Source organism: Capricornis sumatraensis, chromosome 6 (assembly GCF_032405125.1).
Source record: "Capricornis sumatraensis isolate serow.1 chromosome 6, serow.2, whole genome shotgun sequence".
In the NCBI taxonomy this organism is placed as follows: Eukaryota; Metazoa; Chordata; class Mammalia; order Artiodactyla; family Bovidae; genus Capricornis; species Capricornis sumatraensis.
The window spans coordinates 47,057,750-47,346,107 of NC_091074.1; the positions used below are offsets into that span (position 1 = coordinate 47,057,750).

A 288,358-nucleotide genomic window follows, 5' to 3' on the forward strand; every position below is an offset into this window, starting at 1 on the left:
CAATGTCTCTGCTTTTTAATCCACCATCTAGGTTTGTTATAGCTTTTCTTCTAAGGAACAAACGTCTTTTAATTTCATGGCTACAGTCACTGTCTGCAGTGATTCTGGAGCCCAAGAAAATGAAATCTGACACTGTTTCCACTTTTTCCCCGCCTATTTTCATGAAGTGATAGGACTAAATGCCATGATCTTCATTTTTTGAATGCTGAGTTTTAAGCCAGCTTTTCACTCTCCTCTTTCATCAAAAGGCTCTTTAGTTTCTCTTCACTTTCTGCCATTAAAGTGGTATCATGTGCATATCTGAGGTTATTGATATTTCTCCCGGCAATCTTGAGTCCAGCTTGTGAGTCATCCAGCCCAGCATTTTGTATGATGCACTCCGCATATAAGTTAAATAAGCACGGTGACATACTTCTTTCCCAATTTTGAACCAGTCCACTGTTTCACGTCTAGTTCTTACTGTTGCTTCTTGTCCTGCATGCAGATTTCTCAGGAGGCAGGTAATGTGGTCTGGTATTCCCGTCTCCTTAAGAATATTCTGAAGTTTGCTGTGATCTGGTCAAACGCTTTAGCATAGTCAATAAAGCAGATGTTATTTTTTTAATTCCCTTGCTTTTTCTATGATCCAGTGTGTATGTATATGTAATGCTACTGTCATCCATTAAGTGCACAGTAATGTAAATCTAACTTCTTTATACATTGGTAAATGAAAAATCCATGTGACTCACTTCATTGCAATATGAATTTTATTGTGGTGGTTTGGAACCAAATCTGCAGTATCTCCAAGAAACATCTGTATGTGTTAGATTCCTATTGCTGCTGTAAGAAATTACTGCAAATGCCGTGGCTTAAAAGAACCCAAATATATTACCTTACGGTTCTGGTCACCTGTAGCTGATTCATGTTCATGTATGGCAAAAACCGCCACAATATTATAAAGTAATTAGCCTCCAATTAAAATAAATAATTTCTTTTTTGAAAAAGAAAAAAAAAAACTGTCAAAATGGCTCAGCTGAGCTGTTCTTCTGGAGGCCATAGGGGAGACTCCATATCCTTGCCTTTTCTAGCTCCAAGAGGCTGTCTGCATTCCTTGGCTTGTAGCTCTGTGTCTCTCCAACCTGTCTTTCTGTCATCACCTCTTTAATTCTCCCACCTCTCACTTTCCCTTATAAGAACCCTCATGTTTACATTAGGCCCATCCAGATAATCCTGGATAATCTCCCATCTTAAAATCCTTAATTTAAGCAATCTGCAAACTCCTTTTTGCCAAGTAAGGTAATATATTCGCAGGTTCTGACATTAGGGTGTGGACATTGTTGGGGGCTATTATTTTGTGTAACATCTACATTTACTTTCAAATCCCACCTTGCCCATTATGTGACCTTTGGTAAATTATATCCTTTCTCTGGGCTTCAGTTTCCTCATCAGTTAAAGTGGGTTAATAACCAATCACTGTATGGTTTTTTTGTTTTGTTTTAATTGGTTGATTTTTGAGGATTAAATAAGAAAATGCTTAAGCCCATGGCATACTGTCTACCTGCTATGTGTTATACTTAAGAGGAGAAAATTTGGGGCTTTAGTTTAAAAACCAGTCTGGAGCCTGTCTGCAGTCATCTGTACCTTAGCATCATGTGTACTCAGTGATAATATTCAGGATGATGACTCAGCTGCTGCAAAATCCTAATCTTCAAAAGCTTTAATTGTTTGAGATATTCTCCTTATTAAGTTAGTAAATTGGAGAGTACTGTCTCAGAGAAATTTTTAATTATAAGAATTGGGGAAAGGACCTCCATATTTTCTAGATATAATGGTGAGTTAAACAGAAAATTCTATTTGCCAGAGTCTCTTCCCTTCTCCCCTTGGTATTTGTAGTCCTTGAGGCCTGCCTTGATGGGTGCCTGTGCACTGGTGCTGAGGTTGTGCAGCAGGAAAGGTACTGAATCTGATGGGAGGGGCCCCGTCACACTGGGAGGAAAATGAGCCCTGTTTTCAGGAGAAAAACACACCTTTGTGGGCTACTCATTTGGAGTTTCCTATGTGTTTGTGTTTCACATCAAACAGGAAAATCAACTATTCTGCCCAAGAGTGTAGGTAAAATGTGAGACAGCCCAAAGTAGAAAAGAGAAGTCTCCATCAACACAAACACTTCCTTCATCTTTTCAGAGAGGACTAATCATCCAACAAAAACAGATGAAGTGATTAATATTGAACCAGAAGGATAGCAAAGGCCTGGGCATCGACCAGTGAACATCACAAAGGCTTTGAAGGATGATGAAACAGATACAAGTTCCTCTTTTCCAGTCTCATGGGAATAAGTGTTGCCCAGTGCTCTGAGAAAGGTAGTTAGAGTTAATGTTAATCATATGTGGGTGAAACTTTGCAGTGGTATCAGCATAATCATAGGTTACATTTGCAAAGTACTTTGGTGTCTATAAAGAGTTTCCTTATGTTTGTTTCATGTAATCCTTAGGGTAACCCTGGAAATTAGCCAAAGTAGATTTTACTATTTCCGCTTTTACAGATGCAGAAACAGAGGCACCAAGAGATGAAATGATTTCCTTAAGGTCAGACAGCAGAGTAGTGGCAGAGCCAGAATGTCAACCTACATTGATCTCCACTGGGTGTCTTGTTCTGCTCTTGGCTGCCTCACTGCAGGGCTGTCCATCCGTTGCCTTCATAGTGAAGTGGTAACAGACTTCTTTTCATTCTCCCTTGCCTCTGCCCCTCACTGCATCTCACCTTTATGCTAGTCCCTAGTTCCCAAAATACTTTATCATTTTGCTTCTAAAAGGGTAGCAAAGTAGCAACGCTGGCATTGTCAGGAAGCCTGTTAGAAATGCAGAATCTCCCCCACCCTAGACCTCCAGACTCAGATCCTAGGTGTTTCCTACACACAATCAAATTCAGGAAGCCCTACCCTACCACATCTGTGTACCTGGTAATCCAAAATGACTGCTTCTCTTCCCATTTTTTTCCTGTCCCAAACACCACAAAGGTTGTAACAGTGGAATTTCACTGATTTCCTCTTTCCTTCTGGAACTTCCGCCTGTACCAGTTGATGGCTTTATGGCCTCAAAAGAACTTTGTAGGCTCGATCATTCCCCACATTTTGTTCTGTTGAGCCCTTCCACCTTGGAGTCCTGGCTCAGTCTAGCAAGAAGTTCATTCAAGGAAGTTTTCTCACAGAATGCTCAAAGGGCTCTCAGTAAGATGTACTCCCTAAGAGGTGAGAGTGGACTCCATTATTTGCTTGAAGAGAGATCAAGATAAGGCCTGGGCCCCACAAACCTCACTTGGGTAATCAAAGAGAACAAATTCTAGTTTTTTCTTTCCTCTCCCTTAGCAGAAACAACAAAGATACTTGGCAGCGAAGGAAAGGGTGAGGTATTGGTGGCAGGAGGCGGGGAGGGCATGTGTGATTAACCTGCAAGCCAGGAAGAGATAATCAGTCAATTAGGAGTTGGTTTTGCCAGACGGAAAAGAGAGAAGATAAATAACTTAAACAAATTAGTCTCTTTCACACTTTCTCCTCCCCACTCCTCCAAAGTTTAAGAAACTTCTTTTCTTTTTTTTAAGAGCACAAATAATTGTCAGATCCTCTCAGGGTCACAGGTCAGGGGCATTACAGGTTTAAAAATAAACAAACAACAAAAAAATTTTTTAAGCCAATACAGAAAGGGCACTGAAGGTCACCTGATGAAACAGAAACAAGCGGAATACCAAGATATAGGTTTTAGGCTCAGCAAGTTGAGTTATAAAAGATTCAAAGGCCAGATGCTGTTCCTAGGGAGGGTCCTGGCCAGTGGAAGGGGGCGTTTCCCTCTGTTCATGTCAGCAGGAAACCCGGCTAAGTCACCAGTGGGCCCAGGGCACTGCTTGTACTCTGGAGAAAACCAGAAGGCTGACATGCTCGAACCAGCCATAACTTATGGCTAGACCAGTTGGAAAAAATGTGATATTTGTTGAATTTTATCTCTATAGTCAGGATGGTGTCTCTGGAAGGAAGAACTGGGGTTGACATAACCAGAATGCATGAGTGTCAGCTGGAAGTCTATTTATGGTTTCCTGCAAGGCTGATAAAGCTGAAAAACCCACCCAGTATACACAAAATCGGAAGGACGGATGCAGGTAGCTTGCCTAGGTTTCTGCAAGAGGAGCAAGGGCCGTTCAGTCTGACCCAAGTGGCTTTTTGTTAGGTCTCAGCAAGACAGACTGCAGAGGTTTCTCTTTAGCTCTTACAAAAGTTGAATTTAATCTCTCCTGTTGGGTCCACTTATGTCTGAATCTGGACAAAAAGAGCTTGAAGGTGCAGGAAGGAAGGTGCTGGGATGTAGGATGGCAGTGTTTCCTAGGAGAGGGATCTAACTTTAAGAAGAAAGTGTTTTTCTATACATCAGAACCGATTTGTAGGTTTGACTGAGTCTCAGCTCCTGGAAATTCCCTCCTACTTTACAGAGGATTCCACTTCAAATTAAGAGTCAGGGACTTTCCTGGCAGTCCAGTGATTAACACTCTGCCTTCCAACATAGGGGGTGTGGGTTCAATCCCTGGCCAAGGAACTAAGATCCCACAGCCATGTGGCATGGCCAAAAGATTAAAAAAAAAAAAAAAAAAGTGTTGCTACTGATATTGGCCATTCTGTGGAGGAATGCTCTGTTTCCCACAGCTATGGGCTTTGTCCTAGGCCCACTCACTCTCTGCTCTTCCCTCCCTTCCTTCCCATGGGACACATGGAGAGTAAATACAGTGGCATAGCCCCAGCTTGGTCCACATCTAAGAGGGTGGAACAGGGCTATAACTGCAGATCAGTTTCATGCTCCAGTGTATTCAAAGCAAAATAAAGTTGGGTGTGGTGAGGAGTAGAATGGGGAAGCGCTAGACAGGACTCACCTGTCACCTGCAAAGAAAAGAAAGAGGCCTGGCTACACTGGCTACATCTGATCTACTCTAGCACTATAAACTTTACCCTCAACTGAGAGCTAAGAATTCAGTGTATAATCCAATTCTTACTCAGGGAAATATTTATCTTTGGCAAGTGAGTCCTTGAAGGCTTAAAGATAAGGGTTCAGAGGTTCCAAACTGGCAGCTGGCAGGCAGGATCGTTTACAGACCTGTTTTGTTTGGCGTGCATGATGATCTTCTCTTATTAAAATTAGTTCTTGACATTAGCAGAGCAGAAGCTTTCACATAAATATCTGAATTTCTGCCATTTCTTGAAAGATTAGAAGACCTGGCTATGCTGGGCTTCCCAATTCCACAGAGCAGTAGTCACAGATTTAGGTGGGGCTTGGGGGGCCACAGTTCGCCCCAGTTCCTACCACTTCCTGCAACCGTAATCTGAACTGTTTTAGCCTTACCTTATCTGCCCATATCAGAAAATAGTTTATAAATGCTCTGTTCTGTCACCCCAAATTAGTCAAAACCACCCTGTGAGCACAACAGCACAAAACCTTGTGGATTTCTGAATCTCTCCACTTGGCCTCTCGATCTTACAGGAGTCCCTTAAAATTTAGCTTTACCTCTGACCAGGGTATTTGGGTAACTTTATGTTAAGTGAAATTAGAACCATGGAAGAATCTTGGAGGAAATGGTTTTAAAAATGAGGCTATGAATTAAGGTCCTTTCTTTGCTTTCTCTGAAGAATGAACATCTCTGCCACAGGTCTGTCTGATTATCTTAGAAATAAATTAATAAATAATCCTCGGGTAAGAAATCCTAGTTTGAGTTGTTTGGAAATAAGAGGCTATCTTATTTTATTATTATCATCACAATTTATAACAATAGTGTTGATGTAGAAAACCATTGTACTATAACTTTGAACTTGGACAGGCATCTGTTTCTGGAGCTAAGAATTCTTTTTAAATTCCACTTACTATCTGGTCAGCTGTGTATAATTTATAGTGAATATAACTTTGTTATTACTGAAGTAAAATTCACATAGTATAAAATTAACCATTTTAAAGTGTACAATTTAAAGGCATGTAGTACATTCGCAATATTGTACAAGCTGCCACCTCTGTCTAGTTTTAACACGTTTTCATCATCCCCAAAGGAAACTTTGAACCCATAAAGCAGTTGATTCCATCCCCCTCCTCCCTATCCCTGGAAGTGATCAATCTGCATTCTGTCTGTATGAGTTTACCTATTCTAGATATTGTATGTGAACAGAATCAGACAATAGGAAACCTTCTATATCTGGCTGCTTTCTTGTAGCATAATGCTTTCTCGGTCCATCCACATCATAGCATGTATCAGCACTTCATTTCTTTTTATGATTGAATAATATTAATAATAATTTAATGACTGAATACTCTTTATTATTAAAAAAAGAGTACTTATTCTTCGTACTTGTGGTTTTTTTGCTCATTGACTGCTTTGTACCACGGAAGACCAAGACTTGAAATAAGAAAGGAAAATAGTTTTTTCCACAAACCCTCTCGCCAAGATGTGGGGATAAAGAAAAATGCACGATACTTGCAAGGATATGAAAGCCTGTATTTCAAGGTTAGGCAAGTTTCCCTCAGGCTAAGATTGCAAATTGCCTTTCACAATTTTGTTGTCGTTGTTCAGTGGCTTAAGTTGGGTCTGAGTCTGCAACCCCATTGGTTCAGATGCCAGTTAGCCCCTTTTAAGGACCTCATCTCTGAGGTTTACACCAAGCTTCCCTGTCCTTCACTGTCTCCCGGAGATTGCTCAAACTGAGTTTGTCCACTGAGTTGATGATGCCATCCAGCCATCTCATCCTGTATCATCCCTTTTTCCTCTTGCCCTCAATGTTTTCCAGCATCAGGGTCTTTTCCAATGAGTTGGCTCTTCGCATAAGGTGGCCAAATTACTGGAGCTTCAAGTTCAGCATCAGTCCTTCCAATGAATAGTCAGGGCTGATTTCCTTTAGGACTCACTGGTTTGATCTCCTTGCTATCCAAGTGACTCTCAAGAGTCTTCTCCAAAACCACAGTTTAAAAGCATCAGCTTTTCCTTGGTTGCTCAGCTCAGTCTTCTTTATGGACCCACTCTCATATCCATACATGACTGCTGGAAAAAACATAGCTTGGACTATAGAGATCTTTGTCTGCAAAGTGACGTCTCTGCTTTTTAATACACTAAGTTTGCCATAACTTTTCTTCCAAAGAGCAAACATCTTTTAATTTCATGGCTGCAGTCACTGTCCGCAGTGATCTTAACAACTTTAAGTTTCTGTAAAGGGTCTGTCGAGTTCTCTCATTTCCTCTCACTCACATCAGTTCAGTTCAGTCGCTCAGTCGTGTCCGACTCTTTGCGACCCCATGAATCGCAGCACGCCAGGCCTCCCGGTCCATCACCATCTCCCAGAGTTCACTCAAACTCATGTCCATCGAGTCGGTAATGCTATCTAGCCATCTCATCCTCGGTCGTCCCCTTTTCCTCCTGCCCCCAATCCCTCCCAGCATCAGAGTCTTTTCCAATGAGTCAACTCTTCACATGAGGTGGCCAAAGTACTGGAGTTTCAGCTTTAGCATCATTCCTTCCAAAGAACACCCAGGGCTAATCTCCTTTAGAATGGACTGATTGGATCTCCTTGCAGTCCAAGGGACTCTCAAGAGTCTTCTCCAACACCACAGTTCAAAAGCATCAATCCTTCGGCACCCAGCTTTCTTCACAGTCCAACTCTCACATCCATAATGACCACTGGAAAAACCATAGCCTTGACTAGACGGACCTTTGTTGGCAAAGTAATGTCTCTGCTCTTCAATATGCTATCTAGGTTGGTCTTCACTCACATAGCCACCAGCAAAAGAGTGACCTGGAGGTTTTGGAAACCAGGTCAGAGACCCAGAGATGTTATCTCTTCATCTTGTGAATGCCCTACAGAATAGGTTCAAACCACCAAAAAGGAGCAACAGCTTTCACACCTTGAGCTCTTGCCAGGTCTCCCATTCAAGGGCCTCAAAATAGCCCTATTAACCTTACTTCTCAGTTGGAGAAACTGAGGCACTGCAAGGGTAAATAATCCACTGGAGGTCACACAGCAGGCTGGTAGTAAAGAGCACGGATGGAAGCAGTTTGAGTGCAGAACCCATGCTCTTAACCAGAATACCTTCTGAGTCTGACATTCCTAACTGCTAACAAGATGTGGCAAGGTGCTACACAGTCCTTCTGGCCATTGGGGGTGCAGGAGGGCATGGCAGGTTGGGAGACGGTGGCAGCAGTGATGCTGACCCAATCTTCCTAAAGGTGGGGGGGGGGGGGGCATCTGGCCCAGGCTCTGCTCACAGTCAGCCTGTGTGCCATCTTGGGCTTGTGGACCAGAGATGGAAGGCCCTTGACTGCACCGTGGTTTACCATTTCAGTGTATGCAGGAATCACAATTCCAGGGCCCTACCTGCAGGGAGTCAGATGCAATAGGTGGGTAGGACACAGGAAGATGTTTTTTTAGCAGGTGCCCAAGTGATTCTCATGCCACATGTTCCTTAGACTACACTGTGGGAGAGATTTGTTATTCTCATCCCAGATCCGTTGTTGTCCCTTTTCTCCTTCGGGCGTCTCGGAGAAGCACAGTTGTAGAGGTCCCAGCGGAGGTCACAGGCCACATGAAAAGGGCCTGGGTCAGAGCCTGCAAGAGGGGTTCTGGGGGCTGCAAGTGGAGTGGTTGCTTAGAGTTGGTGGTCTCTGGGCGTGCATTCTTAGATGCGCTGGACCCTGGCAACATACATGAACATTAATTTTGTTACACATCCAAAACAGCTGAACTTTGGCCTGGAGTCAGCTTCTTCCACCCCCTAAACTGCTGAGTCACCCACCTCTGTTCTGGCTCTCCTGCCCCTACAGCCCAGGGAGGAAGGGAAACCAAGCCCTGGGCATGTGGCCCTCAAATAAAGTCCTAGAGACTTCCAGCTCTCTGGGTTCTTTTCCTCTAATACAAGGAATGTACTATGGATGAGGGAAGAGAAAATGCAAAATCCAAAGCCATTTAAAAGTCTAAGCATGAATTCTTCTCTATTGAAAATTCTCCCCTAATTTTTTTTAATTGGTTCAGCTATTCATTAATTGTTGAATCTTTACCCTAAAACCTTTTAGTCTAGAGATGTACTTGTGCTTAGGCCAGAGATGAGGTTTTGACATTGCATTCCCCTGTTGGACCACATCCATGCTGGAATCAATTTAAAAACTGCCTTCCTAACAATTAAAATGCAGCAGATTTTAAAGTGTCTTCCTAGGTACAGGGTTGAGGAGCCTGAGGCTCTGAAAGGGAACACTGAGATCATGGTAGGAAAGGTGGAAGAGAGAGAAATGAATGAAGAAGAAAAAAATCACCCACAGAAAACCACTGTCATTGTATCCATGTATTTCCTTCCATGTTTTTATTTTTATTTTTTTCTTATTTCAATTGCATTTTCTTTGTATATATAACTTAGACACATAATTTTATAGGTTATTTGCAAAAAGTGAGCTTATGTTCATACCCTTTCTTGGAGATTAAAAAAAAAGCACGTAAGGAATTAACATGGGATGAGGAGCTGCCTCCAGTGATTACACAACAATTTAGCTATGTGGCAGCCACTCTAATACTCTAATATCTGGGAAAGCAGAGGTCAGAAAGATGAGAGAATGACCCTCAAAGAAGAAACTGAATGTCCTTCCATCAATTTCTATGGCTTGAGACCAGTCCTAAAGAGACATGTTCGAATACACCCAACCCCACTTGACTGAACAGGGCTAAGCTGCCACCAATGATTATGGGAACTGATTCAGAAAAGTGTAAATTTCTGACACAAGACTTGAATGTATGCACCATTTCTCACCAGTGTTAGCAGGCCCTAGAAAACTTGTGACTTATTTTTCAGGGAATACAGGAAATCCACTTATTTTGAATAACACTACTATAGATTCTCCAAGTCCTGAATCGAAGTCATAGAATTGTTGCCATCTCTCCGTCTCCTCTTGGTTCTCTGGATACATTCAATAATGGTGCCAACTACTCCAGGAAGCTGGATGTCTATGAAGTCTATCCATTTAGACAAGGAGCAGAAACATTGTCTTGTAGCCCACTGACCCACCACCTTTAAATTTCTCATGTCTTCCCTCTTAACTTTCTCTTAGGTTTTTAAATCGTGACCCACCTTTTGTTTTCATTGTCCACTGGCAAAATTTCTTCTTCTCTGAAGTTTTAATTCCAAAGAAATGGCTTTTGTGGTCCTTACTTACACCTAGATCAGAGTTGTATCCCCTCCATACAAAATAGAGAGCCACCTCTGTTAAAACTAGGATTTTACTCATCCAGTGAAAATAGATAATGAACAATCAGCAAAATGAGTCTGTTCTTGTTACTCCACCCTCAAGCTGCCTATGAGTCTACTTCCCATCAGAGGAACTGCTGTTTTCAGGTTCAAATTCTGCTTGGGCACGTTTAGCTGCTTTTGCTCAAAGAACTGAGTCAGTGAAATACAGAAATTATGTCTCTGATCGCATCTCCCTGTTTCTTCAACTTGTACTTAAATTTCTAAAATATTCCACACAGGATGAATTCATGCAGAAGAATTGGACTTTGGCTAACACCCTTCCCACGTTGCTCTATTTGGTTTAGATTTTCGATTTCTAGTAAAAGGTAAGTGATTTCTAAATGCCTCCCTGCCTCTTCTACAGTTAGGGATTCTTTTTATCATGAGTTTGCAGATGTCCTTGTTTGCATGTCCTTCCATGTTTTTAATATTCTTAAGTATATCCTTTATTCAACTTTGGCTATTTTTCCCCTTTCTGTTAGTATTTACAACAAGAGCATTTTCCCCACATGATCGACTTTGGCAATGTTGTATTTAATACTACATGCTGTCCCACACTCTGGATGTACTACAATTTATTTGACTGGAATTTTATATGCGGAAGTCATTTCCACATATTTGACTTTAATAGAGGAGCAATCCTTTTGCATTTAAGAAAATTATTTGTTATTTGTTTCTGGCTGTGCTGGGTCTTCATTGCTGTGCAGGCTGTTCTCTAGTTGTGGTGCATGGGTGCACGGGTTCATTGCGGTGGCGTCTTTTGCTGTGGAACACAGCATCTAGGACGTGCAGCTTCATTAGTGTGGCACCTGGGCTCAGCATTTGTGACGCCAGGCTCAATAGTTGTGGTGCACAGGCTTAGTTGCTCTGTGGCATGTGGGACCTTCCCGGATCAGGGATCAAACCTTTGCTTCCTGCATTGGCAGGTGGATTCTTTACCAGTGAGTCACCAGGGAACCTGCATATTTCTTTTTTTTTTTTTTAAGTTTATCACATCAACACCTTCCTTCATATGAAAATACTACATTAAAAACTGTGAATTCTTTAAAGGCTCTTGGTACATCTTACCAAATTGCTTTCCAAAAAGGCATTTTGATAGTTATTCCACCTACATCATGTAAGTGCTTATCAATCAAATTTTTGCCATCGTGCATATTATAATTAAAAATAGAATGCAAGAAGCTTTTTCCATGTGATAAGTTTAAAATGTTGTACATTTTCACATGTGTTCCTTTAATACAAAGGGTGACTGGTTTACACTGACTCGATGGACGTGAGTCTGAGTGAACTCCGGGAGTTGGTGATGGACAGGGAGGCCTGGTGTGCTGCGATTCATGGGGTTGCAAAGAGTCGGACACGACTGAGTGACTGAACTGAATTGAATGAGGCACTGATATTTTTCTTGCTGACTTTATATATATTAAGTTAAATATAGCTATTTATTTATAATAAATTATATATAATAATATATAACTAAATTAGATATGTGCATTGAATCTCTCAAGACAGAGGGGATGAGAGACAGTATACAACATATTAGTCTCTTGTTTTAAAAACTTGTTTAAAATAATGTTTCACGTTTGTCATTAGACTTTTCATTTTTTTGGTGATTGTTTTTGATACACAGAAATTTTAAATTTTATTTGCTCAACATGTGATTTTTTTTTTTTGCTTTATGATTTCCTCTAAGTCTTTTTTGATTGAGTCCTTGACCATTTTAAATCTTAATTATAATTTTAAAATTATGTTTACCTTATTTTCTATCAGTTAAAAAGTTGTTCATATTCTGATTTCTACTTGATTTTGGGGGAGTGTAATGTGGCACAAGTTTCCAATTTCATATTTTCCTCCAAAAGAGGCCATTTTCTTACCCTGTTGGTTTTCAGAAGGTCTTTTTTAAAAAATTATTTTTTATTGAAGCATAGTTGAATTACAATGTTGTTAATTTCTGCTGTACAGCCAAGTGACTCAGTTATACATAATACGCGGTTTTTCATATTCTCTTCCATTATGGCTTATCACAGAATATCGAATATACTAATAGTTCCCTGTGCTATACAGTAGGACCTTCTTGTTTATCCATTCTCTATGCATATCAGTTTGCATGTGCTAATCCCCAGCTCCCACTCTTACACTCTTCTATTTCCCTCCCCATTGGCAGGCACCAGTCTATTCTCTATGTCCCTTATTCTGTTTATGTCTCATGCTGCTGCTGCTGCTGCTGCTGTTGCTGCTATGTCGCTTCAGTCATGTCCTACTCTGTGCGACCATGGAGACGGCAGCCCACCAGGCTCCCCTGTCCCTGGGATTCTCCAGGCAAGAACACTAGACTGGGTTGCCATTTCCTTCTCCAATGCATGAAAATGAAAAGTGAAAATGAAGTCGCTCAGTCATGTGTGACTGTTAGCGACCCCCTGGACTGCAGCCCACCGAGCTCCTCCATCCATGGGATTTTCTGGGCAAGAGTACTGGAGTGGGGTGCCATCGCCTTCTCCTTCTGTCTCATAGACAGGTTCATTTGCATCACATTTTAGATTCCATATATAAGTGATATCATACGGTATTTATCTTTTTCTTTCTGACTTATTCACTTAGTATGCAATCTCTAGTTGCATCCATGTTGTCGTAAATGGCATTATTTTGTTCTTTTTTTATGCCTGAGTAGTATTCCATCGTATGCATATACCACAGCTTCTTCATCCATCCCTCTTTTTGATGAATGTTCAGGTTGTTTCCATGGCTTGGCTATCGTGAATTGTGCTGTTATGAACATAGCAGTGCATATCTCTTTTTGAGTCATAGTTTTGGGGGCGTCCCTGGTGGCTCAGAGGTTAAAGCATCTGCCTGCAATGCAGGAGACCTGGGTTCGATCCCTGGGTTGGGAAGATTTCCTGGAGAAGAAAATGCAACCCACTCCAGTATTCTTGCCTGGAGAATCCCATGGATGGAGGAGCATGGTGGACTATAGTCCATGGGGTTGCAAAGCGTCAGACACGACTGAGCGACTTCACTTTCACTTTTTTTGTCTGGATATATGCCCAGGAGTGGGATTGCTGGATCATATGATAATTCTATTTTTAGTTTTCTGAGGAGCCTGCATACTGTTTTCCACAATGGCTGCACCAACTTAGATTCCCATCAGTAGTGTAGGAGGGTTCCCTTTTCTCCTTCTTACCACCATTTATTATTTGTAGACTTTTTAAAATGGCCATTCTGATTGGTGTGAGGTGATACCTTATCGTAGTTTTGATTTCTATTTCTCTCATAATTAGTGATGTGGAGCATCCTTTCATATGTCTATTGGCCATCTGTATTTCTTCTTTGGAGAAATGTCTCCTTAGGTCTTCTGCCCATAAAGCATCTCCTTTCCAATTGGCCATGAAAAAGGGTAATTGGACATGGTGGCTTCAGCTATAATGCAACTGGACTGGTTTTCTACCTCCTGTGTGGCCACCAGTGACAGGACACTAAGGAACAGGAGGGACCAGCCTGGAGTTTGAAGGGGAGGTAAGAGTGGTGTACTATCACCCTCTTCCTAGGCTCCAGGGACAGCTCAGCTCATGGGGGTAGAAAAACTCTGAACAAAAGGGGGATTTGCAGATTTGGCTTCTGTGCCCTTGAGAAAGCTCTTTTCTACCAGCACTGTTAGCTCCCAGGCTGCCTGGCTTAATGCAGGTTCTTCCTGTAGCTGACCATTGTCACCAGCTCGCAAATGTTCCCTTGCAGAGTGGCATAATTGGGAAGACCAATTGTCCATTAGCACCTGAGGCCCTCACTTAAGCCTGATGGGATCTAAACCTGCCCTCTGACCCCCAAATAAACAAACCAGAAAACAAACTAATGGTGTCTCCTGAACCTGGGCATACGCCCTATTCCTGCACGTTTAAACATAGTTGACCCATCCTCACACCACCTCAAGTGAGTACATATAATCCCGTTGCTGTAGCAACAGGACCTGTCCACAGTATTTATCAAAGATCTCTTTTGCCTTTGGAATCACTGTTCTTGATTTCTCAGTCTTTGATCCTCTGTTAGCCTCTGACATCTGCTCTGTCTTTTGCAAATGGTTTGGATTCTCTTTTCACCTCTTGGCTTGGCACCTCCCTTGATGTTAAAGTCAGTCCTAGAGAACTTCCACCATATGCCCCTACTAGCCCCTCTTCCAAGGAAGAATGCACACAGGCCGTGAGATGACCTCTGTGGAAGACCGAGACTGGTAATTCACCTGAAACCTGACAGCTGGCATGCCCTTCCACTCGCCTTGGCCAGGTTAATAGGAAATAATGGAGAGATGGCAAAACAGGGACTCGGGACTCTCAATACCCATCAAGTTGGTTTAACTTACTTGGTCATAAAGGGACACATTAAAAAAATAACATGCCTGTCAGGCCAGATGAATTGAGTCAGCCCCACTGCTGACAACCAGGCTTTTTTTCTACTAGGGCACATTGCCTCCCATGGAATATTGTCGGAAATGCTTAGCAAACATTATGTGTTCAGAAAAAGAAGGTTCAAATGACTTAAATTGTAACACAGCTCCTGAGAGGTAGAACTTATCCCTAGGTTTTCTGACATCCACCCAGCTCAGCAAGTCACAGTGTAAAGTTTAAAAGACCATGAGATGTTTGAGCCTTACCCTTAGGAACTAGAGACCTTTACATCTTGTCATTTTGTGTTGGATAGAGGCACTGCTGAGGTTTTACCTTCTAAAGATAATGGAAGTGCTGACTTTTTAGAAGGAAACAAGACAGCAAGAGAACGGGTTCTTACAAAGGACAATATATATTCATTTCCTCATTCAGTAAATATGTATTGAGCAATGACCATGGGCTGGGCACAGGACTAAGCACTGGGGACACAGTAACAAAGAAATAAGATAGACATTGTCTTTGGTCTCATGGGTCTTAAAGACTAAAAAGGATGTTATTGATCTAAAATTATGCTTCTGCCATAAAACTGTTATGATTTCATTAATTCACATAAGATATATTTATTGACAACATAGTACATATCATGTTTTGTGTTAAGAGAAGGAAATGAAATGGTGAGCAAAGCCAGATATGATTCCTGCCTTCATGGAGCTTACAATCTAATGAGGAAGATACTAAATAATTACATGCATACAGGAAGCTATTCAGTTCAGTTCAGTTGCTCAGTTGTGTCCGACTCTTTGTGACCCCATGAACTGCAGCACACCAGGCTTCCCTGTCCATCACCAACTCCCGGAGTCATGACCCAAACTCATGTCCATTGAGTCAGTGATGCCATCCAACCATCTCATCCTCTGTTATTCCCTTCTCCTCCTGCCCTCAATCTTTACCAGCATCAGGGTCTTTTCAAATGAGTCACCTCTTCGCATCAGGTGGCCAATGTATTGGAGTTTCAGCTTCAACATCAGTCCTTCCAATGAACACCCAGGACTGATCTCCTTTAGGATGGACTGGTTGGATCTCCTTGCAGTCCAAGAGACTCTCAAGAGTCTTCCCCAACACCACAGTTCAAAAGCATCAATTCTTCTGTGCTCAGCTTTCATTATAGTCCAACCTTCACATCCATACATGACCACTGGAAAAACCATAGCTTTGACTAGACGGGCCTTTGTTGACAAAGTAATGTCTCTGCTTTTTAATATCCTATCTAGGTTGGTCATAACTTTTCTTCCAAGGAGTAAGCGTCTTTTAATTTCATGGCTGCAATCACCATCTGCAGTGATTTTGGAGCCCCGCCCCCCACAAAAAGTCTGACACTGTTTCCACTGTTTCCCCATCTATTTCCCATGAAGTGATGGGACCAGATGCCATTATCTTTGTTTTCTGAATGTTGAGCTTTAAGCCAACTTTTTCACTCTCCTCTTTCACTTCCATCAAGAGGCTCTTTAGTTCCTCTTCACATTCTGCCATAAGGGTGGTGTCATCTGCATATCTGAGGTTATTGATATTTCTCCCAGCAATCTTGATTCCAGCTTGTGCTTCATCCAGCCCAGCGTTTCTCATGATGTACTCTGGATAGAAATTAAATAAGCAGAGTGACAATATATACAGCCTTGACGTACTTCTTTTCCTATTTGAAACCAGTCTGTTGTTCTGTGTCCAGTTCTAACTGTTGCTTCCTGACCTGCATATAAGTTTCTCAAAAGGCAGGTCAGGTAGTCTGGTATTCCCATCTCTTTCAGAATTTTCCATAGTTTATTGTGATCCACACAGTCAAAGGCTTTGGAATAGTTAATAAAACAGAAGTAGATGTTTTTCTGGAGCTCTCTTGTATTTTTGATAATCCAGCAGATGTTGGCAATTTGATCTCTGGTTCCTCTGCCTTTTCTAAAACCAGCTTGAACATCTGAAAGCTCATGGTTCACGTATTGCTAAAGCCTGGCTGGAGAATTTTGAGCATTACCTTACTAGTGTGTGAGATGAGTGCAATTGTGCAGTAGTTTGAGCATTCTTTGGCATTGCCTTTCTTTGGGATTGGATTGAAAACGGACCTTTTCCAGTCCTGTGGCCACGGCTGAGTTTTCCAAATTTGTTGGCATATTGAGTGCAGCACTTTCACAGCATCATCATTTAGGATTTGAAACAGCTCAACTGGAATTCCATCACCTCCACTAGCTTTGTTTGTAGTGATGCTTCCTAAGGCCCACTTGACTTCAGATTCTAGGATATCTGGCCCTAGGTGAGTGATCACACCATCGTGATTATCTGGGTCATGAAGATCTTTTTTGTACAGTTCTTCCATGTATTCTTGCCACCTCTTCTTAATATCTTCTGCTTCTGTTAGGTCGCTACCATTTCTGTCCTTTATTGAGCCCACAGTTGGCTTAAAAGTCAACATTCAGAAAACAAAGATCATAGCATCTGGTCCCGTCACTTCATGGGAAATAGATGGGGAAACAGTGGAAACAGTGTCAGACTTTATTTTTTGGGCTCCAAAATCACTGCAGATGGTGACTGCAGCCATGAAATTAAAAGACGCTTACTCCTTGGAAGAAAAGTTATGACCACCCTAGATAGCATATTGAAAAGCAGAGACGTTACTTTGCCAACAAAGGTCTGTCTAGTCAAGGCTATGGTTTTTCCAGTGGTCATGTATGGATGTGAGAGTTAGACTGTGAAGAAAGCTGAGTGCCAAAGAATTGATGCTTTTGAACTGTGGTGTTGGAGAAGACTCTTGAGAGTCTCTTGGACTTCAAGGAGATCCAACCAGGCCATTCTGAAGGAGATCAGCCCTGGGATTTCTTTGGAGGGAATGATGCTGAAGCTGAAACTCCAGTACTCTGGCCACCTCATGCGAAGAGTTGACTCATTGGAAAAGACTCTGATGCTGGGAGGGATTGGGGGCAGGAGGAGAAGTGGATGACAGAGGATGAGATGGCTGGATGGCCAGATCACTGACTTGATGGACATGAGTCTGAGTGAACTCCGGGAGTTGGTGATGGACAGGGAGGCCTGGCATGCTGCGATTCATGGGGTCGCAAAGAGTCGGACACGACTGAGTGACTGAACTGAACTGACTTGCATGACATGTTCCCTTGGTATCTCTAATTTTCTTGAAGAGATTTCTAGTCTTTCCCATTCTATTGTTTTCCTCTATTTCTTTGCATTGATCGCTGAGGAAGGCTTTCTTATCTCTTCTTGCCATTCTTTGGACCTCTACTTTCAGATGCTTATATCTTTCCTTTTCTCTTTTGCTCCTCGTTTCTCCTCTTTTCACAGCTATTTGTAAGGCCTCCTCAGAGAGCCATTTTGCCTTTTTGCATTTCTTTTTCTTGGGGATGGTCTTGATCCCTGTCTCCTGTACAATGTCACGAACCTCTGTCCATAGTTATCATGTACTCTATCAGATCTAGTCCCTTAAAGCTGTTTCTCACTTCCACCGTATAATCATAAGGGATTTTATTTAGGTCATACATGAATGGTCTATTGGTTTTCCCCATTTTCTTCGATTTAAGTCTGAATTTGGCAATAAGGAGTTCATGATCTGAGCCGTGAGATCTTACAATTAGGGGAAACTGGATTCATTAGATTAGGAGGTTCTTGCTTAAGGAAGTTCCACTTAATGTAAGACTTGAAGGATAAAGAGGAGTTAAAACTAGGCAATGAGAGGAGGGAAGAACATTCTAGACAACTCACCACGTGAGAAGATCCTCTTGTGGAAGGAAAGATGGTGAGCAGGAAGGACTTTGAAAGGCCAGTGTGGCTGGAGAATTGGGAATAAGGAGTGCCCTGGTCTCAAGTGGGCCTAAGCAATAGGCAGGAGCAGACCAGTCGGGTAGTGCACCTTCCCAGTCGGTCTCTAGGTTAACAGATAGGGTACCACAGCAACTCCATGTTGGAGATGCGGAGCTTTAAAGCAGACAGGCTCCTTGCAGCAGCATGCAGGAAGAAGACTAGATGCTCACTAGGATCTACTCTAAAACCAGGGCTCATCCCCCCACAGGGCAACATGCAGGGAAGAAACCTTCCTTTCCAGAGTGCCATAAGCAAGAGGCTGTTTTGCTACTGCTGATAAGTCACTTCAGTAGTGTCCGACCCTGTGCAACCCCATAGACGGCAGCCCACCAGGCTCCCCTGTCCCTGGGATTCTCCAGGCAAGAACACTGGAGTGGGTTGCCGTTTCCTTCTCCAATGCATGAAAGTGAAAAGTGAAAGTGAAGTCGCTCAGTCGTGTCCGACTCTTCGTGACGCCATGGACTGCAGCCCACCAGGCTCCTCCGCCCATGGGATTTTCCAGGCAAGAGTACTGGAGTGGGGTGCCATTGCCTTCTCCGAGGCTGTTTTGGGAGCCCACTAAATTAGATTTAAGTCCTTCATCTGTTACCTGTAAGTTCTTCAGCTATTAAGTGGGAATAAAAAATCCTTTCTTTTCAGGATTCTTGTGAGAACCAAATGAGATAGTGTATTAAAGCACTTAACACAGTGCTTGGCTCATGGCAGGTATTCAAGAAATAATAGCTATTATTTTTCTTTGTCTGTTAAATGGAGACAGTGGCTACCTCACATGGTTTTGATGATCTGTGATTAGATTACACTACGTGGAAGCACGAGGCTAGGGCTCCTCTGTGCAGTCCTATTTCTAGTCTGAAGAGCTGCTGCTGCTGCTGCTAAGCCGCTTCAGTCGTGTCCTACCCTGTGCGACACCGTAGACGGCAGCCCACCAGGCTCCCCCGTCCTTACTAGGAGCCTACTATTTTTCAGAGCCTGTTCTAATGCTCCCTGCGCAAGCTGGGCCATTGCCTTCATGATGCATAAATGATGACCCTCGTGCAGTCTTTTAAAAGCAGTCTCTTTTCTCACGTTTCCAAGTTTATGGCTATCTGTCCATTTATTAATCTGCGTCCCAATACCAGGCAGGGAAGCCCTGCATAAGAAGGCACACCCATCACACCCAGTCGGCTGTGGGCGCTGCCGCTGAGCCGCAGGCTATCTGCCCAAAGAACCTGGGGCGCGGCGCCGCGGGACCGGCCAATCAGAAGAAGTTTGGCCCTCTGCAGTTTCCGTCCGCTCACTAGGAGGCGCTGCGGCCGCCGCGGCGGCTCCTGGAGCTGTCGCGGGCCGGGGCGGTTGGACGGGCTGCTGATTCTCGTGGCCATGGAGTGGGCTTCAGAGTCGGGGGCCGTAAGGCGGCACCGCATCGGAGGGGAGCGCCGGGACGGCCCGGCGGCCACGCAGCAACCGGAGAGGGAGGCCCTGGCGCAGGAGCCCCTGGCGGACGCGTGCGGCGGCGGCGCAAGGACGCGGAAGCGGAGCGGGGAGGGGGGCGGTGGTGGCGCGAGCCGGGGCGCGGGGACGGGACTGTCTGAGGCGCGCGCCGCGCTCTGGCTAGCGCTCTACCTGCTCGCGCTGCGGGCGCTTGTGCAGCTCTCGCTGCGGCAACTCGTGCTCCGCGGGGCCGCTGTTGGCCAGCAGGGAGAGTTCGACGCGCACCAAGCCAGGTACTGCCCCTTCCACCAGGCCGGTGCTTTCCTTTTCAGCCCGGGGCACCTCACCTGAGTGTACCCGCCCCGCGGGACCGCCCGGGCTCGCCGGCCCTGTCCGGCTGCACGTGGGGTGGAGTGAGGGTGGCCTCGCGTGTCCCCCTTCTAGAGGTACAATTTAAGGGACGCGGGGCTCGCACTGTCCCTTGTTTGAGCTTGTGTTGCTGGTGCTCAGGGCAATTAGGTCGGCTTTTTCACCCACTTTCTGGTTGTTAGTCGTCCCCATCTCTCAGAGCAACTTACACTTTTTACTCGCCCTCCTGCTTGCTATACAAACGCAAAGCTGTGAAATTTGTGAACCCAGTTAGGTTTTCGGGGAGGGTTCGGAAGGGAATAATGCAGTGATCTAAGTTTTTGAGGGTACAGGTCTCAAATCTGAGCACTACGGAGGCTTTCTCTGGAACACGGCACATTCACAGTTTTACAGTTTAAGAAGTTCTGAGATTCGTGGAGCTTGTCCTTGGTGTGTCAGGTTTTTTTGTTTTAATTAAAACTTTGCTCATTGGTTTCTTCTAAGTATGCCAGAAAATGTGAATTAAGTCACAGGTTTTGTAATAAACCAAAGCTCAGAAAATCATATGCTTGCAGAGTTTTCAACAGCTACTGTGTTTCAAAAAACTTTTAAGTACAAAGCACTGGAATCTTGTTTTTTTTTTTAAAGGCTTCCTGAAACACACCTCCGCCCCCTTTTTTCCCGATTTGGAATGCAGTGAAAAGACAAAAAATTTTTTTGTTTGTTTTAGGGGTAGAGTTGGTTTAGCCTGAATTGAAGTTACTAGGCCCTATGTGCACACTGGGAGGGCTGAGGCCATTCTTCAAAATAAAAAGGTTTTCTTTGCTTATTTAACCTCTTGACTAAATTGTCTTTGCTCATTGGTTTCTGCTGCTTAGAATCAGTAACCCAGAGTCAGTAACCGTCCAGAGTATGACAAAATAGTTTGCTGTCCCATCTAGCTATCAGCAGTTACGCATTTTGAATAAACTCCCTGGTTCTTGTATTAATTCTGTGTGGGTGTTGGGAGAAGTTGGGAGTGGTGTGGGTGGAGAAAACTGAAGGGATGAATTCATGGAAGGCAAAAAAAATGATGAAACTTGGCAAGTGATTTTCACATGTTACCTGAAATAATAAAGGCAGCCTTTTTTGTGAGAAGAACTTGTTTTATGTCAAAGAACTTGTCTTTTGGGGAGGGAGAGTGTGGAGGGAAAGTTGCTCAAAGTGTTAGTTTTAAGCCAGCACGCCCTGTCATCATGCTTCTTTTCATTGCTTCCAGGGATTATCTTGAACATATAACATCCATTGGCCCCAGGATTACAGGAAGTCCAGAAAATGAAATTCTGACGGTACATTACCTTTTGGAACAGATTAAACTGATTGAAGCTCAAAGCAACGGCCTTCACAAGATTTCAGTAGATGTACAACGGCCCACAGGCTCCTTTAGCATTGACTTCTTGGGAGGGTTTACAAGCTACTATGACAACATTACCAATGTTGTGGTAAAGCTGGAACCTAGAGCTGGAGCCCAGCATGCTGTCCTGGCTAACTGTCATTTTGACTCGGTGGCGAACTCACCAGGTATGTGCCTGTTTTTGGTCATTTTGAGGTCCTCATAGCCCCCAAAGTTTGTTAACTCCAAACTGCTTGAGCAATTGTGGGACACCATTTTTTAAGACAAACCCTTTTTTTCCATTGTGGTGGAAGACAGGATAATTAGAATAGTATAATTTTATGATTCTACCTTTTAGTATTCCCTCAAGTGCTTTATTTACTTAATTTTCAGACATTAGTGCCAGCAGCCCAGCTACAGGGCATCGAGTGTTTCTACCAGACTGAAATAGCCTTATCATTGTTACCAGTGTGTGTTCTTGAGTCCTGGAGTTAGGTTCTGCCCCTTCAAGTGTTTACTCAGCTAGGTGTTGTGCTAGGCTCTGGGAATATGGGATAAAAGAACCGTCTTGGCCTTCGTGGGACGTGTAATTGGAGACTCATTCTCCTAGCAGTTTCTTTCGACCTGTTAAGTGAGAATTTTGATCCATTGGGGATGCCATACTGTTAGAGCACATTAATTTTTAATCCATAAATCTTGCCTGAAAATAGTTTACCAAAATAGAGTACTTGATGTTTATTACAGGGCCTGAAACAATAAATATTTGTTGAATGAATATCTCCTAAATTCAACTTCAGTTTTTTAAAGCAAGATTCCTCAGGGAAAAGTTTTCAGTAGCTAGGGAATGTACATAGGGAAGAATAGAAAATAGCATTTTACAGTGAGATGGCATCTGGTTCAGTCCCCTCATTTGACAGGAATACACTTAGCTGACCACCACTGATCTGAGACAGGGCCTGGACCTGGGTTTCCTGGCTAGTCGGTTCTTTTAGCTGTTTTTGAAAGAAAGGAGAGTATTAGGATGTAGTTAATGTTCCCTTTGGCAAACTACTTAACCTCTTCTTTCTTCAGTTTCTGATTAGAAAAATAGAGATATAATAGTACTTTCTTAATGGCATTGCTTAGAGGATTAAGTGAGGGTTAAATTTGAGTGAAATAGTAGACTAGCAACTGGCATGAAAAATCCTTTTTTTTTTGGTTATTAGTATTTATTTAATATTAAGTTCAATGTAGACATGCAGAGTTATACATAGTCTAAAATAAAATTTATGTGCTTGATAAAATTTTTTATACTAGGATATCTTTAGTTGGAAATCTTGCCAGTTGCATTTAGAATGTAATGTGCTTTTTCAAAAATCAGCATGCACTCATGGTTTTTTACAAAGTCAGAAATACCTTTTTGTGTTGGGGAAATTTGTGGTCTTTTATGTCCAATTCAAAGCAGTAATAAGCATCACCCTTTGCCTACTGTTTTGATGCTTAAAATCTAGGAAAGAACAAATTAACACCATGGTTATTTAAGAGCATTATGTAAGAAAGATGTATATACAAGTGTCAGAAACAGTGCTAAATGTTAGAAATCATATATGGAGTCCAGGCATAAGGATGGGATTATTTGGTTACTGGAACCCATTTTTAACTAAAATTTTATAAGGATACCCATGCCAACAATCTCAGGGAAATTTCTGTCATTAATAAATTGTTAAAGATAGTGTTAAAGACATTTAAAAAATAGACTATCACCTAAATTTTTTTTGTGGATGAACAAATTGAAGCATGAGTTTTTTAAGAGTGCTTCTGAGTAAGAGATCTGAAACTTAGGAATTGATATCAGTTAGGAGTAATGTTACCCACAGAAAGGCCATAAATACCTTCTTGGGTTTGCACGGTTCCAGGCTGTTATTCTGGAGGTGGCTTCAGTTTCAATGATAATTCTAAATGGAAAGGGATGTTGGTTAAGCATACAGCCCTTTTGATACGTCCTCTAACTTTCCTTCTCTTTCTTAAAGATGTCTGACCCTTCTCTAGGTTTGTTCTCAGACACCAGAGCTATTAAAATAGATGATAAAGGTACAGTTTAGCATTTAATCCACCCTATAGAGATATATATCTTTCAACTTCCATTTGTCTTCTTTTGAATAAAGAAAAATTTTACTGCTTTTTATTTTAAAGTAACTCACAGTCTCAAAGTTAAAGACCATTTATTTCATTTGGTTCTTGAAAGATGGCACTTTTTATTGATAGCTACATGTACTTCCTGCTCGATAGTAATGAGGTAATTATTACTTTGCTTCACTTTGATTAAATTACAGTCCAATAATCACTACTAAGACAAGTACTTTGGGCTTCCCTGGAGGTTCAGAGGGTAAAGCGTCTGCCTACAATGTGGGAGACCCGGGTTCGATCTCTGGGTCAGGAAGATCCCGTGGAGAAGGAAATGGCAACCCACTCCAGTACTCTTGCCTGGAAAATCCCATGGACTGAGAAGCCTGGTAGGTTACAGTCTATGGGGTCGCAAAGAGTCAGACACGACTGAGCAACTTCACTTTCATTTTCTTTCAAGACAAGTATAGCTAACAGGTAGTTTCTTCTCAAGCAGGAATGAGGTCTTGAATTTAACAGCACCAAAACAAACACTTTAGCTGGCTGCAAAGCAGTCCATAAATGTGTAGAGAAAAGAAGGGGAAACTGACACTGAATGCCTACCACACGCATACTAGACACTCTACATTACTTTGTCGTCCTCATAGCACACCTGTGAGTAGGTATCATTAGTTTGCCCTCCAGTCCAGGAAGGAGAAAAGGGGCAGAGCTAGAATTTACATCCAAGTCTTTCTTACTCCAAAACCTACACTAATCTCTGTAGTACCCTGCCTCCCAGCATGTAAACCCAGAAATGCTGTGCCTATTTACTTTGATTATTCTTTAAACTTTTCATTATGGAAAATTTCAAGTGTATACAAAAGAATAGTTTAATGAACCTGAGGGTACCTCTCTCAACAGTTCAGTCTTGTTTTTTCTGTACTTCCCCCACCCCCTCCCCTTGACTATTTTGAAGCAGATCTCAGGTATATCAGTTCTTCTGTGGCTATTTTGGGCTGGTTCATTGAAAGATAAGAACTCTTTTTTTGACATGCTCATAATACCATGAATACCTCACTGGAAAACTTAGTAGTAATTCCTTAATACCAGCAAATTGGAGTAGGTAATGGCAACCGACTCCCATATTCTTGCCTGGAAAATCCCATGGATAGAGGAGCCTGGCGGGCTTATAGTCCATGGGGTCACACAGAGTCAGACATGACTGAGCGTGCTAACAATATCAGCTAATATCCAGTTAGTTCCTTTAATTACCTCTTACAGTCCTTTTAAAAGTGTTTAAGTACAAAAGTCACCTTTATAGTCACCTTTAATTAATAGCTAAAGTTTCTGAATCAAGAGGTTAAGTGATTTGATAAGGTCCTCTGTTTTATCAATTCTTAGACCAGGGATATTATTAATACTTTGGTCATTAACCCCCTTTCTTGTTTCCATCAGGTGTCTTCTTTATATTTTTCCATCACACGATCCCCTTGGAGAAACTTTTAAAATAATGCCACACTATCCAAACTGACCCTTCTAAATGTGGCGTGATCTGCAGCTTTTATGATTTTGGCAGAAAAACTAGCAGGAAGGGAGTGGGTGGCAGTTGGAGATGACATAGGAAACCAGAAGTGAAGATACTACAGAGGATGTGAATAAGGATAAATTAAATTGCTTTTGGTGATGAGAATGCCAGTTTTCAGTATTGCTTTAGGTCCCCTCTAGTTGATTAGTTAACAAATACTAACTGAGCAACTGCTGTGGGACGAGGCACAGTTGGAGTTACTGAGAGTAAGTCAGAGAGCAAACCAAAGATCCCTGTCCTCCTGGAGGTCAGTGCTGGTGGGTGCAGTTATTACCTGATGATGGCGGAGCTGTGCTACTGCAGCTGTTGTGATGCTGCCTTGGTAGGAAAACTCCTGTTCTTGCCATGATGGTTTGTGCTATAAAGGTTTTAAAATCTGAGAAGCAAATCTGTTTTTCTGATTTAAAGGTGCCAGCGATGACGCAGTTAGCTGTTCAGTGATGCTGGAAGTCCTTCGTGTCTTGTCGACATCTTCAGAAGCCTTATCTCATGCGGTCATATTTCTCTTTAATGGTGCTGAGGAGAACGTCTTGCAAGTGAGCTTTCACTATTTTAAAGAATAGGCTTGAGTAATAGTGACAATGAGAATAGTAATAATAGCTAACACATGGGTTTTGATGGAGTACTTAAAAAAAATCGATAGCCACTTATGTATGCATGGTTAATTTTGAAAACTCAGGACAGATCATCTTGTCAGTGTTTAATTCATTATAGGGCTCTCCGATGGCATAATTATTTGGCTCAGGTTTTCTAGTTTCAGTGATGCTTTGAGGCAGGCACACGTCATGAATGCCCAACCATAGGAATAGTGCCTTCTTTTTTGTGTTTTCTTTTGCACAGGTTCACACTTAACTAAAGATGCAGTTTGGCTTCACTCATGGGAATGAGGCTGCCTTCTGTGATGAGTGACTTTCCACTGAGCAAACTGCACACGGCCATTAGTCAGAGGGAGAGAAACAGAGGATGTCTTTAGATCCTGCCTCTGAAAAAAATGATTGTTCTGTTTTTTTCTTTGCCTCATCAGCATAGACGCTCCATCTGTTAAAAAAGAAAAATAAAGACTTCAGTAATATTAGATTGTTTACCCAGTATTTGTTTTCTCTCATTCAGGCCAGTCATGGTTTTATTACCCAGCACCCCTGGGCCAGCTTGGTCCGTGCATTTATTAACTTGGAGGCAGCAGGTGTAGGAGGGAAAGAACTTGTATTCCAAACAGGTATGTGAGGCTATGCATTGTATATTGTAATGCAATTTTTGTTTTATAAAAGTGGAAAATTTCTGAATGTAAATAATCTAATGAAATGAACATTCTTTTTAAAGCATGAGATAGCTTTAGCTTGTCTTTTGAAAGTTTTTAACAAAATAATATTTAATGTCATAAAAATCCGGTAAATCATATTAAGAGTTCAGAGCTCAGATTTGTTAAGTTAGGAGATACTGAAATCTGCTATTGGTAGTTTCATGCTATTATTTTTCTGCTCTGTTAGAAATGTGTGTAAGGCATTTTAGCCAGAGATGTTGCATTTGTTAGAAACTTAATATTTAGGCATGAGGTGGGCTAGGGGAAGTGAATAAGGTGATATGGAAACTTTTAAAATATTTTTAGCACCTTTCACAGACATGGTATTAAGTTATAAAGATATGCTAAGTATGTCTTCATATCCTAAACAATACACATTTTAATATTCTCCATCCAACTTATTTTAGATTTTTTCCACTCAAATGTATATTTTAACTTCAGTCAAACCTTTGAGGATCTCAAAGTTATGTGGTCAGAAGCAAGGTTCTCCCTTCTTTTCAACTTATAGCTTTCTGCTTACTCTTCATCTGAATAGTGAGAAGAAGCTGGTATGTAATGTCTGTGGGGATAAGTGGATGACTCACTATTATCCATTTCCCTCTAATTCTTGGATATTGGTCAGGATAGGAGAAACACTTGATATAATAACCACCAGATCAAAAAGCAGCAGGAGATCATTCTGTAAGCAGAGAGGACACTGTGTCTTTCTTTTCTCTGAAAGTATCTGGACCACACATGAGCAGGAGTGTGTCTTTTTATATTTTCTCTCCTGGAAATATACTGTAAGTACCTTCACATCCATGCTTTGTTTGTTTATTTTTGGCTGTGGTGGGCCTTCATTGATGCATGCAGGCGAGCAGTGGCTACTCTTCATTGCTGTGCACGGGCTTCTCATTGTTTTGGCTTCTCATTGCAGAGCACAGGCCTTAGGCGAATGGGCTTCAGTAGTCGCAGCGTGCAGGCTCTGTAGTTGAGGCTCATGGGCTTAGCTGCTCCACGGCATGTGAAATCTTCCCACACCAAGGATCAGACCCGTGTCCCCTGTATTGGCAGGTGGATTCTTATCTACTATGGCACCAGGGGAAGTGCCACACACATTCTTTTTAATTTGTTATCACAGGACTCTGCCCCTGAACTTCTGTAACCCAGAGAAGAACCAGTTTTAAGGTTTAGTCTGTGCCTTTCCCTGAATTTTTTCTGTGCATATGTATTAATGGATGCATACATATTCTGTGTATATATATTAATATATCTTTCATACATATAATCCAGAGAAATTAAAACACATTTACCTAACTCCTGGGTGTATATCCAAAAAAACCCCCCTAAAACCCCATTAATTCAAACATACATGCGGTGCAGTGTTTCTAGCAGCATTATTTACAATTGCCAAGATATGGAAGCAACCTGTGTCATCAACAGATGAATGGATAAGTGTGTGTGTGTGTGTGTGTATGTGTATGTACAGTGAAATACTATTCGGTCATACAAAAGAATGAAATTTTGTCATTTTCAGCAATGTGGATGGACTTGGAGGATATTGTGCAAAGTGAAATAAGACAAAGACAGATACTGTATGATATCACTTATATGTGAAATCTAAAAAATACAACAGAGTAGTGACTATAACAGAAAAGGAGCAGACTTAAACAGAACAAAACTAGCAGTTACCTGTGGTGGGGGAGGGGCTCTACAGAGGTGAGGGAGGAAGACGTACAAACTGTTGAGTGTAGGACAGGCTCAGGGATGCATCGTACAACATGGGGAGTATTGCCTGTACTTTGCAGTAACTCAGATGCAATAACCTTTAAAAATTGTGTTCAAAAATTAAAAAAAAAAGAAACACATTAACCTAGGGTTAGCGAGGGCAAGACACAAGTCATTTCATTTATTTCTTTATATTTATTGAGTACTCACTTTACTGGTTTAATTTATAGTCCATGCTCTTTTTACTAAATGCAGACCGGTAAGCTCAAGAATCCTACAGTTTACATTTTAGATATATTGGCATTATTTTGTTAATAACAGTCACCACTGGATGGTGGGCATTGCTGATGGAGCTGTGGTGTGAGTGACTAGAGGGGAGGATGGGGCAGACTGTGAAAAGCCAATTTGAATTCTCCATTGCTTCATAAACTTAAAACCAGAATTGCCATTGCAGCTTTACTTATACTCTTTATAGTTTTCTGTACTGTTTACATTTTTGCATTTCATATGGGCTTCCCTGATAGCTCAGCTGGTAAGCAATCCACTTGCTATGCAGGAAACCCTGGTTTGATTCCTGGGTCAGGAAGTTCTCCTGGAGAAGGGATAGGCTACCTACTCCAGTATTCTTGCCTGGGAAATCCCATGGAGGGAAAGGCCTAGTAGGCTACAGTCCATGGGGTCACAAAGAGTCAGACACAACTGAGCTACTTCACTCACTCACTCACCCACTCCAGTATTCTTGGGCTTCCCTGGTGATTCAGATGGTAAAGAATTCACCTGCAGCGTGAGACACCTGGGTTCGTTCCCTGGATTGGGAAGATCCCCTGGAGAAGGACATGGCAACCCACTCCAGTATTCTTGCCTGGAGAATCCCCATGGACAGAGGAGCCTAGTGGGATATAGCCCATGGGGTCGGAAAGAGTTGGATACAACTGAGTGACTAAGCACAGGACATGATTAATAATAAAACAAAAACAGACTTGTTACTAGTTAGCAATATATATAGCTTAGTGGGTAAAGAATCTACCTACAGTGCAGGAGACACAGGAGTCGTGGGCTCAATCCCTGGGTCAGGAAGATTCCTGGGGTAGGAAATGGTACCCAGTCCAGTATTCTTGCCTGAAAATCCAATGGACAGAGGAGCAGTATACATACAGCTTAAGTGTTTTACTTACTCTAGAATAAAATTCCCATATTTCAAAATTAATTTTCTTTGTGAAGGGGCATTCTACAAAAGATCTGTAAAGAATGTTTTTCCCTGTTCTTTGAGTCTTTGTATGCTGTTTTCCCTCTAGATTTTGGTAGTTTATTCTTGTGGCTAAATGCTATACCCCAAAGCTTTCTGGGCATTTTTCCGATGGTCTAATACCTTTCTATCTCTCACTTCCCAATGTTCTTGCTACGAAACACTAGCTTTCTCATGGGCATTGCTTTCAGAAAGCTAGTTAGTGTTGCTTCCGTGTCTGAAGAGGCAGGAGGAGGCCTCCTGTGTCTGGAGTCCTGGGGAACACTGCCAGAGCACTCCGTCCTCAGCTTCTGCAGCAGGCGCTTTTATCCTGAACAGTAGTGTTTGTCCTGCCTGGGAATGTTTCAGTTAAAACAGTTCGTACTCTGTAGTGTCCTGTTGTCACTTCAGAGAGACATTCATTTGGGGAGGTTTTAGTGACTAGAATAATCACTACTACTTAATTTTTTTTTAAAGGGCCAGAATGCATGAAAGAATGGCAAAATTTATCAGACTGATGATATATATCATTGAATCAAGGCTTAATTTAATAGTTTTGAAGGTGTTATAAAATTCATTGTTTAAAATTTTAAAGTGATTAAACCAGTAATACATGTTCCTTGTAAAAAAATTATATGCTACCAACCTTGAGTAGAAGAAAGCTCATAAACAACGGGGTCAATGAAATCTTTTTTTTCCCTCTTGTGAAAAGTATCTATGACCCTGTAATCTTAGAACCCAGAGCAAACTATTGCTATAGTTTAGTCTCTATCCTTCTGGGATTTTTTTTCTATTCATCTCTATATAAATATATAAAATATATACTATATGTAATCTTGAATTTGACTTGAACAAGTCTTTATTGAATTTGTTACAATATGGCTTCTGTTTTCTGTTTGATTTTTTTGTCTGTGAGGTATGTGGGATCTTAGCACCCTGACCAGGGATCAAACCTGCACCCTCTGCATTGGAAGGTGAAGTCTTCACCACTGGGCCACCAGGGAAGTCCCCAGTAGTTTTTAGGTATAGTCACAGAATTGTACAGTCATCACTACAGTTTCAGAATCTTTTCATCTCCCACCCTTTGGGGTGATAACCCCAAAGAGAAACCCCATACTCATGAGAGGTCTGGCTTCTTTCACTTCTTACAGTATTCTTTGATGTTCATGCATGTTGTAGTGTGTATCAGTACTTCATCCACTTTTAAAAATTATTACTACTGTTATTTTTTGGCCACACCACATGCCTTGCAGGGATCTTAGTTCACCAACCAGGGATTGAACCTGCACATTTGGCAATGAAAACGTGGAGTCCTGACCTCTGGACCACAAGGGCATTCCTGAGTGCTTCATTCTTTTTTATGGCTAGATTATATTCCATGTAGGAATATCCTGCATTTCATTGATCCTTTCATCAGTTGATGGACATTTGGATTGTTTCCACTTTTATGCCATTGTGAATAATGCTTCTGTGAGCATTTGTGTGTAGTTCTCTGTGTGGACATGTATTTTTATTTCTTTTGAGTGGATTCCTAAGAATGGAATTACAGGGTTATATGACAAGTTTATGTTATAACTTTTTGAGAAACTATTAAACTAAGTTTTATTTTAGAAGAAATGTAAATTCAAACAACAATAAGAACTTTTTAATAATTAGTTTTGCAAAAGGTAAGTAGAATGATAATGCCCAATTCTGATGAATAGAGAGGAACAGGCATTTTTATACACTATTGCTAGAAGTATAGATTGGTGCAGTTTTGGGGGCAGTTTGGCTATATATATATCACTTTAAAAAATGTACAGATCCTTCTTCCAGCAGGTCCCCTTGTATGAATTTATTCTGTAGAAATAGTTGTACATAGATGCATAGATCTAAGTCCTGCATAGTCTTTTTGATTTTTTTTCTTTTTTTGTAAGAATGACAAATTGAAAACACCTTTCAGGTTCATGCATAAGAGACTGTTTATATTAATGGTGAGTTTGTTGACACTGAGATCTGCCTTCCCTCAGTATCACACATGTGCATAACTTTTGCTTTAAGATGGGGCTCATTCTTTAAGAAGAAACTAATGCACAAGAAACTGGGAGCATCATGGGATTTAGATGATGGTAGGAGAAAGACTATAAGGTGAAAATATTTCTCTATGAGATAATTAAGAGCTTTCTGTGGGAGGCAGGGTAGGTTGTGATAAAGAGCACAGGCTCTATATTCTGCTGATCCAAGTTCAGATCTCAGCGCTGTAGCATTGCAACCTTGGACAAGTCATACAGCCACGCCATACTTCAGTTCCTTATCTGTAAAATTGGACTAGTATTGGTGTGTACCTTTTAGGATGAAAAACCACTTAGTAAAAACCTCAAGTCTGTAATTTCTTGTGTAAGAGCTCACTTTGCGTTTTTTTATGTCACAGAGACTCTCTTAGCCTGGAGCTCATCTGCCTTCCCCATCCCAGTCTCTCCAGTTTTCTCTTTTGCACCATCACTGGACCTGTCTGTGACCTGTACTGTAGGCCTCCATGGACAATCAGTGAGAGCCTGGGGTAGGGCTGGAGCACTGCTGTACAGCCACGGCATCTGTAAAGGGTCAAAGGCCAGGGAGCAGCTACTCAAAACCTTTTCCTGTTGATGGATCTTACGGTTTTCTCAAAAGTTTTTGTGGTACAGTGCATAAAATGAACTTAAACTTTTATCTTTAGGTGTCTATTTCATCACTGATTGGTTGATTGGCTGTGTTGGGTCTTAGTTGTGGCAGATGGGATCTTCTGTTACTGTCCGCAGGCTTAGATGGTCCGTGGCATGTGGGATCTTAATTCCCTGACCAGGGATTGAACCTGAGTCCCCTGAATTGGAAGGTGGGTTCTTAACCACTGGACCATTAGGAAAGCCCCTATCTCATCTTTTATTATAAGCTAAGAAAAATACACAGCTCTGAATGCTCAGCTTAATGGATTTTTATAGACTGAGTAAGTAATGTAACTAGAACCCAGATCAAGATTGAGAATATTTTGGTTGCTTCCAGAAGCCTCTGCTGTGGTCCCTTCTCAGTCATTCCTTCCCCAGAATCACTCTATTTTAACTTGTGTCTTGGTAGATTTAATCTTGCTTGTGTTTGAACTTTAAATTGACTCATACATAGTGTTTCTTTTGTGTGTGGCCTTTTTTTCTCCTCAGTGTTATGTTCGTAAGATTCATCTGTGTTACATTTAGTTCATTATTTTTCATTGCCAAATAATACTCCATTGACAAGGGTATCCATTCTGCTGGTGATGTCAGATTGTTTCTAGGCTTTGGCTCCTATGAGTGGTCTTATGAACATCGCTAATGAGTGTCTTTAGTAAACATGTTTGTGTATGCACATTTCTTAGTGAAACTACAGAGTCATAGGTGTGTGTAGTCTCAGCTTTGGTAGATAGTGTTGGTAAACAAATGCCATGCTGGGATGAAAAAATCCTAAAGAAACAATTAGCAAACTGAATCCAGCCATGTATCAATATGTGTATTTATATGTGTATGTGTACATACAAAAAAGATAATGTTTCCAGCCAGGTTGAGCTTATTTCAGGAATATAAGATTTGTCAACTTTCAGGTGTACAGCATAGTGACCCAGTATTTGTATGTGTTGCAAAATGATCATCAATAAGTCTAGTTAACATCCATTACCATACAGATGCAGATTTTTTCCTTACGTTGAGAAGGTTTAAGATCTGTTTTCTTAGCAACTTTGTTAAAATTAAAAAAAAATTAATCAGAAGATAATTGCCTGACAGTGTTGTGTTAATTTCTGCTATACAACATGAATCAACTGTAAGTATACATATACCCATGTTGAGCCTACCTCCCATACCCCATCCCGCCCCTCGGTCATGGCAGAGCGCTGAGCTGAGCTCCTGTGTAACACGGCAGCTGCCCACCAGCTGTTCTGCGTACGGCAGTGTATGTGTGTCAGCGCTGCTCTCCCTTGATTCTACTCTCTCCTTCCCCTGCTGTGTCCACAAGTCTCTTAGCAACTTCCAGGTATGCAATACAGTGTTATTAAATTTAGTCCCCATGCTGTACACACATTATGTCCCCGCAACTTACTTATGACTGGAAGTTTGTGCCTTTTGGCCACCTTCACCCATTTCCCCCATTCCCCTCCCCCCATATTTGGCAACCACAGTCTGTTCTCTGTGTCTATGAAGTCCTTTTCTCAGGGGACGGGTCAGGATTCCATGTGAGATCAAATGGTGTTTATCTTTCTCTTTCTGGCTTACTTCATTTAGGATGGGCTGAATGATATTCCACTGTGTGTGTGGAAGAAAAAAATTTGCAACTATATGATAATGGGGGTGTGTGTGGGTATACACACACACACACACACATTTTCCTTATCCATGCGTCTGTTGATGGATGCAGGTTCTTTCCATGTCTTGGCTATTGTAAATAACGCTCCAGTGCATATGGGGGTGCAGATATCTTTTTGAGCTCGTTTTTGTTTTTTTTTGATAAGCGCCCAGAAGTAGAATCATATAGTTTTTAATTTTTTGAGAAACTTCTATACTGTTTTCCCTAGTGGAAGCACCAATTTACTTTCCCACCAGCAGTGCACAGGATTCCCATTTCTCCACATCCTTACAAACACTTATTTCTTATCTTTTTGATAACAGCCGTGCTGACAGGTATGAAGTGATCCGTGACTGTGATTTGGATCTGCATATACCTGATGATTAGTGATGTTGAGCACCATTTAAGTACATCTTGGGCATCTGTTAGACCATCATTAGACAAGTGTCTATTCAAGTCCTGTGACCATTTTTTAATCAGAGTGTTTGGAATTTTTTATTTCGCTCTTAATTTGTATGAATTCTTTATAGTTTAGATATTAACCCTTTATCATATATATGGTTTACAAATATTTTCTCTCATTCAGTACACTGCCTTTTCATTTTGTTGATGATTTTCTTTGCTGTGCTGAGTCTTTTTAGTTTGATGTAGCCCTGCTTGTTTATTTTTCGCTTTGGTGAAATCCAAAACATCATCACCAAGACCAATGTCAAGGAGCTCACTACCTATGTTTTCTTCTTGGAATTGTATGATTTCAGTTTTATGTATTCAATCGTTAACCCATTTTGAGTTAATTTTGTGTATAGTATAATATAGTTGTTCACTTCTGTTATTTTGTGTGTGGCAGTCCAGTTTTCCCAATACCCAATACCAACTGTTCCTTACCCACTGTATATTCTTGGCTCCTTGTTGTAAATTAATTGACCATACATGTATGGAGTTACTTCTGAATTCTCTGTTCTGTTTCATTGATCTGTGTTTCTGTTTTTATGCCAATATCATACTGTTTTCATAACAAGAGCTTTGTCATACAGTTTGCAATCAAGAAGTGTGATGTCTCCAGCTTTACTCTTCTTGCTTAAAGTTGCTTTGGCTATTTGGGGTTTTTTATGGTTTCATACAAATTTTAGGATTGTTCTATTTCTGTGAGAAATGCCATTGGCATTTTGATAGGGATTACATTGAATCTATAGATTACCTAGTGTAGCATGGATATTTACCAATATTAGTTTTTCTAATCTATGTTGTTGTTCAGTTGCCAAGTTGTGTGTGACTCTTCGGGACCCCATGGACTGCAGCACGCCAGTCTTCCTGTCCCTCATTGTCTCCCAGAATTTTCCTAAGTTCATGTCCAGTGAATCAGTGATGGCACCTAACCCATCTCATCCTCTGTTGCCATCTTCTCTTTCTGCCTTCAATCTTTCCCAGTATCAGGGACTTTTCCAATGAGTTGGCTGTTTGCATCAGGTGGCCAAAGTATTGCAGCTTCAGCTTTAGCATCAGTCCTTCCAAAGAGTATTCAGGGTTGATTTCCTGTAAGAGTGACTGGTTTGATCTCCTTGCTTTCCAAGGAACTCTCAAGAGTCTTCTCCAGCACCACAGTTCGAAAGCATCTATTTTTCGGTGCTCTGCCTTCTTTATTGTCCAGTTCTCACAGTGTTAGTGACTACTGGAAAGACTGTAAACTTGCCTATACGGACCCTTGTTGGTGAAGTGATGTCTTTGCTTTTTAACACATTGTATATGTTTGTCATAGCTTTCCAGCCAAGAAGCAATTTTCTTATAATTTCATTGCTGCAGTCACCATCCGCAGTGATTTTAGATTCCAAGGAGAGGAAATCTGTCATTGCTTCCACCTTTTCCCCTTCTATTTGCCATGAAGTGATGGACCTTACAGAAGCAGAAGATATTAAGGAGAGGTGGCAAGAATACACGGAAGAACTGTACAAAAAAGATCTTCACGACCCAGATAATCATGATGATGTGATCACTCATCTAGAGCCAGACATCTTGGAATGTGAAGTCAAGTGGGCCTTAGAAAGCATCATTATGAACAAAGCTAGTAGAGGTGATGGAATTCCAGTTGAGCTGCTTCAAATCCTGAAAGATGATGCTGTGAAAGTGCTGCACTCAATATGCCAGCAAATTTGGAAAACTCAGCAGCGGCCGCAGGACTGGAAAAGGTCAGTTTTCATTCCAATCCCAAAGAAAGGCAATGCCAAAGAATGCTCAAACTACTGCACAATTGCACTCATCTCACATGCTAGTAAAGTAATGCTCAAAATTCTCCAAGCCAGGCTTCAGCACTGTTCAGTGAACCACGAACTCCCTGATGTTCAAGCTGGTTTTAGAAAAGGCAGAGGAACCAGAGATCAAATTGCCAACATCTGCTGGATCATGGAAAAAGCAAGAGAGTTCCAGAAAAACATCTATTTCTGCTTTATTGACTATGCCAAAGCCTTTGACTGTGTGGATCACAACAAACTGTGGAAAATTCTGAAAGAGATGGGAATACCAGACCACCTGACCTGCCTCTTGAGAAATCTGTATGCAGGTCAGGAAGCAACAGTTAGAACTGGACATGGAACAACAGACTGGTTCCAAATAGGAAAAGGAGTGCGTCAAGGCTGTATATTGTCACCCTGCTTATTTAATTTCTATGCAGAGTACATCATGAGAAATGCTGGACTGGAAGAAACACAAGCTGGAATCAAGATTGCCAGGAGAAATATCAATAACCTCAGATATGCAGATGACACCACCCTTATGGCAGAAAGTGAAGAGGAGCTAAAAAGCCTCTTGATGAAAGTGAAAGAGGAGAGTGAAAAAGTTGGCTTAAAGCTCAACATTCAGAAAACGAAGATCATGGCATCTGGTCCCATCATTTCATGGGAAATAGATGGGGAAACAGTGGAAGCAGTGTCAGACTTTATTTTTTTGGGCTCCAAAATCACTGCAGATGGTGACTGCAGCCATGAAATTAAAAGATGCTTACTCCTTGGAAGAAAAGTTATGACCAACCTAGATAGTATATTCAAAAGCAGAGACATTACTTTGCTGACTAAGGTCCGTCTAGTCAAGGCTATGGTTTTCCCAGTGGTCATGTATGGATGTGAGAGTTGGACTGTGAAGAAGGCTGAGCGCTGAAGAATTGATGCTTTTGAAGTGTGGTGTAGGAGAAGACTCTTGAGAGTGCCTTGGACTGCAAGGAGATCCAACCAGTCCATTCTGAAGGAGATCAACCCTGGGATTTCTTTGGAAGGAATGATGCTAAAGCTGAAACTCTAGTACTTTGGCCACCTCATGCGAAGAGTTGACTCATTGGAAAAGACTCTGATGCTGGGAGGGATTGGGGCAGGAGGAGAAGAGGACGACTGAGGATGAGATGGCTGGATGGCATCACGGATTCGATGGATGTGAGTCTGAGTGAACTCCGGGAGATGGTGATGGACAGGGAGGCTTTGCGTGCTGCGATTCATGGGGTTGCAGAGTCGGACATGACTGAGCGACTGAACTGAACTGAACTGGTGGGACCAGATGCCATGATCTTAGTTTTTTAAATAGAGTTTTAAGTCAGCTTTTTCACTCTCCTCGTTCATCCTCGTTAAGAGACTCTTTAGTTTCTCTTTGCTTTGTGCCATTAGAGTGGTATCATCTACATATCTGAGGTTGTTGATATTTCTCCTGCCCATCTTGATTCCAGCTTGTAACTCATCCAGCCTGGCATTTTGCATGATGTGCTCTGCATATAACTTAAATAGGGTGACAATAAACAGCCTTGACATACTCTTTCTCAATCCTGAACCAGTCCATTGTTCCATATAAGGTTCTAACTATTGCTTCTTGACCTGCATACAGGTTTCTCAGGAAACAGGTAAGATGGTCTGGTATTCTTGTCTCTTTAAAAATTTTCCAGTTTGTTATGATCCACACAGTCAAAGGCTTTAGCATAGTCAGTAAAGCAGAAGTAGATGTTTTTATGGAATTCCCTTGCTTTCTCTATGATCCATCGAATATTGGCAAATCTATCTCTGGTTCCTCTGCCTTTTCTAAACCCAGCTTGAACATCTGGAAGTTCTCGGTTCATGTAATGCTGAACCCTATCTTGGAGGAATTTGAGCATAACCTTACTTGCTTGGGAGATGAGTGCAGTTGTCCAGTGGTTTGAACATTCTTTAGTGCTGCTCTTCTTGGGAATTGGGATGAGGATTGACCTTTTCTAGTCCTGTGGACACTGCTGGGTTTTCCAAATTTGATGACATTTTGAGTGCAGCACTTTAATAGCATCATCTTTTAGGATTTTAAATAGCTCTGCTGGAATTCCATCTCCTCCAAGCTTTATTGACAGTAGTGTTTCCTACGTCCCACTTGACTTTACACTCCAGAATGTCTGGCTCTGAATGACAGACTACACCAATGAGGTGATCTGGGTCATTAAGATCTTTTTGTACAGTTCTGTGTATTCTTTCCAGATATTTTCAATCTCTTCTGCTTCTATTAGGTCTTTACAGTTTCTATCCTTTATTGTGTCCATCTTTGGAAGAAATGTTACTTTGATATTTCCAGTTTTCTTGATGAGGTCTCTAGTCTTACCCTTACTGTTGTTTTCCTCTATTTCTTTGTATTCATTGAAGAAGGCCTTCTTGTCTCTTTTTGCTGTTCTCTGGAACTCTGCACTTAGCTAATTTATGAGCACACAATTTCTTCCATTTATTTGTGTTATCTTCAGTTTCTCTTATCAGTGTCTTAAAGTTTTCAGTGTATGTGTCTTTCACCTCCTTGGTTAATTTGTTCCTTGGTATTTTATTCTTTTTAATACAGTTGGAAATGGGATTGTTCTCTAAATTTCTTTTTCTGGTAGCTCACTGGTGTATAGAAATACATCTGGTTTTGTGGAATGATCATATATCCTGATTTTTTACTAATAGTATATGAAGACGGTTTAATATTTGAAAGTCACTCTGTGTAGTTCATCACATTACCATCTCAGTTGAAAATCTCAATGTAATCATCTCAGGATATAAAGAACATGGTTTATGTTCCTTCAATAATAGTACATTTATTATATTCAGAAATATGATATGAATATAAAACTGTCAGTGAATAAACTGCATATTCAGATTTCTATTGTTCTGATAACATTTTAGCTGTTTTTAATCTGAGTTCCAATTCAGGATCAAACAGCAGAGATATTTTGATATATCACAATCATTACATAACACACAAGTAAAAAATTATGTGTGAACATAATTATTATAAAGTCAATACACATCTAACTTCAATATGTCAAAGAGGATAGACTCTGGCCACACGCTCCCAGAAGTTTTCCACCTGCCCTTTCTCAAATACTGGATTGGTGCAGAGGTAACGGTGGTTTCAGACCCTGAATTTTAAATCAGTATAATTAGGCTGAAACACATCTTTATTAATAAAACAGGAACCATCACAGTCAATACATTTTTGCCAACAGGAAATAAGTTTATTCCCGTAGCATAAAAATCTGCTCTTTTGAATTCAGCAAACTCTTGGAAAGCATTTTCTGTGTACTCCTGGTTGTGGAAGCATTTTCGATGCAAAAAGTTGTTGAGATGCTTGAAGAAGTGGTTCAGTTCAGTTCAGTTGCTCAGTCATGTCCGACTCTTTGCGACCCCATGAATCGCAGCACGCCAGGCTTCCCTGTCCATCACCAACTCCTGGAGTTTGCTCAGACTCATGTCCATCGAGTCCGTGATGCCATCCAGCCATCTCATCCTCGGTCATCCCCTTCTCCTCCTGCCCCCAATCCCTCCCAGCATCAGAGTCTTTTCCAATGAGTCAACTCTTCACATGAGGTGGCCAAAGTACTAGAGTTTCAGCTTTAGCATCATTCCTTCCAAAGAAATCCCAGGGCTGATCTCCTTCAGAATGGACTGGTTGGATCTCCTTGCAGTCCAAGGGACTCTCAAGAGTCTTCCCCAACACCACAGTTCAAACGCATCAATTCTTCAGCGCTCAGCCTTCTTCACAGTCCAACTCTCACATCCATACATGACCACTGGGAAAACCATAGCCTTGACTAGACGGACCTTAGTCAGCAAAGTAATGTCTCTGCTTTTGAATATGCTATCTAGGTTGGTCATAACTTTTCTTCCAAGGAGTAAGCATCTTTTAATTTCATGGTTGCAGTCACCATCTGCAGTGATTTTTGGAGCCCCCCCCCCCAAAAAAAAAAGTCTGACACTGTTTCCACTGTTTCCCCATCTATTTCCCATGAAGTGATGGGACCAGATGCCATGATCTTCGTTTTCTGAATGTTGAGCTTTAAGCCAACTTTTTCACTCTCCTCTTTCACTTTCATCAAGAGGCTTTTTAGCTCCTCTTCACTTTCTGCCATAAGGGTGGTGTCATCTGCATATCTGAGGTTATTGATATTTCTCCTGGCAATCTTGATTCCAGCTTGTGTTTCTTCCAGTCCAGCGTTTCTCATGATGTACTCTGCATAGAAGTTAAAGAAGCAGGGTGACAATATACAGCCTTGACGTACTTCTTTTCCTATTTGGAACCAGTCTGTTGTTCCATGTCCAGTTCTAACTGTTGCTTCCTGACCTGCATACAGATTTCTCAAGAGGCAGGTCAGGTGGTCTGGTATTCCCATCTCTTTCAGAATTTTCCACAGTTTGTTGTGATCCACACAGTCAAAGGCTTTGGCATAGTCAATAAAGCAGAAATAGATGTTTTTCTGGAACTCTCTTGCTTTTTCCATGATCCAGCAGATGTTGGCAATTTGATCTCTGGTTCCTCTGCCTTTTCTAAAACCAGCTTGAACATCAGGGAGTTCATGGTTCACTGAACAGTGCTGAAGCCTGGCTTGGAGAATTTTGAGCATTACTTTACTAGCATGTGAGATGAGTGCAATTGTGCAGTAGTTTGAGCATTCTTTGGCATTGCCTTTCTTTGGGATTGGAATGAAAACTGACCTTTTCCAGTCCTGCGGCCACTGCTGAGTTTTCCAAATTTGCTGGCATATTGAGTGCAGCACTTTCACAGCATCATCTTTCAGGATTTGAAGCAGCTCAACTGGAATTCCATCACCTCCACTAGCTTTGTTCATAGTGATGCTTTCTAAGGCCCACTTGACTTCACATTCCAGGATGTCTGGCTCTAGATGAGTGATCACACCATCGTGATTATCCAGGTTGTGAAGATCTTTTTTGTACAGTTCTTCTGTGTATTCTTGCCACCTCTTCTTAATATCTTCTGCTTCTGTTAGGTCCACAACATTTCTGTCCTGTATCGAGCCCATCTTTGCATGAAATGTTCCCTTGGTACCTCTAATTTTCTTGAAGAGATCTCTGTTTTCTCATTCTATTGTTTTCCTCTATTTCTTTGCAATGATCCCTGAGGAAGGCTTTCTTATCTCTCCTTGCTATTCTTTGGAACTCTGCATTCAGATGCTTATATCTTTGCTTTTCTCCTTTGCTTTTTGCTTCTCTTCTTTTCACAGGCATTTGTAAGGCCTCCCCAGACAGCCATTTTGCTTTTTTGCATTTCTTTTCCATGGGGATGGTCTTGATCCCTGTCTCCTGTACAAAACCACGAACCTCATTCCATAGTTCTTAGGCACTCTATCTATCAGATCTAGGCCCTTAAATCTATTTCTGACTTCCACTGTATAATCATAAGGGATTTGATTTAGGTCTTACCTGAATGGTCTAGCGGTTTTCCCTACTTTCTTCAATTTAAGTCTGAATTTGGCAATAAGGAGTTCATGATCTGAGCCACAGTCAGCTCCTGGTCTTGTTTTTATTGACTGTATAGAGCTTCTCCATCTTTGGCTGCAAAGAATATAATCAGTCTGATTTCGGTGTTGACCATTTGGTGATGTCCATGTGTAGAGTCTTCTCTTGTGTTGTTGGAAGAGGGTGTTGGCTATGACCAGTGCATTTTCTTGGCAAAACTCTATTAGTCTTTGCCCTGCTTCATTCTGCATTCCAAGGCCAAATTTGCCTGTTACTCCAGGTGTTTCTTGACTTCCTACTTTTGCATTCCAGTCCCCTATAATGAAAAGGACATCTTTTTGGGGTGTTAGTTCTAAAAGGTCTTGTAGGTCTCCATAGAACCATTCAACTTCAGCTTCTTCAGCGTTACTGGTTGGGGCATAGACTTGGATTACTGTGATATTGAATGGTTTGCCTTGGAAACGAAGAGAGATCATTCTGTTGTTTTTGAGATTGCATCCAAGTACTGCATTTTGGACTCTTCTGTTGACCATGATGGCCACTCCATTTCTTCTGAGGGATTCCTGCCCGCAGTAGTAGATATAATGGTCATCTGAGTTAAATTCACCCATTCCAGTCCATTTTAGTTCGCTGATTCCTAGAATGTCGACGTTCACTCTTGCCATCTCTTGTTTGACCACTTCCAATTTGCCTTGATTCATGGACGTGACATTCTAGCTTCCTATGCAATATAGCTCTTTATAGCATTGGATCTTGCTTCTATCACCAGTCACATCCACAGCTGGGTATTTTTTTTTGCTTTGGCTCCATCCCTTCATTCTTTCTGGAGTTATCTCTCCACTGATCTCCAGTAGCATATTGGGCACCTACTGACCTGGGGAGTTCCTCTTTCAGTATCCTATCATTTTGCCTTTCCATACTGTCCATGCCGTTCTCAAAAGGTCAGGTGAATATGGCAAATGAGGCAAAAGTTCGTAACCCAATTTGTTCAACTTTAGAAGTGTTGGTTGTGCAATGAGTGGATAGCTGATGTGGTGGAGAAGAATTGGGCCTGTTCTGTTGAACAGTGCCAGCTGCAGACATTGCAGTTTTTGGTGTTATCTCATCAGTTTGCTGAGCATACTTCTCGGATGTAATGGTTTTGCTAGGATTCAGAACTGTAGTGGATCAGAGAGGCAGCAGACCACCAAACAGTGACCATGACCTATTTTTGGTGCAACTTTGGCTTTGGGATGTGCTTCAGAGCTTCGTTTTGGTCCAGCCACTGAGCTGGTTGTCTCTGTTAGTATAAAATCCACTTTTTGCTGCATGTCACAATCTGATTGTGAAATTGTTCTTTGCTGTTGTACAGAATAAGAGAAGACAACATTTCAAAATGACGTTTCTGATTTGCAGTCAACTCAGTTCGCTCAGTCTCTGTCATGTCCAACTATTTGCAACCCCTAGGACTGCAGCATGCCAGGCCTCCCTGTCCAGAGCCAACTTCCAGAGTTTACTCAGACTCATGTCAACTGAGTCCGTGATACCATCCAACCATCTCATCCTCTTTCATCCCCTTCTTTTCCTGCCTTCAGTCTTTCCCAACATCAGGGTCTTTTCCAATGAGTCAGTTATTTGCATCAGGTAGCCCAAAGTATTGGAGTGTCAGCCTACCATCAGTCCTTCCAATGAATATTCAGGATTGATTTCCTTTTGGATGGACTGGTTGGATCTCCTTGCAGTCCAAGGGACTCTCAAGAGTCTTCACCAACACCACAGTTCAAAAGCATCAATTCTTCAGTGCTCAGCTGTCTTTATAGTCCAACTCTCACATCCATACATGACTACTGGAAAAACCATAGCTTTGACTAGATGGACCTTTGTTGGCAAAGTAATGTCTCTGCTTTTTAATATGCCTTCTAGGCTGGTCATAACTTTTCTTCCAAGGAGCAAGCATCTTTTAATTTCATGGCTGCAGTCACCATCTGCAGTGATTTTGGAGCCCCTCAAAATAAACTCTCTCACTGTTTCCATCATTTTCCCATCTATTTGCCATGAAGTGATGGGAGCAGATGCCATGATCTTAGTTTTCTGAGTTTTGAGCTTTAAGCCAACACTTTAAGCTTTTTCACTGTCCTCTTCACTTTCATCAAGAGGCTCTTTATTTCTTCTTCACTTTCTCCCATAAGGGTGGTGTCATCTGCATATCTGAGGATATTGATATTTCTCCTGGCAATCTTGATTCCAGATTGTGCTTCATCCAGCCCAGCGTTTCTCATGATGTACTCTGTATATAAGTTAAATAAGCAGGGTGACAATATACAACCTTGACATACTCCTTTCCCTGTTTGGAACCAGTCTGTTGTTCCATGTCCAGTTCTAACTGTTGCTTCCTGACCTGCATACAGATTTCTCAGGAGGCAGGTCAGGTGATCTGGTATTCCCATCTCTTTAAGAATTTTCCACAGTTTGTTGTGATCCACACAGTCAAAGGCTTTGGCATAGTCAATAAAGCAGAAATAGATGCAGTCAACTCATGAGGCACCCAATTACTGACCTTTTTCACCTTTCCAATTTGCTTCAAATGCCAAATGACTGTAGAATGGTTGACATTGAGTTCTTGGGCAACTTCTTGTGTAGTTATAAGAGGATTTTCAATGATCTTCTCAGATGGTTGTTGTCAACTTCTGATGGCCAGCCACCATGCTTCTTACTTTCAAGGCTCTCATCTCCTTTGCAAAACTTCTTGAACCACCACTGTACTGTACGCTCGTTAGCAGTTCCCGAGCCAGATGCATTGTTGATGTTGTAAGTTGTCTGTGCTGCTTTATGACCCATTTGAAGTCGAATAAGAAAACTGCTTAAATTTGCTTTTTGTCTAACATCATCTCCATAGTCTAAAATACATGGAAAATAAACAGCAAATAATAATTTATTAGCAATTGACTGGCTACAGTCCAGTCCAGTTCAGTCGCTCAGTCGTGTCCAACTGTTTGCGACCTCATGGACTGCAGCACGCCAGGCTTCCCTGTCTGTCACCAACTCCCAGAACTTGCTCAAACTCATGTCCGTCGAGATGTCCATCGAGTCAGTGATGCCATCTAACCATCTCATCCTGTCTTCCCCTTCTCCTCCTGCCTTCAATCTTTCCCAACATTAGAGTCTTTTTCAGTGAGTCAGCTCTTTGCATCAGGTGGCCAGAGTATTGGAGCTTCAGCCTCAGCATCAGTCCTTCTAGTGAATATTCAGGGTTGATTTCCTTTAGGATTGATTGATCTCCATGCTGTCCAAGGGACTCTGAATTCAGAGTCTTCTCCAGCTCCACAATTGAATGTATCAATTCTTCGGTGCTCAGCCTTCTTTATGGTCCAACTTTCACATCATATATTACTACTGGGAAAAGCATAGCTTTGACTTTACGGACTTTTGTTGGCAAAGTGATGTCCCTTTTTAATACACTGTCTGTGTTTGTCATGGCTCTTCTTCCAAGGAGCAAGCGTCTTTTTAATTTCCTGGCTGCAGTCACTGTCCACACTGATTTTGGATCCCAAGAAAATAAAATCTGCCACTGTTTTCACTTTGTCCCCCGTCTGTTTGCCATGAAAGTGATAGGACCAGATGCCATGATCTTTGCTGTTTGAATGTTTAGTTTGAAGCCAGCTTTTTCACTCTCCTTTTTCATCCTCATTAAGAGGCTCTTTAGTTTCTCTTTGTTTTCTGCCATTAGAGTGGTATCTTCTGCATATCTGAGGTGGTTAATATTTCTCCCAGAAGTCTTCATTCCAGCTTGTGATTCCAGCCCACCATTTCTCATATTCTCTACATATAAGTTAAATAAACAGGGTGACAACATATAGCTTTGACATACTCTGTTCTCAAGTTTGAACCAGTCCATTGTTCCATGTCCAGTTCTAACTGTTGCTTCTTGTCCTTCATACAGGTTTCACAGGTGACAGGTAATGTGTTCTGGTATTCCCATCTCTTGAAGAATTTTTCCACAGTTTGTTGTGATCCACACAGTCAAAGGCTTTGGCGTAGTGAATGAAGTAGAAGGAGATGTCTTTTCGTATTCCCTTGCTTTTTCTATGATCCAACGGATGTTGCAACTTGATCTCTGGCTCCTCAAGCTTTTCTAAATCCAGCTTGTACATCTCGAAGTTCTCAGTTCATGTACTGTTGAAACCCAGCTTGAAGGATTTTGAGCATTACTTTGCTAGCATATGAAATGAGTGCAGTTGTGTGGTAGTTTGAACATTCTTTGGCTTTGCTCTTCTTGGAATTGGAATGAAAACTGACCTTTTCCAGTCCTGTGGCCACTGCTGAGTTTTCCAAATTTACTAACTTGTTGAGTGCAGTACTTTAAGAGCATCATCTTTTAGGATTTTAATTAGCTCAGTTGGAATTCCACCACCTCCAGTAGCTTTATTTGTAGTAATGCTTTCTAAGGCCCGCTTGACTTTGTAGTCCAGGATGTCTGGCTCTAGGTGAGTAACCATACCACTGTGTTTATCTGTGTCATTAAGACTTTTTTTGCATAGTTCTTCTGTTTACTCTTGCCACATCCTCTGCTTCTGTTAGGTCCTTGCCATTTCTGTCCTTTATCATGCCCATCTTTGCATGAAACGTTCCCTTGGCATCTCCAGTTTTCTTGATGGGATCTGTAGTCTTCCCCATTCTGTTGTTTTCCTCTTATTTCTTTGCACTGTTCACTTAAGAAGGCTTTCTCAGTTCTCCTTGCTATTCTCTGGAACTCTGCATTCAGTTGGGTATATCTTTCCTTTCCTTGTTTGCCTTTCACTTCTCTTCTTCTCTCAGCTCCTTGTAAGGCTTCTCCCTTATGTGTGTGTGTTTATTTCAGTATTTTTCATGTGTTTTATTTTAGGGATTTTATATTCTAACCATTGTAATGCAAGACTTGATCCCGTTCAGGCCAGTGGCAGCCCCTTCAGCTGGTGCCTGTCCTTTTGACACATCTCTGACGTGTTTGAGCACTTCCTTTCTGGCACAAGATGCTTCCACTTTTGAGTATTTTCCTAGCCTCAGATTTGGAATTGGGCATATTTCTAGGGAGAACTGGTTCTTTTAGTGGATAATGGTATTCAAAAGCAAAGAGCCTGATGCTGAGTATGTTTTTCTTTATCTTGTTTGGACTTTCTAGGGCCTTTTGATTTCACAGCTTGGTGGTGTTTCCTGTAAGTTTTCAGAAATTATTTGCCTTAACTTCTTTTAAACATTGCTTTGATTCCCATCCTCCCTTTCCTCTGGGATTCCAGTTACTCATGTTAGACCTTTTCACTCTATCCCATATGTCTTATAAGCATTTTTGAGTTTTCTATCCCTGTTTCCTTTTGTGCTTTAATTCTCCAGATCTGTGATTTTTCTTCTGCTGTTTTTACCTTTGTATTAAGCTGTGTATGTATGAAAATTCTTAAGGCATTATTATTTTCAGTTCTAGGGTTTCTATTTGACACACTCTGTCTTTGTTAATAGTGTGTACTTGTCTAGTGATACCCTTGCTGTCATCTGTGTTTTTGAATAATTAACATTTATTTTAAAATTCATGCCTGGTAACTCCAGTATCTGGGTCACCTAGGTATCTGATTCTGTAGTGTTCCTTCACCCCTTCTATCCTCCACCATTTATGGTTTTTTTTTTTTCCAGTAGGAAAGCAAATGATTATCTGGTTATAAAGTTATAAAAATGTTAATATTCTTGGATTCTCTGAAACGGAGTTACTTGATCTGTCAACATCAGATAACTTTTTGCTAAATTTAGTTGTAATATGCAACCCCTGAATCTCAGTGGATTACAACAGCAAAGGTTTATTTGTTGCTCATGTTACATTCTGGTTCCTGGGTAATTGTAGCTACGTCCCATGGTTATGATGTTCCATGTGTCTTATTCATCCTGGGATCCAGGCTGAAGAAGCCCCATCAGGGACATAGCGATCTCAGGGCCAAAGTTAACGGGAGAGGTGGACCATGTGATGGCTCTTCAGGGTCCGTGTCTCTCCCATTCACAGTCAGTTGGCTGAAGCAATTCATGTATGTGCTGCTTCCACAGGAGGCACTGCAAGTTATGTGAGAGGGAAGAGTGAATAATCGGGGACAGTAATATAATTTATCTTGCTATCCGAAAGAAAAAACTCCTATATTTGAAAACTGTATATGCATGGAGATGTTAATGTGGAATTAATGATAAAAGTTATGTGTAATAATAAGGAACTTTATGGTATATTCAGTAATTATGCAGTTATTAAAATGATCACTTAAAAATTATTTGGCTGCTTTGGGTCTTAGTTGTGGCAGGCAGCATCTTTTCACTGCAACGTGCAGGCTCTCTAGTTGTCGTGTATGGGCTTAGTTGCCCTGCAGCATGTGGGAGCTCAGTTCCTGATCATGGAACCTGCATCTCCTGTATTGAAAGGTGGATTCTTAACCACTGGACCATGATCATTGTGATATCTTAAATAATCATTGTAATAACTAGCAACATAGGAATATGTTTAGTACAGTGTTAGTTCAGTTCGGTTTAGTCGCTCAGTCGTGTCCGACTCTTTGCAACCCCATTAATCGCAGCACGCCAGGCCTCCCTGTCCATAACCAGCTCCCGGAGTTCACTCAGACTCACGTCCACGAGTCCGTGATGCCATCCAGCCATCTCATCCTCTGACGTTCTCTTCTCCTCCTGCCCCCAATCCCTCCCAGCATCAGAGTCTTTTCCAATGAGTCAACTCTTCACATGAGGTGGCCAAAGTACTGGAGTTTCAGCTTTAGCATCATTCCTTCCAAAGAAATCCCAAGGCTGATCTCCTTTAGAATGGACTGATTGGATCTCCTTGCAGTCCAAGGGACTCTCAAGAGTCTTCTCCAACACCACAGTTCAAAAGCATCAATTCTTCGGCACTCAGCCTTCTTCACAGTCCAACTCTCACATCCATACATGACCACTGGGAAAACCATAGCCTTGACTAGACGGCAAAGTAATGTCTCTGCTTTTGAATATGCTATCTAGGTTGGTCATAACTTTTCTTCCAAGGAGTAAGCGTCTTTTAATTTCATGGCTGCAGTCACCATCTGCAGTGATTTTGGAGCCCCCCAAAATAAAGTCTGACACTGTTTCTACTGTTTCCCCATCTATTTCCCATGAAGTGATGGGGCCAGATGCCATGATCTTCGTTTTCTGAATGTTGAGCTTTAAGCCAACTTTTTCGCTCTCCTCTTTCACTTTCATCAAGAGGCTTTTTAGCTCCTCTTCACTTTCTGCCATAAGGGTGGTGTCATCCGCATATCTGAGTGAAAGAGAAATGTAAAGATTATACATACCCTATCAGTACATCTGTGTACACACATACATTTATAAGTCATACATAAGTTGAAGACATAAAAATGATAATAGTTATCTTCGGATGATGGTCTTGTGAGTGGTTTTTCATTTTTAAACTTAAACTTTTTATATTGCTGTTATCTTATTATTAAAAGCAATTTTGTTTTCCACAAGATTATTTTTCATTTAAAATAATCATATACGTTTATCAAAGAAATGTTGGAAAATATAGAAGATTAAAAAAATGAAACTCTTGACCTATCTCCCCAGATCACCATAGTAACTATTTTATGTATGTTAAAAAATTCCAGATTAACCTCATATTGTTGTCATGTTTCATTTCAGGTCCTGAAAATCCTTGGTTGGTCCAAGCTTATGTCTCAGCAGCTAAACACCCATTTGCTTCGGTGGTGGCTCAGGAGGTTTTCCAGAGTGGAATCATTCCTTCAGATACTGACTTCCGGATCTACAGGGATTTTGGGAACATTCCAGGTATTGTCAATTATTATGGACTTTTCTGTGACAATGATTAATTAAAAACAAGTCTTACTTTGTGGAAGTTTGTGAGTAAGCAGCATTTTCTGAGAGCAGATTTTTATGCGAGAACTATATGTACTGACTCACTGAAAGAGAGTTCCTGATAGTCTCCTTTTCTTTTAAACTCCAATTTACTTCAAATGCTTCCTTTTTTTAGAACATGTCATCTTGGCCCACAATGTGACAAAAGAACAGGGGAGAACTGTTTAGCACTTCATTCCCCAAAGATGGTAATAGATCCTTCAGGGATCTTTTTCATTGTTACCTTGCTTTGCCAACTGCCCTGGGGACTTGTACAGCTTATTTAAAGTTAAAATTTGGCTCTGGCCTGGCAAGGATGTAGATGGTAAAGTTTTGATGACCTCCCATGCCAGTATTCCTACTCCTTGCTGTGTGACTTGTAATGCCCCAGTCATTATATATTGAATTATGTACCATAGCTATAGGTTCTGTGAGAATTTCATCATTCCTTCTTGAATGTGACAAAGCAGTCATGCTACTGCTTGGATGTCTTTTAGGAATTTAATACATTAAACAAAGAGGCCTTAAATTGATGTCAATCTTTAAAGTAAAATGACTTCTTTTTTTTTTTTCCTGTATGTCTTAGGAATAGACTTAGCTTTTATTGAGAATGGATACATTTATCACACCAAGTATGACACAGCGGACAGAATTCTAACAGATTCCATTCAGAGAGCAGGTTGGTATTCTCATTTAGACTTTTGATATTAAGATGGAATATTATGGATGACCTGTGAGCCTATAGATACTCTGTCCTGTGCATTAGGGAGGCAGTGTATGGTGTGAATGAAGTGGGGCTTTGGAGTTAGATGAGGCTTTGAACTTTAGCCTCAAAGTCTAGTTTAGCAGTTAAGAACCTAAAACTATTTATTATGAGGAATTTGAAAGGGAGTTGACCTAGAGTTATGAAAACATTGCTGAGTATTCAGAGTGTAGCCAAAATGGAAGCTGTACATTGGAGGTGGCACAAACACATATTCGGCAACTTGCCCAGGTATGGAAAAGTTACACTGATCCAAGGTTGTGTGGTGAGGACAGGTGAGCCAGTTATATAGGACAGGTGTCAGGACAGGGGAGTTAAAATGTTTTCCAGTGACATCAGTAGTAGTCAGGGGAAGTGAGTCTGAGGCTGAGCCTTGCAAAGAGTTGGGATCTGGCACAGTGGGAAAGAGCCTGTTCGAGTAAGAGCTCTGCGTGAGTAGGGATTGTTTGGGCCGAGGACTGTTAGACTACAGTGTGAATGGAGGTTGCATTTTTCAGACATAGAGGGAAATGAGGCAGAGATGTATGGGGGTAGAGAAAGCTGTAGATGGCTTTAAAAGTCAGCAAGCGGATGCTGTAGGAATAAGAGATCATTAAAGGCCTGCATATGTGAATGAATGATGGTTTAAAAAGCTGTCAGTCTGGTGATGCAGTATGGAGTGTATGGGAGAGAAGGGGAGAGAGCCAAGAGTCAGGACTGTTCCAACAGTAATTTTAGTGTGGCATACGAAGACCTAGACTGTAGTGCTGGCAAAAGACAGACATGAAAGCAAGGGTGGAAAACTACATTTTGAATGAAAACTCAACAAGACTTGATAGGTTACATAGCAGGGATGCATCGGATGGATGGCAGCAAGGAAGACCTCAGAGGGTCAAGCCTCTGAGAACAGTAGTGAGGAGGGCACAAGGCTGTGAACTCTGTCAGACACGAGACAGAGGGCGTCTGTGAACTGACCAGATGAAAACGCAGATGCACCATTAGAGACCATGGCAGAACTGGGTATCTGGGTTTGGAAATGAAAGGCACAGTCAAAACCACAGACGTCTGGAGAATGGAAATGGTTTTTGGGAGAGTGAAACAAACCTGAGCTTAGGGGGAGATGCATTTGAAGGCGGCAGGAAAGCCAATGAGAGAAATCCCACAGTGAGACAGTGTGGTGTCCTCAGTGAAAAGAAGAGGAAGTCCAGGATGGAATGAGCATCAGAAGATATGCCAGCCATTCAAAGCTTCTTATAATTCTTCATTATAGTTTAAACTCAGTCACTGATTGATGTAACAGATACTTATGACGGCCTCTGAGGTGCCAGCTTCTGCCTGACAATGACTCAGCCTACTCTCCAGCTTCATTGCAAAATACTCTCGCTCCCCATTCTGGACATTTTCCCCCTCCTTGGGGCCTTTATCTACACAGGTCTCTAAACAAAATCTCTTCCCTGTCGTAGCTCCTATCCATCCTTTAGCTAGAAATTCACTTCTCAGGTGCTTCCCTGATTTCTCCAACTCCACTAGTCTCCCTGATATGTTCTTAGGGCACTTTCTCCATACTGTCTTTTTTTAATTGAGGTATTACTGACGTTCCTTATTATTTTTAATATGTACTTATCTGGCTGCATCGGGTTTTAATTGTGGCACACAGGATCTTTCATTGGGGCATGCAGGCTTGTGGGTGCAGGCTCCAGAGCATGGGCTCAGTAGAGTGGGCATGAGGACTTAGTTGCCCCATGGCATGTGTGACCTTAGTTCCCTGAACAGGGGTTGAACCTGTATGCCTTGAATTGCAAGGTGGATTCTTAACCACTCGACCAGCAGAGAAGTCCTTGTTAATTCTTAATACATGTGTAATAACTTGTTTGGTGTCTGTGGGCTTCTTGAGGTTCTCGGTTCCCCACTGAATTTCTATGTCAGAGCAGTGTCTGCTATGTGAAGTATATATTAAATGAATAGAGACTGAGAAATAGCTGTTGGGTTTGTCACCAGCAAGGGTACAGTTGATCAGGGAGTAGCTATAATAAGTAGAAGAGAAAGGATGAAGACCAGGTCACTGAGCTTCAAAGCAGAGAAGAAACAGCACATAGGGCATGGACCTTATAAAAGATAGTTAGCAAGAAAAACTGGGGCGAGCAGTAGGATGGTTAGAAAGCTGTTTCTGTCCATAGTCTTTCTAGGTACTCCTTGACTCCAGCAGTGGATGGTTTATTCAATGTTGTTACCTTTCATTTCTTTTTACTAATAGGTGACAACATTTTAGCAGTTCTTAAATATCTAGCTACATCTGATATGTTGGCTTCTTCTTCTAAGTATCAACATGGAAACATGGTCTTCTTTGATGTGCTTGGCCTGTTTGTCATCGCTTACCCATCTCGTGTTGGCTCAATAATTAACTATATGGTGGTAATGGCTGTTGTTTTATACCTGGGAAGGAAATTACTGCATCCCAAATATAAGAGTAAGTATTTTCCTCTAAAACTACAATACTGGATGGGTGTAGAGTTTACCTAAAGTTTTTTGGTACTTTTCTTGTATCTTTCCAAGAAGTTACAAATCTTAAGAAAAATAACATTTGATTTACACTGTTGTAAGAAATTTCTTGCATAAAGGACAGAAATGGTATGGACCTAACAAGAGGTGGCAAGAATACACAGAAGAATTACACAAAAAATATATTAATGACCTAGATAACCATGATGGTGTGATCACTCACCTAGAGCCAGATATCCTGCAACTGAAGTCAAGTCGGCTTTAGGAAGCATCAGTATGAACAAAGCTAATGGAGGTGATGGAATTCCAGTTGAGCTATTTCAGATCCTAAAAGATGATGCTGTGAAAGTGCTGCACTCAGTATGCCAGGAAATTTGGAAACTCAGCAATGGCCACAGGACTGGAAAAGGTCAGTTTTCATTCCAATCCCAAAGAAAGGCAATGCCAAAGAATGCTCAAACTACCACACAATTGCACTCATCTCACACGCTAGCAGAGTAATGCTCAGAATTCTCCAAGCCAGGCTTCAACAGTACATGAACTGAGAACTTCCAGATGTTCAGGCTGGATTTAGAAAAGGTAGAGGAACCAGAGATCAAATTGCCGGTAAGTATCCATTGGATAGAAAAAGCAAGAGAGTTCCAGAAAAACATCTGCTTCTGCTTTATTGACTACACCAAAGCCTTTGACTCTGTGGATCACAACAAATTGTGGAAAAATTCTTCAAGAGATGGAAATACCTCTGCCAACCATACCTACCTCCTAAGAAATCTGTATGCACATCAAGAAGCAACAGTTAGAACCAGACATGGACCAACAGACTGGTTCCAAATTGGGAAAGGAGTATGTCAAGGCTGTATATTGTCACCTTGCTTATTTAACTTATATGAAGAGTATATCATGCAAAATGCTGGGCTGGATAAAGCACAAGCTGGAATCAAGATTGCTGGGAGAAATGTCAATAAACTCACATATGCAGATGACACCACGATGGATCAGTGACAGACTTTATTTTCTTGGGCTCCAAAATCACTGCAGCCATGAAATTAAAAGACGCTTACTCCTTGGAAGAAAAGCTATGACAAAGCTAGACATCATATTAAAAAGAAGAGACACTCCTTTGCTGACACAGGTCCATCTAGTCAAAGCTATGGTTTTTCCAGTAGTCATGTATGGATGTGAGAGTTGGACCATAAAGAAAGCTGAGCAACGAACTGATGCTTTGGAGAAGATTCTTCTTTTGAGTCCCTTGGACTGCAAGGAGACCAAACTAGTCAATCCTAAAGGAAATCAGTCCTGAATATTCATTGGAAGGACTGATGCTGAAGCTGGAACTTTAATACTTTAACCACCTGATGTGAAGAACTGACTCACTGGAAAAGGCCCTGATGCTGGGGAAGACTGAAGGCAGGAGAAGGGAACGACATCCAATAGACGGTTGGATGGCATTACTGACTCAGTGGACATGAGTTTGAGCAAGCTCTGGGAGTTGGTGATGGACAGGGAAGTCTGGCAAGCTGCAGTCCATGGGGTTGCAAAGAGTTGGATATGACTGAGCAACTGAACTGAAGAAATTTCTAAATGATTATCAGAGTGATATGCTCATTATACTTTTAGTCTTGGTGAAGCATGTAATTTTTATGTACTTATGCACTTCATGGAAGTATTTCAAAAGCTTGTAGAAAATGGTTTGTAAAGATTGACTTTTAGTGAAGAGTCCCCTTAAAAAGTGTCCACATTGTGGACCAGTAGCACCCTGTTCTGGTTAAACTGGTCTGCTTCTGCTTGAACTATTTAATAGTCTTAAGTTAGTGTGTGCTGTTAGCAGGTCAGATATTTAGCAGCGGTTTAAATATCCCTTAATCACTGGTTATTTTCTCATGTTGCTTCTCTTCTCGTGTTGTTGCTTTTGCTAAGATTTGATATGTAACTCTGCCTTCCATTTTTGCTGTTATTTCAATACACAGAGCATTCCAGAGGTGATAAAAATCAAGATGACTCTCTTTCCCAGTCAGGAATATAGCTGAACTTTTCCTGAAGACTTACCTCTTTGGGTCTTTTGTACCCACTGACTCTCAGCAAATGTTCATACCTGAATTTTATTCACTGTTGTTTTCCTTGTTGTAATGTTAAACAAACCTTACCCCTAGGAAATTTTAATATTTTCAATTATAGTGGTAAATTTTGTTTTAATGTTTGCTCCTTTAATTCTACTAACTGGTTGTGAAATTGATTTGATAAAGACAGTGATCACTACTCTTTTTTTCTCTCCGTCAGCTGCTACCTACACAAAGGACTTCTTCTGTGGACTTGGCATCACTCTGATAAGCTGGTTTACCAGCTTGGTTACAGTTCTCATTATAGCAGTGTTCATCTCCCTTATTGGACAGTCCCTCTCATGGTATAACCACTTCTATGTCTCCGTTTGTCTGTATGGAACTGCAGCTGTAGCCAAAATAATATTCATACATACCCTTGCGAAAAGATTTTATTATGTGGTAAGTGTTGGGCTTTTTCATTGATTTCTTTCTGCCACCTTCAAGGATTGAAGACAAACTCAGGTGGGGTTCCTTATGTTTGGCCTTTTGTGACACCAAAAACTGTTTGGCATGGTTATGGAAAATTGACTCCCAGAACCATGTTGACTTTCTGGAAAACTTCTTATTCGGAGGGTTGCAGACTTTAAATAAATGAGTTTACATGGCTGGCAAAACAGTGTTTGGGGTGTTGGTGACACCAAGGTGTGTTAGCATGCCTTCTGCCTCTGCTGACAGTGGCAGTTTTTATAACCATGCTCCTTAATCTACCAGCCTTCCCTGGGACCACCGGTTATTTTTATTTGAAAAGCTCTGTTCCCCGACGGACTGTCAGCTCCTTGAGGGCAAGGGTGGTTTTGTTCACGGTCCCCCGTGCTTAGGCAGTCTCCGTCACAGAACTGACACTCTTTTCTGCCTGGCTGAGCACTGTATCTGAAGCTGCACTGAACATGTTCAGTCTTCTTTACTTTTTTTTTAACCTGTGTTGTTGATACCGATTCTGTCAGCATGTTAGGTGGTCTGGGGGTTAGTGACACATTGCTGAGGAGAGAAAACGAAGGGAGAGAGAGTTCCAAAATGACATATGCTGTCTTTGAGAAATAGCCGTAGTCATGGTTTCAACTGTGTACATTTGTTTGATAAAAACAAAGTTAAGTATTAGGTTTATGAGAGAGCAGGGCTAAAAACTGAATAATTAGTGAGAGAGCAAGCCACACACGTTCTGATTTCCTGAGATAATAAAAGGGAAAGTCTGTCTGTCTTCCATCATTTTCAGTATGGCATGTGCACACCTGTTCATCTCGGTTTGTCCTGCTGGGGATTAGACTGGAGACACGGAAGACTATAAACAGCATATTTTCACTTGCATGTCTTCAGTACCTGAAGCTGGGTCTCAGTTCAGTTCATGTTGGGATATGGTTTAAGGAGCCCTTCTGTGTGGCAGGCCCTACTGAAGAAAGATTCATTGAGGTTAGCCATCTGTGTATGTTTGAGCCAATACTTTTATCTTCATGACTTCAGTTTCCAAAAGAACTACATGATGCAGCTCAATTTCAAGTATTTATTCTTGCTGCAGTGGGATGTGACCAGAGTGTGGCTGACACCCTGCTTGATATGGCACTGGGGTACAGTAGAGGGTAAGACAGGAATGCTTAGTAAAATTCTAATTTCAGTTGTCCAGTTATGAAACTTTGGGCTGAAGGCACAGTAGAAAGAGTAATATGTGCATTTTTGTCTCACGTTGTCTTTGAGTGCCCAGTGGGTTCCCATCCTCAGGCCTGGTACAGAGACTGGGGACATAGTCTTTCCTTTGAGAAGGTCACAGTCTTACTGGGGGATGAAATGATGGGGAAACCACAGTGACTTCAGTGCACTGGGATAAAGTGAAATAGAGTGATAGGTTCACTGTGCTGTAGGGTTGTAGGGCCAGGAGAGATGAATTTTGTTTGTGGAAGTCAGGAAGGCTTCATGAAGAGGGTGGTGACATTTGAACTGCGTTTTTTGTGGTCTGAGTAGAAATGTACCAGGGAAGTGGTTGATGGGTAAAGGTCAGAATGTATAAGATGCGTTTGGGTCACAGGCAATAAAAAGTTCCGTGTGGTGAAGATAAGGTTGATGGTTAAGAGCATAACCCTAAAAATCACTGGGGCCACATTTTAAACTTTCTAGGCAGGGTACTGAATGAGATTTGTGATTCAGCAGGAACACACTGGTAACAGCATACATTACCAACGGACTGGAAGGGGGAAAGGGTGATAGAGGTGGGGAGAGGGGAACTAGATTTGAGGGATGTTTGAACTTGGTACAAAGTGGGAACAGTGTAAAACATCTTCAGTTATTACCGTCTTCATTGTTGCTATCTTTGTTTTTAAATAACTATCTGAGTGGAATGTGGCTTCATATTGAATCCCGAGAACTATTTTATTCTTTTCAGAGACCATGACTCTTGACTAAGAGTGTTGAACATCTAATATTTTACCAACAATAGCCTATCTTTCATTGTCCAAGGAAGTTTGTTAAGTGACCTTAAGTTTGTTTTGAAACATGTGTGACTGAAACTCTTTTGCACTTTTGAAGTAGGGGCCCTTTTAACAAAGATGCCCTGGACTGTATAGAAATGAGAAGGCAGAGGAGAGAGAAAAGCTTAAACTTACCTCTTTCTGCTTTGATGTTTCTGCACCGAAATTATAACTTTCATATTTACACTAATAGAATCACTGGTGCAGAAGTTAAAATGTATAAAGTCCATAAGGCAACTTTCTTCTGCAGAACTCAAGGTGCTGTACAGGAATCCTCAGATTTTCAGACTTCAAAGCTCAACAAGTGTTGATCAAAGCCCCCAAGGCCCTGTGCTCTGAAGGTCCTGCGGTTCTTGAGGCGTGCTGTTGGAGGCGCTGCGGCAGCTTGTACTGTTCTGCATACGGGTTGTTTCTCTGGTTTGCTTGACATTCTTTGAAAATTTCATGAATAAAAGAGCTTATAGAAGTGAATGTTTAAAGGGAAGTCCTTTGTTCTACTTTAGAACATTTCCAAAGGTCTCTCAGCCCAGTGGAAGGAAAGCATATATATGAGTAATGATGTTTTTACCCTAACTTGTTAAATTCTCCTTTCCTGTGCAGCAGTTTGAACTTATTGCTTCGTGAGAGGAGGCAGCTTTGTCAGTGTTTACTTCATAGTTTAAAGGATAGACCCTGCTCGAGACAAAATGTAGCTTTTCTGAGCAGTGGAAATTATACTGCAATAGAAGATCTTGATGAGTTGTCTGTATTTTCTTTCTTTCAGAATGCCAGTGGCCAGTATCTGGGAGAAGTATTTTTTGATGTCTCGTTGTTTGTACACTGTGGGTTCCTTACAGCTCTCACGTACCGAGGGCTGTGCTCTGCATTTATTAGTGCTGTCTGGGTGGCATTCCCGTTGCTCACAAAGCTTTGCGTGCAAAAGGACTTGAAGCAGCATGGTAGGGTATTTTTGGTTGCAATACAAACAGGAAATGCTTTAAAATACATTAAGGCTTCCAGAAACTTGTCTCCTTATTTGATTTTATTGGGTAGGCTTTCAAAATTGTTGCTGTTTTAAGATCACACAGATGTTTATCTTATACCCATCATTCTCACATAAATGAACATGTGGTAATATATTACATTTTTTGTTTTCTTATTTGTATTTTACCCTCTCAAAGTGTTTTATCCCTCTTTATAACATGTACCAAAAGGCCAAGTCATCAGCTAATCTAATTTTTGTTAGGTGTAAAGATACACTGTTGCTATAAAAAGCTATTATCTCACTGGAGAATTTCAGAGATGTATGTTTTCTTTCTCTTTTTTTTTTAGGTGCTGGAGGAAAATTTATTGCCTTTTACCTTTTGGGGATGTTTATTCCATATCTGTACGCACTGTACCTCATCTGGGCCGTATTTGAGATGTTTACCCCTATCCTTGGCAGGAGTGGTTCGGAAATTCCACCTGACGTTGTGCTGGCGTCTATTTTGGCTGGTTGTACCATGATTCTCTCATCCTATTTTGTAAGGAAAAAGTTTTTTTTTTTTTTTTTAAATTTCCTTCTTCATTTTATATATAAATATGTGATGAGTTTAACCATGCTAGATCTTATGAAATAGTGTTGAAGAGCTTTCCTGGTTTCTCAGACTGTAAAGAATCCACCTGAAATGCAAGAGATCTGAGTTCAACCCGAGCTGGGAAGATCCTCTGGAGAAGGAAATGGCAACCCACTCCAGTATTCTTGCCTGGAGGATCCCATGGACAGAGGAGCCTGGCGGGCTACAGCCCACGGGGTTGCAGAGTCAGACACGGCTGAGTGGCCAACACTGTTTCTACTCTTAAGCCAAAGAGATGGTGCCTATTGTAGGTTCGGTGTGGTCAGAAAACGTAGAAGGGGGGTTTTGTTATTTTTGCCTCCTCATGCTCCCAAATCCTCTGCTGAGACTTCTTTTTAGATAGCTTTCAAACCACCTGAATGTGAATGTGTGGAATGAATACCAGGTGAGAACTGCTAGAGATTGCTTGGTGGTGAATTTTGAGAACGTGTTTTGAACTTACTGACTAGAGGCAAGCATTAATAAATAGGTGGTAGTTTCACCGCTGCTGGTAGAGCTGGTGAAGGGAGACTAATTCTGATGAGGACTTTGACACTGTCATTCACCTGCCTCACTGCTGGGACCGCCAAGGTCATTAGTTGAGTCTGTGTCCTTGAGTGACACATTTACAACACCCGAGCAGGCCTCATTTACCAAGTAATGAGAACGTGTTACAGCCCTTGTCATTTTGCTCTGTCAGTGTTCCGCCCGCGGAGGGAGAGTCCTGCCTTTGCCATGCCTGCTTCTCTTCCCTGGGACTCTCCAAGGGGAGTGGGGGAAGAAATGGTGCAGAGTGGATAACATCCACCCTGCTGGGGCAAGCTCCAGGCGGAGCTCTGCCCTTAGCGTGGTGTCAGCACTCCCCAGTTCTGTGGTTTTTTTCATTGCAGTTCCTAAGAGTAAGACATAGTCATTGAATACCAGGAGTTATACTCTGAGACTTGAGACTAGGGGACAAAACAGAAAAAGTAGTGATGACTCCTAGAATTCTTTCCTTCATGGAGATGACAGTGAGCTTTTCACACTGACACAGTAAAAGGCATCTCATGTGAAGACTAAGATCTAGGAACCACATGCATGGTCAGCACCATCCGTGGAAGTCCCTCCAATAGACAATTTGTCCTTGTTGAGTCACTAAGTCGTGTCCGACTCTTGTGACCACATGGCCTGTAGCTGGCCAGGTTCCTCTACCCATGGGATTTTCCAGGGAAGAATACTGGAGTGGGTTGCCATTTCCTTCTCCAAAATCACCAATAAATAGCTGTGTATGTGACTGTGTCTATAGCCCTGTAGAGTAATTCTTATACACAGAACTGTTTTTTTTTTTTTTTTTTTACCATTAATACTGTGGTTAAGTCTTTACTGGTATTTGCAGGGATGGATGGAAGATTCTAAAGTGCTCTTTGTTCCCTTCAAGGTTTACTTCTCTTGGTTTTAATGTTAAGCCTTTAAATCCTGTGTGTTTCTTGATAGGTTGGCTGTTGTGAGAATTAAAGGAGTTTGTAGTGTCATCATATGTAGATGAGGTTTAATCTAGAGTAAGCGAAGTTATGAACTGGATCCTTCACCCCTCAAATGTATGTAAATCATCTTCCATGAATGAAGGCTCTTGATGCTCATAAAAGATGATCAAAGTGTGGGGCATTTCAGATCAGTTCCATATGAACCAGGGACAAAATGAACGCTGAAAACTGGGCGTGACCCCAAAGCATGGAAATCTTTGAAACAATAAGCAACTAAAGTTATTATCTTCTAAATTATATTTTATTAGGAAAGCTTTTGGAGGTGCCTCTTGGAATATTTTAAGCTCTAATTTGATTGTCATTATAATGTGAGATAGCTCTGCTGCTCTTTGATGCTGTGGGTTACCATTCTCTTCACTCTTGTTTGTGTGTGCCTGTGTTATAGATAGTGGCTTTTTAATAGAGTGAGCCTTTTCTCCTTGGGTAGTGGAGAATTAACCATAATGCATACTTCTGAGGGCTTTTCTCTAAGTCTATGGGGATTTATTAAATATATTTGCTAGGAAGCAATTAAATTGCTGTCAAATGACTGGTTAACAGGCTTCTGGGAGTTATCCCGTGCTGGGGCCGTCATGGTTATACTGATTACCTGAGACTACTGATAGGAAGGGGATCAGGAGGAAGCTGTCAGAGAGAAACAGAAAAAGCCAGTACTCACTGGACATTCCATAGGCCCTTCTCATGCTTCTCTTCATTTTCATTCACACCCATTTCGGAACTGTATCCGATATAATGATAGTGACAGTTAAGACAGTGGGGTCCAGACGTGTTGTTACTTAGGCCATTCTCGTCTTCCTTCTCTCCCTGTGATCACCTTTTCATTTATCACCATTACCAAACCTCTTCCAGAAGGTGGACAGAAGAGGCAGAAGATGAGCCTCATAACCTGGAGAAGACAGAATGTGGATGTGGGAACTGTAGCCAAACCGGAAGCTGTAGGACAGCTCTAGGTAGCAGCAGGTGGAGAATGACAGGAACCACAGGGAGATTTTATCTGGACCCACATGACTCTGTACCGAAACAAACCAGCCTTCCACTGGAGGTGAAACTCATTACGTGGCAGGGTATTTGATACTGTGCTAAGGAGCCACATTTTAAATATTGTGACTCCTAGGAGGAAGAGGGACAGACAGGGTAACAAATTGTGTTTTGCTAACTCACTACCCTAAATCCTTGGGTACTTTTTCTCCTTTCTGGCTCCAGTGTGAAAACATAAGGCCAGTACTCCTTTGCTGGAGATTACTCTGGATGGCACATGTTACACTGTAGATATAAAATCTCTTTATTAGTTTCATATAGTTGAGTACTTAGTATGAATAATTTTTCATTTTCATCTCAAAAAAACATTTTCACCTTTATGTTCTTCACTTTTCTTTTTCTTGACCCTGGGAGGGTAGCCAATAAGGGGAGCTGGGATTAGGTCATTGTTTCCTGGAGTGGCTCCTTCAGAACCCCTAAGAGATCTGGGGACATATTCTATGAGTTGTGTGTCCCCCAAAACTTTAATTCAGTGATTTCATTACAGTTAAGAAACTGATGTATTTAGGACCCCATCTTGAGACTGAGCCACTTGCTTTTCCTGCCCAGGTTCAGACTTGCTGTTTGTGTTGGCTTCAGTTAGCTCGGCAGTGAAAAGAGCAGAATGGCTTTTATTTTCCCATCTTGTTTCAGTTTTCAGAGTTTGTTTGTTTTAACTGAACTAAAAGTTGATTTCTGTTACTGCGTAAGTTTCCAGTGCAGAGCTACTTTTCCAGCAGTTCTTCCTTACAACGCAGGCTCACAGGCAGTCTTGGAGGTGAATCTAAACGCTCGTTTAGGTGGATCCAGCAGCAGCAGCAGCCGCACCTGGGCATGTTATGAAAGCATCACGAACAGAACTTGAGTTTTGTTTTGAAATAGGCCTGCTTAGTTGCATAAAAGGTTACTTCTTTAATAAAAACATGTCCTGATGTCTGGTACAATTAAACAGTTGTCCGCTGTACAGTCTTGGCTGCAGAGTATTGATAGAATCAGAAATAAAATGAGGCCATGGTTTGACTGACAGATGTACCTGCTCTGATCTCTTGACTGAGCAGAGGCCCTGTCTCAGTTTCCCTGATCCCCCGTACTGTCTGGCTGCCTGACAAGAAGCCACCATCATGCAGATGGGGGCACCTCATTTATTTAGACTCTTGACTTGTGATGGAAATCCCTTATAATTAGTGCGTTTTGTACTGGAAGCTGGAGTATGTTAGCACATGCTGATACATGTCCTTCATTATCTGCTACAATCGGCCTGTTAGAAAGTCACCAAAACCACTTTGCTGCCAATGGTAATTTTTCTGTTTTTGTGTTTTTAGATTAACTTCATCTACCTTGCCAAAAGCACAAAAAGAACAATGCTAAGTTTAACTTTGGTATGTACAGTTACATTCCTCCTTGTTTGCAGTGGAACTTTTTTCCCGTACAGCTCCAACCCTGTCAGTCCAAAGCCAAAGAGAGTGTTTCTTCAGGTAAGAGTGATTTTGTGTGAGCTATTTGAGATTCTGGACAGGGAAAGGCTTATGGTGTTTTGAGCTTCACTAGTCAACAGTAAAGCTCAAAACACATAAGTGACTTTTCTACTGTTGACCTGTTAATTGTACCTTGACTATTTTGTGTAAGGCAATGAGGAAAAGATTGATCATCAAGAGGCATTCTGATCAGCTAGAAACCCTTCTCCCAAGGGACTGAATGGAAACCTCTGTTTGTTTTTACTACTGTTCAAATTACAAAAATGTACTTAGAAAAACGAGCGCATGTATGTATCATGGAGTAATGAGCTGTCAGAAGTACAGATTGTAAAGTTGTCTGCAGACTGAGTAAAAATGTGAACTCCTATCAACTGGAAAAGGGAACACATTCTTTAAAATGCTAGTAAGGCTGATCTTAGGTAACATTCAAGGTAATACGGGATAGCGAAAGTATAACAACTTAGATATTAATAGAATGAGATTTACAACTTTCTTAGATTCAGGTTTTTCTGCAAACTTTTTAGAGCTGGTGAAAAACAGGAAAAAGAACTTGAACTTAAGTCCTCTTATTTTCAGTCTTCCTGTTAGAGGGAATGGAGTGGCCCAAACAGAAAAGCCAAGAGTCATAACCTAGATTACTATTCAGAAACTTGAGTAAGTTAATAATAATATGTTTGAACTTAAATATCAGAGAGGAGATTTTGAGGAAGAGCCAACTATTCCTTGTTTACAAACCTGTAGGACACAGCGATACATTTTACATGACTGATGTTGCATCAGTAGTCATTAGGAGAAGCTGCTGCTGCTGCTGCTAAGTCACTTCAGCCATGTCCAACTCTATGCGACCCCATAGACAGCAGCCCGCCAGGCTCCCCGTCCCTGGGATTCTCCAGGCAAGAACACTGGAGTGGGTTGCCATCTCCAATGCTTGAAAGTGAAAAGTGAAAGTGAAGTTGCTCAGTTGTGTCCGACTCTTAGCGACCCCATGGACTGCAGCCTACCAGGCTCCTCCATCCATGGGATTTTCCAGGCAAGACTAGACTCTTATTTTTAAAAAACTCCTGTCTTGATTTCTTTTGGGGTTCTCTTCTTCCCCAGTTTCAGAACTTGGCAGACTTTTCCTATAAAGGGCCAGGTAATGAATATTTTAGGCTCTGCCAGCCATGTGGTCTCTGTTTTAGCCGCTCTGTTGTTTACAGAGTGAAGCTGCCATGGACAGTACCAGCCGATGCATGTGGCCGTGTCCCAGTAAAGCTTTATTTATAAAAACAGTAGCAGGCCATTTGGCCTGTGGGCTTTGGTTCACCCCTGCCCTTTGTACTGTTTCTTTTCGAATTTGATATTCAGGCTGGTTTCTGCTGTCAGTAGAGCTATTCAGGACGGAGCAAGGTGCCTTTTCATTCTGTTAGGCACAAGTCTGTCATCTAGTGGTGAGCTGTGATTTCTGTTTTTCTTTGCACATGAATTAGCTTCATGTAATAGACTGAAAGGGAAAGGGGTGTGTGTGTGTTTGTGTGTATTTCTTTTAGAATGTATTTAAGATCTTTTAGGAGTTTTAGTGTTCATGTGTTTTAAATCTGAAATAGTTGGTTTTCAAAAAAATTTGTATGAATACAAATATAGCAGTATATTTGTAAGACATACTAAAGCAATCATCTTGAATTAAAGGATCATTAGTTGCACCTTAGAAAACCCTCGTGTTCCCTCCTTAATCCCAGCTCTTCTGCTCCTCTCCCTCTTCCCACCCTCCAAAGTTCTGTCTTAAAGGTTGCAGTTAACCATCACTGTACCACATATGTATGAATCTCTAAACAGCATATAAGTTTTGCCTGTCTTTGAGCTTCTTATAGATAAAGCCAAACCGTAAATACTCTGGTGACTTTGCTTCTTATTGCCCAGCAGCATATCGGAGTGTTCCAGGTTGAATTGTTATCACTGTAGTTCATTATTTTTCACTGCTGAATAGACTTCTGTTCTAGGATGATACCCTAATTTTTGTCCATTCTACTGTTAATGGACATTTGGGTTGTATCCAGTTTTTGCTAATACAGACAGTGCGGAACCAACACTCTTGTACCCTGTTCAGGTTTCTCTAAGGTCCACACTCAGGAGTGGAGTTGCTGGCGTGAAGGGTATGTGCATGCTAACTTTACGAGGTAATGCTAAGCAGTCTCCTGAAGTGTTGGTGCCAGTGGTGCGTGAGGGTTCCTGTTGCTCGGGAGCCTCTTCATTTCTTGGTATTGTCACTTAGTCATTTTGTTCATGTGGGACAGGGATGTGGGTGAAGGAGTTCAAACAGTAGTTTCCTCATTAGGCTTGTTCTTCTCAGCATATAACTAGGACATTTCATGATCTGGATGGAAACATAGTTAAACGGGACTCTGGAGTATGGATCAATGGATTTGATTACACCGGCATGTCTCACGTAACACCTCACATTTCCGAGATCAACGATTCCATCCGAGCTGACTGTGAGGAGAACGCCCCCCTCTGTGGTTTCCCTTGGTATCTTCCTGTGCACTTCCTCATCAGGTTGGTTCATTACTTCTCTGCTTTAAGTTGGGGGTTAGTGTGTTCTCAATTCCTATCACTATGTCGGTACTCTGTTATTTAAACTGGTTAACAGAGAAGTTGAGTGTTGTATTATTTTTATCACTACAAAAGCTCTGATATCACTACAGACGAAACACTCAGGAGTTTTTTTTTTTCAAAATTTTGCTTTTTCAAATTTAGGACGTCTTTCCTCTAGAAACCTGAATGAAGGGTAGCCCTCTTAACTGCTCTAACAGATAGCAAGCAGCTAAGCATCAGTTTCTAATTGTTTTATTTCTGGGAAGTTAAATGGTTTGGCAGTGAAGGAATGGAGGAGAAGAAACAGTATGGGTAGTGGAACTCAGATCACCTGGGATCCTTGTTCTTAACTTCAGGAAGGTTTTACTACATAATAACCTGGGCTTCAGAGAAACTCATATTGTTTATCATTATTTCCATCAGATTTTATGTTTTTTTATATTCTGAGCGTGTCCATGAGTTATAGCTAGAAGTTAATCAATAAAGCAACCTAAATATTGAAGTTACCTTTCCAAATAGGAAAAACTGGTATCTTCCTGCCCCAGAAGTTTCTCCAAGAGAACCTGCTCATTTCAGACTTGTATCCAAAGAACAAACACCCTGGGATTCCATAAAGCTGACCTTTGAAGCAACAGGTAAGTCAAATTGTTTTTTTCTTCTTTCCCTTCTTAAAAATTTCAATACGCACATATATTTTTTCCTCAAATTTATAATAGTGACCAGCAACTTAGGAAGAACTTAGCATTTTTAAAAGCAATTAAAGCTGATTATGATTTCTAAAATAAAATACTTTATTTTTTAGAGCAGTTTAGAAAAAGTTTACAGGAAAATTTGAGCAGAAAGTACAAACATTTCCCATGTCTGCCCTCCCCCACCCTCCAGCTTCCCTTATTATTCTCCTTTTGCATTAAGTGTGGAACATATCACTGATAAGCCAACATTGATATGTTATTAATAACAAAAGTCCTTAGTTTATTCTTTGTGCTGCTCAGTTCTGTGGGTTGTGACAAATGCATATTGTCATGTGTTATTACAATATCATACAGCATAGATTCACCGCCCTCAAGTCCCCTCGGTGATCTCTCTGCTCACGCCCTCTGGCAACCACTGACCTTTTACTGTATCCATTGTTTTGCCTTTTCCAGAATATCATATAGCGTGGAATTTTACTTGGTACCCTTTCCAGATTGGCTTATTTAGTAATTTGCATTTAAGGTGCTTTTATGTCTTTTCATGGCTTGATAGCTTATTTCTTTTTATTGCTGTGAATGTACCACAGTTTATCTGCTGATCTGTTGAAGAATATCTTGGTTGTTTACAGTTTTTGGCAATTCTGAATAAAGCTGCTATAAACACTTGTGTGCAAATTTTTGTGTAGAATAAGTTTTCAACTCATTTGGATAAAGATCTAGGAGTGCAATTGCTGGACTGTACAATACGCATCTATTTACCTTTGTAAGAAGCTGCCGAAGTGTTTTCCAAAGTATGAACTCCTGCCAGCAAGGAATTTGAGTTCCTGTTGCTCTGCATTCTCACCAGCATTGGTGCTGTTAGTGTTTTGGAGTTTAGCGATTCTTATAGATGTGTAGTGGTATCTCGTTACCGTTTTGTCATTCCCTAATGACATATGTTGTTAGCATCTTTTCATACTTATTTGCCATGTGTACAACTTCTTTGGTGAGGTGTCTATTCTGATCTTTTGTCCATTTATTAATTTATTGTTGATATTTAAGAGTTCTTTATATACGGGTACAAGTCCTTTATCATGCATTTTGCAAATATTTTCTCCCAGTTTGTATTTTCATATCTTAACAAGGGTTTTTCATAGAGCATAAGTGTTTTAAATTATTGAAGTCCAACTTACTTTTTTTTTAATGGCATGCACTTTTGGTGTTGTACCTAAAAATCATTGCCAAACACAAGGTCTTTAAATTCTCTCTGATGTTACCTTCCAGAAGTTTTAAAATTCTGCTTTTTACACGTCTGTCTGTGATATGTTTGGAACTAATTTTTGTGAAAGGTGTACGGTCTGTGTCTAGATTGATTTTTTTGCATCTGTTCCAGTACCATTTGTTGAAGACTGTCCTGTCTCCACTGAGTTGCCTTTGCCAAAGATCAGTTGACTGTATTTGTGTGGGACTATTTTGGGCTCTATTTTGTTCTACTCATCTGTTTCTCTATTCTTTCTCCATTAACTGCACTGTCTTGATTTCTGTAGCTTTATAGTACTTCTTGAAGTTGAGTAATGTCAGTGTCTTGACTTTACTTTTCCTCAGTATACTGCTTATTGCCTGTCTTTTGTCTTTTCATGTATCAATTTGGCAATACCCACAAAATAGCTTTTTTTAAAAAAATTTTACTTTACAATACTGTATTGGTTTTGCACAAAATAGCTTTTTGTGATTTTGATCGGAATGGCATTGAACCTATGGATCAAGTTCAGGAAAATGACATCATTATTGACTCTTCCGATCCATGACATGGAATCTCTCCATTCATTTATATCTTATTTTTGTAGTTTCACACTTTTGCTCATATAGATTTTGTACATATCTTGTGAGACTTATACCTCAGTATGTAATTTTTGAGATGCTAATGTAAATAGTATTGCTCACTGATGGTATATAGGAAAGCAACTGACTTGTGTGTATTAACCTTGTATCCTATAACCTTGCTATAATTGTTAGTTCTAGGATTTCTTTGGTTGATTCTTTCTGATTTTCTACATAGATGATCATGTCATTTACAAAGGCAGTTTTGTTTCTTTCTTCCCAGTCTTTATACTTTATATTTCCTTATCTTGTGGCATTAGCTAGGACTTCCTAGTTTGATTTTGAAACTGAGTGGTGAGAGGAGGTCATCCTTGCCTTGTTCCTGACCTTAATGAGAAAGCTTTCTTACCTAGCTTTCTTACCTGCTGAGGATGATATTAGTTGAATATATTTTCTGTGGATGTTCTTCATCAGGTTGAGGAAGTTCCTATCTGTTTTTAGTTTGCTGCTAGTTTCTATTGTAAATGAATGTTGGATTTTATCAAATATTTTTCTGTCTTTTGATACAACCTTGTGGTTTTTCTTTTACCCTGTTTATGTGATGGATTATATTACTTGATTTTTAAATGTTGAACCAATCTTGTATACCTGGAATAAATTCCACTTGGTTGTAGTGTATAATTCTTATACATTGTTGGATTTGATTTTCTAATATTATGTTGAGGATTTTTATATCTGTGTTTATGAAGGAATACTGATCTTTAGGTTTTCCTGTAATATTTTTGTGTGGTTTTGGTATGAGGGTGATGCTGGCCTCAAAATTAATTAGAAATTATTCCTTTTGTTCCTATCTTCTGGAAGAAATGGAAGAGAATTTGTATAATTTCTTCCTTAAATATTTGGTAGAATTCACTAGTGAACTCATCTGGCCCTGGTTCTTTCTGTTTTGGAAGGTTGTTAATCATTCAATTTCATTTAAGAAAAGACTTTCAGATCCTCTGTTTTCTCTTGTGTGTGTATTGGCAGATTGTGTCTTTGAAGGAATTGGTCTATTTCATTTGGGTTATCAAATTTTGGTGCCTACAGTGTTCCTAATATTCTTTCATTATTCTTTTACTGTCCACGGGCTCATCCTGTAGTGTTGTCACCTATTTGACTTCTGAGATTAGTAATCTGTGTCTTCTCTTTTTTTCTTAGCTTAGCTAGAGCCTTATTGGTTTTACTGATCTTTTCAAAGAACTGGTCTTGACTTCCTATTACAATTTGATGAATTTCTGCTGTTTTTAATTACTTATTTTTTCTAGAAAAAGAAGAGTAGATTAAATCCAGTTTATTAAAGTGGAAGCTTCAGAGTATTGATTTTAGATCATCTTTTCTAATGTATGCTTTCAGTGCTGTATTCTTCCCACTAAACACTATTTTGGTGCATCTCATAAATTAAAATGCTGGTTCACTTCACTTTGTTAACATTTGTTTTCCAGTATCGACTTCTAGCATAATTGCATTGGGGTCTAAGAGCATACTTTGTATTTCTGTTCTAAATTTATTGAAGTGTGTTTTATGGTGCAAGATATGGTCTCTTGGTGAATGTTTCATGTGAGCTTGAAGGTGTATTCTGGTGTTGAAGTACTATGAATGTTTTTGATGGTGGTGTTTTTCAGCTAGTTCCCAGAGTCTGCTTAAATTCATGTTCATTGAACTGGTGATGCTATCTAACCATCTCATCCTTTGCCCCCTTCTCTTTTGCCTTCAGTCTTTCCCAGCATCAGGGTCTCTTCCTATGAGTTGGCTCTTCACAACAAGTGGCCAAAGTATTGGAGCTTCAGCATCAGTCCTTCCAATCAACAGTCAGGGTTGATTTCCTTTAGGATTGACTGGTTTGATCTCCTTACTGTCCAAGGGACTCTCAAAGAGTCTTCTCCAGCTCAATTCAAAAGAAGCAATTCTTCAGCACTCAGCCTTCTCTATGGTCCAATTTTCACATCCATACATGCTACTAGAAAAACCTTAGCTTTGACTATATGAACTTTGGTCAGCAAAGCGATGTCTTTGTTTTTCAATACACTGTCTAGGTTTGTCATAGCTTTCCTTCCAGTGAGCACGCATCATTTAGCTTCATCGCTGCAGTCACCGTCCACAGTGATTTTGGAGCCCAAGAAAATAAAATGTTACTGCTTCAACCTTTTCCCCTTCTCTTTGCCATGAAGTGATAGGACTAGATGTCATCATCTTAGTTTTTTGAATTGAGTTTCAAGCCAGCTTTTTCACTCAGCTTTTACCTTCCTCAAGAGGCTCTTTAGTTCCTCTTCACTTTCTGCCATTAGACTGTTAACTATGTACCTGAGGTTGTTAATATAACTCCCAGCAATCTTGACTCCACCTTGTGATTCATCCACCCTGGCATTTCACATGATATACTCTGCATATATGTTAAATAAGCAGGATGACAATATACAGCTATGTTGTACTCTCTTCACTATTTTGAACCAGTCAGTTGTTCCATGTCTGGTTCTAACCGTTGGTTCTAAGGTGGTCTGGTACTCCCATCATCTCTTTAAGAATATTCCACAGTTTGTTGTGATCCACCCAGTCAAAGGCTTTAGTGTAGTCAATGAAGCAGAAATTTTTCTGGAAATCCCTTGCTTTCTCCATGATCCAATGAATGTTGGCAATTTGATCTCTGGTTCCTCTGCCTTTTCTAAACCCAGCTTGTACATCTGGAAATTTCTGGTTCACATACTGCTGAAGATTAGCTTGAAGGATTTTGAGCATAACCTAGCTACCATAAGAAATGTACACAACTGTGTGATAGTTTAAGCATTCTTTGGCATTTTTTTCTTTAGGACTGGAATGAAAACTGACCTTTCCCAGTCCTGTGGCCGCTGCTGAAAGTGAAAGTGTCACTCAGTCGTGTCCAACTCTTTGCATCCCCATGGACTGTAGTCTGCCAGGCTCCTCTGTCCGTGGATTTCTCCAGGCAAGAATACTGGAGTGGGTAGCCATTCCCTTCTCCAGGGGATCTTCCTGACCCAGGAATTGAACCCAGGTTTCCTGCATTGCAGGCAGATTCTTTACTGTCCGAGCCACCAGGGAGTTTTCCAAATTTGCTGACATATTGAGTGCAGCATTTTAACAGTATCATCTTTTAGGGTTTTAAATAGCCCAGCTGCAATTCTATCACCTGCAGTAACTTTGTAGTAATGCTTCCTAAGGCCCACTGACTTTATACTCTAGGATGTTTGGCTCTAGGTGAGTGACCACGATGGGTCACGAAGACCTTTTTTGTACAGTTCACCATTGTATTCTTGCCATGTCTTCTTAATCTCTTCTGCTTCTGTTACGTCCTTAGCATTTCTGTCCTTTATTGTGCCCATCTTTGTCTGAAGTGTTCCCATGATGTCTCTAATTTTCTTGAAGAGAGCTCTGGTCTTTCCCATTCTCTTGTTTTCCTCTACTTCTTTGCATTGTTCATTTTAGGCCTTCTTATCTCTCCTTGCTGTTCTCTGAACTCTACGTTCAGTTGGATGAATCTTTCCCTTTCTGCCTTGCCTTTCATTTCTCTCCTTTCCTAAGCTATTTGTAAAGCCTTCTCAGACAACCATTTTGCCTTCTTGCATTTTTCTTAGGGATGGTTTTGGTCACTGCCCCCTGTACAGTGTTACTAATTTCCACTCATAGTTCTTCAGGCACTCTCTCTACCAGATATAATCCCATTGATCTATTCGTCACTTCCACTGTTAGGTCATACCTGAATTACCTAGTGGTTTTCCCTACTTTCTTTAAGCCTAAATTTTGTATTGATATATTAGCATTTTAATTATACTTGTTAAACATTACTTTCAGTGGTCTCAAGCTTTCAATAAGTTAACTTTCAAGTAACACTATACTGCTTCATGGGTAGTAGGGACATTTTATAACATAGTATCTCAAGTTGACCTCTGAAGCAGTGAATAAGTCAGATACTTTTCTCTCTCTTTCACTTCTTAAGCTTTTTAATGTTACATGTGGGATTTTTTCCTCCTCAGACTTATTTTTGATCAGCAACTTGAGTGCTTACAGTGTTTCTAAAAGTAATTGAAGCAATAATTTTTAAGGAGCCTTATTTAAAAACTTTCATTGTCAGATATTTGTTGTCAGGTAGATCGCAAGAGCATTTGGCCTGGCATTAGCAGACAGTTTGTTTACCTTTCTTGGTATATTTACCATGTTTAGAACTAGTAGTCAGGTCCTTGAGTTTCTCAAACGGTGGTCTGAAGTCTTCTAATATTATTTTGCAAAAGTATACTTAATCATGTCACTTCCCTAAGTAAAAGAGCTTTTCTGTGATTTCCTGTTGCTGCAGAACGCACTCCAATTTTTTGGGAGAGAGCATGTTTGGTCTTCGGTAATCTGGCTTGTGTACCTATTTCAGCTTTTTCAGAACTTCCCTTATGCACTCCTTAGCTGCATCCAAGTGCTCATTTCCATCGTCATGCACTCCCTCTTGGTGAGAGTGATGTTTTCTTGTTTCTCTCTCTCTCTCTGGAACTCTGTTTCTTCTCTTGGCAAAATGTCAGTATTATTCAGACCTTTCTTTCATTGTCTCTAACAGACTGAGCAACTGCTATCTATTTTGTGCCTTTTGTATGTATCTTGATTGTAGCACTGACCTCCTTGTATCATGGTTATTTAGTTCATATCTGATTTTCCACTAGCATTCAAGGGAGGCAGATATGGATGTGTTTTTATTTTTCTTTCTAGTCTCTGTGCCCAGTAAATATTACTAGCGCCTAATGGGCACTCAATTTGTTGAGTTACATTTGGCAATTTTTTTTAAAGATGGTATTCAGATACAAGGGAAAACCATGTTTGTTATTTCTAGTGAAGGTATTTTTTGGATAGGATTGACATTTAATTTAAATCAGTAAATTTTGAGTAAAGCAGGCTGTTCTCCATAACCATGGTGGGCTTTGTTCAATCAGCTGACAGCCTTAAAAAAAAAAAGACTTGCCTCCTTCAAGGAGAGGGAGTTTTGCCAGCAAGTCCTGGGGATTCTAATTCTTCCCTGAGTCTCCAGCCTGCCTGCGCCTCCTGCAGGTTTGGATTTGCCAGCCTGTACAGTCACATGAGCCAGTTCTGTAAAGTAATTAACTTTTTCTACATATCCTGTTTGTCTGCTGCTACTCCTAAGTCGCTTCAGTCGTGTCCGACTACCTGCGACCCCATAGACGGCAGCCCACCAGGCTCCGCCGTCCCTGGGATTCTCCAGGCAAGAACACTGGAGTGGGTTGCCATTTCCTTCTCCAATGCATGAAAGTGAAAAGTGAAAGTGAAGTCGCTCAGTCGTGTCCAAATCTTTGAGTGAAAAGTATTTTCAAACATAACTTTCCCTCTTGCTTATTTTTATTCATTCATATATAAATATAAAATATATTTCTATTATAAGGCCTAATTTACATACATTGACATGTCCAGATCTTACAGTTCCATTAGTTTTGATAAAATCATACATAACCCCCTATCAAAACACAAGTATTTCCATCACCCCATAAAGTTCCATTACATTCTAGTCCCCCTGAGCCTGAGCAGCACCTTCCTGATTTCTGCATTAAGAGATTTGATTTGCCTGTTCTTGAATTTCATATTTACACATGGAATCATCCAGTATGAAATAGTGTCTGGTCAGTTAAGCATAATGTATTTCAGATTGAGCTGTGGTGTTTTCAAGTTGTCAATATTTTGTTCCTTTTCATTGCTGACTAGTAGTCAGTGTATCAGTCAGTAGTCAGACTGTCTCGTGGCTTATCACTCTCCTATTGATGGATACCTGGGCTCTTTCCAGTTTGGGGCTAAGGTGGATAAAGCTGTTATAAACATTCTTATGAAAAGCTTTTTGGGAATATGTTTTCCACCTCTTGTAGATAAATATCTAGTAGTGGAATTGTTTAGTTCATAGGATAGACTTATGTTTAACTCTCTAAAAATGTTGTTTCCATTTTTCTCTACCAGTATACAAGAATTCCAGTTGCTTTTCATTCTTCCTGAATTTGCTGGTTCTTCGTTTCTTCATTTTATCATTCCTTATAGGTGTTCCTTATACTATCATTCCTTATAGTATCTCTTGAATTCCTCTTATAATTAAGATGTGGAACACTTTTTGAAGTGCTTATTGGCCATTCATATGCTTTGTTTCCTCATGTCTTTTTCCCTTTTAAAAACTGGGCTTATTGTCTTAGAGGAGTTTATATATTCTAGACACAATCTTTTATTAGATACAGTGTTACCAGATTTTCTTGCCCATTCATTTTCTTACTGATGTCTTCTGATGAGACTTCTATCTTATCATGCTTTTCTTTTAGGATTAATGCTTTATGTGTCTTCCAAAAAAGCTTGTCTACCCAGACATTATGAAGATAGACTTTGTTTTCTTCTAGAAACTTTACAGCTTAAAATTTTTATGTTTAGGCTTAGGATCCACGTTGAATTAATTTTTGTGTATGGCTTGAGGTAGAGGTCAAGGTCCTTTTCCCTTACAAATATTCAGTTCCAGCACCATCTGTTGAAGACTCTGCTTACTGAGTCACTTTGGTGCTCTTATCAAAATTTTGACTCTCTATCCCTCACAGCTTTGCCCACTTTCTTCTGAACTTTCTCTTCTGCACATAGTCTGTTGGGTTTTGTATTTTTTGGTGACCAGTGGCCATCATATCAGTCATGAAAAGTAACTGCATTTATTGTGTGAAGGCATAGTTCATTCAGTTTTAACACAGAAGGGACTTGAAAATCTAGTAGATAAGGGAAGCTGGAGGACACAAGATGGTAGTAGTGAAATAGTAAGATCTGGTTGTTAAGCAGTGGGATGAAGCACTTGTGAGAGATAAGGGCTCTAGCTGACACCTCTTAGGTGAATACTTCCCTTTTCTAGGCTTTCACAATTTAGGAATAAACTCATTTTGTACCAACTGGTTTTCTTGTTCATGCCAATAAATTGGTTTTTATTTAAATGCTAGCCTATAAAAAGGAAGCACAGAAAAATTTAAATCTCTCTCCTTCCTTTACAATTTGGAGAATTCCAATAAAAATCAGGTCCCTGACAGGCAGATTGCACATCTGTGTTTTGTGATTACAAAGGTTAAGAAATCATTAAAAAGAAAATTGGTGGTATGAGGGTCTGTTTGTGTACAGTTACCACATTTCTTAAATTATAGAAGCTTAATCATTTAATGATTAGGAGAGTGAAGATCCTTTGTAGTTTTTGGTTTTCACTGTTTGTTTCCCTTGCCATTCTTTACATGCTTATTAATTTTAGTATTTAGAACTTTAGTATTCTCTAATATAAAATTATTGTAGTTAGGGTCATTACAAATTTATAAGTTAAGAACTGACACTGTAATGTTGAATCACCCTATCCATCTTGCTATCTTACTGAATCTTTTAATATTTTTTAATCATTGATACTAATGTTCTCCAGGTATACCAAGAACTGCCAAAATTTAAAGGGTTAGAGAGTAAATACTGTAGGCTTTGCCATATGTCTCTGTTATATTCTTTCCTTTTTTGCTAGCCACTCTTTAAAACTGAAAAACCCATTCTTAGCCCAAGAGCCATACTAACGCAGACCTCAGGTATAGTTTGTCAACTACTGTATACCATGTGTAAATACAGTATTTGTTTACCAACTTGTATGCCTCTGGTCTGTATATAAACAGTATATCCTGTACTTCTAATATACAACAGTTGTGTAGATAGTAAGCATCCTTGCCTAGTTCTTGGCATTAGAACCACAGTCTCTAGTGTTTTCCTGTTATGTAAGATATTGACTTTAGGACTAAAAGAGTGTATATTTTTTATCATGTTAAATAAGCATTCAGAACTTAACATTCCTTCAATGTTTTTTAATAAAGGATAGGTTTTAATTTTGTGAAAATCTTTTTTAGCATTATAAAAATAATCATCGAATTTTTCTCTCATGGTATATTAGGTTATCATGTATTTTCTTAATGTGATGTATGATACTGGTTTGGGGTGTTTTTGGTACTCTTTTTAACAATTTAGGTATACATTATAAATGTAAACACACCGTGACTGTTACAGATCATAAAACAGTTGGTAAGTTTTCCTTACTTTTCCTGTCTTGCAGCAGTTTATGGGGCATTAGAACTGTTCTGTTGAAAAGTTGGCTGCAACTCCTGAGACCCCTTGTGCCAGGTGCTTTTTTTCTTAGAGTGGTTTCTTTTTCTAGAGAGATTGGCCTGTTTTAGCTTTATTATCTCTGTGTTCAATTTTGATATTCTGTATTTTCCTAGCAATGTACCCATTTCATTCAGGTTTTCAAACTTACGGAAACAATAGTGATTATGTAGTGATTTTTAACATTTCTTCTCTTTTTTTTGTTGTTGGTTGTGTCATTTTTAATTCTATTATTGGTAGCTTTAAAAAATTATTTTAATTGGAGGCTAATTACTTTACAGTATTGTAGTGGTTTTGTCATACACTGACATGAATCAGCTCTTATTTATCTTTGCGTATATTAGTGTTTGCTCTGCTCTTCTCCCCCGCCTCTTTTCCAGTCAGGTTACCGAGTGATCGTCTTGTTAAGTTTAAAAAAACAAAACAGATTTTTGATTACTAGGTCGGTTTGTTCTATTGTCTATTTCATTGATTTCATCTGTAATATTTCCTTATCTTTTAAAGACTCTGTCCACTTGCCTGAAATAACCTTTGTTCTTCATTTTTACCCTTTCTGAGTATCTTGGGATACAGTATGTGGTTAGGTCTAGTTTTGTAAGCTACATTTTTCTTTTAGTAGCTGGGTTGTGTCTATTCACATTTATTTTTATGACCAATACTTGCAGTCGCAACTGCCTCACAGTATTTATAATTACTTGTGTTTTACTTGCTGTATTTGTGTTTTTTTCTATGATATATAAGCTGATAAGAATACCACAAAAACTGGCATACAAATAGCAAAAAATTAAATAGGTGATCAAAACAAAAATATAAATCTTAAGTGCCAGAAACTTTTTTAAAGCGCAAAGCCAACACAACAGTTTTATCTGCTTTCCCCTTTCCCTCTGTTTGTTACAGGCAGCATTTGCACATTAGTCTTCCACTTTTACATTAATATTTGTCTTAATACAATGTATGTGGATACGCTAAAATCCTCAGTGTTCTTTTGCTCTGGTTTTTGCAGTTATTCTCTAGATTTCTGAAGAAGGGCTTCTGAGTGATAGGTAGGTTCTTGTATGTTTAAATGCCTGGGCCAAGGTGTAAACACAAGTTTTCTTATTATGAACTCTCTGCTTTTTCTGCACCTCATTGCTTACCTTGTTGATTCATAATGAACATCCAGACTGAAAGCCCTCCACTAGGTTTGTACTGAGTGTCTTTATTGCTAGTGAAGCATGAACTTCATAGTCTGGTTTGGGTTGCTTTTCTTGAAGGTTTTAACTGTTCTTCCTTTTATCCTACAGGACCAAGCCATATGTCATTCTATGTTCGAACCCACAAAGGGGCTACGCTTTCTCAGTGGTCTCTCGGCAATGGCACCCCAGTCACAAGTAAAGGAGGGGACTACTTTGTCTTTTATTCCCATGGACTCCAGGCCTCCACATGGCACTTCTGGATAGAAGTACAGGTGCGACACTCCCATCATCGCTGCTATCACTGATCAGGTTCCCAGGGTGGTATTTGGCAAGACCCTTGGAATCAGTCAGTGTTCTGTCTCCTTAGAGCTAGAGAACTAATTAACTTTCTCCTGTAGGTCTTGGAAGAACAGCCTGAAGGAATGGTCACTGTGGCTATTGCTGCCCACTATTTTTCTGGGGAAGACAGATCCTCCCAGCTGGATGCTCTGAGAGAGAAGTTCCCAGATTGGACATTTCCCTCTGCCTGGGTGTGCACCTACAATCTCTTTGTATTTTAATCTTGTGGATGAGCTCTAAGTACATATCCAGTGGGATACTCCATGTGGCACAGTTTCGCCTTATGTTGCATGGACGGTTGTATGTAAGTCAGTGAATTTTAACGAGCATATGTTCTAAGAACTTTGTGGGCTAACACTCTTCAGGGCTGAGCATGATCTATAATGGTTACACTGTGGAGTAGAGTGCATGGCCCTTTTGACACTTGAAAATACCAGTTTTCTGGCACTTAAGCACACATGGGTACTACACACACACACGTCATTTTATATGACCTTAAGAACAAAAGCCAGCAAACCAGTTTTGATAGTTGAACCCTTAGGATCATGAAAGATGCAGAAGGTACTGTAAATCCCTTGTTAATGATACAAATGACATTTCCAGTTAAAGCCCAAGACCATTGTTTTTTTGTGTCAGTAGATGGTAGGTAAAGTATCACAGGAATTAATGATCAGTCATAAGAAATTTGAGATGAAGACAGGCTTCTGAGGCCCCAGCCTGTGCTGGGAGCTGTGCTTCTCTGGGCAGCCTTGGGGGCAGTCTTTAGCATGTGCTTGGTGGCTCTAAGGCCCTAGTACTCTGATGTGGAATCCTGTATTGGACACTAAGATCCATCGCTGGGATGCTTTTCTGAGGTGGTTTTCAATACCTGCTTCCTTTGGGGTTTCCAGGCTCTTCTGGTTTAGAATACTGTCTGTGGAAGTACAGGACATGAACTTCCCTTCTCAGAGCGCTGAGGTGCCCCATGCTGGCTGTTCTGGGGGTGGGAGGAGAGTGGGAGTGGCTGGACATTTTATTTTGATTCTTAAAAAAAAGGAATGAACAGAATATTGTTATCCAAAGTTAATCCTTCAGGGCATAATATTATTGATGCACTGGGTCCTTGTTTTCTAGCCAGTTGAACAGGTTAGTTTCTCAGTAACTTATTGTGTCTGGCAGAGCTGGCTTTCCTGAGACTCGAGGCTGTGGCTTGCACTGGAGTGTCCTTCTAGCTGTTGGTGTTTAGGTCCTGCACAACAGCAGCTCTAGGACTTAGAGGTACTTTTCATGTTGAGGAAGATGGCTGTTGGCTCCAGCAAGTGGAAGAGTTTGGCGAGAGCAATGGTAAATTCTGCTAGCTTTCTTTTTTTCCATTAAAAATGTAAAAAGTTAGACACTTTTTGTCTTTAGTAAGTTGGGCTAAAAGAGCCATAGTGAAACAAACAAAACAGTGGCACTCAAATCTGCCTGAACAGAAAGAGCATAAAGCTGCTTGTCCGATATATACAGTGTGCATTCTGAATTGTGCTCCTATTTCCTCAAAAACTGGGCCTACACAGACAGCAGGGTTACAGCCAGAGCTGAACGGCACCATGCTGTCACATGCATGGACACTGGAGCCAGTGCTTCTCCTGGACTTCGTAAGAACCATAGAGCTGACCCTTGAACAACACAGGGGTTAGGAGTGCTGACCTCTGCACCGTTGAAAATGTGCATCATCACACCCCTGTATACAAGGTTTTGTCTCTGTGGATTCAACTATGGATCATGTAGTACTGTGATATCCATTCAATGAAAAACCCCCTGTATAACTGGACCTGTAGTTCAAACCCATGTTGTCAAGGGTCGGCTGTATCATTAGTCTTAGATGATTCAAGTGACACACACAGTCTGCACTGTTCATAGCTTTTATAGACTCACAATTGTGGAGAAAAATAGTATCTAAATGAATTTCAAAATACAGGCATATTTTCTGTTTCTGTGGTTAATCGGAAATAGATTACTGGAAATTATTTATAGGGAAAAGAAAAGCAAAAGCAAACTTCCGAATGTGGAGGAAGGGTACTACCTGAGTTCCCTGTGATTCCCATCTGCCCCACCCCGCCTTGGGAAGCACGTTGTTAACTCCTTTTTGATAATAATCATGGTTTTCTTTGCCCTTATTTTCCTGTGTGGACAGTTTGCTCTTGTTTTGGTTTTCTTTGGCATTATAAAGCTCTAATGTTGTAGAAGGTCAGTAACAAGATGCACATTAGACTCAGGGTATGCTTAACAGTCTGGGGGACTGCTTTAATGCCAAAAATGGTTAAATAATTGCACACAATACTCATGGCTCTTAATAACACAGTCAGATCAGCAGTCTGAAGAACTTGTTTTTGCACAGTACTACACATTTGGGTTAAGTGTGAAGGATTGTGATTTTGAAGAAATTCTTAAAATTTACCCAAGAACGACGGTTGCATGGAGTACTTCTGTTTCCATACTTTAGCAGATGTACATAGGCCTGATCATATTTCTAAACCATTACTACCACTTACTTAAGAAGCCAGCCTGCACACTCAGGAAGCTGTGGGAAAAATGAATGTGTCTGTCCATTATCTTTTCACTGGTTTGCTAGGGATGAATTGTTGCCTTACAGTTTAACTGAAATAAACATGTTAAATACTAGTCAGTATCATTAACAGAGAAACAGACCATCATTATCTATATTTTCCTGTAACCCCCTCATCTGAAGAGTTATTTTAAATCCATAAAGCCTTTTAGAGCTTTAAAAAAAAATACAACAACTCTGCTGTTAGAAAGACCTAGTTGGCTCCTGTGGGTATAATTGCTATTTTAAAGGGTCATGTGAGCAAAGAACTCAACATGGCTTCAACTGGAATCCATTTTACTGTGGAATGAAATTGTGCATTGAATTTCACAGAAATTAAATGTTGAGCCTATAGCCTATTTAGCAGTTTTATCATCACTGTTGGCAAAGAAAATCACTGAAGGGCCAATAAAAGATGTTCTTTCATTGGGGGACTGGGGGGAAGAAAATACTATCTTTCAGCCAGACAGTGACCCGCTGCTCACAAGGAAGGCACACCACCAGGCCCCAAAATACAGAACCCACTTGTGAGCTCCAAGAGCTCCGTGCAAGTACCTCCCTTTCCAAGTGAGTTCCCTCAGAACAGTTCAGTACAAGGTGAAGCAGCCAAATAACTTATGTTCTTAATAATACCTTGTGTTTTAGGGTCAATAAAGCCAAAATGCATCTATGCCTCGTGTCTGTTTTTATTCGAAAAAACATCTTGGGCATTTTTGAAGCTCATCAGTACTTTTCTTTTAAATACTAGCACTTCCTTACTTGATTAGTGAAAATACAACAAGTGTACTGATAATTTCTTTTCTTCAAGTTTGGCCTGTATCATGACCAAAATGAGGTTTAGCCCAGGGATGGAATGTGGGTTTAACACCTAAAAGTCAACATAATAGACTGTAGCATTAGAATAAAGGACAACAATATAATCATCTCAACAGAAGTGAAGGTTTTTTGACAAAGTTAACACCTCTTTACAATAAAAAATTTAATAGAAGGGAACTTCCTTAACCTGATAAAGGCCATCTATGGGAAACTCAACAGCTGACATCCGAATGTATAATGAAAACTCAGTACTTTCCCCCTAACATCAGAAAGACGAGGGTATCTACTTACTGCCACTTGAATATTGTATTGGAGGCTCTAGCCCAGGCTTTGATTATAGATGACATGATTTTCTATACAGGAAATGCCAAGGAATCCACATAAAAAACGTATTATATAGTTAGTGAATTGAACAGTGTTGTAGGATGCAATTGCAACATAAAAAAATCAATTATTCTATATACTAACAAACAATAATCCAAAAACAAAACAGTTCTATTTGCAAGAGCATCAAGAATAAAATACTAATAAGCTTATTAAAAGTACCTATAAAACCCTCCTGAAAGAAAACTGAAGCCATGAATAACTGGAAAGACACTCCATGTTCATGGGCTGGAAGGCCTATTATCAAAAGATGGCAAGATTTTCCAAAAATTGATCTGAATGTAATCCTTATCAAACTTCTAGCTGCCTTATAGGTGTGTGTGGGTGCACACACAAGCTGACAAGGTGACTCTAAACTCATATGGAAATGCAAGGGGCACAGAAGAGCCAAAGCGGTCCTGAAAAACTCAACAGCTCTCAAGTTCAAAACTTCCTTTTTCTAGGTAGCAACAGTAATCAAAACAATGTCATACTGGCATCAAGGAAAGACCCAGAAATCAATGTAATACAACTGACAGTTCCACAAATAAACCCATTCGTTTGTAGTCAGTTGATTTTCAACAATTCAATAGGAAAAAAATCTTTTCAGTAAACGGTGAACTTTTCAGTAAATTATAACAACTGAGTAGTCACATACAAAAGAACAGTTAGACCTCTTCATACCATATACAAAAACTAACTCAAAATGGATCAAAGACCTAAATGTAGGTGCTAAAATATAAAACAGAAAAAAACATAAGCATAAATCTTCATAACCTAGGATTTGGAAATGGTTTCTTGGATATGACACCCAGAAGCTCAAGGAACCAAAGAAAAAGTTGGGGACTTCACCAAAATGAAAAACTTTGTCTCAAAAGACAGTATCATGAAAGTGAAAAGCCCTTAGAATGAAAAAATGTTTGCAAAACTGTCTAGAATATAGAAAGAACTCTTGCAAATCAACAATAAGATAAATGAGCCATCTGTGAAGTGGGCAAAGAATGTGAATACAGTTTTCTCCAAAGAGATGTGAATGGCTGATAATCATATATGAAAAGATGTTAGCCATCAGGGAAATGTAAATCTAAACCATAAGATATGACTTCATACATAACTCAGATGGCTATAACCAAAAACAAATGTTGACCAACAGAAACTTGAACCCTCATCCACTACTAGTGGAAATGTTTTTTTTTTCTTTTAAAATGGTACAGGCATTTTGTAATACAGTTAAGCATGCCCCACCCCCCGGCCCCTGCCGCCCCTGCAAATTAACCAGTTATCATAACCCAACGTTTCCACTCCTAAAGAGAACTGAAAACTTACGTCCACACAGAAGCCTGCATATCAGTGTCTGAGTTGAATCCCTCCCAAATGTCCCTCAACTGAAGAGTAAAGAAATATATCCATAAAATAGTATACCCATATACATTTTAAATATAAATTTTTAGTTATAAGGAAAATTCTAAAAGGTGGAATTATATAATGAAATATGACTTTTAATACATACATTTTTTGCTGTTAACTTGATGAGTAAACAAAAAGTTCATGTAATGGTTTTATTGCCCTTTACCAAGTTAAAAAAAAAAAACACATTACAGAAGTAGCAGCAACTTTTAATTACAAGCAAAGGTTAACTCTACCCCCAAATAACTTGTTTTGGTATCAGCAAATAATTTAAACTTCAAATAGTTATACTGAATATTTAAATTCATTGGTTAAATATGGCTTAAACAGTCAAATACGTGATCCAAACAAGGCAAAATTAAAATAGGATTCAAAAAATTAAAGTATACAACAAACTACCAAAGAAAAGTTTTTCTGTAAAGCTGCCAATCTTTTTGCCTTGGGGCCACCTATATCTGTTGGTTGCAAAACAAGTATTTTATACAAGAAAAGTTTCGGTCGTGGCATTAACCATAGGAATATGGTTAACTTAATGGTGCCCTGCTTTTAAGAGTGAAAGATGAACCCAGCAGCACATTAGGATATCTGTAAACATGGCTGTTTACCATGGTGAATCATTTCTATTGATTAAATACACCAAACACAAAAGTAATGCTAGTTCTTCTCATAATGGACTAGGACAGGAGAAGAACTGCTTCAGTTTCTTGCTGGGCTGCATGGACTCACATGGGAAACATTTTCTATCTTAAGATTCAGGGAAAGGTGGTTTAAAACAAAGGCTTAAATAAACATAGCACCAGAAGGGCCAGGTACCAGTAATCACATATTCCACCAATTCAGGAGTTTTAGTATGTGAAAGTATTGCACTTGTAATGTGAAAAGTAAGTGACAGTAAATTATCAAAATCAGTAATTTAAAACCATTGATGACTTTTGAACAAAGCATTTTTCAAATTTGAGTTTCCTTTCAAAGGAAACCTGGCTAGGACAAGTAAATCTAGCCATTAATTTTAAAAAGCAAGGATAGAGGACCAAGTTTTATTTCTAAACTGTAATTGCACTATGAGAGGAGAGGCTGTTTTACATAGTGGTATGAATTTGGTCCACATCAAATACATTGTTACTATAAAAATAAGTTTGTTTTTGTAAAAAATAACATTGCATTCCTTTGTTCAAATTGCACAGTACAAACAAGCTATCTAAATTAATACTGTTATAGGGTAATTGATAAACATACAGTGGATATGTGTTTAGTCTGAAGCAACTGAGTCTGCAATTGTGTTTTCATAATGTATGAAAACTAAAATTTAAGTCATATCCAGAAATACATAAAATATTTAAGAAGTTATGATGAATGCATTCTTTACATACTAATTTTTAGTAGCCGTGATAATACAGGATTCAGCAGTCTATTTACATAGAGTTCATTTTTATTCAATTTACAAAAGCAATAAATAAGAAACTACATTAATTTGCACAAAACCTGTTTCATTTCATGATCAGTGTGACCATTTCTGTTACCTTATGACCAAGCCAATAAATCTGTCTTCCTTTATGAAGAGTGCTTGTATCTGGAAAGAAAAGCAAGCCCTGTCTTTGTTCTAAGAGTATCTATAGCCATGCAGAATCCAGCATAAAACCTTACAAATTATAGTACAAGCCCTAAAAATAGGAACAGTGCCTTTGAGTATATTTACACAAAATTATTCACAAAAAGATACGATTCTTTGATACAAAATAGTTTAGTGGTATCTAATAGCATAATTGATAAGAACTCCTCAGGCCTCTGCCTACACTCACCTAGCAGGAACCAAGCTAGACAAAAAGCAGGCACACTGACACAGGTAAACAGCTTCCATCGATTGAGGACCAGGATTAACAGGCCAGAAGAGGAGCATGTTACAGGTGCCTGTTATACCAGGGCAGGCATCTATTCAGAGGCCCAACTAGGGAGTCCAGTGCTCTTGATCTAGGGGGCATACAGGTAGCTCAAGCACTTGATGAGCTACAGCAAGCACCTTAGCATTTATTTTTAAAAAGCAGTCCAGAACACACGCTGAACCAGAAAACAAAGGAAGCTTTAAGTAGTGAAAAAGTAAGCTCATCTGGGGCAATACGATCCCTGTAGTTTAAGAGCTACCAGTCTTTAAGAAAACCAAAATGTTTGCATGTACATCTGTACAATATTCTGTACAACTTTCCACTGCAGCTTAAAAAAAAACTTTTATGAAAGATGATCTTTTTTTTTTTGATATCACATTTTTTATGGACTCAAGATTTCATAGAAGAAAAAGTTAAAATTTAATAATACCTTACCAGAGTCTCTGAGCTGTGTTCTCCCCCTGGTTAAATTTTCCAACTAGGTCACAGTGCCCTCAGTTGCACGCTGATGCTAGTTAATACTGCCCATGGAGATGGTACTCACTGTTGTTACGACACAGAACAGTCGTAAGTCCCATCTTGAAAAGCTTCCTCCTCCTCTGCTCGCGCCGTGGCCTCCTCTTTCCGGCTGACCAGACTGCCACCTGCGACCTCGCCCTGGGGGATGACCCCATGGCCCGAGGAGCCCCTGTTCTCCTCTGCCCGGGGGCTGGTCTGTTCAGGAGTCTTACCCACAGTCATCGGCTGGAAGGCTTCAGGCTGGACCTGCTCTTCTGTGATCTCACTAAGCTTCTGCAGGTGTGGCTTAATGATGTTTAAAAATGGCTTATATCCAGGACTAAGCAGAAGAAAAAGGAAATTGGCTCTTATCAGCCACATTCAAAAGGCTCCATAGCATGTTATGGACAGATTCTTACTAAGCATTGATACAGTAGGGTCAGTGATAGATTATAGGGTACAGGAGGAGGCACAGAGGTAGTAGGAAGGGAAAGGCTTTTAGATGCCAAGGCCCCCCTGGAGGGGGCTACACATAATGTAAGTGTGAGCACAAACAGCAAAGATGGATACTCTTTATCCGGTATAGCAATTAAAAAGCGTATTCTATAATCGTAAACACCATTAATAGGATTTTCAGACTTGAAAAACAGGACCTTCAGAGAACATTTAACCTAAACGAATTTGCCAATTAAGGAAGACTAGAGCCAAGTGAGGGAAACCCCAAATCCACAGGTGACTGGCGACAAAGGGGGTAGATCCCAGGCTCTTCTACTTTCATTCACTATTCTTATTTTGGGCTTGTCAGTAACTGCTATGGAATGTTCAACTCACACAGACTTTAAATTTTTACTTGTTTTCAGGGTATCATCTTCAATTCCACAGAACTAGAAATCTCAAGTTCCACCCTAGTTCTAAGGTCATTTGGACTGTATTGGTCCTCAGTGACACACATTCACTGACAACAATGAATATGACTCATTTAAAATAACTGGGTCTAAAATGGTAACTAAAGAAAATAATCTTAAAAATGAATATACAGAAGGAGTTTTTATTTCAAGCCACCTACAAATCTCCAAATAAATGAACCAAAAATAAGCCTTAATGTGAAAGAGAAGTCACCAGAGGACAGTCAAGGGAACGAGCCTAATCACTTACCAATCTGTGGAGGCCCATCGGTCCACAGCATGCAGCCCCGTCTTTATGTTCTGTAACATCTCTCCATCTACCTCTGAAGACTGTATAATAACCAAAATCTGGTTGATGATTGAGGATTCTCTAAGAATCAGGCCTATAACAATGCACCAGTCCAGACATCCTGCCTCCATGAAGATGTGCAGCAAATACCTACATACAGAAGCAGAAACACAGTGACTGATGCTAGGAAGGATCTATGGATGAAGAGAAGGGCAGTTGTTATTGGGAAGGCAGCCTATATACCCAATTTGCCCAAACACCCTGAGGAGGCATTCTATGCTTCCAAAATGCTGAGAAACTTACCGAAGCTGGACCTGGGATTTGTGAGGCCCTTTACTCGCCAACTCCATGGAGATATGCTCCAGCTCTGACTGGGTTAGACTGAGTGTGGAGAAATTTTCATCCACCATTGTCCAGTCTCCATCCACCATGGAGCTACTTTCAGTCAAGTCTGTGGCTGAACCAATACTGCATTCATCACCTGATGAAGAATTGTCAAAAGTCACAAACTAGCTTAATGTATGTCTTCCTTCAATTAAAAATATTGGCTGTCTCTCAGATGTTGGTTCCTCTTTAGGATTTTGAGACGAAAACATTAAATTCACTACTAAAATTCCCATGTTACACTAAATAGTAGATGTTTAAAAAAAAAAAATCATCAGAGAGGTAACCAGGCATTATGTGCCATATAAAAGAAAAATACACTACTACCTATTAAGCAGTCTTGCCCACCTCTGGAAACAACAACAAACCTAGCTACAATTTGTTCAAGTCCTTTTTGGGGAGAGGGAGGTGCCACACAGCTTGTGGGGTTTTAGTTTCCAGGTCCTTGAGGCAGTGAGAATACAGAATCCTAACCACTGGACCACCAGAAGATTCCCAATCAAGTCTTTAGATTCAATCACCAGTCTACAAGAAGTACCGAAACTGTTTAAACCATGCAGATGCAATCAACTGAGATCCAGTCATGAGAAAATTCACAGAAGCAAGTCTCTTCAATGAATAAATTGCAAGAAGAAAAAAAGAGATGGGGAAGGGGAAAAAGCACTAAAAATGGAATTTAAGAAACATAATCACTGCGTATGAATCTTACTTGGATCTTGATTCAAAGTATTCTTGGGCTTCCCTCGTGGCTCAGCTGGTAAAGAATTCACCCGCAATGTGGGAGACCTGGGGTCAATCCCTGGGGTGGAAAGATCCTCTGGAGAAGGGAATGGCTACCCACTCCAGTATTCTGGCCTGGAGAATTCCATGGACTGTATAGTCCAAGGGATTGCAAAGAGTCAGACACAACGGAGTGACTCTCACTTTCTTTTAAACCGCAAAAATATGACATTGTAAAACAGCTGGAATTTGAATACTTACTGGATATTTGATGGTATTAAGGAATTACTGTTAAATTTTTAGAGAGATGTGCCATTATTTTAAAAAAAAGTCCTTTTAGAAATATATACTGAAACATTCACAAATAAAACATATCATATCTTAGATTTAGTTCAATAATACAAGAAGGAGAAAGTGTTTTATCAACAAATTTATTCATGAACTGGTAATAACTGAAGTGGGGGTTGGAGGGAAGGTGCCCATTATAGTATTATTTCTCCTTTTAAAATATGTTTGAAATAATCTCTCTAAAAGGTTTTCTAAAGAAAAGCAATGATGCCACCTTAGATCCATTAGGATGCTACTATTAACAAAATCATCAAAGAAGTGTTGGCGAGGCTGTGGCAAAACTGGAATCCCTGCCAGTGTTGATAAGAAGTAAAGTGGGGCTGCTGCTATGAGGAAAAAGCTGAAAACAGAATTATCACATGAGCTGACAATACCCAGAAGAATTGAAAATGGTCTCAAAGAGACTTCCCATATTCACAGTACCCGCCCCGTTCTTTGCAGCATAATTCACAATAACCAAAAGGTGGAAGCAATGCAAGTGGCCACTGATGAATGGATAAACAAAATGTGCTTTGAACACACAACAGAATATTGACAAACCCGAAAGAGGAAGGAGATTCCCATGCACGCTACAACAAGGATGAATTTTGAGAACATTATCTAAGTGAAATAAGCCAGACACAAAAAGACAATTACACAGGGACAGAAAATAGAATGTAGTTGCCTGGAGTTGGAGGAGGGAGAGATGGAGAGTTTTCTTTAATGGGTATAAAGTTTTGCTTTTGTAACGTAAAAAAGTGTTTTGCAGGTTGATTGCCCAAGAATATAAATGAACTGTACACATAAAAATCCTTAAAGCAGTAGATTTTACATGTATTCTACTACAATAAAAGAAGCCATGGCTTCTATATGCCTCCCTATATAGGAGCAGCTCAGGCAACAGTGAGCATACACTGAAAATCAAGCATCAGGTGGATCTGGCCATTGAAGCTGCAGAATCAGACCAACTGCTGCTTCAGCTCTTATATAAACCTAAACAACATGAATCACTTTAAAGCTTCTTCAATTTGTAATTCACCCATTAGTATAATTGCAGAAGACACACATTTTTTTGGTAAAGGGTCAGACAGTAATCTTAGGCTTTGAAGGCTGAGATGCAAAATTCAGGGTATCATGCAGGAATTTAGAAGATAAAAAAATTTTCCCATAATTTTTTACAGCTGAAACAGAAGATAACTGGTAACAATTTTTTATAATACAGGTCCACCTATGAGAAGAATGGAATTCTTTACACATGGATAAAGTTTTGTTTACTTGAGGTTCAAAGTTAGTGTTTCTGTATCATCAAAATTGATTACAAAGGTTCATTTATTAGTGTTTAGCTGTAGTGAGGTTTTACCTGTTTCATTTATGTAAAATAAACATGGCAAAGTATAATCAAAGTGATTTTGGCCTTGTGCTAGTAACTATTCACCTGTCCAGCAGATACTAATGCTAATTCTCAAAGACACATCTTGAAATGAGTAAAGCTCTCTCTGAAATGCTACATATGGCATATAAACTTTCCTCCAAAGAAACTAATGAGGAGCTAGGATTTAAAATGATATCTACCTTTATTAGATAAAGGTGACAGGAAGGCATCTTGCATCTGTGGCCCATGAGATGAGGCTGTGTCTATTTCTTGATGAGCAGGACCAATGTTTCCGAGCCAGCTCTGACTTCGTTGGATATTAGAGACGCCAGCATCTATCTCGAGGTTTAAAAATGGGTCAGTTGACTGTGACTTTAACAGCTGCTCTCCCACTGCAAGGTAGGAAACACAAAAAAAGGAATTAAAGGTGCACACACTGCCATTTCCAGTTCAGTTCTTTCAGCTTCTCTTCCCCCACCAACTCCAAATACGAAAAGTTCAAAGCCAATTAATGTCGCTACACTGCATCACCCACCCATGAACCAGGGAGGTTGGACTGGAACAGAATGCACTGACCAGATAATGCCACCCAGAAGTCATCTTCTATCATTATTTAACTTACCAGAAACTAGGCAAAACCTCAGTCATCCTTAAATGATTTTCCTTGGTTTTAAGATGACATGAAACTTCCAAATGCCATAATAAAAAGGGTTTTGTTTGAATTTTCGTAAGTAATAATGATTACAACCTGAACTAAAAAAACCTAAAAAAAATTTTTTTTACCAAGATACAGTTCACTTTGCCCTCTCCTAATTTAGAAGATGGCCCAAGCTCTCAAAGACGTATTTTTACCATTTCTCTGGAATGAATCCTGTCAGGTAAGTCACAATTTAGCTTATTTTGAGATCTGTGGCTAACCAATGCCAAAGTGAAAGTCGCTCAGTTGTGTCCAACTCTTTGCGACCCCAGGTACTATACAGTTCATGGAATTCTCCAAGCCACAGTACTGGAGTGAGTAGCTGTTCCCTTCTCCAGGAGATTTTCCTGACCCAGCAATTGAACCAGGGTCTCCTGCATTGCAGGAAACTTCCTACCAAAAAAAAAAAAAAAAAAAGTGTGGTATCTTCTATACTCAGTCAATGCTCAACTTGCTGATAATCTGAGAAAACAATCGGCTGGATTTATAAATTAAACTTCAAAGTCAAAAGGCCAAGAGACACATGATCTACTTTTATTTATATCCTTAGTCAAATGGTGGATGTTCCAACTGATCTACAAAAAGTCAGCTTCTATCTACGCTTGGAATGAAAAGACTTCTTGAATATCAACTAACGGAAAAATGTCTAAACATTTGGAGCAAATACAATTCTTGTATAAGTAACACAAAGCCTATATTACCTGGTCGGTATTTTCCATTTTTGAAAGGAGAACTGACAGAAGAAGCTGGGATGATGGGAAGTGGCCAAAGGAAATCTTTGTGGAGCCTCTTCAGGGCCAACACAAAGTTGTCTACTCGGGCAGCACGGGTACGCTCCTTGCACAGCCAACTAATGAGTTCAAAGCCCAGCTGGGCTGCAAAGCAGCCGAGATCCTTTAGCCGAACTTCTTCTAAGAGACGCCGAGCGTGTCTCCAGAGCATCATATCAATATACATGTTCTCAGCACAGTCACTGTCTTTGCTCCATCTGTAAGTGGGAACACAAGAAAGCTACAGAACAAGCTTCACATACGTCTTATGAAGTAGCACTGAAAATGCTGACAAGGAGGAAGGAGATTCGAGAGAAGAGGAAGATCAAGTATCAGAGCTTCTCCATGAGATAGCACACCTGTTGAACAGTAGCTGGAACACAGTAAGTAGCCTCTTAAACATGTCTGTAAAAGTACAGAATAGAAAACAAAAAGGAGACCTACAAAGCCAAATCAGGAAGAGGATAGTGACTGGATCAAGTAAAGAAAGGAAGCAAACAAACGCTGTATTTGAAAAGACCAGTGAAAAAAGGAAAGGAGATCAGACCAAGGAGACTAAAGAGAAGCAGAGTGAAATGTAGTCTCTTAATGTGAGTTATACAGACACATAAGAAAAAAACACATTTAAAGAAATGAATGACTAAATATCATCTGTTACCCCTTATTCCTATGAACTGGTGAGTTGCAACTGGTTTGGTACTGGGGTGATGGTGTGCCTTCAGAGAGCAGTCCTGGAGCAGGACTACCTGCATTCTGAACTTGGCTCTGCCCCACAGTTTTGTGAATATAAAGAGAGTTTATTTTTCTGGGCCTCTGTTTTTCACCTGTATAATATGGATAATAACAGTATATTTACCCATACGGAGCTGTTACTGAAAGACCTATACACGGAAATGTTTGAATTGTGCCTGGCGAGCAGTGAGCACTTAGTATATATTAAACACCACTCACATTCAGGGTATAGCTGAGTAGCTACTGTTTGCCTGTCAATTGTTTTATAGTCTTTCACGGTTGCATTCAACTTGTTTATGGTGTGTGTGTGTCTGAGTGTGCGTGTGTTGGGAATGCAGGTGTATTAATGGCTCTGTAAGAAAAAGCTGTAAAACATCACAATAAAAATGTTCAGTAAGCTCTCATTCTGTGTCAGGCGCTGTAGTAAGAGTACACACAGAATAGAAAAGAAAGGATTAGGGGAGAGAAAGAAACCAAGAGCCAAGACCACATAACAACACAGGAAGGAAAACAAGGACCTCACAAAACAGGCAAATCTATTTTACAATGTTCAGCATGAGTTCAGAGCTACCCCTCAGGGCATAGTAACCCCTCAGGGCATAGTAACCCATCTACATATAATACACGTTTCAGACTCCAGGATATACTTTTTTGGCATGAACTGTTTAATGACTTCTCCACTCAAAAGAGTCCCAAGAGAGTCCAGTACACGACTAAAATGTCAAAAGGTACACTGGGAAAGAATGGGAAAACTGCTGACTGTCAGAAGGCTTTTGAATTATTTGCAGATCTATCTTCCTTTTTATTCTGGTCCTCTGTTATCAGAGGTAATTTAATGTTAGTTGCATTTAGAATGGGCACATCAAGACCTATTCTAGCACAAAGGGCAAAAATACTACAAAGAATAAAGAAGTGAATTTAGGAGAAAGAAAAAAGGCAAGCCTTTAGGGAATGTAAAAAGGAACTGCAATCAGATCAAACGGTTTTTTCCTAAGATCCAATTTTACAAATACTCTGAAATGCAATGTGTTATAGAATTCCCTAAAAGCAGGAACAGTTCTTCATTCTTTTACCTTTTTCCAGAAGGACCGGATGGCATACTTAGTGTTTTCTGTAAGCTGAATTTACTAGCAGGAACACTGTCAGCTGACTGGGATAAACTGATGCTTCGATTCCTGAAGAACTCAAATCCACCACCACTTGAACTAGGTTCCTATGATTACACACAAAGTGCAGTATGGTTAGAGGAAGATGCCACGTGGGTGTGTGGCCTAGCAGAGCTGTGCAATTCTTCAACTAACCTGAGCTGTAGGTGTGGATGGGGGAGTCTCAGATTCTCCAGAGCCAATGGCTTTCAGAAATCGAATCATGTGTCGACACAGGTCCCACTTGCCTTGTTCCAGGGCTGTGTTGAAAAGAAGGGTGGCATGTTGCCTACTTACTGCTGGGACTTCCATGTTCTAGAAAAACAACCAAGAATTCCTTTTATACTACAAATGATTTGAGAAGATATGAGTAATTCTTTATCTCCATGCTTCCCTAAACCCAGACAAGTAATGCAGATATCGCATTGTAGGGAATAATTTACTAGTAAAATCAAAAGAAGCATTGAAAAGTACCATGTAAGAAGAAGTGAGGCAGATACTCCCCTGGTGTAATATAATTTATGATTTCTTGCACTCCCATTACTGCCAGATATCTTAAACTTTATACATTCTTTCATTTCTCCTAGTGACTCTCAAAAGAAGTATATCATTCTCATTTTACACATGAGAAAACTGAGTTAAACAACTTGTTGAAATTATGCATTTAAAACTTTTTAAAAATTGTAATTGCATGGCAATGCAGAGTGTAATGCCCATGTACAAATATAAGCACAGGAAAAAATGGTAAATAGTATCTCAGTATTAATATGAAAATTAGTCTGATTCTGTAGTCTTCCTGAATATGTCTCAGAAACCCCCAGAATTCTGTAGACCACACATTGAGAATCCCTTGCCCTCAAGAGTGTTAGAAATCCAAAATGAAAGAAGTCTGGTTCCCAAAAATAGGACTGTTGGATGAGAGAGAAATAAAAATATATGTTCTAAACAAAGAAAGAAATAAACAACTTGTTGAAGATCAGCAGAAAAACAAGAGTATAAATTTGTCTTTCTGACTCCAAAAAAGCTCTGGTCTATGTCCTGTGACAGAGCTTTCTGAGGATGTGACTTAATAAAAAACTGCTTTGGGCAACAGTATGTACTACTGCTACACAATGGGCATCCACAGTGGTTCTTTCACAGATTTAATCTTGCTGCTTGCCCTGGCCTTCATGGAGAGGCGCCTAACAGGCAAGTTAAACTATAATTATCACGTCAGTCACAACTTAGGAATCCTGATAAAGTTTCTAATTCCATTGCTTGGGAGATCACTGAAATCTAAGCAGTGACCTAAATTAAACAAACAAACAAAAAACTGCATTTATCTTGTTTCTGTTTTTACAACTGTGAGGCCTTTTAAGAATAGCCAGAATCTCAGGGCCACCCACCTTCTGCCAGAATATCTCCTCTGACTTCAGTCAGCTGCCATGAAGCAAATGCTGACAGGAAAACTGCTTCAGGCATAATCTCAAACCAGGTTTACGGTTAGCTTCTTCAAACAATAAAAACAACTCTGCGGTAATTTGGAAGAACATTTACTTCTCAGCCAATTCCATGCCACCAGGAGAGAGATTACTGTGGAGGGCTCAGATAAACCCACTAATATTCAGAATAATTATTTACTAGTATGTTTATTATATATTTTGATAATCATATGTAATATGTACGTATTATTATATGTATTATAACACATTATATGTATATACATACACGTGCTTCTCTGGTGGCTCAGACAATAAAGAATCTGCCTGCAATGTGGGAGACCTGGGTTCGATCCCAGAGTTGGGAAGATCCCCTGGAGGAGGGCATGGCAACCCACTCCAGTATTCCTGCCTGGAGAATTCCCATGGACAGAGGAGCTTGGGCTATAGTCCACAGGGTCACAGAGTCCAACATGACTGAGTGACTAGGCACAATGTATATATGTATATATATACATACAAGACATTCCTTTAATATTATTCAAAATAATACTGTAAACTCATTAATTTGTTTTAGGCCTATTTATGGGCAAACAGGATTAAAAAAAACCCCAACCCTGCAATGCTACTTTTTAACAGTAATTTTCTGCCATCATATAGTAAGATTGAGTTCTTCAAAAGTAAAGATAAAAACTGAACAGAAAACTTGACTCTAATAGTTCTTTTTTTCTTTGTAGTATTTACTTATTTGGCTGCACCGAGTCTCAGTGGCAGCATGTGGACTCTTTAACTGCAGCCTGCAGGATCTAGATCCCTGAGACCAGGGATTGAACCCAGGCCCCCTGCATTGGGAGCATGGAGTCTTAACCACTGGACCACCAGGGAAGTCCCTGTACTAGTTCTTTAAGCACGATCACAGTGCCAACCAAGGACATTTGCTTTCTTTTTCCTCTAGGTTTATGCTAATTCTTATACATTTACAAGAAGAAAATTGTTACCTGTAAGATAATAAGGTAAGACGCAGCAGTATCTAAATCCTGAGCCATCAAACATTCCTCAAACAAGTCCTTGGGGTTTCCAACAGCTGCAAAAAGGTAGTTCCACAGGGCATACTCAGTCTTCCTGGCACAGTGAACAACTGTCTGCAGGAAAAGGGGGAACTCGGTGATAAATTTCGCCACCGTGGGAAGCAGAGGGTCGGGAATGGGCTCCCGTGAGGTAGCTTCTTCTTCCAGCACTTCATGGAGCATGAGCTCCAGTACGTGGGGAAAGTAAGGCAGCGCGGCACAGGACTGGGCTAAGAGCAGAGCTTGCTCCCCGAGGTTCCTCACCAGCAGCTGACGCAAAATGTGATGGAGGTAGATCTGAGAGGTTCTCTCCACGACACAGAAAGGGAAGAGCACCTCCAGCTGCTCCCTAGCACTGTTCCGAGAATACAGAGAATCGTAGAGCAGAGTGTCGTTGACAGCACCAAGGACTAATGCATCTTCAAACAGAACAGCCAGGGGGTAGATATTTATGTGGAAAGGCAGCATGATCCGTTGGGACAAGAAGGAATGGGGCTTGCGGTGATCCCTGGGGAAAAGAGGGAGCCAGACTTTCATCCCGGCACCTCCACAGCTCAGCCAGAGGGCCTCCAACAGGTGACGCTTCTGTTTATTTGCACGACATGTGGTCCAGACATTTTCAACAGACTGGGCTAGTACAACAGGAGGACAGAATGGCAACTGGAGAAAAAGAGACTGAAATCAGTTCTTTTCCCATTAAATTTGTAGATGAACTTTTCCTAGGTACTAGTTTCTCAAGTCTTTCAAAATAATAGTATAAATTCTGGGGAAAATTAGAGGAATCTGTTTAAAGTTAATAATACTGCCCTGCCTTTCAAAGTAAGTGTACTTAAATCTAAAAACAACGCCCCTCCCCCAAGGAACTTCACCGATTTATCCTGTTTTTCCATTAGAATTATTCCAAACAGTAACACCTAAGCAGTAACGTCTGGCATACAGAACATTTTATTATCATTGTAGGATCTTATCCTCCACTTTCCACAGTCTTGCACCAAAGGCTTACAACTAATTTTATATACTTTCTCAGTTTCCAAACCATAAGACAGTACTCTGCTCTTAAACTCTTTTATCCCCTCATCCTTCTCCCAGACGTCCTTCACATTCTAAGCAGCTCTCATCTAACTCACAAGCCTCCTTTGGTTAGGGCTGCTGTCCCTGTCTCGGATCTGAGGGCCGGACCTGACATCCTTCACATTCTAAGTGGCTCTCATCTAACTCACAAGCCTCCTTTGGTTAGGGCTGCTGTCCTTGTCTCGGATCTGAGGGCCGGACCTGTCCCTTTGCATCATGATGAGCTGTCCTGCCAGATTCAGCATAATGCTCTCTGCATCGCGAGCCTGAAAGGACAGTGAGTTGGATTCATATGAATTAACAAGTATACTTTCAGCATTTCCCCCACCAAGGCATAATGCTTACAGGTTAAACAAACAATCCTGAGTGTGTATTACGGTCAGTCATTCTGTTAGACTCTGTTGGAGTCAAGGAGCTGTCTGGCTCCAGTAGTACAAACTTAACACAATGCAATTAATAATTAATTAATGAAAAGGTGATGGCAGAGTTGAATTATCCTGAAAAAACTAAGAGACTTCCAGAAGTTCATAAAAGTGAGACCTTGCTTCAGTGACCTGGTGGGCATAGCTAGAGAAGGCTTAAGGATGAAGTGGGACTTGAAGGGTGAGGATGACATACATGGGTGGGAGAAAAACGTTTGGTACTTTAGTTGAAGAATGAAATATAAATGACACAAGAAGATAAAATAGTTCTACTGTGAAAGTGAGAACAATCTCGCTAGATTAGGGATATTACAAGGAAAAATACTGATGGTAACAGACCTTTAAGGAGGGCTTGGAAAGTCAAGTAAAAATATATCAGGAAATAAGCCACTACTTATGGTCCTTGAATAAAAGAGTTATTAAAAATTCTGAGTTATTCAGGATGGATGACTGAGGGGAGGAAGATATCATGGGTAGTAACTTCAGGAATGAAGTAAATAGTGTGTTTTATTAAGGAAAATTTCAATCAAACCCCAAAGTAGAAAACCTAGGATTCCCATCTTTAAGTTTGAGGAGCACTGCTTTAAAGTATATTTTCAGCTATCAAGTCATTTTCACTTGTAAAGAGGAAGAACATTTTGATTAAAACAAACCAAAAGCTTACTTATATTCTAGACTTGAAGGATAAACAAAGCTGAGTCAAAGATGATTTCAGGCTGCTGAATCTAGGTGAGGTGCTAGAGAAGTTGTGGTCTTCATGGACAGAAGTTAGAAGGAGATAGTAACTTAGGAAAGGGGAATCTGAAGAGTTTCCTTTTACTGCCCATTAAATTAGAAAGAATCTTAAGACTTCCAGATAAAAATGTTGTGAGAGATGACTAAACTGGAGATGAACACCAGAATCATTGAACCATAATGGTAAGGCTGGTAAACTGAAGGTAACAGATGAATTTTCTGAAGCAAAGCATGTGGCAGCAACAGATCAATGGACCACTGGCTAAGCTTTTGAAGGCAAGAAGAGAAACAAAGCATGATGCCACGAATCAGAGAAGGAGAGAGTTTTAGGAAGGAAAGGACGATGATTAAGATGGCATGGATTGTGTCCTAGCTTTGACTCCTGCTGGCTGGCTGAATTTAAGCTCCAATATCATTTAGGGTTCAGTCAGGAAAACAACCATCACCCTATGTATTCTACTTGCAAAAAATAATCAGATACATGAAATGCTCATTTGTACTGCTCTAAGACACAAGAGATTGTGTGTAAAGAAATGGCAAAAGGATGCTGAATACTTAAGAGACTTTGTCACTCATTTTTGCTTTATATCATCCAGGTAGGTAATAAGCATATTAATTTAAAATGCAGGAATTTGAAAAATTACCCCACAAAAATCTGTAAGCAACTGTCACAAAGCTCAAGAATTTTACTTGGAAAGGAGTCTTCCGTTCCCAATTTAGCACATAAACTAAAAATGAACATCTGTCCATAACACATGAGAAACAGTAAATAACTTGAGTTAGGAGAAGGAAAAATGGAATTGAAAAGTTGTGTGAGAATTATAAGAACTAGAGAGGAGAGGAAACCGAACATGCAATCCCAAGAATCAAACAGTATGATTGGAGGGACAAACGGGTTTCCCTGGTAGCCCAGATGGTAAGAATCTGCCTGCAATGTAGGAGACCCAGGTTCGATCCCTGGGTTGGGAAGATTACCTAGAGAAGGGAATAGCAATCCACTCCAGCACTCTTGCCTGGAGAATTCCATGGGCAGAGGAGCCTGATGGGCTACAGTCCATGGTGTCATGAAGAGTCGGACATGACCGAGTGAATAACACACACACCCCCACAAACTCCTCAAACACTTCCAAAGACCTGAAGAACATCCACTGCAGTTTACTAAATACGTTAATGTTCATAATGACCACTTTTAAGTTTTCAGATATAAAATACAGTGGTGAATTTACTATTATTTCATTTAAAAAAACCCAACAAAACAGGGCTTCCCTAGTGACTCAGTGGTAAAGACTCTGCCTGCCAATGCAAGAGACATGGGTTCGATCTCTGGTCTGGGAAGACTCCACACGCCCCAGAGCAACCGAGCCTGTGCTCTCAACCTTGGAGCTGCACTTACTGAAGCCCACACACCCTAGAGCCAGTGCTCCGCAACAGGAGAAGCCATCACGCGGAGAAGCCTGTGCACCGCGATTAGAGCAGCCCCCGCTTGCCACAGCTAGAGAGAAGTCTGCTCAGCAATGAACTGCCAGCACAGGAAAAAATAAAAGCACAAAATTCTCCATTTTTCCCTTCAGCTCTATCCACGCAGTCAACATTTTTTATTGATAATATCACAGTACATAAGAACAGGTGACCATTACAGCCCTCTCAAGCAGCTTTGATGAACTTTTCAGAAACTGAATGTAACACAAAAGCTGGGACCACATGTATCCTCAAGGTCCTAAATCTGAAGGAACCCAACAAACCATCTAAAATCCCTGGTAGGTAATTCTCATTGCAGCATCAGAGACAAGGGGCTCACCTGTCTCCTCAGGGAGGCCACCTTACTGTTGAACAGTTATCATTGCTGGTTTTTTGTTGTTAAATCAAGACTTGCTTTGTTTTTTAAACCTTGGCCTTCTCTCTGTGCAAGATGTAATCTATTTCCTCTTATCTTTCAACTTCTTATTCTGCTCTTTACAAAGTTAAGTATCTCCTCTTTGTAAAGGGGCCTCTTAATTAAAATGGGGCACCCAGTGTTATTCATCTTCTGACTACCTACTCTATCTAGAATATTCAAGAAGTCTTTTTCTTTAATATGACTTCAAACATGATGAAAAGTACATAAAATGTACACCCCCCAATCTTATGCTCATTATTCACATTCACAAATACTGAGGTTTGTTTCACCTAACCCTTTTCTCTTTTTATTAATACTTATTTTGCCAAAGTATTTTAAAGGAAGATATCATGCCATTTTACTCCTATACATTTAGTAGGCATCTCTCAAATATAGGGACATTTGATTATATAATTACAATGCCAACATCACATCTAAACTTAATAAAATTTAGAACTATTTCTCAGTGTCATCTCTCAGTCAATATCGCTAACTGTTTTAACAGTGTCTTTTTGTAGCCTATTTGAATGAAGATACAAATGACCTTATGAATTGCATTTTTTTGTTATAGCTCTAAAATCTTATTTAAAAGAGTCTTTTCTTTTTTCCTCCACATTAATGACCTGCAGTTTTCCTACAGAATGTTATTAAACTGAACCTCTATCCTTGTATTTTTGATGAATAGAAAATGACTCGAGAAGCTTGATTCAGTTCAGGCTCAATGCTTTTGGCAGTAATTCTTCATGTGAACCTCAGGCTGCATCACCCCAGGAAGCATGCATGGTTCTCCTACTTTTAGTGATGCTAAGACTGACTAATGAGGCTTTGGCATGACAACTCCATACCTTCATTGTGAAGTTCCCATCAACCTTTCATTGATTTCAACTGGTGGTCACTGAATCCACTCATTTTTTCAAAGGCTGCAAAACTGATTCTTAATTCTCAAATTCCTTCCATATCTTTTAGCTAGAGTTCTGTAAAACATTCCTTTTTTATTAACTAGGACTATCTGGTTACATGAAATATGAGTTTGTAGAGAAAATGGAACCTGTATTTTAAAGCCACTCAGTGGAAGTGCCTTAATAGGAAGTTTTAAAAGACTAGACAGACAGGGATGACAAGTAACTCCACACAGAACTTTTCTTTGAAGATGGGTTGCACATTGACATGAAGTTTGGAAACATAAGTTATGCAACCTCGGTCATGGTGGCAACGCTACCTGCACAGTTACTTTAACCAGAAGCTATGGGAGTATCCCTTCTCTTTGCTCATAATTAACTAATCATGGAGTCCTCTATATGTCATATTCCTTCTACTTCTTTCTGTCTTCTTTTCACTACCCAAGTTTGGGCCACAAACACCATTTACCTAGATCACTGCAATAGCCTCTTAGCTGCTCTCCCTTCATCCAGTTTTGTCCAACTCTGGTTCATTTTCTTCCTTTGTAATGTTTTCTCTAATATTACAAAGCTTAGATCTAATAATATCTAGCTTAAAACACTTTAGACTTTAAGACAAAGTCCACAGTATCAATAAGACTATCACACTCTATGTTCCAGTCACTGCGAAATTTCTTCTGTTTCCCTGAATGTGTCCTGTTCTCTCCTATCTACAGGCCTTTGAACTGTTCCCTCTGACTGAAATTCCTCTTTACTTAGATAACCACCAATTATTCTTCAGGTTTCAATTTAAATGATAGAGAAACCATCTGTGATTGCTTAGACTACTCTAGGCTTTTGTTATACAGTATAACTTTTATACACAGAATAATGTTTTAACACAGTATCACTTTTTGGTATACATAGCAACCTGTATTACTTTTTGGTATACACATCACATTTGTATTAATTATCTATGTAATTATTTCTTTCCAGTATCAGCAAAAACCATGTTTGTTTAGTTGGCACTGTAACCCAGCATCTTCACACAAGGCAAATTCTATATATTTAGTATGTATTTTCTGAACAAATTAATAGTTCCTAATATCAAATTAAAACACAAAGACCCAAAAACTCTAAAGAGCTCTGGTAACAGAATGGTACCTGCTGTGGCATTTTCAAGGTGATTCCATTCTCTGTACTCACTGATGTCAGAGTGACAGATACCACTAGGAAAGGGTGAGGAATGTAGCGTGACATGGATACTTCCTGAAGAACCTGAATACCAGCAGTATTTGGACTGTAAAAGAGAAAGAAACAACAATTCTAATAAGTTTTTTTACACCTCAACAATTCTAATGAGTTCCCCCCCCCATTTCCACTACAAATAGTATCAGAGTTTATGTTTATAGGGGCCCCAAATACTTTCTACCTACCATTTCCACCTCCCCAAGTATCCTTTAAACAGCAGACTGACAAGGCTGTGGCACTCAAGAACACAAATGGAGATGAGGGGAGGGAAAAAAGGGAGTAAGATATAGAAAGTAAAAAAGAAATTGGGAAGAAGCTTACAGGAATAGCTTAGTCAGCTGAGAAATAGTTGGGTGAGGAAGGAAATGGGTTCTATCTAAGGTGATCTGTTTTTATTGTTATAAAAGATATCCTCAATTACTAAGCTACTTCAGCAAACACGCACTTCATAGCTTTTTTATAAAAAGAAACAAAAGCCATCTGAGAACAAAATAAAACTCAAGAAGTGTGGTCTAAATGCTGCAAGTCAGCTAGACGCCAAGAAGAATATAGGCAACACGCACAAAGAGCAAGATGACTGTCAGTTTTTCCTTTTCTAGACTACAGCCATCTAGGCCAGTGAAAATGTACAAGAGTCTGCTAAGGGCATGCTTCCTAAGCCCCTAAAACTACAGAAATATTATAAATTTCCCCAAGTTTCTAGAACACTAGGAAAATTAATAACAACTTGTTATCAAGATGTGTAAAAAAATTAATATTTAAAATTTTACCCAATCCCAAACTAGTGTTTTTTTTCAAATGAATCCAATAAGATTAGCTGAAAAAATTGGTAAAGCTTTATAGTTTATTTCTTTTGGTAGCTAAAAAATAACTACCATACAAAGATCACTAATTAAAATTCCTTGCTTTACGAAACTCTTAAAACAAAGGAAACCAAATATAAAATTAGAATAACTGTTTTGAGAAATAAAACTACAGAGGAAGCATGATAAATAAGAGCAAAAAATGACTCTATATATTTTATATACTCACCCATCAGATTTTCTTTCAATACTATAAAGGCATATTGAACAGTCTGCTCTAAAAACTATTACCATGTCCCGGAAGACACTAAGCAGTAATGTTTCTGCTTGTGTTTTGGTGACATGAGCAAAAGCATTGTCCAGATTTGAGGTTCGCAAATACACTCTGAGCTGTAGAAAATAAAAATAAAGACAACTGTAAAAAGAAGATACCTACCATGGATGACTAAATACTAAATACTAGACATACTGTTTTTTAATTTACTTTTTTTCAAGAGGAGCTAAAGACTAATTTGAGCATTAATAATAAGTGGATGTTTCTATTTTGACAAAGTAGGCAGATTCTACAAATAACTAAAAGATGAGTGATCAAAACTGTGATGTACTATTATGAGATACTCCTTTTAGACCTGCATATTTAGACATGACATCAGGAGATGTAGTTTCTCAAAAAATAAATATATAAATCAATCAATATATCTCTAAGGACAGACATAAACTTTTCAACTTTTAACTATTTTTTATTAGTTACAAACTTTATAGAGAATGGCTAAAATCATTAGAAAAAGTAATCACAGAAGTCCTGGTTATTCTTTTTTTTTTTTAAAAAACAGTAACTTGAAAATCCCATTAGCTAAAAATGTGGGATTTTTTATTAAAAGGAAAATATCTCATTCATTTTCAGTAGATTATTTTTATATAGATCAAACAATGCTGTGAAAATGAAAACTGTTAGTCACTCAGTTGTGTCTAACTCTTTGTAACCCCACGGACTGTAGCCTGCCTCTGTCCATGTGATTTCCAGGCAAGAATATTGGAGTGGGTTGTCATTTCCTTCTCCAAGGGATCTTTGGCAGGCAGATTATTTATTGTCTGAGCCACCTGCAAAGTCCTTAAATAATGCTTAATATCTTTAAAATAAAAAATTTATTATTTCTGAGAGAACAAAAACATACCTCTTCTTGACGATCACTTATGTTATAACATGCAAGGACAATAAAATCATTCCACCAGGCTAAGCCACCTGTCACAATCATATTCTGCTCCTTAAAGAAAAAAAATTTTACATTTATTCCTGACAGTAATACATTTGTAAAATATTCCTAATCAGACAATGAAAGCTCTAATTATTTCTGTTCTACTCTCTATTCTTCCCACCCCACAACATTAAGTGTTACTCGAGGGCCTTTATTAATAATGATTCAGATCCTATTTTTGAAAAAAAGAATGTATTTCTGTAAGGCAGAAAGTACATCATTTAAAGTAACTGGGAACCATGTAGCATTGTTATTCCACATTCAATACATCTTGGTTTACATTCTGGCTTTATCATTTATCAGCTGCCTGACTCTGAATCCTATATAAAATGGTAATAGTAGTGCCCTCACTGGGTTGTTATTAAGATCCATGAGATACATGAAAACTGCCTGGTACAGAGTAAGCACCTAGTAAATGTCAACTTCCTTTTCTATTCCTCCTATTTGATTCTTGCAAAATCCAAATGCATGTTTGTATGCTACCCAGATGTTTATATTGTACACAGACAAGCAGGAAATGATCTCAAATTTTGTGGAGATTTATTCCAATAATATCTGATGAACTCTACCTGAAATGGAAGAGTACATTCTCAATTACAGGATTAGTTTCTGATATTAACAAGAATTAAAAACTAACTATCTCAACGGACATGAACTTGGGTGAACTCCAGGTGATGGTAAGGGATGGGGGGCCTGGCATGCTGCAGTCCAAGGGGTTGCAAAGACTTGGACACAACTTAGCGACTGAACAACTATCTCAATACAAAATCCATTATCAAATACCAAGTACCTTATCAGAACTGACCCTTGGACATAATTCAGTCATTTTGTAATGTTTTTACTTTTTAGTAAGTAAACAGGGGTTTACTCTATACATAATTATATTGTAGTTCTCCCACACTTTGACAAATAGGTTTTTAATTTCAAAAAGACTAACCTGGGTAATGTTTCCAAAAAGCTTCCATTTTTTGGTGAGTAAAGAGTAATGTGCAAAACCAAACTTGCCAACAACAGCAATATTCTGGCCAAGCTTATCAATAGCTGAAAACTGAATTAAAAAAAATTAAGATCTCTTCCTTGAATTTTTTATTTAGACATAAGGAGCTAAGGATTATGTCAGGACGGCACACTATTAATAAACATTTGCTAGGTGAATTAAATGTAAAATGCTAAATTCAAAAATCATATTTAAATTATATTTAACAAAATTATAGATTTACACCAACAATGGAGAAGGAATCAAGTATTGAAACTTTTATCAATTCACCCACTGAAAAGCTCAATCCCCAGAATACCTCTTTCAGCACATGCCATCCACTGAAAGTTAACACCAACAAAGTAACAAATAACTCACCCGTATAGGCCAATTGCTCTCTAGATAGGTGCTGGAAATCTAGGAAATAACATATCAGTTTGTAAGACTTTTGAAATGTTTACTATATTTAAATGTAAAGCATTAGCATCATAATATGAGATTAATTTTCCTGTAATGTTTAAAGTGCTCCCAAATAATTGAGTATTATTGGCAGCCAATATTGCATATCGCCTGTCTTATCCATTTCACTATATGTTTCTAGACATCAGGCTTTCCTCTTTTTTCTCTATACTGTTTTTGTTTGTTTAACTATTGAACACTCAATCAATAACAGAATGACAAAAGATATTTAGAGAAGCATCTACAATGGTAGCCAAGAACTGTGTAGATAAACAGTCTGGTTTTGCTGATATGAACCATCTCTAAAATCTTATCTAATAAAATCAGAGCCTCAGCAAGAGTTGTTGTTTTTTTTTAAATAGCACTCTTTCTTATTTTTATATTTTTCTGATTAAAAAAGCAATGTACGCTTATAAATTTTAAACAATATAAAAGCACACAAAGTACAAACTGAAATTCTTCTCTTACATCACTGCTCAGGGGAAACAACTAATTAGTTTTTATTCTGTCTCTAAACAGCCATGTACACATAAAAGTGTGTCTAAGTCATGGCTATTTATTCACCTACAAGACTTTTAATATATTACAGATACGAACTCTTCACCTGCAACATCAGCAATAGATGTATCTTTCCATGCTGTCTGTCTCATTTTCGTACATGGTGTCATTTTATTACTCTGAGAATTTTAAACTTAAAAAATCCTCTGTGAGATATCAATGCAGATTAAGTCAAGTTTAGCTTTATTGAGACTGTGACCTCTCTCTTAGTCTGCTGATTAAATAGTTTCACGAACACATGGTGAATGAAGGGTGAAAATTAACAGAACAACAGAACAAAGGAAAAATCTTCTGTTCCTGGAATAACTACTGAACCTTCAATTTATTTATTTTCCTTTTACTCAAAGAAAAATTATTACATATTTTAAAAAGGAGAGCCAAATGAAAAAGCCAAGTAAATGCAATCAAATCCAATAAGCTTCTTTGTGTAATGTGAACACAAAACCAAAGTCAAGCAAAAAAAAAAAAAAAAAACCCAAAAAAACCTGCTGAAAACATCTGTATTAACCTTGATAAAATTTATTCATAAAACTATTTTTGTTAGACTTCACTTACTATCCAGTTAGTCAACCTAAAATCTAAATAAATTAATAGCTTTTAGTACATTAGGAAGTTCTTAACCCCAGAACTGCTTATGTGTGGATGCCTACTTTAGAGAATTAAGTGATAGACATATTTGAAGAATGCTAAACTTGTATCTTAACAGATATGCTGTACCATTCAGGCCAACTAGTAAAATTCATTATGATGGGTGAAATTAGTGCAGAATAATGGTAATCTGAGGTAACGATCAGGTGGCAAAGTAAAATTTGAAAGTAGTTTTGTAGGGGCCTATAAGTGAAATTCTTTTTTTGAATGAAGAAAATAAGAATAGTCACTTGAAGAAGGATATTCCTGGAGTACAACTGGGCTAGCACCCAAGACACTGAAGAAACAAACAAACAAAAACCACAAAATGCCCCACTTCCCCCAAACCTTGGTATTTCATAGTATTTATGAAATTTGAGTGGGTAAAGTGGGAAGTGAGATCTCACTGCCAAAGTGGATTCCAACACGAAGAGTTTCTAACCACAGGAACCAAGGTTAAATCTTATTATTTGATCACACTCTGATGAATATCTCTAAGAGAAAACAATGTATTCTTCTATCCTCCAAAAGTATATGAGATGCCACAAATGGCAAAAGGTTTGCTTTCAAAACTTACACTGAAGCTTTATTTATACAGTTTTATGTCTTGAAGATGCTATGAAGTAAGAAAAAAAACTTTTATTTTCCCTAGGAGATCTACCTATTACCTGAACTTTGAGTTCCACTCCTAATACTGAGAAAAGAAAATGGCAAAACTAAGAAAAGAGGTGGCTAATGAATGATGAAGAAACTCAGGTCAGGATTGCATACTCTGGGCACAAAAGTCATGTCACACCAGTGGGAAACCCAGTGCAAAGCTACAGAATCTCTACTCTTAACATCTTAGGATTTTTCCATCTCTCATAGAACCTAAATCTACCTTTTTCCCTTTAAAGTCATTCTGCTAAAACCCTGTCTTCTCCTCAGATTTATTTCTGTCTGTATCTGGTGAGATAGTGAAAACCATCATCCTAGGAGATCTGATCTGTGCCAAATACCTGGAACATTTGATTCACATTGTAGGAATGAGAGCAAATCATTTATAAATTAAATAGCCTTTACAATCCTCTTCGTTGACTTAACAAAGTGCCTGATACATTACCCTGCTTCTGACAAGTATGCATTTGTGTTATTTTTGTTAAAGTAGAAAACATAATTAACATAGAATCTTCTGACCAGGAAACTAATGAGTATAAGGTAGAAAGCTTAAACAAACAAACAAAAAACCTAGTAGTCTAGATGGGGAACAGACAGAGCAAGCAGGATTAGTTGAGCTCATCTGATGAACTCTAAGCTGTATAAGAAGCACACAAAGTATTAATCACGCAAACAAAGCCACTTTGATGGAGGATGCAGGCACTCTCCTGGACAAGAGTATGTGCTGAAGGCGGAATTAAACAGGTACCCATGTTTCTTCAGGGAATACTTACTAAAGGCTAAAATGTCTGGAAGGTAAAGCATTAACATTATAGGGACACTGTAAAACCACACTACCAAACACACACCACCAAAACAATGCATTGACTTTTGTGGCTAGATTACCAGCAAACAAAGCATAGGGCAACTCAAAGTAAAAACAGTGCCAAGTAGGCACATGCTAGGTTTTATTAATAGATCTAGGTCAGCAGTATATTATATGCTTCAACATTTAGTACCTAGGTTTTAAGATAGGTTCTATTATTCCCTTAATTTGTATCATGGCAAGGATCAAGTCTGCCACTATTCTGCTGTGTGACCTTGGGCAAGTCACCTAAGTTCCCTGAGCTTCAATTTCCTCATGTATAAAATCTAGTTGGACTATATAATTGCTAAGGTCCTTCCAGCTCTAAAAATTCTATGAGTCCATTATAACTTAATTTGGGGGAACTACAACAACTCTAGCATTATTTTTATTAGCTTTAAGGAAATGGAAACTATTAGGTAAAGCTAGAGTTAAGTTTATCTTTCTGAGTATTTTAGATATCTTAAGAACAGAATGACAGAAGAATCTTGCTAGTACCTAGTTGTCTGAAGTTGTAAAAGCAGTGTTATATGCTTCTACTACAGGATACTTCATAGACGGCTATGAATCACAGAATCACTGAATTTTTGAGCTGGAAGGAAATTCCGTTTTTGTCATTGCCTGATGGATTTTTGAGTTCCAGACCTACCTTCTTCGATCCTCTGCTCTACTTGGCTCTCTGGCAACACAGACCTGGCTAGGCAGAACTGGCATTCATGCTAGGTCAGTGTAGAATGAATAGTTCAAAGTATGGGGGAATGAAAATAGCAGAGAAATGGCTATAGGAGAGAAGGGAGCAGTGGAAAATTTTAGTCAAGGAAGTAGCTGATGCAGTTTTATTTAATAACTGTTACTAATTATAAAATGGTATGCACATTGATTTTATGAATTTATCAATGTAAGTTAAATACATTTTCTTTTAGTGTATACCAAATGTCAATGTAGGAGATATTCTTCCTTTAATTTTTCACACAGAGACCATTCTTCTATCTCTCATTATCTTCACTCAAAGTCAATTGAAAATAACATGGGAGGTGAAGTAAGCTAGGTAAAAGTATAGAACGTAGAAGACAAAGAACTGTGGAAATAGACAATGACTAAAAGAAACTGACTCAAGAGTAGACTCTGATGTATCTGACACACTTTGGTGACAAAACTGGGACGAAAACATTCAGGACTCTGAAATATGTATGAAAGTTTCTTTAAGAAACTTCAATTTACTAATCTGTCCACATTTTGTTTTCAAAACTCAGAATTTCTATATTAAATGTCAATTTATCAGAATTACTAAAAAGAAACTACTAATTTGAAAGTTATATCAGAATGAGTAAATAGTCTGGAGCAAGACCAAGTAATAATAAAAATTTTAACAATAATGTTCTAGACTAATCATAAGTCTTCACCTTGGGTCCAAAGTCAGACAATTAACCTCAATGTGTACCCATCAGGACTACAAGATCATCTGGACAGTGTCACTTTTCATGAAATTACCACACTTCTGCCCCTGCAAATCTAGAGCTAAATTTACACCAAAAGAAGGCTGACAGTCCTGCACAGTAAAAGGGCAAAGCATAAACTTCTAGTTTGTGAAACTATTCACTTACTAATGGACTGGGGGAAAGAAAGGAGAAGACAAGAGGACGAGAGCACAGGAAAGCAGGAGCCGTGACAGTCAAAAAAGGCTAGGAAGTTCCCCAGTTCTCTAAAGCACCGAGTGAACTGCTTAGAAATCTGCTTTAGGTGCTGTCTTAGCAAGGACTAAGCCACCAGCCAACAGCATCTGAAGACTCACCTGCACTACATGCCAATGCCGATGACCAAGTAAAGTGCTTAAACTCTGAGACTCTAAACCGCCACCTGCAAATGGGCTCTTTTCCCGACGGGTTTTGTGATCAGAGTGAGCTGAAGAACTCCTGGGATTCTGGCTCTGTGAGGCCTCTCCACAGTTCAAGTACAATCGATCCTCCCCCTGAAGCAGCACTTGCTCTTGGTTACTCTAGATGGGGGAGAAGGAAGCAGAGGGAAGGAAAGCAAATAAGGTGGGGGAAAGTAAGTAAAATGTCAATTTAGTTTTATTGCTGGGAGTATACCATACATTGCAGCATTGATTTTCCTCACAGAGGACAAGACTACATAAAAATTGCTCACACTGTTACACTTAAGACTAACAGGCAACATTTTAATGATTTCTTCCCAGTGTAAAAAAATCTTTATTAAAGTTTATCATAAAGATTCCAAAACATGCCCAGGGTTACAACTGCTATAGCAGTATCTTTCATAACTACTTCAAAATGGCAATGCTATGAGAGATTTTCCATCTGAAAAGTGAATAAAACTACTCAATGTCTACAATTTACAAAGTAATTTTATATAAAGTATCTCATGAATGGTGATAAGAAAACATGTCTGGTCACTTTGTGTATATGCTCACCGATGTGCCCACATGGCAAGGAGCGGATTAGACACAGGGATAACTGGATTCTGGAGGATCTTTTAAATCATGGGGAGGAGGAAGAGTAGCCTACATCTGTGGTCCTGGTTCAGAACAATTCAATAATTGCTTGGTGAATGCTTGGTTAGTACCAAGGGATGTGCCAGGCTCTGAAGACATTTAGAGAAAAAGTTTCTACTTCTGTGAAAGGCCAGTGTTTTCAAATGTAAGCAGATTATTCACTCACTATTTTTTATAAATTAGACAGATCAGCACCCCAACCCCTCATGTTACCATTGTAGTCCAAACATCATCTTGACATAAAACTTGGGGTGCTTTTATATTATTATTTTGGATGAGGGAGCAGAGGAAGAAATCCTCTACTCTTGTTTTTCTTATTATTCAACTACAGTAATAAGGTCTGAGATCCACAGTATTTTCATTCTTTCTCAGTGTGTTGTAAATTTTAATTAGAAACTGGTTGCACCACATATTTAAAAATCCATTGATGGCAGATACTAAGATATGCATTTCTATCATGTAACATATACTATTTTTACATAGAAATATTCTTACAAATAAATAGCATATTAATATCTTACTTCAGACTGGTAAACATGAATTTATGTTATAATTTGGGGCAGTGTATCCCAAAGCAGGATTCTAGGCTTATTTTCTTGCAGGTCTTCCTTAAAAATTCATAGGTAAGTAAGCTTGGGAAATATTTCTTTCTATATACCAACTTCTGGACTTTTATGATGCACATTAGCATTATCAAAGACTAGATTCCTATGGTAAAGAAATTTCTACAGCTTTGTTTAACTCCTTTATTTCACACAAGACAACAGAACTTTTTCTTATTCTATGTAATTGCTATTTATATTTCTCACAAAATGTGCCTGGTGGAACACACTTTGGGAAATGCTATTAACACTACATTTTATTCAAGTAAACCTGTAAACACTGTTTTTCCTCAAGTTGCTTATGATCCTACTTAAAAAAAAAAAAGGCATGGGACTTTTGTGGTGATCCAGTGGTTACAACTCAGTGCATCTACTGCAGAGGGCGCAGGTCTGACCCCTGGTCAGGGAACTAAGATCCTGTGGCCTACCCCCTCCAAAAGCTAATCCTGCTCAGAAATAAAATTTGGGGGTATTATTTAACATAAATTAAAAAGAAACCTAATAATCACAGAAAATATACAAACGAAGATCGTATGTCAATTTTAGGAGTACATGCAACATATCTATGTCATAAGGACATATCTGTGTCTGATATTCTACATGAAAGCCATTAAAAACAAAGCCAAACAGAGTTTTAATTAATAAACTTACCATACAAGGGTTTACAGTGAGTGCACTCTTGATAAACTGGAACAGTAGAATACCAGGCTGTTTAACTATACTCTTGGAGTCAGACTCATTTTCAGTATTTTGAGAACCAAATCCACTGATTACCCAGAGGTGATAGCCTTCAGCACCCCAGCTCTTAGGGAAAGAGGTGGGGGAGAAAAAGAAGAGGGGGGAAATCAAAGCAATAGAAAATGTTATTTTTTCCTGGTTTTAAATATTTGAATTCTCAAATAACCAACAATAAGCATTATTAATTACTTCTGAAGGCTGGAGATACCATGACAAACACCACAGACAAGAATCATAACCTACATCTACTACATCTCAGATGTGTAAACCATGATTGCTCTCCACCTAGAGTAGGGAAAACACTACATACTAATCCTAGCCAGAAATCCTAAGAATTGCCTACTGCTATCTGTAACTTCTCTATTAATTTAACTGCCTCTCAAATACAAAGAACTTCCTCAGAGAGACAAGATCCACATTACATAGCTGAAGCTTGATGAACAAGCACTGAAACAGGTACAATCTTGTACAGAACAAAGAACAATGGACTGGCGACTATGAGACTAGGATTTCCACTGCAGCTTGGCTACCATTTTGTTGTACTACCTTGGCCAAACTATTTGGTTTCACAGGGTGTAAGTTTCTTCTTTTATAAAATGAGAGAGCTCAAAGAAATTAACCAGGCCCAGTCAATTTTAATATTCTATAACTAGATTTCATGATTGTTAAAATCACTTAAAAAAAAAAAAAATCATGGGAAGAGTAGTAATTCCTAACCTGCAAGGCCAAGAAAATACTAATGAGGGGAGGAGAGGTCCATGAATTGCTACAAAATTTCAGAAGTTCTGCTTTCCCATGAAAAGTTTCAGTTGGACAAGTTAACTAAAATGCTTAGATTCTTAGTTTGTGATTTAAATATCAGCTTAGTGAGGCTGGTAACACCAGTTGTTGCACTCCATTCAGAAGCACTGATTGGCAGTCACAGAAACAGTGTTTGAAAACTTAAAACTATGAAGGTGTGTAGAGCCATCACATGGGATCCTTGGTGATGAAAGGTTGGGAAGCCCATGGTTTCAAGGCAACCATGGTGGTTTAAATTCTTCGAGAAACCCACGATCAGAAAATGCCTTCCTCTGTGGAGCAGGAGAGAAAGGTAGTGGTAAGCCTAAGCCTCGCAGCCACTAACTTCACAAAAATGGTACAGAGAGGGCTATAGTAAGAAAATGTTTTTATGTAAAGACAAGGGTAGTTATACCTCACTGCTTTCTACAGAAGCTGTTGAAAACTGATGGTAAAAATACTATTACAACAAGGACTACAATTCTTTTGATATACGTCTATGGAAAAAATTTAAAATATGCTTAAATAATGTACATGTCCTCCAGGAAAAAGACCCAATGAGCACTTCACATTAAAAGAAAGGAGGCTATGGGAAGTGGGTGCTGAGTCACATAAGAAATGCAGGTAATGTTTTGGAAAAACAAATGCCTGATGTGAACAGTCACTGTGTTCACAGAGATGACAGGGCTTGCTGGACACATCAAAACAAAATAAAAATCACACACTGAAAGTTAGATAGCCTGTTAAAGATAACACTTTCATTAAAGCGCGAACTGTGTAAGAAGAGTCTTATGAGACTAGAAGAGCTTTTTAATTTTATTAGGTCAGTATGAGGGAAAAAAATACAGTTTTCCACACTGTATCAATATTTTATAGAAAGAACTTACCATAGAGTTGATTTTAAGGGGATCTTTTTTGGTACCATCTGACCTATAACTGAAAGAGAAGAGAAAATTAAAAAGAATCTTCTAATGGCATACAACATTTAGCTTTAATTTTTTTAAAAATGATTTTCTTCCTTTGAAAGAGAAACACACAATACTGTGTGAAATATGAGACTCCTGGTCAATATACCTAGGTATGTCACTGAGATACAGTCTTCTAGGTACTAAATAATTTCTTGACAGGGTCATGCAGTTTGGGCAGGTGTGTTCATTATGTCAGGACTAAAGTTCAGCATAGCATATGAAATGGGCAGAGATATTAACCCACTTCTGTCAACCCACAGAGTACCTATATTAACTCAATGAGATAATGTAAATTTTCACTTCCTACTAGCTACTTACATATATAGTTTACAGCTCTTATTAGATAATAAGCTACTTGAATAGATTCATGTGTGATTTAACCTTGAATGAAACATTTATCACATACACAATAGGGGTTTGATAAATAAATCCATTTTTATTGAATGAACAATCAACTGAAAGAGGATGGATGTATGAGGAATTGATACATTCTGAATAAATTAATTCTGAACCTTATAAACTGTTTTGGGGGAAGAGTCAAATAAGGCAAACTGGTAGCTGTATGAAAAAGTTTGCATGCGTGTGTGTATGTGTGTGTGTATGTGTATTGTTTCAGAGAAAATGGAGTTATTTTGTCCAAAATTCCTTTATTGACTCACGCAAAATCTCCTCCAAGTGTACAAATCAGCTGGGCTCCAAATACACTCCATAAAGAAAGGCCACCATATTCCCAGGTCACTATTACAACACTATTGTCAGGAGACCATCTGACCAACTTAACAGCTCCTGTTTTGTTCCAAATGTCTGTTAAGAAACCACAGAAAAGTTAAGGATAAATGACTGCTCCATATTTAGTACTTTTTACAGCCTCTATCTTCAACTTGAAACAAGCAGAAAGGCATGTCTGCTTCAATGAGATGAATTCAGTTCATTTAGGGCTATTTAAAATTAGTATGATCATCAGCTTGGGCCTGATCTAAGCAGAACAAACTCTGTACCCAAGTGATTCGTAAGAACCCAGAACCATTTCTTGCCACTAATAGCTTAAATAACTATTGATACAACTGTGTGGTCTTAAAAACTCTTTGGCTTTGGGAGAATCAGTTTCTCTAAGATGGGAATAATATTTCCCTTGAATAATTCAATACAATATCAAAGTACTCTACAAAGTATGAGGTGTTTCAAAATATAAAATATTTTACCATGATCTCCATGTTTTTTTCAGTAATATCAAAGGGACTCAAATTAAAGCAAATTGAAGTTTAACCTTATACTAGGATTAAGTAGGTAAACTCCAGCTTCAGCACTATAGATGCTTACATCTTCTTTTAACTAGTAATACTTCTTCTAATCCTATATATAATTACTAAAGGGGAAATTTTCATTGCATAGTAAAATCCAAGTTTCTTTACTGCAGAGTTAAATGAAACATACCAGCATTTCCCATCAGGAATTCAAAAAGATCTGTATGACCTTCTTTACAATTACAGTTCTTTACATCTGCAGTATTAATAAATTTTTGTTGTAAATATATCTGCTGCAAAGGGGTGGTATACAGATATTAGCCTACAAAAGACAGGCTTGGTTAACAGAGTAAGAACTTTTTCCCTCTGCCTATGTTTGAATCCTCACATTACCATTCCCCACCATAATTCAGGTATATGAATAACTGGTATTTATGTATATAAAAATGGGAACATATCTAAGCAACATCCTATCTTTTCAGTATACTTTACACACCTAGGAGAGAAATTTAAATCCAAACCAAGAAAAAAATACAAACTCAAATCAAAGCTTATAAGCAATTCCATGTGCAAGAAAAAAAAATAAGGTTTAGATGTATATTTACTATCACAAAAAGCTGCTAGTGTTTTAGCTTACAAACAGTATTCCTATTATCCCAAGTAAACATATATATCTGTATCTGCATCTACATACACACAGATGTACATATTTTCCAAGCGTTATACACATGTTAAAAAAATCTAGGTACAGAGATGTACAATAAAACAGTAATGATGGTTAACCCAATTTTCAAGTGGCAGGAATACAGAAAATTTATCTAGCTGGTAACCTACTGTAAACTTAGATTGTGATAATTTGCATAGTGAGAAAAATGTAAAAAATAATCCCCAAACTTGCTGTTAAAGTTGAATTTGCAAGACAGAAAGGACGATCTGCAGGAGCCAGAAGAAAAAAACGAACAGTGAGACCAGTTAGTGCTTCAATTAAGGCAGCCTAGGTGTGAAGAGTGGGAAGTGATGAGGCAAAAACAGTTGGAAATATAGGGACAGGAGGTTGGAATGGGACCTAGCTGTGATTAGGGAGTTGGGGGTCTCACATCCTTATGCAAAGGCCAAAAAAAGGGGTTTCAGGGCAACATGAGTCTGAGAATCAGAATGGAAGCTGATGATCATGTAAGGATTCCTGATGTGCTACAGCCTGTAAAAATCAGCCAGTGAAGCCAGAAGAAAACATAGATGCTTATGTCTGTTCCAGAGGCAGGACAACACAAGCCTCCCAACATTTTAAGCAGCTTTATAGCCAAAAGTTACATAATTCAAAAGGGCAGCCCTCTCCCATAACAAAGACCACAAGAGCAAGAGTTAGCAGATAACTAAAGGGAGAAATGGCATTCCAAGAACCTGAGAAAAGGAAACAACCTGAAAAATTCAGTACAGTGTTGTCAAACGATCAATAGAAGGGATCAGAACGTCCTGTAATGATGTAAATATTCTATATTTGCTTGGTCTAACAGACAGCCACTAAGCTATATCAGGCTATTTAACATTTAGGTGTAAAGAGGCAACTGAGATTTCATAGTAATCCAAATCTATGCCCCCAATCACTAATCCCAAAGAAGGTGAAGCTGAATGGTTCTATGATGACCTACAAGAACTTTTAGAACTAACACCAAAAAAAAAGATGTCCTTTTCATCATAGGAGACTGGAATGCAAAAGTAGGAAGTCAAGAGATACCTGGAGTAACAGGCAAGTTTGAACTTGGAGTACAGAATGAAGCAGGGCAAAGGCTAACAGAGTTTTGCTAAGAGAACGCACTGGTCACAGCAAACACCCTCTTCTAACAACACAAGAGACAACTCTACACATGGACATCACCAGAAGGCCAATACTGAAGACAGACTGATTATATTCTTTGCAGCCAAAGATGGAGAAGCTCTATACATTCAGCAAAAACAAGATGGGGAGCTGACTGTGGCTCAGATCATGAACTCCTTATTGCCAAATTCAGACTTAAATTGCAGAAAGTAATGAAAACCAGTAAGCCATTCAGGTATGATCTAAACCAAATTCCTTACGATTATACAGTGGAAGTACAAATAGAAACAGAAGATATTAAGAAGAGGTGGCAACAATACACAAAAGATCTTCACGACCCAGATAACCACGATGGTGTGATCACTCACCTAGAACCAGACATCCTGGAATGTGAAGTCAAGTGGGCCTTAGGAAGCATCACTGTGAACAAAGCTAGTGAAGGTGATAGAATTCCAATTGAGCTAGTTCAAATCCTAAACAATGATGCTTTGAAAGTGCGGCACTCAACATGCCAGCATATTTGGAAAACTCAGCTGTGGCCACAGGACAGGAAAAGGTCAGTTTTTATTCCAATCCCAAAGAAAGGCAATGCCAAACTACTGTACAATTGCACTCATCTCACAGGCTAGCAAAGTAATGCTCAAAATTTTCCCAGTGAGGCTTCTATAGTATGTGAATGAAGAACGTCCAGATGTTTAAGCTGGATTTCAAAAAGGCAGAGGAACCAAAGATCAAACTGCCAACATCCATTGGATTACAGAAATACAAAAAAGTTCCAGAAAAACATATACTTCTGCTTTACTAACTTTAAAGCCTTTGTATGGATCACAACAAAATGTGGAAAATTCTTAGAGAGATGGGAATACCAGACCACCTTACCTGCCTCCTGAGAAATCTGTATGCAGGTCAAGAAGCAACCATCAGAACCAGCCATGGAACAATGGACTGGTTCCAAATTGAGAAAGAAGTACATCAAAGCTGCATATTGCCACCCTACTTATTTAACTTACATGAAGAAAATCATGCAAGATGCCGGGCTGGATGAGGCACGAGCTGAAATCAACACTGCTGGGAGAAACAGAATAACCTCAGATATGCAGATGACACCATCCTCATGGCAGAAAATAGAGGAACTAAAGAGCTTCTTGATGAAAGTGAAAGAGGAGAGTAAAAAAGCTGGCTTAAAACTCAACATTCAAAAAATGAAGATCATGGTATCCAGTCACATCACTTCATGGCAAATAGATGGGAAACTGGAAATAGTGACAGACTTCATTTTCTTGGGCTCCAAAATCTCTGCAGATGGTGACTGGAGTCATGAAATTGAAGGACGATTGCTCCTTGGAAGAAAAGCTATGACCAACGTAGACAGCATATTAAAAAGTAGAAACATTAACTTTGCTAACAAAGGTCCGTCTAGTCGAAGCTATGGTTATTCCAGTAGTCATGTATGGATGTGAAAGTTGGACCATAAAGAAACATGAGCGCTGACGAACTGATGTTTTTGATTTGTGGTGTTGGAGAAGATTCGAGAGTCCCTTGGACTGCAAGGAGACCAAACCAGTCAATCCTAAAGGAAATCAGTCCTGAATATCATTGGAAGGACTGATGCTGAAGCTCCAATATTTGGGCCACCTGATGTGAAGAAATGATTTATTGGTAAGACCCTGATGTTGGGAAAAAGTGAAAGCAGGAGGAGAAGGGGAAGAAGGAAGATGAGATGGCTGGATGGCACCACCGACTTGATGGATATGAGTTTGAGCAATCTCCAGAAAGTTGTGATGGACTGGGAAGCCTGGCGTGCTGCAGTCCACGGGGTCGTAAAGAGTCAGACACAACTGAGTGACTAAACTGACTGAGGCAACTAAGAAACGTTTTGATTTTCTTTTAGTTTCATTTAAATAGCTATCGTACTGGATGTCACAGTATGGATAAAAAAGAAACAGGGCTAGAAAACACAATCAAAACACACAGCATCCTGTTCTTGCCAGCTGCAGCAAAAACTCTTTAGGAAATAAGGGAAAAAATGCAACCTTTAAAAGCTATGCAATAAGAGTGATAAAAACTTAAGGAACTAATTTCTATTTCTGGCTATATAGCAAATTTGATAGCTGGATTGACTCTCCACACTGCAACAAGTAAAATGTTAAACAGAATACTTAAATATTTCGAAATATTAAAAAACACTGGGAGGTAAGTAGGTGTACAAACTGCTGTTGCCCTGAATTTTTCTGCCAAAACCTAGAGACCTGACTTTCACCTACGACAACTCTCAGCACATGAGGGACAGAAGATAAAACTCAGAGCTTGGCCAAGACGGGGAATAGAAGATACCCATGTAATGCTGAGAATACAATTCCATGTTCAAGGGAGAGTGAGAAATAAACTCTACCACATAGAAGGTGAAAAAAAATAGCAAGGAGCACTTTCCTGTTTTTGCCCACGGTACTGAATGGAAAATAAAGAAGCTCCCCTGAGAATCTGCAACCACAAGCCAGTCCTTCGGCTCATCTACAATCTGTGCAACTTATAGGATTCAAAAAAGAAAAAAATCTCAAACAGAGAATATAATGCAAAGGCTTCAAGACTAATGTAATTTTCCCAGGTGATTGAAAGAAACAGACAGATATCCTCTCAGCAAAAACTCATTTCAATCTAGTTTCTGCTTTCCTGACCAGAAAACATATACACACTTTCTTTCCTCCTTTCTTCTTGACTCAAGAAGTAATGCTTGGGCCTTAGAAGTTAACCTGTGATCATGAAAGAAAAGGCCAAATGAATGCCAAGAGCAGCTTACCTTTGGATTTCTTGCCATTATAGAGAATAAATACTATTTGTTTAAGGGATAGTAAGTTGGGTTTTCTGTTAGTTTCAGTCAAAAACATTTCCAGTAATAACAGATTTTACACTTACTCCAGTGGACAGAATTCATCTAAGAGTCACAAAGGGAGTTCCGAGAGAGATTTTTTGGTTTTATTCACTACTGTGTACCAGCATTTAGAACAATGTCTGGCCTATAGTATGTACTCAATAATTACTTGTTGAATGACTAAATGGAAATGAAGGCATAAAATAATAGAGGCAATGAAATTAGGAAAGAGTCTAAAGCAAAGCCCAGACAAGCGACATAGAGGCTACGACTAAGTGAGGATAGAGAAAACTAAATGGAAGAGATAAAAGAGATCTCCCAGGAGACTCTAGTAGAAATCCTTGAGTCAGAGAGAATTGTTGTTACATGTTTTAATAATACTTGGCCTTTGGCATCCATCATCTAATTCAAATCAAAACTCACTACACATATTATCTGTAATTAAGAAGAAAGAAAAAAAGAGGACTCACCAGGATACTGTTTTGCTGTTAACTCTAGTTTATGAGACAGCTGCATGGCTCCAGTGGTGTTATCTATTGTATAAACCTGTACAGAACCACTGTGAAAATCAGAAAGACTTTCAGTGTAAAAAGACAAATACAAATATAGAAAACATGACTATGGAAATATGTTCTGCTGATAGGAGTGTAAACTAGAACACAACCATTTTGTAAATAATTTATAGTCATCTCATAATCTGAAACAAATGCATATTCTATAGTCTAGTGATTTCACCTATAGATATACCCCAGAAATATCCTTGTCTCTGTGACATATACAATGTCCTCATAAGACTGTTAACTGCAAAGAAATGCCAACCATCCACACATCCAGCAATGACAAAGGGAAGAGAAACTGTGGTATGTTCATGTAATAGTATACCATATAGTACTGAAAATGAATTTCTGTCCTATACCTTAAAATGGACAGCATATCTCTCTACCCACCCATCTATCTATATCTATATAAATAGTATAATTTCATTTCTATACTGTGAAAAACATCCAAAACATAGTAGTGAAATACATATGTGGTAAAAATACACAAAGATATAAAGGAAATTTGGTGGCAATTAGGTTAGTCTGAAAATGAATGAGTTTTAGATCTTATTGAGGATTTATCATTAATTTACCCATGCATTTGATTAAAGATTGTATGTCTATGTAAGAGAAAATGAGTTAGGAAGGGACTGGGAGACATGATTAGCAAGTAGGAGTGATAAAATTTATATTGGCTAGCAACGTTCTATTCCTTGACCAAGCTGTGAAAAGATTGATGCTTGTATTACAATTATTTGTAAAACTGTGACTATCTTGATTACACACTTCCCCATTTGTTTTTATTTTATAATATGAAAATTCCAAAGGGTATTATAAGTTCTATGTCAATAAATTTGACAGTGTATATGAAAGAAACCAATTCCTAGACAAATATAACTTGCCAAAATGACTGAGGAAGAGATAGAAAAATCTGAATCTTCCATAAGGCTATTTTAAAAATGAACAGGCATTCAATTTTACTTTGAAAATCTTCATTATTTGAATCAAGGCAAGAAAATGATTTTACAAATGAGCTTTAAATTTGCTTGTTAACTAAGGCACACTCACTAATTTAAAGGCAAGTCAACACTGATGTCTTAAAAAGAAAGGATTAGGGGCTTCCCTGGTGACTCAGAGGTAAAAAATCCACCTGCAGGAGACACAGGTTTGATCTCCGGTCCAGGAGGCTTCCACACACTGCTAAGCAACTAAGCCCATGTCCCATAACTCTAGAGCTCAGGAGCCAAGCCCACCTGCCACAACTATTGAAACTTGTGCCCCCTAGAGCCTGTGCTCCACAACCTGCAATGAGAAGTCCAGTGGCCCCCACTCACCACAACTAGAGAAAATCCTGCATAGCAACTGAAGACCCAGCACAGCTGAAAATAAATAAAACCTCCTCCTGATGTTATTTAAAACAATAAAGAACCTAAATTTTAACTGATTTAACCTTAATTTGTGATTCAATTTCCTACCACTAAAAAAAAGCTCACAAATTAAAACACCTAATCTCCAAAATCTGCCCTTTATATTTGCTTGCTTCAATTAAAATACTTTTACATTTTATATTAAGGTTGATTCATAAATTATAAAAGGCACAACAAAGTTCCTAAGTGTGTTAATAAGAACATCTTGTTTTTTAAAAAAATTATTTTTGGCAATAAGTGTTAAAATACAGGCATCTACATTACCTCGCACAACCAAATGCCATCAGTCGATACTTGTTATTTACTGCTACACAAGTTCCATCAATAACATCTTGTGGCCAAACTCCATGAAGCTGCTAAAATTAAGAAACATAGTTAAGATTTAAAATGTGTTCTCCAAATATGCTTCAATTAACATAATTCCCCTGCAGTAAACATAATTTCATAAGGTTTTATATGGTTCTTTATATGGTTTCATCTGGATAGGAAAACATCCCATCAAGACTACCATCTGGATTTTCCCTTAAAATCTTAATTTCATTAACTGGTTTAATAAATATTTCCAGATGAGCTCAGTCGAGTGCTAATTCATTTATAAAACACTAAAAGATGGATATCTGATCTCTAAATTCAAATTAATTGAAGACAATTTTCCTAGTAAAAAGTAAACCTCTTGATGGTAGAAACTGCATCTAACTCGCTCACTATTCTTCTTCTCACTTAGCACACAGTGTTTTACTTTCCCAATCAATGGGAATTAGTCAATTTTATTTGGTCTATCTCGTCTCTTGAGAAACCTGTATGGGGGTCAAGAAGTAACAGTTAGAACCCTGTACGGAATAACTGAATGGTTTGGGATAGGGAAAGGAGTATGACAAGGCTGTTTATTGTCACCCTGTTTATTTAACTTATACACAGAGCACGTCATGCGAAATGCCAGGCTGGATGAATTACAAGCTGGAATCAAGACTGTCAGGAAAAATATCAACAATCTCAGATATGCGGATGACACCACTCTAATGGCAGAAAGCTAAGAGGAACTAAACAGCCTCTTGATGAAGGTAAAGGAGTAGAGTGAAAAAGTCAGCTTAAATCTCAATATTAAAAAACCTAAGATCATGGCATCCAGTCTCATCACTTCATGGCAAATAGAAGGGGAAAAGGTGGAAGCAGTGACAGATTTCTTCTTCTTAGGCTCTAAAATCACTGCAGATGGTGATTGCAGCTATGAAATTAGAAGATGATTGGTCCTTGGTAGGAAAGCCATGACAAATCTAGTCAATATGTTAAAAAGCAAAGACAACACTATGCCAACAAAGGTCCCTATAGTCAAGCCTATGGTCTTTTCAGTAGTCATGTACCAATGTGAGAGCTGGACAATAAAGAAGGCTGAGTGCTGAAGAATTGAAGCTTTGAATTGTGGTGCTGGAGAAGACTCTTAAGAGTCCCTTGGAAAGCAAGGAGATCAAACCAGTCAATCGTAAAGGAAATCAACCCTGAATACTCTTTGGAAGGACTGGTGCTGAAACTGAAACTCCAATACTACGGCTACTTGATGCAAACAGCTGACTCACTGGAAAAGACCCTGATGCTGGCAAAGACTGAAGGCCGAAGGAGAAGAGGGTGACAGAGGATGAGATGGTTGGATAGCATCACTGATTCAATGGACGTGATTTTCGGCAAACTCCAGGAGATGGTGAGGGACAAGGAAGCCTGGTGTGCTGCAGTCCATAGGGTCTTGAAGAGTCGGACATGACTTGGGGGCTGAACAACGACGACATTCTTTAGAAGTGATTAATGATTTGTCAGTTGCTTACTATTCTCTTTTACTCCTGTTTTATAGTATAACAGCATGGCATATGGCAGCCTAACATTACATCTCAGATCTACCACTCACTTGTAAAAATGACTTAGTGATATTTTCAAGCTTCAGTTTTCTTTTCTGTAAACTATCTCTTCGAGTGTTTTGAAGTTTAAACGGGAGTAGATATATTCAATACATGGAAGGAATGCTGCTAAAGCTGAAACTCCAGTACTGTGGCCACCTCATGCGAAGAGCTGACTCATTGGAAAAGACTCTGATGCTGGGAGGGATTGGGGGCAGGAGGAGAAGGGGACGACAGAGGATGAGATGGCTGGATGGCATCACGGACTCGATGGACGTGAGTCTGAGTGAACTCCGGGAGTCGGTGATGGACAGGGAGGCTGGCGTGCTGCAGTTCATGGAGTCGCAGAGAGTCGGACACGATTGAGCGACTGAATTGAACTGAACTGAACTCACTTAATATAATGCCTGGAATTCAACAAGTTAAATAAGCTTCAATGAATGGATGATATTATTATTAAGCTTCATATGCTACTTAATTTTGAATACAGACACAGAATAGAGTCAACTCTGCTGTTTTTATTTGTCAAATCAAGGGCATCTTAGATCATAAATTCTAAGGCAAAAGTCACCATGACTGCTAGTTTAGTAAGCACAGAGTTTAGCACACTACAATACAGCACTTTACTTTTGGATTATCACAACAGTGAACATTAGATGATCGGATATAATTAAGCTGTTCAAAATATAACACTATAGGTTTTTTAAAATTCCTAAATAAACTATATAATCTACTATCTATGAAATGTTTGCTTCTTTGTAGGAGTTTTATTTATTTTACTTTAATAATAAAACTATACATTACTTCAGATAATAGAAAATGGCGAAAGATAGCAATGAACATTATTTCTTTGGACTACTGTCTAGACTGGAATTCATTCATTCATCCCTACCATTGAAGTCTTCCAGGCACCCACTATTCACCAAATGCTGCTCTAGATACTGAGGATACTGCAGATATTCAAACATACCAAAATCCTCAGCTGTATCCCTGCCTTACATTTGTTAAAAGACTGACAAGTTTAAAAAACTGTACAGTATTACACAGAAAGTTGGTAAATGCTACAAAAAAAATAATAAAACAGTTATGGAGAAGAGAGTGTATGGGGGAAGGATGTAATATTAAACTATTTTCCCTATGATGAAGGTGCCTCTCAAGGAAAGTACTGAGAGAGACAGAGCAACAGAAAGGCCCTGTCATAGCAGCATTTCTAGCATGTTCAAAGATAAAAGAAACTTGTGTGGCTGGAGTGGAGTGGAATAAGGGAAGAAGTAGTAAAGGAGGTAATGGATGAAACAGTAGGCCAGATTTATAGGGCTTTGAAAGCCACCATGAGATCTTTGACTTTTTCTCCATTTCATATATGGGGAGTCATTTGGAGAGTCTTTAATTTTTTAACCCTTTCTATTATGAATTAGAATATGATACATCAAAGACAAATACCAAAACCAAAAATGTACATCACAGTAATATCACAAAGGAAACACTTGTGAAATTACCACTCAGCTAGGAATTACCAGTACCAAAAGTCTCCCAATAGTGTCACTCCTGATCAATATACCCTCACCCGAACTACAAAGTAACCAATATCCAGACTTACATGGTAATCACTTTCTTCTTTTCCTTTAAACTATTAACACTTAAACATGCACTCATACAAACTCTAATTCAGAGCTGCCTAGGTTTTAAGATTTCCTTCTGCTTTATGTAAAATAGAATCACAGCACATACTTTTTTGTGTCTGGCTGTTTCCACTGAATATTTTTGTGAGATTCATCCATGTTGTTGCATAGAGCCTTGTTTGCTCATTTTAGCTCACTGGGCCTCTGGCCTCCCCTAGCCTCCTAATTCCTTACTGTTTTGTTAGCTCTCCAAAGCCTTTAAGCACATTAAAAAAATTATTTTTTCTCCAGCTTTTCTAGTTGACCTCAGCAGGTTTTGTCCTAAAACTCTAGTCCTACTAAAGGGTTCTGAGCAGAGGAGTGGCATAGTCTGACATATTTTAATAGATGTGTCTACTGTATTTTTACAGTGTATACTCTAAGTTATACATAGTATGTGTGTATATATATATATATGATGTGTATATAGATGTGTATACTGTATAGCAGCTGTAAATTTGTACAGCCATTATAGAATGCCAAACAGGAGTTCTTATAAGGCACTTAAATAATGTCTAATATAAATACACCATTAGAGTATTTCCCAATTACCAGTAATACATATGCAATGTTTTCATGTAACTTATATTTTCTACTTATAACTTCCTTAATAATGTCCATCTACTTTTCATTATTTAAATCCTTAAATTACTAGAAAATTTTCTTTAACCAAATACTAATTAAAGCTGATATTCAGAAATGAGTCAATTACCTTCCAGTTCTAACATGTTTATTTTCAGGAAATAAATTTAAATCCAAAACATGTCAACAAAATGAAAAGGGAGTCTACTGAATGGGAGAAAATATTTGCAGATCACATATGTGACAAAAGGTTATATTCAAAACATATAAAGAACTCATGTATTTAATAGCAAAAAAATTGATTAAAAAAATGGGCAGATGATCTGAAGAAACATTTCTCTACAGAACACATAAGGATGCCCAAAAAGTACCTGAAAAGATGCTCAACACCACTAATATCAGAGAAACGCACATCAAAACCACAATGAGATGTTACCTCACACCTGTCAGAATGGCTATTATCAAAAAGACAAGAAATAATTAAGTGTTGGGACAATGGGAGAAAAAGGAATCCTTGTGCATTCCTGATGGCAGTGCAAATTTGTATAGCCACTACATCTCCATGTTCAATGCAGCATTGTTTATAAAAGCCAAAATATGGAAACACTTAGGTGTTCACTGATGGATGAATGGATAGAGAAAATTTGGTATATGTACATACACGCACACTAAACGGAATACAGCTGACTCATACAACATGAGGGTTAGGGGTACCTATCCCCCACAGTAGAAAATACACACACAACTTTACAGCTGGCCCTCAATATCCATGGGTCTGCATCTGTGGATTCAATTAATTGCAGATTATAGAGTACTACAGTGTGTATTTATTGAAAAAAATCCAGGTGTCAGTGGACCTGTGCAGTTCAAATCTACGTTGTTCAAGGGTCAACTGTCTTTAGCCATAAGGAAGAATGAAATCTTGCCTTTTGCAACATGCTGAATGAAGTAAACTAGACAAGAAAGCTGATACCATATAGAAAAATATGCCCTTAAAAACTTGAAATTCCTTCCAGTTAGAGAGGCTGAACATGAATATTTAGTTTCTCTGACTCTTAAAATCCCAAATGTGTAAGTTGGCAAGGACAGAATGGGAGAGGAGGTAGTATCAGAAAATTTTGTAAGCTGGGAAGCAAGCGTATGAGTAGAGTCCTTAACTAGCAGTAAGGAACACTTTGAAAAACAGTCAAATTTGCATTACAGGTTACACAAACGGCTTGGGGAATTTAAATGTCTCTCAAAAGCTGAACTAAAAGCAGCAGGACTGGCTCAAAGACTGTTTATTCAATAGCTGGATCTGCTTAGGTTACCTCCCACTCTGAGCAGCTAAGGACTATTCTACCCCCACTCCAAGAGAAAACTGAATTTTTTCTTTAGAGAAAAACAAGACAAAAATCTCAGCGGTCTCTAAACAACACTGAAAATAGGGATACGTGGGAGTTTACTTCCTGAATTTGGAATCTCTAGTCTAACTCTTTCATAACTCAAAACCCCAAAATACTGGGCCAGCCAGGTACATCATCTTTGGAGAAGACCGGATAAGGCGTGAGGAGGAAAAAAATAACCCAGTTAGCTCACATGTTATGAAGAGCACAGTCAACCAAATCCACCAAATCCCACACAGCCTTTGGTGAATCTAAATTTTTATTCTGGGTCTTTGTCACAACCAAATTCATACATTAACTAATCAAATATTTACCATTAGCTCTGAAAGGATCTAAGAGTAAAGGAATATAGGCAATCCAGAGGATGATGATGATGGACAGCCCCAACATGCAGCCTGTGTGCAATCCATCCAGAAGAATCCAAGAGAAATTTCTTCAAGATGATGAAACAAATACTAATATAATAAAAATCACATTATCTATATTGGAATGATGGGAAGAACTTACAGACGTTGTGGGACCAGGGAAGAGGGAAGTAAATGGTCATTTTCCACAACGGCAAGTCAATAAACACAGCCTAAAAACCAAAAACTACAGGAAATACTCAGAGTAGTGGAGATAAACAGCAAAATAATCAATAAAGGAGTAAAAAGTGGTTGTCTCTGAGAATGAACACTGGGCATGAAGAGAGGAAACTAATCATCATTTTTCATTAACATGTCAAAAGACTTTCTTGTTTATGTATAGTTAAGACTTCTTTGTCTGTTTATGCTAGTTGTATGTATAGCTTTGATTAAAAAAAATTAACAACCACTCCTAAAATCTTAAATAAGGAAAACTGGAGGGGGATTTAATGAAGATTAAAATTAATAAATGCAAAACTGAAAAACAAACATTGAAAGTAAATCCTACCTCTGCAGTAAATCTACTTGACACTGGTGTAATAAATCCAACTTTACCATCATTAAACACAACAGCAAATCCATCAAGTGTGGCACAGTATTCCATGTCTCTAATGTGCACATCTGCAAAGCCCAGGAATGAACCTGCTGATGAAAAAAAAGTATTTGAAACATTAATATAAATATAGTAAATTAATCCTCTTACACTTTTGCTTGCAAACCATGTAAGAACAGTTAAAAGGTCAAAATTTAAAGACCTAACAACACTGAACAGTTAAACTATTCCTTCCTACACACACACACACACACACTCAACTCACTCTCCTTTTCTTCCCTTGCATAATTAATTTGAAAGTAGAAAAATCAATGTTCATCCATAGAAAATATCTGACTATATTATATAAAATATTAAACTCCTTGTTCTATCTCATGTAAAAAGTATTACTACCTCTAGATGACTGCAGGTCTACTGAAAAGGGTACTGTACAAAGATTAATAGCTTTCCTCCCATTTGTCATTCCTTCCCAGTGAATAAGATGAAGAAGTCCATCAGAAGTAGCAACCAGGAGATCTTCCAGCACAGACTGCAAACTGTAGGGAAGCAAAAAGCAATTTATCAGTTATCTTTTAAGAAAAACATACTGGGAAAGCAATGAATATAACTGCTCTGGAGAATATTGAAGCAAAGATCATGAAACCACTTATAAAACTGCTGTTTATCAACAATTTCACTATACAGTAGTTTATCTATGTATAATTCAATCTAGATCAGAAATTCTGGGGGGAAAAAAAAGACCATAGTTGCTATTATTACAAACCTGACGGACTGAGTTTAAAAACCAGACACACTGAAATGACAGATTAGAAGATGGAAGGATAAGTGAAGCTAAGGAAGGAAAGAGGCAGAGAAACCATAAAAATGAACTAATGACAGAATGACAGTCTAGAGCTAGGGACTGTAGTGGTACCCATTCTCTACCCCTGTCCAAGAGAACTTTCACCAGTGATGGAGATATTCTGTTATCCATACTACTGAACACAGTAGCCATTAGCCATGTGTGGTGACCGCACATTTGAAATACCGAAGGAGTGTAACAAAAACACTGAATTTTAAGTTTATTTTATCTACAATTAACATTTAAGTCACTTCATTTGACTAGTGGCTACTGTCATGGAAAACACAGTTCCAGACCACAGTATTTCTAAGGTATCACAGAATCTCATGTTAGGTCTGGGCTCTGTGGCAGGCGCTATGCTTGTCAAAGATTGAAAGGTGAAGAAATAGTTTCTCCCTCCAGAAGACCTCTCAGGTAACTAAGTACTGAAAATAAATTATGTAGTATGATCTCAGCATTTATTGATACTTGCAAAGAGCTTTAACAATTACAGTTTCCAGGGCAATAAACGCCTAATTTGCTTACTCTTATAATGCCAAGCCTGGAGGGCAGTGTTATTTACATCTGGTACCAAATGTTTATGGGAGGAAGGTCAAGAGTGAGGAATAATCCAAGTGAAGCTACAAAGATACTGGCAGAAACAAAGAAAGAGAAGCAATGGAAACTTGGCATCAGGAAAGCCAAGGGAATAGTGAAAGTCAAAGTGTTAGTCACTCAACTGTGTTTGACTCTTTGCGACCCCATGAACTATAGCCTGCCAGGCTCCTTTGTCCATAGGACTTCCCAGGCAAGAATACTGGAGTGGGTTGCCATTTCCTTCTCCAGGGAATACTCCTGACCCAGGGATTGGACCAAGGCCTCCTGCATTGCAAGCAGACTCTTTACCGTCTGAGTTACCAGGGAAGCTCTCAAGAGTATCAAATGCTATAAAAAAATTGAGTATAAGAAAGAATGAAAAATGTATGTCTAATATACACTATTATATACTGTTAAATTAGCTTTCATACTTAAGAGGTTAAAAGTATATTTCAGAAATATTTTAATTCATAACAGTGAAAAGAATGTTTTTCAATGTTTTCTTTAACCTTCAATTCTTTGGAGTCCAATGACTTATTCTACTATGTATTTCAGATAATTAACAATTTACTGTATTTTCTTCCCAACTATAAAAATATTTTAAAAGATTATCCCCTTATTGAGCTCCATCTCTTGAACTTCAGAGCATTTTAACCAATTACAATTTCCAGTTTAAAGAAAGTTCATCTTTTAAAATATATTCTTTTATTTCAAATTTATATTTTAATGGTAAAATTTATGTGTAGCATGTGGTGGCTAGAATATTAAAACTTTATGTTTTAGACCTGCTACTGCAAGGAAATCAAACCAAGTCAATCTTAAAGGAAATGAACCCTGAATATTCATTGGAAAGGCTGATGCTGAAGCTCCAGTACTTCGAGCACCTGAAGTGAAGAGCTGACACACTGGAAAAGATCCTGATACTGGGAAAGACTGATGGTAAAAGGAGAAGGAGGTGGCAAAGAATGAGATGGTTAGTGTCACTGACTCTATGGACATGAATTTGAGCAAACTTTGGGAAATAGTGATGAACAAGGAAGCCTAGTGGGCTACAGCTCACAGGGTCACAAAGAGTCAGACATGACTTGGCGACTGAACAACAACTGCATGTCAAAAGAAGTAATTTAGTGGAGCAGTCACTGGGCTTCCCTGGTAGCTCAGTGGTAAAGAATCTGCCTGCAATGCAGGTCGGGAAGATACGCTGGAAATAGGATAGGCTACCCACTCCAGTATTCTTGGGCTTCCCTGGTGGCTCGGCTGGTAAAAAATCCACCTGCAGTGTGAGAGACCTGGGTTCGACCCCTGGGTTGGGAAGATTCCCTGGAGAAGGCTACCCACTCCAGTATTCTGGCCTGGAGAATTCCATGGACTGTATAGTCCATGGGGTCGCAAAGAGTCAGACACAACTGAGCAACTTTCACTTTCAGTCACTGGTTTACCAGTGATCTTTATTCAGTAGGAGTCAGCCTAGGTTTATTTCAAATTGCATTCTTTCTCTTCCTTTCTCATATGTCCCTAGAAAAATCACTGCATATGATGCTTAGGAACAAGATCAAGGTTAACCTTCAGTAATTTAACTGCCTGACAGACAAAACTCAACACTCCTTTGACAAAGTTAACAGAATTCAGAATCTCTACCATCATTCACCATGCTGTGACAAAAAATGACCAGGCATCTAAATAAATAGGAAAACGTGATCCAGAGTTAAGAGAAAAATCCATCAATGTAAACTGACTCATAAAAAATCCTGATGTTGGAATTAACAATGACTTTAAAAGAATTAAGACAAACATGATAAACAATCTATATAAAAAGATAAACCCTTGTTTAATTGAAAGTAAACAAACTTTAAATTAAAGGCTGATGTCAGATGTTAAAGTACTGAATATTTCCATAGTTTAGTAAACAGGTCTTGTTCCAAGTCACCCAAGTGTTTTCCCTCACCACTGATTCCTGTTCTCACAAAGAACTAAAGGATTGATTCCGGGCATCTGGGGGATGTCAAGATTCTGTACAAATAATATCCTTGGGAAGATCCCCTGGAGAAGGGACCGTCTACCCACTCTAGTATTTGGCCCTGGAGAATTTCAAGGACTATATAGTCCATGGGGTAGCAGAGAGTTGGACACGACTGAGTGACTTTTACTTTCACCTTTCTTTCATTTATGTCTTTGTATGTCACACTGATTTTTATTGAAAATCACCCTGGGTGTAAATAAACACAGAATACATATAAATATACTCTAAGTTATGCCTTTAGAGAGAGGCTCTCCAATCATTAACTTCTATGGGCTTTACGAACAGCTATGTGATATCCCAGGGGTGTCTGTTATTGCTGTTGTTATTCAACTAAGGATCTTAGAAGCAGAATAATAGGATTTTGGAAGGAGAATAATAGGATTTTGGAATCTGATTAGTCAAATATTCTTAATGGAAATATATAATTAATAATTAACAATTCTCAAATATGTAAATATGTTTCTTACCTAATTAATATTAAATACTGGGAATACCAGACCACCTGACCTGCCTCTTGAGAAACCTATATGCAGGTCAGGAAGCAACAGTTAGAACTGGACATGGAACAACAGACTGGTTCCAAATAGGAAAAGGAGTATGTCAAGGCTGTATACTGTCACCCTGCTTATTTAACTTATATGCAGAGTACATCATGAGAAACGCTGGACTGGAAGAAACACAAGCTGGAATCAAGATTGCTGGGAGAAATATCAATACCCTCAGATATGACACCACCCTTCTGGCAGAAAGTGAAGAGGAACTAAAAAGCCTCTTGATGAAAGTGAAAGTGCAGAGTGAAAAAGTTGGCTTAAAGCTCAACATTCAGAAAACTAAAATCATGGCATCCGGTCCCATCACTTCATGGGAAACAGATGGGGAAACAGTGGAAACAGTGGCAGACTTTATTTTTTTGGGCTCCAAAATCACTGCAGATGGTGACTGCAGCCATGAAATAAAAGACATTTACTCCTTGGAAGAAAAGCTATGACCAACCTAGATAGCATATTCAAAAGCAGAGACATTACTTTGCCAACTAAGGTCTGTCTAGTCAAGGCTATGGTTTTTCCTGTGGTCATGTATGGATATGAGAGTTGGACTGTGAAGAAGGCTGAGTGCCAAAGAATTGATGCTTTTGAACTGTGGTGTTGGAGAAGACTCTTGAGAGTCCCTTGGACTGCAAGGAGATCCAACCAGTCCATTCTGAAGGAGATCAACCCTGGGATTTCTTTGGAGGGAATGATGCTAAAGCTGAAACTCCAGTACTTTGGCCACCTCATGCGAAGAGTTGACTCACTGGAAAAGACTCTGATGCTGGGAGGGATTGGGGGCAGGAGGAGAAGGGGACGTCAGAGGATGAGATGGCTGGATGGCATCATGGACTTGATGGACATGAGTCTGAGTGAACTCCGGGAGTTGGTGATGGTCAGGGAGGCCTGGTGTGCTGCGATTCATGGGGTCACAGAGAGTCGGACACGACTAAGCGACTGAACTGAACTATATATACTACATGGGGCTTTCTATGTGCCTGGGAAAAAGGAAGATAGAGAATAAACTGTAAAATTTATTAGCATTTATTATTAGTTAGAAATACAGTAAGATTTTAATTATAAATTATATTAGTACTTTTTTTTCTTTTTAAATTAAAAAAAAAAATTTTTGTACTGGGATATAGCCAGCTAACAATGTTGTGACAGTTTTAGATGAACAGAAAAGAGTCTCAGCCATACATACACATGTACCCATTCTCCCACCAGCCCCCCTCCCATCCAGGCTGCCACATAATACTGAGCAGAGTTCCATGTGCTATACAGTAGGTCCTTGCTGGTTATCCATTTTAAGCATCGCAATGTAGTACTTTTTACTTTCTAAACATACTCTATCCTTAATCAATAACAAGAAAAAGCTGTTTAACATTTAATCCTATTCCTTCTTCAATAAAAAAATTAAAGATGGCAGTACTCTTGCCATCTTATGCCTAAAAGCAGCAGTCTGTCCCTATCTTTATTTGACTTATTTTCAGCAGTTTTCAGAGAGAAAACAGAAGGCTAAAAGCCCAATTTTCATACCTCCTCACTCAACTGAAAATTATATAGGAATTCTCCAATTAAATTTCCAGGAGGTCCATGTTACAGGTGCTAATAATAACACTTCTGAAATGCAATCATTTTACTGAAGTTTTGAGAGAAACCTTAGAGATTTCCAATCACCTAAATAAGGAGGTTAAAAACGAGCACAAGTTACACTTGTACAAGATAGCAGGAATTCTTTTTTTTAAAGGTTTTTTTTTTCTATCCTATTTCCATGAACTGTATATTTTTTCCTCCCACCAGGTGGAGGCAGAAAGCCATGCTTGTACAGTCCCACATAGCTTGGTTCCTAGACATTCAAAATTCCTCATACAAGTTACGTTCTTAAACAGAATCTCTATGCTGAAATAAAATCCGAGATGAAGAGTAACCTTAATGCAATGTTTTGTAGCCCTCATCACATTTGAAAGTGAATAAAAACACCAAAAAGGCATTCTTTTTCTCTGAGAAGAATTAGAGTGAAAAAGGATAGATTAAACAAGGCAAGACAATAGTCAGCCACTTGCACACAATACTATTTTAATATGTTCCACTATCTGTACTGTATTCTAATAAGAGAAACGATAAAAGAAGCCGCTCATTACAACTGTGAATTGGAAGGATTTAAAAAACATAGGCACTGCCCTCATATACAATAGCTTAATATATTCACATATTGCATCCATATAGATAAACACTTCTTGCGAAACCTGGCCCCTGGCCACTCAGTTCTCACACCCAGTTTCTTACGTATTCTTCCAGAACAACACCTATTCTACCACCACAAGCGCTCTTTAAAAACAGGGACAGTAATGCCAGCATTATTACGTACAGCATACTTTTCTTCCTTTAATCCAACAACATACTTGGGAAGTTTTTTCAAGGAAGAGTGCCCTCAATGTTTGTACAAAAGCAGAAGTATCTTTTTAAGTAATATATACTATGTTATACCATTTGAAATGAAGAAAATGGAGTAGCCCTCATAGTCAACAAAAGTCAGAAATGCAGTTCTTGGGTGCAATCTCAAAAATGACAGAATGATCTCTGTTTGTTTCCAAGGCAAACCATTTAATATTACAGTAATCCAAGTCTATACCCCAACCAGTAATGCTGAAGAAGGTGAAGTTGAATGGTTCTATCAAGACCTACAAGACCTCTAGAACTAACACCCTAAAAAACGTTCTTTTCATTATAGAGGACTGGAGTGCAAAAGTAGGAAATCAAGAGCCACCTGGAGTAACAGGCAAATTTGGCCTTGGAGTACAGAATGAAGCAGGGTAAAGGCTAACAGAGTTTTGCCAAGAGAACGCACTGGTCACAGCAAACACTCTCTTCAACAACACAAGATGCTCAAAACTGAAATCAGACTGACTATAATCTTTGCAGTCAAAGATGGAGAAGCTCTATACAGTCAGCAAAAACAAGACCGGGAGCTGACTGTGGCTCAGATCATGAACTCCTTATTTCCAATTCAGACTTAAATTGAAGAAAGTAGGCAACACCACTAGACCATTCAGGTATGACCTAAATCAAATCCCTTACAATTATCAGTGGAAGTGACAAACAGATTCAAGGGATTAGATCTGAGAGACAGAGTGCCTGAAGAACTATGGACAAAGGTCTGTGACAGTGTATCAAAACCACCCCCAAAAGAAATGCAAAAAGGCAAAATGGTTGTCTGAGGAGGCTGTACAAATAGCCGAAAAAAGAACAGAAGTGAAAGGCAAAGGACAAAAGAAAAGATCTGAATTCAAATCCCACCCATTTGAATGCAGAGTTCCAAAGAATAGCAAGGAGAGGTGAGAAAGCCTTCCTTAGTGATCAATGCAAAGAAACAGAGGAAAACAACAGAATGGGAAAGCCTAAAGATCTCGTCAAGAAAATTAGAGATATCAAGGGAACATTTCATGCAACGATGAGTTCAATAAAGGACAGAAATGGTATGGAACTAACAGAAGCAGAAAATATTAAGAAGAGGTGGCTAGACTACACAGAAGAACTATACAAAGAAGATCTTCATGAGCCAGATAATCACGATGGTGTGATCACTCACCTAGAGCCAGACATCCTGGAATGCGAAGTCAAGTGGGCTATAGAAAGCATCGCTACAAACAAAGCTAGTGGAGGTGATGGAATTCCAGTGGAGCTATTTCAAATCCTGAAAGATGATGCTGTGAAAGTGCTGCACTCAATATGCCAGCAAATCTGGAAAACTCAGCAGTGGCCACAGGACTGGAAAAGGTCAGTTTTCATTCCAATTCCAAAGAAAGGCAATGCCAAAGAATGCTCAAACTACTGCACAAGTGCACTGATCTCACACACTAGCGAAGTAATGCTTAAAATTCTCTAAGCCAGGCTTCAACAGTAGGTGAACGGTGAACTTCCAGATGTTCAAGCTGGATTCAGAAAAGGCAGAGGAACCAGAGATCAAATTGCCAACATCCGTTGGATCATTGAGAAAGCAAGAGAGTTCCAGAAAAACATCTATTTCTGCTTTATCGACTATGCTAAAGCCTTTGCCTGTGTGGATCACAGCAAATTGTGGAAAATTCTTAAAGAGATGGGAATACCAGACCACCTTACCTGCCCCCTGAGAAATCTGTATGCAGGTCAAGAAGCAACAGTTAGAACTGGACATGGAACAACAGACTGGTTCTAAATCAGGAAAGGAATACAACAAGGCTGTATATTGTCACCCTGCTTATTTAACTTATATGCAGAGTACATCATGTGAAATGCCAGGCTGGATGAAGCACAAGCTGGAATCAAGAATGCTGGAGAAGTATCAGTAACTTCAGATACACAGATGATACCACCCTTATGGCAGAAAGCAAAGAAGAACTAACGAGCCTGTTGATGAAACTGAAAAAGGAGAGTGAAAAAGTTGGCTTAAAACTCAACATTCAGAAAACTAAGATCATGGCATCCGATCCCATCACTTCGTGGCAAATAGATGGGAAAACAATGGAAACAGTGACAGACTTAATTTGGCCGGGGTGCGGGGGGGCTTCCAAATTCATTGCAGATGGTAACTATAGTGATGAAATTAAAAGATGCTTGCTCCCTGAAGAAAAGCTATGACAAACTTAGTCACCATATTAACAAGAAGGGATTACTTTGCCAACAAAGGTCCGTCTAATCAAGGCTATGGTTTTTCCAGTAGTCATGTATGGATGTGAGAGTTGTACTATAAGGAAAGCTGAGTGCTGAAGAAGTGATGCTTTTGAACTGTGGTGTTTGAGAAGACTCTTGAGAGTCCGTGGGATTGCAAGGAGATCAAACCAGTCAATCCTAAATGAAATCAGTCCTGAATACTCAATGGAAGGACTGATGCTGAAGCTGAAGCTCCAATACCTTGGCTATCTGATGTGAAGAACCAGAAAAGACCCTGGTTCAACCCTTTTCTAATCATGGTCCTTGGAAAAGACCCTGATGCTGGGAAACACTGAAGGCAGGAGGAGAAGGGGACGACAGAGGATGAGATGGTTGGATGGCATCATTGACTCGATGGATATGAGTTTGAGCAAGCTCCAGGAGTTGATGGGACAGGAAAGCCTGGTGTGCTGCAGTCCATGGATCACAAAGAGTCAGACATGACTCAGCGACTGAACTGAACTATATCATTTGAACAACTCTAGATCTTATTAAAAAAAAAATTTCTAAATAAAATTATAATTATATACCCAAATTGTGGGCTTTATTACTGTAATTTAAATATAATAATGTACCATCTTGTAAGGTTTTACATTTTTTATAAGACTAATCAAGTATTTCTAGGACTAAAAAGAATTGACAAGAAGTAAAATCAACTTTCTTATTGCTCATGAGATTAACAAACCACACACTGTATACTGTCATCACAAAACGCTAAGTTTAACCAAAGTACTGTACCTCATGATGGGTGCTTGCAAATCCAGTATTTTCCTCATCTCTAAATTTAATGCTGGAGCACACTGTTCTTCCTTAAAATGGGGTGTCCCTTTCATTTGCGGGCTTCCTCTAAAAAAAAGAATACACAGGATTAAAGAGAAAGATATTCAATTCAATTGTATGTACAAATCAAGTGTTCATCCTTTAGGTTCTCAAGTAAAAAACATATTTAAATTCCATTTTAGCAGACAATATCAATTAGAAATTAATGTGTTTGACCAATGTAACCTGTGTTGGTAGGGGTCGGGGGGTGGGGAGGTTGGTAGTAGAGGTAGAAAAGCAAAGAATCTAAAACACAAACACACACACACACGACAGTTAGGATAAAAGTGAATTCTCAAAGGAACCAAGAGATATCTTATTTTAAATGACTGATGGCCTTTTTCTGAGTTGGACAACTATGGAACTTATATACCATTCTATCGTATAGTGCATATCCGAAGTGATCCAAATCATCACCTCATCTTACCTTAGTCCACACCTCACTCTTGCTTTCTATTCTTTAGGTGTGTATCAGACAGAAGGTCAGATTCAGGGATACAATTAGGAGATGTTTTAAGTAAGTGGTAATAAATGGCAAAATGGCTAAATTTGAAAACTCCTTGGCTGCACTAGAGCAGCTAGGTCAATGCCAACATAATTGAGCTGTCACACACAACCCCTCAAAATGACTATAAAGATGTTTTAGAATCTTTATAACCATATGGCATTTGGACCATTCTTTCTCAATGCTCGTGCTAGGATTTAATAGCTATCTGTCTATTCTCTTACTATCAGCTATGATTAACTCAAGGCAACAATTAGTCTGCCTTCATCATCTTTCCATCTTGCTAGCTATAGTCCTATAAATCAATTTGTCAATATTACTAAAATTATGTGCAAAGAGTCTAACAAGTTAAACAGCTTTTAAGAGTCCTAGCTTTGAGAAAATTATTTGGATGCTAAGAAAATTATTCAGTTACTTTTTTTTTCTTTTTTTTTAATTCAGACACTTTTTAATTTTTAGGTTATTTCTCACATCGAAGCCTGGTGGGGCTTTATTATCATCCAGCTACTGCCATGTGCTGGAATATCTGATTCTTTCTACATGTCTGAATGGCTAAACTAGCTAATGTTTAACCAAACATGTTCATGTTCAATTAGTATGTTTGACTGATATGATAGCCCTTAGAAGGCCACTATGAGTTATTATCAATAATTTATGGGACTCACATCTGACTAATTACACAAAACACTGTGATGAATTTCCTGAGACATTCTCCACGTACATAGAGTTTTGAAGTTATTTTTCAAAGTAATACATACATATATTGATAAAAAGTCAAACAATGCTAGAAGGCTTACAACCAAGAAAACTACAGAAGTAGTCTTTTTTCAGTGACGAAGCAGCCAGCTTGAATTCTTTGAGCTGTTATCTTTTTTTATTTACTTGCATATTTTTAAACCATGTGTTTACACTGCTTTAGCATCATTAATTTCAGACATTATTAACTTTCTATTCTCATTTACCATTTCCCCCCCATCCTCCCAACATAATTATACCAAATGTTTTCATGATGATGATTATATAACTATGTTTCACTTCTGGGTCAAGTAGTGTTCAGTAATTACATTTCTTTCCTTATATAACTTGCTAATTTTCTTGAAGTTAACTTTACCACATGCCTCCATTTGCTTGATTTCCTTTAAACTTATACCTAATTGTCTCAAACTCCTTAACAGCTCTGACAAAACAACTCTCAATATAATCTTCTATTTGGTCAAACCTGTTTCAGAACTTATCATTTCCATTCCCCCCGCCCCTGCCTCTGGAGTCACCCTTCTTTATGCCCAATGGCCTACTGCCTAAGTCTAGTGCATAGCTATCAAATATGATATTTACTTTGTCATCATCCTTATGATTTCTTTGCTTCTTTCCTATGTTGAATTCTTTATTTTATAGATCCCGTATCTTCCTCGGTTCACATATTCTTGGGGCTTCCTGGAAAGGTGCATGAGAAGTAAACTTAGAACTCTTAAGTCTGAAATGTCTCTATTTTATTATGACATGTGAATGAATGCTTGTCCTTCCAAAAAAGACTATGATAAAGTTGTCTGAAAAGGCATTTCTCCTGCTATTGTTCTACATCCTAGGAGGGTCCCACAAATGTTTCTTCCAATGCTTTTACTGAATTTTAAATTTCTGCTATCATGCTTTTCAATTCCAGGAACTTTCTCACCGATTTCCCCTTTGTCTTATAGAATCAACTTTTTAAAATTAGGCAATACCTGTTTAAGGTTGTTTATTATTATCTCCCCAAAGTGTTTTTTTTTTTTTTTCCCTGCACTATTTCCTTTCCACCATTTGCATTTTTAAAAGAGGTTTGTTTATTTATTTGGCTGCACTGGGGCTTCACTGCAATGCACAGGCTATCTCTAGCTGTGGCACAAAGGCTCTAGAGGGTGCAGGCTCAGCAGCTGCAGTGAGCTGGCTCTCTAGTCGCAGCACACGGGCTTAGTTGCCTCATGGTACGTGGGATCTTCTCCAGCCAGGGATCGAATCTGCATTCCCTGCACTGGAAAGCAGATTCTCAACCTCTGGACCACCAGGGAAGTCTCATCTATTTCCTATGAGTTTCCTTTTTTCTGTTGTGTGTGTCTGTTTTATGTTGGAAACTTTCTTAAGATGGCTAACAATCCTTGGCTAACAATATTTCTTCATGTTTAACAGGTTAGTAAGAAAAAACAAATTATAAGCTCTGTGTGTTTAAGCTGGGTTGTCAACTGGTGGGCCTCAGTATACTGGCCAGAAGTCTTCCAATATGATAGCCTGTTGGGTCATTCATCTGGAGTGATTTAATTTCTCCAGGAAGAATCCCTCAATCCTGTCTGGGATATTTAAGTATGGAAGCCAGATGTCTGGAGCAGAGCAAGGGAAGAAAGCTTGACATCTTATCATTCAGCACAACAACTTTCACTTAATCACCATTTTCAGTTTAACATCTCATCCTTACCCTATTCTGTGTCTGGAATCCCTCTGGTTTAACAGACAGTGTATTTCCTGTCTCCTGTGAGGTAAGAACATAGAAATTCCATTCCTTGTTCAGATTTTTCAAACAATCCCCATTTATGGCTCCCTATATTCTGTGATATTAGTACCTGAGCCATTCTAGAGTTCTGATCAAACAAGCTGTTGTTCATCAATATCACATATGCAACCATAGGCTCTCAGGTTTGATATTCTTGAGTCATTTATTCTTACTCATCCAAATTTTTGGTTATTGGTTAGTTATTTCCAGCTGTCATTAAAGGTGGAAAACAGAATTTCAACTTTTCGTTCTAACTGCTGATTTTCAAGAAAAAAGCAGAGGTCTTCCCTGGTGGTACAATGGATGGGATACCAATGCAGGGTACACAGGTTCGATCCCTGGTCTGGGAGGAATCTACATACTGAGGAGCAACTGAGCAGGAGCACCACAACTACTGAGTTCATGTGCTACAACTACTGAAGTCTGGGCACCTAGAGCCTGTGCACCACAACAAAGAGGAGCCACTGCTTGCCACAACTAGAGAAAGCCAGCACACAGCAACGAAGATCCAGCGCAACCAAAAAAGGAAAAGTGGAAACCTCATTACCCAACTTTAAACTGGAAACTATTTTCCACTATATAAATACTATCATTTAGTAAAGCTAAAGTATTAAGCATTTTATAGCAAATTTAAGTAAATTCTGACTTCTCAGTAACTTTCAGTGCAAAATTAAGAAATATATTTCACAGTGTAGTTTGCATTGCTTCCTCCAGAAGTACTAAAAGGCAGGCAACTGTTAAAATCACAATAACAAAAAAATTAACTTTCTGATCAAAAATACTATTACTTATAATTCAACAATAACTTGAGAACTACAGCAGATTTTTGAAAGGGGAAGCTTCCCTGGTGGCTCAGATGGTAAAGAATCTGCCTGCAATGTGGGAGACCTGGGTTCGATCCCTGGGTTGGGATAATCCCCTGGAGAAGGGAATGACTACCCACTCCAGTATTCTTGCCTGGAGAATTCCATGGACAGAGGAGTCTGGCGGGCTACAGTCCATGGGGTCGTAAAGAATCAGACATGACTGAGCAACTTTCACTCATCCACGGAAGATGAGGCGGGAAGGGTAAGTTAAAGTCTAACTATGAAGAGCACTGAATGCCAGAAGGAAAAAAAGCAGTAAATCGAGCATTCACTAAATATGAGTACACAGTAAGCTCTGCAGACATTTTCTCAATTGACTGACCACCATCCTTTGAATCAGGCATTATTATCTCTCTTTTTCCAGAAAAGAAACTGAAGCTTCAGTTTATTAAGAATTCTGTTTATAGTCACACAACTAGTAAGTGAAGGAGTTGACATGTGAGCCAGTGGCTTCAACTCCAGGTGCTAAGAAACTGAAAACTAGTAGAATTAAAGAGGTTAATAATAACCTTTGTGTACACAAAGAAATATTACAATGAATGCCAAAGAAGGGATTAGGGATAGGGTGGGGAGGAACAGTCTGGAGATTACTTAGGAGACTATTAGCAAGAGTACATAAAGGCATCTACTGGCAGTGGCAGCAGAATGTCTTTTCAGACAACTTTATCATAATCTTTTTTGAAAGGAGATAATAAAAGCATATTGAGAATTATAACTCTTACTCAGTCACAGAGGCTTCTTAGAGACAGACACAATCACACTGTATGCATACCTAATTGTCATTTAAGCTACTGAAAAATAATGTATTTTTAATTCTTAGGCACATAAAATGGTGCTTTCCTGATCACTTAAAATGAGGTGCGGCCATGTGACTTGTTTTGGCCTATAAAACAAAAGGGGAAGTAATCTGTGTTACTTCTGGGCAGAGGATTTAAGAGCCAACACTTAGCACATTAAGCTCTGCTTTAATCCTCTATCTCAGGGACTCAGCTGTCATAAGCTTAGCTTATGACATATAGTACAGCTGTCCCTTGGGGTCTGGGGAGGACTGATTTCAGGACCCACCATGCATATCAAAATCTACTGATACTTAAGTCCCACCGTTAGTCCTCTTTATCTGTGGTTCTGCATTCACAGATTCCACTAACCATGTGTCATGTTGTACTATATGTTTATTGAAAACAACCACTCATAAGTGAACCTGCACAATTCAAACCCATGTTGTTCAAGGGTCATCTATATACTATGTCAAATAACTATAAGAGTTATTAGACTGTGGTCCAGTAAAACCCAGCAATAGCTTGTGATTATCATTCATAGGTGATTTTATTCAGTATGCAGTCTGAGGAGCAGAAAGAAAGAAGAATGAAGAAAAATGAATGCAGCTGAAGAGACTATGGGACGCCACCATGCATACCATCACACATATAATGGGAGCACCAAAGGCACAGCAAGAGAAAGGAAGCAGGAAGAATAACTGAGGAAATGATGTTTAAAAATGTTCCAAATATAATGAAGACATGAAATCTACTATCCAATGAACATAGCAAACTCCCAAGAAGGATAAATTTAAAAAGATTCACACCAAGATACATAATCTGTAAACTAATGAAAGACAGAATCTTGAAAGCAACAAGGGAAGTGACTTGTCATATACAAGGGATCCTCAGGACTTCCCTAGTGGTCCAGCGGTAAAGAATCCCCCTAGTGGTCCAGTGGTAAAGAATCCATTGTGCAGTGCAGGGGATGTGAGCTCAATTCCTGATTGGGGAACTAAGATCCCACATGCTGCAGAGCAACTAAGCCTGCATGCTCATTCATGAACACCTTATTGCCAAATTCAGACTTAAATTGAAGAAAGTAGGGAAAACCACTAGGCCATTCAGGTATAACCTAAACCAAATTCCTTATGATTGATTATACAGTAGAAGTGGCAAATAGATTCAAGGGATTAGATCTGACAGATGGAGTGCCTGAAGAACTATGGATGGAGGTTCGTACCACTGTAAAGGAGGCAGTGATCAAGACCATCCCTAAGAAAAAGAAATGCAGTAAGGCAAATGGTTGTCTGAGGAGGGCTTACAAATAGCTGAGAAAAGAGGAGAAATGAAAGGCAAATAAGAAAAAAAGGACATAACCATCTGAATGCAGAATTCCAAAGAATAACAAAGAGAGATAAGAAAGTCTTCTTAAATGAACAATGCATAGAAACAGAGGAAAACAACAGAATAGGAAAGACTAGGATCTCTTCAAGAAAATCAGAGATACCAAGAGAACATTTCATGCAAAGATGGGCACAATAAAAAATAGAAATGGTATGGACCTAACAGAAATAGAAGATATTAAGAACAGGCGGCAAGAATACACAGAAGAACTATACAAAAAAAGGTCCTAATGATCCAGATAACCATGATGGTGTGATCACTCACCTACAGCCAGACATCCTGGAGTGTGAAGTCAAGTGGACCTTTGGAAGCATTACTACAAACAAAGCTACTGGGAGTGATGGAATTCCAGCTGAGCTATCTCAATCCTAAAAGATGCTGCTGCTAAAGTGCTGCACTCAATATGCCAACAAATTTGGAAAACTCAGCAGTGGCCATAGGACTGGAAAAGGTCAGTTTTCATCCCAGTTCCAAAGAAGGGCAATGCCAAAGAAAGTTCAAACTACTGTACAATTGCGCTCATTTCACATGCTAGCAAGGTAATGTGCAAAATCCTTCAAGCTAGGCTTCAACAGTATGCGAACCGAGAACCTCTAGATGTTCAAGCTGGATTCAGAAAAGGCAGAGGAACCAGAGATCAAATTGTCAATATCCGATGGGTCATAGAAAAAGCAAGGGAATTCTAGAAAAACATCTACTTCTGCTTCACTGACTACGCTAAAGCCTTTGACTGTGTGGATCACAACAAACTATGGAACATTCTCAAAGAGATGGAAATACCAGACCACCTTGCCTGTCTCCTGAGAAACCTGTATGCAGGTCAAGAAGCAACAGTCAGAACCAGAGGTTCAAAATTGGGAAAGGAGTATGTCAAAGCTACATACTGTCACCCTGCTTATTTAATTTCTATGCCGAGTACATCATGCAAAATGCCTGCTTGGATGAAGCTCAAGCTGGAATCAAGATTACTGGGAGAAATATCAGTAACTTCAGATATGCAGATGACACCAACCTAATGGCAGAAACCGAAGAGGAACTAAAGAGTCTCTTAATCAAAGTGAAAGAGGAGAGTGAAGAAACTGGCTTAAAACTCAACATTCAAAAAATGAAGATCATGGCATCTGGTCCCATCACTTCATGGCAGCTAGATGGGAGAAAAAAATGGAAATAGTGACAGACTTTATTTTCTTGGGCTCCAGAATCACTGACTCCAGCCATGAAATTAAAAGATGCTTACTCCTTGGGAGAAAAGTCATGACCAATCTAGACAGCATATTAAAAGGCAGAGATATCACTTTGCCTACAAAGGTCCGTACAGTCAAAGCTATGCTTTTTTCAGTAGTCATGTACGGATGTGAGAGCTGGACCAAAAGAAAGCTGAGCTGAGCATCAAAGGAAGAACTGCTGCTTTCAAACTGTGGCACTAGAGAAGATTCTCGAGAGTCCCCTGGACTTCAAGGAGACCAAACCAGGGTTAGGGTTTAGGGTTAGGGTTTTCCTTCCCAATCCTAAAGGATATCAATCCTGATTATTCACTGGAAGAACTGATACTGAAGCTCCAATATTTTGCCCATCTCATGTGAAGAGCCGCCTCACTGGAAAAGACCCAAGTGATAGGAAAGATAGAAGGCAAAAGGAGAAGGGGGCAGCAGAGGATGAGATGGTTAGATGGTATCATAGACTCAGTGGACTTGAGATTGAACATACTCAGGGAGACAGTGAAGGACAGGGAAGCCTGGAATGCCACCATCCATGGGGTAGCAAAGAGTTGGACGCAACTGAGAAAAGAACAACAACAATGAATGAAAAGATAATTCTATATCTACATTATGGACTCACAATGCATAATGATGTAATGTGTGACAATAAGAGGAAATGAGAGGGATGAAGTTGTACAGGAACATAGCTTTAGTATTGAAATCAAGCTATTAATTCAATCTAGGTTGTTTAAATGTAAGATGCTAAGTAATTCCCAAGGTAACCACTGAGAAAAACTAAAAATATACAGAGAAAAGGAAATGAAAAAGGAATCAAAATTAAACACAAAAGAACTGAGGATCAAAAAGGAAATGACACATGAAAAACAAACAGCAAAATAGCAGAATTCCTTTCTTACCGTCAATTACTTTATATGCAAACAGATTGAACTCTCCAATTAAAAGGCACACTGACTGAACAGATTAAAGAAATATATGATCCCACCTCTAAGTTTTCTATAAGAAACTCATTTTAGAGCAAAAGAAATAAGATGAATATGAAAGGATGAAGAAATATTTCATGCAAATAGTAACTAAGACAGAGCTAGGTGGTTGTAGTAATATCTGACAAAATACTTTAAACAAAAAATTGTTACAAGAGATAAAGGACACCGCATATTGATGAAAGAGTCAATCCAGCAAGAAGACATAACTACTATAAACAGATAAACTTTCAATAACAAGAGTCCGAAAACTTATGAAGCAAATACTGAAGCAAATGAAGGGAGAAATAGTTCAAAAGTAACACTTGGACATTTCAATACCCCACTTTCAATAATGTACAGTACAATTAGACAAAAGATTAGTAAGGAAATAGAGAATCTGAACATTATAAATCACTCAGACCTAAGACACATACCAAACTACCAGGTAATAGCAGAATACACATTCTTTCACAAATGTACATGAAACATTCTCTAGGATAGAACACATTAGGTCACCAAAATGCCTCAAAACATTTAAAAAGACTGAAATCATGCAAAGTATCTGATCACCATGGAATGAAACCACATAGCAATAACAGAAGGGAAATTAGAAAATATACAAAAATGTAGAAATTAAACAAGTCTCAGAGACCACCAACAGGTTAAAGAAAAGACCAAAAGGAAAATTAGAAAATCCTTTGAGACTAATGAGAATGAAAACACAGCGTCATAGAGGGCAGTAAATGCAGTCATCAGAGGAAAATTTACAGCCAAGATGCTTAAACTTAAAAGAGAAGAAAAATCTCAAATCTATAACCTAACTTCACTCCTTAAAATGAACTAGAGAAGAGCAAACTTAAAGAGGTGGATGTGACTACAACAAAACTAACAGAAGGAAAGCTATCATGAAGACTGGAATGGATATGAACAACAACAACAAAAAACCCAGGAAACTGGAAAATAATAGAGAAAATCAAATAAAGCACAGGTAGTTCTCTGAAAACATCAATAAAACTGAAAAACCTAAAGGAAAAAAAGATTCAACTTACTAAAATTAGAAATGAAAGAAGGGGCATTACTACTGACCACAGAGAAATAAATGGATTATAAGAGAATTCATATATTTAGTGAACCTGAATTTCCTTCTTTTCTGAAAACACACACTGTCAAATGTCCAGGGGAAGTAGATTATGTTTAATAATTCAAAAGGCAACCCAGACAATGACAACTGCAACTTACTAAAGACCTACTAATTCACTGTTCTTATCTTACAGATGCACAAAAGCATAGAAAATAACTGAACAAGCATCTTTTCCAAGTCAATGCCTGCAAATAGTAGGACACAGATTGAAACCCAGGTGTCTCCAGTTTCAAATCCTATTCAAATCCACATCTCTAAACTGCTATGTATTTATTAGAAGTAATAATACTAAGTCCAATATCATAAGAAAGAATGAAAAATGAAATTAAGCCATTTTTAGAGTTTTGTTTTACTGATGTATTTTTCATGAACTAAAAGCAAAGTTTCACTATGCAATTAAGTAAGGGCTTCCCAGGTGGCACAGTGGTAAAAATTCCACCTGCCAATACAAGAGACAAGGGATCCCTGGGTCTGGCAGATTCCCTAGAGAAAGAAATGGCAACCCACTCCAGTATTCTTGCTTGAGAAATTCCACAGACACAGAAGCCTGGCGGGCTACAGACCCATGGGGTTGCAAAGAGTCAGACAAGACTGCGCACATGTGCGTGCGCACACACACGTGTGCACACACCCAATTAAACTCTGCTGCTGCTGCTAAGTCGCTTCAGTCGTGTCCGACTCTGTGCAACCCCATAGATGGCAGCCCACTTGGCTCCTCTGTCTCTGGGAGTCTCCAAGCAAGAATACTGGAGTGGGGTGCCATTGCTTTCTCCAACGCATGAAAGTGAAAAGAGAAAGTGAAGTTGCTCAGTCGTGCCAACTCTCTGCGACCCCATGGACTGCAGCCTACCAGGCTCCTCCGTCCATGGGACTTTCCAGGCAAGAGGACTGGAGTGGGGTGCCACTGCAATTAAACTCAACAGGCATTTATTTCAACAAAGTCTATTTGTGCAAGAAATCTCAAATACTTCAAATGCCAGCTAAAGAAAACAACGAGGTGGCTCAGATGTTTGCGCCTACAATGCGGGAGACCCAGGTTCAATCCCTGGGTTGGGAGGATCCTCTGGAGAAGGAAACGGCAACCCACTCCAGTACTCTTGCCTGGAAAATCCCATGGACAGAGGAGCGTGGTAGGCTACAGTCCATGGGGTCACAAAGAGTTGGACACGACTAAGCGACCTGACTTGACTTCACTTCAAAGGAAACAACATGGCAGATGATCTGATAAATCTTGTGGCAGAGGGGCCAGGAGGGGTATGGAGGGCACAATAACACAGGGACATGGGACAGGAATTTCAGAAGTACAGTGTTTTCCTAGCAATGCAACTTACCCAAGGCCTATCTTTCCTTCTAAGTACAGCTCAAATGTCCCTAGCTACAAAACTTTCCCTGACAACTCCAGCATCTTTGCCTGAAATGCTATTAATATTACCACTTTTAGGGATGTTCACTTGGCATTTGCCATTTTATACTGCCGTTAAATACTTATTTCTTCACTAGCATCTTATACCTTTCCAGCATCAGGACAGCTAATGTCTTACAAATGATACTATAGCACACAATAAGTATTTGATGATGATAATGAAAATGAATCTAATTTCAGATTTTCACATCTTTTCTTTTTCCCCAGTTTACTGAGGTGTAACTGACATAGAACCCTGTATGAGTTTAAGGTGCACAACAAAACGATTTACATATATATTTTAAAATAATTACCTCAGTAAGATTAACATCCAACATCTCACATAATTACTTTTTTTCCCTTGTGATGAGAACTTTTAAGATCTACTCTCTTACAACTCAGTTTATCAAGTTTTAAAATGTCTGGAATGTGTTAGACTTGATCCAGCAAGTTCTGGCAGTCCGAGGTGAATTCTGGACCAAAAGGCTTTGATTCTCCAACCAGAGTTCTGGTAAGGCTCAGGATGCTTTCTTTCCTCAAACTCCATACCTCATATGGCATCATTCTGAGTCAATCTAATTGTTTACCATAATGTCAATAATGAAAGCATTTTGGGATGAAATAAAACGATGATATCTTAAATGTGCTAAAACATACCCAGTGAAAAAAGACTAAAGTTGACTGACAGGGACATAGATGGTCAGTCACTTTATTACTATAACCGAGAACTGGTGCCAAATTAGCCCTCCAGATACAATTGAAAAAAAAAAAAAAACTGGACAAAATATAAGAAACAGTTTTCAGACACTGCATAACAGGCAGCACAGGACTGTACTCCTGAGTGAAGGGAGGCAAACAAAGCTTTCTGGTAGAAGTCACTTTTGATATTACTATGTAAGTTAGGAGAACACAAGCATAATACAGCAGTCTTGTTAAGTTGAGCAGAAGATTAAAGTTTAGGGAAGCAGAAGCAGCTATTTGTGGAACAGTACAATAGAGGCAGGAGATACAGAAAAAGAGCTCTGGAAACCAATATAGGTTCCCCTTAAATGTTGCTAAATACTAAGCTACGCCTGTATGTAGGGAAACTCCACAAGGTCAGCCAAAGAAAAACTTCCAGAGTTTCAAGTTGTAGAGCTCATAGAGGGCTTGGGGAAATCCTAGTTCTGACCAGATCAAAGAGACCTGTTTAAAGACCCAGGACGTTAGTATAGAGATCAGAAGTTCTAATGTAGCCTAAAGGTTGAATCTGCCCTAAAAATATATAAATAAGCTCCAAAAGGATCAAGAAAATCTCCAACTTAACTGCTCTCCAAGACAAACCTCAACATTCTTTAAAGCAAAAGAATAAAAATCAGACACTCGATACATAATACAATGTCCATCCTCCAATCTTAAATGTGATATGCCCCAGCAATTCAACTCCTAGGTATTTATTTACTCAAATATAAAGCTAATTGGAGAGTGAAACAAGACTGGAATCTGAAAAAGCAGACTAGGTTCACAATTTCACTTTTTACTGTTTATATGTCTCTCACTATTTGTGCATTGAATATAATTTTTTAAAGATAATACTCCATTTACAGTTGTCACAAAATATTGGATAAATTTCCTGTGCTGTTCAATATATCCTTGTAGTCTATCTTACACTCAATAGTTTGTATCTACTACTCTCTCATGCCTATATTGCCCCTCTCCTCACAGGTAACCAGTAGTTTGTTCTTTGTATCTGTGAGTCTGTTTCTTTTTTGTTATATTCATTAGTTTGTCACATTTTTTAGCTTCCGCATAGAAGTGATATACAGTATTTGTCTTTCTTATTCTGTCTTTCTGTCTGGTTTATTTCACTTAACACAATGCCCTCTAAGTCCATACCCTCTAAATCCATGATCTCTGCATGGATATCAAACCAGTCAATCCTAAAGGAACTGAATCCTGAATATTCACTGGAAGGACTGATGCTGAAGCTCCAATCCTTTGGCTACCTGATGTGAAGAGCCGATTCATTAGAAAAGACCCTGATGCTGGGAAAGACTGAAGGCAGAAGGAGAAGGGGACAACAGAGGAGGAGATGGCTGGATAGCAACACCAACTCAATGGACATGAGTTTGAGCAAACTCTGGGAAGCCTGGCATGCTACAGTCCATGGGGTCACAGAGTCAAACATGACTGAGCGACTGAACAACAACCTGTTCTAAGATAGAGCATGGCTCCCCTGGTGGTTCCGTGGTAAAGAATCTGCCTGCAAAGCATGAGACATGGGGTCGACCCATGTCTGCAACCCACTCCTGTATTCTCGCCTGGGAAATCCCATGGACAGAGGAGCCTGGGAAGTTGCAGTCCACAGGGTCATAAAAGAGTGAGACATGACTTAGTGACTAAACAACAACAAAGATGGAGCATATGAGCAAAGATAGGCAGTCTGAGAGTTAAGATGCTGTCAAATAATTTGACGATGCTGAGATACTCTAGAAAAACTCATATGATAAACTCATAAGATTCAGAAAAGAGAAGCAAGAGATAATAGTATTTCTAGAACTGAGAAGATGACTGACTACTGGTCTCAACTATGCTGCCTCTATTCTTTAAGACTATTATAAACCACTCCAGATCATTATCCTTTCTTTTTTCTTAAATTCCTAACTCTCCAAATAAATCCAAGAGTAACAGATGACTAGACTGAAAGAGGATTGAGGCAGTGTAGTACTGGTGATTAAATACACAGATTTTGAAGTTACAACATTTAGGTCTGATCCTGAGTGTGTCATTTACTAGTGTGTGACTCTAGGTGGGTTACTTGGCCTCTCTGATGCAAGTAACTGTCCATAACTACCTCATCAGGTTGCGACAGGGATTAAATGAATTTGGAAAGTGCTTAGAACAGTGTCTTGAACCACATAAGTGTTTACAATGGCACAGATAATAATACACTCGTTAAAACTAATTTTTTTTCATTTAAAAGTTCTATACAATTTTTAAAGGTTACTTTCCATTTACAGTTATTACAAAATATTGGCTGTATTCCCTATGTCGTGCAATACCTCCCTGTGCCTATCTTACATCCTATAAAAACTAAGTATTTTTTAAAAACTCCCCTCAAATCAGATTTTAAAAACCTAAGCCATACAATCCTGCAAAGAACTGAAGAGGAAAATATTTTTATTCCCATTTTATAAACAGGTTCTACTAGAAAAACTAAGAAACTTACTAGACTAAAAAATCCAACTAGAAAGTAGTCTAGCACACAAATATTCGATTGGCCAAAAAGTTTGCTAGGGCTTTCTATCACATATTTTGGCCAGCCTAATACATAATAGACTGATTAATTTGCTCTGCAAAACTATTCCCATATAAGAGATTTTATTCCATTTTATGTAGTAGTTACTAGCAGTTAGACTCTAAAAAGAGTATACTATCAACTCAAAAGCAAAAAATGTACAACATACAGTATTCTTGCCTGCAAAATCCCATGGACAGAGGAGCCTGCCAGTCTATGGGATCACAAAGAGTCGGACACGACTGAGCAACTAACACAGGAAAAGCGTACAAAAATTAGCAGTTGTCCATATTACTTTTTCCATCTACTAAGTGCTTATCTAAACATTTAAAATGCATGATCTCATTTAATCCTTGAAATAATAACAACTGCTATCTCATTCTACAGATGAGGAAACTGAGGTTTCAGAGGGATTAACTTGATAGAAGTCATACAGCTGAAAAACAGCAGAACTGACATTTAATTCCAAGTCTATCTGACATCAAACGCTATATCCCCTTTCATTATTCATGCTGCTCTAAGGCAATGCATACTTTATTGAGGCTCACATACTAAAAAATCTTCAATACAATGAAGATCATCCAAGTCAAAAAATAATAATAATAATGATGCTCTTTACTTCTCTAGCTTAACATATGCAGTCAAACAGCAAAATTCATGCATTGTTGGGATACTAGTTAGTATTACAAGGTAAGAAACTTTTAAAAACCTTTGGGAAACAAAAAATGAATCTCAAAATACTGTTGCAAAACACTGGAAATACATGTAAATCATGTTGGTGAAATGAAGTGAAGTGTATTTTTCACTGTTTCCAGAGATATCATTTACCTCCCCTGCCCATCTAGAAGAGAATAATAATAATAATAATCACCTATAAGGTGACCCTGTTTATTGCTTTTTATTTACAGGAACGTGTTTAAACTGAGAATTAAAATGGATTACATTTCCTCTTATAAGATTGCTTTTACCTATTTATTTTTGAAATCTTTGTGTTTCTTAGCCATTTATATGACTCCTTCATATAAAAAATAGTAAACCTTGGTCCTATTGACTGCATAATTTTCCCCCAGTTTGCTACTTTTAATGTTTGTCTGTTTTATCACTGTTGATTTTCAGAAATTTAAACTTTCATAAAATGAAATCTATTTTCTCTTTCACTTCTTATATAACCAATAACATGTGTCTTCCACCGTCTAGAAATGTCATAAATAATTCATTTATATTTTCATCCAGTTTTAATGGCTTGATCTTTTTTTTAAAAAAGGTGTCATACTTGAAAATTATGTTATTTTATTTCGAAAGTTCTTTCAATAAAATGTTCTTATTTTAAAAGGCAAACAACAACACAATATAAAACATACTGAACAACAAAGATTAAAGATCAAAAGTCCAAGCTCCCTCAAATCCTTTCGGGGCTACATGCTTAGTCTATGCACATACTAAAATATACAGGGAAAAGTGCCTATAGCTGGCTGACATTTTGCCTCTTCTCTTCACAATCTCTTGGCTCATGCACCCCAATGGAGACTAAAGAATGCTGAGCTAGAGTGTGTTAGTAGTGATTCTGAATGTCCAAGAAGGGGGACAGTATTGGGCTGGCCAAAAAGTTCATTTGGGCTTTCCCATAAAACATTACAGAACATATTCATCCAAGATTTTCAGACTTACTATAGAATTTTTTTTTATTCAAGTGACAGCAGTTTGAAGACTTGGTAATTTCTGAAACAGTGTTTTTGGAAATGCTGGCCCAGCACTTCAGACAACCCTAAACTGCAACATTTTGTGAATAACAAAGAACACAAATTAAATATTTAAAAAATAAGATAATGAACTTACTTGGGATACACTGGTTCATAAAGGTACTTGTCCCCTCTTGTAGATGTTATGTGAAAAAACAAGACGTAGCCATTTGCCGTCTGAAAGATAAATTTTATTTACCATGAATTAAAGGGTAAAGCTATGACTGTAACCTTAATTTTAATTTTATTTAAAGTATTTATTTCAAAGTATTTCTTTGAAAATATTTTACTCTTAAGAATACTCTTTTGAAGATCTACAGCTAAATTATCCAAGTAAATGAATCACTATGTTTCAGTATAATCTATCTTGTTCATAAAGTAACTCATGAAAGGAATTTATAGGTTTCAAAATATTCCATAGGTAGTTGAAATTAATAATTTATAATAAGCTGTAGACATTAGTATTCTAAAATAGCTATTATTCAGGTAATAGATGGCTATTTTGCAAAATATACAGACTGTTCTGAACTCTGGAATAATATGGTAAAATCTTTCTGAGTTTTTAAAGCAATGACATCACCAAATGGTAATAGTATGATGAAATTCAACATACTTTATACATTTCAAAATCAATAAATTAGCCTGATTTACTACAAAATATACTCTTGAGACAGAAAAAAATTAGAGAAACTTCAATTTCAAAACTTTGAACATCAGCTAATTTTTCTAAGTTAGCAAAATGCTTCAAAATGTATTAACTAGGTCAGAAAGAAAAATACCATACAATATCACTTATATATGGAACCGAAAATATGACACAAATGACACTTATTTTCAGGACAGAAACAGACTGACAGATAGCTAAAACAGACATGGTTGCCAGGGTTGGGGATGGACAGACTGGGAGTTTAGGATCAGGCAGATACAAATTGTTATATAAGGAATGGACAAATAACAAGGTCCTACTGTACTGCACAGGGATCTACACTCAGTATTCAATATCCTGTGATAAACTATAATGGAAAAGAATATTAAAAAGATCATGTGTGTGTATATATATGTATAAATGAATCACTATGCTGCACACAATTAACACAGCATTGCAAATCAACTACATTTCAATTAAAAAATTATAAATTGTTCTAAAACAAAATGTCATATGATCATGGCAGATATCTACTTGTGAAGCTCAACCAACCATTTTACCTTTATACAAATATTAAAAAACCCTGTATTTAGCTTTTTCTAAACGAACCTCATGCAAAGAGTTGACTCATTGGAAAAGACTCTGATGCTGGGAGGGATTGGGGGGGCAGGAGGAGAAGGGGACGACAGAGGATGAGATGGCTGGATGGCATCACCGACTCAATGGACATGAGTTTGAGTGAGTTTGGTGATGGACAGGGAGGCCTGGTGTGCTGCGATTCATGGGGTCACAAAGAGTCGGACAAGATTGAGCGACTGAACTGAACTGAACCAGATACTTTCAGACATAACAGAATCAAGTGGCAATGTTTTACTCAAACTACTTTATATTCATACTGAATTCCTGGCATTTTAGTGGCAGGACAGCTTTTAACAAAAATAGAACTAAAAAAAAAAAAAAAAATTAAAAAATTATTCAAGGTTTCAAATTTCTTTCCAGTACAGGTTTTCTGTTTTTCATATAAAGGAATGCAAGAGGAAACACTCAATTTTTTCAGGAAAGCCAGGTGATCTGTTTTTAAGCTAAAAATGTTAATATTTCATAATGTTTTCCTAAACTCTATTTCAACATATTGGGATACCAAAGAAAAAAGGATAAAATCCTCCAGGGGAGGCGTCCGCACTCCAAGGCTGCGGTGGGCCTCGTGGTGAGCTGGGGCCTGATTCTCCGCGCGCAGAGAACGCCAGCCTCGGCTGGGCCGGGGGCGGCCCGCGGAGCGCCTGGTCCAGTCATGGCAGACTACTGGAAGTCACAACCAAAGAAATTCTGTGATTACTGCAAGTGTTGGATCGCGGACAATAGGCCTGTATGATGATTCCTCTGTTAGAGAGTCTCCTGATAACTGTGTTCATGCGAGATGTTCTTTGTTGATCTCAACTGAGAGCTTACAAAGTACTTTCATATGTGTTGCTCTTGATTTTTCAAAACATCGAACAATTTCTGTTGTGTTTTCATTCCTTGTAGGAAAGTTGTGAGCCTTCTTCATCATCAGCCCAAATTTGATTATCTACTAAGCCAAATTATTTCTCTCTGGCCCTTCAGTCACATTCAGGAACTGGACACTGAAGCATTGAATTTCATGAAAGAGGAAAGAATCATAAAGAAAATGTGGCAAAGAGGATCAGTGAGATTAAACAGAAAAGCCTGGATAAGGCAAAGGAAGAAGAAAAGGCATCAAAGGAGTTTGCTGCAATGGAGGCAGCTGCCCTGAAAGCATACCAGGAGGATTTGAAAAGGCTTGGCTTAGAGTCAGAGATCTCAGAGCCAAGCGTGTCACCAGTAACCAGCACCATCCCAACCACCTCTGCATCAAATCAGCAGAAAGAAAAGAAGAAAAAGAAAAAAGACCCTTCAAAGGGCAGATGGGTAGAAGGCATAACCTCGGAGGGTCACCATTACTATTATGATCTTATCACAGGAGCATTTCAGTGGGAGAAACCTGAAGGATTTCAAGGAAACTTAAAAAAGGCAACAGGGAAGACTGTGTGGATAGAAGGGCTAAGTGAAGATGGCTATACCTATTATTATAATACAGAAACAGGGGTAAAGTCAATGAAAAGTCACTTGGCACCCTAGAAGAGTCCAAATCATCAGATTCACATGGTGAGTCTGATGGTGAACAAGAAGCAGAAAAGGAGAAAAAAAAAGAAGAGATCCCAAAAGAAACACAGAAGCTAATAATAAAGTTTAAGGAAAAAAATAAAAATAGTAATAAAAGAACTGAACCAGAAACACAGAAAGAAAAAAATACCCAAGGGAAGAATTCATCAGGTCCAAGTGAAGAAAAACCCAAAGAAAAAAATACCCAAGGGAAGAATTCATCAGGTTCAAATGAAGAAAAACCCAAAGCTCATAAAAAGCCAAACCCATATGGAGAATGGCAGGAAATTAAACCAGAAGTTGAGTCCCATGAGGAGGTAGATTTGGAGCTTCCAAGCACTGAAAATGAATATGTGTCAACTTCGGAGGCTGATGCTGCTGGGGAACCCAACTGGTTTTTAAAGAAAAAACGGTCACTTCTCCTGGAGTCGTGGCAGATGGAGTGGCCCCAGTCTTCAAAAAGAGAAGAATTGAAAATAATATTCTGAGAATTTTAACAACTGCTTAGAAGACTATAATGCCAGGGAAAATACAGCATCACTTTGCCCCAGCATTTAGAAACCTTACTTAGACAGTATACATTGACAGATGAGATTACAAATATGGCTTGATTTACTATTTTGGTATTCTCTATCAATCATCTCTACCAGCTAAAGCTGGCTTTGCATGTATATCAAATGTTATATATTTCCAGATATTAATGATTTCATCAGTGATAATTTCATAAACACGCCTGCCTTTGAACAACAAAAGTTTTGGTGGTAAACGATCATTCTTAAAAAAGAGCATCTTTCTGTATCTATACCAAAACTGTTATTATTATGTAGTGAGACCATAGTTAGACCGTCCTTCTCTTCTTATCCCCAAATACTGCAAATTTAAGTATATAACTCGAAACCTTCTTCTAGTATATATAATAAACATAAGTACACACTCTAAGACCAGCATTTCTAAAAAGTTAATGAAAAGACAAAATAAAGAACTTCAAAGTTCTCTTTCTTGTTATTCCTAATCTTCCTGTTATCATTCCTAATCTTAAAATATTTTTTTTTCTCCAAGGCATATTACTGGATTATATGGCTTTAACTACAGAGGTCCAGGAAGCAACTGTTAGAACTGGACATGGAACAACAGACTGGTTCCACATTGGGAAAGGAATATGTCAAGGCTGTATATTGTCAACCTGCTTATTTAACTTATATGTAGAATACATCATTAGAAACGCTGGGCTGGATGAAGCACAAGCGGGAATCAATATTGCTGGGAGAAATATCAATAACCTCAGATATGAAGGTAACACAACTTTTTATTTTTTTAAATTTTTTAAAATCAATTTTTAAATTTTAATTGGAGGCTAATTACTTTACAATATTGTAATGGTTTTTGCCATACACTGACATGAAATCAGCCATGGTGTATATGTGTTTCCCATTCTGAACCCTCCTCTCACCTCCCTCCCAATCCCATCCCTCTGGGTCATTCCAGTGCACCAGCCCTGAGCACCTTGTCTCATGCATCGAACCTGAACTGGTGATCTATTTCACATATGATAATTTACATGTTTCAACGCTATTCTCTCAAACCATCCCACCCTCGCCTTCTCCCAGAGAGTTCAAAAATCTGTCCTTTATATCTGTGTCTCTTTTGCTGTCTCACATATACAGTCCCTGTTAGCATCTTTCTAAATTCCATATATATGCATCAATATACTGTATTGGTGTTTTTCTTTCTGACTTACTTCACTCTGTATATTAGGCTCCAGTTTCATCCACCTCATTAGAACGATTCAAATGCATTCTTTTTACTAGCTGAGTAAATTTCCATTGTGTATATGTACCACAGCTTTCTTATCCATTCGTCTGCCGATGACATCTATGTTGCTTTCATGTCCTGGCTATTGTAAACAGTGCTGTGATGAACATTGGGGTACACGCATCTCTTTCCATTCTGGTATCCTTGGTGTGTATGCCCAGCAGTGGGATTGCTGGGTCGTATGGCAGTTCTATTTCCAGTTCTTTAAGGAATCTCCACACTGTTATCCATACTGGCTGTACTAATTTGTACTCCCACAAACAGTGAGAGGGTTCTCTTTTCTCCACGCACTCTCTAGCATTTATCGTTTGGAGACGTTTTGATAGCAGCTATTCTGACCGGTGTGAGATGGTACCTCATTGTGGTTTTGATTTGCATTTCTCTAATAATGAGTGATGTTGAACATCTTTTCATGTGTTTGTTAGCCATCTGTATGTCTCCTTTGGAGAAATGTCTGTTTACTTCTTTGGCCCATTTTTTGATCGGGTCATTTATTTTTCTGGCATTGAGCTGCAGGAGCTGCTTGCATATTTTTGAGATTCTTTGTCAGCTGCTTCATTTGCTATTATTTTCTCCCATTCTGAAGGCTGTCTTTTCACCCTGCTTATAGTTTCCTTCGTTGTGAAAAAGCTTTTAAGTTTAATTAGATCCCATTTATTTATTTTTGCTTTTATTTCCATTACTCTGGGAGGTGGGTCATAGAGGATCCTGCTGTGATTTATGTCGGAGAGTGTTTTGCCTATGTTTTCCTCAAAGAGTTTTATAGTTTTTGGTCTTACATTTAGATCTTTAATCCATTTTGAGTTTATTTTTGTGTATGGTGTTAGAAAGTGATCTAGTTTCATTCTTTTACAAGTGGTTGACCAGTTTTCCCAGCACCACTTGTTAAAGAGATTGTCTTTTCTCCATTGTATATTCTTGCCTCCTTTGTCAAAGATAAGGTGTTCATAGGTGCGTGGATTTATCTCTGGGCTTTCTATTTTGTTCCACTGATCTATATTTCTGTCTTTGTGCCAGTACCATACTGTCTTAATGACTGCAGCTTTGTAGTATAGTCTGAAGTCAGGCAGGTTGATTCCTCCAGTTCCATTCTTCTTTCTCAAGACTGCTTTGGCTATTCAAGGTTTTGGTATTTCCATACAAATTGTGAAATTATTTGTTCTAGGTCCCTGAAAAATACCACTGATAGCTTGAATGGGCTTGCACTGAATCTACAGATTGCTTTGGGTAGTATACTCATTTTCACTATATTGACTCTTCCAATCCAGGAACAAGGTATATTTCTCATCTTTCTGTGTCATCTTTAATTTCTTTCATCAGTGTTCTATAGTTTTCTATATATAGGTCTTTTGTTTCTTCAGATAGATTTATTCCTAAGTATTTTATTCTTTTCATTGCAATGGTGAATTAATTGTTTCCTTAATTTCTTTGTTTTCTCATTGTTAGTGTATACAAATGCAAGGGATTTCTGTGTGTTAATTTTATATCCTGCAACTTTACTATATTCATTGATTAGCTCTAGTAATTTTCTGGTGGCATCTTTAGGGTTTTCTAAGTAGAAGATCATGTCATCTGCAAACAGTGATTTTTACTTCTTTTCCAATCTAGATTTCTTTTCTTTTTCTGCTCTGATTTGGTAGAATTCAGTTGTGAAGCCATCTGGTCCTGGGCTTTTGTTTGTTGGAAGATTTTTTATCACAGTTTCAATTTTCACGCTTGTGATGGGTCTGTTAAGATTTTCTATTTCTTCCTGGTTTAGTTTTGGAAAATTATAGTTTTCTAAGAATTTGTCCATTTCTTCCTAGTCCATTTTATTGGCATATAGTTGCTGATAGTAGTCTCTTATGATCCTTTGTATTTCTGTGTTGTCTGCTGTGATCTCTCCATTTTCATTTCTAATTTTGTTGATTTGATGCTTCTCCCATTTTTCTTGATGAGTCTGGCTAATGGCTTGTCTGTTTTATCTATCTTCTCAAAGAACCAGCTTTTAGCTTTGTTGATTTTTGCTATAGTCTCCTTTGTTTCTTTTTCATTTATTTCTGCCCTAATTTTTATGATTTCTTTCCTTCTACTGACCTGGGGTTCTTCATTTCTTCTTTTTCTAGTAGCTTTAGATGTAGAGTTAGGTTATTTAGTTGATTTTTCTCTTGTTTCTTGAGGTAAGCCTGTATTCCCATGAACCTTCCCCTTAGCACTGCTTTTACTGAATCCCATAGGTTTGGGGTTATTATGTTTTTATTTTCATTCGTTTCTATGCATTTTTTTATTTCTTTTTTGACTTCTTCTCTGATTTGTTGGTTATTCAGAAGCGGATGACACCACTTTTATGCCAGAAAGTGAAGAGGAACTAAGGAGTCTCTTGATGAAAGTGAAAGAAGAGAGTGAAAAAGTTGGCTTAAAGCTCAACATTCAGAACACTAAGATCATGGCATCTGGTCCCATCACTTCATGGCAAATAAATGAGGAAACAATGGAAACAGTGACAGACTTTATTTTGGGGGGCTCCAAAATCACTGCAGATGGTGATTGCAGCCATGAAATTAAAAGATGCTTGCTCCCTGGAAGAAAAGTTATGATCAACCTGGACAACATATTAAAAAGTAGAGACGTTACTTTGCTAACAAAGGTCTGTCTAGTCAAAGATATGGTTTTTCCAGTAGTCATGTATGGATGTGAGTTGAACCATAAAGGAAGCTGAGCACCAAAGAACTGATGCCTTTGAACTGTGGTGTTGGAGAAGACTCTTGAGAGTCCCTTGGACTGCAAAGAGATCCAACCAGTCCATCTTAAAGGAAATCGGTACTGAATATTCATTGGAAGGACTGATGCTAAAGCTGAAACTACTATATTCTGGCCACCTGATGCGAAGAACTGACTCACTTGAAAAGACCCTGATACTGGAAAAGATTGAAGACAGGAGGTGAAGGGGACGACAGAGGATGAGATGGTAGGATGGCATGACTGACTCACGAGTTTGAGTAAACTCTGGTAGTTGGTGATGGACAGGGAGGCCTGGCGTGCTGCACCTAAATGGGGTCACAAAGAGTTGCACATGACTGAGTTACTGAACTGAACTATACAGAGGTCCAATGACCTGCAGGCAATTTATATGACATTCTTTATGTTCACGTCTTTTGTATATCCATGCATTAGGGCCATAAGATCATAAGGATAAAGGGTATTAAGAGGATGAAAGAAGGAAATCATTACTTAGAGGATAGAAAAAACATATCCGCAAATCAATCAATGTAATTCACCACATTAACAAATTGAAAAATAAAAACCATATGATTATCTCAATAGATGCAGAGAAGGCCTTTGACAAAATTCAACATCCATTTATGATAAAAACTCTCCAGAAAGCAGGAATAGAAGGAACATACCTCAACATAATAAAAGCTATATATGACAAACCCACAGCAAACATTATCCTCAATGGTGAAAAACTGAAAGCATTTCCCCTAAAGTCAGGAACAAGACAAGGGTGCCCACTTTCACTGCTACTATTCAACATAGTTCTGGAAGTTTTGGCCACAGCAATGAGAGCAGAAAAAGAAATAAAAGGAATCCAAATTGGAAAAGAAGAAGTAAAACTTTCACTGTCTGCAGATGACATGATCCTCTACATAGAAAACCCTAAAGACTCCCCAAGAAAATTACTAGAGCTAATCAATGAATATAGTAGTTGCAGGATATAAAATCAACACACAGAAATCCCTTGCATTCCTATACACTAATAATGAGAAAGTAGGAAAAGAAATTAAGGAAACAATTCCATTCACCATTGCAACGAAAAGAATAAAATATTTAGGAATATATCTACCTAAAGAAACTAAAGACCTATACATAGAAAACTATAAAACACTGGTGAAAGAAATCAAAGAGGACACTAATAGATGGAGAAATATACCATGTTCATGGATCGGAAGAATCAATATAGTGAAAATGAGTATACTACCCAAAGCAATTTACAAATTCAACGCAATCCCTATCAAGCTACCAGCCATATTTTTCACAGAACTAGAACAAATAATTTCAAGATTTGTATGGAAATACAAAAAGCCTAGAATAGCCAAAGCAATCTTGAGAAAGAAGAATGGAACTGGAGGAATCAACCTGCCTGACTTCAGGCTCTACTACAAAGCCACAGTCATTAAGACAGTATGGTACTGGCACAAAGACAGAAATATAGATCAATGGAACAAAATAGAAAGCCCAGAGATAAATCCACACACATATGGACACCTTATCTTTGACAAACGAGGGAAGAATATACAATGGAGTAAAGACAATCTCTTTAACAAGTGGTGCTGGGAAAACTGGTCAACCACTTGTAAAAGAATGAAACTAGATCACTTTCTAACACCATACACAAAAATAAACTCAAAATGGATTAAAGATCTAAATGTAAGACCAGAAAGTATAAAACTCCTAGAGGAGAATATAGGCAAAACACTCTCCGACATAAATCACAGCAGGATCCTCTATGATCACCTCCCAGAATACTGGAAATAAAAGCAAAAATAAACGAATGGGATCTAATTAAAATTAAAAGCTTCTGCACAACAAAGGAAACTATAAGAAAGGTGAAAAGACAGCCTTCAGAATGGGAGAAAATAATAGCAAATGAAGCAACTGACAAACAGCTAATCTCAAAAATATACAAGCAACTTATGCAGCTCAATTCCAGAAAAATAAACGACCCCATCAAAAAATGGGCCAAAGAACTAAATAGACATTTCTCCAAAGAAGACATATGGATGGCTAACAAACACATGAAAAGATGCTCAACATCACTCATTATTAGAGAAATGCAAATCAAAACCACAATGAGGTACCACTTCACACCAGTCAGAATGGCTGCGATCCAAAAATCTGCAAGCAGTAAATGCTGGAGAGGGTGTGGAGAAAAGGGAACCCTCCTACACTGTTGGTGGGAATGCAAACTAGTACAGCCACTTTGGAGAACAGTGTGGAGATTCCTTAAAAAATTGCAAACAGAACTACCTTATGACCCAGCAATCCCACTGCTGGGCATATACACCGAGGAAACCAGAATTGAAAGAGACACATGTACCCCAATGTTCATCGCAGCACTGTTTGTAATAGCCAGGACATGGAAACAACCTAGATGTCCATCGGCAGAGGAATGGATAAGAAAGCTGTGGTACATATACACAATGGAGTATTACTCAGCTGTTAAAAAGAATACATTTGAATCAGTTCTGATGAGATGGATGAAACTGGAGCCGATTATACAGAGTGAAGTAAGCCAGAAAGAAAAACACCAATACAGTATACTAACACATATATATGGAATTTAGAAAGATGGCAATGACGACCCTGTATGCGAGACAGCAAAAAAGACACAGCTGTGTATAACGGACTTTTGGACTCAGAGGGAGAGGGAGAGGGTGGGATGATTTGGGAGAATGGCATTGTAACATGTATACTATCATGTAAGAATCGAATCGCCAGTCTATGTCTGACGCAGGATACAGCATGCTTGGGGCTGGTGCACGGGGATGACCCAGAGAGATGTTATGGGGAGGGAGGTGGGAGGGGGGTTCATGTTTGGGAACGCATGTACACCCGTGGTGGATTCATGTCAATGTATGGCAAAACCAAGAGAGTATTGTAAAGTAAAATAAAGTAAAAAAAAAAGAAAAAAGAAAAAACATATGTCTCCCTTAATGCCACTTAGAGAAAAAGAACTACAAACAATAATATAAAATATATCAACAAGGCAATAAACAGTCAGAGGCATAAATATTAGGCTTCATTTAACTGCAAATCTAGTAATAGACATTAAAAAAATCATGCAAATTACCTCACTTAATTCCACATTTTAAAAAGAAGAGACTAAATTCTCTGGTGGTGGTAGTTGATATGGTTATTATTATTATTAACTGCCTGTTTTTATTCTGCTGTGTTTGGGCATTTGGGAAGTTTCACTAGCTACTCCAAACTAAATGTGTTTTAAAATTACTTTATGATTGATGGATGATATATATACTAGAAATAGTAACTTTCTGTAAACAGGAAGAATTTAAATCTAACTGAACCAGTACAACACTGTAAAGCAATTATCCTCCAATTAAAATAAAACTAACTGCATAATTAGACAAATCAACAGTTACCTATAACTAATGCTTAACCTGTAGGCAGCTTCACAATACTTTCTTCTACCAACCAAATGCTTTTATTGCACATGAATTCACCAGATACTTTAGAATTTCAAGACACAGGGCATTTCTTCCTCTGCATATACCATTTTTACCATAACGGATAGAATGGATTTATGCACCTGGCTCCAATGACTTGAATCATGGAATCATAAGGATTTCTATAATCATTTAAGAGATATGGATTTGATGATCTAGATCTTTTATCCCAACATATGGTCATATTAGGTTTCAAATATGGCTGGCAGAAGAACATTTTAAAATTCTTTACACTAATTCATAAATGGTGTTTTCTGTTTTTAGCTATATTTCTTTATTATATATGTTGAAGTATATAAAATTACTCCAAATCATACCTCTAAGAGAATGATTTAACATTTTGAATACATTCAGACTTTGCACATACATATGAATATATTTAAATGAAAAATAACAAAAAGTTGTAAATAGCACATTCTCTCAAAAACAGGTGATGAATATCTTTTGATACAAATAGTCATCACATCATTATTCCTAGTTCTATAACACTGTTTTATACCAGAGCACTTGAAGACTTCTGGTTCTAACCAAGATGGATTAAACTGAAGACAGTTTATGCTCCCATCTGAAATAAACAACCCAGAACCAAGCAAAATATATGAAACAATGGTTTCAAAACACTGACATCAGCAGTGAAGGCCAGTGATCCCTGAGAGATGGGAAACTGAGCTGAGTTCTACTGTTTCAGCTTACTGTCTTGAGAGTTCTCAGGTCACAGCACTGAGAAGGGAAGTGGAGACAAAGCCTAGGAGATGACCTGTGTTGAGAAGACGCTGCTGAGAGTTCAGGAAGAACAGGCACTTAAAATTTATATGACAGTACTACCAGAGACAAGAGAGTTCTATGGAGAAAGAATCAAAGAACACCAATAAGCATATGCATGTGAAGACACTACCAATGCAGAAGAAAACCAAAAGGATTAGAAAAGGGAACAGTGCGTGGTGTTCCAACAGTCCTGAAAACAGTCCCTGTCCCATCAGCAAGACTGAGAAAACTCATAATGCACGTGGCTTTGATTAGTTACTCGTAACAGTGTTTTCAGGTATGGCTGTGGTAAATCTTAGAAAGGTAGTGTCTTAGTAGTAGGGAATAATTAGCTCTAGATTGAGTATTGTTCCAACACTTGCAATACAAACCCACAAAACAAAATATGAACACACCAAACTGCCTCCAAGTAACATAAGAACTTCCCAGGACAAAGCTAAAGATTTATAGGACCACAAAAATATCCAGTAAACAACAAAGTAAAACCATAATGTCTGGCATCCAATGAAAGATTACTACACATGTAGACAGGCAGAAAAACACAAGACACACAGTAAGAAGAAAAATCAACCAATCAAAAATGATCCAGAATTCAATCTGATGTTAGAATTGGCACAAAAGGACACTGAAAACAGTTATAACTGTGTTCAATATGTTCAAAGGCCAGGGAACATAGAAAACCCAAACCAAACTATAGGGATTAAACAAACTAAACTATCTGAGATAAAAATACACTGAAAGGAATTAATGGCAGATTAGACATTAAAAAGTTTCCTGGACATGAATGAAACACACACAAAAAGACTAAAACTGACAGAGTATCAGTAAATTATGGCCTAACATATGCACAGAGTTCCCAAAGGAGAGAGGTAAGAGGGGAAAAAAACAAAGTTGCATTAAATTTAATACAAATTTCATTTGTTTCACTTAAACTTCTTTAAAAGATAGCTGACTTTTAAAATAAAAATAGCAGAAATGTAGGCTGGGGTCTTACCATATATTAAAAATAAAATGTGTATAATATATGTTCCTTGACCCCAAAAGAATTAAACTAGAAACTGATGACAGAAGCTTTCTGGAGAACTCACAAATATATATGCTTCTAAGTAATTCACAAAAGAAGAAATCAAGACAGAAATTTAGAAAAACATAGGAATTAGTGGGGTATTATTACAGTAGTGCTTAAGGGAAACTTTATAGCTTCAAATGCCTGTCTTATAAAAAAAAGAAAAATGGGTTCTACTTTAAACTAGAAACATACAAGCAAATGAAACCAAAAGTAAATAATTTTTTTTTAAATAAAGAAAATAATAGAGATCAGCATGGAAATCAGTGAAACAGAAAAGAAAATCAATGAAACTAAAATCTGGGTTTTGTTTTGTTTTTAAAAGAGATCATTAAGATCTTCCATACTTCTAGTCATAGTGTCCAGGAAAAAAAGAAACAGGATAACCACTATCAGAAATGAGAGGTGACATCACCACATAGTTTGCTGCTGCTGCTGCTGCTGCTAAGTCGCTTCAGTCGTGTCCCACTCTGTGTGACCCCATAGATGGCAGCCCACAAGGCTCCCCCGTCCCTGGGATTCTCCGGGCAAGAACACTGGAGTGGGTTGCCGTATCTTTCTCCATCACATAGTCTACACATATTTAACTTTATGATAGTAAATTTACAACTTGGATGAAATGGATAGATTCCGTGAAAGACATAAACTATCAAAATTTGCCTGTATCTATTAAAGAAATTAAATCCTTTCCATGAAACAAAACTCTAGGCCCAGATGCTATCACTGGTGAATTCTACCAAATATTTAGAAAAGAGACAATATCGATTCAACACAAACTCATCTAAAAAACCAAAAAGGATGGAAAATTTTGATCTCATTTTATGAGGTCAGCTTTACCTTCACACCAAAACAAGATAAAGACATTCTGAGGGAAAAAAAAACTACAAACCAATATCCTTTATTAACATCTATGTAAAATTTCTAAACAAAGATTTGGCAAATTAAATCTAACAATGTACTGTCAGAATAACAGATCATGTTTATTCAGGAATACAAGGTTGGTTTAACATTTAAAAATCAATAAAGGTAACTTACAATATTAACAAACTAAAAAAGGAAAATTGTATGATAGTCTCAACAAATGCAGAAAAGGTATCAAACAAAATCCAATATAACACTACTAATTAAAAACTATCAGCAAATTAACGAGAGGGTTAACTTTTACTACGTAATAAAGAGAATCTTAAAAATACCTATAACATGATTTTTAATACCAAAAGATAAATACTTTCCTATTCAAGATTATATTGGACAGTCTTACCAATAAAATCAACAAAGAAAAAGGAATAAAAAGTATCCAGACTGATATCATAGTCTTTTGAGAAAGTATGATGAGATCTACTAAAAAAGTAGTAGAATAAGTGAGTTTAGCATGGTTGTAAGATACAAGATCAACAGAAAAATCAACTGCATTTCTACATATTAGAGATGAACAATTGGAAAATTAAAAGTTTTCCCAAAAACATATAAAATACTTTGAGATAAATCTGGCAAAAGATGTGAAATACTTGTACACTAATAATAAAACATTAATGAAGTTAAAAATATCTAAATAAGAGATATAACTTGTTTATAGGTCAGAAGATTCAATTCTGCAATGATGACAAATCTTCTCCAATGGATGCACGCATCCAACACAATTCCAGTCAAAAGCCCAGCAGTCATATTCATAGAAACCAACTAGGTGATTCTGTAATTCATACGGAAACAAAAAGTCCTACAACAGTGAAAGCAACTTTGAAAAGGAAGTTGAAAAAGTAACACTATATGATTTCAAAAATAATTACAGAGCTAGAATAATCAAAAAAATACTGTATTGTACAGGAAGATCCCCAAGGAAAAGAAATGCAAGAAAGCAAAATGGCTGTCTGGGGAGGCCTTAAAATAGCTGTGAAAAGAAGAGAAGCAAAAAGCAAAGGAGAAAAGGAAAGATACAAGCATCTGAATGCAGAGTTCCAAAGAATAGCAGGAAGATATAAGAAAGCTTTCTTCAGTGATCAGTGCAAAAAAATAGAGGAGAACAACAGAATGGGAAAGACTAGAGATCTCTTCAAGAAAATTAGAGATACCAAGGGAACATTTCAGGCAAAGATGGGCTCAATAAAGGACAGAAATGGTATGGACCTAACAGAAGCAGAAGATATTAAGAAGAGGTGGCAAGAATACACAGAAGAACTGTACAGAAAAGATCTTCACGACCCAGATAATCACGATGGTGTGATCACTCATCTAGAGCCAGACATCTTGGAATGTGAAGTCAAGTGGGCCTTACAAAGCATCACTACGAACAAAGCTAGTGGAGGTGATGGAATTCCAGTTGACCTGTTTCAAATCCTGAAAGATGATGCTGTGAAAGTGCTGCACTCAATATGCCAGCAAATTTGGAAAACTCAGCAGTGGCCACAGGACTGGAAAAGGTCCGTTTTCATTCCAACCCCAAAGAAAGGCAATGCCAAAGAATGCTCAAACTACCGCACAATTGTACTCATCTCACATGCTAGTAAAGTAATGCTCAAAATTCTCCAAGCCAGACTTGAGCAATACGTGAACCGTGAACTTCCTGATGTTCAAGCTGGTTTTAGAAAAGGCAGAGGAACCAGAGATTGCTAACATCTGCTGAATCATGGAAAAAGCAAGAGACTTCCAGAAAAAGATCTATTTCTGCTTTATTGACTATGCCAAAGCCTTTGACTGTGTGGATCACAACAAACTGTGGAAAATTCTTAAAGAGACAGGAATAACAGACCACCTGACCTGCCTCTTGAGAAATCTGTATGCAGGTCAGGAAGCAACAGTTAGAACTGGACATGGAACAACAGACTGGTTCCAAATAGGAAAAGGAGTACGTCAAGGCTGTATATTGTCACCCTGCTTCTTTAACTTATATGCAGAGTACATCATGAAAAACGCTGGACTGGAAGAAACACAAGCTGGAATCAAGATTGCCGGGAGAAATATCAATAACCTCAGATATGCAGATGACACCACCCTTATGGCAGAAAGTGAGGAGGAACTAAAAAGCCTCTTGATGAAAGTGAAAGAGGAGAGTGAAAAAGTTGGCTTAAAGCTCAACATTCAGAAAACGAAGATCATGGCATCTGGTCCCATCACTTCATTGGAAATAGATGGGGAAACAGTGGAAACAGTGTCAGACTTTATTTTGGGGGGCTCCAAAATCACTGCAGATGGTGATTGCAGCCATGAAGTTAAAAGACACTTACTCCTTGGAAGGAACACTATGAGCAACCTAGACAGCATATTCAAAAGCAGAGACATTACTTTGCCAACAAAGGTCCATCTAGTCAAGGCTATGGTTTTTCCAGTAGTCATGTATGGATGTGAGAGTTGGACTGTGAAGAAGGCTGAGTGCCAAAGAATTGATGCTTTTGAACTGCGGCGTTGGAGAAGACTCTTGAGAGTCCCTTGGACTGCAAGGAGATCCAACCAGTCCATTCTGAAGGAGATCAACCTTGGGACTTCTTTGGAAGGAATGATGCTGAAGCTGAAACTCCAGTACTTTGGCCACCTCATGTGAAGAGTTGACTCATTGGAAAAGACTCTGATGCTGGGAGGAATTGGGGGCAGGAGGAGAAGGGGACGACAGAGGATGAGATGGCTGGATGGCATCACTGACTTGACGGAGGTGAGTCTGAGTGAATTCCGGGAGTTGGTGATGGACAGGGAGGCTGGCATGATGCGATTCATGGGGTCGCAAAGAGTCGGACACAACTGAGCGACTGAATTGAACTGAACTGAACATAAAGACAGATTAACACTTCATGGAACTGAAGAGAATGCAGACAAAATCCCACATACACAAGGACAACTGATTTATGACAAAGATGCAAAAGAAATGCAGTGTAGAAAGGATAACCTTTTCAACAGACTGTGTTGAACAACTGAGTATCAACAGGCCAACAATTAACTTGGAACCATACCCTGCACCATACACGAAATTTAATTCAACGTATAGCATAGACCTAAATATAAAACCTACATCAGTAAGACTTCTAAAAGAGAGCACAGGAAGAAGATATGACACATTAAAAAAAAAAAAAATGAACTGGACTTCATCAAAATTAAGTACTTCATTGGAAAACCACTGTTAACAGGATGAAAAGACAAGTAACATACTATAAGAAATTCTTTGTAAAGCGTATGTGTAATAAAAGACTTTTATCCAAAATATACTAAGAAGTCTAGAAACTCAAAAAGAGAGCAAATAATAAATAGATAAAATGGGTAAATGGGAAATAATCAAATGAAAAGATGTTCAACATCATTAGTCATTACAGAAATGTAAATTATAACTATAATCGTATACCACCACCCACCCATCAGAATAACTCATCTTAAAAAGGCATACCATAAACTGGCAAAGAGGAATGAAAACTCCTGTACACTGCTGGCAGGGATATACATTGGTACAATTACTCTATAAAAAGTTTAGCATTTCCTTAAAAAGTTAAACGTAAGGTACCTACTTTTTGATCTAGCTGTTTCATTCATAGTTATTTACCCAAGGAAAAAGGAGATATATCTCCACATAAAGATTTGTACTTCAATGTCCACAATGCTTTACTTGACCAAAACTGTAAACAACTCAAATGCCCATCAACAGATAAATGGATAAACCAATTGTGTTATATCCATAAGATGGAATACTACTCAGCACGAACTACTGATTCATGACAACATGCTTGAATCTCAAAATAACTGTGCTTAAATTATGTCAGTAAAGTAAATTAGAAAAAAAGCATACATTGGATGATTCCATCTATTTAAAACTCTACTCATCTACTGACAGAAAGCAAATCAATAATTGGTTTTAGAGGAAGGTAAATCATGGCAGGAGGGAAGAATTACAAAAGGGTAGAAGGAAACCTCTGCAGCTGCTGATCTGTTCACTAACTTGACTGTAGTTGCTGCTGCTGCTGCTGCTGCGGCTAAGTCACTTCAGTCGTGTCCGACTCTATGTGACCCCATGGACAGCAGCCCACCAGGCTCCCCCATCCCTGGGATTCTCCAGGCAAGAACACCAGAGTGGGTTGCCATTTCCTTCTCCAATGCAAGAAAGTGAAAAGTGAAAGTGGAGTCACTCAGTTGTGTCCAACTCTTGGCGACCCCATGGACTGCAGCCTACCAGGCTCCTCCATCCATGGGATTTTCCAGGCAAGAGTACTGGAGTGGGGTGCCATTGCCTTCTCCATTGATTGTAGTTACAGCTTCAAAATAAATCTAATTGTTCACTTCAAGTATGTACAGTTTATTGTATATCAACTGTACTTCAATAAAGCTATTTAGAAAAATGGAATGGAAATGATGCCTGACTTGGAAACTTTTGCTCTCTTGAAAAGCTTCTACCATCACAGTAAAAAACAAAACAAAACAAACTTTATCTTGCCTACTGGAAAATAAGAAGTTACAAAGAAAACCAAAGTGGACAGCAACAGTCAACTATCAGACATGTAACTAAAAGACCATCCAGCATCAGCAGAGCTCTCAGATGTCTGCAGTCACATCAGTACTACGGGCACTGAGATCAGGAGAACCGCTTGACCAAACCCATGGCAAATCACAGAAGAGTCAACAAATGGTTGTTCTGAGCCACCATTTTGAAGTTAGATATTAAATGTGAAAAATAACAACTCTAACAAAAACAGTATAACTTAAGAATATATATAATTTAAGGGACTATAAATAGTATAATTTAAGGACGTCAAATTATAGAAATAAGAGCAAAATTCAAAGACATCCAGGAGAAGAGCAATCACTTCCAAAACATTGTTTGGTCAAACCAAGATGAAAAAGAAAGGAGAGAGAGATGAATGAGTACTATGTAGAACACTATATTCCTCTACAACTTGCTGTAGTCCACTCTCTTTGCTTTCGGCTGTTATTTGGTGACTCAATACATTAACATGTTAGCAAGAGGAGGGCAGAAAAACCCGACAATGAAACAACAGGAATTCTAACTTAAACTGATGTTTTTCCCTTATTCAAAAAAAAGTTATATTCTAATACATGTTATAGTAACTCTCATGTTGTGGCAGATAATGTACACTTCCATTTAGCTAAGAGTGAGAGAATATCAAGGGTAGCAAGGAGAAACAGAGTTGGAATGGCAGGTTGAGGCCAGATCACAAGATGCCTTGAATATTAGACTAAGAAGTTTAGAATACATTTTGAATACAAGAAGCAGCCACCAAAAGGTTTGAAAGTAAGAATAAAGGCTGTGATTTACAAACAGTGAAGAAGGCTGAGTGCCGAAGATTTGATGCTTTTGAACTGTGGTGTTGGAGAAGAGTCTTGAGAGTTCCTTGCACTGCAAAGAGATACAACCAGTCCATTCTGAAGATCAGCCCTGGGATTTCTTTGGAAGGAATGATGCTGAAGCTGAAACTCCAGTACTTTGGCCACCTCATGTGAAGAGCTGACTCATTGGAAAAGACTCTGATGCTGGGAGGGATTGGGGGCAGGAGGAGAAGGGGACAACAGAGGATGAGATGGCTGGATGGCATCACTGGCTCGATGGACGTGAATCTGAGTGAACTCCGGGAGTTGGTGATGGACAGGGAGGCCTGGCATGCTGTAATTCATGGGGTCGCAAAGAGTCGGACACGACTGAGCGACTGAACTGAACTGATGCATAATTTAGGCACATTTCAAGTAGACACAAATAAAAAATAGCTGAAAGTTTTGAGTTCTAGGCATTCTACAAAATATACTAAAGGCCTGTGCTAAGGTAATGACAATGAGAATAAAGAGGATGCCAATAAATTAGAGTCAGGATTTAGCAAAATACTGGTGATTGGAAGAGAATGCAGAATCAAGAGACTCCAGGTTTTTTCCTATTATAAGCAAAGCCTCAATAAAAATATTTATGCATATGCCAAATACACTGGTGCTTCTTGCCACATAGAGTACTAGGAATGAGACAGCACTTAAAATTCATTTTAATGTTCCTTGTGCACATATATCAGAGAAGGTGATGGCAACCCACTCCAGTACTCTTGCCTGGAAAATCCCATGGATGGAGGAGCCTGGTAGGCTGCAGTCCATGGGGTCGCGAAGAGTCGTCGCATATGACTGAGCGACTTCACTTTCACTTTTCACTTTGATGCATTGGAGAAGGAAATGGCAACCCACCCCAGTGTTCTTGCCTGGAGAATCCCAGGGACGGGGGAGCCTGGTTGGCTGGCTGCCGTCTATGGGGTCGCACAGAGTTGGACACGACTGAAGTGACTTAGCAGCAGTGCACACACACACACACACACACACACACACACACACACACACACAAATTGTCTGAAACTGAGGAAAACTGTAGGGATATTTATGGTCTAGTATCATATCTACTAAAATGATATTCTACTTTTGATATTCAGAGAAAACACTCTGAAATGCTATGGGCCAATTCTTAAAATGGTAAAGGATTTTCTTTCTCACACTTAAAATATTAAGGTACAAATTGATAAGGAGGTGACTGTGGCTCTGTTAATGATACAGTAATAGAATTTTTAATATAACTGACATGCCAGAGCACACAATGACTATTCTTGGCGGTTGAGGGGAAGGCCATAAAAAGTGCTTTGGTTTTGACTTAAAAGTGCAGAGAGAGACTGATGTTGTATTGCTCTACAGGTCATATAACTGTATACGCTTCTCACACAGTCTACTGATGTTTTTGTAAAAGCAAACTGCAAAATATCTCCTGGATTCAGCTTTATTCCATAATAGCTAGTGGGATTAAACAACCATGCTAACAGTGAAAGGCAGTAAAGCAAAATTATTAAGACTTTCAAATTCTAGAAACAGGCTTCATGGGTTAGAATTTCATTATCAGCAGTGCGATCTGAAGTACATAATATCTATGTAATCTGGGGCAGGTGCTTTAATCTGTCTACCACAATCAACTCAACCGTATGATGGAAATAACAAAATTACGTATCATCAGAGGATTGTTATGAAAAATAATTTTAATGCACATAGGCACTTAAATAGTGCCTACCACAGAGCAGGCACCAAAAAAGTTAACCATCATAATAACTCAATTTTTAAGTAAGTAGTTAATTCACAATCAATGGATTCATGTACGAGGCTAAGAAAATGTAAAATACATTTGAGACAAAGGACCATCAAAATTATAAAGCTTTAGAATCCAATTAAACTTCTAATTATCTAGTAAGTTCACTTATCTAATACACATGGTATGGTAATATATAATTTTTAATATTATTTTTATGTGTCCCTTTATAGATTATCTTTTAGTACAAATGACTGCAAAGAAGAGTGATTGCTTTGTACTGTGTGTGATCAGTCGTGTTCAACTCCTTGTGACCCCATGGAGTCTGCACCAGGCTCCACTGTCCATGGAATTTTCCAGGCAAGAATAATTCCTACTTCAAGTGATTGCCTCACTGAACAGATAATACAAAAATACCAGTGACCTTACTAAACTATTATCAAATGATAGTTCTCCATCTGTATTATTCTACATTATAGTACATTATAATATAAAAAATGAAGATAAAATATAACCTCTTTTGCAGGCAGAGGCAAATGAAACTTGAACAATGGGATGAAATGGTTTACTTTGAGTTAGCTTCTGCTAAGATGGAAAGACTGAACCCACATTCGTAACTTTCTTCTTTTCTCAGTTGCTGTTGTTCTTACTTGTTAAATAGTGTCTGACTCTTGCCACCCCATGGACTGTAGCCTGCCAGGCTCCTCTGTCCATGGAATTTCCTAGGCAAGAAATACTGGAGTGGGTAGCCATTTCCTTCTCCAGAGGATCTTCCCAACCCAGGGACCAAACCTGCATTTCCTGCGTCTCCTGTATTGCAGGCAGACACTTTACCTGCTGACCCATCTGGGACTACAACACAGTTACCAAAAAGCATGCTGTGACTGCTCCCAGAAGTAAATGCTGACAGGGCTTGCTCCTTGGAAGGAAAGCTATGACAAACCCAGACAGCATAACAAAAAGCAGAAACATTACTTTGGCGACAAAGGTCTGTATAGTCAAAGCTTTGGTTTTTCCAGTAGTCATGTACAAATGGGAGAGTTGGACCATAAAGAAAGCTGAGTTGTCAAAGAATTAATGCTTTCAAACTGTTTCAAACTGTGGTGCTGAAGTAGACTCTTGAGAGTCCCTTGAACAGAAAGGAGATGAAACCAGTCAATCCTAAAGGAAATCAACCCTGATTATTCACTGGGAAGGATGGATGCTGAAGGTCAAGGTACAATACTTTGGCCACCTGATGTGAAGAGCTTACTGACTGGAAAAGACCCTGATGCTGGGAAAGACTGAGTACAAGAGAAGAGGGCAATAGAGAATGAGATGGTTAGATGGCATCATCGACACAATGGACATGAGTTTGAGCAAACTCTGGGAGATAGTGTGGCATGCTGCAGTGCTGGGAGCCAGCATGAGGAACTCCGCCCATGACAAACGTCATGAGGAAGGAGGTTTGGCATACCCAAAAGCCTGATCAAGCCTCAGGAAACCCCCTGTTCCCGAGCACTTACCCCCAAAACCAGAGTCTATCTACTTCACTGTTTCACGCTCTTGCCTACACCTCTGACTTTATGGGGGGCTGCTCCCCACCAGTTCTCTCGGAGAAGGAGTAAACGTGCAGCTCCAAGTCAATAAAAATTCCTGGGCGTGACAAGAGTGTTTCAACTCCTCTGAAGGTTATCTAGCACACCTGTATAGGTTCGGCTGGCCACATGTGATTGTTTACAGCCTCCCAATCTGAGAGGCACGAGATGTTTTAGAGTTACTAAAGGCAAGTTCTTTTGGGAAGTTAGAAATTACTAGTATAGTGGGTTGGTTAGGAATTATATTGGTGAAGGGTTTTTCATTTGTTGTGCCAATAATTGCTGCTAATTCCCTGCCCTGGGTGTGACAAGGGTGTCTCAGGTCAAACCTTTCTGCTGGCAAACTAGCTTGTGTGACAGGATTATCCATACTCCTGCCATTGTTTACTACCTCTCAACCATAAACAGCACAGAGAGTTTGGAGTATTTTGAGAGTCTTAATTAGCATAGGGCTTTTCTCATTGTTGAGTCAATGATTGCCACCAGGCCTCCATATCCTTAGGCACCTGGGAATATATTAATCAATGTATTTGGAATATAGAAAAGGAAATATAGTAGTTTTTAAGGTTAGCAATACTAGACTTTCTGAGTTAATGAATTTTCTCTTTTGTAATAGATCACTGTACTTTGTTATAAATCACTGTGTCCTTGCTATGTAAAAATGTAACTTTATCACTATCTTAAGGGGAACATTGGTGAAAGGATTTTCATTTGTTGGGCTGATGTTTGCTGCTAAATCTCCATATTCCCTGCCTTTATAATAAATATAACTAGCATATAGAAGAAATAAGTATTAATCTTTAAGCATATAGGAGAAATAAGTATTAACCTTTAAGATTAATCATGTTAACCTTGGGTTAAATAAATTCCTTTCTTGATTGTAATTCACTACACCCTCACCCTATAGGAATGCAACTTTATTTGGAGGGTGGTGCCTGGTTTAAGAAAAAACACCCTTGGAAAAAATAAGTTTTTTGGTTATCAGAAAGAAAGAATAAATGTCAGCAGGCCTCATGGCCAGAAGATGATGTAAAACCCCTAAGATCTTTTTTTATGTAAAGCACCTGATTTTGATAAAGGTCAGGCCTGCTGACTCCCACGTGACTCTGTATTCATCCCTATGTGTAACAAAAGGTATATGCTGCTGCTGCTGCAGCTGCTAAGTCACTTCAGTTGTGTCCGACTCTGTGTGACCCCATAGACGGCAACCCATCAGGCTCCCCCATCCCTGGGATTCTCCAGGCAAGAACACTGGAGTGGGTTGCCATTTCCTTCTCCAATGCATGAAAGTGAAAAGTGAAAGTGAAATCGCTCAGTCGTTTCCGACTCAGCGACCCCATGGACTGCAGCCTACCAGGCTCCTCCGTCCATGGGATTTTCCAGGCAAGAGTTCTGGAGTGGGGTGCCATTGCCTTCTCCAACAAAAGGTATATAAGCAAACCCCAAAATAAAGAAATCGATCAGTTTCTGGAAAGACTGATTCCCCCGTGTTGTTCTTTCTTGCTCCCCGTTTTTCTGGCTGAATTCCCATCTGGAGTGTGGGTGCTCACCACGTCTACTTACTTGCCCTGGCTTTCAAGCCCATGCGAGAAGGAGCCCAAGGAGGGGCACCTTCCGATATTCAAGTGGCGCCAGTGGCCTAACGTAGATGGTGCAAATTCCTTGTCTTGGAATTTTATCAGTATCCCACGTAAACCAAGTTATTCAGCCTCTTTTTCTCTCCTACTGTTTTCTGGCCAAATTCCCATCTGGTGCATGGGTACCCACCAAGCCTGCTAATTTTGCCTGGGCTTCTAAGATCGGACGGGCAGGGGGGGGGGCCTCAGTGCCTCCTCTCCTTCAGGAGAACGGGAAGACGCCTGTGGCCTACATAGGTGGTGATTGGTATTCCATGTAAACCAAGTTATTCAGCCTCCTTTTCTCTGCTAATTTTCTAATGCCTCTCTATCTGTAATTAAATAAGTTATTTCCAAGGATGCCAACTCCGTCCCCACCTTCAAATCACCCTGGATCCACCAGGGCTGGACCCCGGCACTGCAGTCCATGGGGTTGCAGAGTCAGACTCGACTCAGCGACTGAACAAAAACAAAGACAGGAAAGCAACCTAACTGTCCATTGACAGATGAATGAATAAAAGATGTTGTACATACAGTGGATTATCACTCAGTCATAGAAAGAATGAAATAATGCCCATGTGCAGCAACATGGATGGACTTAGAGATTATCATAAGGAAAGTAAGTCAGATACACAAAGACAAATATTATATGATACCACTTATATATGCAATCTAAAATATAATACAATGATCTTTTTCACAAAACAGAAATAGACTCACAGACATAGAAAACAAATTTATGGTTACTAAAGGGGGAAGGAGGTGTAGGAAAGATAAATTAGGAATTGGGGATTAGCAGATACAGACAACTAAATATATAATAAATAACCAAGGTCCTACTATACAGCACAGGGAACTATATTTAATATCCTGTAACAAACCACAAAAGAAAAGGATGTAAATAAATATATAAAACTGAATCACTTTGCTGTACAACAGAAACTAACACAACACTGTAAATTAACTACATTTCAATTAAAATAAAGTTAGTGTTCCCTATGATCAAAATTGATTCCTCAAAGTGCTAATCTGTAATTTTACAATTTCATGTGAAAATGTCTTTTCCAACCCATACTGCCAAATACTGACATCAATCCATGAGCATGATTTTAATTGAATACATTCATCACTTGATAGGCAATTATACAGTCTACCACATTTCTTCTATGTTTGCATGTTAACATGTCACTACATTGTAATCACTTCCAATTGAAGGTTAGGTGGAAGCACTCCTCATTTGTACAATGGGTTCTGAAATATGGAAATTTCTTCCATAACGGCATCAAAGTTCAAAAAAATACTATCAGAACCATGGCTTGAATTCAGAAAAAAATATCCATTGCTAATTTTTCTTAGACATCTCACTTCTTGTTAACTTTTGACAGCAATGGAAGTATAAAAAGCAGCCTGACATTACTTGTAATTCAAACATTTAGTTCAGTTCAGTCGCTCAGTCGTGTCCGGCTCTTTGTGACCCCATGAATCACAGCATGCCAGGCCTCCCTGTCCACCACCGACTCCCAGAGCTTACCCAAACTCAAGCCCATCAAGTCAGCGATGCCATCTAGCCATTTCATCCTCTGTCATCCCCTTCTCCTCCTGCCCCCAATCCCTCCCAGCATTAGGGTCTTTTCCAATGAGTCAACTCTTCACACGAGGTGGCCAAAGTACTGGAGTTTCAGTTCAGTTCAGTTCAGTCGCTCAGTCGTGTCCGACTCTTTGCGACCCCATGCAGCTTTAGCAACATTCCTTCCAAAGAAATCCCAGGGCTGATCTTCTTCAGAATGGACTGGCTGGATCTCCTTGCAGTCCAAGGGACTCTCAAGAGTCTTCTCCAACACCACACTTCAAAAGCATCAATTCTTTGGCGCTCAGCTTTCTTCACAGTCCAACTCTCACATCCATACATGACCACTGGAAAAACCATAGCCTTGACTAGATGGACCTTTGTTGGCAAAGTAATGTCTCTGCTTTTGAATATACTATCTAGGTTGGTCATAACTTTTCTTCCAAGGAGTAAGCGTCTTTTAATATCATGGCTGCAGTCACCATCTGCAGTGATTTTGGAGCCCCCCAAAATAAAGTCTGACACTGTTTCCACTGTTTCCCCATCTATTTCCCATGAAGTGATGGGACCGGATGCCATGATCTTGTTGAGCTTTAAGCCAACTTTTTGACTCTCCTCTTTCACTTTCATCAAGAGGCTTTTTAGTTCCTCTTCACTTTAGGCCATAAGGGTGGTGTCATCTGCATCAGTTGTCATGAAAATGGCTTAACCACATATAAATTTCTGACTGCTAAGTCAATGAAAGGCTTTGGGCTTGGGCAAGTCAGAATATTCAGCTTCTATTTCTAACAAAAACTTAAAATATAACCATCTGTTTTACAATGTTTACCCAAGGATTAGTTTTGTAAATTTGCCAACTAAGCCTTTTTCTGCTCCGTGTTTTTTTTACCACCATCAATTAGAACACGTTAGCAGATTCTACTTCAGGTTATATTGAATTAGTGGTCTCTCAACCTTTTTGAAAAATTTTTCACCTGTTGTTTCACACATGCTATTCATGGGGAATAATTCATAATCATTTCACACTCTGCCTTAACTATTCAAATAACAACTGAGCAGAATTAACATCTGTCAATTCATCACAAGAACCAAGCAAACGTACTTTGATTGCACCTTCATTTTAATTTTTTGTATTTGTGAAAAAAATTCTCATGTGATGAGTCCATTTTAAATTTTCTAACTTTTCCTGACTACTAATTTCAGTGAGTTGAGAATACTATGATGAGTACTTAGCTGGGTAATGTCAACTTATATTGTATTCTTTTCAGATCACTATAGTCATTCTAAAATAAACAATGTTTCCATCTAATTCAGTAATAAAATAATGCACACTCCCATGTGCTTTAAAAGCATGACATTCAAATTTTATTTTTCTCTTCTTTCATTCCGACACAATTTAATTCCTTATGCACTAGTAATAAAAATAATATGAAATGTCACAGTATAGCAATATGCATGGTACTTGAAACACAAAATTTATAAATGTGTCATTATAATTTATAGTACACTGAGAGGAAGAGTGAAGAAATGAAGCACCATATATGGTCACTGTTGGGAGTACTCAACTCAGATACTGTCACTTTAAAGCAGCCGTAAACAACATGTAAATAGGCATTTTCAGGGAAATGTTATTTATGGACAGTAAAATTTAAATTTTAAATAATTTTCAACTGTCAAAAATATTTTTCCTCTGATTGTTTTCAATCATTTAAATACATAAAACTATTCTTAGTTTATAGTCCACATACCAAGAGGAAGCAGAGTAGATATGATACACAGTTGGTAATCTGCAAAACCTTTCTATAGGAAGTGAGTAACTACTCAATATTTTTTATTTTATGGAGGCATTTTCGGATGATTAACCCAGTCAGTATTAAACAGCATAAACAGGAAAAGGATTGAAAGCACAGAGATAAATTAGTGTAGTAGTTGAAAGGACAGTAAATGGAATCTAAGTATCTCATTTTAAAGCCCTTCTCTCTAATATATACTATCTGTGTAACTGTGGATAAAACTTAATTTCTCAAACCCTCAATACACTAATCTACTAGAAAGGGCAATTGTATTTACTTTGAAGTGTTCATTTAAAGATTGAAAGAGATGATGCACATAATCTGATTATAACAACACTTACATAGAAGGTGCTCAATAAATGTTAACCATGATAATTCAAATTAACATCACTAACTCAAATTAGGTGATGATGACAATGAAAAAATAGAATTTGAAAAGGTAAGATCAACCAGACCTAAGCACATTAATGGACCAGAGAAGAGATGCAGAAATAAATTCAAATGGATATGAGAATGTTGTATGACATAAACACAAAATTTATCATTTTTGTGACACATCCCTGGGAATAAAGGGAAGGATTCATAATATAAATCTGAGAATACCACGTGAATATAGAAGAAAGCTTAAAAAATCTGGATTAGACTTTAAGGCAAGTGAAAGGAATAAAGAGAAAACAAAGTAGGCACCATTTATCGGTGGGAAGAAGTAGAAGAATCAAGAAAGAAGATATAGTAGGAGTAACCTAAATAGAACAACTGCTATCACAGACGGTAAAAACTAGAGTGTGAAAGAGTAAAAAGATCTCACCCAAGAAAATCCAATTTAGATGCAACGTAATGATTTCATAAGAAAACACCATTAAAATTTACTTACTGACACAGCTATCATGGTACTATCTGGCCTCCATTCAGCTTGCTTGTAGGACCCAAACTGAGAAGATGATTTTGCAGGTTCCTTGTAGGTTACAATTAATACACTGGGCTGGAAGAAAAAAGTTGTATTTTATTAATGTTTCTAATAAGTAAATCTAAGATAACATCACGACGTACTGACAGGATTTTAATAATTTTAGAAGTATAATAAAAGATAACATAACCTTTTCTAACTCAACATTAAAAAACTAAGATCATGGCATGCAGTCCCATCACTTCATGGCAAATAGAAGGGGAAAAAGTGGAAGCACTGACAGTTTTATTTTTCTGCACTCCAAAACCACTGCAGATGGGGTCAGCCACAAAATTAAAAGATATTTCCTCCTTGGAAGGAAAAAGCTATGACAAAACTAGACAGTGTATTAAAAAGCAGAGACATCACTGTGCCAACAAAGGTCCATATAGTCAGAGCTATGTTTTTTCCAGTAGTCATGTACGGATGGGAGAGTTGGACCATAAAGAAGACTTGAGGGGTGAAGAATTGATGCTTTTGAATTGTGGTGCTGGAGAAGACCCTTGAGAGTCACCTGCACCTCAAGGAGATAAAACCAGTCAATCCTAAAGGAAATCAACCCTTAACAGTCATTGGAAGGACTGATGCTGAAGCTTCAAAACTTTGGCCACCTGATTCAAAGAGTTGACTCATTGGAAAACACCCTCATGTTGAGAAAGATTGAGGGCAGGGGGAGAAGGGGGTGGCAGAGGATGAGATGGCTGGATGGCATTACCAACTCAATGGACAAGAACCTGAGCAAACTCTGGGAGATAGTAAAGGACAGCCTGGAGTGCTGCAGTCCATGGGGTTGCAAAGAGTTAGACACAACTTAGCAACTGAACAACAATATTAATTCATAAGTTTAAACAGTCCAAGCAAATCAGATAAAAAAAACCATAAAAAAAAATCTAAATAAGTCTATATCTATTAAAGAAACTGAACTGATAATTAATGAGGTTCAAAGACAGAAAGGATCAGCCCAGATGGGTTCACTGGTGGATTCTACCAAACACATAAGAAAAAAGTTATACAAAATTTCTACAATCTCTTTCAGAAGATAAAAGCAGAGAATATGAACTCCTTCCTTGAGGCCAGTATCACCCCAATACTAAAACCAGAAAAGGCATTATAAGAAAATGACAAACCAGTATCTCTCGTGCACAAAGATGCAAAAATTCTGAACACAGTATTAGCAAATCAAATCCAACGATGTATAAGAGAATTATATACCATAATCAAGTGGGATTTACTACAGGTCTTCAAGATTGGTACATGTGAAAACTAATATAATCAACCATCATATAAACAGGCTAAAGGAATCAACAGATGTAGAAAAAGAATTTGACAAAATTCAACACCATTCAGGACAAAAATTCTCAGCAAACTAGGAACAGAGGGGAACTTTTTCAACCTGACAAAGAAGATCTACAAAAGCCTATGGCTAACAGCATACTCACTGGAAAAAACTAGTTTTCCTGATAAGATCAGGTAGGTACACCCTTCCTTTTCAAAATCATACTGAGCTAATGCAATAACACAAGAAAAGGAAATAAAAGATATACAGATTAAGAAGAAAAATTCAACTTGTTCTTAGATGATATGGCCACACATACAGAAAATCAGAAAGAATGAACAACAAAAAATTTGTGAAAGTAATAAGTGATTACAGCACGGTTGCAGGATAAAGTGTTATTAAACAAAAATCAATTGCTTTTCTATCTACTAGCAACGGATAAGCGGAAGTTTCAACAAAAAATACTTAGGTACAAATTCAAAATATGTGTAAGACCTATGTGAGGAAATCTACAAAGTTTCAATGAACAAAAGAAGAATCTTCAATTCTTCTGAACTTGATCTACAGATTCAACACAATCCCAATCAAAATCACAAGTTATTTTACAAATGCTGACCAACTGGTTCTAAAGTTTACATGGAGAGGCAAAAGATCCCAGAACACCCAATTCAATATTAAAAGAAACAAACTAAATTGAAAGACGGACACCAAATTTCAAGACTTACTATAAAGACAAAGAAATGAAGACAATGTGGTATCGGCAAGAGTAGAAAACAGATCAATGCCACAGAATAGAGAGCCCAGAAACTGACACACACAAACACAGTCAACTAACCTCTGACAAAGGAGCAAAGGCAACATAATGGAGAAGAGATGGTCTTCTCAACAAATGATGCTGGAACAACTGGACATCTAATTTCTGACACTAAAAAAAAGCTCCACAAGGTCACCTGGTACTTTGTCTGCCTTTGCTCTAGAATCAACAACTTTTTCAGAAATTCCTGACTCTTTTAATTAGAAACAATATTTAGAAAACAAGACCTGAAACCAAGATGCTTACTGTTAGTGGGATGTCATTACCTTTAGGTTTTCTGAGAAAATACAGTAGGAAATATATGAACCTATACTAACCCACATCTACACACATATCTATAAATACTGATTTTAATATATGCAAATGTTTATAAACAGAAACATATGTGACCATAATCAAGCACAATGTGCTTAATTCTAGACTTCACCCTTACTTGGAACTTTCTTCTGACAGTGAGTGCTTGGCTATCATTTCATACAACTAATTTAGTTCTCTGTTCTACATATGTATACAGTATTTTGGAATTGCTAAATATATTCTCATAAAAAACAATTTTACCAAATAGAATACAGTTGTTATGGATAACTTCTTTTAATTTAGCTTGAGAATAACCAGTTACAACACCATTTTCCAAAGCCACATAAGTCATTCCCTCAGAAGCTTTTTTCAATCTCTAAAATTGAAATACAGAAGTTTCTAAGACACTGACAAAGCTCTGAAAACAAAACTGCCAGTCATTAGTGATTGTACTTCAAATATCAATTAAAAGTTAAAAAAAAATACCTTGATGGGAAATGACATTAGCAAAATGTCAGAATACATACTTGTGGATTCTTTCCTCAACCCCTAACAATTCACAGACAAATCCCCTTTTTTGAGGAATACAGAAACTAATTGAAAAGCACCTGAATGCTGGATGAATGAGCAAGAAGGCTCATTAAAACTGGTAGGAAAACTCAGGACACCTTCTCACCAGAATTCCTACCACCAACACAGTGTCATACAAGCAGGATGAAACCCTCCAGCCCACAGTTAATCCCTACAAAGGAAAAGGAGTGGTCTGTGTGTCCAATGCGCCAACCTTTCCAAGGGGGCTCCTCAGAGGACAGGCTTCTATCTTGTCAGTCTTGCATAAGATACTGTCAGAACTGGCATAATCAAGCTACCTGGGGGAGGACAGAGACAGTGGCTTGGATAGTAGTCACCATCGCTATTCTCTACAGCTCAGCACAAGGTTAGCAGAGAAGAAAATTCTAGCTCTCAGCTTCCCCCTGGAGAAAGAAAGAATTGGTCCACATGTCCAAAACCCCAACTTTATGGGGTCTACTCAAACGAATGGGTTGTCTTATCCGTCTCAGAGTGCTGACAGGACCTGGAAATGTCTAGCTGTCTGGGGGCTTCAGTTGTTGAGCTGTGCCCAACTCTTTGCAACTCCATAGGCTGTAGCATGCAGGCTTCCCTATCCATCATCAACTCCCAGAGCTTGCTCAAACTCACGTCCATTGAGTTGGTGATGCCATCCAACCATCTCATCCTCTGTTATCCCCTTTCTCCTCCTGCCTTCAATCTTTCCCAGTATCAGGCAGGGTCTTTTCCAATGAGTCAGTTCTTCATATCAGGTGGCCAGAGTATTGGAGCTTCAGCTTCAGTCCTTCCAGTTGACTGGTTTGATCTCCTTGCTGTCCAAGGGACTCTCAGAGGTCTTCTCCAACACCACACTTCAAAAGCATCAATTCTTCAGTGCTTAGCTTTCTTTATGGTCCAACTCTCACATTCATACATGACTACAGGAAAAACCAAAGCTTTGACTAGATGAACCTTTGTTGGTAAAGCAATGTTTCTGCTTTCTAATATGCTGTCTAGGTTTGTCACAACTTTTCTTCCAAGGAGCAAGCATCTTTTAATTTCATGGCTGCAGTCACCATCTGCAGTGATTCTGGAGCGCAAAAAAATAAAGTCTGTCACTGTTTCCATTGTTTCCCCATCTATTTGCCGTGAAGTGATGGCACCCAATGCCATGATCTTCGTTTTCTGAATGTTGGGTTTTAAGTCAGCTTTTTCACTCTCCTCTTTCACTAAGCATACACTGAGTGGATAACCACTGTCCCTCCACAAGCGTAGTTTCTCCCTGTGGAGCTAAAGAATTAGTCCACAACTTCAATGCTTCAACTTTTCTGGGGGCTGCCCAGAGTGCAGGGCAGGGGTGGGGGTGGGGGGGTCTCTCTGGCCTTCCACTGAGCAGTGATGATACTGACATAATTTAGCCACCAAGGAGTTGATGAGAATAGAGACCAAGGTTTGGGCTAGCGTTGCTCCTCCTCCAGCTCAGCACAGAGCAACTGGATTAAAAAGCTCAGCTCTTAGCTTCTCCCTAGGGAGGGAAACAGTTAGATGAAGCATCAAATGACCGAACTTTTTTAGAGGAGGCCTGAGAAATAGCTTCAGTATTACTAGTTTTGATGCTGTAGAGGGATCCAGCATAACCCAGATACTAGGGGGCTGAAAAGAACAAAGTAAGCATGTTCAGTTCAGTTCAGTCGCTCAGTCGTGTCCGACTCTTTCCAACCCCATGAATTGCGGCACACCAGGCCTCCTTGTCCATCACGATCTCCCGGAGTTCACTCAGACTCACGTCCATCAAGTCCGTGATGCCATCCAGCCATCTCATCCTCTGTTATTCCCTTCTCCTCCTGCCCCCAATCCCTCCCAGCATCAGAGTCCTGTCCAATGAGTCAACTCTTCGCATGAGGTGGCCAAAGTACTGGAGTCTCAGCTTTAGCATCATTCCTTCCAAAGAAATCCCAGGGCTGATCTTCAGAATGGACTGGCTGGATCTCCTTGCAGTCCAAGGGACTCTCAAGAGTCTTCTCCAACACCACACTTCAAAAGCATCAATTCTTCGGCGCTCAGCCTTCTTCACAGTCCAACTCTCACATCCATACATGACCACAGGAAAAACCAGAGCCCTGACTGGACGGACCTTAGTCGGCAAATAATGTCTCTGCTTTTGAATATACTATCTAGGTTGGTCATAACTTTTCTTCCAAGGAGTTAAGCGTCTTTTAATTTCATGGCTGCAGTCACCATCTGCACTGATTTTGGAGCCCAAAAAAATAAAGTCTGACACTGTTTCCACTGTTTCCCCATCTATTTCCCATGAAGTGATGGGACCAGATGCCATGACCTTAGTTGTCTGAGTGTTGAGCTTTAAGCCAACGTTTTCACTCTCCTCTTTCACTTTCATCAAGAGGCTTTTTAGCTCCTCTTTGCTTTCTGCCATAAGGGTGGTGTCATCTGCATATCTGAGGTTACTGATATTTCTCCCAGCAATCTTGATTCCAGCTTGTGTTTCTTCCAGTCCAGCATTTCTCATGATGTACTCTGCATATAAGTTAAATAAGCAGGGTGACAATATACAGCCTTGACTCACTCCTTTTCCTATTTGGAACCAGTCTGTTGTTTCATGTCCAGTTCTAACTGTTGCTTCCTGACCTGCATACAGATTTCTCAAGAGGCAGGTTAGGTGCTCTGGTATTCCCATCTCTTTCAGAATTTCCCACAGTTTGTTGTGATTCACACAGTCAAAGGCTTTGGCATAGTCAATAAAGCAGAAATAGATGCTTTTCTGGAACTCTCTTGCTTTTTCCATGATCCAGCAGATGTTGGCAATTTGATCTCTGGTTCCTCTGCCTTTTCTAAAACCAGCTTGAACATCAGGGAGTTCACGGTTCACTTATTGCTGAAACCTGGCTTGGAGAATTTTGAGCATTACTTTACTAGTGTGTGAGATGAGTATAATTGTGCGGTAGTTTGAGCATTCTTTGGCATTGCCTTTCTTTGGGATTGGAATGAAAACGGACCTTTTCCAGTCCTGTGGCCACGGCTGAGTTTTCCAAATTTGCTGGCATATTGAGTGCAGCACTTTCACAGCATCATCTTTCAGGATTTGAAACAGGTCAACTGGAATTCCATCACCTCCACTAGCTTTGTTCTTAGTGATACTTTCTAAGGCCCACTTGACTTCACATTCCAGGATGTCTGGCTCTAGATTAGTGATCACATCATCATGATTATCTGGGTCGTAAAGATCTTTTTGTACAGTTCTTCCGTGTATTCTTGCCACCTCTTCTTAATATCTTCGGCTTCTGTTAGGTCCAGACCATTTCTGTCCTTTGTCGAGTCTATCTTTGCATGAAATGTTCCCTTGGTATCTCTAATTTTCTTGAAGAGATCTCTAGTCTTTCCCATTCTGTTCTTTTCCTCTATTTCTTTGCATTGATCGCTGAGGAAGGCTTTCTCATCTCTTCTTGCTATTCTTTGGAACTCTGCATTCAGATGCCTGTATCTTTCCTTTTCTCCTTTGCTTTTTGCTTCTCTTCTTTTCACAGCTATTTGTAAGGCCTCCCCAGACAGCCATTTTGCTTTTTTGCATTTCTTTTCCATGGCGATGGTCTTGATCCCTGTCTCCTGTACAATGTCATGAACCTCATTCCATAGTTCATCAGGCACTCTATCTATCAGATCTAGGCCCTTAAATCTATTTCTCACTTCCACTGTATAATCATACGGGATCTGATTTAGGTCATACCTGAATGGTCTAGCGGTTTTCCCTACTTTCTTCCATTTAAGTCTGAATTTGGTAATAAGGAGTTTATGATCTGAGCCACAGTCAGCTCCTGGTCTTGTTTTTATTGACTGTATAGAGCTTCTCCAACTTTGGCTGCAAAGAATATAATCAATCTGATTTCGGTGTTGACCATCTGGTGATGCCCATGTGTAGAGTCTTCTCTTGTGTTGTTGGAAGAGGGTGTTTGCTATGACCAGTGCACTTTCTTGGCAAAACTCTATTAGACTTTGCCCTGCTTCATTCCACATTCCAAGGCCAAATTTGCCTGTTACTCCAGGTGTTTCTTGACTTCCTACTTGCATATTCCAGTTCCCTATAATGAAAAGGACATCTTTTTGGGGTGTTAGTTCTAAAAGGTCTTATAGGTCTTCATAGAACCGTCCAACTTCAGCTTCTTCAGCGTTACTGGTAGGGGCATAGACTTGGATAACTGTGATATTGAATGGTTTGCCTTGGAGATGAACAGAGATCATTCTGTCGTTTTTGAGACTGCATCTAAGTACTGCATTTCAGACTCTTTTGTTGATAATGATGGCTACTCCATTTCTTCTGAGGGATTCCTGCCCGCAGTAGTAGATATAATGGTCATCTGAGTTAAATTCACCCATTCCAGTCCATTTTAGTTCCCTGATTCCTAGAATGTCGACGTTCACCCTTGCCATCTCTTGTTTGACCAGTTCCAATTTGCCCTGATTCATAGACCTGACATTCCAGGTTCCTATGCAATATTGCTCTTTACTGTATCAGATTTTGCTTCTATCACTAGTCACATCCACAGCTGGGTACTGTTTTTGCTTTGGCTCCATCACTTCATTCTTTCTGGAGTTATTTCTCCACTGATCTCCAGTAGCATATTGGGCACCTAATAACCTGGGGAGTTCCTCTTTCAGTATCCTATCATTTTGCCTTTTCATACTGTTCATGGTGTTCTCAAGGCAAGAATACTGAAGTGGCTTGCCATTCCCTTCTCCAGTGGACCACGCTCTGTCAGACCTCTCCACCATGACCCGCCCGTCTTGGGTTGCCCCACAGGCATGGCTTGGTTTCAAGTTTTGAGATGCCATCGGAATCTCTGGCTGGGCTTACTGGTAGGGATCTTCTACTATATGAGGCCAATCCATTAAGACTGGAGAGTTGCTTGCTTTGTCTAATGCACAGAAACCAACAAGGAGAGTCAAGGAAGATGAAGAAACAGGCAACTGTGTTCCAAAGGACACAGGATAAATGTCTAGAAAGAGACCATAGTGAACTAGAGATTTATCATTTACTGGACATATTCAAAACAACCATCACAAACGTGTTCACTTAAGTGAGGAAAATAATGCATAAGCAAAGTGAGAATTCCAACATAAAATACTATTAAATATATACACATCCATATATGTGTATACACACCCACACACACATATATGCCCGCCAAGCAAAAATCATAGAGCTAAAAAACAAAATAACTGAAATAAAATTTCACCAGAGGGGTTCAGTGGGAAACTATCAAGCAGAAAGGTCTAAGGAAACTGATCAGGAATCATTCAGTTACAAAAGCAATGGGACTTCTCTGGCAGTCCGGTAGTTAAGACTGCACTTCCAATGCAAGGAGCACAGGTTTGATCCCTGGTTGGGGAACTAATATCCAACATGCTGTGTGGCACAACCATGAAAATTGAAAAACAACAACAACAACAACAACACACACACACACAAAAGCATAAGGAAAAAAAAGTTAAAAAAAAAATCTAACAAAAAAACAAAAAAAAACTAAGGAACTTGTCAGACACCAACAAGCAGCCCAATCAATGTATGTATAGAAGAAAAAATGACCAGAAAATTTATTCAAAGAAAGAATGGCTGAAAGCTTCCCAAATCTGAGGAAGGAAATGGATTCCCAGATCCAAGAAGCCCATAAAAACCCCAAAGAAAAGGAACTCAAATCTCCAATGAGACAAATTAAGATTAAACTGTCAAAATTCAAACCGAAGATGGAAATTTGAAAGCAGAAGAAAAAGCCAACTTGTAATGTACAAGGGAATCACATGAATTTCTCAGCAAAAACTTTGCAGGTCAGAAGGTAGTGGGACAATATATTCAAAGTGCTAAAAGATAAAAGCTGTCAACCAAGAATACTATAATGGCAAGCTGTCTTTAAAAAAGGAAGGAAAACTAAAATCTTTCCCAAATAAACAAAAATTGAGGGAGTTCATCACCACTAGCCCTACTCACCAACTCTTCAGGTTAAAACGAAGACTCACTAAACAGCAACATAATAGCATAAAAGTGAAAGTGAAGTCGCTCAGTCATGTCCAACTCTTAGTGACCCCATGGACTGCAGCCTACCAGGCTCCTCCGTCCATGGGATTTTCCAAGCAAGAGTACTGGAATGGGGTGCCATTGCCTTTTCCAGGGGATCTTCCCAACTCAGAGATTGAACCTGGGTCTCCCACATTGCAGGCGGACGCTTTACCCTCTAAGCCACCAGGGAACATAACAGCATAAGAAAGTATAAAATTGGCTGGCACAGGTACAGTAAGTACATATGAACATTCAAGTTGCAAACTTCCATCAATATCAGGCAAATTGTAGCTTGCCCTCCATCTCTCATCTCCCACCTTCTCTCCCTCCTCCCATCAATAACTCTTCTTGCCTGTTCACGCAACGCCAGCCTCTGTATGCCAGCTGTTGTACTATACTACTGTACTTTTCAAGGTACTGTACTGTAAGATTAAAAATATTTTTTGTTTTTTACATATTCCTTGTGTGAAAAGTACTATAAACGTGTTATAATGAAGTCAGGCAGAAAGAGAAAAACAAATATCATCTATTAACACATATCTATGGAATCTAGAAAAAGAGTACCAATGAACCTATTTGCAGGGCAGGAGTAGAGAATGGGGGAAGGAGCGGTGGGATAAATTCAGAGAGCAGCACTGACTGACATACACCACTATGTGTAAACTCTATAGCTAGTGGGAAGCTCTGTGTAACACAGTGAGCCCAGCTCGCTGCTCTGTGATGACCTAAAGGGGTGGAATGGAGGGGATAGGAGGGAATATATGTATACTTATAGTTGATTCACATTGTTGTTCAGCAGAAACTAACATAGCATTGTGAAACAATTATTCACCAATTAATTTTTTTAATTAAAAAAAAAAACCTATTATAGTACAGTACTACACAGCCAATTGTGTTAGTTGCGTACCTAGGCTAACTTTGGTGGACTTATGACAAACTGGACTTATGAACTTGCTTTCGGAACACAACTCATTTGTATGTAGGGGACTTAGGCTACCCACTCCAATATTCTTTCTTGAAGAATTTCATGGACAGAAGAGCCTAGCAGACTACAGTCCATGGGATCATAAAGAATCGGACATGACTAAGTGACTAACACTTCAGTCAGTTCAGTTGCATCAGACTCTTTGCGACCCCATGAATCGCAGCACGCCAGGCCTCCGGGTCCATCACCAATTCTCAGAGTTCACCCAAACTCATGTGCATCGAGTCAGTGATGCCATCCAGCCATCTCATCCTCTGTCATTCCCTTCTCCTCCTGCCCCCTATCTCTCCCAGCATCAGGGTCTTTTCCAATGAGAACTCTTCGCATAAGGTGGCCGAAGTATTGGAGTTTCAACCTCAGCATCAGTCCTTCCAATGAACATCCAGGACTGGTCTCCTTTAGGATGGACTGGTTGGATCTCCTTGCAGTCCAAGGGACTCTGAAGAGTCTTCTCCAACACCACAGTTTTCACTACTATAAATATAGACAAATACAGAATACTGTAATGGTGATAGGTAAATTTCTTTCAATCCTAGTATAAAAGTTAAAACACAAAAGTATTAAAATAACTATACCTAAACCAGACCACCTGACCTGCCTCTTGAGAAACCTCTATGCAGTCAAGAAGCAACAGTAAAAACTGGACATGGACCAACACACGGGTTCCAAATTGGAAAAGGAGTACGTCAGGACTGTATACTGTCACCCTGCTTATTTAACTTATATGCAGAGTACATCAAGAGAAACACTGGGCTGGAAGAAGCACAAGCTGGAATCAAGATTGCTGGGAGAAATATTGAATAATCTCAGATATGCAGATGATACCACCCTTATGGCAGAAAGTAAAGAAGAACTAAAGAGCCTCTTGATGAAAGTGAAAGAAGAGTGAAAAAGTTGGCTGAAAGCTCAACATTCAGAAAACGAAGATCATGGCATCCAATCCCATCACTGCATGGCAAATAGATGGGGAAACAGTGCAAACAGTGGCTGTCTTTATTTTGGGGGGCTGCTGATGGTGACTGCAGCCATGAAATTAAAAGACGCTTACTCCTTGGAAAGAAAGTTATGACCAACCTAGACAGCATATTAAAAGGCAGAGACATTCCTTTTCTAACAAAGGTCCGTCTAGTCAAGGCTATGGTTTTTCTAGTAGTCACGTATGGATGTGAGAGTTGGACTGTGAAGAAGGCTGAGCGCCGAAGAATTGATGCTTTTGAACTGTGGTGTTGGAGAAGACTCTTGAGAGTCCCTTGGACTGCAAGGAGATCCAACCAGTCCATCCTAAAGGAGATCAGTCCTGGGTGTTCATTGGAAGGACTGATGTTGAAGCTGAAACTCCAATACTTTGGCCATCTGATGTGAAAAGCTGACTAATTTGAAAAGACCCTGATGCTGGGAAAGACTGAGGGCAGGAGGGGAAGGGGAGGACAGAGGATGAGATGGTTGGATGGCATCACTGACTCAATGGACATGAGTTTGGGTAAACTCCGGGAGCTGGTGATGGACAGGGAGGCCTGGTGTGCTGCAGTTCATGGGGGTCGCAAAGAGTCAGACATGACTGAGCAACTGAACGGAAAAGATATATTAATACATATACATTAATACAATTAATTCACCTATTATAGACCTATATGTAAGACCTGATCCATCAACGTTCAGGAATACAGGAGAAAATCTTCTGTGGTCTTGGATTAGGAAAAGATTTTGTAGATAAGATATAAAAATCATGACTCACAAAATAAATATTATTAAAAGTGACAGAGTGATCCTTATAAAAATTAAAAAATACTTCAAAACACTTTAGAAAACACTACTAAAAAGAATAAAGACATGCTATAAACTGAAATTTAAAAAAAACAAGGAAATCATATCTGCATCAGTGACTTGTATCGAAAATAAATGAAAAAGTCTTAAGAGTAAAAACAAAATTCAATTTTTTAAAATCAAAAATTTAAATAAAATTAGTGTTGTATTTTAGCATATATACACAAAAATATACTGATACAAGTTACTGAATAAATGAAAGCAAAAGGACAGCTCTTTCTTATATTAGTGTTCCAATTAATAAATGCAAAAGGAAACAGGGATGCAGAGAATTAGATAAACACCACATAACAGCATAATAGCTGCAGCCAAGATCCAACAATGGACACTAAAATCAGCATGCATAAGTTTCAGAAAAAACATGATATGCACATTATCTTCTCCAAGTTACAATAACTTTACAGTAGAGAAAACTGGCAGACAACAAGTGATCAAGGTAAAGGTCGACAACAGAAAGACATATGAACATCATGAACTCTGATATATACTGAGAAGGACATTTTCATGATATTTCTACCAAAAATACATAAGCACATTCCATTCATGAAGGAAAAAAAAAGAGAAAACAAGCTGACTGATGCTATAAATGAACTGAACAATATTCTTCCAGAGGATCATAAAAGACAAGGAAAACTGAACAACTGTACTGAATGGAAGACTAAGGGGAAATAACAACTACATGCAGTGTGAAATACAAGTCTAGAACAGAAACAAATCATCCATAAAAAAAATTGGGGAAAATTTCAATGAGATTTATACTTACTGTACCAATGTTAATTTCCTCTTTACAATTATGCTAAGTGAAAGACACACAACAACCAAAAAACAAGAATATACGTACGATTTCATTTATATAAAATTTTAGAAAATGCAAACTAATCTACAGTGAGAGAAGTAAGCAGATGAGTCACTGTCAAGAGATGAAGAGCAGTGGGAAGCAACTATAAAGAGACAGGAGGGTATTATACATGTTTCGAAATTCATGTTGATGTATGGCAAAACCAATATAATATTGTAAAGTAAAAAAAATAAATAAATAAACCACACAAAAAAAAGAGAGACAGGAGGAAACAGAGTGATAAAAGATGTGTTCATTATCACAATTACAGTGATAGTTACATGGGTATATACATGTCAAAAAACCAAATTTAAACTACAAATATGTACAATTTACACATATGTCAATTATATACTAAAAAATATCGTTTGAAAGTTAAAAACAAGTTATCTTATATGGTCTTTTGAAGAACTAATTAAAGGGAAAAAATACTTAGGCCTACTCAGAATCTACTGCAAAAGCCTTAAGAGAGACATGAACTATGGCAAAAGGTAGGAGGGACAGAAAGACAAAAACAACAAAAACTGATTGTAATTTGTTTCGCAACTAAAATGAATACATCTAAGATACAAGTTAGCATAAATTCTACATTTTTGATGATTCATGGATCTTTGACCTATCTGAAAAATTATTTAATATTGATTACAAAGAAGACATTAACCAATTCAATAAGAGGGCTTTGAAAACAAAAAGGTTTCTATTGCTATAATCAGCAATGACAATAATTTGCCTATTGGATTAATAAAGATGAGTCAATCGGAGTGACATTTAATCACTAAATTAAAATCATAGCTATGTTTTATTTTAGTATTTGCTAATTTTTAATTTCTATTTTAATGTTTATATTTTGTAAATTTTTCAGTTCTCAAAATGAATAATTCTGTAATTTGGAAGTCAGAAAGCATACTAAACCTGATGTTTTTTTTTTACTCTTTTTGGATCCATACTGAAACAAAAGAATAATGTACAATAACATGGGCTTATGAAACCACCAAGTTTTTATGTAAAGCAGACAAGCAGCAGTCTTCAGTCTCACCTCTTCTTCTTCTCTTCATTTTGCATAAATGTAGTAAGAAATGTTATAAATATTAATAAGTACCACTCTGACTTTGTCAATAGCAGAAATCAACACGTTTAAAGGCCCCCCCAATTAACTATTGACTCTACTAAAAAAAAAAATTCTTTTTCTGGTACTGTGGGTTAGGAAATCAACTTTTTGGTGGGAGACATGATTCAATCTATCATATTCTCTCTTTGTAATGCTCCATAATAACTGAAAAGTAGAATACTAAGAGTAAATTAAAACATCCTATGACTGTATGTCTTATTGTATTACCTATACTAACACTTTCCAATCAAGCTTTCAGCAAGACGAGAAATGCACTGTCCAATATAATACATACTAGTAACACATGACTACTGAGCACTTGAAATGTGGCCAGTTTAAGGAATTTATTTTACTTAATTCTTAATAAACTTAAGAATTTTAATAACGTGACCAGCAGTTTCCATGCTGGATATACCTAAGTAGGTTCTGTAGAAACTAGTGATTATTTAAAGGACTAGAGATCCATTCAGCTGTAAAAATCCTGTGTTGAAGCTGAACATGTGTCTTTACCATAGACCTTTAGCAAATCTTTAGTGGGCTGATGTACACTATCAATCTTCAATAGATACAGTATGTATGTTTTCTAAACCTATTTGATTAAACAACTCATCTTTCCTCTAGATTATCACACAGTATAAAGAGCTCCTTATACCAGCCTTCAGGAAATTCTAATCTACTTTTCAAGTAGTTATAAATGTATATTATGTCTGATAAACTAAATATTATCAGCTTTTAGTCTATTTTTTACTTTTATAGTGTCTAGTTTACCAGGTTTCTGTATATTCAGAGTTGTGCAATCATCTATATAATTCCAGAGTATTTTCAATCACTTCAATAAGACACTCTGTATCTACTAATAGTCATTCTTCAATCCCTCCCTACCCCCCAGCTCCTAGCAACCAATAATCTACCTTCTGACCTATGGATGTGACTATTCTGGAGATTTCATATAAACAGAATCATATGATTTGTGGCCTTTCATATCTGGTCTGTTTCATTTAACATAACCTTTTAAAGTTCCTCCATGTTGTAGCATGTATCAATACATTATTGTTATATGACTGAATAATATTCCCTTGTATCTATATACCATATTGTGTTTATCCATTCATCTATTGATGGATATGTGGGCTGTTTCCACCTTCTGGCTACTGTGAAAAGCGCTGCTATCAATGTTCATCCACAAATTCCTGACTGAACACCTGTTACCAATTATTTCGGCTATATACATAGGAATGGAATTGCTAGGTCATATGATAACTTTGTTAACTTTTTGAGGAACTGTCAAACTGTCTTCCACAGTGACTGCACTATTTCACATTCACACCAGCAGCCCATGAGAGTTCTAATTTTTCCACCTCCTTGCCAACGCTTGCTCTTTTTAATAGTATCCGTTCCAGTGAGTATGGTAGTATCTTGTAGTTTATTTACCATTTCCCTAATGAATAAATCATTTTGAGCCTCTTTTCATGTGCTTATTGGCTATATTACATCATTTTGGTGAAACATCTATCCAAATCCATTGTCTATTTTTTTAACTGGGAACTCCAACTTTCAAAGAAGTAATGTTCCAGTATCTGTCTTAAATTGATAATTGGGGTCCTATAGGAAAACTCACTATAAATGGTGATTAGATTGCTTCATCAGCTCAAAAAGGTCTACTCAGCCCACATATACTAACAGGGAACATAATATAGTGGTTAAGAATATAGGCTCTGAAGTCTGAACACAAGGTTCAAATATCTGCTCTGCCATTTAATAGCTTTGTGAGCTTAAACAAACTAGTTTCTCCTATGCTTCAGTTTCTATATCTTTACAATAAATCCAACAATAGAACCTACCTCACTGGTAGGTTCTGCAAAAATTGAATAAATAATAAGGCACTTGGCAGAATGTTTAGTACTCAATAAGCACTGTGTGTGTGTGTGTTAGTCACGCAGTCATGGGCAACTCTTTGCAACCCCATGGACTGCAGCCCACCAGGTTATCTGTTGCTGTTTCATTATTTTAATGTCTCACGATTACATTATTAAACATACTACAGAACAAAACTCCCAAGTGCTACCTTGAAATAGTTTATTTGAAACGCCTACTTAAGACACCAATAACAGCTTAGCTTAATCAACAAAGACACCTGGAGGAGGGCATGGCAACTCACTCCAGTATTCTTGCCTGGAGAATCCCATGGACAGAGGAACCTGGTGGGCTACAGTGCATAAGGGTCACAGAATCAGACATGATTAAAGCGACCTCACACACCGCAGTCAACAAAGACAAGATCAGTCCCAACTTTCTGGCAATACAGGGCTTCGACCACCAGATACCTGAACGGGGAAGAGAACCAGAATGACTAGAAGTGGGCACAGGGAACTTTCTGGAGTGATCAAAATATTCTGAATCCTGACTGGAATAATCATTATATTAGTATATACACCGGTCAAAATCCACTTAAGATCAACACTTCACTGCGCATCAAAAAAAAGTCCAAAAGTAAGTAAACAGGCCACCATTTAAGTATATTTAATGCTATTTACAAAAACAGAGAAGATTACCAATGTGTTTTAGATGATTTTCAAAAAAAGGTTTTTCTGGTTACTGACATTCCATTAGGGTATACACAGGGCACTTTTATCAGTAATATGCTACTTCTACTGATACCATGTCAGTAGTGATGAGTAATTAACTTCATGCTTCAAACATTCCTCAAATTTCAAAGTGCAACTTTCCTTAAGGGCAGCACTGTGACTGATGACCCAATCTCAACATCAATGCTCCTGGCATCTAACTAAGATGCCCACATTCCTGCACAGGAAGAAGACAGCCAATAAACTATTTTCTTTCTTTTCTATACACAGTGAGTAACATTTCAGAAATCCCTGATTCCCACTTCCAAGCTCTTAAAATCAGGCTGTTTCTCTCCTACCATGTTACTGTTCTTTATCCTGTGTGATATTCTTTCAATTCACAAGTATTCTAGAATAGAAACATTTAAAAAATTAATTTGGATTGTCAATCACTAACCAATAAAGTTATATGCAGATTTACAACTACAGAGAAGGTCAGGGCCCCTAACCCCTGTTATTCAAGGGTCAGCTTACTGTATTTGCAAAGTAACTGATGGCATACACAAATTAAGAACACTTTATGCATGAAAAACTGCTGAATCTCAGGTAAGAACAGTGGCAATAAATGATGTTTTTGCCAGGACTGGTCCTATCCCCTCAAGGAGGCTTGGTAGGCAGTAGCGCCACCAGGCTGGGGCTGCTAGTGAAAAACCAGCAGCTTTGTTGCTAAAGATAGGCTGCCCTGATATGGAGCAGAGTGCAATATACCCTTGAGCACTGTTGATAAAAGCGGTAAATTCTTAGAAAATAAACAGAAAAAGCTGACAGTGCCGATAACCTAGAGTTTGCAGACTTGCTTCGGGCAAGTAGCACATCCCACAACAGCCAGAAATTTAACAGGAAAATCCTGGAAACCAGGGAGTCAAAGAGGGAAGTGATAAGATTGCCACAGATCCCTGGCTCAGTGGGAGGCAGAGCTTAGCAAGAGGAAAAACTCTTAAGCATCCAAGCTCCCCGTTCATCCCTGTCTGTCAGCGAGGCTGTGTACATGCACAGATGAAGAGTACCAACAGGCTAATAAGCTCCCCACACAACACAGACTCACTAAGAGGCTGTTTGCAAAGAAGTTCCCAAAGGGCCAGACAGGAAGTACAAGCTGAGTCAGACATAAAAACGTCCTAAACTTTGCCTACACTCCCTAATTCATATATCAACCAATAATCAACTCAGCTTTACTGGCTCAAGATGTTTGAACATCTAAACACTCACTATGTAGACATGGAGGCAGCTCCTAGAAAGCCATGGTAAAAATGAAAATAAGAAAAATAACCAGAGATGTTAGTCAGTTGCTGCAGTTGCAGGGGACATAAATTTTGCAGATTAAATCCATCCAATTAACTTAAAAAAAACATAATACTAAAACAAAAAATCGGCAACAATGACTCTCGGGAAAAAAAAAAAGACTTTAGAGTTATTAATAAATTAATCAAAACGGCCAATTATCAACAGAAAAATCAGAAGATGTACAGTGAGTCAGACAGAATGAAAAAGAAACTACTGTGAGTGGACCCAAAACACCAGGCAAATAAACCAGTCATGATAATATATTAAAGGAATAAAGTAACGTATGTTTATATAATGAAAAGAAAATATGATGACACCCAAACAAGCTGGAAATCTCAAAAGAGTAAAATCAATAAAACAGAACCCACTCTAGAAATTTCAGTTTAAAAGTACAATAACTGAAATGAAAACTTCATTATACAGACTCAGCAGCAGATTTGAGATGGCAAACAATCAAAAAAACACGAAAACAGTTCAATAAAACTAAGCCATCTAAAAAACAGAAAATAAACAGTGAACTGAAGAAAGCCTCTGAGATCTGTAGGACATCAAGTGCACCAATATATGTATAGTGGGAAGTTCCACGAGATGACACAAGGGATAAAAAATAATAAATAATGACTGCTAATGTCCCCAGTCTGGTGATAAACAGTAAACCCCAGATTTGGAATGCCTGACAGAACCCCAGTGGGATAAACACTTGTATACATACATCATAAACTACTTACAGTCAACAACAAGATGTTAAAAGAACATGTGTATAACAGGTAACCACACACAAAAGAACAAAAATACAATTAATGGCTGAGTTCTTGTCAGAAGTAATGGAGACTAGATGGCATTGAAAGTACATATTTAAATGCTGAAAACAGAAAAACTGTCAGCTACGAATACTATATCCAGCAAAATTATCCTTTGAAGCTGTAGGCAAAGGAAAGTCATCCCAGATTAAAAAAAGATAAAAATAATTTGTTCTTAGCAAGCCTGCCACCTTATGAGAAATACTAAAAGAAATCCCTCAGAAAAAAAAAGGAAATGTCATCAAACGGTATGCAAAAAATAGTTAACCTAAAATGTCTAAGACTGCTGTACCTGAAAAAAACAAAAAAAGCCAACATACGATGTTCGTCCTGAGTTGGCAGATGGCAACTTGGATTTTGGGAGGGTTCCCACCATTCCTTAACTGATCAGAGTGGCTGGCTGTGCCTAAACTATTTACACAAACCTGTTTTCTTTCAGAGAATGTGAAATTTGGTATGCACTGGGCAAAAAGCCCCCAATAAAAATCTTGGGAACTAGGTCTATAATGAACTTCCTTGGTGTTTAACACTACACAAATGCTATCACAAAATGACACTGGAGAAAATAAGCACAACCTACATAACTACACTGAAAGAGGACTACTGGAAGCTCACAGCTAGTTCCTCCAGATCTTGCTCACTAAACCTTTTCCCTTTGGCAAATTTGCTTTGTATACTTTTGTTGTAATAAATTACAGTTATGAGTATGGCTATATGCTGTGTACTGTGAGTCTTCAAAGCAAATCACTGAGCTGGGAGTGGGGGATGATTTGGGAAACTAGGGACAAAGGTGGTAACTCAAATCAAAAGAAGAAACATAGACAACAGGAAATGGTAAATGGATAAGTGCAAAAGACTGAATAAATGTATTTTTATCTTTCCTCCTCTTAATTTCTCTAATATATCACTCTATAAAATAATAATTTTTAAAATAAAGTATCCTGTACTATTATGGGGTTCGTAACATGTAGACATTAGATCAGTTCAGTTCACTTCAGTCACTCTGTCGTGTCCGACTCTTTACGACCCCATGGACTGCAGCATGACAGGCCTCCCTGTCTATCACCAACTCCTGGAGTTTACCCAAACTCATGTCCACTGAGTCAGTGACACCAATCAACCATCTCATCCTCTGTCATCCCGTTCTCCTCCCACCTTCAATCTTTCCCAGCATCAGGGTCTTTTCAAATGAGTCAGTTCTTCACATCAGGTGGCCAAAGTATTGGAGTTTCAGCTACATCATCAGTTCTTCCAATGGACACTCAGGACTGATCTCCTTTAGGATGAGGATCTTGCAGTCCAAGGGACTCTCAAGAGTCTTCTCCAACACCACAGTTCAAAAGCATCAATTCTTCAGCGCTCAGCTTTCTTTATAGTCCAACTCTCACATCCATATATAACTACTGGAAAAACCATAGCCTTGACTAGATGGACCTTTGTGGACAAAGTAATGTCTCTGCTTTTTAATATGCTTTTTGTCTAGGCTGGTCATAACTTTCCTTCCAAGGAGTAAGCGTCTTTTAATTTCATGGCTGCAATCACCATCTGCAGTGATTCTGGAGCCCAGGAAAATAAAGTCTGTCACTATTTCCATTGTTTCCCCATCTATTTGCCATGAAGTGATGGGATTGGATGCCATGATCTTCATTTTCTGAATGTTGAGCTTTAAGCCAGCTTTTTCACTCTCCTCTTTCCCTTTCATCAAGAGGCTCTTTAGTTCTTCTTTGCTTTCTACCATAAGGGTGGTGTCATCTGCATATTTGAGGTTATTGATATTTCTCCCAGCAATCTAGATTCCAGCTTGCAATTCATCCAGCCCAGTGTTTCTCATGATGTACTCTGCATATAAGTTAAATAAGCAGGGTGACAATATACAGCCTTGTCATACTCCTTTCCCTATTTGGAACCACTCTGTTGTTCTATGTCCAGTTCTAACTGTTGCTTCCTGACCTGCATACAGATTTCTCACAAGGCAGGTCAGGTGGTGTGGTATTCCCATCTCTTTCATACATGACAATAACACCTCAAGAAAAACACCTGCGAACATAACCAGACAAAAACTCAGTAACGGGCAACTTGAATAATGCTATAGACTAATCACGGAGAAGGCAATGGCAACCCACTCCAGTACTCTTGCCTGAAAAATCCCATGGGTAGAGGATCCTGACAGGCTGCAGTCCATGGGGTCACAAAGAGTCGGACACGGCTGAGCGACTTCACTTTCACTTTTCACTTTCATGCATTGGAGAAGGAAATGGCAACCCACTCCAGTGTTCTTGCCTGGAGAATCCCAGGGACGGCGGAGCCTGGTGGACTGCTGTCTATGAGGTCACACAGAGTCGGACACGACTGAAGCAACTTAGCAGCAGCACAGACTAATTTCACTTAAAACATTTTCACAGATAACTCCATACAACAGAAAAATACACATTTTTGCCAAATGCACATATAATATCCTCTAAGATAGACTATAAGTTAGGCCACAAAACAAGTCTTCAGTTCAGTTGCTCAGTCATGTCCGACTCTTTGTGACCCCATGGACTGCAACACGCCAGGCTTCCCTGTCTGTCACCAACTCCCGTAGCCTACTCAAACTCATGACCACTGAGTTGGTGATGCCATCCAACCATCTCATCCTCTGTCATCCCCGTCTCCTCCTGCTTTCAATCTTTCCCAGCAGCAGGGTCTTTTCCAATGAGTTGGTTCTTTGCATCAGGTAGACAAAAGTATTGCAGTTTGAGCATCAGTCCTTCCAATGAACATTTAGGACTGATTCTGAAACTGCAATACTTTGTCCACCTGATGGACTGGTTGGATCTCCTTGCAGTGCAAGCGACATTCAAGAGTCTTCTCCAACACCACAGTTCAAGAGCATCAATTTTTCTGTGCTTAGCTTTCTTTATAGTCCAACTCTCATATCCATACAAGACTACTGGAAAAACCATAGCTTTGACTAAATGGACCTTTGTCAGTAAAGTAACGTCTCTGCTTTTTAATATGCTGTCTAGGTTGGTCATAGCTTTTCTTCCAAGGAGCAAATGTCTTTTAGTTTCATGGCTGCAGTCACCATCTGCAATGATTTTGGAGCCCCCCAAAATAAAGACTCTCACTGTTTCCTTTGTTTCCCCACCTATTTCACATGAAGTGATGGGACCAGATGCCATGATCTTTCTGAATGCTGAGTTTTAACCGAACTTTTTCACTCTCTTCTTTCACTTTCATCAAGAGGCTCTTTAGTTCTTCTTCACTTTCTCCCATAACGGTGGTATCATCTGTGTATCTGAGGTTATTGGTATTTCTCCCAGCAATCTTCATTTCAGCTTGTGCTTCAACCAGTCCAGCATTTGTCATGATGTACTTTGCATATAAGTTAAATAAGCAGGTTAAAAAACTGAAAAGCTTTTCTCTAAGATCAGGAACAAAGCAAGGGTGCTCACTTTCTCTAATTCCATTCAAAACATTACTGGAAATCCTGCCCAGTGAAATCAGTAAAAAAAATAAAAAGCACCCAACTGGAAGTGAAGTAGAATTATCTCTCTTCTCTGAAAATATGATCTATGTAGAATACCCTATAGATTTCACACAAAACTGTTAGAAGTGATTAACAATTTACCACAGCTGCAGGTTGCAGTATTAGCACACAAAAATCAGTTGAATTTCTGTGTAATAAGGAACATGTACAAATGAAATTTTAAAAAATCACTACATTTATAGTAGTATTGAAAACAATAAAATATTCAGAATTACGCTTACCCAAGGAAGTGAAAGACTTGTATGCTAAAAACTACAAAATATTCCTGAAATAAAGAAGATGCATGTAAATGGCAAGAATCTCATGTTCACAGGTTAAAAAACAATGTTAAGATGTCAATAATACCAAAGCAATTTACAGATTCAAAGTAAGCCCTATCAAAATTACAACACCAGTTTTTTGTTTTTTGCAGATATTGTGAAAATTCATCCTAAAACATGGAATCTCAAGGGACTTCAATAGCTAAAACAAGCATAAAATAGAAGAAGGTTGGAGGTCTCATACTTTGATTTCAAAACTTAATACAAAGCTATGGTAATCAAAATAGTACCACAGTGACATAAAGACTGACATACACAACAATGAAATACAACAGAGAGCCCAAGATTAATAGTAATACATCATATATGTGGCTAAAGGATTTTCAACAAGTGCCAAAACCATTCAATGGGGGAAAAGAGTAGTGTTTTACAAATTGCACCAGGAAAACTGAATATCCACAAGGAAAAAAATAAAATTTGATCCTTATCTTACACTATATACAAAAATCAACTCAAAATGGATCACAAATCTAAATATAAGCTAAAACTATAAAAGTCTTAAAAGAAAAACACAGGACAAAATCTTCACGACTTTGGATTTGGCAATCATTTCTTGCATATGACACCAAAGGTACAGGCAACAAAAGAAAAAAACAGTTAAGCTGGACTTCATCAATATTAAAAGCTTTTGGACATCAAAGGACACTATCAACAGAGTACAATGGCAACTCATATAAGGGAAGAAAATGTTTGCAAATCATATATATAAGGAATTGATATTCAGAATACAGTTGACCCTTGCAATGCAGGAACTGACCCTCTGTCAAAAACCTCAGTATAACTTAACAGTGGGGCTTTCATCACTGCAGTTCCACATCTGAGAATTCAACCAACCATTGATAATGTAGTACTATAGTATTTTACTAATGAAAAACATTCACATGTTTGGATCAGGCCAGACCCACGTTGTTCAAGGGCTAACTGTGAGTACAGAATGCCAAGAACTCAACAACAAAATCACCTGATTTTAAAATGGGCTAAGAATTTGAAGAGACGTTTCTCCAAAGAAGATACAGAAGCAACCAACAAACACATTAAAAGGTATTTAATCCAGGTGGCTCACTGGTAAACAATTCACCTTCCAATGAAGGAACTGCAAGAGACTCAGGTTTGATCCCTTGGTCTGGAAGATCCCATGGAGGAGGAAATGGCAACCCTCTCCAGTAATCTTGCCAGGATAATCCTATGGACAAAGGAGCCTGGTGGGCTACACTCCATAGGGCCACAGAGTCAGATATAAATGAGCATACAAAATGACAAGCGATGTTATGTGTATGCATGTGAGCTCAGTCATGTCCAACTCTTTGTGACCCCGTAGACTATAGCCCTCCAGGCTCCTCCGTCTGTGGGATTTTCCAGGCAACAATACTGGGATGGGATGCCATTTCCTACTTTAGAAGATCTTCCCGACCCAGGGATTGAACCCACATCTCCAGCGTCTCCTGCACTGCAGGCCGATTCTTTACCACTGAGTCACCAAGGAAGCCTGGGAGATACAAATCAAAACCATAATGAGATACCACTTTGTACTCATCAGGATAGCCAACATGAAAAAAAAAAAAAACAGGAAAAAAAGTTTTGGCAAAGATGTGGGAAAATCTAAACCCTTGTGTATTGCTGATGGGAATGGTGCAGCCACTGTGAAAAAACAGTATGAAAACAAAACTCCAGCAATTTCTCAAAAAATCAAACAGAATTACCATATGATCCAGCAATTTCACTCTGGATATATACAAGTGAATTAAAAACAGGGACTGAAACAGACATTTGTGCACTAATGTTCACAGCAGTACTATTCACAAACAGTGAAAGCAACCCCAAAAATGGATGCAATTCAAATGTTCATCAACATATGAATGGATAAACTATAATATACACCTACAATAAAGTATTATTCAGCCTTAAAAAGGTAGCATATTTTGGTACATGCTATATAACACGGAAGAACCTTGAATACATTCTAAGTGAATTAAGTCTATCACTAACAAACATTGTGTTTCTACAACAGGCAAATTCATAGGGAAACAAAGTAAAATGGTGGTTGCCAGGGGATGGGAGGAGGGGGAAATGGAATTACTGTTGATCAGAAATGGAGTTTCAATATGAAAAACTTCTAGAAATGGATGAAAGTAATGGTTGCACAAATATGAATATACTTAGGGCCACAGAATTGCACATCTAAAAATTATTAAATGGTAAATTTTATATTATGTATATTTTACCATTTTAAAAGCATTAAAGTAAAAAGTGGAATGAAACATTTTCTATACTTTACCAGAGTTAATTCAGTCAACCTGAAATATATTGTAATAAGATTAATTTTTAATTGCTAGAGCAACCATCAGTAAAATAACTCAAAAAGTATGTTTAAGAAATCAAAGCGATTAAAGGCATAACAGATAAACAGAAAACATCTGAAGTATAGAAGAGAAATAGAAAATTATCTAGTGTAAACCCAACCACATCAATAATCATATGTGAAATAGACTAAACACTCCAATCAAAAGGCAGGAGCTGCAGCAGACTCAGGTCTGATCCCCTGGTCAGGAAGATCTCCCGGAGGAGGAAATGGCAATTTCCTCTCAATTTTATTGTAAACTTGAAAATGTTCAAAAGAGAAAAAAATTATGCCATACAACTAATACAGTGCTTAGAAGAAAACTTAAGAGCTTAAAATGCCTACATTAAAAAAAGGAAATGCCTCAACTTAATAACCTAAGTTTTCAACCTAGCAAAAGTAAAGCAAGCTAAACCCAAAGCAAGCTGGAGAAAATAATTTAAAAAAAAAATCAATGCAGAAAGCAATAATATAGAAACCAGAAACTTAATAGACTAAGGTCAGTAAAAACAAAAGTTGGTTCTCTGTAAAGATCTAAAAAATTGATAAAATTTCAGCTAGCCTGAAGAGGAAGTCCCTTGTGATTCCGTATCAATTTTAGAATGGATTTTCATATTTCTGCAAAAAGCACTGGTGGGATTGCACTGAATCTGTAGACTGCTTTTGGCAGTACAGTCCTGGCATTTCAACAACATTGTCTCCCAATCCATAAAAATGGGATGTCTTTCCATTTATTTGCATCTTCTTTCTTTCAGCAATTTTTGTAGTTCTTAGAATGTCTTTAGCCTCTTTAATTAATTTTCACTCTAAGTATTTCTTTATTAATATCAATTTTTACATTGAAATGTAGTTAATTTACAAGCTGTGTATTAGCTTCAGCTATGTAGAAAAGTGACTCAGTTATATCAAGTGTACACATACACACACTCTTTTTCAGAGTCTTTTCCATTATAGGTTATTACAAGACATTGAATATAGTTTCCTGTGCTAAGGAGTAGGTTCTTTTGCTTATCTATTTTACACACAGCAGTGTGTATATGTTAATCCTGAACTCCTAATCCATTTCCCCTCACACTCTGTATTTTTTTTTTTTTTGGTGCTATTGTGGAATGGAACTATTTCCTTAATTTCACTTTTGGATGTTCACTATTTCTATATAAAAATGCAACTGAATTTTGCATCTTGATTTTATGTCCTGCAATTTTGCTGAATTCATTTATTAGTTCTCACTACCAAAAAAATCCTACTGAAGTAAATAAATTTCGGCAAGGCTGCAGAACAATATACAAAAATCAATTTCATACCTATATGTCAGTAATGATCTGAAAATGAAACTGATAATTACATTCACAACAGCATCACAGAAGATAAACACAACTTAGAAATAAGCTTTAAAAAAGTAACAGACCTGTACACTGCAAACTAAAAAATACTGCAAACAGAAACTTTTCAAAATCTAAATGAAGAGACACTCATTTAGTGTCATTTCCTGAAAAATCCCAGCAAGGTTTTTCTTTTCTTTCTTCTGTAGAAACTGACAAAGACTCTAAAATCTATATAGAATTGCAAAAGATCTAAAACAGGCAAAATAATTTTGAAAACAAAAAGTAGGACTTTCACCAACTTGCTATAAAAGCTCCAGTGTGATGATGCTTGTACAATGATAGACATACTGATCAACAGAACAGAAAATACAGAAATAAACCCTTACATTTATGGTCAATAGATTTCCGACAAATATGCCAATGCAATTCAACAGTGAAAAGAGTTTTTCTAACAAATAATGCTAAAGCAACTGGCTCTGTATGTAAAAAAAGAAACTGATCCTAGATCTTTACCTGAAACCATACATAATAATCAACTCAAAACAGTTGACAGACCTATGTATAAGAGATCAGATGATAACACTTAAACAAAAGAAAATACAGAACATGTCTGTGATCTTGTACTGGCAAAAGGTTTCTTAGACAGGACACAAAAAGCATGACTCATAAAAGAAATGATAATCCAGACTTCACCAAAACCAAACTTTTTCTCTTCAGAAGGCACTATTAAGAAACTGAAAAGACAAATCACAGACTGTGATAAAATATATGCAAGGCATATCTGATGAAGAATTTGCATCTAGAATATATAATGAACTCTTAACAACTGAATGAGACAAACGCTCCAATTTAAAAAAAGGAATGGGCAAAGCATGTGAATGGACATTTCATCAAATGAGGCACACAAATAGCTAATAAGCACATGAAAAGATGCTAAACATTTTTAGTTATCAGGAAGATAGAAACTAAAGCCACAATGAGCTATCACTAAAGCCACTAAAAGGCTATAACAAAAAGACTGACAATAATAAATATTAACAAGAATGTGGAGAAACAGAAACCTTGATATACTGCTGTTGGGAACATAAAATTTTATAGCTACACTGGAACATCTTGGCATTTTCCTAAAAAGTTAAACACAAACTTAACAAATGACCTAGGAGGGCCATTCTTAGGTATCTCCCCAAGAGAAATGATAATACATAACTGCAAAAAAAACAAAAGTATACAGAGATGTTTATAGTAGCATTATTCACAATGGTCCCAAATTAGAAACAATCCAAATATCCATCATTGAGGAACGGACTAAAAAATATATATATATGGTATATCCATACAATGGAATAATATTCAGCAATAAAAAGGTATACCACAAAAGTGTTATACTAAATGAAAGTCAGACACAAGACCAAATATTATATGGTTATGTTTACATGAAATTTACAGGAAAGCGAAATCCAGAGACAAAAGGCAGTCAATGATTTTCTGGGCCTGAAGGGGGAGCAGAAGCTGAATGCAAATGAGCATAGTACTTTTGAGGTTGCTATCAATGCTCTTAAAACTAGATAGTGATGATGACTGCACAACTCTATTAATTTACTAAAAATCATGGCACACTTACGGGATGTATTTTATACACCTCAATAAAACTTAAAATTAAGCTACAGCAAATTCTATAGTATAGCTACAATAATATTCAAAATTTTATATGCAAAGTTAGGTATGATTTATGACTGAAATAAGTCAAATTACGTGAGGAGACAGGTTTAAGCAAAGCTTAAAAGAAAAGTGAGATATCCTGACTTCAACCAATTGATGCTTGCTAGTCAAAAAAAAAAAAGTCTCACTCTGTGGCAAGTCTGAATTCTAGAATATTTTAAAATGATTAAATTATAAATTCATCACTTGCCCCTTGGAAGGAAAGCTATGACAAACCTAAACAGCATATTAAACAGCAGAGATATCATTTTGCTGATAAAGACTATGGCTTTTCCAGTAGTCATGTACGGATGGGAGAGTCGGACCATAAAGAAGGCTGAGTGCCAAAGAACTGATGCTTTTGAACTCCAGTGCTGGAGAAAACTTTTGAGACGTCCCTTGGTCAGCAAGGAGATCAAACCAGTCAATCCTAAAGAAAATCAGTCCTGAATATTTATTGGAAGGACTGATGCTGAAGCTCCAATACTTTGGCCACCTGATGCGAAGTGCTGATTCACTGGAAAAGACACCGATGCTGGGAAAGACTGAGGGCAGGAGAAGGGGATGACAGAGGATGAGATGGTTTTGACAGCATCACTGACTCAATGGACATGAGTTTGAGCAAACTCTGGGAGACAGTGAAGGACAAGGAAGCCTGGCGTGCTGCAGTCCAAGGGGTTGAGGAGGCAGAAATGACTTAGCAACTGAACAACAAAATTTATTCTAATTTGATAAACTGCATAATAAATACTTTATCTAGCAGTAAATGGAATGCTATGAATGTAATATTTTCTATACCATCATTTTAGCAGACATATAAACACTATATTAAATATTTAATCACATGTGAGAAAACAAAACTTTTTCAATTATTTAGTCCTTTTGATTTGGTAAGGAGGAAATCTGTATGAAGTGCTAGTTTACTTCTAACCATCTCTGACGTAATCTAAGAAACTAGTTTTTCATAACATTCATTTTGCTCCTCATGAATAACCCTCTATTCACAAAAGTGATGCTAGCTTTCCATGAATAAAGAAGATATAAATTATTTTGAAAGAAAACTTTGAGTCTAAAAGTTAGGCTGGACAGGTTACTCTGAGGACAGGACAAACATCATGAGTGAGTTATGTTAAGAACCTAAATTCAGCAAACTTTGCTTCCCATGATGTAAATCACACAGTACATAGTAAACTCAGAATCAACATTTACAAGTAAAATGGATCGCCTCAGTAATTCACAAGCACTGAAGATGAGCAAAATGTCTTTACTTAGATGTTTTTATTCTGCTTCATTTGTGTGACCTTCTTTTTCCATTGTTGTTTAGTTGCTAAGTTTTCTCTGACTCTTCTGCAATCCCACATACTGTAACCCACCAGGCTCCTCTGTCCATGGGATTGGTGTTTCCTTCTGCAGGGGGTCTTTCCGATCCACGGATTGAACCTCTGTCTCCTGCATTAGGAGGCAGATTCTTTACCACTGAGGCACCAGGGAAGACGCTATATACCAGATACCCATCCTAAAAGCCTGATTTTTCCTGGACTTCAAATGCCATTCTTCATACTATTTTGCTGTGGTTGCTACTACTTCTTTACCATGCATATGCTATCCAAACAGCAGCCAGCCACTACTAAAACTTAAGTTGTATCACATCACACTCAGTTTAGTTCAGTTCAGTTGCTCAGTTGTGTCCAACTCTTTGCGACCCCATGAATCGCAGCACGCCAGGTCTCCCTGTCCATCACCAACTCCCGGAGTTCACTCAGACTCACGTCCATCGAGTCAGTGATGCCATCCAGCCATCTCATCCTCGGTCATCCCCTTCTCCTCCTGTCCCCAATCCCTCCCAGCATCAGAGTCTTTTCCAATGTGTCAACTCTTTGCATGAGGTGGCCAAAGTACTGGAGTCTCAGCTTTAGCATCATTCCTTCCAAAGAAATCCCAGGGCTGATCTCCTTCAGAATGGATTGGTTGGACTCCTTGCAGTCCAAGGGACTCTCAAGAGTCTTCTCCAACACCACACTTCAAAAGCATCAATTCTTCAGCGCTCAGCCTTCTTCACAGTCCAACTCTCACATCCATACATGACCACAGGAAAAACCATAGCCTTGACTAGACGGACCTTAGTCGGCAAAGTAATGTCTCTGCTTTTGAACATGCTATCTACGTCGGTCATAACTTTCCTTCCAAGGAGTAAGTGTCTTTTAATTTCATGGCTGCAATCACCATCTGCAGTGATTTTGGAGCCCCCAAAACAAAGTCTGACACTGTTTCCACTGTTTTCCCATCTATTTCCCATGAAGTGATGGGACTGGATGCCATGATCTTCGTTTTCTGAATGCTGAGCTTTAAGCTAACTTTTTCACTCTCCACGTTCACTTTCATCAAGAGGCTTTTTAGTTCCTCTTCACTTAAACCCTTCAAATGGTGCCCCATCCTGCTTGTTAAAAGCGAAGTCCTCACAATGGCCTATAATGCCCTGCATCATCAGTGCATGTCCCTATGCCCCACCCCCAACCTTATCTCTGACGAATTTCTTAATATCCTCTTTACTCATTTTACTCCAGCCACACTGACTTTTGACTCTTCTACTACACTGGGGTCAAAGCATGCAGTTCCTTCCTCAGAACCTTTGGACTTGTCATCACCCTTACCCGAAAAAAATCCAATCCAAGATGGCGGAGTAAGGACGTGCACTCATCTTCTGTTAGAACTCCAAAATTACAACTCACGGCTAAACAACCATTGACAGGATAATGCTGGATCCCACCAAAAAAAGATACCCCACGTCCAAGGGCAAAGGCAAAGACCCAGCAAGACGGTAGGAGGGGCGAAATCGCGTTTAGAAACAAAACCCAAATCCGCCAGAGACGCTCAGAGGGTTCAAACAAAAACCTTGTGTGCACCAGAAGATGCCACAGAGACTGAGCCAGATCTGCCTTTGAATGTCTGAGTGGCTCCTGGGGAGGTATGAGTCAGCAGTGGCCTGCCGCAGGCGCAGGAGCTCTGGGTACAGCAGACCTGGGTATGGCACAAGCCCTCTTAAAGAAGGTCACCATTAACCCCACCATACAGCTGCCAGAACTTACACAGGACTGGAGAAAAAAACTCATGGAGGGCACAAACAAAACCTTGTGTGCACCAGGAGAAAAGAGCACTGACGCCACAAGAGATGGACCCAGATGTGCCCGTGAGTGTCCAGGAGTCTCCGGCAGAGGTGGCAGTTGACGGTGGCCTGTTGCAGGGTCGGGGCACTGAGTGCCGCAGTGTGTCGCCATTATCTTCATATCTTCCACCACAGTTTGGCCTCAGGTCAAACATCAGGGAGGGAACACAGCCCCAAAACAGAAAATTGCAGTAAGGATTTATAGAGCATGACCCCGCCCATCAGAACAAGACCCAGTTTCCCCCACAGTCAGTCTCTCCCATCAGGAAGCTTCCATAAGCCCCTTATCCATCAGAGGGCAGACAGAAGGAAAACCACAATCACAGAAAATGAATCAAACCGATCACATAGCCTTGTCTAACTCAATGAAACTATGAGCCATGGCATGTAGGGGCATCCAAGACGGACAGGTCATGGTGGAAAGTTCTGAAAAAACATGGTCCACTGGCGAAGGGAATGGTAAACCACTTTAGTATTCCTGCCTTGAAAACCCCATGAACAGTATGAAAAACCAAAAAGATAGGACACTGAAAGATGAACTCCCCAAGTCAGCAGGTGCCCAATATTCTACTGGAGATCAATGGAGAAATAACTCCAGAAAGAATGAAGAGACAGAGCCAAAGCAAAAACACCCAGTTCCGGATGCGACTGGTGATGGAGGTAAAGTCCAATGCTCTAAAGGACAATACTGCATGGGAACCTAGAATGTTAGGTTCAATCAAGGTAAATTGAGAGTGGTCAAACAGGAGATGGCAGGAGTGAATGTCGACATTTTAGGAATCACTGAACTAAAATGAGACTGGAATGGGTGATTTAACTCAGATGACCATTAAATCTACTACTGTGGGAAAAAATCCCTTAGAAGAAATGGAGTAGCCCTTGTTGTCCACAAAAGAGTCTGAAATGCATTTCTTGGGTGTAACCTCAAAAACGACAGAATGATCTCTGTTCATTTCCAAGGTAAACCATTCACTATCACAGTAACCCAAGTCTATGCCCAACCAGTAATGCTGAAGAAACTGAATGGTTCTATAAAGTGAAAGTCACTCAGTCATGTCTGACTCTTTGTGACCCCATCAACTGTCCATGGAATTCTCCAGACCAGAATACTGGAGTGTGTAGCCTTTCCCTAATCATGATGATGTGATCACTCATCTAGAGCCAGACATCCTGGAATGTGAAGTCAAGTGGGCCTTAGAAAGTATCACTATGAACAAAGCTAGTGGAGGTGATGGAATTCCAGTTGACCTGTTTCAAATCCTGAAAGATGATGCTGTGAAAGTGCTGCACTCAATATGCCAGCAAATTTGGAAAACTCAGCCGTGGCCACAGGACTGGAAAAGGTCCGTTTTCATTCCAATCCCAAAGAAAGGCAATGCCAAAGAATGCTCAAACTACGACACAATTGCACTCATCTCACATGCTAGTAAAGTAATGCTCAAAATTCTCCAAGCCAGGCTTCAGCAATACATGAACCGTGAACTCCCTGATGTTCAAGCTGGTTTTAGAAAAGGCAGAGGAACCAGAGATCAAATTGCCAACATCTGCTGGATCATGGAAAAAGCAAGAGAGTTCCAGAAAAGCATGTATTTCTGCTTTATTGACTATGCCAAAGCCTTTGACTGTGTGGATCACAATCAACTGTGGAAAAGTCTGAGAGAGATGGGAATACCAGAGCACCTAACCTGCCTCTTGAGAAATCTGTATGCAGGTCAGGAAGCAACAGTTAGAACTGGACATGGAACAACAGACTGGTTCCAAATAGGAAAAGGTATACATCAAGGCTGTATATTGTCACCCTGCTTATTTAACTTCTATGCAGAGTACATCATGAGAAACGCTGGACTGGAAGAAACACAAGCTGGAATCAAGATTGCTGGGAGAAATATCAATAACCTCAGATATGCAGATGACACCACCCTTATGGCAGAAAGCAAAGAGGAGCTAAAAAGCCTCTTGATGACAGTGAAAGAGGAGAGTGAAAAAGTTGGCCTAAAGCTCAACATTCAGAAAACGAAGGTCATGGCATCCAGTCCCATCACTTCATGGGAAATAGACTGGCAACAGTAGAAACAGTGTCAGACTTTATTTTTGGGGGGATCCAAAATCAGTGCAGATGGTGACTGCAGCCATGAAATTAAAAGACGCTTAACTCCTTGGAAGGAAAGTTATGACCAACCTAGATAGCATATTCAAAAGCAGAGACATTACTTTGCCGACTAAGGTCCGTCTAGTCAAGGCTATGGTTTTTCCAGCGGTCATGTATGCATGTGAGTTGGACTGTGAAGAAGGCTGAGTGCCAAAGAATTGATGCTTCTGAAGTGTGGTGCTGGAGAAGACTCTTGAGAGTCCCTTGGACTGCAAGGAGATCCAACCAGTCCTTTCTGAAGGAGATAAGCCCTGGGATTTCTTTGGACGGAATGATGCTAAAGCTGAGACTCCAGTACTTTGGCCACTTCATGCAAAGAGTTGACTCATTGGACAAGACTCTGATGCTGGGAGGGATTGGGGACAGGAGGAGAAGGGGATGACCGAGGATGAGATGGCTGGATGGCATCACGGACTCGATGGACACTGAGTCTGAGTGAAATCTGGGAGATGGTGATGGACAGGGAGGCCTGGCGTGCTGTGATTCATGGGGTCGCAAAGCGTCAGACACGACTGAGCAACTGAGCTGAACTGAACTGAGCCTTTCCCTTCTCCAAGGGATCTTTCCAACCCAGGGATTGAACCCAGGTCTCCCACACTGCAGGTGGATTCTTTACCAGCTGAGCTATCAGGGAACGGTTCTATGAAAACCTACAAGACCTTCTAGAACTAACACCCCCCAAAAAATGTCCTTTTCATTATAGGGGACTGGAATGCAAAAGTAGGAAGTCAAGAGATTACCTGGAGTAACAGGCAAATTTAGCCTTGGAGAACAAAATGAAGCAGGACAAAGGCTAAGAGAGTTTTGCCAAGAGAACACACTGGTCATAGCAAACACCCTCTTCCAACAACACAAGAGAAGACTCTACACATGGACATCACCAGATGGTCAATACCAAAATCAAACTGATTATAAATTTCTTTGCAGCCAAAGATAGAGAAGTTCTATAAAGTCAGCAAAACAAGACAGGAAGCTGACTGGCTCAGATCATGAACTCCTTATTGCCAAATTCAGACTTAAATTGAAGAAAGTAGGGAAAACCACTAGACCATTCAGGTATCACCTAAATCAAACCCCTTACAATTATACAGTAGAAGTGACAAATAGGTTCAAGGGATTAGATCTGATATTCAGAGTGCCTGAGGAACTATAGACGGAGGTTCGTGACACTGTACAGGAGGCAGGGATCAAGACCATCCCCAAGAAAAAGAAATGCAAAAAGGCAAAATGGTTGTCTGAGGAGGCCTTACAATAGCTGTGAAAAAGAAGAGAAGCAAAAGGCAAAGGAGAAAAGGAAAGATATACCCAGTTCCAAAGAATAGCAAGGAGAAAAAAGAAAGCCTTCCTCAGTGATCAATGAAAAGAAATAGAGAAAAACAATAGAATGGGGAGGACTAGAGATCTCAAGATATTTCTTTTTGAGAAAATCAGAGATGCCAAGGGAACATTTCACGCAAAGATGGGCACAATAAAGGACAGAAATGGTATGGACCTGACAGAAGCAGAAGATATTAAGAGGTGGCAACAACACACATAAGAACTCTACAGAAAAGGTCTTCACGACCCATAACCACGATGGTGTGATCACCCACCTGGAGCCAGACATCCTGGAGTGCGAAGTCAATGGGCCTTAGGAAGCATCACTACGAACAGAGCTAGTGGAGGCGATGGAATTCTAGTTGAGCTATTTCAAATCCTGGAAGATGATGCTGTGAAAGTGCTGCACTCAATATGCCAGCAAATCTGGAAAACTCAGCCATGGCCACAGGACTAGAAAAGGTCACTTTTCATTCCAATCTCAAAGGAAGAAAATGCCAAAGAATGTTCAAACTACCACATATTGCACTCATCTCACAGGCTACCAAAGTAATGCTCAAAATTCTCCAAGCCAGGCTTCAACAGTACATGAACCATGGACTTCCAGATGTTCAAGCCAGATTTAGAAAAGGCAGAGGAACCAGAGATCAAATTGCCAACAGCCACTGGATCACTGAAAAAGGAAAGAGTTCCAGAAAAACATCTACATCTGCTTTATTGACTACACCACAGTCGTTGACTGTAGGAATCACAACAAACTGTGGAAAATTCTTCAAGAGATGGGAATACCAGACCACCTTACCTGCCTCCTGAGAAATCTGTATGCAGATCAAGAAGCAAAAGTTAGAACTGAACATGGGACAACAGTTCAGTTTAGTCACTCACTTGTGTCCGACTCTTTGCGACCCCTGGACTGCAGCACAACAGGCTTCCCTGACCATCACTAACTGCCAGAGCTTACACAAACTCACGTCCATCAAGTCAGTGATGCCATCCAACCATCTCATCCTCTGTCATCCCCTTCTCCTCCTGCCTTCAATCTTTCCCAGCATCAGGGTCTTATCAAGTGAGTTACTTCTTTGCATCAGGTGGACAAAGTATTGCAGTTTCAGCTTCAGCATCAGTCCGTCCAATGATTATCAGGACTGATTTTCTTTAGGATGGACTGGTTTGATTTCCATACTGTCAAAGGGACTCTCAACAGTCTTCTCCAACACCACATTTCAAAAGCATCAATTCTTTGGTGCTCAACTTTCTTTATAGTCCAACTCTCACATCCATACAAGACTACTGGAAAAACCATAGCTTTGACTAGATGGACCTTTGCTGGCAAAGTAATGTCTCTGCTTTTTAATATGCTATCTAGGTTGGTCATAGCTTTTCTTCCAATGAACAAGCATCTTTTAATTTCATGGCTGCAGTCACCACCCGCAGTGATTTTGGAAACCAAAAAATAAAGTCTCTCACTGTTTTCATTGTTTCCCCATCTATCTGCCATGAAGTGATGGGACCAGATGCTGTGATCTGTTTTCTGAATGTTGAGCTTTAAGCCAACTTTTTCACTTTCCACTTTTACTTTCATCAAGAGCCTCTTAGTTCTTCCCTTTTTGCCAGAAGGGTGGTGTCATCTGCATATCTGAAGTTACTGACATTTCCTCTGCAACCTGGATTCCAGCTTGTGCTTCAACCAGTCCAGCATTTTGCATGATGTAATCTGCATATAAGTTATATAAGCAGGGTGACAATATACAGCCTTGACATACTCCTTTTCCTATTTGGAACCAGTCTGTTGTTCCATGTCCAGTTCTAACTGTTGCTTCTTGACTTGCATACAGATTTCTCAGGAGGCAGGTCAGGTGGTCTGGTATTCCCATCTCTTGAAGAATTTTCCATAGTTTCTTGTGATCCACACGGTCAAAGGCTTTGGCATAGTCAATTAAGCAGACGTAAATGTTTTTCTGGAACTCTCTTGCTTTTTGGATGATCCAACGGATGTTGGCAATTTGATATCTGGTTCCTCTGCCTTTTCTAAATCGGCTTGAACATCCGGAAGTTCACAGTTCATGTATTGTTGAAGCCTAGCTAGGAGGGTTCCATATTGTGAAAGGAGTACATCAAGGCTGAATACTGTCACCCTGCTTATTTAACTTATATGCAGAGTACATCATGCAAATTGCCAGGCTGGATGAAGCACAAGCTGGAGTCAAGACTGCCAGGAGAAATATTAATAACCTCAGATATTCAGATGATACCACCCTTGTGGCAGAAAGCAAAGAAAGACTAAAGAGCCTCTTGATGAAAGTGAAAGAGGAGAGTGAAAAAGTTCGCTTAAAATGCAACATTCAAAAACAAAAATCATCGCATCCAGTCCCATCACTTCATGGCAAATAGACGGGGAAACTATGGAAACAGCGAGAGACTTCATTTTTTTTGGTTTCCAAAATCACTGCAGGTGGTGACTACAGCCATGAAATTAAAAGACGCTTGCTCCTTGGAAGAAAAGCTATGACCAACCCAGACAACATACTGAAAAGCAGAGATATTACTTTGCCAACAAAGGTCCATCTAGTCAAAGCTATGGTTTTTCTAGTAGTCCTATATGGATATGAGAGCTGGACTACAAGAAAGCTGAGTGCTGAAGAATTGATGTTTTTGAACTGTCTTGGTGGAGAAGGCTCTTGAGAGTCCCTCAGACTGCAAGTACATCAAACCAGTCAATCCTCAATGAAATCAGTTGTGAAGATTCATCAGAAGTACTGATGCTGAAGCTGAAGCTCCAGTACTTTGGCCACCTGATGCCAAGAGCTGACTCACTGGAAAAGACCCTGATGTTGGGAAAGATTGAAGGCAGGAGGAGAAGGGGATGACAGAGGATGAGATGGTTGGATGGCATCACCAACTAGACAGACATGAGTTTGAGCAGGCTCCTGAAGTTGGTGAAGGACAGGAAAGCCAATGTACTGCAGTTCATGGGGTTGCAAAGTGTTGTACACGACTGAGCATCAGAACTGAACTTTTTGAAATGTTCTTCTTTCAGATACCTATGTGGCTTGGTCACTTAGTTCTTTAAGGTCTCTGCTGAAGTGCAACCTCCCTAAGGAGGCTTTCTCCAACCATCTTTAGCTAAAATAACAATGCCACACGAACATTCCCTGACACCATTACTCTGCTCTTCTCCACGGCACTCATTATATTGCCTGTCTCCCTTGACCAAAGCAGAAGCTTCATGCAGGCAGGGACTGTTTCTGTGTACTGTTGACATCCTGGCACCAGTGTCTAGAAGAGTTCACATCCTGGCACCAGTGTCTGGCAGAGTAAGTATCTAAATTTTATTTTACTGTGTTTGCATCAAAAGTTTTCAAACTTTCCTTGTAGTGCCTGTATAGTGGGCAGTTAAACAGGAACTCAAGGCTTCTAGAAACGTATATTTTCCAGCTTTCATGGATTGGCACTAGCGACTCCCAACAAGTAGTTCCACTTTAGGTCTACATTCCATTTCACTAGGATCTGAAGTAAGAGGAGGGGAATCCAGTCACTAAAATCTCTTCAACTCCACTGACCATCAGCACTGAACTCCTTCCTCTCCATCTCACCTCAAGGTCCACTTTTCTCACAGAAAAGTCAGGGGTCCCTGTAATACCGTGCCATAATTTGCACAGAAGGTTACGGGGTTGTAGTCAACCTAGGCTTACTACATTTCAGTCTTAGAACCAGCCAACACCAAATCTTTTCAGGGTACAGGTGATAACCAGAAAAGAAAGCCTTCTCAATCACAGACTTGAATCCTATAGAAGCTTTTATTTCAGTGATTAAAAGAGGCACTAAATGGAAACTATACTGATTGACATTAAGCATGCACCTCTACTGATACTGCTGTTAGTTTCTAACTGGCCCAAATCTTAATTTTTTTCATTTGGGAACATCATTATTTTGGACCCTGATACACAGGGTAAGTTAACTTCTTCCTTGTGGCAGTTTAGTATGATTATGTTCACTGGCTAGATACCTTTAACTAAAGGCTGCTAGACTCTCAGGCAACTTGTACTAGTTTGAGACCATACTTTAGATAAATAAGTGAATCACAGTATAGAGGAGGAAGATAATCTAGAAAGCTGAAATGCAGTGTATGAATATTCCATACATTCTTCCAGCACTGATAGTCAAACACTAGATAAGGAGGCCTAGAGTGAAGAACCAAATTACTCTTCCCCAACCACTGCCCTTTCTGAGACACACAAAGATGTACACTGATCTCCTCAGAAATCTGAAATGAATCCACACAAATAACAGATTACCTATCCCTGGTGGCTCAGTCGGTAAAGAATCCACCTGGAATGTGGAAGACCTGGGTTTGATCCCTGGGTTGGAAAGATCCCCGGGAGAAGCCAATGGCAACCCACTCCAGTATTCTTGCCTGGAGAATCCCCATGGATACAGGAGCCTGGCTGCAGTCCATGGGGTTGCAAAGAGTCAGACATGACTGAAAAACTAAAAGCATACACATGTGGTCCCACTACCAAATTATAGATCACATCAATATAAATATACACTGGGAACAAGGAGTTCAACTGGCTATATATAATACTGCACAGTAATTTAAGTTCTGGCAAACTGCAGATTACCTAATAATTAAAGAAAGACCCTTTATAAGGTAGCACTTCTACCACCACCCCTGCCCAGCTTTAATAAGATACAATTCGCATACAACACTGTTTAAGATGTACAACATGTTGATTTGATGCCCTTATACATTGCAAAAAGATTACCACCAGTCTTAGCTAATAAATGTATCATGTTACATAATTACCATTTCTTCTTTTGTAGAGAAAACACTGAAAATCTACTCTCATCTAAGCAACTTTCAAGCATATAATACAGTATCAACTATAATCACCATGCTGTACATGAACTTATGCAGCTTACAGCTTGAAGTGTATGCTCTCGTATCAATATCTCCCCTTTTCCACCACTCCCTAGCCCCTCATAGCCACCATTCAAGTATGTTTCTATCCATTTTGCTTTTTCAGATCACGTATATACATAAGTGATATATACATAATTTGTCTTTGCCTTATTTCACTTAGCACAATGCCCTCTAGGTCCTTCCATATATGCTGCAAGATGTCCTTTCTCATGGCTAAACAATATTCCATTATGCATATACACTACATCTTCTTTATCCATTCATCCATTGACAGATACTTAGGTTACTTCTATATCTTGGCTATTACGAATAACATACTACTTTTCTAATATAATTTGGGCTGGGTATAATTTAAAAAAGCATTTAATTCACCTTAACTTTTATAACCTTAATACAATTTTTCTGATTTTAAGTTGTAATTTAATATCATCACATTTTTTAAGTTACATGTCAACATTTAAAAATCTTCAAATTATTAAAACTTGAAAAAGTAAGTGTTATGCATAGGACAGATATCTTAAATTCATTTTTTTAAATGCTTATTAAACATCTTTGTGCAAAACATAAGTACAAAATAAGATTACTTATAAATTAACATAATATTGTAAATCAGTTATACTTCAACTAAAAATAAAGAAGATAACTTCTGCTCTCCAGAAACTTACAATCCAGTTGGAGAAATAAACCAAGTGTGAAAAACTACACTACAAACAGTACTGCTCATCAAAAACAATGAACTCAATGAAAAACAGTGTTCATCAAAAACAATTATAGTAAATAAAGAATGACTCAGAGCATGATTTCAACAGAAGCTAAGGTTTGGGTAATATTCTGATAGGCAGAGACAGGGCAAGAGAGCAGTCCAAGAGAGGAAAGTCTCTGATATTAAACCAAGGAGTTTGAACTTCATCCTTTAACCAACAGTGAACCCTAAATGACTTCCAAGCAGTGGCTTTATAAGGAAGGCTCTTTGGAGGCATTAACAGAATAGGGTTGAAAGCGTGAGAAATGAGAGAGCTGGAAAAATACAGGCACAAATTGTTGGGTTAACCAAAAAGTTTGTTTGTGTTTTCCCATGACATCTTAACCATACACCTGATTGAATATCTATCTCATTGTTTTCCATTATTAGTACACAGCAAAAAGAGGATAATTTTTCACTCAGGATTGCTCAAAGACAATTTATTATAGTTCATAAGTCCAGTAATTCTACCTATTTCACCTTTTTATTAGCAGTGATTACTCACAAAATTTTCATTTATATTAACATACTAGTATCTTTGAACAGAATGTTTTTCTCTCACATACCGTATGTCCCCTTAATCCTTTTCATACACTGCCTATTGATACTATCTTTTTCACAGAAAGTGTTCATATATTTAAAATAATCAATGACCTGAAAATTAAGATAAGATTAATTTAGAATTACAGCATTCTGAAGTATCATTCTGTGGTTCACAGAGACTTTTATAGTCACAGTTAAGTAGTATACTATAGGAATAATTCTAGGCTCTCTGATACAGTACAAAACACAATTTATCTCATACAACCCCCATGTCAATCACAAATCATAATGTGCTTTAAACAGCAGCTTCATCTTCAAAGCTGAAGTCAGTCCTTTTACAATACCCTTGGCAGAAATACATCATCAACTGCTCCATCAAGTAACTCACATCTCTAGCACCCCAATCTAACAGACATACCAAACCTTTTTGGAGTCCCCTTTTTTGGTCCCAAAATATATGAATGATCTTTGTTGTAAATTCAGTAGTTTAAAACTCCTAAGTAGATTCACTAAGTAGAGAAAGCAAATTTACACCAACACATTACAATGAAAATGAGTCACACCCTTACACTAAAAATGAAATCAAAAGCAAAATGACTATCAACAGAAATTTAGTTATCAACACATCTAAAAAGCACTCTACTACACTTCTCAAATTTGAAGTCAGGAAAGAATTCTGAAGAGACATGACTATAACACTCAGATCCCAAACAGCTACATAGGGTATACAACAGTTGCTGTAAGAGGTACATAAAAGCTCACTAGAAAACCCACAAAATGCACACATTATTCTTAGAGATTTTATTTTACTGTTTTCATAGCCTCATGTCTAATCAACATATTCCAGGCAGCTATTCTTTTAGACATTAAAATAAATAAATAAACAGCTAGACTATTAAATGCACATTCCTCCCACAAGGCTAGTTTTCTCTTTTTAAAAATGCATTCCTCCTAAGTGAATTTAACTTACTAAAAGAGCCCTAACAAAATTTTAAGAAAGCAAATTGTATTATATCCTCACATCTCTTTGAGCATGTTTCTCCATGTTTTTAAATGCCCTCAAGCTGCTTTAAAGACTTCAAATTCCATAAAACCCTTCTTCAGATCTTCAAAATTCACTTTATTCTGTAAAATTACTTGCATATACAATGTCTCCAAAATCAAAGCTTTCATGTTCTCATGCAAAAATTTTAAACCCGTTCACTCTAAATTACATAGGAATGACTGATAGCTACTCAACTTAGCCAGAGGTATTTTCACTTTTAAAAGAAGTTTGTTAACCTAACTTAGATAGGTTTAACTTACAAAGTTTAGAAATTTAAAAAATCAAAATAAACACTGGAGTCTGGCACCTGTTTCCCCATTCACCCAGTTATAAACTTTAAAATCATCTCGTCCAATACTTGATTTCTAAAGTGACGGTGATGTCAGAGTTCAAAGTTAACCATAAGTGAACTGACAGTACCATGGAGCCTCCTCTAAGGTATTCCTGAATTTCCTTTCACATACTTCTGAACCCATACACTCTGTACAACCTAAATTTTTGCCAATCTTAATGATAGTGTCCCCAGCAATCTGTGAGCACCACTGGAATCTGAAGGAAAGGGGTATGACCAGTTTTACGTTGACCAGGACTGCCATAGATTTGTTTAATATCTAAGTCCAAAAGCAAAACAAAACACACACAATAAAACCATGATATCCTCAATATTCACAATATCCCTAAGAAAGTCAAGGAACATTTTTGTTTCTTTTACAGATAAAGTAGTCTACAGGCTTCTGCTCTATTCTTCCTTCATATTAAGTTTATGCTGTGTACTGCACTTAGTTGCTGTCATGTCTGACAGTGACCCCATGGACTGCAGCCCACCAGGCTTTTCTGTCCATGAGGATTCTCCATGCAAGAATATTAAGAGTGGGTTGCCATGCCCTCCTCCAGGGGATCTTCCCAACCTAAGAATCACACCCACATCTGCACTGCAGGTGGATTCTTTACCGACTAAGCCATCTGGGAAGCCCAAGAATACTAAACGTGGGTAGCCTATCCCTTCTCCAGAGGATCCGCCCAGTTCAGGAATCAAACCGGACGATTCTTTACCAACAGACGATTCTTTACCAACTGAGCTATGAGGGAAGCCCATATTAAGTTTCAGTTCAATTCAGTCACTCAGTTGTGTCCAACTCTTTGAGACCCCATGAATTGCAGCACGCCAGGCCTCTCTGTCCATCACCAACTCCCGGAGTTCACTCAAACTCATGTCCATCGAGTTGGTGATGCCATCCAGCCATCTCATCCTCAGTCGTCCCCTTCTCCTCCTGCCCCCAATCCCTCCCAGCCTCAGAGTCTTTTCCAATGAGTCAACTCTTTGCATCAGGTGGCCAAAGTGCTGGAGTTTCAGCTTCAGCATCATTCCTTCCAAAGAACACCCAGGACTGATCTCCTTGCAGTCCAAGGGACTCTCAAGGGTCTTCTCCAATACCACAGTTCAAAAGCATCAATTCTTCTGCGCTTAGCTTTCTTCACAGCCAACTCTCACATCCATACATGGATGAGCACTGGAAAAACCACAGCCTTGACAAGATGGACCTTTGTTGGCAAAGTAATGTCTCTGCTTTTGAATATGCTATCTAGGTTGGTCATAACTTTCCTTCCAAGGAGTAAGTGTCTTTTAATTTCATAGCTGCCAGCACCATCTGCAGTGATTCTGGAGCCCCCAAAAATAAAGTCTGACACTGTTTCCACTGTTTCCCCGTCTATTTCCCATGAAGTGATGGGACCAGATGCCGTGATGTTACTTTTCTGAATGTTGAGCTTTAAGCCAACTTTTTCACTCTCCTCTTTCACTTTCATCAAGAGGCTTTTTAGTTATGCCTAAAATTAAGTTTTGTTAGTCGCTCAGTCCTGTCTGACTCTCTGTGACTCAATGAACTATAGTCTGCCAGGCTCTGCTGTCCATGGAATCCTCCAGGCAAGAATACTGGGGTGGGTAGCCATTCCCTCCTCCAGGGGATCTTCCTGACCCAGGGATAGAATCCGAGTCTCCTGCATTGCAAGCAGATTCTTCACCATCTGAGCCACCAGGTGTTGGGTGATAAAATTAAGTTAGGCCTGTCCTTTATGGAGTTAAGGAAAGTTATATTTCAGGCTTTACAGTTTGTTACATTAGAGTGAAATTATGAACTAAAGTTCAGAAGGCAATATAAAATTTACCTTCTAATTTTTTTATATGCCTTAAAAATAATATATACAAAAAAATTACTCAAGTGGCATACATGATGTAAATGAATTAGTATCTCATTTAAGACCCAGATGATATGCAATACATAAAAACATGCAATCAAGCACCAGACAGAAGTGTCACATTGCTGTTTTGTGACAACAAAACACAAAGCCCTGTTTTGTTCTGAGACGTATTTAAAAATTAAATCAGCCAAAACTTAATGGCAAACACTATAATTTAAAACCTAACTATTACAGTCATATAAAAGATACCAGAAATACCTAAATCTCATCATTACTTTTACCAGGGCTGTGTGTGAGGATAGTCAAGGGCCTTACAGGCATTCAAATAGTCACACAGATGTGACAGTTTTAACTAATTTGATTAAACCCAGTATTTCACATGTATCTAATAAAGCTAAGGTCGAAACCTATTTCCACCTGGTAAAAATCAGCTTTCAAAGGATAACAACTTCACTCTGACATAGATTAGCACTGCCTTCTCTTGCGAGGGTGGGGGGAAATTTTTATACTCTATTCTGTTGCTTATAAACAGACCTGTAGCAGCGTTCAAGGAAAATAAGGAAATCCACCAGTTATTTTTTAAGTTATTCTTTCAACCACTGACTAATTAGATACAAGAAATAAAAAAGCACGATTCACAGAAAGCAAAAACAGAACACTGGTTCAAGCGCTTCCCAAATATTAGTTCCAGGTGCGAATACCAGGAGGCAAGCAGAGAGACTGAGTCCCACTTCAGCTCCTACTCACCCCCCTATAATTCTCTACAGAAGAGTCCAAGAGCTGTAGAGAAAATAACTGACCTAAAAGTGGAGAGATGTTAGGGCAAGGCGAGGAATTGGGTTACCAGACCTTCAGTTAAAAAAAAAAAAAACCTCTGGCTGTAGTTGCAGAAATGTTATCACCGCATGTCAAGTCTGGCACTGACTGGGTAAAGCCCAACAGGCTTTCCCCAACTTCAAAACAATGGCCTTTAAAGCAAGGTAGGACTAGGAACACAACAGCGGCCAGATTCCTAATTGTGAAAAGTTTAACCAAATTTGTTCCTCGGCGAATGGGGGAAGAGAGAGGAAGGAAAGTCTGGACTCGGCCGAAGGAGCGCGTGGGGTCCGCACTGTGCGCGGCCGCCGGCCCAACGCAGGGAGGTGCAGGGATTTGGGGCAGCAGCGACGGCATCCACCCCGGAGCCCTGGCCAGAGGACGTGTCCAGATCCGGGGGTTCGCGCAACCAAGGAGGCGGAACAAGGACGGCGAAGACGAGTGGGTCTGGTACGAAGGGGCAGGGGTCCCAGACTCTGGGTGGAAGTTGGGGGCGGGATGGTGCCGGGAAGCCGGGAGGAAGCGGCGTGAGGTTCTACTTACCCGACTGTACCAGATGCTGAGGCGAGCTGGGGCCAGCACGGCGAAGAAAGTCCTCTGGGGGTCGGACTGAACGTGGAAAGGCGCCTCGGCCGGGCTCCCCAAAGGGCAGAGCAGCCTCTTGGGCCAGCCGCTCAGGAAATACATGGTCCGCGCGGAGCCTCAGACGCCGCGGCGCCAGGCGGCCCCCGGCCCCGTCCGTCACACTCAGCGGCCCAGGGTCGGACGCCCGTCTCCCACACCGCCACCGGCCGAGTCGGCGGCGGCGCCGGTGGCAGCTCCGGGCATCTGCCCTCTGGCCGGGCCGGGCCGGGCCAGGCCGACACAACGCTAAGCGACGAAGGCACCCCAGCGCAGACGGGGCCCAGTGTGGGGGTAGGAGTGGGAGGGAGAGTCTGGATGGAGAGGGGGCGGGAGGAGCTGGAAGTCCCGCCCCGGCCCTGGCCCCGCCCCTTCCTCGGGCCGCACTGGCGTCACCACGCCGCGCCGCGTGTGTCTTGCCGGCGAGGGCTGCTGCGCGCGTGCGTACTGGAGATAATCTTCACTGCTGTCTGAAACTCCGCCTTGGGCTTCAGCTCAACACGCATGCGCCTTGCGCTGCTCTGGCTCCTCTGCGCCTCCCAGTTGCTATGTGGGCTGTATTCTCAGGGCTAGCAGGCAGGACAAGTGCCTGAGACTCGGCGACAAGTGGGCCCAGCGGGCAAGACGCAGCTACTCGGAGATTACGATCTGGGACCGCCCCTTGCCTGGCCAAATTTAACTTTCCTTTCCTGATTGGTGAAGTCTCTGGTGGAGGTGGGTCCGGAGCTGCCTTGCCTGGGTCGGGGGCACGTGCAGGGGAGGGTGACTCACGTGACGTTTGCTGCTTCAATTCCTGTCCTGGCTTGTGGGCCGCGGTCTCTGTGCAGGGTTGTGCGGTCCCTTGTCCAGTGAACCTTTGTTGTATGCCAAGGTCTGCAGTGAAAGCTGGTGGTGAAGTCCCTGCCCTCATGGAGTTTACACCCTAGAGGGGACCTTATTTCAATTCATAAACCACTTGCCTTGAAAGTGCCTGAATCCTGTTCTCTGTCCTTCAGGAATTCTAAATGTAGTGTATATTTTAAAATTCGGTTTGCAATCTTGTATCCATTTACCAGCCATAATGTTAGACAAGGCAAGGCTTTCTCTTTTGCACTCTCAGTAGAGCATGTGATTTAATTTTGGAACTGGAACCGACTTTAGCGATTCTGTAGTTTGATGTTTAACTTTTTGGACCCCAGGGATCACCTTAACAATAAGAGTTTCTTTAAGCGTTGACCCTGGGATTACATCTGAAAAGGAGGATGCCGGAGTGGCGAGGGAAGGAGGAGTAGGGGAATGGGGTTCTGGATTAAAAGACTTTCTTCTCATTATCTGCGTCTTTGTACAGTCTGAATTTTTCCCCATATTTCAATTAAAAGTTTTTTTTTAAGAGCCCAAGTTTTTTTTTTTTTTTTAAGTTAACTCACATGAATAAACAAACAGCAAGAAAGGAAACTAACAATCCATATCGGATGCAGTATTGTAGCTGGTACTCATAGCAAAATATGTAATTTGCCATAATTTTCCTAAACATTCACTGCATTCTCCAGAAGGTGATCAAAGAATCCAAGATTCCTCAAAGCAAAGTTTAAACTGCCTCACCACTCACCAGCCTCTTGTGGCCAGACTGTGTCTCCTTCCTGGTGTTTTTTTCCCGACAAACAGCATAGCAGCCTGGAACATATTAAATAGTAAGGATAGTAAACTGAAAATTTTTGTCAAAGGAAGATTTGGATGAAACCCTGATCCAACTAAACTGCACCGTTAGACAAATAAAGAGGCCCAGAGCAGTTTCTTGACTTGCTAATATAAAATTGTAGAAAAATAACACAGTTGCATCATACAGTCATCTAACATTCTCAGATTCAGTTATGCATTTGGCAGAAAGAGAGAGGAAATTAAAGTTAAGTTACAGGGCACCAGTTCCACTTGAAAATTTCCTGAGGGTGTATTTCTCCCAGCTCTCCTTCAGAGGGTCTTTGTTCTCAGTGCCTCCTAAATGTTAGCATTTAACTGCACTCACACACAGTTTAAGGAACTTGTAAGTACTTTTCATTGCACTCATTTTTAACTTTACTTGCTGATTTATTAACACACTCCGTTGTAGCATTTAAGGTTTGCAAAATATTTTCAAATGCATGACTTGATTTTGTTCTGTAGCTAATCTTCAAGGTAGGTAACATTGGTGTGATGTTAACAGGACCAGAGTGGTAGACGTGCCTAAAGTCTTCCTTCTACGGATCTATTGATCTCTAGATTGAAGTGACCTGTGGTAGTTGCTCCAGGCAGGGAGATCCTGTAGGCCTTTCTTCCTGTCCAGGGAGAAGTAAAATATCTGACTCTCTCCACAACCCCTTACTTAAGAGTTCCCCCCCGCCCCCCCCGCCATTGTGGTAGAAACCCTATGAATGGGATTTTCAAACTTTCAGATATCACAGTCTATAACATTTATCTGTAAAATACACTAGCAATTCCTATGCTCTGGATGTACCTTCTCTTCCTTTCTGCACACCACCGTCACTTTCAAGTCAAACTTATTGAACTCTATTCTGAGCTAAGACTGAAGTGTAGGGGAAATCTAATAGGTACAAGTTTTCATGTATCAAACTAACGGACTCTTTTTAATCACAAGGAATAGTGTTGCGACACAAGAGCAGAGGTACATTTATAAACAGTTGCTGGAAGAAGAGTTGGCGCAATTTTTCTAAAGAGTAGCTGGTGTGCTGTGTACTTAGTTGCTCAGCTGTGTCCTATTCTCTGCAACCCCATGGACCATAGCCTGCCAGGCTCCTCTGTCCATTAAGATTCTCCAGGCAAGAACACTGGAGTGGGTTGTCATGCCTTTCTCCAGAGGATCTTCCCAAACCAGGGATAGAGCCCAGGTCTCCCACATTGCAGGTGGATTCTTTACTGTCTGAGCCACCAGGGAAGCTCAAGAGTAGCTGGTCTTACATTTTTAAGAAGAGAGAGAGAGAGCGCGTAAAGATTTGTTACCTTTGGAACCAACCATTTCTTTTCCTTTAGTGATTTTTTAAAGAAAAAAACACCAGTATGTACAGAGTTTAACTTTAAGAATGTACCCCACGAAGATAGCTAAGAGGAAATAATCTAAATGTCCTTCAAAAGACATTAGTTATAGTCCTTCCTTACTATGAAATGTTTTGCAAAAATAAGAGTTATGGGGAAGAAAATTTAATCACGTAGAAGTATATTCAGCATATATTATGAAGTAATGAAAGCAGAAAAAAGGCGGTATGTAAAATATCCCATGTTCATAAAAAAAAATGTATAAAAATGCCTAGGAGAAAATGGAAGAAAATTCACTAAAATATTGGTGTTGACCCCTGATTATAGGTGCTTTTTTGTGTTCTTTGGGAGGGTTTTTTGTGTTTTCCAAATTGTCTATAATGAATACATGTTACTTTTGTAATGAAAAAAAATTCCATAAGACAAAGTTAAGTTGCTAATGATTTATAATGCCCCACTTTTCTGCTTTAAGTGAGGCCTACAGTGCAGGCAAATCAAAGAGAGGAATGTAGTAATCTGGAGCTTCAGGCACTGTCGCAAGACTGGTGAGAGAAGGATTAGGAGGAAAAGCACTCTGAGTCATCAAACTAAAAGTAGGCTCTCTGCCCTTCACACATTCACAGACTTCTTTCTTTCTTTTGGAGGCTAATTACTTTACAATATTGTATTGGTTTTGTCATACATTGACATGAATCTGCCACGGGTGTACATGTGTTCCCCATCCTGAACCCTCCCCACCACCACCTCCCTCCCCGTACCATCCCTCTGGGTCATAACAGTGCACCAGCCCCAAGCACCCTGTATCATGCATCAAACCTGGACTGGCGATCCATTTCACATATGATAATATACATGTTTCAATGCCATTCTCCCAAACCATCCCACCCTTGCCCTCTCCCACAGAGTCCAAAAGACTTCTTATGATGATACATAACTGACTGGATTCTGATTCTGCACACACCACTCCCAACTTGGGGGGAACTCTATAAGAGCCTATCACAGTATTCACTGAATATGATACTGGTTTAGTTTTGAATTGTTTAATATGATTTAAACATTCAACTTTATGATATTTTTGTATTTGCTTTTTTGTATTTTTTGTATGATACTTTTATATTTATATTTGCTAATGTATTTGCTTCTGGGATGGATTCTTGATTAGCATTTATGCCCTCCTGAAGATTGATAATATCTCAGCTGAACTAATACGATGTCTGGGTTGTGCTTCAAGATAATCTGGGGGTGAGTGGAGAAGGTGGAAGTATGTATGAAACAAAGTTGGCCATGAGTTGATTATATTCGAAGCTAAGTGATGGCTAGTAGGGAACTCAACATGTTATTCACTCTACTTTTCCACATGGTTGAAACTTTGATTTAAAAAGTACAAACATTTAAATTTTTAAAAATTTCAGTAAATGAAAATGTGATTAACCAGTCTACCTTGTCCAAAGTCCTCCTCACAGTAAATAGTGTTAAATTTTACTAAGAATCACTTAATTAACCATAAAGCCAGAATGGCTTATTATTAATAAGCCTTAATGGATGCAAATGAGACTTTCCAAGCTAGGCTTCAATAGTGCATGAACCGAGAATTTCCAGATGTTCAAGCTGGATTTGGAAATTGCAGAGGAACCAGAGGTCAAATTACCAACATCTGTTGGATCATAGAAAAAGCAAGAGATTCCAGAAAAACATCTACTTCTGCATCATTGACAGTGTAGATCACAACAAACTGTGGAAAATTCTGAAAAAGATGGGAATACCAGACCACCTCACCTGCCTCCTGAGAAACCTGTATGCAGGTAAAGAAGCAAGTTAGAACCAGAGATGGAACAACAGACTACTTCCAAATTGGGAAAGGAGTACATCAAGGCTGTATATTGTCACGCTGCTTACTTAACTTATGTGCAGAGTACATCATGCAAAATGCTGGGCTGGATGAACCACAAGGTGGAATCAAGATTGCCGGGAGAAATATCAATCACCTCAGATATGCAGAGGACACCACTCTTAGCAGAAAGTGAAGAGGAACTAAAAAGCCTCTTGATGAAAGTGAAAGAGGAGAGTGAAAAAGCTGGCTCAAAACTCAACATTCAAAAAACTAAGATCATGGCATCCAGACCCATCACTTCATGGCAAATAGATTCGGAAACAATGGAAACAGTGACAGACTTTATTTTCTTGGGCTCCAAAATCACTGCAGATGGTGATTGCCGCCATGAAATTAAAAGACGCTTGCTCCTTGGAAGTAAAGCTATGACAAATCTAGACATGTTAAAAAGCAGAGACATTCCTTTGCCAACAAAGATCCATCTAGTCAAAGTTATGGTTTTTCCAGTAGTCATGTATGGGTGTAAGTTGGATCAGAAAGAAGGCTGAGTGCCAAAGAACTGATGCTTTTGAACTGTGGTATTGGAAAAGACTCTTGAGAGTTGTTTGGACTGCAAGGAGATTCAACCAGTCAATCCTACAGGAAATCAGTCCTGAATATTCATTGGAAGGACTGATGCTGAAGCTGAAACTCCAATACTTTGGCCACCTGATGTGAAGAATTGACTCATCGGAAAAGCCCCTGATGCTGGGAAAGATTGAAGGCAGAAGGATAAGGGGACGAAAGAGGATGAGATGGTTGGATGGCATCACCGACTTGATGGACATGAGTTTGAGTAAGCTCCCGGAGTTCTAAGCTCCAGGAGTTCATGATGGACACAGAAGCCTGGAATGCTGCAGTCCATGGGGTCACAAAGAGTTGGACATGACTGAGCAACTGAACTGAACTATTTTTAGGTTATTCACCCTGTCTGAAACAGATCACCAGAACTTTCCATTTTGCAAAATTGAAACTATATATCTTGTCAACAATAGCTTCTCTTTCCCCCTGCCTCGCAGCCCCTAATAACCACCATTCTACTTTCTGTTTCTGTGAGTTTGACTAGTTTAGTTTCCAACTCATGTAAGTGGAATCATACAATAATTATCTTTTTTGCAACTGGCTTGTTTCACTTAGTATAATGTTCTTAAGATTCATCCATGTTGTATATAGCATGTGATAGTATGTCATTCTTTTTTAAGGCAAATAGCCCATTGTATAAATATATTACACATTCTGTTTATCCATTCATCCATATGTGGATGCTTGGGTTGTTTCTACACTTTGGCTACTGTGAATAAAGCTGCTGGGAACTTTGGTGCACAAACATCTGTTCAAGTCCTGGCTTTCAACTCCTTTAGATATAGACCCAGAAATGGGATGACTGGGTCATATGGTAGTGCCATTTTTAATTTTTTGAGGAACTTCCAATACTGTTTTTCATAGAGGTTGAACCATTTTTCAACCCAGGCAACAGTGCACAGGGTTTTAATTTCTCTACATCCTCACCAATACTTGTTATTTTCTGCTTCTTTAATAGTAGCCATCTTCATGGATATGAGATAATTTTGGGTTTTGATTTTAATTTCTCTGATGATTAGTGATGTTGAACACCTTTTTACATAGTTGTTGGCCATGTGTATATCATCTTTGAACAAATGTTATTATTACCTTTGATACAATGTCACATCAGCAGATCTGAGAGAAAGACAAAGCCCAAGAGCAAATCTTTGAGCTTAAGTTTTGGAGAATGTAATTTTAGATTCTGTATCAGGTTTGAATGGGGTTAGTTCTTACACTCAAAGAATTATACGGATCTCACAAGTATGAGATCTTAATCAGAATGGGCCTGAAATATTATCTAGTCCAATCTCCAGCCTCGACAAGAATATAAGTAGATTTCATAGAGTAAGTTTACATATATTTAAAACACAAAATTAATTTATAAAACTACTAAATACTTAATGTAAAAGGAACATATCTATGAAACCACATTTAATACACTTGATTATAAGTACTAAAGGATATGAAAAATTGGCTACACATTAAAAAATAAAACTAAAGGGAAAGCCATCAAAATATTTGCAGTACTCAACTCATCTCTAGAAAATATAATTATGCATAGTTTTCTTTTTCATTCCTGGCATTTTCTGTTATTTTTTTCTTTTATAAGTGGAAAAATAGTAATATTTTTCTTTTTTAATTAGAAAAAATAGCTATTTTGTATGTTAATTTGTTATTGAGGAGACCAACTTTCCCAAATTGTGGTCCACTTATCACTTGCATCAGAACTGTCTGGAGATACACTTAAAATCCAGATATCTGTAAACTATTGTATATAAAATAAGCTACAAGAATATATTGTACAGCACAAGGAATATAGCCAGTATTTAACCATAAATGGAGGATAACCTTTAAAATAGTGACTCGCTATATTATATACCTGTAACATATAATATTGTATATAATTATACTTCAATTTAAAAAAGAAAAGAGAATCTGCCACACAGAAAACAATATAAAATAAAATGCAGATTCCATGACCAAATCCCAGGCTTCCTGAGTCAGAATCCCTTTATGGTGTGGCCCAAGAATTAACATTTTAAACAAATACCCACAAGATTCTCATGCATATTAATAAGAGTTAATAAAGAGTTGATTAGGAGTTAAAAGCTAAAGTGCCTTCTGTCTATATTCTATATGTAGGCTAGAATCTCTATACAGTTCTCCTATCAGCATACAAACAAGTCAAAATCCTGCTGCACTGGATTCTGAGGAAGTGTGGGCATGAATCCTCTTCCAGCAAATCTGAATTTTCTTGATTTCCTGGTGAAAGAGCTATCCATAGGGTATAACAACTCCGCTGTAGAGACCAGAGGGTACCAAGGGGTTGAAGTAACCTTAAGTCATTCAATAGCAGTCCTCATGAGTGAGTGGAGCCCATGCTTATGGACTACTTGGCCCTGTTCATCACCTTTGTGTTGCCTTGCTAGCCCTCTAAACTACCTTTAACTGTTCCTCATCTGTGGAGTGGAGATGCTAATAACTATCTTGTCAGATTCTGTTTTTTTAATGATGCTGGAGACTGAAAGGTCAAAGTAATCCATGCCCTTTGAAGCATATTTTGAATTAGACACAAAGAACTTCCTAATGATGAGTTCTATTACACAAATGATAATAATAATAATAATAACTAGTATTCAGCTCTCATTATGTGCTAGATACTGCTCTAAGCACTTTATAATACTTAATGTTTATCATCCTAACAATCATATGAGGTAGCTATTATTATCCTTACTTTACAAGTGAAGAAACTAAGGCTCAGAGAGGCTCAAGGTTCAGAGTAAAGGAGGAAGTGGTGGAATCAAAACTTGAACCCAGAACACAAACACTTAACAACTTGAATATAGTCTCTCTCTACAAACTTATTTTCTCACTAATAAAATATACATATTTTATATCAGGCAGACAACTATTTTTTTCAATTCCTAAGAATATTTTTTATGAATCCTTCATGCAGAAAAATTGCTTTGCTAAGAAAATGAATGAAATTGGCCTTTTCATATTCACCTAGCAAATAACATCCTTTATATCTTAAGCAAAAATGAAATGATAATCTATCCAAATGGTCATGTGAAAATATTAATAAGCAGTGGATGGAAGAGAGGGAAGAAGGAATTGCATCACTTAGGTAGGACGTTGAATCTATAAAGTGAATCAAGGAATTAACCTTTTAGCAGTTGGATAGTATTTCAACAACATTAATGCACCACATCATTCAACACATGGTTCACCAAGGAAGACTCTCCCCTACTCAGTGGGCATTTTTAGAAAGTGAGCAAGTGCAGGCTGTTTCCTGTGAAAGGCCCTTGGGGTTTGACTGTGTGCTGCACTGTCTGCTGCTTCCCATCAGAGAGCAATTTCTGGGAGGGAGCATTACAATTTCTCCCCTCAACCTACACTTTCCCAATCCCAAGCAAGATTACTGTTCTCAGAGGTTGTCCCCTCTGTAATAAAGGCAAGAAAACTGACAAAGGTGGCAAGAGCTCCCTCCAGGTTTTTACCTTAACCAGGTAGAAGGAAGCATCTTCTATCAGCCAGGTGTATTGGAAGAAGCTGGCCACTGCCTGTATATATTTGTTAGTAAGCCCACGTCCTTCCATGATCAAGGAAATAAAAAAGTTCACCTGTTGTGCGTTTGTGCTAAGTCGCTTCAGTTGTGTCCAACTCTTTGTGACCCCATGGACTGTAGCCCCCAGGCTCCTCTGTCCGTGGGTTTCTCCAGGCAAGAGTACTGGAGTGGGTTGCCGTTCCCTTCTCCAGGGGATCCTCCCAACCCAGGGATCAAACCCAGGTCTCCTGCATTGCAGGCAAATTCTTCTACCATCTGAGCCACCAGGGAAGCTTCTCTTACTTCCAACTAAAACGCTAGGCAAAAGTACACTTAAAAACGGTGGAGCAAAAGAGACCTCTGACAAACATTCCACCAACCGAGCCGTAAAAGAACCATCCAGTGTGTCAATATTCAATAATCCTTCGAAACCTTTCTCTCATGTCTCACAAAGACACTGTCACCTTCAAGAGCAGAGAACCACCTATGAGGCTACTTTCTACAGAAGCAACCCCGTGCTCTTTCCAGAAATGCAGCAGCTCCGCCACCTGCCTTGTTCTTCTTCACAGACCCTCCTTTCCTTTACTCTGTCTTCGTTTTGGTTCCCCTAGAAGCCAACAAGAATACACATGCCAATAGTTCATTTCGGTGTTGGTATCAGGAAATGCCAGCAGGGAAATACGCAAGAATGGGAGACAACCAACGAGGAGAGTGTTTTCAAGCACATGAGCACTATGGATAATGGGTGCTTAGTCCCTCTGGGGAATTCTGGGAACCAGCGTAGATCCCATACTTCTGAATTACTGCATCTGAGAAGCAAGGGCACTGGAGATTTATAAACCAGCTCCTACCAATCATTAGTTAAGGGCTGCTCCTGGGAGGCATTAAATCTCCACACACCCAACCTCCATACTCACACCTGGACCTCTAACCACTAGAGAAAGTCACTGATAGGTGGTGCAGTTGCTGGCAGTTGGTACAGCCTCAAGGAGACATGGGCAGGGCACCAACAGCATCTGCTACCCTGGTGCCTGAGATTCCAATCTAGTACATGGAGACCCATTAATAAATGTCAGGGCTTGCAGAATAGGGAAGAACATCAAGAGTTCTGCAGACAGGCTGATTGGTTTCAAATTCTGGGTTCTTAAACTTCCCTAAGCATCAAATTCCACAAAAGATTGTTGTGGGGATTAAATAAGGTAATTCACATTAAAAAACAACAACAACAAACACCCAGTATTGTGACCGACACATAGTATGTATTCCCCCAAATGCTAGTTATTAATATTATTCTTAACACTGGATCCCCTTAAACCTGACCAGACCTTAAAATGTTCTGCTTGGCCAGTTTGCCCTGCAGGAACCCAGAAGTTCTAGTCTTGCTACTGGCACAGCATTTACACTGACGTCAGCAAGTAGAACAGTGAGCCAACTAGTCTTGAAGATCGGGCCAGAGGGAGCCCTGAATTCTCATCAGAGGGGGAAAGGGTTATCTGAAGCTGAGTGGGGCTCAGTAGATCCCACAAAATGGATACAGATCTCCCAAGGAAGGCATAGGTTTCAGGACAGGACATAGTCCAACTCATCCCCTCCATATTATTTTTCTGCCCAGCCACTCAGTCTTTAATTTTTTTATGTTTATGAGAAAAAATAGTGGAGGAAAGAACTAGCACTTATCCTTCTCCATAACAGGTTTCAACACAAAAACATAACTGTGTTTTCAATAAGCAAGTATTTTTGGAATTCCTGAGTTCAAATAAAATTACATGGTTCACATGCTGAAGGCATTTTTTTTTTTTCCCAAACTGGTTTTCCTCCCCAGTCAGTGAAGACCAGATTTTGGAAAAACTCAAACTTTCATTAAAGTTCAGCCATGCAGGATATAAAAGCTGGGTGGGTCCTGCTTAGATTTTTCTTTGTTGCTAAATATTTCTACCTGACAGCAAGAACAGATTTTGGAAATCGGTACACAGGGAATGGAGAGAGCTATGAGGCCACATAAGGCAAAAAAAAAAAAAAAAAAAGGAAACTTTGAGAAGAAAATGTATTATATTTTCCAAAAAGCAAAAACCACCAGTTTTTCAATTCTTAAGACAGTGTCTGGAAAATATAGTAAATTTGTTTCAGTAACAATGCTGTGTTCTTCTAAATTGCTCATTGATAATGAAGATTGTGATTGAATTTCAAATTTTTGAAAATGCTTAGCCACTAATATTTATAGGCCCTCGATTTAAAAAAATGTTGCCTTCTTTAATTAAAATAAACACATATCCTCCCACATCAATATTCAAACGAGAATATCCACATGGAAAGGAACAGCTGGATCTTATATCGCCCTGTGTCTACAGCCCACGCTTAGCAACAAGAGCAGCCACTGCAGTGAAAAGCCCATGTATCGCAATTCGAGAGTAGGCCCCCTCTCAGCAGCCAGAGAAAGCCAGCACATAGCAATGAAGACCCAGTGCAGCCAAAAATAAATTAATAAATAAACAAAACAATAATATTGGTCTAGTCCAGAGCAATAGATTGGTTTGATTCCACAAGCACGTCCTGATAAACTTCCTTACCTTAATCTGTGTCTTGAATCTAGTTCTCATGGCAGGTACCCAGAGCCCAGGCACAAATATCTAGATACCTTAACTCCTCAAGTATAGACCCAAAGGAGTAAAGAAAGAGAAAGTCAAAGCAGCCAATTATTGCTTGTATGTAGAGCTGTCTTATGCTCAGTTGACTGGTGGTTTTAGTGATTGATGGCTCCCTTGCAGGAGGAACTTTGTCTATCTCTCTCTTTTGAGGTTTCTGAATAATAACCATATTAGAATATAACTCAGTAAGTACCATATTCATAAAAGTTATCTTACAGTAAAAACAAATTAGCAAAAAAGAATAGAGAAAGAGATTTAGAAATGAAAGAAATACATATCTCACTTTGTACAAAAAAAAATCTCTGAAAAACTGGACTATGAATCATATTTTGGTGAGTTAAATTATATTTTAAAGTCAGTAGCAGAACTCACCATGTGAAGACTTTTATGACAAATAGTTTTACAGAGAAAAGAATTGCAAATTGAAATCACTAACTTCCAATTTGTTACTTTACGGAATCAGATTTTCACTCACTGAAATGATTTAAACTAAAGTATTTGTTATTTAAAATCTAAAGCCACAGCAAAACATCTAATATAAAATTGCATTAACTTCTGATTAATTACCCTTGGCCCAACACTTTTAGATATAGAGGGAGAAAAAGTCACTTCAAGTTAACATATTGTGATATTGTTCTTAAGAATATTAGCCAAATTCTTTTCCAGTACTGGAACTTTATTGTATTATTTTTGCTCAAAATAAATGAATTGGCAAAGACTTAGTCTCTCCCTTAAATAATTTTAATTCTATTGTCATGTTTTGGTAATGGATTTAAATTTCATCCTGATGTCTCTGAGAATAGAGAAATGAAGGTTGGGAACTGACTTCCTCTTCTGCCGAAGAGTGTTTCCTCCACTAGATTAGTAGTTGCAGAGTAACCATGGATAATTTGGTACCAAATTTGGACAGAGGTTTGAGAATTTGTCTTTAGCTCAAAGCCAGCAATTCACATTTAAATAAAATGTACATTTGGATGTATTGCTCAAATTTAGATAAGATTATGTTATTCGGGAAGAAATCAGTCCTAAGATGACATCTATTTACAGTGGAATGAGGAACTTCCTTGGAGGCTAATCATGTAAGTAGATCTGTTATTACAAAACTACCTAAGCCTGCTTATACGGTATCATGAGAGGCAACAGGCACAAGTACCTGTCAGGAATGTCCTTTGGAGAGGAGGAATAGCAGATACTCAGATCCAAAATATTGAAATGAGCTCTCTTGAGAAGAAATGCAGAAAGACGCTGCTTAAAAGTAGGCTTCTATAGGTCACAAGTCGCTTCACTTCTCTGGGCCTCTTAGGGTTATGTGAAAACCCAAAGAGACATTTTGTGCTCAGTAAAGAAGGTAGCAGGGAAGGAGTGGCCCTATTTCCTTATATGGAGGAAGTCCCTAAAGGCCCACAGCTCCCCAATTCCTTTCATATCATCAGCTTCAGCTTCTCCAACTCTTGGGCCAGGTGTGTGTTTAACTCCACAATGAATGTCACCACGGGTTTGGGAGGAGGGAAAGACTAGTGCAGATTACAGTCTACCCTTGTGGGTTCTGGTATGTCCTTGCTCCCCCCATTTCACATCCTGTCTTCCCATCCTGTGGTCTTTAGCTCTAATATCAGATACAGGAACAACAGCTTCACACAGACAGTGTAGCCAGCTTCTGGAATTGCATACAATTAAATCCCCTATAATAAATCCCTTATTGCATTAATTTCTCACAGTGGTTCTGCTTCTTTGAACAAACCCTGACTGATACATTTGGGCTGAATTTTATTTGTTTGTTTTTTACTATTATAGAAATGCTACCATGAACATTCATGTTTGTGCTTTCTGGTATACTTGTGCTAAAATCCCTCTAAAATAGATACCTAAAGAGTACATATTTCTGGATTGTAGGGTATTCAAATATTCAACTTTTAAGATAATAAAATTTTTATTTATACTCACAGAAGCATTGTTTAAGAGTTCCTCTTGGACTCACAGACTTAGAGAACAAACCAGTAGTTGCCAGTAGGAGGGATGGGAGGAAGGGATATTTAGGGAGTTTGGGATAGACATGTACACTCTGCTATATTTAAAATGAATAAACAACAAGGACCTGCTGTATAGCACATGGAACTTGATGGAGCAGCCTAGATGGGACAGGAGTCTGGGGGCGGGGGGAATAGATACATGTATATGTATGGCTGAGTCCCTTCTCTGTTCATCTGAAACTATTACAACATAAAAAGAGTTTCTCTTGATCCAAGTCTTTGCAATTTCTTAGTATTAATATACTTCTTAATTTTAACCCACCTATAGAGTATATATAGTTTCTTATTGTAATCTTAATTATAACATTTGTATGATTATTAATGAAGGTAGAGAATCTTTGTATATTTCTATTCTCTACATTTTCTCTTCTGTAAAATGACTATTCATGTCTCTTACCCATCTTTCTATGGCATTGCTTGATGTTTAATTATTGATATACAGAAAGAGTTCTTCATATATTCTGGAAACAAATCTTTTAATGTAATATGAAGTGGTGCACTGGAGCTGGCTTGCCTGGTCTCATAAGAGTAATTTTGTGCATCTCTTCCAAACTGTGTGTAAGACATTGTTTTGGTAGTTTGAAATAGGCTATGGTTGGATTATTTCCTCCATGGTAAACATCAAACCCTACAAATCATGGCTTTTTCCCCTGGAAAATTAGTTTTAAAACATTTACAAGCACACCACTAGTTATATATTTTGCAAATATCTATTCTTGGTTTGTGGTTTGTCTACAAATTCTTTTGTGGGGTCTTTTGAAGAACAGAAATCTTTTAATTTTAGTAGAGTCAAATTTGTTGATCTTTTCTGTTGTCAGTTTTGGATAAGATTGTGTGTATGTTTCAAGAAGTTCTTCTCTACCCCAAATACGTAAAGATACTATTTATTTTCCTTTTAGATGTTTAAAAATCAGTTTTCCCATTCAAGTCTTTAATACAACTAGAATGCATTTCCTATATACCCATGGGGTAGGAATCTGCTTTTTCCCCCTGTATTTCCCTAGCACCACTTGTTGACTAATTCTTCCTTTCCATAGTATGCTCAATACCACTTCTCCTTCTTCTTTGTTGATTTTTGGTTGTGCTGGGTCTTCGGTGCTCTGCACAGGCTTTCTCTAGTTGTGGCGTGTGAGCTCATTATGGTAGCTTCTCTTGTTGCAGGGCGCTGGCTCCAGGCATGTGGGCATCAGTAGTTGTGGCCCTCAAGCTCAGGAGTTGAGACTCGCAAGCTCTAGGGTGCAGGCTCAGTGCTTGTGGTGTGCGGGCTTAGCTGCTCCACAGCTTGTGGAATCCGGAGATTGAACCTGTGTCCCCTGCAGTGGCAGGCTGATTCCTATCCACTGTACCACCAGGTAAGTCCACCACTCCTCTTTTATATTATGCCCATAAATACATAAATCTGCTTCTGGAATCTCTACTATTCCATGAATCCACTTGTCTACTGCGACATCAGTACCACACTCTCTTCATTCTTATGACTTTATAATTAAACTCTTGAAATCTGATACAAGTCTTCCTACCTTATTCTCCAAAAGAGTCTTTGTTATATATCAACTTTTGTTTTATCTGTACAAATTTTAGAATCAGCTTATCAGTTTTAGTTGGGGTTGGGGGACGAAAATCCCATGGCATTTGGAATTAGATTACATTGAATCTATAGGTCAAATTGGGGAGAACTGGCAACTTCACAAAAGAGTCTTCCTATTGAACATCTTCCACCATGTATTTCTGTGATAGGTCTTCCTTGATGTTCATCAAATAGAGTTTTGGAATTATTGCATATAGGCCTTATGAAAGAGGTAGCTTATGTTTTTTTAATTGTTATGGTAAACTGCACTTTTTTTTTTCAAAATTGGATTTTCTAGCTCTTTTTCGCCAGTGCTTAGAAGTATATTTGATTTTGTGTATTGGTCTTCTATTCAGCCATGTTACTGAGCTCTGCATTCATTACTAATCATTTGCCTGAAGATTCACTGGAATGTAGACAACTATATTTTTATGAAAAAAGACCACTCCAGTACTTTTACCAGCTACTGCTTCTCCTATCTTTGTGCTCTGTTATTTCTTGTCTTACCACACTAGTTAAGAAATACATTATAATACCAAATAGAGGTAAATGGACTTTCCTTGCTCCTGAACTTTTTAGGGTTTGCTTTTCATTTTTCCATCATTAGGGATATTACTTGTTGCATATTTAGGATGATCATATGTTCTTTCCTGTTTAATGTTAATGTGGTGAATTATATTTATTTTCTAGTATTTAACTTCACTTGCATTTCTGGATAAACCCAAAATTGCTCTAGATATTTTATCTTTTAAAAATAAACTCTTAAAATTAGCATTTGGGGTGATATACTGGACAAAGGGATGGTTCACTTTCCAGGTGGGATAGAGCAGGTGGTATAAGATTTCATCACATTACTCAAAAGGGTGCATAATTTAAAACTTATCAATTGTTTGTGTCTGGATTTTTTCATTTATGTTTTCAGACTGTGGTTGCCTACAAGTAATTGATAGCATGGGAAGTGAAACTGTGGGTAAGAGGGGACTACTGTATTAGACTTTTTGATTGCAGCCAATTTGATAAGTAAAAAGAATACTGTATAAATATATTCATTTTCTACTAAGGAAAAAAATAATAAAAGTTATTTTAAAAATCTTCAAGGATTCAAATGAGGAAGAGACAGCTGTTTGGAAATGAGGGGCAGGGGAAATCTTGGAGGAGGTAGCCCTTAAGCAATGTCAGGGATAATAGGTAAAACTGTGGCCGTAGATGCAGGCAGGGGTGGGAAAACATTCAAGGCATGAGCAGTCCAGAGCGGGTGGCATGAGCAAAACATGGAGAGTGGAAATTGTCTTACATGTAACCTAGTTTGCCTAAAGTTAAAGGGGCACATTCTGGGTAGTGAGGGAAACACACCTCATAGAAAGCAATGAATCCTTAAACCCGGGACTCCCAGCCTGGTGGCCCGTTACATCCGCTGTGGATTTTGGAAACAAACAAAAAATCAATGCCTGAGTCCCAGACCTCAAACCAGTTAAATTAGAATTTCCAGTAAGATCTTTCTAAAACTCTCCAAGAAATACATTTTTTTTAGTTCAAAATTGAATTAAAATTCAAGCTTCACTATCTCTTTAAGAGAAATAACAACAAATGTTCTGTGTCTCAAAATAATTACTTTCTACTTTCGGGGGTAAGATCATTCACCAAGTGGGTATAACTCACAGTGAAGACTACTTACACACCAGTGACTGGGGGCAGCCAGCATGTCTGCCCCAGAATCCCTCCTAGTGAGACTGTGCTCAGAATGCAGTGAAGCGCTGCTCTGACACTAGGTGGAGCCCTGGATTGTCGTTAGGTGAAAAACTCACACATCAAATAAATAGAATGTGGAGGTGGCGGGGAGACATTGCAACCATCTACTCTAATCCCTAATTTTATGTTTTATTTTTTATTTATTTTTTATGTGTGCAAAATTTATTACTTTTCAAACAAGTTATATATTCACTTGGTTCTAAACATACAAGGTCAAAGGCTATACATGCCCTTTCCGTGGTGGATAGTCTCTGCCCTCCAGACCCACTGCCACCTGCCTCCACCCCTGAGAGGCTCTTCGGTGAGGGTGCACTGATAGCGTTCTCTGCCCTTGGCTTGCTGGTGGGGTTTGCACTGGCAAGAGATAGGAAGAAGAATGGAGTCAGGGTCTCTATTTAAACCCCAGCACCTTCTCTGCTGGGCTGTGGGTTGGAAGTCTGTGGCTTCTTCTATACCTACAGCTCGCTTGCTCTCTCTCTCTGGATTCAGGTAAGCATTATTCCCCCTGTCCCTTGGGGCCCAGGCATGGTAATGACTTTTCCTCTGTAGCTAGTCCAAGGGTGGACACACCACCATCCTTTGTTGGGTGCTTATCCCCGTCCACACCTTTGTAACTCATTCTTAAATTAAACTCCCTTTTGAGTGTACTGCTGCTGGTATCCTGATAGGTACAAGCTTCCTCTTCACATCTCTGTCCCCCAGCCACCCAGTTCTCCTGAAGCAATCAATTCTACAGGTTTCCTGCACGTATGGGCTTCCCTTGTGGCTCAGCTGGTAAAGAATCTGCCTGCAATGTGGGAGACCTGTGTTTGATCCCTGGGTTGGGAAGATCCCCGGGAGAAGGGAATGGCTACCCACTCCAGTAGGTACTTAATCTCTTTCAGTTTCATTTTCCTCACAGGAGAAATGATCTATGTAAAAGGTTATTCCTTATAACAGCATATAGGGATGCTGGAAACAACCTAAATGTTTATTGAGAGGGGACTGGCTTAAAAAAAAAAAAAAGGTTTGTACACCTATAAATGGAATATAATGCAGCCATAAAAAAGAGTAAGGTAGAGGTCTATAAGCTTAAATTATAGCATACTCCAGGAGTACCCAACCTCTGGATCTAATGCCTGATGATCTGAGGTGCACAATAAATGTAATGCACTTGAATCATCCCCAAACCATCCCATCCACCCACTGGTCATGGAAAAATTGTCTTCCACAAAACTGGTCCCTGGTGCCAAAAAGGTTGGGGACTTCTGGCATATTGTATTGTTCTACAACAATATATGGCTGGATGGCATCACTGACTTGATGGACGCGAGTCTGAGTGAACTCCGGGAGTTGGTGATAGACAGGGAGGCCTGGTGTGCTGCGATTCATGGGGTTGCAAAGAGTCGGACACGACTGAGCAACTGAACTGACTGACAACAATATATACTAGAAATCATTCTATAACAGCTTATAGACCTCTACCTTACTCTTTTTAATGGCTGCATTATGTTCCATTTATAGGTGTACAATCCTTTTTTTTTTTTTTTTAAGCCAGTCCCCTCTCAATAAACATTTAGGTTGTTTCCAGCATCTCTATATGCTGCTATAAGGGATAACCTTTTACATAGGTCATTTCTCCTTTGAGGAAAATGAAACTGAAAGAGATTAAGTACATTGCCTAAGGTTAATTCTTGGCAGAGCCCAAGTCATCGTGGTCATCCGTTTGAAGGATGAAACTGCAGTGAGCTGCACAACGGGATCTGAATCTTACTAGGGTCCCTCCCCTGAAAAATTTACTGCACATTTCCACTCTTCTTAGACTTGCACCATTATACTTTCATTCCCAGTATACTGGTTACAGGAATGGACTCCAGAGCCCCAACACCAGGGTAGTTTCCTACTTTATTATTAGTAGGCCATGGGACCTTGGACAAGTCACTTAGCCTTTTGGTGCTCAGTTTTCTCTGAAATGACTCTTGCCTCATGGTGTTGCAGATAACAGCAGGTGCTTGGTGCAGTGCCTGGGGTACACAAAGAGGCGCAGGAGCACTGCCTCTTACTGGTGGTATTACTATCATTTCTTTGGTTTGAGGCTGTGCTCCCATTTGAGCATTCCAGTACAACCTGAGGAACTAACTCATTGTGTTTCATCAACAGTTTGTCTTCTAAACTGAGATCATCGAGATGATCAGATCACTTCTTAAAAACAGATGTAGATGAAGAAAAACAGGCAAAAAATTAGGGAACTTGGGGCCTTAAAATGGGTCCTAAAAGAGAAGGGACTTTCTAAAGACAACTCTTCCCACCTCACAATTTGATTTTGGTTTTCCTGTTCACATGTATTTAAAATAGTGAGACCCACAGATATATCTGCCTGCTGGACATGCTCCCCAAATACCTTACAGTTTCCAAGCTAGACCCACTGTTCACAAGCCCTTCACCAACCTCCATCCTTTTTTTTTTTTTTTTACTTTATTTTACTTTATAATACTGTATTGGTTTTGCCATACATTGACATGAATCTGCCACGGGTGTACATGAGTTCCCAATCGTGAACCCCCCTCCCACCTCCCACCCCCAACCTCCATTCTTTACCAACAAAACCAACCCAGTTGTTCTCCCACAGTCCCAGAGCACATCTAGGTAAGTCCATTTTAAAAGCCCTCAAGATAAGGGCTTCTCTGGTGGTCCATTGGCTAAAAATCTGCCTTTCAATGCAGGGGACATGGGTTCGATCCCTGGTTGGAGACTAAGATCCCATATGTTTAATGTGCTACAATGAAGCCCCAGTGTAGCAAAATAAGTAAATAAAATCTCAGAATCACCCATGACTGCTGTATTTCACATATTTCATGGCAAATTTGTTATCAAACCCTATAAATTATTTCTTCCTAATAGTTTTCAACTTCATTCCCACTCTTTCCTCTTTATGTCCTTTAAGACTACCTTAAATCAGACACTTGTTATTTCAGTATTGCTGTTATTTCAATACCACTGTAATAGCCTCCCCTCTTTCTCCTTCTTCCCTTTCTTACCTCTGAAAATATGTATTGAGTGACTATTATTTATCAGGCCCTGAGCTGGCAGAGGGGAGGCAAAAGTGAACAGACAGAAGGATCCTAAATCTCACTCTAACTTTAACCTGATCCTAATCCTCAATTTCATTCTCTCTTCATAATCTGAAGAGAGTCAGACATTAAACAGATAAATAATTGGTTCAGGATAACAGAGATCTTGCTTTCTACTCCAGGAGGTCAGGGCTTCCTAGTCTGAGGGTTGCATTATAACCCTTACTTTGGAAAGTGTCTGGAATGGTAAGAACTGGAGTTGTGCAAGAGGAGGGGAAAGGAAGTGGCCAGACCCTAAGGAGAAGGGAGAAGGCATGAGACTGGCATGGATAGGCTACTGGGAGGGGCAGATGTGCAGGAGGTTCTACAAGTGCTGGGAATCTGATGGCAATTGTGCACAGTACTCCAAAGGGATTGAGACCTCTGCTGGGGGAAGCCTGGATGTGTGCCTGTGGAAGCCTGGCCTGAGCCCTTCAGTCTCAAGGGCAGTGGCAGGAATCCCTTGTGGCAGACCTGTGATCAAAAGAGAGGACCGTTGTGGGAGTGTCTCTGCAACCTGCTGGGCAAAAGAGCCCAACAGAGGCTACAGGACCAGCCAGCAACAGAGAGCAAGCAGCACAGTAGACGACCAAAGAGCAAGACGCGTCTCCATTGTCATGCCAACACGTAGGCCCTAGGGCCTAACATGACCCATTGTGGGATGGGAGGTAATAACTGCAGTTTCCTCCGTATAAGGCAATAAAATGCTGACTTCATGTCATGAGCCTTATGCCATGAGCCATTTCTAGAAGGCCAAACAGGCTAATTAATTTGTTCTTTCTTCAAAAGAAAATAATCCAAAAAGGAAATAAATATGTTTTTAAAAATCACCAATTAGTTGTGTTATCACGAGCAGGCCAGGAGTCCCCTATGGGTCTCAGTTTCCCTGTCTTTAAAATGTGGGGGATGATGCTAAAAGAGTTCCAGCTCTACCATCCCAAGGTTTTTTATGATGTCTCCTCCAAAGAACAGAATTGTTAATACAATAACTTGAGAGTTTCTTTCTTGACTTTAACCATGTGGGTTGCCCTCCCAGCTGAGAAAATGAAAGCTGATGAGGTATTTACGTCATTAACAGAGTTTTTATAATTCCTGCTCGCTCCCCTTACGCTCTTCCTGTATGCTGTCTTCTTTGAGGGCACATGACCTTTCTTTACTTGAGGCAGATCATGTGAAATATACCCAGGAGACCTTCTCACCTGTAGCTATTGGCAGCAGAGAGAGGGGAAAGAAACCCGTCAGTTTAAGAGGTTTTTCACACTAAATGAACAAGAAAACTCACCTTTCTCTCCCCAGTGACAGTGTTAGCTCAGGGGCTTCCCAGGTGGTGCTAGTGCTAAAGAACCCAGCTGCCAGTGCAGGAGACATAAGAGAAGAGGGTTTAATCCCTGAGTCAGGAAGGTCCCCTGGAAGAGGGCACAGCAACTCACTCCAGGATTCTTGCCTGGAAGATTCCATGGACAGAGGAGTCTGGTGGGCTACAGTCCATGGGGCCGCTGAGTCAGACACAACTGAGCAGGCGTGCACACACACAAACCCCTTCAGACAGGCTTCCCCGGGCAAATAGCCAGCTTCTCCCATGGACCTTGGGAAAAGGGGTTGTTAAGAGAATGCAGCTTTACTGAACTTGGCATTCAATTACTCAAGTGGGTTTAATGTTGGAGGAGGGTGGCTAGAAGGAGTCAATGTAATTTTCAACTTGGCGGGGGGGTGGTGGGTAGATTGCTAGACGAGACTTAGAGGCACAGACTCCAAGACAGATGGCCAGTTCTTATCACTGGCTTGGCCACTTAACAGCTCTGTGACTTTGGGCAAATTGCTTTCTGTCTCTCATATATAAAATGGGAACAATAACAGTATCTGGTTCATAGGATGATTGTGAGGATTTTATTATGAAGCTTAAGTGTGAGTTATAGTTGTAAAGCACAAAGAATAGGTCCTGACACACTGTAAGAACTTTGTGGTTGCTAGTGTTGTTTTTTATATGCCAAGCAATACAGTTTGCCCAAAACATCTTCAGTGCTTAAATCAGAGTTTGAAGTTTACAGCTTCAAAACTCAGCTTAAAATCAATTCTGTATCATTGAGTAAGAAATTTAACAGCCTACTATGTGGTTTCCAAATCTGAGGTTAGATCACCTCAGATTTCCTCTGGGAACTGGGTAAATGACACACACCCCCCTGCCCCTGCCAAAGAGTAAAAATGTTATGGACACTCAGAAGAACTGTCTTACAGGTGACAGTCTAAGTAATAAAATCTGCAGAGTCAATCTTTTTCAAAAGGATACACCTGAACTGCTTGATAAATAACATTCTGGGATTTCTCTAACTTTTCTGAAAGGAGTTTTTTGGTGTGTCAGTATCTAGGTGAAGGCAATGGCACCCCACTCCAGTACTCTTGCCTGGAGTATCCCATGGGCAGAGGAGCCTGGTGGGTTGCAGTCCATGGGGTCACTAAGAGTCAGACACAACTGAAGCGACTTAGCAGCAGCAGCAGTGGCAGCCAGTATCTAGAAAGGTGCTTTCAGCTTTTCTTCAAGATGTAGAAACAGCAAACAAGAATGTCAAAACCTTTCCTGTTTGGTTAAAAAGAAAGCCATGTGACAGATCAGGAAATCTGCACTGTTATTCATTGAAAGAAGTGATCAATAGTCACATATTTTCTTAATTTTTGAATTTAACATTTAAGATTTCCAGAATAGTTTTTACTTGCACAATTCCACTGAACCTCAGAGTGTAAGAGCATAGCCTACATTTCGTTTACCAACTGAGTGTGAGAACAGCTTTCAGGTGCTGATTTTCTCTATGGCTTGAAAAGTTAACGTAAGACATTGCTAAAGTTGTGCTGGGCTTCCCTGGTGACTCTGTTGGTAAAGAATCCACCTGGTTGGTGACAATAGGTGGATTACCATAACCTCTCTCTCTTTTTTTGGCGGGGGGACTTCTTTAAACTTTTTTTTTCCTAAAATGAGAATGAGTTTTTTAAATAACTGAAAGCCTTTTTAAAATGAGTATTTGCTATTTGGCCGATTTTCTTAAAAAAAAAAAAAGTTAATTAGCTTGCCTTCCTTTTAGAAATGGCCCGGGGAATAAAGACATGAAGTTAGCACTTTTTATGCCTTAAAAAGAGGAAACTTTGCAATTGCCCAATTCTCAATTCCAGCATAGTCCATGGGTCCTGGGCAGTAAACAGCGTTAGGTCTCATGATAGTGATGTGTCAGAAAGACCTCATTTCTACTCTTTTTGACAGTGACTCTTTATCACACTGATCACAAGTGCTGGTGCTAGATAACTAGACCAGAAAACCCCTTAGATGAAAAGATATGGCCCCAGATGCTTTCTAACACCTCCCAATTTGTTTGTTGGAGATCTGGGGTTAAATCTTGGTGAGAGGTAAATGTAAGTTTGATGATCTTATCCTACGTTCCTTTGTGTGTGTGTGTGTTTAATTTAGGTTTTGTTTTGAACAACATTTTATCCTGAAGTCACATGGTAGCATACAGTATTTAAGATTCTCAGTTCCCCTTACTACAGAACCACCAGTTGTAGCTTCAGAAACTGGCCTTAATGAGAATAAGATGATATAAGAAAGCAAAGCCCAGGTTGGGTTTTTGCAAGGTATTAGGATATTTCTCAAAAGAATCCCTTTCTCAGTGCTGAGGTGAAATTGCTATTTCAGTGGAAGATGACTAGCACTTCTGCACTCCCTTACTTTATGGTCATTGACAGCTGTAAACTCCCTGCATATATGGCACCTACTTCATTTCACAGAGTATCACACACTCTCAGGAAGATAAAAAATGTCCAAGCCTTGGTCCCAACTTCCAGAAGCTTCCAGTCTTATTGGAGAGACATTCTGTGGAAACACCCAAGGAGCTCATGCAAAGCAGATCGAATGGACCCCATTTAAAAGATCTGTGTCAAGATGCTTCTTTATCCGGGTTGTGCCTTTCTCAATAAAGCCCAGGCTCCTAGCAGTCATGGGAATCTCATTTTCACAATCTAATGCATGTTTTGTTTGACTTCAGCCCCTCTATATAAATGCATGGTTTTTTGTCATCACGTCTTCTTGTTCTCAGGACCTTCTTGCTGATTTTAGGAGCCTCTAAATCTTATGACCAAATAATATCCTCAGAATCTTCCTCATATTTCCCTAGATCTGAAAAGACATGACAATTTAGTACTGATTCTGGGCAGCCTATTTCTTTACTGGTTCTAATGAGTCTTCTAAAGGTGTTGACTATAACCTTTATATCTTTTCACCAATACTTATTACCATCCTTTTTAGCAAAGTGGAGTTTTTAAGTCCTTGCCTTTTTATCAGCAATTAGCAAATTCCAGACCTCTTGCTTACAATTCAGTTAATTTTAGAACTGAGTGAAATTATTGTCTGTGCTTTGCTTTTGTGCTTCATTTCTTTTTCTTATCATTTATCCATTCAACAAACATTTCATTGAACACTGAACTATGACAGGCACTACGCTAGTAAATAAAAACATAAAGGTGAAAGAGACTTGATTCCTTCCTCAAGGACACCACATCTGGTAGAAAAGACAGAAAATCAGCCCATATGGTACCTTTGTGTGAAACAGAAAAAGTCGTCCTTGCCTCCTAGCAGAGGCAGCTCTGCACTAGGCCTCCACTGATGCAGCAAGCAGAGAACAGGATGGACTTCAGCCCCTCTTGCTTTCTTGACCAGGGATCCTTGTCCTTGGGCGCAACCTGAGCAATCCTATGCAATAGCCCTGGACATGGAAACAGCATGTTATACTACAATGTGATAAGCACAGAGAAGAGAGGGCCTGACCATCTGGTAGGATGGGAATCTGGGGGAGGTTTCATAGAAGAGATTAAGAGTGAGCTGAGACACAAAGAAGCTCATTCAGTGAAGGGGCTGAGGAGCAGAGGGAAGATGTACAAAGCCAAGCAGGTTTGAAGAGCACGGCATGTTTGAGGCTTTCTGAGTCACTGATGATGGCAGAATGCCAAGTGGGGGGTGAGGGTGGAAGAGATTTGACAAGAATTGAAGCTGGAAGACACTATAGCAATGGTCTAGGTCCTTGCTACTCAAAGTTCTAGACTCCTCCATAGGGCAGCTTTGGCATTACCAGGCAAATGGTAGAAGTGCAAAATCTTGGGCCTCATCAAGACCTATTGAATCTGAACCTGCATTCTAACAAGCAGAAGTTAAGAGAGTTAAAACTGTCTCCCTCTGGAGAAAAGGATTAAAGCTGAAAGAATAGAGCTTTTCCTTGTAACTGGATTGTTTTTCACTATTAGCTCTTCTGTGTGATCGCGCTTTATAAACCAATGTACATGAAACATCTGGGGAAAAAATTAAGAGAGTAATTAGGAAATAAGAAAAGAAAAGTGGCATGGCTATTCTTAAGGGTGAAGAGCAAAAAAGAAAAAGGATAACTGCTGTGCTTCCCTGGTGGTCCAATGGATAAGAATCTGCCTTGCAATACAAGGGACACACGTTCACTCACTGGTCTGGGAAGATATCACGCCCCTCAGGGCAGCTAAGTCTGTGAACCGCAACTACTGAGCCCACAGGATCCAACTGCTGAAGCCTGCAAGCCTAGAGCCAGCGCTCCCCAACAAGAAAATCCACCGCAATGAGAAGCCCTCGCGCTGCAACTAGAGAGTAGCCCCTCCTCGCCGCAACTAGAGAAAGTCCGCATGCAGCAGTGAAGACCCAGCACAGCCAAACAATAAAATAAATAAATAGAAATCTTTAAAAAAAAAAAAAAAAAAAGAGCCCAGGAAGGAAGGCAAATGAAAGTGATCTGTGAAGCTCTGCTTCATCCTCTTCTCGTCTGCTTCTTTTTGCCCATTTATTCATTCAACCATTCAGCTATTTAGTGTATGTATTGAGCACCAATTAGTTGTCAGGCATGGATATCTGCATTCTCCTAGTGACTGCAGGGACTTCTACACACTTTCAGATCTCACAAGAGAGCCCGAGAGATCCCTTCCCCAGGGGATCTAACAGCCACTCTCTCCCCTGGGCTAGATCCTCTTCCTCTCTAGCCCTGGGAGGGCCATCAGCACAGCAAGAACAGTTGAAGCTGGAAGGCTCTGGGATTTCTGTTCTTTGCTCAACCCTCTGCATGTGGTTTCCCTGATTCTTTTTCTCCAAGGGGAATCCTAAGTGGGGGAAAAAAATCCAGGTTCAAGTATGGCTTCAGGGTCTGTGGAAGATCATGATTGGACCTGACTGAGTGAGGGGCCGGTTCTGGTTTTGGTAAGCCACTGAGGTAAGAGCTGGGGTATATCCCTCTGAGCCACTGACTAATTTCCCCTCAAAAGGAGAAGACTAGGCTGAAGCATTTGAGGTACACATAAGGGACCTTTGGGGTAGGGGAAGCAAAAGAGAAATAATGCTTTTCCCCCAAACTCTGTCTGGGAATTCGTCACAGAAACCACGTAAGGCAAGAGTGTCATCATTCTGTGATAGAAAACCATGTTACCACAAAACACAAAAGAAAGGTGAAGTGGGCGGCATGGTGGTTGTCTGGTGTGGTTTTTTAAACAGATTCCACAATATGAGTATAAAAAGACCAGTTCAAATGCTTGCCATGAGTAAGTCACTCAGCTTATGTGTTCTCTCTGTGTGTGGGTTCAGGATCAGGAGACAGGGGAAACAGGGAAAAAAATATGCAAACATCAAGATTCTACCCTTGTGCTGCCTGCGCAACTTTAATCTTTGAGATGATAAAAATTGCAGTCTTGCTCAGATTTATGCAGAAAGAAAATATAATTGAGACCTCCTAATGTCTCTCATTTCCTTCAGAAAGTCTATAGGTACTAAAGACTTCTTTTAAGCAGCCCCACAGATTGCTCAAGTTTAAAAAAAAAGAGAGACAAAAATAAGGAAGAAAGAATTTGTTGTAATTTGATATGTGGAGACCATGTTGAGGTTTAAATGGCTGGTTTTTTCTTAGAATAACCCGTGCTAAGTGTTGTAATTGAAAGTGAAAGTGACACTTTCATGCATCTGTGCCCACCCACCAACTGTTACTGGTCTACAAAGCCCTGTGTGGTTGGTGCTTTATAAGAGGGGTACAAATGATCAAGCTGTAGACTGCAGATGTGCCTTTATATGTCAGCATGATTTTGCATGAATGAGGGATTTTTTTTAAGCTTTAACTTTTGGGGCTGTATATATAAAACAACCTGTGTTTTAAACAACAGATTTACATTAACCTTCGAGGCAGCTGATTCCCCAGGACAGACAGATACGGCTCCTTTACTCCTATCACCCAAGAAAGATTAGTTGACTTTGTCATGATCTGCCTGAAACTGCTTTTTACCACTTCTTTTTCCTCTGCGGCAGTTTTCCAGGTGGAGAGGAAGTGTCTGAACCAGTGCCCCCTGTGTCGTGCGTTTTAGTTACAACTGGAGGTCAGTGTCTACTGATGGGTAGTTACTTATGTTTGCTTGGAAGCAGAAACATATCTCCCAATATGTTTTCATTTTTAATTATGTTTCTCTCCCAACATACACTTTCCTCTGTGGTTTGGTGTAAAGAACTTTGTTGTTACATTAAACCTGTATTTGGACCCCAGGACTGCTACCTACTTGCTGGTTGTGGTACTTTGGACATAGGACTCTCAGCTTCCATTTCTTATCACAGAAAGGCGATAAACTTACCTATTTTGGCAAATTGTTGTAAGGGCTTGTGCATGTGTTCGTGCTAATGTCTGACTCTTTGTGATCCCTTGGAATGTAGCCTGCTAGGTTCCTCTGTCCATGGAATTCTCCAGGCAAGAATACTGGGGTGGGTTGCCATGCCCACCTCCAGGAAATCTTCCTGACCCAGGTATTGAACCTGCATCTCCTGCATTGCAGGCAGATTCTTTATGGCTGAGCCACCGGGGAAACCCCTGTAAAGGATTAAATTATATAGTTTATGTGGAACAGCCCACATGGTGTTTAGCATGGCAGATTTCCCTACATGTTAATTTCTTCTTTGCTTTCATTTATGATCAATGCAAAGAAATAGAGGGAAACAACAGAATGAGAAAGACTAGAGATCTCTTCAAGAAAATTACAGATACCAAGGGAACATTTCAGGCAAAGATGGGCTCAATAAAGGACAAAAATGGTATGGACCTAACAGAAGCAGAAGATATTAAGAAGAGGTGGCAAGAATACACAGAAGAACTGTACAAAAAAGAGCTTCACAACCGAGATAATCACGTTGGTGTGATCACTCACCTAGAGCCAGACATCCTGGAATGTGAAGTCAAGTGGGCCTTAGAAAGCATCACTACGAACAAAGCTAGTGGAGGTGAGGGAATTCCAGTTAAGCTATTTCAAATCCTGGAAGATGATGCTGTAAAAGTGCTGCACTCCATATGCCAGCAAATTTGGAAAACTCAGCAGTGGCCACAGGACTGGAAAAGGTCAGTTTTCATTCCAATCCCAAAGAAAGGCAATGCCAAAGAATGCTCAAACTACCGCACAATTACACTCATCTCACACGCTGGTAAAATAATGCTCAAAATTCTCCAAGCCAGGCTTCTGCAGTATGTGAACCGTGAACTTCCAGATGTTCAAGCTGGTTTTAGAAAAGGCAGAGGAACCAGAAATCAAATTGCCAACATCTGCTGGATCGTGGAAAAAGCAAGAGAGTTCCAGAAAAGCATCTATTTCTGCTTTATTGACTATGCCAAAGCCTTTGACTGTGTAGACCACAATAAACTGGAAAATTCTGAAAGAGATGGGAATACCAGACCACCTGACCTGCCTCTTGAGAAATCTGTATGCAGGTCAGGAAGCAACAGTTAGACCTGCACATGGAACAACAGACTGGTTCCCTATAGGAAAAGGAGTACGTCAAGGCTGTATATTGTCACCCTGCTTCTTTAACTTATATGCAGAGTACATCATAAGAAACGCTGGGCTGGAAGAAGCACAAGCTGGAATCAAGATTGCTGGGAGAAATATCAAGAACCTCAGGTATGCAGATGGCACCACCCTTATGACAAAGCGAAGAGGAACTCAAAAGCCTCTTGATGAAAGTGAAAGAGGAGAGCGAAAAAGTTGGCTTAAAGCTCAACATTCAGAAAACGAAGATCATGGCATCTGGTCCCATCATTTCATGGCAGATAGATGGGGAAACAGTAGAAACAGTGGCTGACTTTATTTTTGGGGGCTCCAAAATCACTGCAGATGGTGATTGCCGCCATGAAATTAAAAGACGCTTACTCCTTGGAAGGAAAGTATGACCAACTTAGATAGCACATTGAAAAGCAGAGACATTACTTTGCCAACAAAGGTCCATCTAGTCAAGGCTATGGTTTTTCCAGTAGTCATGTATGGATGTGAGAGTTGGACTGTGAAGAAAGCTGAGTGCTGAAGAACTGATGCTTTTGAACTGTGGTGTTGGAGAAAACTCTTGAGAGTCCCTTGGACTGCAAGGAGATCCAACCAGGTTATTCTAAAGGATATCAGTCCTGGGTGTTCATTGGAAGGACTGATGCTGAAGCTGAAACTACAATACTTTGGCCACTTCATGCAAAGAGTTGACTCATTGGAAAAGACTCTGTTGCTGGGAGGGATTGGGGGCAGGAGGCGAAGGGGATGACAGAGGATGAGATGGCTGAATGGCACAACTGACTCGATGGACGTGAGTTTGAGTGAACTCCGGGAGTTGGTGAAGGACAGGGAGTCCTGGCATGCTGTGATTCATGGGCTCTCAAAGAGTCGGACATGACTGAGTGACTGGACTGAACTGAACTGAACTGAACTGAGGAAAGGGCCCAAGAGGGAGCTTGGGAGAAGCATGGATGATAGGTAAGAAAGGAAAAGAGGAATAAAAGGAAATAACCTTGGATTGGCAAGCTCTAGTCCACAAGCTTAGCATATCTGTACCGCAGCATGTAAAATAACTTGCATGTTTCATGTTATTTGAGTTTGTGGGGAGTGAGCTGCTTTGACTTGATACTCTTGGAAACTGTGCCCAGTGGCTTGCTATCATGAGAGTGTGTCTTCAGGCACTTTGTGAGGATCATTCAAGCTGCTCACAAGGACAAATGTGTAACTGAGGAGTCCTGCTTTCAAAGAATCCCAATTCTAGTTAATGCCTAAATAACTCTGAGATTCACCTCTCGCCTGACTGCAGGAACGTCAATATCTGACTTCTCCTCCCTCAAACTTCTGGGAATTCCTAGGGAGTGCTTATTTCAGTCAACTACTTGGAGCCTCAAGGGTAGCCCTTCTCAATGGGGAATAGACTGCAACATTTAGCCTAACTTTACTTAAGGAGAAAGAAAAAATGATGGATAAAAGAAAAAATATCTGGATCCTCCAAAATATCTCCTAAGTGCTTGCTAAGTTGCCTCAGTCCTGTCTGACTCTTTGTGACCCCATGGACTGTAGCTCACCAGGCTCCTCTGTCCATGGGATTCTCCAGGCAAGAATACTGGAGTGGGTTGCCATGCCTTCCTCCAAGGGATCTTCCTGACCCAGGGGATCAAACCCATGTCTCCTGCGGCTCCTGCATTCCAGGCAGATTCTTTACTGCTGAGCCACTGGGGAAGTCCAAAACATTTCCTATCCTCCCCTCAAAGGAAGGGTATCTCTCCCTCAGTCCCTATCTTGCTGCCATGGTGGAGGGATCCAGTTTCCTATAGACCAGAGTCCATTAACCAAGCTTCTCCTTCCAGACCCCAAGGAAACACAGGTTCAAGACTGTAATTCTACTCACTGCAAAGACAACCTTTCTGCATAATCAGTGCTTTTTATGTTCACTACCTTGTGTAATATATGTATAGCAAGTACTCAAATATTTGCTGAGTCAATAAAGCAGAGGTCTCCAACCCCTGGCCCTGTTAGGAACCTGGCTGCACAGCAGGAGGCGAGCAAGTGAAGCTTCCTTTGCCACTCCCCACCGCTTGCATTATAGCCTAAACTATTCTGTGATCCCCACCTTTGCCCCCCAGGTCTGGAAAAACTGTCTTCGATGAAGCCAGTCCCTGATGTCAAAAAGGTTGGGACTGTGGGAATAAAGGAATGAACGGTCTCAAACTTTCTGTTCCAGATCAGAATATTGGCTTTGCCTTTATGTGATTAAAAAAAAATTATTAATCTTCTTACCCTGAAATAATCCATCTCAAATGTAAATTTAATATCTTTTTTCTAGAAAAAGATAAAACAACCCAGAAAACTAAAAATACAAGTAGCTTCTCCCCATCTCGGCACCTCAACTTCTTATTTCTAGCAATTAAGATCTCATGAAATATTTGCCCCCAGCCTAAGCTGTCACACCTCATTATAGAGGGCATTTACTGTTAAAAGCATATTTTCTGCAAATCCCAGGATTTTCACTTCTGCATGAAGTCTGACTGAGCAGACTCTGTTATCCCCCAATCCAGCTTTTAAGACAAATTACTTATACTAGTAGTTAAGGGTTCCTTAAGTTCAGGTTCTATGGTTATATACTAACTGTGATAGGAAATTCAGTGTATTATCTTTAATTCCTTCAAAATACAGCCAGATAAGATTCATCGCTTTACATAGGAAGAAACTACGGCTGAGAGAGCATCAGCTGCCTCTGGTGATGTAGCTGGTTAGTGGCAGAGTTGCCTTCAACCCAGGCCTACACCTTCTCTTAGCCTTAAGGCTGGTTGTAAAGGAAGAGACAGACTCAACTAGGCAACTTTATGAAATTACTCCCCGTTTCCCGCTTCTCCACAGTATTCTGCCCCGAGCTTATTGGGCTTCCAGGTAGTGCTAGTGTAAATAACCTGCCTGCAATGCAGGAGACAAGAGATGTGGGTTCGATCCCTGGGTTGGGAAGATCCCCTGGAGGAGGCCATGGCAACCCACTCCAGTATTCTTGCCCGGATAATCCCATGGACAGAGGAGCCTGGAGGGCTATGGTCCATAGGGTTGAAAAGAGTCAGACACGACTGAAGTGACCTAGCACGAACAAGGAGCTTTTTAAAGTCTTAAAAGACTTTGTGGCCTAAATGAAATTATTTCTAAAGCCAGAAAGATGGAGCAATGGGTGGGTATACATGTAGGGGAAAGGGTAGGGACTTCCCAGAATCTCTCTGAACACATGCAAACACAGCCACCTACTTTTCCTACAGTGACTGATCCTGTCTGGAGGCAAGTCTTTCACACGATACTCTTAAGACTTCCAGTTACTTCCTTAAGGTCAAGCCCAGAATTTCACATCAGTCCTTCTCTACTCCTGACAACATCTACCAGTCAAAAGGAAAATATTTGTTACCCTTTACAAGTTTCTCATCCTGTGTCATCAGCCCCACTATGTTCTTAGATACAAAGAGTGTTGAAAGCAGGATGTTTGAGTTTAAAAACAGAGTTTAGGGGAAAAAATAATAATACTAAAAAAGGAATATGGCAAGGTGACATAGTTATCAAGGAACCACGCCAATTAAGCTTGAAAAGCTGACTCATTTGATGATTCATTGACTAGAAGATTTTAAGAACTTATTTCAGTTGGTAGTGGTAAGTTCATTTGAGGATAAGATCTTGAGAGTCAAGCTGAAATGAAAGATTCCTGTCTCTGATATTACTGTGAAACACAAGTGAAGCTGAACTTTAGAATGAGATACTTCATGGAAGGAGAGAGCAAGAAGGGAATTTAAGAACTGTTTCATTCGAACTCGATTCCCACAAGAGAAGTAAGGTAGCTAGTTTGAGAAATCATAGGGTTTTAGGGCAAGAAAGAGACCTTATAAATTTACCTCCTAAAAGAAGAGTACCTTCTAGAGCATCATGAAAAATGGCATTTCCAGGCTATGAGACTATTTCCAAGAACTGGGAGGTTAACTTTCGATGAGTATCTCAAGTTGTAAGCAAGTCCTTTTCAGTTCTGGGTGAAACTCTACTTAAATGTAACTTGAACCCATTGAACTTGACGTTCGTGTCTTCCCTTAATAAACCTTCTTCAGGAGAAATACACCCAACTTTTAAGGTATTACTAGGTTATAGTGGTTTCCAGCCCCATCACCATCTTCAGTGCTTCCTCCAGATTTATTCCCACATATCAGTGTTCCAGTTAACAGACAGAGCCCAGAATAGACCAAACATTCTAGATGCAGTCTGGTCTAGATATAGTAGGAAGACAGCAAGACTATCTGCTCCCAGCTTTGGACAATATCCTGCTATTGGTGGTTCTGAAGTTCTCCTTAGTTTTTGGCAACTGGATTTCAATTCAGCTTGCACTTGTAGCTGTGGCACAGTTATAATTGACAAGTATGGTATCAGTCATATTTTTTCATATTAGGCCCCCAGAAAGAAGTCAGTTTCTTAATAGTTGCTTTGTCAGCCTGACTTCTTCTCCAACCATATTAATTTATTCACATGCATATAAATTTAATCCTTTATTACATTCTAAGCTACAAATAAAGATGTTCTGTGTCCTTGGCACCTCCCTGAATTACCAAACTGGTAATGTTACTAAAAATAGAAATGGAGTAAATTGGGCAAGTTATTTAACTTCTCTGAACCAAGTTTCCTTATCTCTGATTTAGGAGTAGTTGCCCTACTCCCTTAACTGTTAGGAAGGCTGCTTCCCAGGTGGCTTCATGGTAAAGAACCCACCTGCCAATGCAGGAGACACATGTTTGATCCCTGGGTCGGGAAGATCCCCTGGAGGAGGAAATGGCAACCCACTGCAGTCTTCTTGCCTGGGAAATCCCATGGGCTATATAGTCCATAGGGTCACAAAAGAGTCAGACATGACTTAGCAGCTCAACCAGAATAAAGACATTTAAAAATGCTTGTCAGGGAGTCCAGTGGTAGTCCAGTGGTTAAGAATCTGCCTGCTAAAGCAGGGGACATGGATTTCATCCCTGGTCTTGGATGATTCCACACGCCACAGGGCAACTAAGCCTGAATGCCACAACTGCTGAATCAGAGTTCTAGAGCCCACCGTCCGCAACTGCTAAAGCCTGCACACCCTGGAGCCAGTCCTCTGCAGCAAGGGAAGACGCGGTGATGAGAAGCCTGAGCACCACAACTAAAGAAAGCCCATACACAGCAACAACCAGTGTAGCCAAAAATAAATACATTTTAAAAATCCTTTGAAATTTTAACTTGTCACAGAAATCTAATGCTGATAGAATTAGTTTGTGTTTTATTTGCTCCCTTCTTACTCCTGTTCATAATGCCTGGTGATTTTTTTAAATATCAGCCTTGCCCCCATTACTCCCCATTCATCACGGAAAATCCTCCAGGCCCAGTGCATTTCTCATCTTCCCCCAGGTCTCTAGTGCTTCTCCCTCCTGTAGAAGCTCCTTTCCACTCTGAATTTCTTTGCTTTATGGTCTGTTCCACACATCAGACAATTTTATGTGGCCTTGTTTTTTATACAACTTTTCCTATGTATGATGTATTCCTCCCACTTCCTATAAATTCCCCAGAGTGAAGCATATCTAATATAGACTTTGTATCTCACGCAATGCTGATTGAGGTTCAGACTTTCAAGACAGAGCTGGATAGATCCTGGGAACTAAACCTTTCCTCCCAGCAGCTCAGAAAGGGAGGACATGCCATCCGGGTAGTCTGATGAATTTCCCATCTTGCTGACGAACATTCAGAAAAGTAGGGCCTCTATCAGCCTGAGCTTGAACTTTCATTTTGACTTGGGGGGTTATAGCTGGAGTTGTCTGTCTGGCATTTTTCCTAACACTTTCAAATGTCACATTTTAGCATCTAGTAGTCACTGTCCTTTCCTCCTCTTCATTTTTAGAACACTCAGAAGAGTTTTTGCGTTTTGGAAAGACCCCTCTCGCTCCCCAGCCCTGAGTTTTCTGCCTTTAGGAGGGTGGTTCTTGAGGATGACTCCCCAGAGCACCACTCGGAAAGAACGCGAGCTGCTCGTGCTGTCACATGTGTGTCATGTGCTGTGTTGCAGCCCAGCCATGCGGTGCGTGCAGCGGCCAATGCGACGTTCAGTTAAGCAGGCAAGATGTTGGCAACCCCAGAACCTTCTCAAACTTTCACTTAGCAAATTTTCCTTTTAGTTTCTTTTTAGAGCCTCTTCAAAACACAGGTGAAAGTTTGTATCAGAAAGGGAAAAAACATGAGTTGTGCTTACAAGAGTTTTGCCAAACATATCATTATACTTGGTATGTGTGCCATGTTTTGATTTTCAATAAATACAGAACTTCTAAAATTTCAAAAATACTTTTAAACTCTTTCAAATTTAATAATTTATAATGTTAAGTTTAAAGATAATTTTTCAGATTTAAATTGTTAAATGTGTTTTTCAAAACCTTTCAAATACAGGAAGAATATAATGAAAATAAAATTGCCCTTGCACTTATCACATAAACGGAGAGAGTTACTATTATCACATACCACACAAATTTTATAGTTAAAAAAGCAAAGGAAAGGAAAGGAAGGGAGTAAAAAAAAGGAAGGAATATCAGCTTTTAGATTTTCTTCTCAAACCTGTTTTAAAAAATAGGACTCTATGGAAAGTAACACCAAGAATTTTGAAAGAAATGACAGATATACTGTATTCTTAATAACACTTATACCACCAGGAGTACCATTGCTGTTTCTGAATATCACAGTGTTTCAATGATCAATAAGTTTACAGAGCTCTGGTTTCTGTATCACAGAGGACAGATGTATATGTATGTGTGTGTGTGTGTGTGTGTGTGTGTATGTGATGCTCCATTAAATTGTGTGTCATCCCTGTGCAGGGGCCATACTATCTTTCTCAGTATCTTTCCAATTTTAGCATATGTGTTGCTGAAGCATTTAAAGTATTTTTCAAAAGTCTTATGTGAAGTGTGAAAATCACTCAGTCATGTCTGACTCTTTGTGACCCCATGGACTGTAGCCTGCCAGTTTCCTCTGTCCATCATGTCCATGGAGCTCTACCCATGGAGTGGGTAGCTGTTCCCTTCTCCAGGGGATCTTCCCAACTCAGGGATCGATCCCAGGTCTTAGCCATCACAGGCAGATTCTTTACCATCTGAGCCACCAGGAAAGCCCAAGAATACGGGAATGGGTAACCTATCCCTTCTCCAGGCAATCTTCCCAACCTAGGGATCAAACCTGTGGCTCCTGCATTGCAGGCAGATTCTTTACCAGTTGAGCTACCAGGGAAGCAATATATGTTACCAAAAAACCTTGTAAAATAGAGAAAAGGAGAAAATTACACTGAACTTTGCCACTTTAACAAAACTCTATTAATACTTTAGTATACATCTTTCCAGACTTTTGTCTGATTCTCACTGTTAACATTTTATTTGCTAGTTTGTTTGTACTCAACACTGTAATAGAAAGGAAAAAATTACTATGAGACTATCTATACCACTGCACCTGGTTGTTCATTGGAAGGATTGATGTTGAAGCTGAAACTCCAATACTTTGGCCACCTGATGTGAAGAGCTGACTCTTTTGAAAGGACCCTGATGCTGGGAAAGATTGAGGGCAGGAGGAGGGGACGACAGAGAATAAGATGGGTGGATGGCATCACCGACTCAATGGACATGAGTTTGGGTTGGCTCTGTGAGTTGGTGATGGACAGGGAGGCCTGGCGTGCTGCAGTTCACGGGGTCACAAAGAGTCGGACACAACTGAGGTGCCTGAACTGAACTGAACTGAACTGAACACCATTGCTCCACTCTGATTTTCTCTTTTTCTCCATATATGTATATTATATTTACTTTGTTTACTACCTTAGGTGTCTAGGGATTTTATAACATTTTTAGTTAAGGGGAAATGGCTTTGATATCAGTTAGCTTTAGGTCTGACTACTAGCTGTGTGAACTCAGGAAAATTATTAAGCAACCTTGTTACAACTGTCTTACTGTCACTGAGGATAGCACTCTACCTACTTATCAGGTTCTGCTAGCACTGCTACTGCTACTGCTAAGTCGCTTCAGTTGTGTCCGACCCTGTGCGACCCCACAGATGGCAGCCTACTAGGCTCCCCCGTCCTTGGGATTCTCCAGGCAAGAACACTGGAGTGGGTTGCCATGTCCTTCTCCAATGCATGAAAGTGAAAAGCGAAAGTGAAGTCGCTCAGTCATGCCCGACTCTTAGCGACCCCAGGGACTGCAGCCTACCAGGCTCCTTTGTCCATGGGATTTTCTAGGGAAGAGTACTGGAGTGGGGTGCCAAAAGCGATAAAGTATATAAATTGAGTAACAGAATGACAGGCTCATGGTAAGCATTTAATATATAGAAACTATTTCTCTACTTAAAATTATATCATAGTTATTTCATATTTCTACATAATCTTTGTAACTAGATAGTGATCTGTAATGCAAATATATATTACTATGACTAATTCACTTCTGTTTTGTTTGACAGATTATTTCCAGTTTGGGGCCATTTAGATAACACTGTATGGGCTTTCCTGGTGCTTCAGTGGTAATGAATTAACCAGCCAATGCGGGAGACCCAGGTTTGATACCTGGGTTGGGAAGATGCCCTGGAGGAGGAAATGGCAACCCACTGCAATATTCTTGCCTGGGAAGTCCCATGGACAGAGGAGCCTGGCAGGCTACAGTCCATGGAATTGCAGAGGAGTTGGACACGACTTCGCGATTAAACAACAACATGTAACACTGTAATGTATGTTTTCATATATTAACGTATTCCACTTCAGTCTATGGATTTCCTTTTTTAAAAAACCCTTGGAATGGTATATTTGGATAAAAGTATGAACCTCGACATGATTCTTGCTATTTATTCAATAATATTTTCTAGTTCATTTTTTTTAATTGAGTAATCAAAGCAAGTATAGAGTTTTGTACATTTTTCATTCTTTCAGAGTTATGGCAAAGCTTTTAAAAAATCATACATGTATATATATATTTACATTTGTAATGAACCTCTCCATGTCTATTGCTTTTTCTGTTTTTTTTAACTATTTCCTCAGATTAAAATATGTAGAATTCCTCAAGCAAATGGTATGAAAACCTTTAAGAGCCCTGATCTATAGACAAATTACCTTCCTTCCAAATTTGTACTGATTTATATGAGCACTAACAACTTAAGAGTGTGTGTGTGTCTGTATTAAGTCGCTTCAGTTTTGTGTGACTCTTTGTGACCCTATAGACTATATCCTGCCAGGCTCAACTTCTATCAATTTAATATTCTGGAGCATTATATGTTAAAATTTAAAAAGGTTTTTTCCAATGTAATGACCTGACTCTTGAGAAACCTATATGCAAGTCAGGAAGCAACAGTTAGAACTGGACATGGAACAACAGACTGGTTCCAAATAGGAAAAGGAGTATGTCAAGGCTGTATATTGTCACCCTGCTTATTTAACTTATATGTAGAGTACATTATGAGAAACACGAGGCTGGAAGAAGCACAAGCTGGAGTCAAGATTGCCGGAAGAAATATCAATAATCTCAGATATGCAGATGACACCACCCTTATGGCTGAAAGTGAAGAGGAACTAAAAAGCCTCTTGATGAAAGTGAAAGAGGAGAGTGAAAAAGTTGGCTTAAAGATCAACATTCAGAAAACGAAGATCATGGCATCCAGTCCCATCACTTCATGGGAAATAGATGGGGAAACAGTGGAAACAGTGTCAGACTTTATTTTTTGGGCTCCAAAATTACTGCAGATGGTGACTGCAGCCATGAAACTAAAAGACGCTTACTCCTTGGAAGGAAAGTTGTGATCAACCTAGACAGTATATTGAAAAGCAGAGACATTACTTTGCCAACAAAGGTCTGTCTAGTCAAGGCTATGGTTTTTCCAGTGGTCATGTATGGATGTGAGAGTTGGACTGTGAAGAAAGCTGAGCGCTGAAGAATTGATGCTTTTGAACTGTGGTGTTGGAGAAGACTCTTGAGAGCCCCTTGGACTGGAAGGAGATCTAGCCAGTCCATTCTGAAGGAGATCAGCCCTGGGATTTCTTTGGAAGGAATGATGCTAAAGCTGAAACTCCAGTACTTTGGCCACCTTATGCGAAGAGTTGACTCATTGGAAAAGACTCTGATGCTGGGAGGGATTGGGGGCAGGAGGAGAAGGGGATGACAGAGGATGAGATGGCTGGATGGCATCACCGACACAATAGACATGAGTCTGATGAGTGAACTCCGGGAGTTGGTGATGGACAGGGAGGCCTGGCGTGCTGCGATTCATGGGGTCGCAAAGAGTCGGACACGACTGAGCAACTGAACTGAAACTGAACTGAACTGAACTGAATGATTTAAAAGGCCTACTTAAGTTTTGTTTTTCTTTGAATGTTAAATGAATTGTAAAGCCTTTCATTTTTTCAATTTTAAAGCAAGGGGAACTGAGACATTGGGATGTTGCCTGACTTGACTAGCAGCCTGATTTTATTCCTCTTTGATCTGTACAACACCAAATTTCAGGCGTTGGTTGCTTCCTCTGTACTTCTTGCAGCTATTCTGTTTTAAAATGGAATTCTATTTTTATAGAACAAATAGAACTGAGCAGAAGCCATGCTGCTCTCTTTGAGTTTGCCTCTTCTAAGTGGAGCCTGCTTTTAAGAATACACAGTTATAGACAACATGTGTTGTAGGAGGCAGATGATGACCTAAGCGTCCTTACAGGAAAAGTTGACATCACCAAGGTCTTACCTTAAAGGTCCAAAAAAGTGATTCTGTCAGTACACTCAGAATTAAACTAAAAAATTGTACCATGCCAACCAAATTCCTAGGACTTTAATATAGTAAGAAATACCATCAATGTGCATATCAGATATTGGTTCACAACATTCTATTCCCATAGAAGAATCTGTATGAAAAGTCAAATTATAATCAGTTTGCTCAGGAGCTATAGAATTAGGATGGGGTGGGAAGAGAGGATGGTGGTTGGAATAATGTTAATGGCTGGTCATCAAGCTATGTGAATCCAGTGCATCCATCACCACTGAAGGGACAGACCACACAGGTGGTAGGAATGCATGTGCTGGAAGGACAGGGACTCCTTGCCACTGGATGTGCTCGAGATTCATAGTTACAATTTTCCACATTGGTCTCTTTTCCCTAGACTCTCTGCTTTTGTCCTCAATCCATTTCCACAGTATTTTGTTAAGATCTTCTATGAGTCAATATTGGTTTGAGTTCTCAGGTTAGTTCAGTTGCTCAGTCATGTCTGACTCTTTGAAACCCCCTGGACTCCAGCACGCCAGGTTTCCCTATCCATCACCAACTCCCAGAGTTTACTCAACCTCATGTCCATCAAGTCAGGGATGCCATCCAGCTGTCTCATCCTCTGTCGTCCCCGTCTCCTCCCGCCTTCAATCCTTCCCCGCACCAGGGTCTTTTACAATGAGTCAGTTCTTCGCCTCAGGTGGCCAAAGTATTGGAGTTTCAGCTTCAGCATTAGTGCTTCCAATGAATATTCAGGACTGATTTCCTTTAGGATGGACTGGCTGGATCTCCTTGTAGTCCAAGGACTCTCCAAAGTTTCTCCAACACCACAGTTCAAAAACATTAATTCTTCAGCACTTAGCTTTCTTTATAGTCCAACTCTCACATCCATACATGACTACTGGGAAAACCATAACTTTGACTTGATGGACCTTTGTTGGCAAAGTACTATCTCTGCTTTTTAATATGATGTCTAGGTTGGTCATAGCTTTTCTTCCAAGGAGCAAGCATATTTTGATTTCATGATTGCAGTCACTATCTGCAGCGATTTTGGAGCCCAAGAAAATAAAGAGTCTCACTGTTTCCATTGTTTCCTCATCTATTTGCCATGAAGTGATGGGACCAGATGCCAGGATCTTAGTTTTCTGAATGTTGAGTTTTAAGCTACCTTTTCACTTTCATCAAGAGCCTTTTAGTTCTTCTTTGCTTTCTGTCATAGTGTGGTGTCATTTGCATTTCTGAAGTTATTGATATTTCTTCCGGCAATCTTGATGCCAGCTTGTGCTTCATACAGCCCAGCAATTAGCATGATGTACTCTGCATATAAGTTAAATAAGCAGGGTGACAATATACACCATTGATGTACTCCTTTCCTGATTTGGAACCACTCTGTTGTTCCATGTCCAGTTCTAACTGTTGCTTCTTGATCTGCATATGAATTTCTCAGGAGGCAGGTCAGGTGGTCTGGTATTTCCATCTCTTTCAGAATTTTCCACAGTTTGTTGGAATCCACACAGTCAAAGGCTTTGGGTATAGCCAATAAAGCAGAAACAGATGTTTTTCTGGAACTTTCTTGCTTTTTCAATGATCCAACAGATGTTGGCAATTTGATCTCTGGTTTCTCTGCCTTATCTAAATCCAGCTTGAACATCTGGAAATTCACAGTTCATGTACTGTTGAAGCCTGGCTTGGAGAATTTTGAGCATTACTTTGCTAGTGTGTGAGATTAATGCAATTGTGCAGTAGCTTGAGTATTCTTTGGCATTGCCTTTCTTTGGGACTGGAATGAAAACTGACCTTTTCCAGTCCTGTGGCCACAGCTGAGTTTTCCAAATTTGCTGGCATATTGAGTGCAGCACTTTTACAACATCATCTTTCAGGATTTGAAATAGCTCAACTGGAATTCCATCACCTCCTCTAGCTTTGTTCATAGTGATGCTTCCTAAGGCCGACTTGACTTTGCATTCGAGGATGTCTGGCTCCAGGTGAGTGATCAGACCATTGTGATTATCTGGGTCATGAAGATCTTTTTTGTATAGTTCTTCTGTGTATTCTTGTCACCTTCTCTTAATAGTGTGTGCTTCTGTTAGGTCCATACCATTTCTGTCCTTTATTGTGGCCATCTTTGAGTGAAATGTTCCCTTGGTATTTCTAATTTTCTTGAAGAGATCTCTAGTCTTTCCCATTCTGTTGTTTTCCTCTATTTCTTTGCACTGATCACTGAGGAAGGCTTTCTTATCTTTCCTTGCTATTCTTTCAAACTCTGCATTCAAACAGGTATGCCTTTCCTTTTCTCCTTTGCCTTTTGCTTGTCTTCTTTTTACAGCTATTTGTAAGGCCTCCTCAGACAACCATTTTGCCTTTTTGCGTTTCTTTTTCTTGGGGATGGTCTTGATCAATGCCTCTTGCACCATGTCACGAACCTCCATCCATAGTTCTTCAGGCACTCTATCAGATCTAATCCCTTGAATTTGTCACCTCCACTGTATAATCGTAAGGGATTTGATTTAGATCATACCTGAATGGTCTAATGGTTTTCCCTTTCTTCAATTTAAGTCTGAATTTGGCAATAAGGAGCTCATGATCTGAGCCACAGTCAGCTCCTGGTCTTGTTTATGCTGACTGTATAGAACTTCTCTATCTTTGGCTGCAAAGAATATAATCATTCTGATTTCAGTATTGACCATCTAGTAATGTCCATGTATAGAGTCTTCTCTTGTGTTGTTGGAAGAGGGTGTTTGCTATGACCAGTGCATTCTCTTGGCAAAACTCTCTTAGCCTTTGCACTGCTTCATTCTGTACTCCAAGACCAAACTTGCCTTTTACTCCAAATATCTCTTGACTTTTTTGCATTCTAGTCCCTTATAATGAAAAGGAAATTTTTTTGAGGGTGTTTGTTCTAGATGGTCTTATAGGTCTTCATAGAACCATTCAACTTCAGGTTCTTCAGCATTACTTGTTGGACATAGACTTGCATTACTGTGATATTGAATGGTTTCCTTGGAAACGAACAGAGATCATTCTGTTGTTTTTGAGATTGCACCCAAGAACTGCCCTTTGGACTCTTTTGTTGACCAGGAGGGCTACTCCATTTCTTCTAAGGGATTTTTGCCCACAGTAGTAGATATATTGGTTATCTGAGTTAAATTCACTCATTCCTTTCCATTTCAGTTCACTGATTCCTAAAATGTCGATGTTCAGTCCTGCCATCTCCTGTTTGACTAGTTCCCATTTATGTTGATTCCAGGTTCCTATGCAATATTGTCCTTTAGAGCATCAGACTTTACTTCCATCACCAGTCACATCTGCAACTGGGTGTTGTTTTTGCTTTTTTTGGCTGCATCTTTCTTTGTAGTCAAAGATGGAGAAGCTCTATACAGTCAGCAAAAACAAGACCAGGAGCTGACTGTGGCTCAGATCATGAATTCCTTATTGCCAAATTAAGACTTAAATAGAAGAAAGTAGGGAAAACCACTAGATCATTCAGGTATGACCTAAATAAAATCCGTTACAATTATACAGTGGAAGTGACAAATAGATTCAAGGGATTAGATATGATAGACAGAGTGCCTGAAGAACTATGGATGGAGGTTCATGACATTGTACAAGAGACAGGGATTGAGACCATCCCCAAGAAAAAGAAGTGCAAAATATCAAAATGGTTGTCTGAGGAGGCCTTACAAATAGCTGAAACAAGAAGAGAAGTGAAAAACAAAGGAGAAAAGGAAAGATATAAGCATCTGAATGCAGAGTTGGAAAGAATAGCAAGGAGAGATAAGAAAGCCTTCCTCAGTGATCAGTGCAAAGAAATAGAGGAAGGCAATAGAATGGAAAAGATTAGAGACCTCTTCAAGAAAATTAGAGATACCAAAGGAACATTTCATGCAAAGATGGGGACAATAAAGAACAGAAATGGTATGGACCTATCAGAAACACAAGATATTAAGAAGAGGTGGCAAGAATACCCAGAACTATGCAAAGAAGATGTTCATGACCCAGATAATCAGGATGGTATGATCACTCACCTAGAGCCAGACATCCTTGAATGCAAAGTCAAGTGGGCCTTAGAAAGCATCACTACAAACAAAGCTAGTGGAGGTCATGGAATTCCAGTGGAGCCATGTCAAATCCTGAAAAATGATGTTATAAAAGTGCTGCACTCAATATGCCAGCAAATTTGGAAAACTCAGCCATGGCCATAGGACTGGAAAAGATCAGTTTTCATTTCAATTCCAAAGAAAGGCAATGCCAAAGAATGCTCAAACTATGGCACAATTGTACTCATCTCACACACTAGTAAAGTAATGCTCAGAATTCTCCAAGTCAGGCTTCAACAGTACATGAACCATGAACTTCCAGATGTTCAAGCTGGATTTAGAAAAGGCATCTCTGTATGATTTTGGTATTAGGGTGATGGTGACCTCATAGAATGAGTTTGGCAGTTTGCTTTCCTCTGCAATTTTCTGAAAGAGTTTGAGTAGGATAGGTGTTGGCTCTTCTCTAAGTTTTTGGTAGAATTCACCTGTGAAGCCATCTGGTCCTGGGCTTTGTTTGTTGGAAGATTTTTTTATTACAGTTTTGAATTCCGTGCTTATGATGGGTCTGTTAAGATTTTCTGTTTCTTCCTGGTTCAGTTTTGGAAGGTTATACTTTCCTAAGGATTCGTCCATTTCTTCCAAGTTGTCCATTTTATTGGCATATAGTTGCTAATAGTAGTCTCTTATGATCCTTTGTATTTCTGTGTTGTCTGGTGTGATTTCTCCATTTTCATTTCTAATTTTGTTATTTGATTCTTCTCCCTTTTTTTCTTGATGAGTCTGGCCAATGGCTTGTCTGTTTTATTTATCTTCTCAAAGAACCAGCTTTTAGTTTTCGATTTTTGCTATAGTCTCATTTGTTTCTTTTACTTCTGCCCTAATTTTTACGATTTCTTTCCTTCTACTACCTCTGGGTTTCTTCATTTCTTCTTTTTCTAGTTGCTTTAGGTGCAAAGTTAGGTTATTTACTTGATTTTTCTCTTGCTTCTTGAGATAAGCTTGTATTGCTATGAACCTTCCCCTTGGCACTGCTTTTACTGAATCCCATAGGTTTTGGGTTGTTGTGTTTTCATTTTCATTTGTTTCCATGCATATTTTGATTTCTTTTTTGACTTTTTTTTAAAATTTCTTCTGTGATTTGTTAGTTATTTGAAGTGTGTTGTTTAACCTCCATATGTTTGTATTTTTAATAGTTTTTTTTCCCTGTAGTTGACATCTAATCTTACTGCATTGTGATCAGAAAAGGTGCTTCAGATGATTTAAATTTTTTTGAATTTACAAAGGCTAGATTTATGGCTCAGGATGTGGTCTATCCTGGAGAATGTTCCATGTGCACTTGAGATAAAGGTGAAATTCATATTTTGGGGGTGAAATATTCTATAGATATCAATTAGATCTAACTGGTCCATTGTATCATTTAAAGTTTGTGTTTCCTTTCTAATTTTCTGTTTGGTTGATCTATCCATAGGTGTGAGTGGGGTATTAAAGTATCCCACTATATTGTGTTACTGTTAATTTCCCCTTTCATACTTGTTAGCACTTACCTTATATATTGTGGTGCTCCTAAGTTGGGTGCATATATATTTATAATTGTCATATCTTCTTCTTGGATTGATCCTTTGATCATTATGTAGTGTCCTTCTTTGTCTCTTTTCACAGCCTTCATTTCAAAGTCTATTTTATCTGATATGAGTATTGCTACTCCTGCTTTCTTTTGGTCTCCATTTGCATGAAATATCTTTTTTCCAGCCTTTCACTTTAAGTCTGTATGTGTCCCTTGGTTTGAGGTGGGTCTCTTGTAGACAGCATAATGAATGCTGATACAGAAACAAGACCTGTATTCATTCAGCCAGGCTTTGTCTTTTGGTTGGGGCATTGAATTGATTTACATTTAAGGTAATTATTGATAAGTATGATTCCATTGCCATTTACTTTATTGTTTTGGGTTTGAGTTTATAAACCTTTTCTATGTTTCCTGACTAGAGAAGATCTTTTAGCATTTGTTGAACAGCTGGTTTGGTCGTGCTCAATTCTCTGAGCTTTTGCTTGTCTGTAAAGCTTTTGATTTCTCCTTCATATTTGAATGAGATCCTTGCTGGGTATAGTAATCTGGGTTGTAGGTTTTTCTCTTTCATCACTTTAAGTATGTCTTGCCATTCCCTTCTGGCCTGAAGAGTTTCTATTGAAAGATCAGCTGTTATCCTTATGGGAATCCCCTTGTGTGTTATTTGTTGTTTTTTCCTTGCTACTTTTAATATTTGCTCTTTGTGTTTGATCTTCATTAATTTGATTAATATGTGTCTTGGGGTGTTTCACCTTGGGTTTATCCTGTTTGGGACTCTCTGGGTTTCTTGGACTTGGGTGACTATTTCCTTTCCCATTTTAAGGAAGTTTTCAACTATTATCTCAAGTATTTTCTCATGCCCTTTCTTTTTGTCTTCTTCTTCTGGGATTCCTATGATTCGAACGTTGGGGCATTTAACATTGTCCCAGAGGTCTCTGAGGTTGTACTCATTTTTTAAAATTCTTTTACCTTTTTCCATTCTGCTTCATTTACTTCCACCATTCTATCTTCCACCTCACTTATCCTATATTCTGCCTCAGTTATTCTCCTGTTGATTCCCTCCAGAGTGCTTTTGATCTCAGTTATTGCATTATTCATTATTGATTGACTCTTTTAAAAAATTTCTTCTATTCCTTGTTAAACATTTCTTGCATCTCCTCAATCCTTGCCTCTAGTCCATTTATCTATAACTCCATTTTGTTTTCAAGATTTTGGATCATCTTTACTATCATTATTCTGAATTCTTTTTCAGATAGACTCCCTATCTTCTCCTCTTTTGTTTGGTTTGGTGGGCATTTATCATGTTCCTTTACCTGCTGAATATTTTTCTGCCCTAATACCAAAACCAGACAGAGATGCCACAAAAAAGATACAGGCCAATTCACTGATGAACATAGATGCAAAAATCTTCAACAAAATTCTAGCAAACAGAATCCAACAACATATTAAAAAGATTATACATCATGACCAAGTGGGCTTTATATCAGGGATGCAAGGATTCTTCAATATTCACAAATCAATGTGATACACAACATTAACAAATTGGAAGATAAAAACCATATGATTATCTCAATAGAGCAGAGAAAGCCTTTGAGAAAATTCAGCATCCATTTATAATAAAAAACCCTCCAGTAGGCAGGCATAGAAGGAACATACCTCAACATAATAAAAGCCATATATGATAAACCCACAGCAAACATTATCCTCAATGGTGAAAAATTGAAAGCATTTCCCCTAAAGTCAGGAACAAGACAAGGGTGCCTGCTTTCACCACTACTATTCAAAATAGTTTTGGAAGTTTTAGCCAGAGCAATCAGAGAAGAAAAAGAAATAAAGGAATCCAGATTGGAAAAGAAGAAGTAAAACTCTCACTGTTTGCAGATGACATGATCCTCTACATAGAAAACCCTAAAGACTCCACCAGAAAATTATTAGAGCTAATCAATGAATATAGTAAAGTTTCAGGATATAAAATTAACACAGAGAAATCCCTTGCATTCCTATACATTAACAATGAGAAAACAGAAAAGGAAATTAAGGAAACAATTCCATTCACCATTGCAACAAAAAGAATAAAATACTTAGGAATAAATCTACCTAAAGAAACCAAAGACCTATATATAAAAAACTATAAAACACTGATGAAAGAAATCAAAGATGACACAAATAGATGGAGAAATAAACCATGTTCATGGATCGGAAGAATCAATATAGTGAAAATGAGTACACTACCCAAAGCAATCTGTAGATTCAATGCAATCCCTAACAAGCTATCAATGGCATTTTTCACAGAACTAGAACAAATGATCTCACAATTTGTATGGAAATACAAAAAGCCTTAATAGCCAAAGCAATCCTGAGAAAGAAGAATGGAACTGGAGGAATCAACCTGCCTGACTTCAGACTATACTACAAAGCTACAGTCATCAAGACAGTATGGTACTGGCACAAACACAGAAATATAGACAAACGGAACAAAATAGAAAGCCCAGAGATAAATCCACACACCTATGGACACTTTATCTTTGATAAACGAGGCAAGAATATACAATGGAGAAAAGACAATCTCTTTAATAAGTGGTGCTGGGAAAATTGGTCAGCCACTTGTAAAAGAATGAAATTAGAATACTTTCTAACATCATACACAAACAAACTCAAAATGGATTAAAGATCTAAATGTAAGGCCAGAAACTATAAAACTCCTAGAGGAAAACATAGGCAAAACACTCTCTGACATAAATCACAGCAGAATCTTTTATGACCCATCTCCCAGAGAATGGAAATAAAAGCAAAAATAAACAAATCGACCTAATTAAACATAAAAACTTTTTCACAATGAAGGAAACTATAAGCAAGATGAAAAGACAGTCTTCAGAATGGGAAAAATAATAGCAAATAAGCAACTGACAAAGGATTAGTCTCAAAAATATACAAGCAGCTCATGAAGCTCAATACCAAAAAAATAAGCGACCCAATCAAAAAATGGGCAAAAGAACTAAACAGACATTTCTCCAAAGAAGACATACAGATGGCTAACAAACACATGAAAAGATGCTCAACATCACTCATTATCAGAGAAATGCAAATGAGGTACCATCTCACACCAGTCAGAATGGCTGCAATCCAAAAGTCTCCAAACAATAAATGCTGGAGAGGTGGGGAGAAAAGGGAACCCTCTCACTGTTGGTGGAAATGCAGACTAGTACAGCCATTATGGAGAACAGTGTAGAGATTTCTTAAAAAAACTGTAAATAGAACTGCTGTATGACTTAGCAATCCCACTGCTGGGCATACACACCGAAGAAGCCAGAATGGAAAGAGACACATGTACCCCAGTGCTCATCACAGCACTGTTTACAATAGCTAGGACATGGAAGCAACCTAGATGTCCAATAGCAGATGAATGGATAAGAAAGCTGTGGTACATATACACCATGAAATACTACTCAGCTTTTTAAAAGAACACATTTGAACCAGTTCTAATGAGATGGTTGAAACTGAAGCCTATTATACAGAGTGAAGTCAGAAAAAAAAAAAAAACCCACCAGTACAGTATATTACAGTGTATATATGCAGTTTAGAACGATGTTAACCGTGAACCTATATATGAGACAGCTAAAGAGACACAGATGTAAATAACAGACTTTTGGACTCAGTGGGAGAAGGCAAGGGTGGGATGATTTGAGAGAATACATTGAAACATGCATATTACCATATGTGAAATAGATCACCAGTCCAACTTTGATGCATTAAACAGGGCACTCAAAACCTGTGCCCAGGGATGACCCTGAGGGATGGGATGGGGAAGGAGTTGGGAAGGGGGTTCAGGATGGGGGACACATGTACACCCATGGCTGATTCATGTCAATGTATGGCAAAACCCACTACAATAGTGTAAAGTAATTAGCCTCCAATTAAAATAAATAAATAAATTTAAAAAATAGAAAAGGCAGAGGAACCAGAGATCAAGTTGCCAACATCTGTTGGATCATCGAAAGAGCAAGAGAGTTCCAGAAAAACATCTGCTTTCTGCTTTATTGACTATGCCAAAGCCTTTGACTGTGTGGATCACAATCAACTGTGAAAAATTCTTAAAGAGATGGGAATACCAGATCACCTGACCTGCCTCCTGAGAAATCAGTATGCAGATCAGTAAGCAAGAGTTAGAACCAGACATGGAACAACAGACTGATTCCAAATCAGGAAAGGAGTACATCAATGGTGTATATTGTCACCCTGCTTATTTAACTCATATGCAGAGTACATTATGAGAAACACTGAGATGGATGAAGCAACAGCTGGAATCAAGATTGCTGGAAGAAATATCAATAACTTCATATGCAGATGACACCACACTTATGGCAGAAAGTGAAGAAGAACTAAAGAGCCTCTTGATGAAAGTGAAAGTGGAGAATGAAAAAGTTGACTTAAAACTCAGCATTCAGAAAACTAAGATCATGGCATCTGGCCCCATCACTTCACGGCAAATAGATGAGTAATCAATGGAAACAGTGACAGACTTTATTTTTGGGGGCTCCAAAATCACTGCAGATGGTCACTTCAGCCATGAAATTAAAAGATGCTTGCTCCTTGGAAGAAAAGTTATTACCAACCTAGACAGCATATTAAAAAGCAGAGACATTACTTTGCCAACAAAGGTCTATCTAGTCAAAGCTATAGTTTTTCCAAAATTAATGTATGGATGTGAGAGTTGGACTATAAAGAAAGCTGAATGCTGAAGAATTGATGGTTTTGAACTGTGGTGTTGGAGAAGACTCTTGAGAGTCCCTTGGACTGCAAGGAGACCCAACCAGTCCATCCTAAAGGAAATCAGTCCTGAATATTCATTGGAAGGATTGATGCTGAAGCTGGAACTCCAATACTTCGGCCACCTGAGGTGAAGAGCTGACTCATTTGAAAAGACACTGATGCTGGGAAGGATTGAAGAAGGGAGGAGCAGGGGAAGACAGAGGATGAGATGGTTGGATGGCATAACCAACTCAATGGACATGAGTTTGAGTAAACTCTGGGAGTTAGTGATGGACAGGAAGCCTGGCATGCTGCAGTCCATGGGGTTGCAAACTGTCGAACGTGACTGAGTGACTGAAGTGAAATGAACTGAACTGAACTTCATTCTTTCCTCAGTTATTTCTCCACAGTTCTTCAGTAGCGTATCAGGCACCTTCAGACCTGGGGAGTTTATGTTTCAGTGTTCTATCTTCTCTTTTCATACTGTTCATGGGATTCTCAAGGCAAGAATACTGAAGTGGTATTGTGTTTGGGTTTGGGTTCTAGGACTGTAAATGAATAAACATCCAGCTCCTATTCCTAGGTATGATGCAGGCTTTTGGAGAAAACCAAACACATATGTAATTACAAAGTACCATGTGGTGTAAGCTTGACTGTATTATATGCCCTAGGACCAAGGGTGACCTGCAGAATCTTGAGGTCTTGTTCTGCTATGTGCTGTGAGCTTTTATTGTGGACTTCACTTGGCTTACATGTAAAACGGAGACAAGAATAGCCTCTGTTTCATTAAACTGCAAAGGTTAAATAATGTGATACATGTAAAGCCATTAGAACTATGTCTGGCACATGGTATGAAAGTTAGCTACAATGATAAACAATTGCCCTCATGATGGCTACTGACACTATAATACTGGTTATCTATTGTTTCAAGCTCAACAAAAGAAATAATGTATAGTCCAAACCCTCCCCCGCACTTTAACACATCTAAATGCCATATGTGAACCGTGAACTTCCAGATGTTCAAGCTGGTTTTAGAAAAGGCAGAGGAACCAGAGATCAAATTGCCAACATCTGCTGGGTCATGAAAAAAGCAAGAGAGTTCCAGAAAAACATCTATTTCTGCTTTATTGACTATGCCAAAGCCTTTGACTGTGTGGATCACAATCAACTGTGGAAAAGTCTGAGGGAGATGAGAATACCAGACCACCTGACCTGCCTCTTGAGAAACCTGTATGCAGGTCAGGAAGGAACAGTTAGAACTGGACATGGAACAACAGACTGGTTCCAAATAGGAAAAGGAGTACGTCAAGGCTGTATATTGTCACCCTGCTTCTTTAACTTCTATGCAGAGTACATCATGAGAAATGCTGGGCTGGAAGAAGCACAATCTGGAATCAAGATTGCCAGGAGAAATATCAATAACCTCAGATATGCAGATGACACCACCCTTATGGCAGAAAGTGAAGAGGAACTAAAAAGCCTCTTGATGAAAGTGAAAGATGAGAGTCTAAAAGTTGGCTTAAAGCTCAACATTCAGAAAATGAAGATCATGGCATCTGGTCCCATCACTTCATGGGAAATAGATGGGGAAACAGTAGAAACAGTGTCAGACTTTATTTTGGGGGGCTCCAAAATCACTGCAGATGGTCATTGCAGCCATGAAACTAAAAGACGCTTACTCCTTGGAAGGAAAGTTATAACCAACCTAAATAGCATATTCAAAAGCAGAAACATTACTTTGCCAACAAAGGTCTATCTAGTCAAGGCTATGGTTTTTCCAGTGATCATGTATGCATGTGAGAGTTGGACTGTGAAGAAAGCTGAGCGCTGAAGAATTGATGCTTTTGAAGTGTGGTGTTGGAGAAGACTCTTGAGAGTCCCCTGGACTGCAAGGAGATCCAACCAGTCCTTTCTGAAGGAGTCAGCCCTGGGTGTTCTTTGGAAGGAATGATGCTAAAGCTGAAACTCCAGTACTTTGGCCACCTTATGCGAAGAGTTGACTCATTGGAAAAGACTCTGAGGCTGGGAGGGATTGGGGAAAGAGGAGAAGGGGACGACAAGGAATGAGATGGCTGGATGGCATCACCGACTCAATGGACATGAATTTGAGTGAACTCCGGGAGTTGGTGATGGACAGGGAGGCCTGGTGTGCTGCACTTCATGGGGTCACAGAGTCAGACACGACTGAGCAACTGAACTGAAGTGAACTGAAATGCCATAGAGGTAAGAAGTATATCATCAGAAAAGGCAGGATGACCAAAAGTATGATATTTTGGAAGTGTTTTTCCTCAGGGTGTTATGTGAGAGCAATACTTTTCTTAGGATAGGCTTCTGACATTTTGTGCTATATAGTCTAGGAGAGGCCCACAGAAACATCTGGGGCCTCCAACATCTCAGCACAAATGACATCACCAGGATTCTTATCCATCTATCCCAACATCTGGCAGATATCAGGGTTACATTCATCTTTGTCTTCTCAGCCTAGTGGTGAGTGACAAAGACCATAATTTAGCCATCTTAAGTCACCAGAGCCTTGTGGATAGTAAGAGCTCATAAACTGTTGATTGATTACATAACTGGCTTTGATGGCAAACATTGGTTTTCCTCTCTAGCATCCATTTATAATTTGGGGTCCTACCGTACTCCACACTTTCAGTTCACATGTACTGAGTGGAAAAAAAGGGCAATGCCAAAGAATGTTCAAACTACATTATAATTGTGCTCATTTCACATGCCAGCAAAGTTATACTCAAAATCTTTCAAGCTAGGCTTGAGCAGTATGTGAACCAAGAATTTCCAGATGAACAAGCAAGGTTTTGAAGAGACAGAGGGACCAGAGATCAAATTGCCAACATTCGTTGGATCATGGGGAAAGCAAGGGAGTTCTAGAAAAATATCTACTTCTGCTTCATTGATTACACCAAAGCCCTTGACTGTGTGGATCACAACAAACTGTTAAAAGTTCTTAAAGAAATGGGAATACCAAATCACTTTACCTGTCTCCTGAGAAACTTGTATGTGAGTCAATTGGCAAGTTAGAATTGGAGGTGGAACGACTGACTGGTTCAAAACTGGGAAAGGAGTATGTCAAGGCTGTATATTGTCACCCTATTTATTTAACTTATATGCAGAGTACATCATGCAAAATGCTGGGCTGAATGAATCACAAGCTGGAATCAAGATTGTTGGGAGAAATATTAACCTCAGATACGCAGATGATACCACTCTAATGGCAGAAAGTAAAGAGGAGCTAAAGATCCTTTTGATGAAAGTGAAAGAGGAGACTGATAAAGCTGGCTTTACACTCAACATTCAAAAAACTAAGATCATGGCATCCAGTCCCATCATTTCATGCCAAATAGATGGGGAAAACGTGGAAGCAGTAACAGATATTATTTTCTTGGGCTCCCAAATCACTGTGGATGGTGACTGAGGCCATGAAATGGAAAGATGCTTGCTCCTTGGAAGGAAAGCTATGACAAACCCAGATAGCATATTAAAAAGCCGAGACATCATTTTGCTGACAAATGTCCAGATAGTCAAAGCTTTCATTTTTCCAGTAGTCATGTATAGATGTGAGGATTGAACCATAAAGAAGGCTGAGCTTCAAAAAATTGATACTTTCGAACTGTGGTGCTGGAGAAGACTCTTGAGAGTCCCTTGGACTGCAAAGACATCAAACCAGTCAATCCTAAAGGAAGTTAATCCTGAATATTCATTGAAAGGACTGATGCTGAAGCTCCAATACTTTGGCCATTTGATTCAAAGAGCTAACTCATTGAAAAAGGCCCTGATGCTGGGAAAGATCAAAGGCCAAAGGAGAAGGAGGTGGCAGAAGATGAGACAGTTAGATAGCATCACTGACTCAATGGACATGAATCTGAGCAAACTCTTGGAGACTGTGGAGAACAGAAGAACCTGGCGTGCTGCAGCAGTCCATGGGATCACAAAGAGTCAGACATGACTTAGTCACTCAACAACAAGAACAGTTGAGTGGAGCTCCAAACTTAAGACATCAGTCACATATTGTTTTTCTTCTAGTGATAGGTTTAGGAGAGGGCACATGACATAAACTTGTCTAGAGTTAATATATGAATTGCTGCAAATGCTGGCAAAATGGCATTTTGTGTGTGTGTAGATTTGAACATGGAAGGTTTAATAACTACTGCAACCACCTTGTCATCACAAAGGGAGATGATTTTCAAATGTAGAGTCAACAAAAAGGCAACAGAATGAAGAGATAGTGGAGAGAACTTCGACAGAGATACAGAAGACACTGTTAAGACGCCTCTGCCCAACTATACCTTTGGCGGCATCTTTGACTCTTCAGTTAACATAAGCTGACACATTCTGCTTTTTAATTTAAGCCAGTTTGCAATGGATATTCTTTGGCTTGCCACCAAGTGATATAACTTCTTCTGCAAAGTGCATGTTAAAATAAATTAATTTTGTTCTATACTCATGGCCAAAGCAGTTCCTAGTTGTTATTTTTTTACTCAATTAATCAAGAAATGGTTTTTGCAGTAGTCATGTATAGATGTGAGAGTTGGACTATACAGAAAGCTGAGTGCCGAAGAATTGATCCTTTTGAACTGTGGTATTGGAGAAGACTCTTGAGAGTCCCTTGGCCTGCAAGGAAATCTAACCAGTCCATCCTAAAGGAAATCAGTCCTGAATATTCATTGGAAGGACTGATGTTGAAGCTGAAACTCCAATACTTTGGCCACCTGATGTAAAGAGCTGACTAATTGGAAAAGACCCTGATGCTGGGAAAGATTGAAGGCAGGAGAAGGGGACAACAGAGGATGAGATGGTTGGATGGCATCACTGACTCAATGGACATGAGTCTGAGTAAACTCCAGGAGTTGGTGATGGACAGGGAGGCCTGGCGTGTTGCAGTCCATGGGGGTTGCAAACAATCAGACACGACTGAGCCACTGAACTGAATTGAATGAATCAAGGCTATTCATAATAGGCTATTGTTATGTGGTGAGATGTCACAAAGTTTAAGCAAGTTCCTTGTCCTACAGTTCAATTGGAATTCATCGTCTCTGTATTTTTCCTCTCACAAGGAATACATCTCCTTTACCCAGGTAAGTTTTGATCCAGCAACGAGATCCTTTGAACTGTTCTTGGTTCTAAGCCTACCTTCCTCTACTCTGACCTGCTGGTGGTAGGGCTCTGATTCAGCAAACCTCCTTTACCAGCCTTCTTTGCCAGCTGATTTCCTGTTTAATAAATGGGAAGGCTTAGGGACTGGAATGTGGGAACGGGAGAATTCCTTCCTATTTCTAGTTCCTGAATGTGTCGTAGCAGTAGACAGCAGAAAGGGAACTGTTCTCTTCAGTTCTAATATCTGGGTTTCCTTGGTATCACTTTTTACTCTTTCTGCCTTCTAATATTTTTATAACCAATTCCTTATATTAAATACTGTTTTTCTGATTGAACCCTGGCTGATACAGTATTTGATACTAGGAGTGGTTTCAGGAAACAGACTTTCAAACCAGGAATCTGGATTCATTTGCTTTGCACTCAGAGCTAAGCTCTTTACCAATGGATGATGGGAAGTAGTAATTTGTGGAATGTGATGACATCATGATTTATTGATGACATCATCATCTGTTCTTCTCAGGTTTAATCCCACTGGTCAGCTGGCTTTTGGAGATCAAGTAACTGCTGTATGTGATCATTATGGTAGAGAAGATGACTATAAGGAATGTAAGGTGAGATGGCTACTCCTGATGGTGATATTGTGCTTGCAGGGAAAAATTACAAGCTCATATCTTTCAACTCAAATCATCTTCAGGGTATCAGAGGGCTCCTAAGGATGCCCCTAAGAATATCTCATTCCCTCTACATATAGGAGACATATCTAAAACATTCAGACCCAAACTAAGCATCCACAGACAGGCCAAATCTCACATGTCAAAGTTTAGGCAGTAATTTAGAAGGCATAGGACTCTGAGGAATGGAAACATTTGAGTGGACTTGGATGAAGCTGAGAATCTTGAATCTCCCAAGTATCACTGAGCTTCCTTTGAATAAGCCTCTATTTCCTGTTTGATGATACTAGCCTTCCTTTGCATGAAAACCTGTAATAACTATATATGGAGCAGTTGCCTTGCATGGAGATCCCTATTCATTTTAAACTCCTTTGCTCCCAACTTTCATGGCCTTCAACCTTTTATCTGGAGTCAGATCCCAGCCTGCTTAGGGAGAGAAGGGCACAATCTTGATCAGGAGGAAGAGGGTTATACTCCAAAAGAATAACACGATTTGGTTAAATTTATATTAGAATAAACATATCTAATATAACAGAGGGTGGATTCTAAGGTATCAGACCAAGGTGAACAGAACAGAACATTGGGTTGGGGCTTAATTTAGGTAGCCCTGATATAATACACTTTCCATAGATTTTTGGACTTAATGCTATGGTAAACTGTTAATCATAGCCCCCAGAGAATCATGCCACTCTGTATATTGTGCCCTTATGTAACCCCTTCCACAGTGGTCTTTGGCATAGCTGTCTGACTTGCTTTGGCCAATGAGACTGGAACAAATGTGATGCAAACAGAAACCTGTCAAGCCCTTGCATGTTGGGGCTTGCCTTCTTTTTTCCTGTTCTGGACCAGCTTCCATGTTGATGAAGCCTGACTAACCTGCTGGAGACACATGGCCCACTAGCAATCGGCAGCAGCTCCAAGACATGTAAGACCAGCTGAGACCAGCATCTTTCAGCCAATCTGTCAAACCGCCAGACTGACTGCAAACACATGGATGAGCCCAGCTGACATGTAAGGAAGAAATGCCCCAGTTGAGCCCAACCCAATTTGCTAACTTACAAAATCATAAAAACATATGATAAACATAAGCCACTAAGTTTTGTTATACAGCAAAAGCTAGGTAAAACAAATGTATTAGTTTGAGCAGCTGGGAGTGGCTCAGTTTGCTTGTCTCAGAAACGTATGTTCAACAATACATTCAATTATATCAACTTGACAGAATTTTGCTGGAATAATGTATAGAAAGGATTCTAATGGCTTAGGGAGATAGGAATAATGGAGTAATTTATCATGTAACCTATGTGTCTTTCCTCACCTTGAAAGGGTCCAAGGGATGTTTCCCTCATTAAAGTATTGAGAAATGCATTAGTGAGGGAGCTCCAGCAATCTTGAATACCTCCAGGGAGCTGTTTTCTGTAGGCCAAAGTCGATGCTGGATAATGCTGCCACTGAGATGGGCTTCCTGATTTCAGTGGAGATGACGATCCTAGAGTAGGGGAGGGGGTGGAGGGCAGCAGTGGGTGGCTGGCCTACCAAAACACTACTTGACCCATATGACAGAAATTTGACTTATCACAATTAAGAATCAGCTTCTTGCCCAGTTCATAGACCCAATGAGTTCACAGATCTGAAGCTCCTGGTTGAAGAGGAAAATTGGACCCTTAAAGATGGACTGTGCAACAATGCTGCAAATGTAATGGAGGTCTTCCTCCAAGCTATCCCTAAAGGGACATAGTCATTTACTAAGATGTCTGTGCATTGGGAGAAATGGAAATACCCAAACTTTTCAAGGATTCCAAAATACTGCTCTGAAATCACACTAATTCTTAGGAACCCCAAATACCACTGTGATCTAATGGTCAAAATAGGGGCTTAGAGTGATCAGGTGATAAACAAAGTTTGGGCCCAATTCCAGCTCATCATAGATCTGTGACCCATGCATCCATTAAAAATTATAATTAGGAAGCCTAGTCAGCAACATATTTGTGGATTTACTCATGCATGCTCAGTCACTTCAGTCATGTCTGACTCTCTGAGACCCTGTGGGCTGTAGCCTGCCAGGTTCCTCTGTTCACAGGATTCTCCAGGCAAAAATACTCGAGAGGGTAGCCATGCCCCCCTCAGGGGGATCTTCCCGACCCAGGGACTGAACATCTCTTATGTCTCCTGCATTTGCAGGCATGTTCTTTACCAGTAGCACCACCTGGGAAGCTCATCTGTGAACTTATATACAATGGCGAACTTGAAAAAAGGACAGAAAATGACATGTTAATAACTATACCAAGATGCTGTACAAGTCTGGACAAAGCACTGCTAACAGCAGAAATGAAAATACTTGTGTTTGGATGATGGCGTCATAGGTGATTTTTGCTTGTTTGGCCTTCTCAAGTCCTCAAACTCTCCCAAAAGCTGTTTTTGCTTTCTTTGTAAAAGGGACTTTTTTTTTTTTTTTTAATACTTAGAACTCATTTAGCTCTTCTTCTTTGAGGATTAACATTGTACAACTTTCTGGCCAATCATATTAAGGTCATGGTAAGTAAGAATGATAAGTGTAGCCACTCTGTCCAGTGTTGTAATGAGTCTCAGAGCCAGTCATGCATGAGGCATCGCTCACATACAAGATACTGCAGGAATGACAAAATCTCACTCTTTTCCTGCCCTCTAGGAGCATATAGCTAAGGGGACGATATAAAATATGCTCAAATCCTCATGATTCAAAACTGAAAATAAATAACTGTTTCAGAGAGGGACAAAGAAAACACTGCTCCAACCCAAAGTAAAGAGAGCTCATATTTAGTAGGGGGAAAAAAAAAAAAACCCAGAAAATATTCACTGGCAGAAATGGCATCTAAAGAAAGCATAGGGTTTTGTGAAGGCAAATCGAGGCCCCAGAAAAGAGGTGTTCTGGGTGCAGGGGACAGTACAGGGCATACTGGAGGACTGGAGAGCCCCTTGACTTAGCTGGGGGAATGTGGCATGTACAGGAGAGCCTGGGGACAAAACCCCTTGGCTGGAAATCCTTGGAGCACAGCTCACTTTTCCCTTAGGGTTAGGATTTAGGAGAAATATCCTGCAGACAGACTAGCTTAATAGTGTCCAGACATTGCCCATTTAGCAAAAAATAGTGGCTGGTACATAGGGGGATTACCAGTGGTGCTTGTCATTTAACAGGTACTTACCATGTGCTGTACATGCTAAGTGCCTGATAAAGGAAGATGCTAACTGTCTTTTTAATATTACAGCTGGGCCTTCATATTGAGTTTCCACATCCAACTGAGGATTGAAAATATTAGAAAAGAATTGCAGAAAATTCCAAAAAGCAAAACTTAAATATGCTGTTTAACTATTACATAGCATTTATATTGTAGTTACAACTATTTTACTGAAGCACTTACACTGATTGGGTCTTATAAGTAATCTGCAGATGATTTAAAGTATATGGGAGAACATGAATAGATTACACAAAAATATGGCACCACTTTGTATAAGGGACTTGAGCATCCACAGATTTGGTATCCGACGGGGTCCTGGAGCCAGTTCCCTGCAGATACCGAGGGAGGATTGTATTCATCTTTTAGATAAGGAAACTGATGCTTAGAGATCAGATATGTACAAAGTTGTGTAATTCATATACATTTGAGGTGGCGTTGGAATCTCTGACATCAGAGCCTGTCTTCTACCTCCTGTAGTGCCTCTCTGGAAACAGTAAGAGTGAAATTAATTCTAGACCAGAAAAAGTACTGCAGGGTGTATGTAACCAGTAAAATTCCACCTTAAATCCCAGCCAGTAGGAAATAAAGACACAGGGTGGGGTGTAATGAATATGGTTCCACTGTTCTGTTCTAGTTCTATCCTTTCCAAGCCAACCAGGCAGCCTTAACCAAATTTCTTAACCTCTCTGTGCCTCAGTTTCCTTATCTTTAAAATAGAGACATGAATAGTGCCTTTTTTAGAGGGTTTTGAGAGAATTCATTTTAATAAATATGTATAAAATGCTAGACAACATCAGGTAGGAAGTACTTGGTAAATGTTAATCATTATGGTTGTTAGGCTGTAGTGTAGAACATTTCTCACACTAGGACACAATGCCTAGTAGTCTTCTTCCCCAAAGAACCCTGAATTTTGGGATACTGGAGCTAGGGAGCCCTGTCCCAATTTGGTGTTTAAGAAAAGAACCCTGATCTAGGACTAAAGATGGTGGTATTTTGACAGAAGCCATTATTCCACCAGGTTCCTATAGAGTTAAATATTACCACCCAAGGATGCAGCATGCCAATCACATATCAGTGGAGATGTGCAGCCCACATGGACAGACCTGCTTCCTCGGGGAGAAGGTCCTGTCTGCCTGTTCTGACCCCTGCACAATTAGGAGGTGCTTCCTTCCCCAGCAGGGGCCCCAGACCAACACATGGGACCTGGGAGACAGCCGTGGGACCCTGCCCTTCTAAAGAAGGAATCTGAGTGTGCTGCAAAGGCTTTTACACCTATGGGAGCCAACTGGCCTTATGGAACATTAAACTTACTGACCTGGATGGGCCCTGAGGAAACCACTTAGCCAAAAGCAGAACATCTGGAACATTTTGAAGAACTGAGTTTTATTCTTCAATGGTATTCTTTGATTTTCAACAGAAGAAACTGAGATGTTACATAATTGTCTGTTACTCACTTTCACCCCCCTTCATTCTCATTAACCTAAAATTGTTCTTAGTCTGTGCATCAGTTAAAAGAGTTTGCTTGAAGCACATTCATCATCTGTTATACTTGATAATGTTTACATTTGGATAGTTTATGGGTCAGCTAATGCCTTGAACGTCCTAGCACACAGACCAAATTGAACATGATCAGCCTGATGGACCACATCCAGTTACCCTCCTCCTTAACACGTGATAACGGAGTCCCACAGGATTTCTAGTACTGACCATCAGAGATCATAGCTAGTGACCATCACTCTATCACAGACCTGGAAACCGAGCTACTGAAAGGTTAAGTTTAAAGTCAAAGAGAAGGCTAGGAAAGGAGCCTTAGTTTGGTGCTTTGACCATTATAGCTACTCATCTGAAATTTTTGCAGAAATAGCATATTAGTATGACAAAACTTAAAATGTGTATGATTGGCTTCTGAGGTTAAGTAGACAGGATTTTTTTGAAGGAAAGATGTAGTTTGCTTTTGCTTTTAAAATACCATTCAACACAGTGCCATTACAAGTTAAAATCAATGCTTTGTGATTTAGATCTCAGAAAAATACTCAATGGCTTTTCTCCACAATCTGTAGTTGACCACTCTGTGCACTTCAATGCTTAAACATTTCATTAAAACAACTCAGATGTTTTCTAGCTTCCTGTAAACCATAAAATATGTCAATTATGGCTTGACTTTGTATAAAGTCCTGTCTGTGAACTCACAGTCTCAATAGGCTTGTTCAGTATCCAGAGGAAACTACACATAAAAATAACTCTACTGGAAATCTTCTGTCCATTTCTGTAACTGGAAACTTCTACTTGTCTCTGCTTCTGGAAACCACTTTGGAAACTTAAGGAGAAATAATTCCCTCTGTTTCCAGTCTGGAAGAAAGAATGAGCCAGAGGACCCTCAGTGGGGTCCAGGATCCAGTGTGGTTGTTTTCTAAAGTGCAGTAGTGTGTGCGTGGAGCCATGGGCTGTTGGGGAGACAGCCCAGATCAGTGGAGGGGCAGTTGCCCGACTTTCCGTTACATGGTGGTGGGTGCTGCCTAGTCATGCTGCAGTCTCCAGAATAAAGTGCTGGTTTATACAAAGACAATTGAAAAGTACAAACAACAAGCTCTGCAGGCCAGAGGATTCTTGTTCAGAGTCTAGAAGTTTCTTGAGGATGTCCTATCAGGTCACCCCAGCTCCTGAGACCACAGGTTCACATCTGGAGAGAAAAGTTCACAAACAGAAAAATCATTCTTCTGACTAGAAAATACACAAACTCTCAAAGTCTGATTGGAGTGAGAAAATTGGAGTTAAAAAAAACAGCTCAAAGGCAGCAGGGCTTAAAGCTTTCTTTCCACCCCCTCGACCATTTGCCCTAGTCCAAATCTTTAGCTCTCTCCTCTGTTCTCTGAGCTGCAGGCAGCTGAGCAATAGTGGAGCAAAGTTCAAGGGGCTTCCCTATTCAGAGCTTTCATTGTGTCAGATATTTCTGTTCATTCCTGGAGATGCATTTTCCTCCACTCTGTTCAGCCTGTGCACATCCTGGGACTGCATCGCTGGCCTCTCTTTCCTTTGATTTCCATTCCATTTTTCCCCTCAAGTCTCAGAGAGAGAGGAGATTGCATGGGATAGGAGAGTAAGGTTGGGAGAGCTCTTCCTCAGTCACCTACTGGAGAGGCTGCAGGTCCGTTTTCTCTCTCTCTTAAAGTCTACAGCTCTGTGGTCTGCCCTTTCCTCCTGTGGTTCTCACCAGGCTCCTGGATGCTCCCTTCCCTTTCCCCTTCAGTCTGAGGATACTGGGCCCCCTGAGACTAGCAAGAGCAGGGACCAGTGTCCATCTGTATTCGCTATCATATCCTTTTATAATGAATTGATAAAACATGTAAACTATTTTCCTGAGCCCTGTGAACAGCTCTAGCAAATTAGTTGAACCCAAGGAGGTGG

At 39.3% G+C, this 288,358-nt stretch overlaps 2 protein-coding genes, 1 non-coding gene and 1 pseudogene across 5 annotated transcripts; 2 read left to right on the top strand and 2 right to left on the bottom strand.

Moving 5' to 3' along the window:
* Positions 1-19,843: 19,843 nt before the first annotated feature.
* ERMP1 (endoplasmic reticulum metallopeptidase 1) lies at positions 19,844-78,674 on the top strand. Of its 2 annotated transcripts, XM_068974433.1 has the most exons (15): positions 19,844-20,187; positions 21,501-21,802; positions 25,690-25,817; positions 26,392-26,497; positions 49,205-49,351; positions 50,004-50,096; positions 52,414-52,626; positions 54,936-55,156; positions 57,977-58,151; positions 58,525-58,715; positions 62,650-62,802; positions 65,132-65,334; positions 65,893-66,008; positions 77,318-77,481; positions 77,608-78,674. In XM_068974433.1, exons 1-15 carry the CDS (start codon positions 19,844-19,846, stop codon positions 77,767-77,769), a joined length of 2,718 nt encoding a protein of 905 aa, XP_068830534.1. In that variant the 3' UTR covers positions 77,770-78,674. The 2 variants fall into 2 exon arrangements, with proteins under 2 accessions (XP_068830534.1, XP_068830535.1); XM_068974434.1 differs by lacking the exons at positions 57,977-58,151; positions 58,525-58,715.
* Positions 78,675-83,026: 4,352 nt separating this feature from the next.
* On the bottom strand, positions 83,027-226,021 carry RIC1 (RIC1 homolog, RAB6A GEF complex partner 1). Of its 2 annotated transcripts, XM_068974029.1 has the most exons (26): positions 225,878-226,021; positions 180,686-180,793; positions 152,657-152,736; positions 136,681-136,788; positions 127,680-127,822; positions 127,242-127,378; positions 121,080-121,171; positions 119,320-119,408; positions 113,580-113,724; positions 112,840-112,888; positions 111,086-111,238; positions 109,113-109,316; positions 104,554-104,592; positions 104,137-104,247; positions 103,119-103,208; positions 102,173-102,333; positions 101,054-101,189; positions 96,128-96,244; positions 94,839-95,567; positions 92,579-92,737; positions 92,351-92,490; positions 90,477-90,763; positions 89,279-89,470; positions 86,579-86,756; positions 86,237-86,425; positions 83,027-85,421 (listed from the first exon to the last, which is right to left on the bottom strand). In XM_068974029.1, exons 1-26 carry the CDS (start codon positions 226,019-226,021, stop codon positions 85,133-85,135), a joined length of 4,269 nt encoding a protein of 1,422 aa, XP_068830130.1. In that variant the 3' UTR covers positions 83,027-85,132. The 2 variants fall into 2 exon arrangements, with proteins under 2 accessions (XP_068830130.1, XP_068830131.1); XM_068974030.1 differs by lacking the exon at positions 104,137-104,247.
* LOC138081203 (WW domain-binding protein 4-like) lies at positions 154,497-155,873 on the top strand (annotated as a pseudogene).
* A 35,651-nt stretch (positions 226,022-261,672) lies between the features above and the next one.
* Positions 261,673-261,775, bottom strand: LOC138081559 (U6 spliceosomal RNA). The gene has a single exon (XR_011145019.1). It is a non-coding gene; the product is annotated as a U6 spliceosomal RNA (small nuclear RNA).
* Between the last annotated feature and the right edge of the window lie 26,583 nt (positions 261,776-288,358).

Bases quoted from the DNA above. Each gene is read 5' to 3' on its own strand.
- RIC1 (XM_068974029.1), bottom strand. From the start codon at position 226,021: ATGTATTTCCTGAGCGGCTGGCCCAAGAGGCTGCTCTGCCCTTTGGGG. The intron at 180,794-225,877 runs GTAAGTAGAACC...TTTTTCTTCCAG, and splicing joins TCAGCATCTGGTACAGTCGG to CCCAGTGTATTAATTGTAAC. The intron at 119,409-121,079 runs GTAATGTAGATG...TGATTTTCACAG, and splicing joins ATGGCATTTGGTTGTGCGAG to TGGTTCTGTACAGGTTTATA.
- ERMP1 (XM_068974433.1), top strand. From the start codon at position 19,844: ATGGAGTGGGCTTCAGAGTCGGGGGCCGTAAGGCGGCACCGCATCGGA. The intron at 21,803-25,689 runs GTATGTGCCTGT...TCTGATTTAAAG, and splicing joins CTCGGTGGCGAACTCACCAG to GTGCCAGCGATGACGCAGTT. The intron at 58,716-62,649 runs GTAAGGAAAAAG...TTGTGTTTTTAG, and splicing joins TGATTCTCTCATCCTATTTT to ATTAACTTCATCTACCTTGC.